The sequence below is a fragment of the Plutella xylostella genome, chromosome 30 (assembly GCF_932276165.1).
Source record: "Plutella xylostella chromosome 30, ilPluXylo3.1, whole genome shotgun sequence".
In the NCBI taxonomy this organism is placed as follows: domain Eukaryota; kingdom Metazoa; phylum Arthropoda; class Insecta; order Lepidoptera; family Plutellidae; genus Plutella; species Plutella xylostella.
In genome coordinates, this window is record NC_064010.1 from 501,576 (window position 1) to 786,434 (window position 284,859).

The following is a 284,859-nucleotide window of genomic DNA, read 5'->3' on the forward strand; positions in this document are numbered from 1 at the left end:
GTATCTATAATTTGAAATGGTCGAAAATATTCCTTTAAAAATAGTCTTTTGATGCTAATCCTAACTGTATTACATACACAGTGGCACCAAAAATCTGCTGCCTGGCTATTATTGAGGCTAAAATACCTGCTCCTCAGTTGACATACATACTATCATACATGGCCGAAAGCTAACTGTACCTTTATTTCATTCAGTACGGGAAGGAAGCAGTAAATGTGATCATAACAAAAGAAGGATAGAGGATCGGGGAGCCAGTTCAGCATTAATATAACCTATTTACCGTCCGTAATTACATTAAAACGCTTTATACCTGATCGTTTCATCACTATCCATCAAAACAATGCTTTGTTGTAAGACTTGAGCGTTGAACGAGGTCTGGACATCAGTCAAGAGGCATTGATTCGCTGAGGTGATTCTATACTTGTTTTTCGCAAATGCTCTATCACACATATCTAGTTGTTGGCAAGATTTCTCAGATATTTTATCTAAAATAGATGCGAAAATAGATTTTTGTACTCCATTTTCGACAAATCTTACTTTTTTTTTATTGACAGAAGTTCACAGAAGCCCATTCATTCATTCAAAGTTCTGTTCGTTCATTCAATTCTTAGTGTTGCTACAATAAAAAAAGCTCAACAATACGACGGCGATACGGTCGACGACATAGGTTGTTTATTTACTGCCAGTCTTACCTAATCTTGGATTGTTTTTTTTTTTTTTTTTAATATTAGGTTTAACGGCCCTGGATACGTGTCCTTTTGAGCCAACACTTGTTAGTTCACTTCACTTCACAGTTTTATAAAGAAAAGTCGTATTTGATGATCACTTTATATTTTATTCTCACACTATACAATATTCTCTTACACAACCTCTGGGTAGCACCGCTCTCAACCGACTGACTAGTGTCTCCAACCAGGCTTCCCTCCGTACCACGCGACAGGAGATCTGTCACGTGACGATTAACCTGTCACGTGGCACCAAGCAACAGCCAATCAGAGATCACTTTACAAACTACGAAATACACTTTTACTTTTAATATTGAAATTAACTTATTTATTACATAATACATATTCTAATATTATTTATAAATTCAGTACAATTTTATATGCTATTAATAGGTTATTTATCTATTTTAAAACTTGACTTTTAATAAAAACAATATCACATCTGATATATTTGTGTAAACCAAATGAGTATCTGTTGAAAATTAAACTAGTTATTCTTAACCAGAATGACAAATAGGATAATTTTAGTAATCATTATAGGACTAATCAAGGAAATCACAACATTCGGCCATCCGACAGCGTGCTAACTCCGAAGCACGCCAATCACAACATTCTCAAGTGTATACATAATTGTTTTAAATAACAATTATTTATAATTTACATTAGAACTTCTGTTACTTATATATCTAGTATAAATAAGTCTATTTACAAAATTATTATGATAATCCTTTATTAACTTTAATCAACTTAATTTTAATTTAATTGAAACAAATCAGCCAAGGATCAATGAAAAAAAAAATTAAAAAAAATTATTAGGTATATGCATGCAATTTGCAAATGTAACTAATTATTCAGAATCAGACGAGTCAGATGAAGAACGAGAGGATCCATTAATCTCAAGTGCTTGAATATTTATCCAAGGACGCATTCTATCTGAGGCTACAACGCTATCATACTTTTTTGTATTGAACCCAGGTACATTACAAATTTGGTAACGATCGTTCCCCAAGCTCTTGATTACCTTAAATGGACCAATGAACTTTGGCAGAAGCTTTTTGCTCTTTCCATCGTTGTTAAAATTAGTTTTGGTAATTTTAACTAGATCACCAACAGAATACGATGTTGCAGGGGACTTGTTTGCGTCATATGCTTCCTTCTGGCGCTCTTGGCTACGTTTTATATTATCTGAAACTTCGTGCCTTATTTCTTCGATGTTGGTGGAAGTAAAATTTGGTGTAGGCGAAGTTTGTACTTCGGGTGTATTATTTGAAAAGCCTAAAGTATTATTCGAAGATGTTGAAGGATTTCCATCGGACTCATTGTCTCCCAATTCGGGAATCGTAGTTATTGGAGAAAAAGGCTCACTACTACTACCCTCTACATTTTCAGTTGTCAATATATTATCAATAGGGCAATTTAGTTTAACCCCAAACATTACTTCTGAAGCAGTTTTTTTTGTGGAAGCATTAATGGTATTATTTATGCCCCATTGTACTTTACCCAGCTGTTCGTCCCATATTCGTTCGTCTTTACCAAAATTCTGTGCTGACAAGGCAGTAAGGATAGTTCGATTGAATCTTTCCGCCTGCCCATTCGCCCTAGGACAAGCGACTGCGTTAAGAACATGCTTTATACCTTTTTTGGCACAAAATTCCTTGAATTGTCCCGAAGTAAAAGCTGTTCCACGATCAGATATAATTCTACGAGGTACTCCAAAGTCATGAAACAGATTCTGAAGTACTTTAATTACGGTCCTTGTTTTTGTGTCTCGAACTGGTCTAGCAAAGAGATACTTGGTGAATCCGTCTACAATTGTCAATATATAGCTATTGCGCGACTTGCTCCTTACAAATGGACCCAAATGGTCCATATGAAGAGTATCAAATGGCACTTCAACCTTGGGTATGGGATGTAATAGACCCGTATGACCTTGGGGACCGTTGTCCTTATTATACGCACAGTCAATGCAGGCTGCTACATATTTTTTTATGAAGCGCCTCATCTTCGGGAACCAATACTTGCTCTGAACCCGCTCCAATGTCTTGGAAAATCCAAAGTGGCCCACCTCATCATGGTTAGCCTTACAAATTTGCCATCTAGCGTCCTTAGGAATTACAAGACGCAGTTCTTCGCCTACCTTCCTATATAAAGAATGGTTTTTAACAGAATAATTTCTTTTTATTTCTATAACCTCTGCGTCCTGATTTGGCTTAAGGATTTTAATTATACGTTCTAGTTCTGGGTCGGCCATTTGCAGTGTTAGTATCCAATTTTCCGTGCTTATTGTTTTTACATTTTGAACTGAGGTATTTTCATTTGGTGGGTTTCGACTTAGGGCGTCAACATGGCTCATTCGACAACCAGGACGATACTCAATGGTGAAGTTATATTCACTGATAAGCAACCACCAACGTGCTATACGTGGTATTAAGTCCCGTTTTGTCAACGTCGTTCGCAGAGCATTGCAATCGGTGTAAACGCAAAAATTCAGTCCTAAAAGATAAGGTCGGAATTTTTTTAGCGAACAGACCACAGCCAAAGTCTCCAACTCGTAAGAGTGGAAGTAGCGTTCCTCAGGTGTGGTCTGTCTACTAAAGTAGGCTACAGGCTTTAATAATTTGGGGCAAGTCTGCCACTGCATTAGGATTCCGCCTAATCCCAATGAGCTTGCATCTGTATGTACCTCAGTCTCCAAATCTGGGTTATACAATGCCAAGAGAGGGCGTTGAATTAGTTGGTTTTTTAGGCACTTAAAGGATTTTTCCTCATCAGAATCCCAACGCCATTGTGCGTCCTTTTTAAGAAGTGCCGTCAAGGGCCTAGCAATTTCGCCAAAACCTTTCACAAATCTACGGAAATAGCTCGCTAGACCTAAAAACTGACGTACTTCATGCACGTTACGTGGTGCTGGGAAATCTCGCACTGCCGATATTTTCCTTTCGCTTGGTTTAATTCCTTCTGAGGAAATTTCGTAGCCCAGATATTCCAGAGTAGTAGCGAAAAAGATACATTTGGATAACTTTAACGTCAGGCCCGCTTCTTGTATTACTTTAAGTACATCCTCAAGCCTTTCAAAGCCTTCTTCAATTGTAGCTGATGGAATGAGGAGGTCATCCATGTATGCCAATGCAGAACTAAATCTTCGTGATCCTAATAGGCCATTCATCAGTCTTTGGAACACCGACGGTGCATTTGCCAGACCAAACGGCATTCGCTTGAACTCATAATGTCCATCGGGTGTGACGAAAGCAGTTAAGTGTCGACTTTGGTCGCCCATGGGTATCTGGTAATAACCTGAGGCTAAATCCAGCGTTATAAAAAATTTATTACCACTTAAATTTGAAAGTTGGTCATCAATCAGTGGTAATGGGTACTTATCCTTTACGGTTTTACTGTTTAGAGCGCGGTAATCAACGCAAAGTCTTAGTTCCCCATTTTTCTTCTTCACTAATAATATTGGACTGGCATAGTTTGAGTTGGACTCCTGAACAATATCATTTTGAATTAAATCTTCTACCATATTCCTAACCTTTTGACGCTCAGGATGTGAGAGGCGATATGGCCTATACACAACCGGAGTTTTGTCATGTAGATCTATATCCATAAACGTATTCTTAGCACAACCCAGCTCACTAAGATTGTTGGCAAAGCAATTTCTGTACTTTTGTAAAAGTTGGTACAATTTCTCTTGTACAGCCTGATCAACTGTCTCATTTACTTTAATATCAGACCTATCCAGAGGCTGTAACTCACTTGACTGATCATCAGTCTGTACCAACAGAGTTTTTGCTTCAGTAACAGGATTTACTCTAGCAATTAGCTTATTTGCCTTGAACTTAACAGTAGTGTCTGTAAGTGCAGAAACAAACACTACTGCTTTATTTTCTTTAAGCGTATAACACCCCTGATGGAGGTAGTATTCCTGATTGGGACTCGTTCTTGTGCTCCCATCCATGTAGACATCACCTGTGTAGGGTTCTTTGCTATAGACCTCTACCAAACCTCCTTTGTTGATGTCTACATCTTTAGCAACGAACAAATCAAGGGTTGCATTTCCTCCATCAGATACGCCAGAGGGAGTGTGATAAAAGATAAGCCTTTCGTTATTTTTCATCACAGTCACGGAATTCAGTTCGGTAAAGTTTTGTCCTATTAACATTGGGGTTGTAAGATAGTTATCGTCAACGGCCAACACAATCAAATCCGTTTCAATTTCGTCAATTTTGATTTGAACGTGAGACTGAAACTTAGGTATCACGGTGGAATTACCAAAACCCTTTATAGTTGGTAAATTATTGTTGCACTCAGCGAGACCAAGATTCTTTGCATCTGAACATCTAATTAGACTGCATTCACTTCCGAAATCTATGTAAACGCTAAGCATAGTCCCATTGACACAAGCGATTTTATGGAATTTTTCATTATTGTCTTTGGGGATTTCACGGGGAGCTTCAGAGGAAAACTTGTCTGAGGAATGTTTTTTTTTATGTTCAGATAGCAAAGAATCCTGTTCACTAATGTTGTATTTTATAGGTGATTCTGTAGATCCACGAGACATCACCCGCATGACCCTTTTTTCCGCTTGTTGATTGTTTTGGCTACCGACTTCGTACGATTGTAATGGCTTCCTGTTGCAGTCGTTAGAGTTATGGCCTACCCTACCGCATTTTACACATTTCGTTAGAGGTTTGCTACAAGTATGAAAAGTATGGCCTCGTTCATTGCAGTTAAAGCAGACAATATCAGTGTACCTGCCAGAGGTTGAGGTTCTACTTTGATTATTACTGCTTGAACGAAAATCACGCCTTTTGGTAAAACCGACTGCAGCATTGCCCCTCAAGTCTTTCAATTGCGATGGTTGCTGTGACGCCAAATAGTTTAATAGATCCTCGGGTTCCTCGCATTTTAGAGCTTGAGCTCCATTCCTAATCGCACTGTCAGCTAGCCCGTAAATAATACAATCGACTGCCTTTCGACCGACAATCTCGCACCTGCTGAGCAATGTTAATTTATCATAAAAGTAGTCTCTGAGAGTTTCATCAGTGCGAGATTTTCGGTTTAACATTTCCTCGAGTATTTTACCATAGTTAACATCATTGGGGAATGCTTTAGTTAACTTAGCCTGCCATTCCTCCCATGAAAAATCTAATGATGGTAAAGCTTCATACCACCGTTTGGCTAATCCACATAATTTCTGTAACGCATAATGAATCGTTTGCTTTTCATCCCAACCGTAGATAACTGAACATTCGTTAACCTTTTTCAGCCATCTTTGCACATCCTGAGATTTATTATCGGGGTCAAATTCTGGTACAACATTAGTACTTGAAGTATTCTTACTTGAATTATTTTGCAGTGCAGATATTATCTTCAATAAATCTTCGGCTGTCAGTCCTTCGGTAGACTTGGTCTTCTTGGTGGTTACTTCCTCAGCCTCACTAGACGTCGACCTCCTGTGGCGACGACGTCTAGAGCGCTTGGGTGTGTTACTTCCATTATTGGTAGCTTCTGCCTCAGCCTCACTAGACGTCGACCTCCTTCGACGACGTCTAGAGCGCCTAGGTGTAGTACTGCCATCTTCATCACCTGAAAAATATTAGGCACGTAATGTTCTTTTCCCAATAGTAGTGGCTCTGTACTCTACTTTTAGTTCAATCATATTTAACAGCCTCCGTGCAAACTGACAACAAACAATAACGAAAAAAAAATACTCAGCGCACGTACATGGTTGTATCAGTTTAGGCTGACTCAATATAACATCACACAGTACACCTTCGTGGCTGTTTCATCATAAACTAAGTCAATATAACATCACAGCACACCTACATGGCTGTTCCATCATGAACTAAGTCAATATAACATCACAGCACACCTACATGGCTGTATATATACTAACTGTAAATCTCACAGCTCACCTACATGGCTGTATCAGTATACACTAACTCAATAAACATAACAGCGCACCTACATGGCTGTATCAGTATACACTAACTCAATAAACATAACAGCGCACCTACATGGCTGTATCAGTATTCACTAACTCAATAAACATCACAGCACACCTACATGGCTGTATCAGTATACACTAATTCAATAAACATAACAGCGCACCTACATGGCTGTATCAGTATTCACTAACTCAATAAACATCACAGCACACCTACATGGCTGTATCAGTATTCACTAACTCAATAAACATCACAGCACACCTACATGGCTGTATCAGTATTCACTAACTCAATAAACATCACAGCACACCTACATGGCTGTATCAGTATACACTAATTCAATAAACATAACAGCACACCTACGTGGCTGTATAAGTATATACTAACTTGATAAACATCACAGCTAACCTACATGGCTGTACAATATTATCAGGGAGTAGCCCTGACCAAAATGTCGCATGCATCGACCCAACCACTACCAAAGCTAAGCCGCCACACAAGTAGTGTAAGTAATCAATAATAGCAATGAATAAGTCACATACAGCGATAATAATGTCGCCTCGACCAAGAATATCACACGCATGGAACCAATCATTATCATTACTGACAGTGTAAAGTGCCCACAAGGGGTGCCTGTGACTCCGGAGAGCGATGTGTGTGTGTCGTGTGTGTATAGTGTAGCTTACGTAAGTTTATTTTATGCATACTTATATTTCTTGCTATGGATAAAAAACTTTCTTCTCACATGGAAAAATAAATTAAAAATAAAATTACTTACGGTTTTTATCCGACATGGCTCGTAGGTCGTATCACTTCTGACTTATAAAGAAAAGTCGTATTTGATGATCACTTTATATTTTATTCTCACACTATACAATATTCTCTTACACAACCTCTGGGTAGCACCGCTCTCAACCGACTGACTAGTGTCTCCAACCAGGCTTCCCTCCGTACCACGCGACAGGAGATCTGTCACGTGACGATTAACCTGTCACGTGGCACCAAGCAACAGCCAATCAGAGATCACTTTACAAACTACGAAATACACTTTTACTTTTAATATTGAAATTAACTTATTTATTACATAATACATATTCTAATATTATTTATAAATTCAGTACAATTTTATATGCTATTAATAGGTTATTTATCTATTTTAAAACTTGACTTTTAATAAAAACAATATCACATCTGATATATTTGTGTAAACCAAATGAGTATCTGTTGAAAATTAAACTAGTTATTCTTAACCAGAATGACAAATAGGATAATTTTAGTAATCATTATAGGACTAATCAAGGAAATCACAACAGTTTGTTTATTGTATTTATGATGTATTTATATAGCGGTGCATAAAACTTCTGGTCAGCCAAAATATCTTGGAGGCGTGTAGGTACTTCATCATCATCACAAACACTTTGTAGTTCAGTCACGAGTATCAGTCTGTGAACACCAAAACTTTGACAGTTAAATACGATGTGATTTAAATCAGCGTTATCTTCTTCACAAAAAGTGCATTTCGAATCTTGAACTAAGTTTAATCTCTTCAGGTGAGTCCGGGTCTGGCAATGGCCAAATCTCATTCTATTTATGGTGGTAATGAATTTCCGACAATCAGCTGTTTTATTGCGGTGGTACCAAGGTTGGGCGGGCGGGCTTCCTTAGATATCAGCATACCATCTTCCCTTTTCTTTGCTCGTCTCTTTCCAATAATCATGCCACAGTAATTTCATTTTGTGCTTCAGTTGAGAGTGGTAGTCAGTAAAAGGAATCTTTAGGTCTGTGGAGTGATCTTCATTGTGTTCATTTCTGGTTGCTTGGTCAACTATCTCATTTCCAGTGAATCCTCTATGAGATGGTACCCATACAAACTCAATAGTTTTACCAGTGTTGTACAAATCGTTAATTACATTCTTAATATTAATTACTAAATAATTTACAGAATATTTAGAACAATTATTTTTTAATGCAGTTAAACCACTTAAGGAATCTGAGAAAATAATAAAGTTTTTAAATACAATATTTTTAACATACAAAAGAGCTTGATAAATGGCATAGCTTTCAGCTGTAAAAATGCTACATTTACTGTCCAACTTAAAACATTTGGTAGATTTATTTTGAGGATCATAAAATGCTGATGTTACTCTATCTGCTGACTTAGACCCATCAGTATACAGAGAATACAAGTTATTAGTATCTAAAAATTGCAGTAGCTCAGCCTGACTATTAAAATTTTGTTTATTTACAATAATACTATTAAAATGAATATTATAGCCATGTCTGTAAAATGGCCATAAAGAGTCTTTGTACATATTTACAGTAATAGACTTTAAGTGGATTATGGTACGAAGTAATTCTGGGATATTACCCAATAATAATTGAGATCTATTTAAATATGGGCCCAAGCTATTAAATGAAATATTATGTTGAGTTGGAAGAATTCTATTTAAGACACAACTATTATCTGATGCTATTATCTTAAGGCAAAAGCGTTCAGCTATTTGAAATCTTCTGAAATGCAGAGGGGGAATGCAGGTTTCACATTGCATAGCATTAATGGGGGTGGAGCACATAGCACCAGAAATTATTCTTAATGCTTTATTTTGTATGATATCCAATTTCTTTAAGGTAGTAATATTTGCATTCATATAAGCTAATGAGCTGTAGTCAAAGTGACTACGAACTATGCTTTTGTATAACATTGATAATATCTTTGGGTCAGATCCCCAATGAACTCCAGCAAGAGATTTCAATATATTCAGTCCTTTACAAGCATTTTTAATTATATAATTAATATGAGGTTGAAATGTTAGTCTTTGATCCAACCATATCCCTAAAAATTTCTTATCTTCTAACCATGGTAATGGACAATTATTATAAATAACTCTAGAGTTACATATGGTATGTTTTTTACTAAATAGCATGACTCCACTTTTATTAGGACTTATGTTCAACTTGAGTTTTCCAAAATAGAAAGAATGGACCTGTTCAAGGGCATCATTTAAGTTATTTACAGCTATATTAACATTTCTATTTACAGTGTATATTAACAAATCATCGGCAAACTGCAAAAATTTTACATTTGTTAGGGTTAAGTATTTATTGATTTGTGAGGTATATAATAATATGTTATACAAGAGAGGGGAAATTGTGGCCCCTTGCATTGTCCCTTTGTACACATGTCCTGGTCCATGTATATTATTATTAAATTTGACATACATTGTCCTGTTATATAAAAAATTAAATATCCATTTACAGATATGACCTGGAATGCCTATTTCGGACAGGATTTGTATTAGTACAGATGGATTAACATTATCGAAGGCACCTTGGACATCAAGAAATGCACAAACAGTTGCTGAGTGACCATGAAAGGAATTCTTAATGTCTTCTACAAGAGAAGTGAAACTTTCTGCAGCACTACGCCCCTTTCGAAATCCAAATTGTTGTTCAGGTAATATTTTATTTGTTTCTACAAAATGATCTAATCTTGTTTTAAGCATAAATTCAAATAGTTTACCTACGCATGAAGAAAGTGCGATTGGTCTGTAGGAATTAAAATCGTTTTCTGGTTTATCTTGCTTTAAAATTGGTATTACACATTGTGTTTTCCATGTGTCAGGGATAGAATTAGATATCCAAAGCAAATTAAAAATGTTTAATAAAGTTTTCTGTGCAGTTATGTGCATGTGGCGAATAAGTTTGTATGGAATATCATCTAGGCCAGGAGAAGTATCTTTCCGTGTTTTTATTGCTGCTAAGAACTCATTGAAGGAGAATGGCTGAGAGAGAAAATCATTACTATCATAATTATTTCTATAAAAGTATTTATTTAATGAAGCTTCATCTATTTGTTTCTCAGGAGGAGATTGAGGTGCATATTTATCCAGAAAAGAGGGGATCCACTCATCATTTTTGGGTGTTTTGGGTAAGGCTACACGTTTAAATCTTCTTATATAATTCCAAATTGTACTGACTGGTGTATATCTATTGAATGACTCACATAACTTACTCCATCCATTTTTCTTTTTTTCTGCTAGTAATTTCTTTTTTAATGCATCTAGTTTTTTATATTGAATGTAAGAATCTATTGAAGAGTTTGATCTGTACAAATTTAAGGCCTCTTTACTTTTTTGGACGGCCTCACTACATTCAGTATCCCACCAGGGAACAGGCTTTTTTAATATAAATTGTGTAGTTTTCTTAAATTTAGGTATACAAATTTCTTTGATTTCGTTTAATTTATTGCAAAATTCATTGTAACTTTCAAGAGGACAAGAATGATTTATTACTAAGTCTCCCAATTTATGTTCTGTTTCAGATAAGAACTTCAGCCAGTCAGCTTTGCTGTACACAAAACGATCAATGGGACTACCTATTTCATATTTATGTACTGAAGTCTGTATATCAATAATAGTGGGAAAGTGATAGCTGCCCATGGAGTCATCATGAACTCTCCAGTGGCAGAGTGAAGCTAAGGATGGACTTATGCAGGATATATCTATTGCTGAGGGATTTTTATTAGGGCTACCTACTGTGGTTGGAGTTCCAGTATTTAGAATACATAAGTCGTATTCATCTATAATATTGTATATCTCACTACCTCTGGAGTTAGTGGAAAGGCAACCAAAGGCAACATGATGTGCATTAAGGTCGCCTGATAGCATAATAGGTTTAGGTAAATCATTTAAAATTTGCTTTAATCTTCTTCCTTGAAACCTACGTTGGTTGTTATTAGTAGGTGGACTGTATGCGCATAATAATGTCAGATTACCAGCATTAGTTGATAAGATTATAGCCGTGGTTTGCAAGAATTCATAAAAGGGTGTGGGAGAAACTGTATATTTTAAATGGTTTTTTACTAATATACCTACACCACATCGTCCGTCCTTACCGTTTTGGTAGACGAAGTTGTAGCTGGGTATATTAAAAGTATTTTTATCTCTAAGCCAGGTCTCATTTAATAGACAAATATCAATGTCGTTGTCATATAAATATTTTATAAACAATGGTTTTTTGTTCATAGCGCCCTCTATATTATATTGTGATATTCTAATAAAATCTTTATTCATTTTTTAGTGTTTTTGTTAATATTTCTTTTATTACTGTTGTTGTTATCGTCCTACCACCATTGCCAATGGCCACCAACGCGGCAATCATACCCTTCAGTACAATTTCGTTTGATAAAATTTCATTTATTAAATTTTCGTTGCTTAAAATTGTTTTTTTTTTATTCTCAATAGCCCTTTCGTGTACCTTAGACTTTTCCGTTATATTTTCATTAGTTTTAAGTATTGTTTTAGCTGTTGGTGTTGCAGCTGCTGGTGCTTTCATGGAAGAGGCATAGTTATGATTTCTGGCACGTGGTGCTGGAAAGTCCTTCTCATAATTTTTAAAAATGTTGTCATTTTTGTTATTTTTCATCGCCGAAGCGTATGTTTTATTTTTTAATTCATGAATTTTAGTTTGTTTTATGGGGCAGTCCCTTGAAATGGCCAGGTGCTCTCCGCTACAGTTGATACATTTGACAGCTTCATTCTTAAGCCTCGAATTCACTAGGGCACAAGTTCTGAGACTGTTACAGAACATCTACGGTGCGTGTTCTCAGAACATTTTGGTAACATGTCGTGATACATGTTGCTTGTCCACACCAGCAGTCTCCGCCGACATGTCGCCCGAGGTTGTTGTGGCAGTTAGAGCTGCGTGCTAGAAGTCGCGCACGCGTCCACACTCTGCAACAGCGGTCGCTAGACTGATGTCGCAGGAAGTTCTGCCTCGCGAGCCAAAACACGGAACCTGTTCTGCGACACGTAGATGTCGCTGTATAGTCGCGTGCGACGTCGCAGAACAGAGCGCGACGTCGCGGCGACACGTAGACGACATGTGCCTAGACAGGTTCTGCGACAATTTGTCGCCTAGTGAATACGAGGCTTTACATTCTAAATAATGATGGTCCCCGGCACATATGGAGCACCGTTGAGCCGACTTACATATTTTAGCTCCGTGATTGAATTTGAAGCACTTGAAGCACTGCAACAACGGTGCTACATACTCATGTACCTGGAACCTGAAGATGTCCAGGTAGACAGCTTCGGGCAACGAATTTGCCAAAAATGTCACACTCACAGAATTAAATGGCTTAACTTCACCATTTACCTTGCGCGTAAAGCGCCGTACTGCCACTATTTCTAATGACGACTGTAATTTCCTAAAAAGTTCCTCATTGCTTATGTTTGTGGGTACAAATCTTAAAACGCCGATTTTCTCCACAGACCTGGCTGGAATGAACGCCTTCATTTCATATTTCTGAAGGAAACTCTCGTTTTTCAGAAAATTGTTAGCAGTGTTTGTCTGAGAGAAGGTCACTCCTATTTTGCTTGCGTTGATTCGCTTTATGTTTGTGACTCCTTTAATTTCATTCCGAAATAATGTGGCCAACATCAGGGGATTCTTGTTCCCGAGCCGCTCGCCCGCCTTCGTGCTTTCTACAAATACGAGGTACTCACCGCTGCCGCTGCCGGTACTCACGTCTGGAAACACTCTCTTGTAGTTAGGTTTTGTATAGGGTATGTACATGTCGGAATAGTCCCTTGTGGATTGCAGAGACTCTTCCTCATCATTGTCCCGGCCCCTCTTCAGATTGGGCGGGGAAGCTCGATCTCCACCCCCAGGGGACCCAGCCCCCGGAGGCTCCTCCATTTTATACACCAAGTATATACAAGTTAATTACAATATATTACAGTATTAATTTACAGTGTTTAACTAAGTTTTAATAATTTTCGAAAAACTTTTGTAAAATCGCGCCTACTCTTTTCAAAAGCCCGCCAAAAAGTCAATCTTGGATTGTTTCCTTCACACCACAGACTATCTTATCTGTCATCTGTCTGTTTTCTCATCACTTTTCTCATTGGTCATGGCTATGATGGGTTACAGGTACAGCTTTTCAGTTTTACGCTTGTTTTTATGTAAATTTCCTCAAAAATGACGGAGTTGTCTTTAAGAACAGGTAGCTTGTGCCGCTGCTGCCACGCTAAAGGAGATTTCAGGAGCCTATCCATTCCGTACATTCACCTTCGCAAGCCCGAAACATATTCGCATTTGTTGAAGGAATGTTTCGATATTTTTGTAAGTACGGTGTAATTCTTTATTGCTCTTCTCATTTACAAACGACACCTTCCGAGCAGTAATGTTACAGGTGTCCAACACTTATACATTATTAGGTACTACTCGGAAAACGTCCAACCAGACTATTGTTGTGGCTTGGTATCCCAGTGATACAGAGTGCCTTCACGAGAGTGCGCTACGCCGTCCTGTCCTCAGCAACCGCTCTGGCCTCCGTCCAGCTCGGGCCTTGTGCTCGCAGCTCTCCGTCCACACAATCATTAATAATTAAATAGAAAACTGTCCTTTCAGATATCACCACCCACGGCTACCCCGGCACAGTTGTACTCAATATGTGACACCTGTGTAACAAGTCTGCAGCATGCGTGGCGGTTCAAACAACAGGTGCTGGAGTGCGAGAACAAGTTCTTGCAATATTACAGGAACGGAGGCAAAGAGATGATGATGAAAGCTGAATACACTATTGGTAAAGATAACATGTATTTGCTGATGACTGTAATCCTTTAAGGCTTAGTTTATCGATATATGAACAAGATGCTGTGTCAAATACACAATCCTTACTATCCTTATCCTTACTATCCTTACTAATATTATAAATGCGAAAGTAACTGTGTCTGTCTGTCTGTCTGTCTGTCTGTTACTCTTTCACGCCAAAACTACTGAACGGATTTGAATGAAATTTGGTATACATACGGTCTAGACCCTGGGAAAGAACATAGGCTACTTTTTATCCCGGAATTCCCACGGGAAAACTTTTTAAGGCGAAGCGAAGCGCGCGGGAACAGCTAGTACACAATAAAGCATAAATCTGTATGCAACCTAACCTAATGACAACCATTGTACCAATGAATAGTCACAAATCTTCTAAACAGCTCAGTCGTAGAAGTGGGGTGTTATTTGTTGAGACATTTCTTTTGCACTGACACTCCATCTAGTTCATATTAAATACTAGCTGTTCCCGCGCGCTTCGCTTCGCCTTGAAAAGTTTTCCCGTGGGAATTTCGGGATAAAAAGTAGCCTATGTTCTTTCCCGATAGAAGGATAATGAACATACAATCTGATGAAGACAGAATATCGATGGCAGATGAGAAAGCGGACAAAAAAAAAATATGTTCTTTCTCAGGGTCTAGACCATATGTGTGCCAAATTTCATTCAAATCCGTTCAGTAGTTTTGGCGTGAAAGAGTAACAGACAGACAGACACAGTTACTTTCGCATTTATAATATTAGTTAGGATTGTTGGTAACTATAACAGTTATATAGTTATGTATGTTATGTATGCGACCAGATAAAAATAAGCAACAACAGTTTATAATTTACTGACTGAATGTATTTTATTAAATATGTAATCCATTTTAGATGTAAAACGAGAGTTATCTGATGATAACAGTTGCAGGGGTGAATCGGATAATGAATTCAGTGATGAAGGTATGTATATGAATAAACAATATTTAGAAGTATAGTGAGCTGAGTCCTGAGGCTTGTAATGATGTGAATTCTGAAGTACAATTTCTAATTTTAGAGCTATCAAACTATACATTTTGCCAGCAAAAAAAAATATTTATAGAAACACTCATACAGTCGAATTTTAAACAAACAAAGATTTGACAGCATTCAAATAAAGATTTGTGCCTTCAGAATATACATCAATTTCCTTTTATTAAATAAAAATAATTAATATTCCTTACATAACATCCTATATTATTACTTCTCAGACGAGCCAAATCATGTTCAAGTAGAGATATTGCTTTCTGAGCCATCACCAAAGCAGGGAGAGACTTCTACTGTGAGAGAGAACACTTGCAGAAAGAGAAAAAAGATGGAAGAGAATGATGGAGAGGACAGCCTTAGTGATGGTGAGAATAACCAAAGATATCCCAAGGGGGTTTTAACCTTTAGTACTTTATAGCATGGATATATTATTACTATTGCTAGCCCCATTACCAATACAGGAGATAGACCTATTGCAATTTCTCAGAAATAATCAAGATGCACCGACGGCGATCTGCTCCTACTGGGAATCAAACCCTGGACTGTCATCACATAAGCTAAGTTACTAACTACTGCACCATTTGGGCACTACTAAATGTCTTTTAAATATATTTCAGATGAACCACTGACAACGCAGCGATCGTCGAAAACCCAAAAGTTTTCGTGCAATATTTGTCACAAACAATTTAACTACCAAATCGCCTTAGATACTCACAAGAAGAGACATTTGCTAGGACGAACCTACAAGTGTTATATCTGCGAGAGTAAATTCACAACTAACAAAGGATTGACAAGACACATAGCGAAAAACCACGGTGATGGCAACTCGTTCCCCTGCACTTTATGTAAAGATGTATTCGACGAAGCCATATTACTGAAGAACCATTTAAATGCACACTTCAAACCAACAGTATTCAAGTGTGAAGTCTGCGGCAAAGAATTTAAGAGAAAACAGGGATTGAATGCACACATGGATGTGCATACAAAGGAGAAAAGGTACAAGTGTAAATTCTGCAAAAAAGGTTTTGGACAAAAACAGAATTTGATAAACCATGAACGCACGCACACTGGTGAAAGGCCGTACGTGTGTGCTATTTGCGGGCTTGGATATCCGCGGCGCCCTGATTTGAAACGTCACATATTTACTATTCACAGTGGCATCAAGCCGCACGCTTGCACAGTTTGTGAAAAGCAATTCTCTAGTAAAACATACTTATCGATTCATCAAAGAATGCATACAGCCGAGAAGCCGTATTCTTGCGATGTTTGTAAGAAGGCTTTTGCGGCGCTAACAACGTTGAGAGTGCACATGCGTGTGCATACAGGCGAAAAGCCATACGCGTGCGCTGTCTGCGGTCGCCAGTTTTCAGTTTATGCCAGCTTTAAACGCCATGAGAGGTTGCACTCGGGGGAAAAGCCGTTCGCGTGTAAAATATGTGAAAAGACGTTTGCGGATAACGGCTACTTAAGGCTACATATGCGGACACATACAGCTGACAGACCTTACACATGCAATTTATGCGATAAACAATTTAAGGAGCCTGGTGCGTTGAAAAAGCATATCCTAGTGCACACGGGAGAAAAATTAACGTGTAAAATTTGTAACAAGCAAATATCAAGGAATTTAACAAAGCACATGCGTGTGCATTCGGGCGAACGACCGTATAGTTGTAATATGTGCGATAAACAATTTGCGGCGAGTGGGAGTTTGAAGCTTCACATGAGAACGCATACTGGGGAGAAGCCGTATCAGTGTGAAATGTGCAATAAACAGTTTAGTCAGAGCGGGACGCTCAAAAGACATAGATGCACAGTTTTGGAGAAAGTGGGAGATGATAATGTGTAGTGTTAGAACATACTGGGCTAACTATATTTTGTAAAATGAGTGATAATATAGCATGAGTCTTATGACTTTTTATTGACAGATAAAATTGTGTAACTTATTACGTATGAATAAATTTGTTTCGTGATATATTTTGGTGTTTCCTTTTTGAGCTTTTAAGTGAGATATTTTTCTGTGCAGCATCCTGAGTGCGAGTTTTTACACCGTTCGAATATGACGAGTAAACTGCTGGACATAGGGTTCTTTACGGAGCTCCAGAACAATATCTCTTCGCCTTTTTATACACGGGAGTTGTGGCTGCGCTGTGACGCCACAACGCTGTGCCGCAACGCAATGTTTTTTTAACGCAGTGAAGTTTATATGTTTATTTAGAATACCAACAGCGTAACAATGAAGTCACATGAGTGCTACGTCGGCGTTGCGTTGCCTGGTTATCAACAAAACCCACATCGCCGCTCCGTCGCAGATCCCTTCCCCACCTCGTCTCCTTCCTATCCTTGCGCGTTTAATGTGGCATGTAGTTCGGAGAATTATATCTGTCGCAGGCATCTGGTTTAATCTCCTGTTTGATTGAACCGCTAGCCCGTTCATTGGATGACGCTGCTTAGTTGTATGACTAGGCCGAACGTTGATTGCACAAGCGTCACAAAACGTCCAACTAGTTAGCTGACTTAAAATCAGTCAGGTGGTGAACAAAACAAATATGGCGTCTAACAGCTAACAGCTGACACAAAAAGCACCTATATTGTTTGTTTTTTGCAAATAAATTAGCTTTAAAGTGCGTTATTTGTGTTAAAATAGTGTGCAACATGGATTTACCTATTTTTACGCCGCGGGCGGGTAGTTTCAAAGAAAAAAATGTGGCGAAACTGGATAATTATGAACAGCAATATGAAGGTACGTTTATTGTTATTGTTTAGTTAATTTGTGAGATAAGAGCTTTGTAACATAGTCTTTTTGTTCACTCTTGTCTGGTCATGTTCACCCTAACCAGACATTACAAAGATGCTATACTATATCCCATTCAACGACTTCGCTGAATGACGTTCAGTCAAGACGTCGAACGTTACAATCAACGACTTGACGAGTTGTCCTTTAGTCATACAACTGAATAGCGCCATCCAATGAACGGGCTAGTGGTTCAATCAAACAGGAGATTAAACCAGATGCCTGCGACATATCTATAACGACGGAGCGTCAACGCTGTCAAAGTTGCGTCGTCACTGTCATATATTATAATGTTTATGTCCGTTCTTTTGAGATGACGACGAGATGCAACTTACCAATGGGGCCTTACTCATACGCAAGTTGCGTAACTGAACACACATAACGCCATTGTGGCATCACAAAGTAAGTGAAGCAACGTTCAAAAACAAAAAAATCACAGAAGACAATAATGAAACACATCTAAAATATCACGTATCATTTATTATCACTTACTCACTATTTGTACCTACAAATTATCTACAGAAACAGCTAAGAAGTAGTTCTATTATAAATGACATGATTATTAATTTAACATGATTTATTTTAGATTTTTGTGCCTTTTAATATTTGGTGCGTCGAAACACTTGTAACATGCCATATAAAAACAACTAAAATACCGTTAATAATGGTTGGAAACTAGGATTTTGATATGTATTTAATTCAATAATTTATTGCTCAAATATAAGATATGTGTTCAAAAGGTGGACTTAATGCTAAGAGCAGTTTCTACCAGCCAACCTAAAAAGTATTCAGGTGTATCACTATAGAACAGTGACAAGATAACTATACTTTTACCATTCCGCGTCTTTCGCTAAACCTAACAAGAGTTAGGCATTATATTTAGACTTATTGCGTAGATAAATATTGCTTACTAATATTGCCATGGTGAGAACAATTTGTAACAAATGGTGATTAAAATTTGCTCCAACAATAACATGATAGAATAAGCCCCGTAAAAGACTATTTCGCTTGACACTGATAATTCACCGAATGCACTTATTCAGGGTGTAAATTGCATATTACTTCGACAAAACTTCAGGCACTATAGCACTTTACGGGGCTTATAACATTCATTTTTACAAACACTACACATTGTCATCTTCAACCTTATCCAGACGTGAGCATCTGTGCCTCTTCAGCGTCCCGCTCTGACTGAACTGTGTATGACACAGTTCACACTCATACGGCTTCTCCCCAGTATGCGTTCTCATGTGAGTCCTCAAGTTGCCACTCACCGCAAACTGTTTATCGCACATATTACAACTGTATGGTCTCTCACCCGAATGTACACGCATATGTTTGGTTAGATCTCTTGATATTTGTTTGTTACAAATTTTACATGTAACTTTTTCTCCCGTGTGCACTTGCGTATGCTTTTTCAACTGCCCCGACTCCCTAAATTGTCTATTGCAAACATCGCATGTGTATGGCTTTTCACCTGTATGCGTCCGCATATGTATCCGTAAGTAGCCCTTATCCGAAAACGTCTTTTTACATATTTTACACGCAAACGGCTTTTCCCCCGTGTGCGATCTCTCGTGAAGTTTGAAGCTGGCGAACTGTGCGAACTGACGACCGCACATAGCGCACGCGTATGGTTTTTCGCCTGTGTGTACACGCATGTGCACTCTCAACGTTGTCTGCGCCGCAAACGGTTTCTTACACACATCGCAAGAAAAAGGTTTCTCTCCTGTATGCGTTCTTTGATGTATCGATAAGTATCCTTTACTAGAAAACTTCTTTTTACAAATAGTACAAGCGTGCGGCTTAATACCACTGTGAATGATAAATATGTGGCGCCTTAAATGAGCGCTCTGCGGATATCCGCGCCCGCAGATATCGCACACGTACGGCCTTTCACCCGTGTGAGTGCGTTCATGCGATTTCAACGTCTGGCTGTGTCCAAAACTCTTATTGCAAATTTCGCACGAGTACTTTTTCACCTTCGTATGCACGAGCATGTGTTCGTTTAATCCATGTTTTCTCTTAAAGTCTTTTCCGCAGATTTCACACTTGAATTCGGTTTTTTTGAAGTGTGCGTTTAAATGGTTCTTTAGTACGGTGGCTGCGTCGAATACATCGGTACATAAAGTGCAGGGGAACGTGTTGCCATCGGCGTGGCTTTTCGCTATGTGTCTTGTCAATATTTTGCTAGTTGCGAATTTATTCTCGCAGATATAACACTTGTACGTTGGTCCTTGGGTATGTTTCTTCTTGTGGCTTTCTAAGGCAGTTTGGTACTTGAATTGTTTCGGGCAGAGATCACACGAAAACTTTGTCGGTTTCGAAGATTGATGCGTGGTGAGTGGTTCGTCTGAAAAATAATAAGAAAAGATTTAGTCGTAGTTTACGTACATAAAATACAAACAGTACAATGATGACGATTTAGAATCCGACACATATTCTAGTAGAGTAGTCTGGTACAGATTGCTAAAGCAATAAATCCACCTTTTTGTACTGTTTTTTTTTCTGTTTAGGTGTAAATAAAGAGATTTGTAGTATTGTATTCTAATTAGAGCTGTCAAAATCATTAATTCTTTGTTTAAATTTCGAATCTATGTGTAAATCATTTTTTTCAATGGCAAAATGTACCTACAGTGCGACAAACTTATCTGATCCGGTGAGCGCAAACTAAATTGATCCATATCTCATTATTTACTGAAGAATTATATATTGATATAGATTAGATGGGTTTATTGAAACCACAAGAGCGAATTACCACTACTGGCAAACTTAAATCTTATAGACTGAAGAAATATTACACATTTACGTGAGCTGTCACCGGAACAGATAAGTTTGTGGCACTGTACCTATAGTTTGACAGTGCTATTTTTTTTTGCCTTCAGAATCGACATCATTATGTACGTAAACAATAAGTACATTTAGATTGCAAATTTTCAAATAGCCCACAATTTGCATTATTCCAAAATTACGTACATGACCGTATTCTTTCTTTACAAATTTGAAAAAAAAAAAAAATATTATTTTTTGCCGGCTTCATCAATGGGTATGAACGTCCAGTGATGAAAATGGCTTGATGATGATGATGTATTCTGAGGATATCACTAGGTATTCTTACCATCACTAAGGCTGTCTTCTCCATCGTTTTCGTTCGTCTTTTCTCTCTCTCTGCAAGTGTTCTCTCTCTCAGCAGAAGTCTCTCCCTGGGCCGGCAGCCTTTCAAAGAATACCTCCACTCGTATAGGTTTTTCATCATCTGAGAATTAATAAATAAATATTCACATAAACGTAAGTACATATTTTGAGCCTGACAAGGCTGACTTTGGAAGAGAAACAAGTCAACATCAAAATAAGTTTATTAGGGCAGCAATACCTAGCATTTTAATAACTCTTTACTGATCCAACTAAATGACTACGCTCCATGAAGAAACATATTTTTAAATTTCACAGCAGTTTTGTATGATAGAAATTATATTTGCAACCAAAGGTATATTTCTTCAATTAAGTACCTATAAGAGGGCAGTTTGATCAGTAAATGATGTCGTAAAAATGTAGGTTGGCTGGTAGAAAATGCTCTTAGCATTAAGCCCACCTTTTGTGCATTTATTATATATTTGTGCAATAAAGAATTAAATAAATAAATAAAAAAATTCATACCTTCATCGGTGAATTTATGATCCAAATCTCCATTGTCACAGTCCTCATCAGCAAAAATCTCTTGTTTAACATCTGTAATGGATATACTATTTAATTAGAATGAACACAACCAATCTAGTTACACATAGCACTTTCATAGCAAAAATGTGATTAAAAATATGTATTTTTGGTTGATTAAAATGTAATTAATAATTTGATTATGCTTCTTAGCATGTTGGAGTCACAAACAGCATCTTGACTAGGTTTTATCGTTTAAACTGACCATAAGAAGGCTCTATGCAGCAGGTGTTTAGAAACAAACATTTCACTTTTTTTTGCAACCTTTCATAACACCTACTTTTTATTACAAACTGATAAATCTCTTAAAATTAGAATATTTTTTATTTGATATTTGTCTCAGGCCACAAAGACACCTCTTATGGTCAGTCCTACCAGTTTAGTACCAAGGTGAAAGGTGTGGTCAGTCAGACGTGACAGTGATAGAGAGTTACCAGACAGTATGTCACTCGAAGGGGTTTCTTGCATTCATCCATCATTTTACATAAACTATATAGAAAAACCTTTACCATTGGCTAAGAATTCAGCTTTCAGTTTCAGCTTGTTCCCATACAACTCAAGGAACTTGTTCTCGCATGTCAGCACCTGTTGTTTGAACTGCCACGCTTGCTGCAAACTCGTCACGCACGCGTCGCATATTGAGTGGAGCTGTGCCGGGGTGTCTAGGGGTGGTGATATCTGAAATGAAAGATTTTTTTAAAAATAGATTTGTCAATGATGACGTGAGATGAGTAGGTGAGGCTATACATTCCAAAAGAATATGTTATTCTATGAGGTTTTCCATTGATTTTCACCTATTAGTGAAATTGAATATTTTGTGTAAATGATTATGACAGCAGTCAGTCAGTTACTGCCAACTGCTACATCATCCAGTTATCTATCAAGCTATTTATGCCAATTTCAGCTAAATTTATATCCAGACATTTGTAACAAGTGTTTACTTTTTATGAATACAAAAGATGTAATGGTGCAATTATAGAGAGGCTGTTCTATAGACAGGTTGATCGGTCTTCGAACAATGAAAGAAGTGAGTAAATAAGAATAGAAATTAAGAGATTACTTACAAAAATATCGAAACACTCCTTCAACAAATGCGAATATATTTCCTCCTTGCCAAGGTGAGTGTACCGCATGGACAGGCTTTTGAAATCTCCTTTAGCGTGGCAGCAGCGGCACAAGCTACTGGTTTTAATGCACAACTCTGTCATTTTTTGGGAAATTTATTCAAGAATTACGAAATAGAAAAGCTGGAAAAAGAACACAAAAATTAACAACAAAAAAATAATCACAGATTACATAAAATGGAAAATCAAATCTTAAACTTTTTTTGACACAGAGTAGGAATATAAGCATGTTGCGGACCGTGTCGCCTCATTATCCATTTTCCATAGTTTTCCTATTTTGGCACTAGAATAAATGAAACACAGCGGAACAAGTGGGTTAATACCACGTTGATACCTAATCATATGAAAATAAACAAGCGACAACGGAGATCCAAAATGAGGTCTCGGTTTGAAGTGTGAAGTTATTATTTCGAGAACAAACAAACAAACGATAGACACAGACAGAAAAAAGAAATGACAGTTACATATTGACATCTCATGTAATGTGTCACTGTCATGTGTCATTTAGTTTGTATTTTAGCAGCCGTTTACCGCCCTGCAATTACAATCGATTTTTCGATGATAATTCCTTCCCTGTTAAAGAAAATATGTGAAAATGCATGAAACTATAATAGGAAGCGTCCTCTCGGAGAAAATAGCCCATGACGTGCTCGTGAAATGGTTAAATGATGAAACTATTGAGGTTAGTTTAGTGTTTACTAAATATCGAATTTTCTCTAAAGTCCCATAACTAATAGTGTTATTGACGGTGTTTCAGGATTCCCCCGAAAATGAGGCACTATTGTGCTGCAACAGAAGTGAATTTGTTGTTTACTTTTTGTCGTTTTTACGACAACAAACTGACAGGTCAGTATTCTTGTAAACTCATAACAACAGGCTATTCAGCTAAAGTCTTTATTACTTATAATATTTATATACTATTGTTAGCTTAAGATTAAAGAGTGGATGATTGTTAAAACCCTCATCAGACCATTAAGTTAACTTTCAGGTTTTTACACTTAAATATTGTGTATTAAATAAATAAATAATCTTCAAATATAAAAATTGTTTCGACAAATTATGGTCTTAGATGGGTTTTTACAATGTACTGACTTTTAGATTAATAACTGTAATGTTTGTAAATTATAAGAAATGTTGTTGAAATTTTTAGTGAGGCCTTTGTTTTAGTATTTAAAAAAAAAACAGTATATAATTATATTCTGTACTTTTATTACTATTTCAGCATACTCCAAACAAGTAGCAATGCCTTAACCCTCATACAACACCAAGCAACACCAGAAAAAATACTCACCTCCAGACGTAAACACAAACGGTCCGTCAGTGAGCCGACTAGTGAAGTAGAGGCTGACAGAACTACCGATAGCCTGTCTGTGAAGACTGACAAACACCGAAGCCATGAGTCTCCAAACAGAGATCGTAAAGATCCAAAAAAGTCCAACCGTAGAGTTAAAACTAAGCTCTTCAACGAAAATGACAGAAGCAAGGAACACAACTCCTCATTCCTATCTTCTAAGACTGATTCGGACGAGTCCAGAATAAGTTCTGGTGTGGAACGTTTAGTTTTGTCCAGCACACCATTGAAGAATGGTGTGAAACCGACTGAATATCAGAATCTATCTTTGACTAGTCCAGTTACACCACAGTCTCGAAGTTTCGGTAATTTTGACCGATGTGACACTCCTAGGTCTAATCAAAAACACTCAAAATCGCAAGAAAAATCCAGCTTTGGTGATTTTCTAGTCACAGCTCAGGTTAAAAGTTCAAAGAAAAAACGGACAACACCGAAAAATATATCCAGTGAAGCTGAAGATACTAAAGTCAGTCTGGACCTCAGCAGTTCAGACATGTTTCCTGAAATTGGTGCGAGGAAAGCTAGCTCTTTACGTTCCGAGAAACGCAGGATTAAACCAACAAACATAGACACCTCTACTCCTCAGAAAAGTTTATCATTAAACTCTTTCAATTCAGAGTCTTTCCAACAGCCATCACCTTTGGCTTTGGAAGAAAACCTTGCGTTTAAATTCCAGAAATTACAACCCAAAGAACTAGCTAACAGCTTTGATGCAGAGAGAAATATTTTAAAGCAGGAGCGCCATAAACTTATGGAGAAATTCAACATATTGAACTCTACGAGTAGCCCCAGCACTCCGCTGTCACCACAAATTAAAATAACTAAAAAGGATAACAACGAAAAGAATCAAAACTTTGTTAAAGCTGACTCTAACAAGATAATGTTTAAAGAAAAAGTAGACATACTTGTAGAGATCTACGAAATACTTATTAAAAACAATCTTATACTGAGTGTTAGCAGCGAAATATACTTCTTAATATCAGTGTTACTCTCCCAACAGTATGAAGAAGACTATGCAAACATTGAATCTAAACTTTCTGAAGAAAATCTATCTGAAAATGTGCTGAAAACTATACACAACAGCACATATTTTGCTGTAAAATCTCTCTGGCACCAAAAATACATTCTAGAATTCATGTTGGATAAGAATTCCCTGAAAATTCTGGGTGAGAATAAGAAAGTGCGCAGTTTTTACCCAGATCTTGCTAAATTTTTGCTCAATTTGTATGGGATAAAGACTGAAATTGACAGTGCTAAGGAAGAGAAACCCGTAACAGCTTTGGAGAATCAGTATCCTAACGGAATTGTGTGCTTCAACTTTGAAACGGATAATGCGGATAACTTTCCTTCACTGCTGAGTTTCCAGAACTTCAAGAAACAACGGGATATGTTCTATGAGATTTTAAGGTATGTTACTGTGCACTAATTAAAATAGTTACTTATTATTATTACTGAGACTTCATATCACAAAATTTTTAAGCTAATGGACACAGGTCTTTTCCTAGAAAGGTGGAAACTTGTTAGACCAAATTTATCTTTAGTTTTTTCAGATTATTATATTTACTTAGTTAAGTTTTCCTAAAAAAAACACAACTTTATTGCTTATCAAGAGACCCTTTAACCCTAACTCTTATAAAAGGCCTTTATAAACCAGAAAAGGTATAATATTTTAAAGGTTAAAATATAATATATTCCTTTATATCCACTTTATCAGTTATTACATTCCCTTTTTAACGAATTAATCCAACTAACTAACCACCAATTCCATTTCTCCCCTCCAGATGGTACACAGAAAACCCCTCCTCCCCCAAGTCTTCATTCCGCACCCGCGTGAAGACGCTCCTGTCTCTGGCGGTGGCGCCCGCCAACCACGCGCACCTGGCGCGGCTGTGGGCCAGCCACATGGCCGCCGAGTGCCGCCCGAGCAACACACAGGTACTTACCTATGTACCTACCTACCTAAGTATAAGTTCCTTATACAGGGTGTTGCAAAAAGGGAAGCCGAAAAGGGGCGTCTCAAGGGGTCATCTTGAATTATTTAAATATTCTATTCATTTTCCGATTGTTTCTTTATCTACTGCAACTATATAGTGTGTTAAAAAAAGGGTATACTAAGGCAAAACCTAACATTCTGATTTCATTTCCGGGCTTAGATATATCATGCTGCGCACTTAGGTTTCGACTTAATATAATAGATCTGTACAATTTTTGCCACACCCTGTATAGTTGCAGTAGATAAAGAAGCTATAGGAAAATGGCGGCCGGTGCACCATTGCGTCCCAAATAATGTCAATACTTACTATTTTTAAAATAAATAAAGAATTTCAATGTTGAATCTGGATAGTAATTTCATACATACAGTACATGAGCAATCAGAGTCGTGAGCACAAGTTTCGATCCAACGTTAACGTTGCGTATCGTCAACTGTCACTGTCAAAATGTAAGGCAAAGTTAGTTCCAAAAGTGACATTTGTTTTTCCATATGTTAGGTGGAATTTCATCAAACGCTAAACGTATTTAGTAGCCTGTCATAACGTCTGTCAGTTAGTACAAAATGTATTTAAAATTTTATTTAATTTTGTTTAGAGTTTGGTAAAAGTGACCCTTCGTGTAGATTCGAAAATAGTATCGAATCCTATGCTCGAATATAAGGTTTTACGTTTGAAAACCTACTTCCTTACAGTTGATACTATTGATGATTTTAATGCTTATTGTACTATTTATTTCAGGAGTCCAAACTATCCAAACTGCATCGCCGCCTCACAGGGCCGGCCACACACGAGTCGCGCCGCCTGCCGCGCTTCTCTAGCAAGGAAATGTTTTACAAGTAAGTAAACAGGGCTGATCAATACACTGTAAAATATAGAGGCAGTCATATATGACAGCCGTGAAACATGTAGGTATAGTAGCTCGTATTCTTTTCGCAAGTTAATCAATATTATAATAACAGAGCCTTCACAAATGTGTTTTCACTACTTACTTTTACTTTTTTTAAAGCGCTTGAAAAGCCAAAAAAACTATTGTCATCCCTAGGGTTAATTACTTTCTTTCGTCTCTAATTGAGAATTATATATGTACTTTATTTTTATTTTTATTATTGTTAAGGAAACATACAGAGCAGATGGATGCATTAAAGTTAAATACATAAGTAGTACTTTTTCCAATAAAGTTTCCATTAATATTTAAAGACATTTTAGTTTTAAAAATCCACAATACACACTAAAAACTTAACACACACAAAAACATGGTTACACAGAGCAATTATACTACAAAATTAACAGAAAAATTACAAAGGTCACAGAGACTATGCAAAATTTAAGATACTACAAGGCTCAATATAATAATCCTTATAAACCTATTCACAAAAGGTATTCATTAGGTATTTTTTAAATATACACATTTTAGTATGGAATGGATCAAGTTTGGAGAAGTTTTTATTAAAAGATGTACATGCACGTGATATAAAAGCATTATCAGCATACTTGGTTCGAGTTGAAGGTACATGGAATAACTTAGGCTTTCGACAAGTTACCCTAGGGCATAAAATAGGTACTTTAGAAAGCAAGTTTGGGGAGTCAATTTTATTATTAAGTAATACTATAGTACTATAATTAATTCTATTTTGTTCTAGAGAGTTCATAATGTTCGCCGAGAACGAGTCGTTTCGCGTCCACGCGCGCGACACGCTCGCCTCAGAGATATGTGTCCTCAACGCCACCGCTCTGGGAAGCACTGAAGATAGAGGCAGTGGTGAGTGTACTGTACAGTTGAGGGCAGAAAAACTTGATTCCTGATCTGAGAAAGGTTTCAACTCAGCTTGTGCTGTAGATAATGAAGGCCAAACTGACCACACAATGAAAAAAACATAATTACTTTAATTTTTAAAGTTATATTCCAAAAAGTGTAAATTGAAAATGCTTATCAAGTTAATTATAATATTTTGAACAGGTTCATAATATACACTTTTATACCTTAAAAAAACTTACATGTATAAAGCTATTTATTGATATCAAGTCTGAAGGCAGTAATTCTTATTTTAGAGCAGTAAAAATCCTAATTTATTGGTTGTGTTACGGAAACACAACCAATATACACATTTTTTACTGCAAAATTTATAGTTTGACAGCTTTAAAATTAGAATTTCTGCCTTCAGAATCGATTATATTATTTTGTTTATTAATATTACTATATTTTTCTCCCCTCAGCCCCAAACACAGACCTATCCAAGGACTACCTGGCCCTGCTACAAAGACTCCGTCTCCTCTCCAAGTTCCTGGGCTTCCTGACATCACTCCCGCACACTCAGACTCCGGTTGAATACAGCATCAAGAGCGGCCAGGCGGCTCAGGGGAGGGAACAACAGTACCTGAGTGTGCCTAAGGAAAAGGTGTTAGAGAATGCGGTCAGGCTGAGGAATTATGTGAGTATTGTGGTTTTTTACTCGATTAGCTATACTTGGATCATCCTGTACAGTAGCTACTTGGGACACCCTGTATAGTACTTGAGACATCCTGTATAGTAGCTTTACTCGGGGCATCCTGTATAGTAGCTATACAGGATGCCCCTCATGCTCAGACTCCTGGAGAGGCTGCTGGAGAATGCAAGAGGGCTGAGGAATTATGTGAGTGTTGTAGTTACTGCACTCGTGAGCAAAAGGTGAACCGGCCATTGCCGTTCCATTTGTTACTGGAACGTTTTTATTGCTCGGGAATTCATTTTTTTAAGGTCTTTTCAGCAGGGTAATCTTAAAATTATTTTCAGGTTGAATTTCGGGATAAGGACTAATTGTAGGACTAGTAAGGGTTTTGATAGTTTGCAATAACTATGGCATGATTATTTTTTCTTACATAAAAAGTGGCGCCACTGGTGAAAACTATAGTGAAACTCTTGATAAAAATGCTAATGACAGAAATTTTCTAATTCTAGTGTGGTAAAATTAGCACACTTTAAAAAACCCCTATTTCCCTTGTTAATGTAGTGATTGAGAGTGCTTGTCTACTTAAAAAAAATAAACAAAACTTTGGCTTTGATGTAAAAAAAATAGTTGTGTTAAACTCAAAACTTACTTTTAATCCTACAAGTCATCAAAGACTGTTCCGTAATTACAAGACAACCAACTAATGAATCTTCTTTCTTTTTCAGAGTCAACCAAGCATAGACCTCCTAGGCATTCTACACGAAGCGAACCAAAACGCCCGCCTCTGCATCACCCTACCCTGGCTGACCCAATACCTGTCAATGATAGACTACACCGGCCTCCGAACTAAATACTACGAACTATTACTCAAAAACATCTTCGAAATCTACACGGAAAAACTGAAATTCACCAACGAAAACATCAAGAGAAATACTGTGATATTTTTAAAGTTGACCTTAGGATGGCTGTTTGATTTACCGCATTTTCCGCAAGAGAGCTTTTACGAGAAATTCAGTGAATTCAAAATGGCGGAAACAAGTGTTGCCAGTGCAGAAAATATTGATTCGTTGGATGTGATCGATGAATCGATAATTTTTGAGTCGTGTCCTTTTTTGAAGGATGTCAATGTTTTGTTGGTGACGTCGAAGCCAAGTCAAGATGCTAAAGAAGCGAGTAGCTTCAGGCATATCACTCCTGTTACGATGACGCTGAATCCTGAAGACAGAATTAAGAATAAAGAGAAAGAAATTCAGGTGAGAAACAATACTTTAAATTTTTTCCTATTTTTCTTAGTGTGTCGATGACAAAGTAGTATTTAAGCTGGACTAGAGTTTGTCAGCGAGTTGAACAGATTATCCAGTCCAACTCATTTACTTGTCAGTCGCTGACTGGTCGTGGTGTGCCGGACGTATACGTATAAGATGACGTCACTCTGGGACTCCTGGCAGAATCAGCTACCGTCAAATACCTTCTGAATGCATCAAATATTCTTTTACTAAGACAAATGAGGGTGACGGATCATTCTGAACAACTTTTTGTTTACCTTTTGAGTCACCACCTTTCGGCTTAGACTTTAGACCCTTCTCCCATTACGCGACTCTCAACTCTCTCAAGCTACGCGACTGCGACGCAACCCTTGGTTTCATATAGGTGATTATGGGTTGCGTTGCAGTTGCGTCGCTTTAGAGTCGCGTAGTGGGAGAAGGGGCTTAGTATACATTTTTTGAAACACCTTGTAGAGTCTAATATCATAATAAACCACCTTCAAACCTAATTTTAACCCCCCCTATTACTCTTCCGCAGGCCCGCCTCGAGCAAGAATACCTAAAATCCCTGCCCTCCTCCACCCGTCGAGTACTAGAACTGATCTCGGAGCGAGCGCGGGCGTCGTGTGTGAAGGAAGTGGGCGCTCGCACGACTCACGCGCGAGTCACCTGGCGGCGGCGCGCCGGCGCGCTCGTGGCAGCAGACCAATCGCATGTAAGTATAAAAATTTGCAAAAATCTAACAAAAAATAAGAAATAGCGCCATCTAGTGGCCATTTTAGGAACTAAAAACCGCGCTTATTATTTAATTAAACCATAATTTTACAGAAAGATAACGGCCATTTTTGGAACTAAAAACCGTGGCGATATTAGATTTACTCACAAAAATCTATGAAAATGAAAACAGCACCACCTTACAGCTATGTTTGAAACTAAATAACCTGCGATATGTAACTAATTTCAAGTTACTTGACCTATTTTAGAAGAATCTATGAAAGACAAAACAGCGCCACCTAGTTACCACTTTCGTCTCTCGCGCTCGTAGCTTCGTCCCCGCCCCCCTCCCCGCGTCGCGTGCTGGAGCTGATCTCGATCTGATCGATCGTGCGCGAGGGAGGCGGGCGCGCGCACGACTCACGCGCGAGTCACCTGGCGGCGGCGCGCCGAGCGCGAGCAAGAACGAGCGGGGACACGGGTGTAGCTAGAGACTAGTGTAATATAGTAGTGTAGTTTACTGAAATTTATGGAAAAAAGCTATACAGCGCTCTATACGTGATGGTAAATTTGTAACAAAAAAATAAAAAGCGCCATGTTACATAGATAGATATAGATACTCTAAGTTACATAAACGAAGGAAAACAAAAGAGCGCCATCTTGAGTTACCATGTTTGGAACTGAAAACCGCGATACTAAATAAAATTGATGTAAAAAATCTACGGTTAAATAAGCTGCGATATGTAACTAAATTCAAGTGACCTGACCTATTTGTATAAGACAGTAGGTGAGTAATGCCGCTAGTGGCACAGAGCGTGCGCGAGGCGGGCGCGACTCACGCGCGAGTCACCTGGCGCCTCGTGGCCGCCGAGCACGGACATGTATGTATATGTAGACTAGTGTAATTTTACAGAAATATATGGAATGAAAAAGCAAACCTTTCGGTAATTTTTGGAACTAAAAAACATGATTCTATATAACAACATTAAACTCAAAACTCAAACTCAAATTTTTTTATTCATCGTACAAATATAAAATTTTCTGATGAACGTCAATTTTTACAAATTACTCTCCGTTCGGATAAGGGGGGGCTCTTTCTGTCTAAGGAGAAGAACGGAGGCAAGAAACTCCTGAGCCATCTTTTCAAAAAAAGACTTAAAACTAGTTGGTATACAATACATATAAGCTTAATAATTATTATTATAATAATATGAGCAGAGCTAACTACTTATCACAGCCATGCATTAACGTCCTCTGAGTAATCATCAATTTTATAATAAGCTTTTTTACTGAGTTTCTCTTTAATGTAACACTTAAACTTATTCTCTGGCATTTGAGCAACTTCTGCTGGAAGCTTATTATAAAATCTAATACAGTACCCTAAAAACGATTTATTAACTTTCGCCAGACGCATCGCTGGAAAAGCCAGCTTATGCTTGTTCCTAGTATTAATGTCATGATTACTGCCAATTGTATCAAAAGTTGAAATATTCTTTCGTACATACATTAAATTGGAAAAAATGAACTGACATGGAACTGTAAGGATGTTAATTTCTTTAAATAGTTCTCTCAATGAATCCCTGGAACCAAGTTTGTATATAGAGCGGATGGCTCTTTTCTGTAATACAAATATAGTTTCAATATCAGCTGCTCTACCCCAAAGCAAAATGCCATACGATAATAAGCTGTGGAAATAACTAAAGTAAACTAATCTGGCGGTGTCAACGTCGGTCAGCTGTCTAATTTTCCGTACAGCAAAAGCTGCGGAGCTCAACCTTCCAGACAATTTTTCAATGTGAGGTCCCCACTGTAACTTTGAATCTATAGTCATCCCAAGAAAGACAGTATCATTAACTAGGTCCAATTTATTCCCATCTAGAATAATGTTAGTATCGCATTGTCTAACATTCGGCAGTGTAAATTTAATACATTTCGTTTTCTTAGAATTCAATAGAAGATTATTAACGGTAAACCAATCGTGTATGTCAGATAGAATTGAATTAATTTCATTAAAATTATTTTCTCTTCTTTTAACTTTAAAAAGCAAAGAAGTATCGTCAGCAAATAAAACTATATTAGTCAATTTTTCAACCATAAAAGGCAAGTCATTAATATAAATGAGGAATAAAAATGGTCCTAGAATAGATCCTTGAGGGACGCCTATTTTTACATGAGCCCCCTGTGATTTAGTATTGTTAATATCGACCCTTTGTTGTCTCTTGTCTAAATATGAAGATATCAAATCTAAAGCCTTTCCTCCTATTCCATAGTATCTAAGTTTCGAAATTAAAGTCTGATGGTCTACACAATCAAACGCCTTCGACAGATCACAGAAGACTCCAATAGCATCGTGATGGTCTTCCCAGGCGTCAAATATGTGCTTAATCAACGCAGTACCGGCATCGGCTGTTGATTTGCCTTTTGTAAAACCATACTGCTGGCTATGAAACAATCGAGCATCATTGAAATGCAAAAGCATCTGACTGAGTATGACCCTCTCAAATATTTTACTCAAAACTGGAAGAACCGAGACAGGCCTGAAATTTGCAGGGTCCTCCATATCCCCACTTTTGAACAGAGGTATAATTTTACTAAATTTCATAAGATCTGGGAACACACCTTCAGCGATACATTTATTAAAGATGTTAGCTAAAATTGGGGCGATTTTATTAATAATAGAAAGAACAAATTTAACTGACATTCCCCACAAGTCTTCAGTTTTCTTCATATTTAATGACTTAAATGTTTTTATAATAGTTAATGTATTAATATATCTGAATTTAAATTCCTTATCGGTTGAAGGTGCGTTCTCCTTCGTCAGGGTTTCAGCTGCTGCAGCCGAAGAATCCAGGTTACACGTAGTCTCTAAAGGAATGTTCGTAAAAAACTCTTCAAAGACCCTCGCCACCGCATCATTCGATGTTATAATGTCATTACCTACCTTCACATTACACGTTACTTCACCTATTTAGTAAAGTAATAAAATTAAATTCCCTGGGTATAAACAGATCTCATTTCGTGTATCTTTAGGCAAAACAGACCTACTTTCAGATCATGAGTGATAATATTAAACATTGTTCCTTCGGCGGCAGTCATTTATTTATTTATTTATTTATTTTATTTTAGGAAAACTTACAGCACAATTTAAAGGTATAACAATAGAATGAGCAGTAAAAGGCCTTTTACAAGTTTCCACTGATAGAAATAACTTAATAATATTTACGCTAATACAAAGTAGCAAACTAAAGTAGGTACATTAACATATTATCTACGCCTAATCAAACGTACTAAACTGTATATATACAAAGATGTTTAATAACTATTACACTGTGAAATTATATTATACCTAAACTCTTAGACATCAAAAAATTTACAACTTAGAATATTTCTCGCCTTATTAATGCTTGTATTAAATATATCAATGTCCAAATTATTCGATACGTGGTTAAAGTTGTTGCAAGCACGCCATAGATACGAATTCTGTCGGTAATTGGTAGACACCGTGGTGTTACTGAAAGTCGGATTGAAGCGACGGGAACGATTCGGAACATAAAATTTTAATTTTTCCAATAATTGAGGACAATCAATTTGGCTGGTGGCAATTCTTAGGAGGAATAATAAATCACAAATTTCACGCCGGTTTATTAATGGTAGAATGTGAACTGGCGGCAACCTTCCTTATAGTTTTGTAAGGGATACCTAACACGATAACTTAAATACCCCATGAACCTTTTTTGTATACGTTCGATGCGATCAATGTATACCGTATATCTAGGGTTCCACACCTGTGATGCATACTCTAAGTTACTTCTGACATAGGTGCAGTACAAGATTTTAAAGGTTTTTGCCTGTTTGAAGTTAGTTGAAAGCCGCATTATAAATCCAAGAGCCTTGCTTGCTTTAGCCGTAATCGCATCAATGTGGGCATCAAACAACAGCTTCGAGTCATGGATTACACCAAGGTCTTTGATTTTACTGTCTCTTCCGATGGCATGACCTTTTAAGAAGTAAGTATTTAAAGTAGGTTGTCTTTTTCTAGTGAAGGTGATGGTAGAACATTTTGATGGATTTAAATCTAATTTATTGTCGTTACAGTATTTATCTAGGTTATTTAAGTCATTTTGTAATAATATAATATCATTTTCATTAATAATAGGTTTAACAATTTTCATATCGTCTGCAAATATGTAAATACTAGAGTTACTAAAGCACGAATCAATGTCGGAAATAAACAATAAAAATAGCAAAGGCCCTAATATAGAGCCTTGTGGCACACCACTTGGTATTTTAACCCAGTCAGACTGAAAGTTACTGGCCACGACAGCCTGGGTGCGGTTACTGACATAAGACGAAAACCACCTGAAGAGATTGCCACGAATTCCCGCCTTGAAGAGCTTGATCAGCAAGAGCGAGTGGTCAATACGATCAAACGCCTTGCTATAATCTGTGTATACGACGTCAGCCTGGTAACCTTGGTCCATTGTTTCCGTAAGTAACTCATTATACAGCAAGAGATTTGTAACCGTAGACCTACCCCTTAGAAACCCGTGCTGAGTAGATTTAAAAAACCGTCTTAAGCGCCACATTAAGGTCACGTTGTACAATTTTTTCAAAAACTTTTGCTATTATGCAAAGCTTGGAAATAGGTCGATAGTTTTTTACATCATTTTTTGGCCCCTTTTTATGGATAGGTGACACAAAAGCTGCTTTCCAAATATCTGGAACCTTGCCCTCTTTAAGTGACTTTTCAAAGAGGAGGTATATGGGAAACGAAAGTTGTTCAGCACACTTTACCAAGTAAATAGGAGGGATTTTATCAGGACCGGCGGACTTACAGGTATCAAGTCTTTTGAGATGGTTATGTATAATTGATTGATCTAGTTGAATTGAGGATATATGACAATCATGGTAGAGGTTCTCAACTTCACCAGGAGAATCAGATGGATTTAGTATATCAGGCTCTAGAAAAGTGGAATAAAAGTAATCCGAGAATAATTTACAAATTTCATCACCCGAGGAAGTTATGTTGCCTTCAAAGGTCATACAACTGGGCAAGGAGTTAGTTTTGGCTTTGGATTTTGCGAATGACCAGAATGTTTTTGGGTTGAGTTTGATTGACTCCTCAACTCGGGTGATATAAGCGTCGTAACATTCGGTTTCCAACATTTTAGCTCTACTTCGTAATATACAGTATGAATTAAAATCCGATTTATTACCATAGTTTTTAAATTTTAAAAAGTATTTATTTTTCTCTTTAAGAATTTTTATTAGTGCCGGTGAATACCATGGTGGATGTGATGTACTTTTTAAAACTTTAGATGGTACAAATTGATCTCGTAGTGAGTACAATTTGTCATAAAAAATTTCAACACACTCATGTAATAGTTTATCGTGAAATGCCTTGTTCCAGTCGAAATTTTGGATTCCCGTGTTAATAGAGTCCCAGTCCGACTTAGAATAGAGGTGCACAGTGCGTGGAGGTGATTTAAGGGGGTTGAAATCAGAACATTTATAAGTAATACATAAGGCTTTATGATGCGGATCTAATGGTACCAGGGGACTCTGACACTCTTCTACCGAAACATCACTGTTTGACACTACTAAATCCAGAAAACGGCTGTACTGGTTACTAATACCATTATACTGGCTAAAACCAAATGTGTCTAGATGGTCAACAAAATTTAACTCATCATGGTCACTGTAATTTGACGGTAAATAATGTGACAATTTAATATGCTTAGTCCAATTAATGTTACCTAAATTAAAATCGCCTAGAACTAGAAATTTATCGGAAGGATGTGATAATATTATGTCATTTAGCTTCAATAAGAAGTTACATAGTTGTTGTGATTTGGTATAGCCCTGGTTTTGCTTACATAAATAAATTATTCCTATATGTAGTACAGATTTCCTACTCAAGTTAATCGAGATCCAAAGGTCTTCCGCTGAGGAATTCCAATTTGGTCTTGGAGTTACCGATAGACGTTTACGTGTGGCCAAGAGTACTCCACCACCCAGCTCCTGATTCGTGAGGTTGTAGTCCCGGTCCCGCCTCCAAACACAATATCGGCCGTCGAACAGCTCACTGTCATATATGCTATCATTAAGCCATGATTCCGTCACCGCTATCAAATCAAATGAGTGTAAACATATATTTCGATAAAATTGATTAGTTTTAGTTCTAAGTCCCCTAACGTTCTGATAATAGACACTCAACATTTTACTATTCATTATTAAAAATGTTTAACTATACAAAAATAAAGTAATCGGAACATAAAAGTATTCAAAAAGTCTGTTATCAGAACGCAGAGGACCCATAACGCATAGGCAGCAACGTTAAAATTGGCTTGGCTGATAGTTATAGGTAAATTAGATAAGAACATAGGACAGCGAGTTTGTAGGTAACTGTGGTAACTTATCAGCAGCGAGATGCGGACTTTATAAGCAGCATGAATAGAAGCTAGTTTCATACCGATCCCGTCCAAGCGGCCCGGCCGGCTTGCAACAACAACAGGTACACGGACTGAGAATAAAAATAAGCGAGCGATAGGCAAATAGCAAATAAGGCGAGAACAAGTTATTACAATAAGTAATATGAATGCAGGGGTGGTTAACATGTAGTAAATAGCGAAGTTATCTGAGTTAGGCAATTTTACGATGACAATGAAGTGAGTTTTTTTATGACAAAAGTTTAAGCTATTTAGGCATATAAAATTGATTAAATTATTTTGTTTAAATCATTAGCAGAGTTTATGGTAATTACATGTGTCGTGTCGCTTTTACGCATGTGGATTTTTGCGAACTTTACCCAAACGTATTTATAGTTCTTCTCCTTCGCCAGAGATTTAGCCCTAGTAAGTAGGTTTTTGTACATAGGCGACAGATGGTCGTTCACGTAAATACGTTGATCTGCTGGACCCAGATCCATATCTGAAGCGGTTATCTTCTTAGCTCTTGCTGTTGAAATAAACTCTTCTTTCACATATCTATTTAAGAAGCTAATCAAGATTGATTTCTCCTTGGAGTTATGTATCGGGATCCGGGATATATAGTTGATTTGGGAATTTTCAATAGGATAACCCACATGGTTGCTCAGCAATTTAGCCACGGTAAAAAGGTTCTCATTCTTCTTAATAGGTATGCCCTTTATCTCGACATTATTAAGTCGGGACCACTGGTCCTTTTGGGCAAAATCTTCCTTAAGGGACTCGAATGATGCCTTAATTGTAGAAACTTCATCTTTAAGGAGTTCTAAAGACATAATGCGTTTGTCGATACCATCCAGCTTAGCGGCAAACTCGTCAATTTTACTGCAGCTCTGCTTAACTTCATCCATGTTGGACTTAAGCGCCCCCACTTCGAGCATTAGCTTCGGAAGATCGTCCAGCTTGGCTGTTACTTCGGCCAGTTTCTGCAGGACTTCCTCCATATTGCCAGTGATCTGGCGGGTGCTAGTTGGCGCAGCAGGTGAAGAGATGCGGCAGCTAGGGCATTTCCATGTCGCCCTTCGATCGACACCTAATTTACGAAACCCAGCTTCGGTGACATTAGCGCAGCGAAAACAGAGGTTTTTATGACATTGCGAACACTTAGCACTATCATTCACTTCGTTATCGCAACTCGCGCACAACATTTTTAAAAAAGGTTGAGAACCACTGATAGCCGAGAGGACGCGAAGAGACGTTAGACAACGGCGACTATTTGAGCGAGACTCATAAACCTATACTATCTTGTCTAAGCCCATCATATTATGGAAAATCAATGGAACGAAGTTGAATATAGGCACTCTCAGCACATAAATGTTGACGACTGAAATAGCCCGAAGGGGTAGTCAGAGGTGACTCGCAAGCGAGTCACCCGCTTTCCGCTGTACATTCGTATACGCTGCGTATAATAAGCGCAAAGCTAGCAAATTACTAAACATCTGTTTTAGTATATACTTATCATAATTGCTATTGTTTCAGGACCTCCTGTCAGCGCTGAAGGCTCTACACACCGCCCACACGAACGCCTTTCATGCCCAGATACAGGACTTCATACAGAAGTAAGATGTTTAATATTCAAGCGTAGCGTTGGACGCCCTACGCCCTCCAAATATTAGACAACCGGTCATCAGTCTACTGAATAGACAACATTTCAGAAAATAATTTTAAATTCAAGGATTTTTTTAAAAACTTTATAGTTAAAAAAAATGCTAAAATACTATCCAAAAAAATTATACAGGTCGTCTAGTATGAAAATGAACTTTATTCACCAGGTATCTGTCAACCAAACGTCAGAGGACTTGCCATATTTTACAAAGTATAACAATACTAAACCCTTAAACCTTACCCCACAGACACATAGCCTCCCAAGTGCAGTCCGGGCTCCAGTCCTGGAACCTCGCCGAGCCGGTGTTGGCCCGGGTGCTGACTCGAGCCGCCCTGGACAAGATGCAAAGAGGATATAGACCCGGTAGGTGGAGATAGGACCATACGATATAGTCACAGATAGTAGTTCCGTATGGACGCGGGATCCTATAATGATGATCCGCATGGGGTAATTAGATGCTATATGGCATGTAAATTAGAGTATAGTTGGACATAGGCCCACGATATTTTCTGGATATATAGACTAGACAAAAGAATAAGACAGGTAATTAGATCGCTGCTGGACATATGACGCTCCCATAACATAGCAGAGAGCTATATGCAGCATCAAATTGCATAAAACAGGTAGGTAATCAACAACAAATAATTGTTTCATAAGAAAACGGCTACACAGCAATTTTAATGAAATTTCCCTTGTAGAACGTTGACACCGTAGACTAACACATAGGATACTTTTTATCCCGGAAATCCCTCAAGTTAACTTTTTACTCGCTTGCTAGCTAGCTAATTAACTTAGTATTAATTACTATGGACTACTTGTTCTGATTTTTTTTTTTTACTTAGCCATATCAGTTTCCCACTCCCCTTTATTATTAATCTTAAATAACTTTATCCTTTCTTCCAGACGTCCTCTGCAAAGACATCGAAGAAGAAATGCGCAACCTGCTAGTCCTAGGCGACAGGGTGCTTAAGGACGAGGAGCAATCTCTCCCAGTCAACGTGGAGAGGCTCACGCTGCCGAAGGAACAGTTTGAGGCGACGCACGTCAGTCCTAATGGAGTTATTATACATGTGAAGGTTGGTTTATGTTTGTATTACTTATACCCGTACAAAAACAACATTCTCCATAGTAAAAGTCGCGTGACGACCAAAGTTTCTATGGAAAATCTTTTGTTTTCACGAATTCTTATATTCTAATTTTATATCCGGGCTTAGATATAACATGCTGCACATGTAGGTTTCGGCTTAGTATACCCTTTTTGCAACATCCTGTATAAGGTTTAAACTGTAGTGTGTGTAAAGTTTGTTTATAAATTAATGTTGTTTCTGTTGAGTACTTTGTCTAATAACATAACGTAAGGACAATTGCTACAAAAAATATGGGTTTTTATATGAACCGTAATAACATGCCTGAAATACTTAAATGAATCTACTTCAATTAAACTATTTAACCTTAAACTCTCTCTCTTCCAGGAGCACATCTGCCTCCTCCTCTCCTCCCCCTCCCCCGCGCCCCCCACCGCCCCCCTCCTCGCCCAAGCCGCGCGGGTGTGCCACAGGGACAACGTGTTCACGAGAAGACCCACACTGAGGGCCTTGTTGCAGCTTACAGTGGATCTGTGTGTGGTTTTTGGTAAGTTTTTTAGCTGTCTAACCTGACAAAGGTAAAAAAATCCGACCTTCAATACTAAAAGTCGTATAACTTTTGAACGGCTGCACCGTTCCTGACGAAATATGGCTAGGAATGCTCGGGGTAACATTATCTACGCCCCAAAAAAATCAAATCGAAAATCGGTCCAGCCGTTCTGGAGCTACGCCGCCACAAACAGATACACAGACACACAGACCCCCCCGCCCCTTGCCCCAGGCGGCGCGGGTGTGCCACAGAGACAACGTGTTCACGAGAAGACCCACACTGAGGGCCTTGTTGCAGCTTACTGTCGACTTGTGTGTGGTATTTGGTGAGTTATTTAGATGTCCAACCTAACAAAGGTTGAAAAACCCGTCATTCTACACTAAAAGTCGCATAACTTTCGAACGGCTCAACCGATTTAGACAAAATATGGATAGGAACGCTCGGACTAACATTATCTACCACCCAAAACAAACAAATAGAAAATCGGTTCACCCTATTGGGAGCTACGCCACCACAAACAGATAAACGGACACACAGACTCTCCTCACGAGAAGGCCTTCACTGAGGGCGTTGTTGCAGATTTCTTTAGATCTGAGTTTGGTTTTTGGTGAGTAATGTTGCTGTTCTATGCAAGGCTGTATACTATATCTCGATTCGCGATAAACACAGAGTTATGTCATTGGTGGAAAATGCAGTAAATGAGGTTATCTACGTCAATAAAGGTGCTGTGTAGCCTGCACTGGGTAAGGGTTATCTGTGCGATTTTGATCCAACCATCATAAAGTCGAAATTCGAACAAATCATTTAACTTTTTACCAATCCTAAATTTTAGTTTGGTACCATTAGAATCGCCATAATTATGTGCATTAAAACCCTAACTTAAATCTCTCTATTTTTCTCCCCAGTGAGCAGAAAACCCAAAGAGCTAACCGAAGAGCTACTGAACCATTTCCACGCGATATGGGACCAATGCTGTCCCGACCGCAAGAAACACGAACCACAGGACTTGGGCCCTCCTGAGCGCCGGCCGGACCTATCTCCAGACTTAAGGAACTTTGACGCAGACGACAGAGCCCCTACTCCGGTTTCCGACGACGAAGGCACGAAAAAAGTGACCAAAATTGTGATTTCGAATAATTTCAGTGAAAGAAACGGACAGAACACGAGATTCAGTTTTCCGAATAAGACTTTGAGTAGTCCGGTTTTGCCGATCGGTAACTCGAGTCCGATTATACCGAATCTAGCGCCGCTATCGCCGAAAGTCTTCGCGAAACCGCTTTCGCCGAATTCGTACAAAATGTCCTATTCCGCCGGGCCCGCTTCGCCGAATTCAACGAAGATTTCGTACAAAAACTCCTACTCCGGCCCAGCTTCGCCGAACACTCTAGCTGTCAAAACGTCAAACACAACCAGTGGGACTCAGAATGATGACTTGATATCGTATTTCGACAGAATATTGTGTCCTAGGAATATAGTTTTGCTGTCGAGAGCTAAATGTCCTAGTGCAGATGTTTGGCAAGCTATGGCATCTTTGCTGGTGTTTTTGTTGAAACATGACTATTTGGGCGAAGACTCTTTGACGGAGCAATGTCTGGCGGTTTATAGGCAGGATTGGTCGCAGGTGAGATATAGTTTTATTCAGTCATTATCATTAGACATGGGCCTCTCCCAAGCAGCGCCACAACACTCTGTCCTCGACTTCCTCATCCAGCAAATATCGGCCATCGTTCCAACAGGCTGGAGGGTGTCCCACAGGTATCCAATTCGTGGTATAGGTTCTTTGGAAGATTTAACTAGACTAGCCTCTGTAGCTGGCAGATTCTAATTAGTTCTCTGACGAATCACCATGTTTCTGATGCAATTATACTGACAAATAAACCATAATCTATAAATATTATTTATTCCTTGTTCATTTCTTATATCTTCATCATCCCTTAATAGTTCACTGTCAATATAAGTAGATGAAAAGGGGTATAGCTCTCCAAAATTGTGCAATATTTTTTTTTCAAACTGAACCCTCTTTCGGCTTACTTTACAACTTTAGCAACATCCTATATAACATTTAACCACCTAATCTCTCTCCACAGTCAACCCTAGAGAGCCTGTCTACCTGCCTCAAGACAGTCCCCCCCCCGCTTTCAGCTTACTTTACAACTTTAGCAACACCCTCTATAACATACAACCACCTGTATAACTAATCTTTTCATCTCTCTCCACAGTCAACGCTAGAGAGCCTGTCCGCCTGCCTCAAGACAGTCTCCGGGCGCTGGGCGCGCGCCGCCAGCGGCAAGTTCACACTGTTCCTGGACTTCCTCGCCGAGTACTGTGTCGACATGGACCACGGGGACGGGCTGATGGACCATTGAACCGTGGGTGGGAAGTTGAACCGTTAGTGGGAAGTTGGACCGTTAGTGGGATGTTTGAACCATGTGTAGGAAATTTTGAATAGATCAAGACGATTGGACCATGCAGTCAGCTAGTTGAACCATCGAACCATTTGTGGGAAGTTGGAGAAAGATTGGGGTGATTGGACCAGTCGTACGGGTTGCTGGACCATTGAACCATTAGTGGGAAGATGGAGGAAGATTGGGAAGGTTGGACCGTAAGCGAGAATCTTTCTGTCTATTTGTATAATAGTGAGTGTACTATAATTTTGAAAAAATCGCCATAATATATGTGGCTAGAACTCGAACAAAACAGAACTCGATAGGGGCTCGACCTATTTTGAAAATATTATTACCAGTAAAAAGGCATATTTATAAGTGTCATAGTCTAATATATAATCTATAAATTAAGGGTTCCGCTCATCTGGCATAATCTTTATTGACCAAAACTCATTTCGCATAACTCGTATGGTCTAAACTTTTTTGGCCGAACCATCACTTTGTCAAGACTTATATGGCATAAGGCTCGTTTCGTCTAAAACTCTTTAGGCACAATCTTTAAACACCTAAGTTTCGTTTGCTCAAATTTATGTTCGTCTATACCTATGTATAATCTTGTTTCTCCTAAGGTTATCTTAATAAATAATATATTAAGTATGTAGTAAATGTATAAAATTGTGGTATTTTTCTCCTACATCCCGAAAATCACGATATTGTTCATACAAAAAATCGAAAGTTAACGACCAATATAATTATTACAAACTCCATGAGATCGAAACCTAAAAATAGGTGCGACGACGAGCAAAGCGAGGAGGAGCGTGTTAGGTGCACATGTTCATCAAAACCAAAGCGGAGCGCAGCGAAGCGGAGCGGAGCGTTTTCCAAACAGCGGAAACAATACAAGGCACCAGTTTGCGCTATGTAGGGAGACGCTCCGTCAAAGTTAAAGCCAAACGAATATTATTACTTTGTATAAACCTATGTCATAGCATTATTAGGCTATTCAAGATTTGGCCATACCATTATTAGGCTAAACAATGTTATGCGAAATAACTTTTTACTAAACGAGATTTATGCCATACGATTTTAGGCGTAACGAGACTTTGACCAAACGTTACTATGCAATACGAGATTAGGCAAAAAAAAATTATGCCAAAAAAGGTAGAACCATAAATTAAGTTGCTAATAACATAACTAAACTAAACTGCGCGAATTATAAGCGTAGATAAATAATTCATATGAAAATGGAGTCCGTTATACAGAGTGTTGCAATAGTGGTATACTAAGCCGAAAAAGAGGTGACTCAGGCGGTCATTGTAAACAACTTTTGTTCTACGACTATTGAAAATTCGCTCACAGTCGTCGAAATATAATAGGCCCGTTTGGACGACCGAATGGCGTAGTGGTTAGTGACCCTGACTACTGAGCCGATGGTCCCGGGTTCGATTCCCGGCTGGGGCAGATATTTGTTTAAACACAGATATTTGTTCTCGGGTCTTGGATGTGCCCGTAAAATGGCAATAGGCCCTCCCCCTATTACATGGGACTAACATAACACTCTGGCGAAAAGTGGGTGCAGCAATGCACCTCTGCCTGCCCCGCAAGGGAGAACATTAGTACAAGGCGTGAGTGCGTGTTTTTTTTTTTATAATCTTGCTTATTATTTAACGGCCGAAAGAAAAAAGAACTTAAAGCACCAAAAGTTACTGATTTTTTTGATTTTTCATGTTTTATGTTTGACACCAGCTGTCATCGCATACATTTTGGAGCTGTCCAAACTGGCCTATTATATTTCGACGACTGTAGTATACCACTTTTGCAACAACTGTAGGTATAAGTGGAAGCAGATACGTGCATATTGTATCTTTATCTGCGTGACTTAAGCTGCGTACAGACCGGCCAAACGAACGCGAACGAACGGGTTTCGTTGACCTTCGTTACTACAATCTGCCCTATATTATGTATGATAAATATCCATCGTTGGGCGTTCGTTGGGCCGTTCTGTACGCACCATTATAACAACTTCTAATGAGAATTCAGCTACTGGGAAGAAGTGAAATGATATCAGATTTTGAGATTCTTCCATTTTCCTAGATAAAAAATACTAAGGTAACTGGACTTTCATCAAAATGTTAAACGTATTTAGTCGCCTGTCAAACATCTGTCAGTTAGGGATGATTTTTCAAAGCATACATAAATCTTAAACTGTGTAGCGAGCATAGGATTCGATACTATTTTCGAATCTACACGAAGGGTCAATTTTACCAAACGCTAAACGTATTTAAATCAAATTTTAAATACATTTTGTACTAACTGACAGACGTATGACAGGCTACTAAATACGTTTAGCGTTTGGTGAAATTCCACCTAACATGGAAAAAACAAATGCCACTTTTGGAACAAACAAATTTGCCTTACATTTTGACAGTGACATTTGACGATACGCAAGCAATACGCAACGTAAATGGAGGTTTCGAATCCTGTGCTCACGACTCTGGTTGCTGTCACTGTCTAATACAAACATTCAGACGCGATAGCACCAGAATTATACATCAGCTAATTCTTATCTGACTATTGAAAAATCTGCCCTTAATAGTAGGTACAAAATGTATAAACTTTGAAATCAAACAATTTTAAATACGTTTAGCGTTTGGTAAAAGTCGCCTTAACAATAAAAACGGAAGAAGCAATATAACAAAGACAACTTACAATTTTTGAGATTTTTTAATATACTAAAACTAAATTATTAGGAAGACAAATAAATTAAATAAAAAGCGTAAACACCAAATATGAGGTCTTGTAAAGTATAGAATATATAGAAGGGGGAATCTATAATAAATATTACTCTGTGTATAATGTTAGTAGTGTATACAAGATAGGCAAAAGAGAAAAGCATTTTACTGTATAGTAAATTAAAAAAAAAAAAAAAAACTTTTATCCTTATTCCAAAAACGGCGATATGGTTCGCAACCTATCACGTGAGTACAAATGTGCTGGGAAAAGTGGGTGGCTCGCTTGTGAGCCACCTCTGACTACCCCTTCGGGGATTACAGTCGTGAGTGCATATGTATATGTATGTATATGTATCTTTTATCCCAAAAATGTTAGGCAAATCTGTCAACGTTTAATATTATGAATGTTTTTCAATTGGCTGCGCAAAGTTTATATTTTGCCGAATCATGCAATTACACTATTCCAATTTCAGAAGGGCTAGTACGGGGCGCATTTAAGACGTGACAAGAGTTTTGCATCGCGCTCACTCACATCGCTCAACCTCAAGAGCGAGCGCGACGGAGAACTTTTGTCACGTCTTAATAGCGCCCCGTGCTACAGGGCCTGGATACAAATCATACAATAAGTCAAATCAAAATAGATATGAATTAAATACTATGGGATATCTGTTTGTGGTAGATCTGTGGATATCTCTAAAACCGTAAAATTTAAAACGTCAGCATAATGTCACAGGGAATCATATTAGCTAAAAAAAAAGATCCCGACGAATTGAGAACCTCCTCCTTTTTTTGAAGTCGGTTAAAAAGAACTAAAAGTATGCGTTTACTAAGAATCTTATGTTAATTGTGAATAATTAATTAATAAACAAAAACTATGCTTATGTACATACCTGCCATAGAATCTTAAATAGTTAAAAGAAGTGTTTGAAATAATATATTTAAAAAAAATCCTGTACGAAGAATAATTATTGATCTCATGCTAATAAAGTTTGCATAAAAATTACTTTGATGCCCATTAAGGGTTCCTAGGAATCATTTAGTTTTTTGTTTTACCAGGATTAACGATATTTTTATACGAACTAGATGGAGTGTCAGTGCAAAAGAAACGTCTTGACAAATAGCACCCCACTTCACCACTGAGCTCTTATTTTGTATTAGTTCGTTTAGAATATTTGTTACTTTAATCATTGGTATAATGGTTGTCATTTGGTTGAACTTAAAACGGTTTAACAGTAAAAGAAATGCGGTAATTTTTTATACAAGATACTGTACCTATCTAGTTCGTATATCGAAAACAATCGATGGTTAGATTTTAAAAATATATATATATGTGTTAGTGTGTAGAAATATGGGATTGAAAATGTTTAATTACTAATAGTTTTAACAACGTTTACTGCAAAGTTTTTAAATATTGTTGAGAAACAAATATTATGTGTACGACGTATTGCCGAAACGAAAATTTGAATTTTTTTTTTATTAATTAAACGTTACGGCCTATATATTTTTTGTTTTATATTTAAAACTTTGCAGCAAAACAATGACTATATACATACATATTGTTAGTCTGTTTGTGTGCCTCGTTTTGCGCATTTTTTATACAATTAAGTATACATTATTAGGCAATTATACAAAAGTTTTATTAAATTATATATTATTGCTGATTTTGTAAAAAAAAAATTAAACAAATCGCGTTTAGTCTTAAAATGTTATTGGCTCAAAAAATACGTTTAAATGATAATATCTTTTAATATTTAGTAACTTTGTCTATGTTTGGTTTGTTACTACTTAATTAAGTATAAGTTTTTAAACTTTGTATTTTTGCTCTATCTACTTAAAATAACTCTGTTGTGTTTTTGTTATAAGTTTGTACACTTATGTAATGAGTAAAACAACTTCAAATATACCTAAATAAAATAAAATAAACATGTGTAAAATTGATTAACGTTTTCTTTTCTACTCCTTGTAGGGATCTATTATTTTGCGCAACAGAATTTAAAGTTTATCGGGTCACTTATGTTTGTTATACTTACCAGATTATCACTTATCAGATCAGTTATGAGCAACATACAGTATTCGATCCTAAAACCACATGGTTGCATCGGAATACTTCGATCACTGTACCATCGAGGGATTTCAATATTTCCAATCAAAGGAGAAAACTACGAATAAGAAATTATGTCAAAGACCTCAGAATATGCACCTACGGTTTTGGGGCATGAGCCGACTCCATACTTAATGTTAATGAAGCATTCAGTTCTGTGAGCAGCATCCGAGTTGCACAACTTTAGCTTCTAAATCCAAGGGGATACAGCCGATGGGAAGCGCAAATAAACGTTGTAAGTATACGCAATGAAGATTGGAAAGTGGTCAGACGGCCAGTGTTTAAAGCGGGTCTAATATAAACGGACGCGTCCAACCGCGGGAGAAAGACCTAATTTAGAAAAAAATAAAACTGTCTATGGTAAAAAAAACGAACTGGCCGATAAGAAAGGCGCCAATTTTGATAGTTGTCAAAATTTTGCGTGAACTGTTTTTCAGTGCCGTGTGTGGTTGTGTGGTTAAATTAGCATAAAACGAGTGGTCTGGAGACTTTCTGGAGTGGTTTTCTACGTGCCTAATGAGTACCGGCGCATACTTCTCCTAAGGTGAGTTAATAATAAAGGTTTTTTCACCCGTACCTTGGTGCGTAAGCTAAGGTAAGGGATCTTGTTACAAGTCGAGTTTTTGCACATAAAATATTTTACGAGACTGGTGTCTCGTCGCAGAAGGTTCTTATTTCGCTCAACGAAGGCACATTTTTCGTGTCGCTGTCCTCGTAACAGTATTCGATCGAGTTTATAATCTAGTTGATTGTCGTAATCGACCGATTTAAAACTTCATTGCTTTCCAGTTTGCTATATTTATGCTTTATATGGAAAATTCTTGGTTTCATTAGCCACTCAGTGAGGAAGGAGGGTTAGTATCGGCTGTAGGTACACGAAAGTGACTACAGCTTTAGGATGGTATAATTATACTACCTGTACCTACATATGGAATCCATGCTAAATGCTATAAGTACCTACTGCAGTTTAAAGAAACTTGTTTTAGGGAAGCGTCGGTATCGTACGTATCGTACCTATCGCAGCAAACGGATTGTCATAAATGTAGAGAGAAATGGCGTCGACAATGCCGATGAGGTGGACGCACAATTTCTATAGGTACGGTCATGTGCAGAGAAACCTGACCCAAGCTCGTCCCAACCTCTCATAGTAACAATGCTTCTGAGAGGGGTCAGATTTCTTTGCCTTATACTGTACAATGAATACTGAACGCGATGCGTCCGTTGCATACGATGCCAACAGGTGGACGATTACCTTGTCAACTTACAGTGGTACCTACCTAAGTAGGTATGCTTAGTGGCGTTAGCTCAAATTATCAAATTGTACCTATATTATTACCTCGGAGTCTATAATAATAATAATAATATAATATGTGGGGACATCTCTCACACGGCCATCCGACCCCAAGCTAGAGCCTGTGTTATGGGTATCGGACAGCTGATATATCTACACAAATACATAGATAGATACATATTAATAAGTCATGTCACGCCATTTTTCCCTATCCTCATTCACTCCACACGGGGTCGCCTGTATATGGGAGGTTAATATTAGTAGTTTACGTGCTATTCCATCCTCATCATCAGCTGACACCTACACAGCTGGACGTATCCTTACGAATTGGAAGTGGAAGAAGTCTTCCAGAAGAAATATGTCCACAGAACCATAAACAAAGGTCTTTCAAGAAGTACCCTAAGGGCAAGGCCCCATTGCTGCGGTGCTCCATATATTTTTCAATAAAAAGTACTGACAAAACCGCATTGCAGCAATAGATCCTCATCCTAAACTTCAGTCCGTTTGGGAACTTGTCCTTATGGACCGAAAGAATCACAACACTATCCTCGCCCTATTCCTAATGCAGCCTTAAGCACCTGTCTGAAGGTAGTTAAACATATTCAACGTACTTTTATTACCCACATACCAGCCGGGTTACGTTCGCTATTACGTTACTTGCGCAGTGTCGTAAGATTCGCTGTAATAACAGATCTATCCATACTTTGCGTCATATTGGCAGGAAAGAGGTTTCTATTTGATCGATTCCGCGCGCTTTTCCGACGGCCATGTTGAATTCCTGCGTTTTCTTTTTAAATTGACCGTTTCCGGTTCGGGTGGCAAAGGTTGCAGAGTTAAACAGCCAATACTTTTAACTAAATAATAAAATTATAGCATGAGGTGAGCACTCATGATGTTTGATTGGCAGATCATTATGCCTGGGAAATAAAGTCCCTTTAAAACTAAGAAATGGCAAGAATTTGAACCCTCCCTTCATTGCAAGGAGACCCGAGTCCCAGCAGTGGGGACGTGATGGGTTGTGATGAGATGATGACAATAATGAACAAACATATTTATCATGTTCTATAACTATAGGCAGTATGTTTTACATATTAATTACTTGATGCGAAAAGATTGAAACCTGATTTGGAGGTCACATTATGTAAAAACCTTTCCAAAATTTGCATTAACGTTTAGGAAAAACCTTCATTTCGTTGCGAGGGAGGCGGCATATGCAATCTTATTGTGGTTTTACCAAAATTATTATATTTTATTATTTAGGCAAGTTAATTAAATTACGAGTACGAGTGTGTTCCATTTAAAGAATAGAATAGAATATAGGTATAACTAGTTATACACCACAGTCCTCATAAAAGAGACTTACAAAAAAATATTAAGTACAGCCTAGTAGAAAGTCGAAATATTTTTTTTATTCATCGTATAAATATAAATTGTCTGCTAAATGTTATTTTTTACAAACTAGGTACCTACCTACTCTCCATTCGGATAAGGGACATAATATACGGCCTTATTGCTAAGATTGATCTCTTAGAGGCAACCATTTCAGTATATTATATTATGTAAGACCTTATCTTCTTATTGGTGTCATATGCCCCCCCCCGTAAATTGGTTTCCCTTATACGTACGTACGAGAAAGAATTTCTAAAATATAAAGCAATTTCAGTTGAGCCGGCCCGGATTCGAACCTGAAACCTCTCGTTCGGGGTCTATAGATCGAGCATCCTGAGGCCTAATAAATATGTACCTACCTACGTACCTACGTAATACTATGTAAGTATATAATGTCTATAATTGTACCATATTTTTCCTCAATATATGGACCTTGACTTTAAACAGAGCTATTATTTAATAATAAAAGAATAATACTTAAATATACCTACCTAGCCATTACATGCACGCACAACATAAGAATCTACATAGTCTAAGATTGTTAAATTAGATATATAAGAGGTACCTACCTAAGTACGGTGGCCTGCGCCTAAAAGTATACAGGCGGAGATTTTAAAATAGCGATCCCTGATGATGAAGGGACCAGCTACATCTGTTATAAATCCGGGGACGTGTTGACCTGTAGAATTATAATTTTGCTGCATAAACTTGCTATTCATAAATATCAGGAATCATATTCTGTATCTAAGCTGTGTTTAGATATTTTGTTTATACAGACATTTGTACTCGGGTCTTGGGTGTTAATTTGTAATGTCCGATACCCACAGCCGATTCCCATTGGGATATTACAGACTGGGCAGATAAGATAGGGGTCGGGTGGCCGTGTTTAAGATGTCCCCACATATTATAAATTCTTGTTGTACTGAAATAACATAGCCCATTAGGTACACCACCCAATCCGAGGTGAGCCGTATATACCCAACCGTTTAGGCAGTTTAGACCTTGGGGATATGCACAAAGGTTCCACTCGAGAGAGCCAGGTGCAGGTACTTACACCCCCACAGAGAATAGAATAGAATAGAATAGAATACCCAACCGTTCCAGTGACATAGCATTAAATTACTCCTAAACGGAAAAAGCGAGCTAAGTAAAGCCGTCTGAAATCTAAGTACATTTTAATAGCGCATCAGAATATTGGGTATCAACTAAAAATTAAAGGTCCGAATTTTATGTTACTTTATTATTTTATTTTATAAAAAGGCCCTAGGTATTTCGTATTAGTATTTTGTGGGTGGAACTTTATCATTGCTCTCGAGAGTAATTACTATTAATACCGGTTCGATCAACACATCAACCTTCATTCTCCGTCGAGGTTATAAAATGGTTTTCCTGTCAGAAACCTATATTTTGCGGAACTTATTTTTTAAAACCTGAACGCTACGGAACTAGTTTTTGTGTTTGAGGGCCAAAGTCGAAATAAAATAATATATACAGGCTACAGCACGTTACAATACCTGAATTTGTTTAAAATATACGACTTATCCATAAATAATAGAAAAAAAACAACATTGCATTCCTTCACTAAAACAAAATTCAATTGCCTAAAATAAAAATAAAACTTCAAATACATAAAACATCCAGCCTAAACATAAAACAAAACAATGTTAAACAAGTTTACACGTTTGTTTTAAATACTTTAAGGTTTATTTTGGCAAACGGACGTCTCTCAAGGGACCTACGACCTACAAGCCACCTCTATCCGACGCTTTTTTAAACGACATTTCTCGAATAGGCCGCCATTTCTACAATATTGAGATTTGACTCCACATATGGGGGTTTTTTCTCTATGAAATTACTCGTAGAATCCCCCCTTAAAGTTTGTCGGGTTCGAAAAACAACATGTTGTATACAAAAGTGAAACTTATAAACCTCTTGTTTATAAGCTGAGACATATATATACAAACATCATACAGTATCTCTTTGACAGCGTTTTTTTTTCAGTTTGTATGCCAAAATAACTACAAGCAATTTTATTTTATTTCCGAGAGTTAACCTTTTGACAGACGGTATTTTTATAGCGCAAAAAAACGTATCAAGATTTCACGACTAAGATAAAATTGGTTGTGTTTAGAGTGGTGTGACGTACAAAAAACATCCTAACTAATATTATAATTGCGAAAGTAACTGTGTCTGTCTGTCTGTCTGTCTGTTACTCTTTCACGCCAAAACTACTGAACGGATTCGAATGAAATTTGGTATACATATGGTCTAGACCCTGAGAAAGAACATAGGCTACTTTTTATCCCGGAATTCCCGCGGGAAAACTTTTTAAGGCGAAGCGAAGCTCGCGGTGACAGCTAGTACTTAATAAATTTTTCTACATGGCTGGAAGTCAACCAACAATAAAATCTTATTTCAAAGGAATTTCTAACGCGATTTAGATTCAAAACACAGCGTAACTTTGACGTAACAATATAAGCATGACACATCTCGTGAATACAAATACACAATAACCAGAATTAATTGTATTTATTAAGATTAACAAAAACAGATTGTAGACTTTGCGACAAACAGGAAAAAATATGATTCACATTTCTATTCCAGTACTTATCCGATATGGTTCGCAACCTACCACGTGAGTACAAATTTGCTTCGAAAAGAGGGTGGCTCGCTTGTGAGCTACCTCTGACTACCCCTTCGGGGATTACAGTCGTGAGTGCATATATGTATATATATGCTTTTCCGAAAGGTGGAATGTCACGATATGAGAACCGACCTTGAACGAAGAAAATTGTTCTTAGCTATTTATTTATACAAGTAAGGTTCGTTTATTCGATCTTATGCCGGTATCCGCGGTAGCTTCATTATTTTTTTCAAATTTACAAAAGTCCCAGAACGAATAACCTTTGTTCACCCTGTATACAACTAAAAAGAATCTGACTGGCTAATACTGTCACCACAATGAGTTCAGTTCTTGTGTTTGTCACCTACATATGCAAAAAATAACATCTATGTAAGTATACTCGTATATAGACAGAAATTGATATTTTAGTTTACGTAGAATTTTAAAAATATAAGTTCAAATCTATCTAATTATGCCTAACAAAACGATAGCAACTATTAAAAGGCGATCATCTACCACTTAAAACTTATCGTATAATAATGACTTCCGATATTGAAAGCGAATTAACCCTAATATTCAATTGGTCACAAACACAATGCATTTTTGAAAGGTTATTAGTTCAGCTATTTGGTGTAGTTAGCTACCTTTATAATCTTTTCATTATCGATCTAGTTTTAAAACTGCTGAACCGAAGGTCCCTGGTTCGATTCCCGGCTGGGGCAGATATTTGAACAGATAGGTATTTGTACTCGGGTCTTGGGTGTTGATAATTATATTTAATATGTATCTATCTATGTATTTGTGTAAATATATCAGCTGTTCAACACAGGCTCTGCCTAGCTTGGGGTCGGATGGCCGTGTGTGAGATGTCTCCACATATTTATTTATTTATTTATCTTATATCTTTCTGTAAATTGGCACCGGCCGAAATGAGGTTGGTTTTCTATAGGAATCATTAATTTTGTAGCCGCCATCGTGTGTATTGTCCAAAGTTGCGACATGTCATGCACTACCAAATGACACCTTAATCGTCCTCTACTGTACATAGGCCTCTCTCTTAGATCGCTTCAACACTCTATCCTCGGCTTTCCTCATCGAACTGGCTACCCAGTCGACCGGAGGGCATCCCACAACTAAACTTAGTCTGTTTGTTGCTAATATAATAACTAAAATAGATAGATAGATAGATCTGTATTTGTACACCAAGAAATAATTAACAATTTTACATAGACACTTAACTAGGGTACAAAAGGCGGTCTTATCGCTTAAAATACTAAATAGTAATGTGAATTCTTTCTCGCAAACTCTTTGCCCTACTGACATGTTTGCTGCCATCATATCCGCACTTATTATACAATATACCGACCGGTTATGTAGCGCTTATGTAACGACTGAGTGTTGCCAGCGACGGGGAACTGTCAAGTTGTTGCAGTTTTTTCGGTCGGTAACAACACTAGAGCTGAAATAGGGTTTGTCACCGTGGTGAGATTATTCGCGTGCTAGCACGACAATCGGTGACCGAATTTAGGTGACAAATAGAAGGTCTCATAGATCTCATTTGGCGCACAGGCCAATGAAGGAAGGATTTTAGACCTAGTCCACCAAGCTGGGGTTGGTGGTCAGAAATAGTATGTAAATGTAAAGAAAGAAATATCGACCAATCACCGTATTTATGGTGACTCGCGATATAGTGACGTTTATCTACGTCGATAACGAACCTGTGTAGCGGCAGCAGATCTTGTCAGTCGCTGACTGAATGGGCACCGTTGTCGGACGCATCATACGGTACAGATGCAACAACACACCCATATAGCGTTGCAACTGCTATCGTAGGTACACGTTAATGATAGAAAAAATAGGTTAAACCTCTGGTTAAGGTTATACACTCACAGGCATTGAAAAAGTTCCACTCACAAAATGCCGACACCAAACAACCCCAATTTTTTCAAACATTGATTTAAAATTTTAACAAAATATTACGGTTTTTAGTTGGTAGTATCGTGATGCTGCAGAAGAAATCATTAAACTAGCCTTTTCCGTTTAGGAGTAGGTACCTAATTTGGTGCTTTTCTCGTGAGTGTATATTTAGTAATATTTCACGCCTGGCCACATTTCTTGTGATACAGTATGAGACCCGTCCACACTGATTCTGGGTCATTTTGAAACAGTCTTTTATGATAATTACTCAAGTTAAGCTTATGGGTTCACGCCACCCAGTTAAGTTGTTCAATATTTGCTATATTTTTGTACTTAAATTATTTTTTATTTGAAAGTAGAGATGTTAAAAGATCGAAAACGCTAACTAAACACCAAATAAATGTGAGATTTTTAATACTGTAAGGTAAGGTAGGAGATTAATTCACAGGGTAGGTAGGTATAATTTGATTTATTTTATTATGTGTTGTATACAAGTGGTAATTAATATAATCGTCAGGAATTGAACTAGAATAATAATAATAAAGGTATTTCGACTGTTTACTGGATTTCCATACTACACATATTGCAGTAAGTATATCGCGTAACTCATTAAAACGGATAATGATACAATAGCCGATACACAACCGACCCTGATACAACACTCACACTTGACCGAATTTTCATTTCCATTTCCCGTCTTACTGATAATAACAAACATTACTGTATACTTATACTTGGCAAAACTTAAAATTATAAACTTTTCTTCCGATTGGAAGTCTAAATCAAACGGCCGGTAAACGTTAATTGTAATTAACCTGTGATTAGCGGTTTCGAATAACGTTATTTCGCAACGTTGTGGCGCAACACTAGCGAGTCAAGGTGGCGTTGCAACACTAGTGCTGCGCGTAAGTAGGGATGTAGCAACGCAATCATTACCATCTGTGATTCGTCGTTCTAACTGCGAGTAACAGATGACCGATGTTTTGTAAAAGGAAATGGCTTTTATTATTAAAGATAGCTGCGGGTAAATGCCCTATTGGTCTATTGTTTAAAATTCGTCTTCTTTAAAAGACAGTCATTTTATATCGGGTATCGATTCTTCGGAATTTAAACTTGGAAAACCGTTATGAAAACCCAAAATGGCGGCAACGGCGCCATCTTCAACTCAAACAAAACACAAACTTATCACACTTAAGATTAAGATTTACAATCAATAAGCCAACACGATTCGCGATTTACAACATATGAATCAGGTATTCGACAGGTATTGTATGCTAATTCGCACAATCCTTTGCTATAAAGGTCACTCTGGCTTGCGAAAAGCGAAATTTAACCTAACTACGACGCTAAACACGACTTTATCTCGATGTATTAAACGCACCGATTGCGTGGCACCACTTGTTAGTTCGTATAGTGATGCTAGAAAAACCCTCCAGGATATTGTGAGAAGCCACGACTGGTGGCGAACCGGTTGGGTGGTATATCCTTGAGGCAGGTTATACCATTTTAACATCAAAGAAACAAAAGGTCTAATAGTTTTGATTTATTTTGAACGTTTCGATTTGTTCGCAAGACTGCCCATTACACGCAGGACCTATATCCTTTAGAAAGTACAGTCGATACGTCACTCGGTGTGATTCATTTTGTGCACCCCTAGTTCCATAGTTTTAACTCGTTTTCCACGATGCAAAGGACACAATGACATCCACTACAAGCTCCGTTAAACACTATAATTACATATTTATCAAAAAACCAACATAGTTGCGCACTTATATTAGTCTAAACTACCACCCCGAGACACACCCGACTTAAAGGTACCCATAAAACTGATAGCATTGCAACGCTGCACAGCCAGGGATAACCTCTGCATTAGATATAGGGACCCCGGTACGAATGTGTGATGATTGATGATCTAAACGTTTTCCCAGAAGACACTTGCGGAAGAAGTGAGTGGTCACATTCGGTACATTCTTGGCTTCAAACCAAAGCTTCCTGTGAGTCAAGGTCAAGGTCTTAAAACCTTCCCCGGTCATATACGGAAGACAAAGGGTATACAAAACATACCTTTACCTAAAGTGAGTGCCCTTTAACACGATGGTGTACCTACTAGGCGACTAATGGATGCGAGATAAGTAGGCTTTCTAATCATTACACGCCATTTACTTACTGTAATCAGGCTTGTTCAAATATTGTGCTGTAATTTTCAGGCATTTAAAACCTAAGTATGGTACTAAGAAAAGTTACATGTACAAACGACTCAAGGGAGAAACGATGAATGGTTAACGTCATGGAAGTAGATTTTTTACTTCCATGGTTAACGTCTACGATATTCGTACATAAATTTACTCACTCCTCTTCTCACATAACAAAAGACAACAAAGACATATCGGAAATCGAACCAGGGGCCTTCAGAGTCTATGTGCTCGTGTGTGAGCCACTGCAGCAGTCATCCTTTCAGTCATAAACCCACAATTCACAGCTGAAAACGCAAGTTTCTAATCGTGACAAAATGTTTCTAAACGCGTCTCAGTGTTATTTGAGAGGCAGGTGACGTATTCGTGATAAATTCCGGCATTTTCGCTGGCTACGAGTGTACAGAGCAATTACTCAACGCTGACAGAGTGTCACGGACAAGAGATGCGAGAGTTTTCGCCGACTGAAGAAAAAGCGGGAGGTTCTCGATTCGTTTGGATCAGTTTTGCATGTTGTCGTTGGGGACCTATTTCAAGTGGTTCTTTTCTGGACGCTTCCGTGCTTCGGACGGCACGTTAAGCCGTGGGTCCCGGTTGCTGCTTCAGCAGCAGTCGTTAAGTCTAGTCAGAGGCCTTAGGGCGGCTTGAAAACATCTGACAGTCGGGTTGCCCACTTACCCGACAACTTCAGTGCATTGTACTCATTCAAAAACGACGATACGGCTCGCGACATCGCGTGAGTACAAATGTACAGCGAAAAGCGGGTGACTCGCTTGCGAGTCCCCCAGGGATTACAGTCTTGAGCATATATGTATGTATGTATGTTATGCACGTTACTCGAATACTCGGGTATTTATGGATTGATTTTGAAGATATACGCGTTGTATACAAAATTACAAAGCATATCTACCTATATTCCATATTATTAATTATTCGTTTATATACCATAGTCTAGCTCTAGTGTTTGTCCTCACACAGACAGACACACAGACACTCGCTGCACACTCGTCGCTTGCGCTTGCGCATTCTGAGCGCGCACATCCGCCGTGCGCTTTCACTCTCCGAAATGCGCACTTTTTGCGCGCTACGCGCATCATCGTCCGATCAACGTTTATTGTTCACAATTTGTTTTGTTAGATCTAGATCTAGTTTTCAGTTTTGGCTGGGCACGGTGACTTCATAGTAAATGTAGGTCATTGTAGGTGCAGCGATTTTCTAAGCAGTCGTTGGTCAACATAATGAAGAACTGATGATGATCTGGATAGCTTCTATGTTGGTTGTTTTAGTAAAAGGTGCTGTAAGGGAGCTTTAAAGGAGATTAAATGTACGAAGAGATTGAAACCTACTTAAATAATATTTCAGGGATTAACCTGAATACCCGTATCACACAAAACAAAATAAATAAATTGTAGTTTCCTATGCCTGTTTTATAAAAATAAGTCCTTTTTTATTACCTTAGACCTAGAGAATAGTGTGGCGACCCTACTGACAGATAAGGTTGTCTTGTAGTGGACAAGGTGTTGTCTGACGAAGCTAGATGCGTACCTACCTAGGCCTAGACAAAGGTATCATTAGTTTTCACAGTCACAAACCTGTTATAATCATAATAAGATATAGATACAAAAGAAAACACAGCGCGTAAACTAACAAGCGCCTACGATTGTGCTATAAAACTCGGTTATGCACTGATTCACTTCTTAATTGGTCAAGAAGTGTTTACTCTAGCTCGACCAATCACTGGTCGAACGACAGCTGCCATATGCCATCCTGCCATGCTGTCGGTACGTTTAATACATGGAGACAGAGTCGAGTTTAGTGCAGCACAGGTATTAGACATCGTTTTCGTACAATTAACACGTATTCAAGCTGAAGTGGCAGTGGGCTGGTTATATCTGCCTAAGAACCGATAACCGTTGGGGTAGACGAGTTCTCGAGTAGTGACCACGAACAGGCAAACGCAGCGTGGGACGCCCTCCTTCCCGCTGGACTGACGACCTTAGGCGGGTAGCCGGTAGTGGTTGGATGAGGAAGGCCGAGGACCGAGTGTTGTGACGCTCTTTGGGAGAAACCTATGTCCAGCAGTGGATGATTATTGGCTGATGATGATGAACACGTAGCTAGAGTGACCCCTGTGACTAGCATGTCTGTTACGATTACGATTATGAATCACAAGTTGCGCGCGAAATCACAAATAATAATCTGTGTGCGGACGCCATCTTTAAAAACGCAATTTTTTCGTACTTTGCTGTGTCTATTAGAATTTTATTCCTTCTTCTTCTTATAGTGCCTCTCCATCATTGGAGGTTGGCAACTTGGCAGTCAGATCTTTGCAGCTCTCTCTATTCTTGGATATACATGTAATTTTATTCCTCGATATACACGTAAGTACAAAAATACCGGTTCAGCATGAATCATGGAACTTGCTACTTTATTGCACGAAGCTCATGTATATTGCTATTTATCACCTAAAATCCTGATGCCTAAATACCTTTGCAGGCCTTCAGTTCGGTTTGCACCATGTTTTCATATGTGCGTTCTGTGTATCATCACGACCCATGAAGGAAGGGTTTAGGCCTAGTCCACCACGCTGGCCTAGTGTGGGTTGGTGGACCCCAACACAAGCAAGCTTGTCCTGAGAGAGTGGTCGGGTAAGTGGGCAACCCGACTGTCAGATGTTTTCAAGCCGCCCGAAGGCCTCTGACTAGGCTTAACGACTGCTGCCGAAGCAGCAACCGTTTTAATACTTAAATAAACCTAGCAGAATAAATTTGGGTGTCTACGATAACAATGAGTGTGTGCGTGTGACCGCCACTCTGTGAACATAATATAATGCGCATGATTGCCTAAGTTCATCGCATTGTCTTATAGTTGGAACAATATTCACACAATACCTACCTCGTTTCTGATGCGATCCTTTAGAGGAAATACAGACTCGAGAAATAAAAATAACCTAATGATCATAAAATTTAAATCATTCAAGCCCATTCTGAAACTCATATTAGGTACCTACGCATATTATTTCATACACATAGAAACATACAAAATAGGTGTATGTTAGGGAATCAGAAATTCAGGATCAGGTCAGTATAGGACGCTCCTTTTGTGCATTAAAGGAGACCTAAAATGCTTCTGCTCACTGGTGAATTTACTTAGACGGTCGAATGGCGTAGTGGTTAGTGGCCCTGACTGCTATGCCGAAGGTCCCGGGTTCGATTCCCGGCTGGGGCAGATATTTGTTTAAAGACAGATATTTGTACTCGGGTCTTGGGTGTTGATATTTATATTTAGTATGTATCTATCTATGTATTTGTGTAGATATATCAGCTGTCCGACACCCATAACACAGGTTCTGCCTAGCTTGGGGTCGGATGGCCGTGTGTGAGATGTCCCCACATATTTATATTTATATTTACCTATGTGTAATTTGGTGCTATTGTCACTGAAACTTTTTCATTGCTCGTGAATGTACTTTTATTGTACAATATTTTATCTAGAACATGTTCACTAGATATGGCAACAAGGTACATTTTCCTATCGCGAACTCGGAACTCACGTCACGTCCACCAGTTGAGGTCGCCGTATAGGCTGTATGCAATCGTGACCTTTATGCGTTGCTTATAGAGATCCAAGCATTTGTGTGTAACTCTTATAGTTATAGAGGCAGCCAGTGATATAAGAGGCCTTGGGTGATCGATAAATTGATGAATGCTTGGTAACGTGAATATATCTAGTGTTTTGACACAACCCGCTGAACAAACAGGTAGGTAGTTAAATAAATAAATATGTGGGGATATCTCACACATGGCCATCCGACCCCAAGCTAGGCAGAACCTGTGTTATGGGTGTCGGACAGCTGATATACACACAAATACAAATAGACATACTAAATATAAATATCAACACCCAAGACCCGAGTACAAATATCGGATATTAACGTATCTTGTTAACAGCCCTAGTCACTATTGCCAGTTAATAAAAAAACTAACCAAATTCTGCCATACCGTAATAATAATAATAACCATTTATTAAAAATCAATAGTAATAGTCCACTACAACAGAGGTAAGTATAGGCCTCTAGACACTATCTCCTAGGCTTCTGTTATGTTATCACTGTCGTTATACGAGTATGTGCATAAAGTATGATATTAATTATGATCAGCCTTCAGGCAATCGCCGCACCACGCTGTTCAACATATTCTAGGTCAAATACCGAAATGGATACTTAATCTAAAGTAAGAAAAAGAGATTGTATAATTTCTGTCTGCTCCACTTTAGTATAATAATAATAAAAATGCTAAAAGCTACTTACATTAGGTGTTGCTCTGTTACTGATTGAGAGATTGATCTGATCGTTTATTATTAGATTATTACTGTTATATGACTAACTAGTAACTGTTATTTTGTATGTTTCTATGTGTATGCAATAAAGTGTTTAAATAAATAAATATAAATAAAATACCTACTTAAGTCCGGCGCACCCTGGGCAAAATTTTAAGAACGTTGCTTTGGAGATACGGGCTAGGGAATGTGTCAAAACTTCATTCAAAAATGCCTCTGTAATATTGAGACAATACACTGGATGTGTCTACATTCTTCTGCTTTATATTGGTGATGTCACGAGTAAGGACAATCACCTTATTATGGGATTCCTGTGAAGTGACAATAGAATACAAACATACGTAGGTAAATACCTATTAGGTACCTTTACCTATCTACTGTGCTTGGTATGTACAAACACACAAGTTAGCTTAATAGAGAGCCTCGACAGTGGGTCTTTTTACACCATTCGAGAATCAGTGAAGATAGACAAATATATATTTGTAATAATAATTAGTGGGGACATCTCACACACAGCCATCCGACCCCAAGCTAGCTACACCGAAAACATCGGGAATGGAATACTTAGGAATAAATTAGAGTGAAACCTTTTTGGTGTATCAAATGTAGTGTTTTTTCAAACATAATTCCATTTTCGAATTTAAAAAAAAGTAAAAAATATAAGAGTATTGACCATTTGAATTTGACAAGTCGGTGTAAAAAATGGAGCTTACGCGGGAACATTTCCGTGCAATAATTTTTCACAACTTTCGTCGAGGTTTATCTCAAGAACAATGTCTCGCCGAGCTTGTTTCTATTTATAAACTTGAAGCACCAAGTAAAACGACTATATATCGTTGGTATTCTGAGTTTCGCCGTGGACGTTCCTCTCTTACCACAGTCCCTTCTACTGGTCGGCCAAAAACAGCGGTAACACAAGATAACATCGATGCTGTACGCCAGTTAATAAAAGAACATAGACATGTGACATACGAGCAGATTCGGGCTTCTCTCAGCATTGGTATGACAGCCATTCAAACCATTTTACATGAAGAACTGGGTGTCAAGAAGTTAGTTTCGCGCTGGGTGCCCCACCGTTTGACCGAGGAACAAAAGTCGGCTCGTGTTAATTGGTGTCGATCTGCTCTGCAACGGTTCAATGGAGGCAGTTCAAATGCTGTCTACAATATCGTCTCTGGTGATGAATCGTGGATTTATTCATATGAGCCCGAAAGAAAACATCAATCGGCAGTTTGGGTCTTCGAAGGTGAGGTCAAGCCAACAAAAGTTATTCGCTCACGCAGCGTGTCGAAAAAAATGGTCGCTTCGTTTGTATCGAAAACTGGCCATGTGGCTACGATTCCATTACAAGAACAAAGGACGGTTACTGCTGATTGGTACACAACAGTTTGTTTGCCGGAAGTCGTAAGAGAACTTCGTAAAACTAACCCGAATCGTCGTATAATCCTTCACCACGATAATGCAAGCTCTCATACCGCTCGCAAAACAAGAACGTTTTTAAATATGGAAAACGTGGAGTTGATGGACCATCCTCCGTATGGCCCTGATCTGAGCCCCAGTGATTATTTTACATTCCCAAGAATTAAAGATATGCTACGTGGTCAACGGTTTAGCGGCCCAGAAGAGGCGGTCGAAGCTTACAAATCAGCTGTTTTGACAGTATCCACTTCAGACTGGAATTACTGTTTCAATGATTGGTTTAATCGAATGAAAAAGTGCATTGAATGTAACGGAGACTACTTTGAAAAACAATAAAAGTAAATAATATTATAATATCTTTGTACTTTTTTCTATTCCCGATCATTTCGGTATCGCCCTCGTAGGCAGAGCCTGTAATATACAGCTATCAGACAGCTGATATATATCATAGACATATAATACATTATTAATACCCGAATTTGGTCGTATTACGGGCGGCTTTAAAACATCTGACAGTCGGGTTGGCCACTTCCCAGACAACTCTCTCAGCACAGGCTTGCTCAAGCTTGCTTGTGTTGGGGTCCACCAACCCGCACTAGGCCCGCGTGGTGGACTAGGCCTAAAAACCCCTCCCTTCATTGAAAGGAGGCACGTGCCCAAGCAGTGGGGATGTGATGGGTCGTGATGAATTTGGTGGTACAAAGTTAAAGTGAAATTCGTAAAAATAAAAACCCTCAGGGTATTGTCATTCTCGGAGGTCCACGAACTCCCAGTACGATGCATTGTTTATAAACACCTCAGACAAAGAGAGTCATGCGATTGTCTTGTCTGTTTGTTTTTAAACGGGGATTTCCGGAAAATTGAGAATACTTGACGTGAAGTTCGTGGCAGCTATTCAACTTATCCAAGTGAGTCGACTGCACGAAAGAAAATATTTTTTATTTGACTGCACAAATCAGAACAGATCTAATATGTTTTTCATATGTGGGGTCATCTCACACACGGCCATCTGACCTCAAGCTAGGCAGAACCTGTGTTATAGGTGTCAGACAGCTGATATATCTACACAAATACATAGATAGATACAAACTAAATATAAATATCAACACCCAAGACCCGAGTACAAATATCTGTCTTTAAACAAACATCTGCCCCAGCCGGGAATCGAACCCGGGACTTTCGACATAGCAGTCAGGGTCACCAACCACTACACCATTCAGCCGTCACCTCTAGATGTGAGGACCCACCAACCCGCAGTGGACCAGCGTGGTGGGAAATGGTCCAAGCTTAGGCAGACACTTTCCATTCGAGCTAGGGGCAGGTACATAGGGCACTTACATCCAGCCATTATAGAAAACCATTATACCTCTAGAAAAAGCTTAGGTTTGTTATATCATATCTCTGGCGAAAAGTGGGTGCAGCAATGCACCTCTGCCTACCCCGCAAGGGAGTACATTAGTACAAGGCGTGAGAGCGTGTTTTCTTTTTGTTATATCATAGATCATAGGCTCTTATATTGCATTGTGCAAATCATTATGTAGGTACGGTGGCCTGCGCCTAAAAGTATACAGGCGGAGTTTTTAAAATAGCGATCTCAAGCTCACATGCTGCTCCAGCACACCCACATAAACACTACTGCTACACACATCACACACAACACGTCCCGGGATTTATAACACATGTAGCTGGTCCCTTCATCATCGCTATTTTAAAAACTCCGCCTGTATACTTTTAGGCGCAGGCCACCGTACATTCGCAATTGAATTTCAATTGATGTAACTCCTCATCATTGTTAGTTTGGTTGCCCACTTACCCGACAACAACTCTCTGTGTTGGTGTCCACCAACCAGTACTAGCCCAGCGAGGTGGACTAGGCCTAAAACCCTTCCGTCATTGGAAGGAGACCCGTGCCCCAGCAGTGGGGACGTGATGGCTCGTGATGGATGATGTAACTCCAACGCTGATTTATCTAGAAATACAAAACGGCTTACCTAATGGATTCGCAATTAGGAATTAAATGAATTCGTGTTAAATACGAAGCATGACTAATTAAATAATGTGGTGATTACAATTCTTATGACTCAGGCAACGCAATGCTGTCATATAAGGGTGCACTCACACGACCGACTTTTACCGATAATAAAAAGCAAAGCACATTATTTGTTTTTCCTACTACGAGTATTTCTGACTTTTTGTTGACTTTGTGTGTGTCGCGCTTTTGCACAGTTAATGTTCTATTTTCGTCCTAATGCTTTAATCACAAAATCAAGTTGTGACTAGATACAAGGGTTGGGACTCTCAATACCTATTACTAATGGAGGGTTCTGCAGGTAGGTATAAATGTAAAATTGTACATAAATAACATAGCATTTAAAACTCCTGAACTTCATTTCAAAAACAGACCACGGTCTTTTTTATTATTTTTATTTAGTGAGGTATACGTACGCTTGTAGGTAATTAGTATTTACAGAGATAAGCAAATTTAAAACTCAAATTGTTAATTGACAAAATTATCATTTTCCCGTTGGCAATTAGGCACAGTTTTTATCAGGAAATAATTATATTTTTGCCCAAAAAGATTCTACATATCAAAAAATTATATAATTTGAGCTATGTACTTCCAAACACTCAATCTTAAGGTGACATTTCAAACAGAATTTTAAGTATTATATAAAATATGAGCTTTTAGCTGGTTTTTATGGTAAATTGTTAACCATGAAAATGTATGGGTCACATAACTTTTTACAATTTCATTGAATTTCCAAAAGTTTTGAAACTAGGAAAAGCACCTACTTAAGTCACCCGTTTTCGTTTGATGCATATTTTCCGGACATCCATACACATACAGAAAGCTCACTGCTGTCTCCCAGAGGGGTAGGCAGAGACTGCGGACTTCCACGTGCCATCACCCTGACATGTAGACAAAAAGGGGCCGTGCCACAAAAACTTAGACAGTGTTCAACATAGTTTAGCGCTGTCAAATTTCTTATCAATCTGTCAAATACCCCTTGAAACACTCATTAAACGGTATCTAAAGTATAGAAGTATCTATCTATCAATCTATCATGGCGAGCTGATTTTCCGCATTTAGCCTCTAAAGTGGGCAATTATGCGTGAAATACCTATGGGGTGACTAGGTATTAAGCCACCCAAGCTCACCCCAGAAAGCCAGTAGACGACCTAGGTTGCTCATGACTTCCCAGAGGGACCCCGGAGATCCGAGGGTATACGAGTATGGAAGTATAGAAAGAATCGTCGAACAGTCCCCACCTTAACACAATCCTTGAGACTTAGTGACTTGTAATCTTTGCCCGTGTGAATTATTATTTCATTATTTGTTTAATTATTGTCCGTTTTTATGTCATTGTCACAAGTACGCGATTTATCACACTTGGCTTCGTTCGAAATAGATTCTTGTATTTATGTTAACTTGTGGAATTGGTGTTAAGACATAATTTTTGCATGTACGTACTTGACTTGATGTCATTAGATCTCTGTTATTTTGCTTTTCTTCATTACCTAATTCTAGGCCTAAAGCCTTTCCCAACGAGTGCTAAAGGTTAGCGTCTACCTTTCAGCATCGTACGCAACGGACGCATCATTTTGCACGGGCATGTGATTGGTGGACCGCGTAGTAAAATAGTTTATCGACGTCGATAACGAACCCGTGTAGCGGCACATACTGGGTACCCAGCGACAAACATCAAATCTGACTGGCTAATCCATTCACCACGGTGACAAATCCTACTCCAGCTCCAGTGTTTGTCCCCAAACACGCTAGGAAGAAGAAGAAGAAGAAGTTAGATTGCGGCATTCTGGTGTAGAGTTGTACTTGTATTGGTACAGTTATGTTTGTACAACTGTGAATAATAATACAACTGCGGTAGGCTATTGTTTCCTCCTTCACTTGTTATCGAATTCCTCACGGTCATTCGGAATCAGAAGATATACAAATTTAGAATTCAATTTATTTACTATCAGTAGGTTGTGTAGTTGTACTTGTATGTAAGTTTCTCTGAGAAAATGGCAAGAAATTTGTCGAATTAAAAGTCGTTAACTAACCATTCTGTGATATATTATTATTTTTTATGGATATTTTTTTTTTGCAAATAACTTTTTTAATTATACTTGATTTTGTGAATTAATTATTTTAAGTCATCCTTGTTTGTCTTTAGTTAGTATTCAAATGAGGCTACTTAATTATTATTTTTATATCCAGTAAAAAAAAACCAGCCAAGCCTTCAGAAACCACAAAAAAAAACTTAAAAGTTTTGTCGAAAAATATCCCTTTAAAAACCTGTTTTAACATGGATATGGCCTCTCAAGTCTCTCGACTTCGCTAAACGCTCGTTTTCTTTGCATTGCAGCCCGGCCCGCAGTCCCCGCGCGCGCTCCGCCACACACGCACGTGCGGAGAACACAGAACACAGAACCACATGGATAAGACTCTGAGAAGATAGTGCCACCCTGTATACACGAAAAAGTGCTGTGTCAGTGATGAAACAGTGAAAGTGCGACGGTTTTTGTTTTTTTCAAATTTTGAATCTCGAATTGGAACAGTCACAATGCAGGGCAGAGACAAGCTGTGCGCTAAGCTGACCAGCGCATTCCTGAGGAAGTGGTGTAAGTTGGGTTTTTTCTTCTTAATTTGCATTAGAAACGGCCAGTGCTTTAGATTTTTAAAAATGCAGTCGGCAGTTTGCTCTTTGGAGCGCAGAAGAATTGTGTTTTACGCGTAGAATTAATAATCCAATCGTTTTGCGATATCTTCTGGCACATAAGTTATAGAGCTGTTAATCTATTCTTATTCTTTACTAAGGTTTATTTGTCTACCCATTCAATATATCTGCGAAATATATCTACAGGATAATCCAAAGATTGTGTCCGAAGTCGAATATTTAGTACGAACGGTTCGCGTGGCAACTGGCAAGGCGAAAGGACAGACTCACCAAGAAGTGTTATAATTGCTTAAACTCAAACAACTGAGCAACCCAAGGCTGCTTACTGTTTGCACAACAATCTAGCCAATAAAGTAAAATGAATGAAACTCGGCTTATTAGCATGTGATTAAAGTATTTTTGGCAAGATTTTAGCACATCTTGTGATGAAATGTGGACGGTAACCGACCTGATGTTTGACAACGGGTTTTTTCCTTAGACTTGTTTGATATTATGTATAAATTAATAATGTACCTATATGTTTGTGATCCAGTTTTTCCTCCTCCTTTTGCTTTGAATTGATTTTTGCGGGTAGTTCTGTGTTATTTTTAGTGCCTTATTGTTTACCCCCTTATTCACAAAAAAGTTACTGGACGCTTTAGCTAATAAACTGTTTTGTCACTCTCTGTCAAAGAACAAATGGTTCTCTGTCAGAGAGTGACAAAACAGTTCAATAACTAAAGCGTCCAGTAACTTTTTTATGAATAAGGGGGTTAGTCTATAACGAACTTAGCTAATTTATAATAAGTCCTTTTGCCATTTTGGATCGATGTTACTTTCCATGTTTACTAGGAAAACGCAAGATATATAAATAGATTAGGCAATAATATCAAGTGTAATAATATAAAGTACGTACCTACCCAGCCTACCTATGCGATAAAGAACGGTTATTTTATAGAACTGTTCAGCATCAACGACGACCGAATGGCGTAGTGGTTAGTGACCCTGACTACTGAGCCGATGGTCCCGGGTTCGATTCCCGGCTGGGGCGGATATTTGTTTAAACACAGATATTTGTTCTCGGGTCTTGGATGTGCCCGTAAAATGGCAATAGGCCCGCCCCCTATTACATTGGGACTAATATAACACTCTGGCGAAAAGTGGGTGCAGCAATGCACCTCTGCCTACCCCGCAAGGGAGTACATTAGTACAAGGCGTGAGTGCGTGTTTTTTTTTTTTTTTTTTTGTTCAGCATCATTGTAAAAAGTTTATTTAATTTTTCATAGCATATATCATGGCAGTACCTCTGTCGGAAACTATTTAAACGTTTGGAAAAAAAGTTATATGTAGGTAGGGACTATAAGGTTGTAAAAAGTAATAGTAGACTTAAGTGCCTAGACAAATAATTATCAAAACTGTAATGTAAAAATGCAGGTAAAGGAAACCGTTTTTTCATGCAAAATACCTATAAAATAACACACACACCCACACACACACACACACACACACACACATACACACACACACACACACACACACACACACACACACACACACACACACACACACACACACACACACACACACACACACACACACACACACACTCACGCATTGTACTAGTGTACTCCCTTGCGGGGTAGGCAGAGTTGCTACACCCACTTTTCACCAGAGTGGTTGTTAGTGCCATAAGTAGGTACTAATTTAATGTATAATTGCATTACTGAAATTCCTACATACCTATATGTAACATTAATTTAATAATGTTTATTCATGTTTGTGTATAATGTATGTGACAATCACAATCCTAAATGAATAGCTGAGCATTATTTACAAAACAAACATAGTTGTATCATATATCATCATATACTTAACAACCAATTACAACTGGGCATCGGGTACAGTCACCATCTGTAGTAAGCTTGTATTATTTCTTCCAATTTACATCTTTAAAGTTATGGACATTCTATACCTATTCTATTCCATTCTCTGTGGGGGTATAAGTACCTGCACCTGGCTCTCTCGAGTGGATCCTTTGTGCATATCCCCAAGGTCTAAACTGCCTTCCTAAGCTTGGACCATTTCCCACCACGCTGGTCCACTGCGGGTTGGTGGGTTCACATATCTAGATGTGCTAAACACATTCCACACCATTCCATACCATTGTCGGTGGTTTTTCATTTCTTAATTAACAAGAAAGCCAATTAAGTTTACCTTTCGTCATTATCATTGCACTACTCTTAATATTACACTTACCTAATAGTATTTTAATAGCCTGTGCGTAAGTTGCCAAGAGCACAACATAAAGTACCTAAAGTTATTGTGTAACATCGTAATTGTGTGAATTATCCACATTTATAATAACTTCCTGTTATATCTACATGACAACCATTGTATGCAGAATGTCTTAGGGAAATAATTTAATAATACATAAGATTATTATACTCCTATGTATCGTCATCACTGTTTATGTAAGTATATTATAGGTATATATATATAATATATATAGTTATTAGATATTTATTTTTTGTTTTATTTATTTATTTAGTGTGTGTACTGTTTAAGTAGTATATATTTTATGTATATATATATACTTGCACCACAACTACCTCACAATCATATAGACTTACTCTCTTCCATCCAAAGGTTGTCTGGTAGAGATTGCTATAAGCAATAAGGCCGCCTTTTTGTACTGTTTTATTTTTAAGTTTTGTTTTTTGTAATTTTTATTCTTGGTGCCAATAAAGTGTTTTGTATTGTATTGTATTGTATTGTATTGTCATCACAACCAATCACGTCCCCACTGCTGGGGCACGGGTCTCCTTCCAATGAAGAAGGGTTTAGGCCTAGTCCACCACGCCGTCCTGGCCTGGAGCGGGTTGGTGGTGTGAGGTGCATCTACTTAATCGGCATTGCCGACGCCGTTTCGCCACGCATTTATGGAAATCCGTTTGGTGCGATGCATACGATGATACCGAAGTGGATGCTTACCATAAGGGCGCACATAAGGTTATTCACAAGTGAAAATGTTTAATTTTTTTAATTGATTTAAGAAACGTCAGTTATATAAAATTTGACACTAACACTAAACCTAGATTAAATACGCTGGTGCAAGTGGCCCTTAATGTATAAATCGTGGCACTTTACAGATGAGCCTTAACCGACAACCTTCACATATAGTCCAGGAAAAGCCTTTATCTATACAAAAGCTTACATTTAACTTAATTGTTTTGACCTCCGCGCATTGGCTGTGTACTTGGGCAAGTGGACTCGCCCGGTCGAGGCCGGCGAGTGAGCAAGTCGTCAGAACGGGGCATAATTAGGCTTAAGGTCTAATTTTAATGTTTAAAGCTTGAGTAAGTATGGCGTTCGTAGGTAAACTGTGACTTTATGTGTGTGTAATATGTGACTTTATCAGTTACGTTCCCAATGAGGTCTTGGTATTGTAGTATTTGTTATGTTTTTTTAGGCTTAGTCGGTTAACAAAAGTTGCTCAGTACGAAGAGGATGCATTAACCTTACAATATTATAGGAATGACACTAATAATATTTCATCCTGTACAATTTTTTCTGTGTTACTAAAATATTTGAGTTTTAGTAGGTCAGTCGCAATCAGATATTTGATTATCATCGTTAAAATATTGAAACTGTATTTAATATACTTATTATTACTTACGTAAGTATCATCATATTTGTTGATTGATGCGCCCGTCAGAACGTTTTGTCAAAAGAAAATGACACCCGCGCGCTGGCCCTATTCATACATATTATGTCAGATTTATGAGATTTTAGGGCCAACACGAGGGTTTCATTATCTAGTGAGGTTGGGCCTGTAATTACGCTAGTAATATATGAGTCAATGGTTGTACCTATGTACCTAGTTTTGCCAGAACATCCAAATCGCAATGACGAGGCAACCCGTTGAATTCTTTTGTATGAAAAAAATACTTCAGCGGAATTTTGTTTAAGATATTAAAATAAATAATTTACTGGAACGACAGTTACATAATAATATAATATGTGGGGACATATCACATACGGCCATCCGACCCCAAACTAGGCAGAGCCTGTGTTATGGGTATCGGATAGCTGATATATCTACACAAATACATAGATAGATAAATATTAAATATAAATATCAATACCTAAGACCCGAGTACAAATATCTGTCTTTAAACAAATATCTACAAATAAAGAATATACTATCTATCTATCTATCTGCCCCAGCCGGGAATCAAACCCGGGACCTTAGGCATAGAGCAGTCAGGGTCACTAACCACTACACCATTCAGCCTTACTTTTAAACCAAAAATAAACATCCGATCCGATTTATCACACTCTTGATTTTGTTATTTGTGAATCGTGCGTTAATCCTAACTAATATTATAAATGCGAAAGTAACTGTGTCTGTCTGTCTGTCTGTCTGTCTGTCTGTTACTCTTTCACGCCAAAACTACTGAACCGATTTGAATGAAATTTGGTATACATACGGTCTAGACCCTGGGAAAGAACATAGGCTACTTTTTATGCCGGAATTCCCACGGAAAAACTTTTTAAGGCGAAGCGAAGCGCGCGGGAACAGCTAGTATCCGATAAAGGTCAGAAGATTGACATAAAAATTCACTTTTCTAGCGCAACGAAAGTTGAACACCTGCAGATCTGTGCAGCGATCACAGGATTCGATACTATTTTCGAATCTACACAAACATATGGAAAAAACAAATGTCATAAATACATTTTGATAGTGACAGTCGACTATACTGTTCTTTTTCCATATGTTTGTGAAGTTTCGAAAATAGTATCGAATCCTGTGATCGCTGCACTGTAAGTTAAAATTTCACTGTTTTGCGACAAAATATTATTATAATAATATGTAGGGACACCTCACACACGGCCATCCGACCCCAAACTAGGCGGAGCCTTTAATTGATGTATCGGACAGCTGAAATATCTACACAGATAAATAGAACTTGGACTTGGAACATACCTAGAGATAAAAAAATCCTAAAAGTGTTATTACATTAGATTCACAATAAACTTGAACCTTGCTTAGCTGGACCGGAAATAAAAACACAACTATTTAAAGCTGTGTGTAAAAAACCTGCCAAAACTTGAAGTGAAAATTGATAGAGGTAACTACTAGGTAATATAAGTTTTTGTTAGTATCTGCTACCCAAAATAGAATTACGGTAATCTCTGATCTTTTTCTTATAAAAACATACTCAAGCTATAATAAAATGTTGAGCTGTGGCGTTAGAAGATAAAAAAAAGTCGTGGGTTCAATCCCAGCATTTACTAAATAGTTTAGAAATTAGGAATTTATAAAACCACGTGTTTCACGGTAAAGGAAAACATCGTGTGGAAACCTGCATACTTATCTAGATTAAGTGAATCTTAGTAGATATATGAACCCACCAAACCGCAGTGGACCAGCGTGGCGGGAAATGGTCCAAGCAAAGAAAATGGGGATATCTGCTCATATATTCAAGGGATTTTCAATACTACTGGGGTCAGGAAACATTGCTGATCATGTAAATGTTTTATTTCTATAATTAAAGCTAATTTTAAATATCCAATTTGACCCTGACTACTGAGCCGATGGTCCCGGGTTCGATTCCCGGCTGGGGCAGATATTTGTTTAAACACAGATATTTGTTCTCGGGTCTTGGATGTGCCCGTAAAATGGCAATAGGCCCGCCCCCTATTACATTACGACTAACATAACACTCTGGCGAAAAGTGGGTGCAGCAATGCACCTCTGCCTACCCCGCAAGGGAGTACATTAGTACAAGGCGTGAGTGCGTGTGTTTTAAATATCCAAGGTCAAACAAAACGATTCCTCAGCGAACATATTTTTTGCTCACTCGGCCAAAACTTAAAAGCCTGCGTAATGTTATGCTAATTTCAATGTCAAAGTACATCCATCCGACTTTGGCAAGTATACAGGATGTTGCAAAAAGATTAATTAGGCAGTCTTTTCTTGTACCCCCTGTTTTTGTATATATATATATATATATATATATATATATATAAGGGATTTATATGTACTTATTGTATAGTATACTAGCTGTTCCCGCGCGTTTCGCTTCGCCTTAAAAATATTTCCCGTGGGAATTCCGGGATAAAAAGTAGCCTATGTTCTTTCCCAGGGTCTAGACCGTATGTATACCAAATTTCATTCAAATCCGTTCAGTAGTTTTGGCGTGAAAGAGTAACAGACAGACAGACAGACAGACACAGTTACTTTCGCATTTATAATATATATTTTATTTTTTATCTTTATAAGTTAGGATTAGTTATTTAGGTATAGGGTCATACAAATATGTATATTAAATTAGTTTTAGGGTTTAGGTATTATCATTATTAGGAACTCCACAATCACAATTATGTTTGATATTTTTTTTTCTTATTAGCACACCCGTACCTCCTGCAGGTTGACTGGCAGAAAATGCTTTTAGCATTAAGTCCACCTGATTATTCGTTATTACTATTGTAAATTTCCAATAAAGTGTAAATAAAAAATAAATATACTAAACCGAAACCTACGTGTACAGCATGTTATATCTAAGCCCGAAAATGAAATCAGAATGTCAAAATTCGTGAAAAAAAACATTCTCCATAGCAAAAAGTCACGTGACCTACAAAGTTTCTATGGAAAATGAATCTTTCTTTTTGCAACACTCTGTAGAGCCTACATGTCTGAGTAATACCTAATTGTTGAGTGTTTGTTTAACTCTTTGTTGTAAATTTTCCGTGTTCTATACCGGGCTGGGTCAATAAATATTGAGTTGTATGGTTGGATGACGTAGGTACCTATGTTTTGTGACAACGATGACCGGATGGTGCAGTGGTTAGTGACTCTGACTGCTGTGCTGATGTGCGATCACAGGATTCGATACTGTTTTCGAAACTACACTAAGGTGGAATTTCACCAAACGCTAAACGTATTTAGTACATTTTGTACTAACTGACAGACGTATGACAGGCTACTAAATACGTTTAGCGTTTGGTGAATTTCCACCTAACAATGAAAAAACAAATGTCACTTTTGGAACTAACAAATTGTGACAATTAACGATACGCAACGTAAACGGAGGTTTCGAATCTTATAATCGCTGCATTGCGATTCTGTAAAATCAGACATCTCACCTCATCTCATTTCATTCATTCTCCCTTCACTTTTCACTGTGTATATGTCATCTCATACATTATTTGTTAAAATCTCGAAATTCAATGTGTAAATTTGAAAACTCACTCCGGATTCAGAATCGAGTTTTGACAATTAGCTTTATAGAATCGCAACTGCACTGAAGGTCGCGGGTTCGATCCCCGATCGGGGAGATATTTGTTCTCGGCTTTTGGTTGGCTATTTGTCACAGATACTTAAGTATCACTTGGTAAAAAAACAATATCTACTCAACCTTCCTTATGTAATACGGTACATATTTATGTACAAGTTAAGTACAAACTCACGTAACTCGATTTGCCCGGATGTGTTTCCAAATGTATTAAATACATGGTTTTTGACCAAACAACCTTTTAGAATAGGTATTATATTCTATTCTATTCAGAGAGGGGGGCAAAGCACCTGTACGTGGCTTTCTTGAGTGGAACCTTTGTACATATCCCCTTAATAATAATAATAATAATAATAATAATAAATTTATTTATTCCAGGTCATAACCCATATTTTTGATTAAATAACATTAACATTGATAATTATTTATAAAGCAAGATTACTAATAAATTATATAAAATTAATTTACATTTTACCTTTAAATACAGTCATAATTCATTTCATATTAAACATTATTTTACATGCATTTATCACACAATAATTGAAAAGTCAGTTTGAGCCAGTTGTCAGTCATGGTGAGTGTGTTTGTAGTCGCCTCCAGACTTCATGGACGGGGCTCGCCTGCCAGCTGCCGGCCGCGCGCACCACGGTGTTGCAGGACCGGCGCAGGCGCTCCGCCGCGCCCGCCGTGGTGTGGCGCATCAGCGCCGCCCAGCCGTGCACGCGCCCGGCCGCGAACATCTCCGACGCGCTGCACCAGGGGGGCAGGCGGTGCAGTATCCGCCATGCATTGTTGTACTGCACGCGGATTCGGTTGTATGCTGCCTTCGTATAGTGGCACCAGAGCTCAGCCGTGTACAGGTTGTAGCAGAACGTGGTGAACAGCAGGCGCTTCACCTCCACGCTGCAGCGCTGGAAGCGGCGCGCCAGCATGTTGGCTTTGACGCTGATAGCCCTGCGCTGTCTCTCGATGTCGGCTTCATCGCGAAGCTTGTCGTCAATTAGGTGTCCGAGATATTTAACTTGGCTGACCTTTGCCAGAGCTGCCCCATTGAGATGTAGGGGGGGATTTTCGGCAGGAGTGTTAGAGGACTCGAACACCATGTACACAGATTTGCTTGCGTTGTACAGCATGTTATGTGATTCTGCATAGTCTTCGCAGATTTTTAGCATAAGCCTCATGGCGGATACCGAGGGCGCCAAGAGCACCATGTCTATATGTATTTATTGAATGCACCTGCAGCAGCGATTTGCATAGTGGTAACAATAAGTTCATACAGCTCATTTATCTCTGCAGCCGTTTTAGGTTCTTCACGATGTTTTTCATGTGGTAGGTATATATTCATCAGGTTACCGTACCTAACAATATCGTTTCTATCCCGTGGTCTCCATGCCCAGGGATCAGTGTGAGAGTTCTCTGGGCCGACTGACACCCTTGACAGTTTATTTATTGAAAGTGTTATATGTATTGGTCGATGGTCAGTCCATGTCACATCGTAGTCCACACATATGTCTGTTATGCTCTTCTTCACTGTCTCTGATATCAGACAATGGTCAAGCCACGAGACGGAGCCATGTGCATCACTGACAAAGGTGTATGTATCAGCAGGTAGCATAGTTCTATCGACGCACTCGTAGTTATATTCAGTACAGAAAGATAAGAGCTCTCTTCCAAACTGTGTAGATGAGTCTGCGTTAAAATCCCCAATCACAAGGCAGTCGCTGCAGTTACTCTCCTCCTTTATGGCGTGAATTTTGCTGAGACAGTCTACGAACTCCGTAAAGTTATCCTGTTTACAGGTAGGCATATAAATGTTGATTATAAGCAGCTTGTTTTCACTGGATAGAGTCAGCTCAATTGCCGCTAGACGGGGTGTTTCACACAGTATACTGGCTGTTGCTTTTAAAGTTTTCTTATATAGGATTGCGATTCCTCCATGTGGGCGACCGACGAGTGGGCCTGCGCTAGTGTCGACGGCGGAGGTGCCTATCGCATCACAGCTGTCATGTATGTTCTGTAGCGTATGTAAATCTGTAGGCAGGAGCCACGTTTCTTGCAAAGCCACTACATCATTGTTCGAGCAGAGCTCCTCAATGAATTTACTGGATCTTCGCAGTGATTTGCAGTTTATCGTGACAATTTTTAGTTTATTGTTCATGTTTGTGGATTGGACGATGTTTTCTTTTGGTTTGATACGCTAGATACGCTAGCGTAAAAAGCTTAAATTCAGCTCAGCCAGCCTAGCTCCCGAGTAAACTGAAGCAGCAAGCCTGGGTGTTGCAGTAGCTGAGGTACTATTTAGAATAGGTATTTCTAAGAAAATTCATGTTTTCCGCCGTCAATTTTACCTTAAAGATGGTGTGATATCTTTAAGGTAAAATTGACGGCGGAAAACATGAATTTTCATCCTTAGATTAAATTAGGTATATTCTATTCTGATTTTCGGCTTCAATTCAATTTCATTGTCAGTTTCATTATGTATAATAAATATAATTTCTGCAAATTGGCACAGGTTACCTGGTAGAAATTGCTTTTTGGCAATAAATTTTTCTACTTTTACAAATAACCATCTTATTTCTGCGTGGGATAAAGTGTATTTAAACTTATCAATAGAGCGGTGGTAGCTCAGTCGGGTAAGCGCCCGCTTCTCGCGAAAGAGATGCGAGTTCGAATCCCGGCGCTGACATGTACCAATGAGTTCTTATAACTTAAGTACAATGTATTACCATCGCTCTTACAGTGAAGGAAAGCATCGTGAGGAAACCTGCATATATAGATTTAGCACACCTAGATATGTGAACCAACCAACCCGCAGTGGACCAGCGTACTTACACCCCCACAGAGAATAGAATATAACTAATCAATAGAAGTTAATGTGCGTAAAAACACAGGAAATGACTGAAACATCAAATTTCCAATTTTGATTGCAATGCATTTTTAAAATGATTGCGTACGGTATTTTCTGGCTTTGTCTAGCTATAAATATTATTATGATGTTGACGTAAACATAACATTGTAGTTACCTAGTGCACGTTTGAGAAGTCAGCAATTCTCAAAACAAACACTCACACCTTGAACTAATGTACTCCCTTGCGGGGTAGGCAGAGGTGCATTGCTGCACCCACTTTTCGCCAGTGTTATGTTAGTCCCAATGTAATAGGGGCGGGCCTTTTGCCATTTTACGGGCACATCCAAGACCCGAGAACAAATATCTGTGTTTAAACAAATATCTGCCCCGGCCGGGAATCGAACCCGGGACCTCGGCACAAGAGTCAGCGTTGCTAACCGCTGCGCCATCCGGTCGTAATTGTATCAACATCATCCAAACAACTGTCAAAAAAACATTTTCAATCCTTATTTATACTCAAAGCTTCCTGCCTTATCCGTTTTTGCGCATCGTACACGTATTGAAAGGTAAATGACAATAATTATGTTCCAAGAAGACGATGCAATCGCCCATTGTCTTGTCATGAAGGTGCCAGCCAATCGGACTGACCTGATATACAGGGTGTTTGTAAACAAATGTTTGAGTACAGTTCGGTTTAAATAACCACCTATTGGAACCTAACTTGGAACCTTTAAAGCTGAGTCAGTGATGTTGCACCATTCTATCGTCTATTTTAAGATAATGTATTTGACTTTTACCCCGAGGTTTTTTTCATTCTTTAAATAAACTAACAAGCCACTTATGTATAGGTATTTGCTTATGTATTTTTCCAGTTACATGACGTAAATAGTCTGTACACACATCCTATTGTACTATCAACAACATACTTACTTACAGATGAAGTTTACTTAATATTTTGTTAAAGTACTTAATTACCTATGTAATTATGGAGGATCTCGAGAGCGGTGGTAGCTCAGTCGGGTAAGCGCCCGCTTCTCACGCAAGAGATGCGGGTTCGAATCCCGGCGCTGACATGTACCAATGAGTTATTTTAAATTAAGTACAATGTATATCATCGTTCTTACGGTGAAGGAAAATATCGTGAGGAAATCTGCATATCTAGATTTAGCACATCTAGATATGTGAACCCACCAACCCGCAGTGGACCAGCGAGATGGGAAATGGTCCAAGCTTAGGAAGGTAGTTTAGACCTTGGGGATATGCACAAAGGTTCCACTCGAGAGAGCCAGGTGCAGGTACTTACACCCCCACAGAGAATAGAATATAATAGAATGGAGGATCTCATTTTCGAAGGAGGCAGTGCACATACTTTTTGAGTAGCTTATTCCCTGTTTCTCATTTCTTAAGTATCTTTAGACTAAAAAATAACGGTAATTAATTAATTTTATTCACGTTGGAGCTTAACTATACATTCTCAAATCAGAACCTCGGCATAAGATCCTAACTAATATTATACTCGTAAATGCGAAAGTAACTGTGTCTGTCTGTCTGTCTTTCTGTTACTCTTTCACGCCAAAACTACTGAACGGATTTGAATGAAATTTGGTCTGGGAAAAAACATAGGCTACTTTTTATCCCGGAATTCCCACGGAAAAACTTTTTAAGGCGAACCGAAGCGCGCGGGAACAGCTAAGTATCAAATAAAAACAAAATTCGATAGGCCTAGTACCTATACAAGATAGGTATAGTTTATTACTATAGACACAGTTTGAACGGTATAGTTACTCGATTGTGAAAACGAATTCCATTTTGTTACGCTTTTGTGTAAAAGTAGCCTTGGACTGTCATTTAAATGCGACAGCTCGAGTTCCGCAAATAATATTTATATTAATCCTTGAATAAGTAGGTAGGTACTATTAATTACTTTACTTTGTAAAATATAGTATGAGCCCTATGACAGACCCTCTAGTACGGGTTTTGCTATTTATGAAAACGAAAAAAGTTTACGTTTTCTCCTGTCATCTGCATACATTATCTGTCAAAAGTTTCATGATAGTTTCCATTAGAGGCGCCACTACGAAAAAACGTATACTTTTATAGTTTTCAACAAACTATCAAATCTGTACTAGACCTGCAGCTGTTGTCAAATCCATACATTAAAATTTTATTTGTCATTTGTTCGTTTTCAAGGGAACACCAACTTTATTTAGGTGCCATAATTATCTGTCAATCAAATGTCATAGGGCTCATGCTATAATTTACAAGAATAGAATAGAATAGAATATTTTTAGAATAGAATATTTTTATAATTACTACACTGTGGCTGGATGAGGAAGGCCGAGGATCGAGAGTTCTATTTTGAAAAGGCCCATGTCCAGCAGTAAGATTTTTTTTTTTTTTACATCTCACACACGGCCATCAAACCCCAAGCTAGGCAGAACCTGTGTTATGGGTATCAGACAGCTGATATATCTACACAAATACATAGATAGATACATACTAAATATAAATATGAACACCCAAGACCCGAGTACAAATATCTGTCCTTAAACAAATATCTGCCCCAGCCGAGAATCGAACCCGAGACCTTTGGCATAGCAGTCAGGGCCACTAACCACTACGCCATTCGACCGTCTAATTAATTTTAGATTTAGATTTAATCAGAACATATTCAATTTAAATAAAAACTTTTGTCAGTAGGTAAATTAAGGTACATTCCCGAAAATGACAATAAAAGCACGCTTTTAACTATTGATCGAATTAAATATTACAACAAAGTACAATCTTAAACTATTCGTCTGCACAAAAAAATGCATTTTGTTGGCCCCTCGTTTTTAAATTTGCCTCAAACAGATGATAGTTTTTATGATTAATGATATATTTCAGTCTAGCTTACAACACCGCACTTTTCTCATCAGCGGTTCAATAAATCAACAAAAAGTGCAAGCCTAGCACCGAAATAAAAACGGTTTACTATTAAATCGAACTGAACCCTAAAAGAAGCGATGCGTCGGACTAAAACCTCGTCCATTCAGCGAGCGTGCCCAGTCGGTGGCTGGCTGGCAACATGGCCGCCGAATATTAGCCAATCGCGACGCCCCATTTCCCGTGTTCCTTTTTCAAATCTCCCGCGTTTTCCAACCATGGCTCTGGATGTGTGTGTGTTTTTGCGGAAATTCTACGCGTACGCGAAGGAGAATGTGAAAATCAGTGGGTTTTTCTTTTGTTTTTTATTGGTAGTTTTGTTTTTTGTTGGCCAAGTGCATTCTTGGTGGTTGTGTAATTGGTCTGTGTGGATGAATAAGTATTTATTACAAGGTTCTGTGTGCAGGATTGCCTACTTAGTGGCTTTTTTGTTTGTTTTGGCGTTGATAAGTGCAAGGAAAATCGGTGCATAGGTTTTGTTTTAAACCCAACTGAAACCAAAGGTTTTATCGATAACTTGTGTTGTCTGATGAACTGAATTGACTTAGGATCCAAAAAATCTGCCATTTAGAGTGACTTACACCAACCATTTCAACGCATTTAAATCTATTGCTAGCTTATTTGACAGTATAATGCCAGAACAAGACAACAATAGACATCAATACGTTTAAGTATTTGGTGGAAGTCACCCTTAAATCTGATTTATTATTATTATTATTTACGGTGAATTTTATGTAGGTACTTATCTGAAGCGGTCTGTAGCTGAAAATGTTGATAGTGCGTGTAAATAGGGTAATACCGTCATATTATGACGGATTTACATTATACCTATGTGATCATACATACAAATCTTATATAAGTACATAACAAATATACAAGACTAGGTAGGTACCTATTACTACTTTTAGATACTGTAAAGTACTTATTCGCTTAGGTAGGTACTTGAGCTAAGCAATACAGTTGCTAAAATTAAACTTTATAAAAAACTAAGTAGATATCAATTTGACGGATAATTTACCGAAGTACCATCCAAACGCTACAAGTACATATATATTATTTCAACTATAATTCTAATCATACTTATTTTTGAGCATGGTTTAAGTTATAGCCGCCAATTGACTTTATTGGTTTGCTCATTTCATTGATGATCAGCGTAAAAAAACGAAGGTCACTGATGAACAGCCATATTTTAATACAAACTAGATGGCGTGTGAGTACAAAAGAAACGTCTCGACAAATAACACCCCACTTCCGCTACTGAGATGTTATTTTTAATATTTAGATCGGTTAGAAGATTTGTGACTTTATTCTTAGGTACAATGGTTGTCATTAGCTTGAAATTAAAACGGTTTGATAGTAAACAAAATGTGGACAGTTTTTTTTGCTTTGTTTATACAGGATGTTGCAAAAAGGGTATACTAAGCCGAAACCTAATTTTGAAATTCTGATTTCAGTTTCGGGCTTAGATATACCATGCTGCACATGTAGGTTTCGGCTTAGTATACCCTTTTTGCAACACCCTGTATATGTGACCCACCATCTTGTACGTTTATTGTTAATCTAAGTTCCCAACAAAGACTCGACTCAAAGTCACATAGCCCCATTGTTGTATCATCTGCTGCAGTCATCAAATATACCATTTGTTTAGTATTAAAGGATAATTCATGTAAAGCAAATTGAGGTCATGGATGATGCTAATGACCTAATGGGATTTCATTTGAAATTAAGTACGATTTTTAAAACAAAAGTAAACTATATTTAACTTAGTAAGTATTATGTTGGTATACAGGGTGTTGCAAAAAGGGTATACTAAGCCGAAAGGGGGTGACTCAGGGGGTCATTCTGAACAACTTTTGTTCTACGAGTTTTGGAAATTCGCGAAAAAAAATTATAATAATATTTGTTCTCCATAGTAAAAGTCACGTGACCAACAAAGTTCCTATGGGAAAGGATTTTTTATTTTCGTAAGATCTACACTAACACACCAAAATCGAACCAACTAGATAAAGTTTTAGAACTAAAGATAATCAATCTCGACAAATTAGATTTTATAGCTTTTAATTTTTTATTCTTACAGTTACAAGCCTATATACCTATACCTATATCATACATAGCCCAAATAACGATTCACATAATTATGATACATAAGTAGGAGATGCCTATGTCCAACAAAGGACTATAGAAGGCTGAGAGAGAGAGAGGGAGAGACATGGGTAGGTGAATGATGACCACCTGTATTGAGGCATGACATCCACATGGCATGAACAATAAAAAACAAATTGTCATGGCGACCATGACACGAGCTCGTACACTTGAGGACAAATAATTTGGTACACTTTGAACTTCAGAAATAGCTTCAATTAGCTGTTATTTGTTTTACAACGGTATTCAATCATGCTCCTATTGTATGGACCTATGCCCCACCTAAAGTTATAGAAATATGTACCTATAAAGGAGTCTACACACCAAACCCGCCGACACAGCCCGGCGGCTTGGTGTCGGCGACCCAAACCCGCCAACCCGCCAACATGTGTCATGGGGCTGTGTCGGTGAGTGTCGGCGGCAAGAAATCAGTACAACTTTTTTAGTACTTGCACGCGCGGGTACGAGTCGCCGACATGATTCCTGAAACAAAGTCGCCGACACCAAGCCGCCGGGCTGTGTCGGCGGGTCGGCGGGTTTGGTGTGTAGACTCCTTAAGTAAGTCAAAATCTAAGCACATAAAATATTAATTCTACATAATTAATGTTCTACATAAATCCTTCGATTAGGTGATGACTTGCGAAAGGTGGCTGGTTATGATTGGATGCGGAAAGCTAAAGATCGCATCCAGTGGCGTGCTTTGGGAGAGACCTACGTCCAGCAGTGGACTGTGGCTGATGATGATTATTATGATAAATCCTTCAGTTCGCGTTCCAATTTAAGTTAAACTAGTGAAAAGTTATTATTCTGTTAGTAAACCTAAAATGGACATGCTTATAACTCTATACACACGACACGGCTCGACGTCAGAAGGTTTAATTATAATAAAAACGGTACTAAAACCATTTGTGTCTTTGAATCTCTGACCAAATGTGGCCTCCATCGGAGGCTTTGGCCCACAAATGGCGTCACGGGTCGTTAAACGGACGAACTGGCAACGCATTTTTTATATATATATATTTCACTTTTACTATCTATTCGGTTGCGAGCAATTTTCACGGCTTTTTTGTGCAATATTTAAAATGGGTCATTTTAAACGGTGTGATGACCAGATTCTTTTTGGCAGAAAAAAGGTTGTTAATAGATTAGTTATCATAGGCAACATATTATGTATAATTTAATTTAATTTTACTATATATTTTATTATTGTATTTGTATTTTAATGGGTCTTACCTGTAAATAAAGAACTTTATTATTATTATTATTATTATTAATTCTGTAGGTACGGATTCTGATAATCATTTTCATTGCAGACGTACGTACGCATAGAAATACCTTAAAATATATGTAAGTTATACAGACCGTGTTGTGTTTCAGACCTAACAAACTTCTTTTTTTTTATAGGAAGTCAAGCAACTTTTATTATAACTGCGTAGTAAAAAGACAAGTGACCAAGAAAGTTTGTATTAGAAATCGCTTTTTTTTTAATCTTTTGTTATTCATTAAAAGAGTTTCTTCCTCCTATGGTTGTGGAGATCCTATATGGAGAAGGTGTAGAGGTTGAGAAGTGGATGATTCGATGATGATGATTTTTTTAATTTATTTTATTTATTTGGTACACAAAACAGAATAAAATCATTACAAATTAAGAATATAAGCATTGAAGTACATACATAGATCTAGATTTCATTCCAAAGCATGCATACACATAATCATATTAATATAAGGAACATGCTACATAATTAATTAATCATAATATCTATCAAGTGTTCATAATTTCATTCAATAGGTACAAACAATTTTACATAATTTACAAACATATTTCAATAATTATAACTTACGATACAATTTAATTTTTAAAAAAAAATTAAAATCGATATAAAATTTAATAATACTGACATTATTCTATTCTATTCTATTAAATTAAAAGTAATTTTGGAAAATAAATAATCAAATTGACAAAATTAAATTTATAATGGCGTGATGATATTATTATTATGCTTTCACGTATAGCATTTTTTTAGTACTTAGTTTACCATAACTTCCGATGTAAGCAAGAAAGCTAAAGATCGCAACCAGTGACGTGCTTTGGGAGAGGCCTACGTCCAGCAGTGGACTGCTATAGGCTGATGATGATGATGATGAACTTCCGATGTCGTATTTTTATGCTTTCCACGCAAATTTAACGCTTGTTTTTACGTTGTAGTTGATAAGAAGCTCAGTGTAAAAAGTTATAAACCATGAAATTGCAATTATTATTATGTTGTTGAGCGTTTTGCGCCGCGCTCACCCACTGACACACAGCATGGAGACTGTTTAATTGCCGATAGTTTGGCGTGTGGGAATTTGTCGCCATTGTTTGTTCAGTTCGTCTAACTTGCGTAATCTTCACTGTTTGAACAGAGCCGCGAGCACAGGATTCGATACTATTTTCGAATCTACACAAACATATGGAAAAAACAAATGCCACTTTTCGAACTGACAAATTTGCCATACATTTTGACAGTGACAGTTGACGATACTGTTCTTTTTCCATATGTTTGTGTAGTTTCGAAAATAGTATGGAATCCTGTGATCGCTGTACTGTTCGGTTCAAACAACTTGGTAGTTCTGAAGTTGGCAACGAACGCACTTTTGTATCTTGTCGAAATAACATACTTCCTCTTCATGCTTTCAAAGATTGACTGTTGGTTAGTTTGACAAAGCACAAAAGTGTCGCAGATAACTTTTGGAACTATCAAGATGTTTGGAACGAACTACGACGAACTACGACGGTGTAATATCACATACATAATATCATGATCTTCCTATATCGGTCCTTTACATTAAAAATTAAAAACCCATGCATCTGCTCCTCATAAAAGGTTCTTATTTGTTGTTGTTGTTGTGTTCCTATGGCACACCAGAGGTGCAGAGGGTATCCACTAACGTCCACCACTTCCGCCCATCTGCGGCTGTACTTTTGGCCTCGCCAGCTTAGTCCAGCGAATGAGTTAGCTTAGTTCTTATTTGCGAATTGCCAAAATTCACAGAGTAAAAGTTGTCCCCTGAATATCTGTCGCAAAGCCCTTTCAGATTAGGTACTATACCACTTTTATATGGTACAACATCCTGTATATGGATATACCTAGTCCCGGTCAGTTTGGCCTGCCTCAAAATGACTAAAAGTATACTATTACTACACTATACTATAGTGATTCGGCCTCAAACTTTGCTAAGATGAAAAAAGCGCTTAGAAAGTGCACCAGACGAATGTATTTGTTGCCCAATGATGTAACATTACCGCTGCCACTGACATAACAGTTATTATCATAGTCATTTCAGACGTTTACCAACTAATTTTAATTTTCGCAACATCTCTTTGCTGCTTTGCGGTAAGTCTTTTAGCGAGCTTGTAGAAGATAGACTTTTATCAGTGAAGTTTGCGTTGCCAGGTCAATGCACCCGACCTAATAAATAAATAAATATGTGGGGACATCTCACACACGGCCATCCGACCCCAAGCTAGGCAGAACCTGTGTTATGGGTGTCGGACAGCTGATATATCTACACAAATAAATACATAGATAGATACGAGTACTAAATATAAATATCAACACCCAAGACCCGAGTATGTACAAATATCTGTCTTTCAACAAGTATCTGCCCCAGCCGGGAATCGAACCTGGGACATAGCAGTCAGGGTCACTGACCACTACACCATTCAGCCGTCGTAATGATGAATGATACTGAGGAACTTTCATTATGGCAGCAACGCTCATAGAGTTTCCATTTCAAAGTTATCCATTTCGGGTGGCTATAACTTTAAAATAGAAACAAATGCCAACACCAAAAAAAGTTTTATTAATTAGGGCAAATTATTCAGAAGTTGTATACAACAGGTTTTTTATTTGGGTACGGGAATATTAGGGTTAACAAAGCCTTGCTATGGACTAATGTCTGTAATAAAAAATATTAAGTATAGCTGTTCCCGCGCGCTTCGCTTCTCCTTAAAAAGTTTTCCCGTGGGATTTCCGGGATAAAAAGTAGTAGTTTCCCAGGGTCTAGACCGTATGTATACCAAATTTTATTCAAATCTGTTCAGTAGTTTTGGCGTGAAAGAGTGAGAGGCAGACTGACAGACAGACAGACACAGCTACTTTCGCATTTATAATATTAGTAAGGATATTTTAAAGAACGCGCATAATTTCGTTAATGTATTTTTCCATAAACCTAGGTATTCATTCGAAAACATCTTCAGTTTCTCCAGCTAGCCGTCTGCATGTTTGGCAAACACAAGTGTCACGTATCAGAGACACTTCCGTAAACTAGATACGCGAAGTTGTCGAAAACATCACGTCCCACTGAAAACAACTAGCCTAGGCACTTTACTTGTACCTAGGTATTTAGATAATACCTCTAAAGCCGCAAATATGGTGACGGATTATAGTGAGGAAACCTGCACATCTACCCTAAGAGCATGAATAAATAAAATCCTAACTAATATTATAAATGCGAAAGTAACTGTGTCTGTCTGTATGTCTGTTACTCTTTCACGCCAAAACTACTGATCAGATTTGAATGAAATTTGGTAAACATACGGTCTAGACCCTGGGAAAAAACATAGGCTACTTTTTATCCCGGAATTCCCACGGGAAAACTTTTTAAGGCGAAGCGAAGCGCGCGGGAACAGCTAGTACACTATATTTGAATACAGCGATACGGCTCGCGACCTATCAGGTCAGTACAAATGTGTAGATGCGGGTGCCTCGCATGCGAGTCACCTCAAGCTACCCCTTCGAGGATTACGAGACTATCGTATCGTATCCATCGAACTTATAACATACCTATTATTTTTTCCTGGATAAACAGAATTTAAAGGATCTCCTTCGGAAGGAAATATTGAAATTTCTATTGTTCATTGTCATTATGATGCAATTAAAACCAGATTAAATGGTGACTTAAAACCAGATTAAATAGTTCTAGGTAGTTCTTTAGATGAAAATATATCGTGCGATTAAAATGCAATTAGTCGGTTAAACATCATTTCGTAATTAACGGTGGATGCTACCCGCTGGTTACGTCATACCGTGGGTTAATGATCTCTTATCTCTGTTGGATTTTCTTCCACTGGTATCTGTAGCTGCTTTAAGCCTCGTATTCACTAGGCGACAAATTGTCGCAGAACCTGTCTAGGCACATGTCGTCTACGTGTCGCCGCGACGTCGCGCTCTGTTCTGCGACGTCGCACGCGACTATACAGCGACATCTACGTGTCGCAGAACAGGTTCCGTGTTTTGGTTCGCGAGACAGAACTTCCTGCGACATCAGTGTAGCGCATAGAGTATTTTTTTTTTTACTATGTCTAGCGACCGCTGTTGCAGAGTGTGGACGGGTGCGCGACTTCTGTATCACGACATGTTACCAAAATGTTCTGAGAACACGCACCGTAGATGTTCTGTAACAGTCTCAGAACTTGTGCCCTAGTGAATTCGAGGCTTTATGAACAATAATATTCGATATGTGTTCAAACAAGTGATTCATGACATTCATTCTTCATGACATATCGGTGACAAATACAAGTTGACACCGTGGTGGAAGGAATAGCCAGATTAGTTACTGACTACCCAGGGTGCACCAGACGTAAATAAGGCTCACTTGATGTCACTAGAGGAGGCTACTTTCTTGCAAACCATACCTACACACTATTCTATTCTATTCTCTGTGGGGGTGTGCACCTGGCTCTCTCGAATGGAACCTTTGTGCATATGCCCATCAAGGTCTAAACTGCCTTCCTAAGCTTGGACCATTTTCCACCACGCTGGTCCACTGCGGGTTGGTGGGTTCACATCACATATCTAGATGTGCTAAATCTACATATGCAGGTTTCCTCACGATGTTTTCCTTCACCGTAAGAGCGATGGTATACATTGTACTTAAATTCAGAAAATAACTCATTGGTACATGTCAGCGCCGGGATTAGAACCCGCATCTCTGGCGTGAGAAGCGGGCGCTTACCCGACTGAGCTACCACCGCTCTTACCTACACACATTACGAGTAGTATTCGAACAGTCTAGAGTGATTCGTTATCCTATAGGACGCTTTTACACCTTTTATTTCCGTTATCCCTCCACAAATATCAACTAACAGTATCTTCTTCTCCCCCCAGGGTTCGTGCTGGCATCGGCCGTGGTGCTTCTGCTGGCGGGCATCGTGTGCGCTATCTTCTTCAACTCGTGGGTGCGCCTCATCATCGACCATGTGAGTGTTATACTGCCTTATAGTTGATTAGAAAGTAAGAAAGAAACATTATACATACACACTGAAACAGAACAATAATACAGAAAAAGAAACAACAACAAAATGAAGAGAATAATACATTTATTTATTTATTTATTTATTTAACTAAAATTGCACAACATTACAGTAAATACTAATTTGTTATACATTTAACCTTAAATCTAAAATAAGTACAATAAAAATAAAATAAATCAGCATAAACACTTCTTCAAAAAATTTCAACAATGACTATAATTTAACTTATTCCTATCTTACTAACTATAACATATTATATTTAAGGTGACCTTTGTGAATTCACCCAAACTGCAGTTATATAAATCCACACTCTCATTAACTTTATTTAATAATCTTAAGGCCCTAGTAAGGGGTGCCTTCGCTAGCAGGTTGGTCCTGGCTGGCGGTATACTGAACATACATATACATATACAGAACAATCAAAACATACAAAGGTTGCTGTCCAGAGTGTCAAAACGGCACCAGCTCAGCATTTGCTGTGGACAGTAAGGCCACAGCGTTGGTTTTCAGCTGGCCCTTAAATAAATGTGCGGTCAAACGGGTGCTAGCAACTGTCAGATGTTTTCTAGCTGCCCGGAGGCCTCTGACTGCTGTTGAAGCAGCAACCGGGACCCACGGCTTAACGTGCCGTTCGAAGCACGGAAGCGTCCAGAAAAGAACCACTTGAAATCGGTCACCCATCCAATGGCTGACCGTGCCATGTGTTGCTCAAAGCTAGCTCGACTACGGACGCTTCAATCGACGATAGCTAAGGCCCGGGTCTCCTATTACGCGCCGTAGGTCGCGTCCAGCGTCACGCCGTAGGCCGCGTCACGATGCTCACTACGTCTACGCGCCAACGTCGGCGTGTGAGGGAGACCGCATCAGTACATTTCTATAGTGAGCATCGTGACGCGGCCTACGGCGTGACGCTGGACGCGAACTACGGCGTAAATAGGAGACCCGGGCCTAAGATACAGAGCTAAGGCTGCCACCCCAGTAGGTAAACTGTTCGCTGCCGACATAAGCCGGTCTAAGTACATAATAATAATAAATATAATAAATAAATAAATAAATATGTGGGGACATCTCACACACGGCCATCCGACCCCAAGCTAGGCAGAACCTGTGTTATGGGTGTCGGACAGCTGATATATCTACACAAATACATAGATAGATAGATACTAAATATAAATATCAACACCCAAGACCCGAGTACAAATATCTGTCTTTAAACAAATATCTGCCCCAGCCGGGAATCGAACCCGGGACCATCGGCTCAGTAGTCAGGTCACTAACCACTACGCCATTCGGTCGTCAATAATATGCAGACATAATATGCAGAAACATTGGATAGATTGGATGAATAGGGGTGACATGCACCAAACTGTTAAATCTAGATTTAGTTATATCTTCATTTAAGAAACGTCAGTAATCAATTTAACACTAAATCTAGATTTAATATTTTGGTGCAAGTGGCCCTAGATGTTTATGAAGGCTGAAATAATTTGACAGAGATATACATATTTGACACCACATCCACATGCAGCATATCCGCCTATGTAAAATACGTTCAGTAGCATAAAGTACCTATCGCAAAATGCACCGCGCAGAATTATTTTTGTTAGCATAATGCACCTGTCGCATAATGCCCCTATCGCATAATGCACCTGTCGCAAAATGCACCTATCGCAAAATGTACCAAAATGTAGTCTGGGATATATTATCAAGGAAATAGGTGGTACAGAACCTCCTCCTTTTTTTGAAGTCGGTTAAAGACATGAGTGTAAATGTGAAAGCGACAAAAATCCCATCTTATTTCTTTATCCATCGATTGCCACAAAAAGTAATAAAACTTGCAAAAACTCATCGCTGCATTTCGGTCTAATCGTATTTTTTTATTGTTTAGTTTCGCCACAAATCTTGCATTGAAGGCCTGTGGCGGTCACCTTTCGCAATCGTAATGGTTTTTTTTCGTAATATAGAGATTTACATTTATATATTTTTAACTACCGGCCGAAAAAGAGATGGGTTATGCGTTTGAAATGTGTGTATTCGTGTACCTAAAAAAGTACACTCCGCGATTGTGTATCACACTTATTGGGTCTAGAGCTAGAGAGAGAAAATAAAAATGAAAATTCTTTTAATACCATTATAAAGCTACATTATTGTCCTGGATTTCGCACGGGTGACCACTTAAATTCAATGCTAAAAAGCTAGTGGCGAAAAAGTAGTTTACTATTTTTACGAGTAGTTTGGCCCTATCGCGATTTATTCAAGCCAGTCAACTTCCAAACTAGTCGTACGTCTTTTAGTAATGGCTCTGTGTAAATATGTGTCCATCGCCATTAAAAAACATAAAGAATAACTGCAGAACTGGACGACAAAACATTTAGAAAAGAAATAAAAGTAGATGACGAGTGGTGAACCGGATCTAGCGCGAGTAGAGGAGAGCTCCCAGGTTCGATGCCCGTCGCTGAGCATGCGCATGCACTCCGCAGGGTTGCCACACCATGATGGTAAATATTTGTAAAAATGCAGTTTAAAACATGTTGCATCTTTTTATGCGCCATCTCTGAGGATACAAAGAAAGAAAGAATATTTAAATACTCATTAACATGTCACTATAATATGTCTTGAGCTTTATACCCTACCATACCAGAAGCCTCAGGCTTATTTTTCATATAGGTAGAGTTTACATACACGAATACGGGAAATCATTTTAAGGAAATTTATAGGTAGCTTTTTATGTAATTAAATATTTGTACCAGTAGACAGCACATAATATTTTTGAATTTCTCAGACTATTTTTTATATTCTGCAAGTACCACGGGAATACCTAAAGGGTTTCGCTAAACTTACCTACTAAACCGGCCGTAAGACGTGCCTTGTTCTGATTCAGGACTGGATTTTTCAAAGTTCAGATAAAAATTTACTGGTCATTCTGATACTGTCGGGTGTCAATGTTTTTATGATAACATTTATCTAACTATGTAAAAATAAGCATTAAATAAGCAATCAATGTCCACTGTCCAGCTGACAGCCCTACCCACCCTGCGCCGGCGCAGCTCAGCAACGCATCACCACCCGCCGGCGCCGCGCATACAAAGCGAATCATTAGCCGATCAATATGTATTACTGTATCATGTGTTTATCGTGTAGCCACTGATGTCGATAAAATGTTATCGAGTATAAGTATATCACGGATAGACCTACAACTATTTCTCATTTGGTCGTTTTCAAGGGAAAAACAACTTTATTTATCAGGCATAATAATCTGCCAATCAAACGCCATAAGACTCATGCTATGTTTTACAAAGTATAGTTTTGCATGTACATATTATTATTGGAGTCTAGGAAAGCTAGACGTTATTCAAATGGAAACTTATGGTCTTCCATGGCTGGTTCTGTATGAAATTTTATGCATAGCTGAAATAGCTATTGAATACCATCCCTGGACGATTGGATTCACACTTCTTAGCCAGTACACAACCTCGATGTTAACCAGTTTAAAACGAATTAAAATGCCAGGTTTTACCACCATTAGAACGGCATGTTTTCCTTTGGGAATACCTGGATGTAAATTTTATAGTCAGATTCCTGGAAATCCCTGGTTATGTGACGTCTGTAAAAGAAAATCTACTTTCTGGTATTACCTATACGTTTCACTTTTATCAGACCAGTTGGTGGTAGTGATTTTGTAGGTACTTACTTACTTACTCTATACATATACAGGGTGTTGCAAAAAGCGTATTGCAAGCCGAAAGGGGTTGGTCATTCTAAACAACTTTTGGTCTCCAATTTTTGAGTCACTTTTCGGCTTTCGCCCGGTATACAAAATATTGAATGTAACATTGTCAAAAATAAAATACACGTGTCACTGTCAATCAAGTCACACTGAATTCTTAATTTTGTTTGCCACTCTTCTGCTCTACCTATTTCAAGGTTTAGTTTTGGTCATAGAATATTTACCTTGGCGGTCATACTTAATGCTTAAATGGGATTGTTATGATAATGACTGTGTAATGAATGCTCACTCAAGCCTATTTTAAGACATAAGTAGTCAGAAATGTTTTGATGTCGTTTTGAACAAGAAATGTGGGTCAAAGTCACTGTGCTATACTTATTCTCGGAGATTTTGATCATGAAATAAATATGCTTAATATACTTCCACTTATGTAATATGTTACGTTTAAAACCGGAAAAGTGAATGTATACCTGTAATTTTTTTTAAAAAGTTTAAAATCACCAGCGATAAAAACAATCTGAAAAACTCTAAGGGATCTTACCACCAAAACACAAACATATGTAGGTATGACTTTATTGTGGAAACGGAATATCTTTCACATCATCGCTGCATGGCTGGAAAGGCACCCTTAGGGTGCTTACATAGAGAATCGGGTTCCCTGAATCTACCTATGTGTTCATGACATTTAAAAATCCAGGAAATGCTCCGTGAGTGAACGCTTTCGCATAATCAGGTTACCGCTACAGGTACATACAGGGAACCCGATTCTCTATGTAAGCACCCTTACACTCCGCATTTCCCAACATTTTCTTGACCGACATGGTATAAACGGTGGTGTCACCGGTTGCCATCGCAACCGCACGTACCTGTGTATGTGTTTATGTGTGTCAGCTGCAATTAAGTGTGTCAAGCGGCTGTGGCGAGTGATGAAAGTGCTAGTGAGAAAGGTCTATTAGAAGATGCGTTTACTGGATTGTGATAAGAGTAACTTGATAAGCTTAGTAAAGAGAAAGAGATATTTTAGTCGCTTGATTTTGAGTTTCTCATTAATAAACATTTACAATTACTAGGTATGTTGAAGAAAAGAAGACATTTATTTCCTACACACAGAATTTGGGGTCATAGCTAATGTTACTCCAATTTTTCTTAGCCACACTATATCAAAATCAGCTTAGCTTTTGAAAAGTTATGCGAATTTTAGTGTTTTAACGTTGGTTAGGTTATTATTAGCTAGTGACGGTACATTTTAATGTTTTTTATGGTATTTTATAGGAAATACTTGGGCAATATGACATTGCTTTCAAGCACACTTATGTATACTTTAAGTAAGTTTTAACTTGAAAATATATCCCCCTTATCTTTCTATGTCATCGCTGCCAGTATATTACCACGAAACTTGTAAAAATATCTTTTAAACGAGTTGAAATCTTGACATAGCGAAATCGTACGTACGTGTTTGCTAAAATATTGCGTAAATAGAGGTAGACCACATATTTCGTGGAATGGAAATTATTTATTTTGATGATGATCTAAGGTGTTGTAGTTTTCCAGAACTGTAACCAAGTATTCTGGCCCTATGGTATAGATAGACTTAGTGCCAATTTCTCCATTCTCGGTTAGAGCATAACCAGGGAGTAGCGGTTAACTTTTGACACATCTGTCATGAATATTATATGGAGATGACGTATAATTTATAAATCAATCCTTGTCGCTTAGATAACGGAGAATGAAGGAATTGGCACTAATCTGTCTGAATCGATGTTGAGATGGTTAGGACCGTTAAAAAATTAATCTAAACGTTAAGACGCGGAATGAAAATGTTCCATTTACCCTATTTTAATCAAACCTTAAATTTAAACATTTAAAACGTGTGGTAATATTCTGATCCGCTCAGTTATAATGTACTATACTTCAATATTGAAGAAGGATATCAAGCTTGCTATTTCCATATAGGATTAATTTGTTGCTATTGTCAATGGAACTATTTCATTGCTTGCAAGTGTATGTCAACTACACCCGAGGCCAGTGTTGACACATCCGAAAGTCGGATGACACGTGACACCTGTCGCGTCGTATGTCAGCAGTGAAACCTCGGCATTACGGCATTTGTCAGAGTGTCAACGAAGCATTATTTAATATTTAACTTTGACCTGTTTTCGAAAATGTTTTATGCTATGGCTTAGGTGTTTGTACATTTTTTTAAAGTGGTGTACTGTAGTGGTATGTGCTATTTTAAGTTACAGTCAAATGCCTTAACAAACCTTTATAATTTTCATCATTGATCATGCCCTGTCATATACCAACCCGCACTTGGCCAGCGTGGAGGACTAGGCCTCAACTCTTCCTTCATTGGAAGGAGACCCGTGCCCCAGCAGTGGGGACGTAATGGGTTGTGATGATGATGATGATGTCATATACAGGGCGAAATCAATGTGCCAGTAATATTGAGAAACTTTTACAATAGGACTCACTTTAAAAAAGAAAACAGATGTTCCATTCTTCTTCTTTTTTGAACCTAACCTTTGTCGAGATGTTATATTATTAACGAATAAATAACCTACGTTCTTCAAACGATCTTAGTGTAGGTTAGGAAGTTAAGTCATTGTGTGAACAATTTCCCTCCAATCAACTAATGTATCCCCCCCTTTTCCCCCCCAGGAGCTGGTCCTTCGGCCCGGCTCGATGACGTTCGAGTGGTGGGCGCGCCCGCCCGTGCGGCCCTTCATCAAGGTGTACGTGTACAACGTGACCAACGCGGATGACTTCCTCAACAACGGCTCCAAGCCGATCCTCGACGAGCTCGGCCCTTACGTCTACTCGTGAGTATTATACCCGGATTTTGAGTTAGAATCGGTTGTAGTTTCTGAGTGGATGAACGGATTTTGACAAAATAGGTTTCGATTGAAAGCGAATTAAAGCAGCTTTCAAACGATGTAATTGAAACGAAAATAAGATAAGCCGTTTTGGAGATACGGGTTCAAATAGTTTAAGGGTCGATGCAGCGGCTTTTGTGGGTCGCTTCAGCGACTTTTCTAGACAGTGGCTGTACCGATTTTGATGAATAGCGTTACAAAGGGAGTGCAACTACCCCCCGTGCGGCCCTTCATCAAGGTGTACGTGTACAACGTGACCAATGCGGACGACTTCCTCAACAACGGCTCCAAGCCGATCCTCGACGAGCTCGGCCCTTACGTTTATTCGTGAGTACTTCTGAGTTTTTTCACCCGGATTTGGGGATGAAATGGGTTGTAGTTTCTTAATGGATGAACAAATTTTGATGAAATTAAAACCAATAGAAAGATAATTAAAGCAGCTTTCAAACAATGTAATTGATTCTAAAATCGAATAAGCCGTTTTGGAGATACGGGTTCAAATAGTTTGAGGGTCGAGGCAGCGGCTTTTGTGGGTCGCTAAAGCGGCTTTTCTAGACAGTGGCTGTACCGATTTCGATGAAAAGCGTTACATAGCAAGTGCAACTATCCCCCGTGCGGCCCTTCATCAAGGTGTACGTGTACAACGTGACCAACGCGGACGACTTCCTCAACAACGGCTCCAAGCCGATCCTCGACGAGCTCGGCCCTTATGTTTACTCGTGAGTACTATTGATAGACACGGATTTTGTGCTAGAATGGGCTGTAGTTTCTGAATGCATGAACCGATTTTGATAAAATAGGGTTCGATTGAAAGCGCATTAAAACAGCTTTCAAACGGTGTAGTTAAAATTAAAATCGAATGAGGCGTTTTGGACATACGGGTAAAATAGTTTTTGGGCGATGCAGCGGCTTTTATCTAGGTATGGTGCGAGCATTCTGCACAATTGGCTGTACCAATTTGGATGTAAAGCGTCACAAAGCAAAAGCAACTACCGCCCGTGCGGCCCTTCATCAAGGTGTACGTGTACAACGTGACCAACGCGGACGACTTCCTCAACAACGGCTCCAAGCCGATCCTCGACGAGCTCGGCCCTTACGTTTACTCGTGACTATTATACCCGGATTTTGAGTTAGAATCGGTTGTAGTTTTTGATTGGATGAACGGATTTTGACAAAATAGGTTTTGATTGAAAGCGAATTAAAGCAGCTTTCTAACGGTGTAATTGAATTAAAATAGGATAAGCCGTTTTGGAGATACAGGTTGAAATAGTTTTTGAGTCGTTATAGCGGCTTTTCTGCTGAACCAATTTCGATAAATAGTGTTACATAGCAAGTCGCACTATCCCCCGTGCGGCCCTTCATCAAGGTGTACGTGTACAACGTGACCAACGCCGACGACTTCCTCAACAACGGATCCAAGCCGATCCTCGACGAGCTCGGCCCTTACGTTTACTCGTGAGTACTATTGATAGAAAAATACCCGGTTTTTGTGTTAGAATGTGCTGTATAGTCTGAACGGGTAAACCGATTTTGATCAAACTAAGTTTGATACAAAGTGCATTAAAGCAGCTTTCGAACGATGTAATTGAAACGAAAATCGAATAAGGCGTTTTGGAGATAAAGCTGAAATAGTATTTGGGTCGCCGCAGCGGCTTCTAGATTCTGATGAATGGGTTGTAGTTTTTGATTGGGTGAACGGATTTTGATGAAATTAAAATAAAAAGGAAGTGCATTAAATCAGCTTTCAAACGATGTAATTGAAACGAAAATCGTATAAGGCGTTTTGGAGACACGGGTTTACATTACATTTACAATAGTTGAATGCAGTTCGATAATATTTCTTATTTATATATGTATGTATTACGGACATAATATTATGTAGGTACTTAATATGTCTGTCATACAAGTCATACATGCATTCATGGGTATGATGAATAACTTATTGGCATTAGTCATACCTAACGCAAGCCGGTAATAAAGTAAAATCAAAATCGTGAGGCGCAAATACCTACACTTGCAAGCAATGAAAACTATTCTGATGCGGTGTTCATTGTAAGTACTTATTATTATGTATTAAGCTAGCCTTTTCCGTTTAGGCATTGACTTATGTATTACTATCGTTTAGGAGTGATTTGGTGTTAAGTCACAGGAACTTTTTCATTGCTAGTGAGTTCATTAATAAAGGAGTGAATAGGTATACTAAACTGAGACAGTAGGTAGGTATTTGGAAGATAATACAAAGTTAAACCGAGTTTATTTATTATTAATTTATGATTAACAACTAGACATGTAGGTTTAATGTTTATAAAATAAACATTTATTGTTGATGTAAACATTTAATTAAGATTTATGTCTTATTAAAAAGTGGTGAGTCATAAAATTGTTATATGGCTGAATCACTGTATAATATAAAAATACTCGAAAGCAGGATATGACGAATGAAACAAGTGTTTACAGGGTGTTATTTTAAAGATTTCGTTATGTGAAAAAAGATCACAATCTGTACAACACTCTAAAAATAAAAAAGGCACATATAAAGGTGCGAGGTGTTAACAGTCAGACAAATATTCGTTCTTACCGTAATTCTGTCACAGCATAAAACACTATTTTATAATAAAGATTTTATTGAAAATAAACGTAGAAATGACAAAGTATGCACGACCGTTTTAACCCGCACTAAATTTATGCAAAACTTTTTTATCTTTTTAGGACCTTATCTATACAATAAATCAAATAAAATTTTAGGAATTTACTCAAAAACTCATCTTGATTGTAAAAAACTATTGAGAAATTGGCTACTGTCGCTAAATTATGAGGAGACTGAAACCCTCTTAACTATTGTTAAATGAGAATTTTGATTGTTTTGATTTTAATTTTTTTATCATATCACAGGTATTATTTTTAAAATTTATAAAAATAACCTTAACTTATTATAGTTTTAAATTCTAAAATTGCTTTATATATACTTATACTTAGTATTCTTACAGAAACAATGTTATATAATAATGTACATAATTATAAGCGTATTTATAATCGTACAATATTCTAGGGAAGAGCATCTACTCATCCTAAGCTACAGGTTTTCCACCTATTTAGGGAGTAGAGACTTGACCCTTGTTCTACTATATAATATATTCTAAGTACAGCCTTAAAACGTGGATAACGCCGGGATTAATTAAATGCATGAGACACCGTGACGCCCTACACCTGAAAGCACGGAAGAGGCCAAAAGACGCTATTATTCAACTGACGTATAAACGTTACAGAAATTTCTGCTGTGACCTTTTGCATAAACTTAAGCACCAGTTTGAACAAAAACAACTAGACGAAAACAAGAATAATCCTAAAAAACTATGGCAAATAGTGAAGGACATATGTCATACTAGTAAGCAAAATGCACCTGCGAAGGAACTATTGAAGTCAAAAAATAACACCACAGAATCACTAGACTACTGTAATGATTACTTTTCCACGGTGGGAGGTAAGTTAGCAAACGAAATCCTAAACAACCAAGGTATTACCGAACAGTTACTAGCTGATGAAATTTCTATCGCAAATGGTAAAACTCACAGTTTTTATATGCACCCAACTGACGAATTTGAAGTAGACTCAATCATACGAAACCTCAAAACGAGTGGTGCCTCAGGCCTGGACTGCATCAATAACAATTTAATAAAACAAATAAAAAACCACATTATTACACCTTTGACACATATATGCAACCTAAGTATATCATATGGTGAGTTTCCAGAGCCATGGAAAAAAGCTGCAGTTTGTCCAGTATACAAAAGTGGTCCCAAGGATACGCCATCTAATTATAGACCCATCTCATTACTCAGTTGCCTATCAAAAGTTCTCGAAAAGCTGATAAACCAACGCCTCATATCATACCTAGAGACAAACAATCTGCTTAGCAATAGACAATACGGTTTCAGGAGACGAAAGTCCACGGAGGACACCGTCGATGACCTAGTCAGCCTTATATGCAACTTGTTAGACAGTGGTAATGCTTGCATTGGTGTCTTCCTGGACTTGGCAAAAGCCTTTGACACAGTATCAATACCAATATTGTTAAGAAAGTTAGAATATATCGGTATAAGAGGATTACCACTTCAGTGGTTTCAATCGTATCTGAGTAATAGGAAACAAGTTGTGAGGATTGGTGAAAGCATGAGCACGGAAAGTAGGATACAATTTGGTATTCCCCAGGGCAGTATCTTAGGACCTACCATGTTTCTGGTTTATATAAACGACATCTCGGACTTTGTCCCAGCAGACGCACAACACTTCTGTTACGAAGATGACACTGCTGTGATCTTTAGCGATGCTACTTGGGATGGCGCATTTCAGAAGGCTGAAGCTGGCATGACGAGTCTGGGCAAATACCTTCATAGAAACCTTCTAACCTTAAATACAGACAAGACAAAATACGTCACGTTTTACAAGACTCTTGCTTCGTGTCCACCAGATACAAATGGTATTAAAGTACATAGGTGCAACTTACAAAACAATTGCCTGTGCCCGGAGATTCAAAGTACAAACACCATCAAGTATCTTGGTATTAAGATTGATAACACCTTATCTTTCAAAGCACACATACACACTCTATCGGGGAAAGTCAGAAAACTTATCAATATAATGAAACTCTTAAGGCACTGTGCTAACAAGGACCTTCTGAAATATATTTACTTAGCACTATGCCAGTCAATCATAGGATATTGCTTGCGGATCTGGGGTGGGTCGGCCAAAACACACATGATGGAAATTGAACGCGCACAACGCTCAGTTTTAAAAGTAATGTTAGGTAAACCATTTCGCTATTCCACTAATAAACTATTCGATGAATGGCAACTTCTCAGTGTTCGTCGACTTTATATTCACTTAGTCACTATACGAGTTCACAAAACTCTACGAACAAGCCCGGACTACCCAGAAATAATAAAAAAACGTGTTTATAAAATACCTACTTCATCTGTTAGTACGTCTTTTGCGAGAAGACACAGCTATTTCCTATATCCACACATTTACAACAATGTCGCCAAAGAATGTTCTCTAAAACAATTATCTGTACACGAAGTGAAACTTAAGGTAAAACGATGGTTACTAAGCCTAAATTATGATCAAACCGAGTCCATCATAACAATACAAACGTAGCGTTAAAACTATCGTACTATATATTTTGCATGCTTTATGTATTTATGTATGTATTCATAAGGATATATATGTATATCTATGTTATAACAATATTTATTTAACACACTGTCACTATCATAATATTATTACACACTACATTTTTATTTTATTTTTTTTTATCACATGAAATAATGCAAAATCGCTTCCGCTTGTGACCAACATTGTCGTTCATAGCAATCAAATAGGAATAATACTCGATCGCCACGACACAGGTTCGCCTAGTGTGGGATCATCGGTAAACTATGTGAACTTATTTAAATCTACCCTCTTTGTAACTTGCTCGTATTTGTCATTTATTTTATATATATTTTTTCTCGATGTACAATGTTACCGTAATAATTGCATGTTTGTGTATTAGTTTTAAGTTTTAATTCGTATATGAATAAATGAAATTGAATTGAAAAATATATATGTATAACAAGTTTGTAAGAATTTTTTGGAATAAAGATTATGATTATGATTATGATTATGATAAAGGCATCCATATTGCTTACAGCAATCTCTACGAATCAACCTTTGGATGAAAAGGGGTTTTAAAATATTTACTCTGGATTTTTTACTTATGAAATACATAGGTAGGTACATGCATGCATTAATTTAATCTTCATCATCATCATCAGCCAATAATCATCCACTGCTGGACATAGGCCTCTCCCAAGGAGCGCCACAACACGCGGTCCTCGGCCTTCCTCATCCAACCACTACCCGCCACCCGCCTAAGGTCATCATTCCACCGGGCATACTTCTTACCAAATACATAATAATGGTCGTAGGTATGTAAAGTGTAGCTCAAACATTGAAATCAAAATTTGTTTTGAAAGTGTATCGCTCATTGAATATGTATGTTTATAACGAGAGCGAAAGTACTGTTGCACAATCTAAAGACAATGCTATTGATATGTCATAGTAAACTGTGTTTAAACAGGAAGTTATACTGAAGACGTTGCATCAACAATTGTTTGTTGAGTGGTGTGTTTATTCAGGTAGAAGTTACCAAGCGAGCAACTGTAAAACACCCTGTAAGTATATAGTCAACATGTTATGTAGGTATTTTTTTTCAGATTACCTATATAGGTAACTAGACATTGTGTATTAGATTCTTAATTAGAAACGCACAGCCCGTTATAATTCACTCCAAGACTCCACGCTAGACAGAAACGTTGGAGATATCATAAAACACAAAAAAAAATACACTCAAGACCCGAGTTCAGACATGTTTACCGCGGCCGGTCACCGAAACAGGGACCTTCGGTATAGCAGTCATGGAGGAAATCAGGAAAACTAGGTCTTCAATAATGAGATTATACGTTTATTGACACACATTAGGTCGGAGAATGATGCTGTATTATTATTATTGTATGTTTGTCTGTCAGTGGCTATCAGCTGCACGCTATATTGCATGGCAGTTGTTTAAGGCGATCGCTAAACTGTTTATTTAATCCTGTGCTATGTTATTTATATGTATATATTGAATGTAACCTCTAGAATATTCCATGACATCCTTAGACAAATTTTAATTTATAACTAGTTTATCTTTGCGTTACAGTTTTATAGCCCTAACAAAGATGAATATATTTTAAAATAATGGCGAATAAATTGTAAAGTCGACACTCATGTAAGCTCACATAAAAATAGAACTATTGAACATTCATGTCGATCGCGTAATGACTCCATCTTGTGCGTTCAACCTCACGATCCAGCATAATGCCATGGTTATTTTGTACAGGATATCATTTTATCATTGAATTTTACAAAATCACATGAATAGATTGATATCGTTTTACCCCTAAGACATACGAGGCCGGTAGTGGCTGGATGAGGAAGGCCGAGGTCAGAGTGTGGCGCTGCTTGGGAGAGGAATATGTCCAGCAGTGGATGATAACGGGCTAATGATGATAATTCATAGATATAATTATGACCTTAGATCTTAGATCGATGACAAAGGGGTGCTTCACGCCTGTTCTTGTGTGAGGATATTCATTGGATAGAACTTATTTTTGTACACCCGTTGAATTCTTTTGTATTGAGGAATTGAAAACGTCCTTATTTTTCAAATTATTCTCTTATTCCAATTATCTTAACATCAAGATCTTTTAACCTATTCTAACCTTACATGTACAATACCTCATTTATTTATTTTAATCCACTTGTTGGCAGGTAGGCACTTAAATTTATATTAAATCGGAATTACATTAAATGTTATTTATATGGCTATTGACTTTCGCAAGGTCAGATTCAAGGATATTACCATGTTTTAACATATTATTTTAACACATAGCATCTCCTTAAACGGCAAAGATGACCGACTTCTAGGAAACTCACTCATTATATGTTTAGCACTAAGTAAATAACTCTAGTACATAGCCAGTTATATACTTAAGTGTGTTATTTTAATTCTGTGACATGAGTGTGCATAATTGTTCGAGTGTACGTAGATTAGGTAATAGGTATGTAGTTTAAAACTGGCATTTGCTATGATACTTATTTTAATAGTCCCTTTCCAAAAGCATGTTTGAATGTCAGTCTTTGTTTTTTAAATTTTACACTTATAAATTTGGCAATTTCTCCTACACCTTTCCATTCTATTTGATGGTGTTAGTGACCCAAATCACTACATTCATAAAAACATTGATTCTGGTTTAATACCGGCTATAGTGTACTACAATACGGCCATAGTGTAGAATACTACCACAAAAAACTTCAAACACTGTTTAACAAGTGTTTAAAACGATATTTGACAGATTTTGTAGGCGTTTGACAGCGCTAAACACCTGTTAAATACAGTTTTTGTGGTAAGGCCTAAAACTATGTTTAGTCTACGTTTTATAATAAGGGTTATCTTTTTTTAAACTATTCTTCTAACCTAACTTCTCTTCTCTCTCCGTCCGCAGCCAAGAATGGGAGAAGGTGAACATCACAGACAACGAGAACGGGACTCTCTCCTTCCACTACAAGAGGACTTACACCTTCCGGCCAGACCTCAGCGCTGGGCCTGATGATGACGCTGTTGTGGTGCCGAATATTCCTATGCTGGTGAGTGTAAAGTCTATGTATAGGGTCCGTGGAAACAGATGGCATATTCAGACAGACAATACTGTTAAAACTGGGTAGATGGCGACTGACGCTAATCTTACTGGCCAAATTGTTCCTGAGCCAGCTTTAAAATGCCGACTTCTCGCCTCAACTAGTAGTAGACAGAGACGCTGATAGTAAGAGAACGGGACTCTCCTTCCACTACAAGCGGACCTCTACACGTTCCGCCCGATGATGACATAATTTTAAGAGCTCCATTTCATTAGTTGAAAATATTTCTCTCCGATGCACCGTTTTCGAGATATAAGCTAAAAACCAAAAATTCGTACCTTTATCCCCCCCCCCCTTCCCCCCGCTCATCACCTAGGAGTCAGGACTTTTGGTATGTTAACAACCTAAGCCCCCTGAACAAGTTTCTGAAGGAATCGCTTAGTTACCTGTTCACGCACTCTACACCTCATTTTGAGTCATTTATTGACTGGACTAATGCAGGCTATAGGCTACAGAGTCCATGGAAATACATGGAGTCATTACGGCACTAGCTTTTCCGGGAACTTCCCTTTGCCTGAGACGCCCAGTTCATTGTACAAGAGTCGAGGCGGAGTCGGTCTTCCCGATGTTTTCTAATCGGCGCATACTTAAGAAGTCGAGGCGGAGGCGCGGCGACAAGTCGACACACTTTGAACCTGGGAAACCTTGGCATTTGGCGACTGACGCTAATAATCTAACTGACGGTGACAAACCATGTCCAGGCACAAAAGTGTTTTGGTCACCAAAACGATAAGAAATATCTCAAATGATCTTAACTTTGATAACCGTTCTGTGCTGTAACCTTTAACCTCTTATGTTACACAATTCACAATGTGCCTACAATCAGGTGGACGTATGCTAAAATAATTTTCTGCCTCTCCATTTTCCTGCTGAATAAAAACAATAACTGATGGTCATTTACACAACACAAGTGCTTAGACAGGTTATGTTAATTGACAATACAGAAACGATAGTTTTTTAGTCACTCTATGGTCCAACGGTCAAGTGGCCATTAACTCTTAAGAGCGTTTTATTTTTATTATACTTACTTACATGTGTATTATAAAAAAACATTGGTTTATGCATCCGGTAGACACAGAACCAAGGTTTTATAAGTATTGTACTTTGCTGTGCATATAATTAGCATCATGTTTATTCTAATAAATACTCAAAGATAAAAGATAAAGAAACATTTATTTGACACACTAACAACAACAAAAAATATAGGAAACAGCTACAATATATACATAGATTAACATAAAAAGTTGCTTTGTCTTAAAGCCCAACATAAAACACCTCTGTTTTACGGTTTAAAATTAAAATCAAGCACGTAATGAAGCAAAAAAAATAACATTATCTTCACAAAAGGTATTGATTCACTTGGAACAGAGTAGCAGTGTAGTAACGGTGCTATTGAGTTATGCTAATTTTAGCATCGCACGTTTATGTGGGTGCCAGCGTGGGTGCCTCGGGGGTCACTTCATATGACGAAAAACTGTTATTAAGCTTTTAAGTATTGTATACCAACTAGTTCTAACTCTTTTTTTGAAAAGATGGCTCTGTTTCTTGCCTCCGTTTTTCTCCTAAGAAGAGAGACCCTTATCCGAACGGAGAGTAGTTTATAAATAAAAATGTGCCTACGTTCATCAGGAAATTTTATATTTATACCTACGATGAATAAAAACATTTCACTTTGACTTTGAACTAAGTTTCGGAGTGCTGCAGCGCGACCTACGACTCTATCTCGTTGTGTTAAACGTGCCGATTGCACGACAGCTCGCGTTCGTTTGTTTTTCGTCAGTATAGAGTGACCCCACAGCTCTGTGGATGGCTCCTATAGTCTATGCGTAAGGTCAATGCCCAATGGTGTATTATGTGCAGACAGCTAAATAGATAAGTATGCACCCCCGGTGTAAATAGTTGCATATTAAACTCGAGTAACGAGTGATAGGTAAATGAGACGAATAATAATGAATCGTTATGTATGTATAATAAACTACATATTCTTCAACTCATAGTATCTATCTTTCATCTGGATTTATACACTTATCTCTCAGGGGGATCGTACTAAGTATGGATAGATATATCTTTGTTACTCTTTCACGTTAAAACGGCTGGATCAATTTTGATGAAATTTTGTTTGTAGGAAGCTAGAAGATTATTCTGGATTAAAATTAATAATTATAGGCTTTTTTTACACAGGATAGGTAGGTACCTACGGTCTGTTAAATGTATTTAATTTATACAATTCTGTAGAAACACTAAATTTTCTGAACGATCTAGCAGCTATACAAACGTAGTAGAAATCATACGCACATATGGGGCATAGACAAAAGAAACTTACTTGCTAATAACCAACCATTTACGCATGCCTACCTGTGCAGAGAAAGTATCTTATGTACACCTAAGTACATAGTTAGTTGACCACCTTTCACCCCTTTAATATTCGAATTAAACATAAAAAAATATGTTTATGCAATGACATTTTAGTTAATAGGACGTTGCAAAGTCTTGATATCATACTTTCTCTCCGTCCTACGCTGACACTTTTAACAATTTTCTATTATTTTAATTAAGTATTCATAAATCATAACACCCAAGGAATGACGATGATTCTTTGACCACAGTTTACAATTCCTAATCATTCACTGACATGATAGGAGTTGATCCAGCGATATTCTTATATAAAAAGAGGAAGACGCCCAAAACATAACTAAAATAGAAGTCTTCTTTCACATGCAGTTTCACTAAAAAAAATTAGACGGTTTTTAAGCATTATGGCCAATCCATAATAACTTAATTAACCGCTGATGGGTTGAACAAGCCGTAAGGCTCAATATAGCTCAGTGTCCGCTACACTAACATTTGTCAAAGCCTAGTTCGCATTATCGAACGGCATACGTGTTCGCTGTGGCGTAAATATAACTGAGTTACGGCAATATCTAACTGTTGTTTCTAATCATTACTTCTTTTGTGTCTGCCTGTCTGTTGTACGGCTGTCATACCTCTGCTATAATTTTATTATTAGAAGCGAGCTTCGTTTCGCTTTTAAAAGGCTTTCCGGTGGGAAATCCGGGATAAATAATTTGCGTGTATCAGCTTGCTGATTATAAGCCCGAATGACCGAATTTAATTAAAATCCCTTCAGTAGTTTTTACGTCAAAGAGTAATAATATACATCCAAACAAACTTTCGCCTTTAATCGTTGATCCTAACTAATATTATAAATGCGAAAGTAACTGTGTCTGTCTGTCTGTCTGTCTGTCTGTTACTCTTTCACGCCAAAACTACTGAACGGATTTGAATGAAATTTGGTATACATATGTTATAGACCCTGGGAAAGAACATAGGCTACTTTTTATCCCGGAGTTCCCACGGGAAAACTTTTTAAGGCGAAGCGAAGCTCGCGGGAACAGCTAGTAATATAATATTGATAACAGATCAAATTATTTATTTATAACTAGTGAATACGCAAGTTTGGAAGTATATTTCCAAAAATAAAATACTGATCCGTTATAGTAATCCTAACTAATATTATAAATGCGAAAGTAACTGTGTCTGTCTGTCTGTTACTCTTTCACGCCTAAACTACTGAACGGATTTGAATGAAATTTGTTATACAGATGGTCTAGACCTATAGGCTACTTTTTATCCCGGAATTACCACGGGAAAACTTTTTAAGGCGAAGCGAAGCTCGCGGGTACAGCTAGTAAATTATATGACTGTCAAATAGTACCAGAAGTTTAAAGCCAAGGATTTTATGTTTAAAAAAACTGTAGAGCCATGAACTTAACCTGTCATGTGGAATATTGTTTTTTAAATATGAATATGTATTTTTAAGTAGAGGTTTTCCTGTCTTTTGGCGGTCGCCCAAAAGCCTATAAAGACCTTGTTTTTACTTTTGATTGACAGTTTACTGTAATTATAAGAGAATTCCGGCGAAAAAAACATTGTCTGAAAGAAAGTGCTTTCAGCTAAGTATACAGGGTGCTGTAAAAAACGAATAATTGAGTCATCCTATTCAACTTACGCTTTACGTCTTTCTCTATAAAATCTTTGTAGGGCAAGTTACTTCTAATTTTTCTATGGAAAGCTTCGTTTTCGTTAAATTCCAAAGGTGTAGTTCTAAAGTTGTCCAGATTAACCCTTGATTAACCAGTTTCGGCTTACAATACCCTTTTTTCAACATCCTGTATACGTATTTTTCCAACTACAGATTAAAAAACAGTCATCCTCGCTCCATTAGACTCAAATTACTTTAGATATAAACTGGTGATTATTAAACGAGTTTAGCGAGTTACTTTGTGCTAAGTGAGTGAGTTAGGTTCAAAGTACGGGGGTATTGCGAAACATGTAATTGACACTACGTACCTACATCTGGGCAGATAGCCAAGTTAGTTTGAGAAAAAAGTATATTAACTCTATAACTACAATATGGACTAATAATTTTTTTGCCATCGAAGATACACTTTTGGCCCTCAGACCAGACAGATACCTATTTTATTTGCATTGCAGATATCAAAACTGTACAATGTGCAAAAAGTTTCCAAATTTTATTTTGTTCACTTTTTTTTTTGTTTTTGTTGACTATTTTTTTTGTATTTTATTTAGATTACGTACCTACCTGTAATTTACTGTTAAATACCTTTAAACACTCCATATTATCTTATCTCAAGCAAGGATCTCGGGTGGATGGTAATTAAATAAATAAATATAATGTAAATTCACCGTGAACCGTAGTCCCGCCTTGACCTGTGTGTGAGTGCGTCATGCATTTGCAAGTCACGAAACAGGTGAGGTTTTTGCAGTAATGTTGAAGCAAATTTTGGCAAAATTACATATTTTAATTTTTTTAAGGAGAAGTAAGAGTTATGGCGGATTGAACGACTACCCTTTGAAACTTAAATGGGATATATCATATGCTGTAGCAACATACTCGTATATAGTCCTTCACAAAAGATGGTTCTCTACTTAATAATGACCTATGTAGTTTTTTTAATAAATCAGAAAACTTAGGTAGATACGACTATAGCTAATTATTTAAATGGCATCATTTAAATGAGTTTTTATAGATTTGACTGATTAGTAATTAACAAAAAAATTATGATAACGCTTTTAAAAAAATCGGCCTTCTCAGAGGTCATCAGGAAAGAAACTGGTTAACCGTACATACTTATACATATGTATAAGTATTATAATAATGAAGAGGAAAGATTCCATTGTATGTTTGATAGGCTGCAAAACTACTGGAACGATTTAAAAACAAAATCACAAGCTTTTATAAGCTAATGTTTATCCCGGAATTTCCACGATAAACCCCTAGAAGAAGAATGCAATATTCTCCACGATTGGCAGAAAATATCATACAAACATTTAATACCCGAAAATATATATCGGCCCGGCCGGAAAACGAACCCAGGACCCTCGGCACAGCAATCAGAGTCACTAACCACTGAGTTATTCGTCCGTGTGTGGCATCTTGATGTTTGGCATACCTACTGCGTTTATGTTTAAATTTATATTATCAAAACATTTATAAACATTAAACTTTTATATTCGAAATAAAATTATCTTCGAGACAATAAATTATCCTAGGCACTAATCACCTCTGTCGGCGCAGCAATATAACATTTATTATAGGTATAATTAAAACATATTTTTCCTCTTACCTTCTTTGAATAACCAGCTGTAGGTACACGTTAATGTGTTTTTAATCAATAAATCATCAACTTCATCAAGCAAAAATCATCAATTTTACAGCAAGCAAATGAATTCACTTAAAAAAGACAAATGTGCAATACACACAGTGCCTGTTTGACGGTCTGGATTTCAATCGTTTATTTTATTGTTATGTATTTTTAGGGTGTTACATAGGATAAGCCAAAATAGGTCATCTGAATAACTTATATTCTACGATGCCTTCGGAAATTTGTGAAAAAATTAACTACTTAGTAGTTTTTATGAAGAACCATTAAGATTAACGATAGGTACTTAGTTCTTTTTTAAAAAGGATTTTAGACTAATAATTTGTATGAAATCTCTGGACTGTAACCTGTAAGTCTACGTTTAATATTAAGGTAGAAAATAATGTCTTTGTGTTAACTTCGCCTTTTTTTCCTTCAGTCCGCCACCTCACAATCAAAGCACGCGGCGCGCTTCCTCCGGCTAGCCATGGCGTCGATCATGGACATCCTGAAGATCAAGCCCTTCGTGGAGGTCTCAGTCGGGCAACTGCTGTGGGGGTATGAGGACCCGCTGTTGAAGCTGGCCAAGGACGTGGTGCCGAAGGAGCAGAAGCTGCCGTATGAGGAGTTTGGGCTGTTATATGGGGTGAGTTGGGTTTTTTTAATCCTTTCACTAGTAGAAAACGTAAAACTTTTCATTGGTTTTGGATATCGAATATTTTTAAACGTTCTACCACATGTGTTCCAAATGTAACTGCCATATTTTGTAGTACAATAGAAGTCAGTATTTAAGGAAGCTTTTTGTAATATCACATACCTGCAGAATACGTTTAAATACTACCTCTTTAATAAGATTATGGATAAAGGAATCACCATGTATTTTCCATGTCCAATCATTCAAAGCAAGCTAAAATGTTTACTGTAATCACTCACTTCCTTATTTTTGTCATATCAGCAAATACAATTACAATATACAATTCAAACGAACGTACCAATCCATTTTCCCCTTATCAACATTATTTTAACAACTTCCCTGAAAAATCTTCACAGAAAAACGGCACATCCTCCGACGTAGTGACCATGCACACGGGAGCGTCAGACATGATGAAGTACGGCATCGTGGACCGCTTCAACATGCGCGACAAGCTGCCGCACTGGACCACGGACCAGTGTAACAGCATAGCCGGGTCTGATGGGTCCATCTTCCCGCCGCATATATCGATGAATGATACCGTGCATGTGTATGACAAGGATTTGTGTCGGCTGCTGCCGCTTAAGTGAGTATCTTTGTGTTAATTAACATAAAAAATCGTTTGAAAGTAGTTTAGCACGGTATTTGACAGTTGGTGGCACTAAACATGTGTTTTACGTGTGTCCAGTTGTTGTGGTAGGATCGTAGGTACGTATGTTGCCAGTTATTTACATGTTTTAGTTAATACTGCGATGGTAAGTCATAAGTCATAAGTCATAAGTCATTTATTCATAATATTACGATTACATGTCAAAATTTAAATACATAATAATATAATAATAATTTACAATTACCAATAATTAATTACCTTTAGTAGATATAATGTCACAATATAAATTTTATAAGATTATAAAAATAATCATTATTATACAATGTATAAATAAGTTAATAAAATTAATTTAATTAATTTAAATTGAATAAAAGATTAACTAGGTCGAACATTCAATTGATAAATTCGTCAAATCTATAGAACGCTTGCTCGACAAGCCAGCGTTTTAGTGCGGACTTGAACCGATCATGGCTAGGTGCTTCCGTGATGGCAATAGGCAGCTTATTATACACCGCGGGTCCCATGACATGGGTGAGCTTCCCAGACTTGGCCAGCCCGCGGCCCAGGGCCATCAGTTTGTTGGCCCGGCGCGTATTGCGATGGTGCACGTCGCCGTGGGTTTGGTAGGAGTCGTAGTTGTCTCGGACGTACATCGCTACCTGGTAAATCACTATGGAGGGCAGCGTCATGATGCCCAGCGACTTAAAGTACGGCCTCGCGGAGGTGTCCTGCGACACGCGTGCGATGGCTCTGATGGCCCGCTTCTGCATTCTAAAGGCGCGCTCCCAGTCGGCGGCGCGCCCCCAGAGCTCGGCGCCGTACTGCAGCAGCGAGTGCACGGTGGCGAAGTAGCAGGTGCGGACCACCTCGGCGGGCACGGTGCGCGCCAGGCGGTTCAGCGCGAAACATGCGCTGCCCAACTTTCCGCAAACTTTATCGATGTGAGCATCCCAGGTCAACCCTCTGTCGAGTATAAAACCCAAGAAGGTGGCGGCTTTGGTTTGTTCGACGACTGCATCACCCGCTCGTACCGAGATGGCTTTCGGTGGTTGGCCAGCAAGGTTGAAATGTATGAACTGGGTCTTGCTGATGTTCAAAACCATTCCGTTCATTCCAAACCACTGAGCGAGTTTTGTAGCCGTCTCGTTTAAACGCTGCTCCAGTTGCTCGATGTTGGGAGCGACGACTACTCCCGCCACATCGTCCGCGTACATTAGCATGTGCGCAGTATCGATGCTTTGGGGCAGGTCGTTCAGGAGGAGCGAAAACATAATATTCGACAGCGATTCTCTACATTCGGTATACCCGATATGTAGAGCCATACACCACAATGATTGGTAGGTAGTTCACTAACAGTTACGTTATTTTGGACAACGGACCAATGCAACAGTAGGTACCCCTGTTTTCGTCTGGGTGCTATATTTTGTCATCATTTGGCCACAACTAAGACTTTGGCAAACATATCTGTAAACAAATATCTGCCCATCCGGAAATCAAACACAACTCTTCACATCCACATTAGCCTACAGCCGAAGGCACAGTTACAACTACTCTTAAACACACACATCAAGTGTATAGTTAGTCAATAGTTACGTCAGCGAGTGATAGAACAATGCGAGTCAAGGTGCTAGTGGCGTAATGATGTGGGAACTTAGCTCGTTGGTGGGCTGAGATACTCAAACAGTTGTTCGGTGGTAGGTCTAGTTAGTCAGGTGACAAAACAAAATAAGTACTTATACTTAAAATTTTCGTTGGGAAAAAAGTCTTGAATCCTGCAAAACACACAGCATTGAAGACTAGTTTATGCATGGAATATTAATTTGAAATACCTGTTTAGATGAAATCTAAACGACTGGACCAATTTTTGCATATATCGGACCCAAAAAAATACAATATATATGGTATTGTACTGCGCGTTGAACTCTTTTCTATGAAAAAAGCGTAAATAAGAAAGTTCTATCTACTTCACCTTGTGTTCTATCTGAATTTGCCTATGTCTTGAAAGGTTATTCTTTCGGAGTGAAATAGGGAGGTAAGGTAAGGTGGGGTAAGACAAACATAGTTTATTTCTAAAAGTGAAAAATCTGTTCTTACACTAAAACTACACTACTTACAGTAAAATGACTAATAACATTAAATTAAGATTTCTTTACACTTTTAAACCCGTATTATGATTTTTGCGCAAGTATACTAGAATCAAATTTATTTAGGCATTTCTGGACCCCATCCAAACTGCTAGTCTTGCCCCATGAAACGGGGTAAGACCAACACTATGATTTTTTCTATGATATAATCTACTTTTATAACTTCTGACCGAAAAAGCATGTACTTTAACTTTGCCACTTAGATTTTAATTTTTATAAATAACAAAATAAGGTACAGTTCTCTACTTATTCAGCTTTTTCTTAATTTGGGGGAAGACTAACATATTTTTAAAATCAGAGGTGCAGAACCTTTTTTTCTTTATTCGGGGGAAGACTAACATATGACTAAAATCGGTGTAAACCCGGGAAATATTGTAAAAAAATGACCAAAAATTAAATGTAAATAAAGATTTTATCCCAATATAGATAAAAAATGGAACATTTATTCTGTATCATTTTGCAATACCGTAGGTAATAATATTTAAAATACAGTTCCTAAAAAAAGGTTTCTTACACCTGACTTGGGGCAAGACAAACATATGATTGTCTAGCCCCAGGTGGACTGATAGTCTTTCCCCACCTCGCAGGTTTGAGGTAATGTTTTTGTTTTGATCAATATTTTCTAAATGAAATGGTTTTACGTTACACCAATATCATTACTTAAAAGCTAGTTATATTACAATAATTCTCACGTATATCAGGTTTCTTAATCTTTACTTTTTCCACAAAAACTTTAAATCAATACACACACCGGCGACCTCGTGTTTTTTGCGCGAAAATGAAAAATTTGAATTAAGTTGCTTTTACCTTTTGAACGTACAATAGCGTCATCTGTGTTTTGAGCCGAGAAGTGTTTGAGTGATTGCCACATTACTAGCGTAACTAACTAAATAATAAAGCTGCGTATAACTAGTTATTACACATTGATAGTCTTGCCCCGTAGATTGTCTTACCCCACCTCACCTTATATTAGGAAACTAAACAGCACAAGTATAGTTTAGATAGATGCACTATGCATAATATGTATAATGTATGTTACTTAAACAGTTTGAGGAGCTCTGGTTGTTAGTCAAAAGTTCCCACATGTCTAAATAGCTGCCTATACGGTTATCATTTCATTGAGCCTACACTGAGCATTATAGCTATAATTACAATGTAAGTGTTGATATAACTTGGAAAAACCTTTACACGTTTATATACAAGTTTTTGGGATTCATCTGTAGGTTTCCAGGCTGATGCCACGGTGGTATGAAATGGTCTAAGCTTAGGATGGCAGTTTATACCTAAGACCTTGGGACTATGCAGAAATATTTAATTTTCAAGAGAGGAAAATGCAGGTACTACATGCCCGCAGAGCATTTAATTAGAATAATTGGGTTTTATCATCAAAATTTGGACATTATTTAGTCAGGAATAGCACAAATATATTATATAAACTGCTCAACGCTGTCGACATACTGCCAAACTCCTTACAAATAAGTACATAAAATTGTTTTCCAAACATTCCTTTTTTAAAAGTCGAAAAATTTGTGCCTTGTACACTCACAGAAAAAGTCTTACACCTACTTATACTAAACCCACCTCCTCTATCCTCCAGGTTCCTCCGCGAAGTGGAATCTTCAGCCGGAGTCTCGGGCTACCGGTTCACGCCTCCTGAGGATGTCTTCGCCGACAGCGAGGCTAACAAGTGCTACTGCCCCGCCGGCCCGCCCTGCGCGCCTAATGGGCTGTTCAACGTGTCTCTGTGTCAATATGGTAAGTTATAGGCTTCACATAATAATATGTGAGAGATATCCGAGAAATACCTAGGCACACAAGAGCGCTCTCTGTTCGATCGCTTTCATACATAACCCACTTGTCAGAGAGACATATACCCATCCAACAAAATGGATGATTTAATGGAATGTTCAAAGTGTTGTTCAGATTTCGAGTCTTCCAATCAATACCTACGTGTCTTTCACCATCCTCATCTCTGTTTGTTCTCATGCGTAGGGCATGCAGGAGGGTGATTAAATGATTAGTATACCTATTTACCTATTCTGGTGATTGTACCTACCTATATTTAACCGTTAAATTGTATAGCTTAACTTTACGTGTTGATAACTTTATGTAAGTAAGTACCTAATTAAGTTAGTTATTTAGATACTGCTTTCCTTACCTATGATAAAATAAATACCTACTTTCTAAGTGTGTGCTTAAGATGTCCGTAGGGTGGCGTCGAAAGCCATAATACAGGGTCTACCTAGTTTGGTTTTCGATGTGTATTGTGTTAGGTTAACATTTATGCTCACACTATTATAGTTGTACCTACTTTAAAATTGACGTTGTATACCTACTACCGATGTTTGTAAATGAATAAAGATATTTCTATTTCTATTTCTATTTCTCCCCCACAGACTCTCCCATCATGCTATCGTTCCCCCACTTCTACCTGGCGGACGAGTCTCTGCGCGCCGCCGTGGAGGGAGTGTCGCCGCCGGACGCGGAGAAACACCGGCTCTTCATTGACATACAGCCGGTGAGTTGTACATAGTAGAAGATATACTAGGTGGTTTACAGGACATCTCGCGTACTGACTACGGATTCAGTACAGTACATCTTGTGTATACCTAATAGGAACAGTACAGTTTGCGTATCTTTTACAAGTAAGTACGATGCAGTACATCTAATGTACAGTGCAACATACAGTTACTGTACCGTACATCTTGCGTACAGTACACTATATCTCACTTACATTATACAGCTACTGTACAATATATCTTCAGTACAGTATACGGCTACTTTACAGCACATCTCCCGTACAATATACCGCTACCGTACAGTACATCTCCCGTACACGTTTCTGCTGTCTGTTAGCAGTTTTAATCTCATGATTTAAACCCATAACTACGATCTAGTAATGCCTGTATCAAGTATTATTGTTCTGTCTCACTGTATATTCACCCAACTAATCTCCCATGTATCTCCCCAACAGGAGATGGGCATAGCGATGCGGGCGCGCGCGCGCATCCAGATCAACCTGGCGGTGTCGCAGGTCATCGACATCAAGCAGGTCGCCAACTTCCCCGACATCGTGTTCCCGATCATATGGTTTGAGGAGGTATGTGTGGTTGATTACTATATTAACTATATGTATAACTACAGGGTGTTTAGTAGCGAGGGAAAACTGGAAATAGGTATATAAGGGAGTATCAGGAATCCGAACTAATTTTTTTCTTGCCTTAGTTTTCATGATTGTGGATAGTAAGTCTTCCCTAGCAAGAAAGCCGCATAGAATCCTTAAGCTTCTAGAGATATTAGTCACATGTAGAAAAAATGGTCTATCAAAATTACTTTCTTACCTATAAACTACAAGGTAGGTACAGTCAGCTGCATAAATAGCTATGCACTTAATGCACTTTTGTACCTTGTCAATCTGAATCCGTTGAAACATTGACGGTTCGTCAGTTTGACAAGGTACAGAAGTATATAGCTACTTATGCAGCTCTGGCTGTACCTACACATTTTTCCCAATCTAACCCCCCTCTCCCCCACAGGGTATAGACGAGCTGCCCGAACAAGTCTCCTCCCTCCTCCGACTAGCCACCAAGGTGCCCCCCGTGGCGCGCGCGGCGCTGGGCTGGGGGCTGTCGGCGCTCGGCCTTCTACTCATACTGTTGGCCGTCACGTGTCTCATTAGGTACGTGTACTAAATAATGACTAGAACTAGGCCATCAAGAGATATCCACTGAACGGCAGTAAAAAACAAGCGAGTAGTTACTAAATTGGTGAACTGCGTTGCTATTGATCCTAGGTGAGTGTACTGAGATTAGGACTAAGTAACTATAGTAAAAAAAAACAAAAGAGTATACTAAAATTGCTTTACTGCGTTGCTAATGGTCGCCGTCACGTGTCTTATTAGGTGAGTGTACTGAAATTAGGACTAGTAAAAAAAACAAGCGTGTAGTTACTAGTGTCTCATTAGGTGAGTGTAACTACATGTTACAAACGATATTCGACAGCCGACTGGTGTAGTGGTAAACCCTGACTGCTATGCCGAGTTCGATTCCCGGCAGATGTTTAAACACAGGAGCAAGTCTCCTCTCTCCTCCGACTAGCCACCAAGGTGCCCCCCGTGGCGCGCGCGGCGCTGGGCTGGGGGCTGTCGGCGCTCGGCCTTCTACTGATACTGTTGGCCGTCACGTGTCTTATTAGGTGCGTGTACTGGGATTAGGGCTATAGTCTGGTTTTTAATCTCAGATACTGAATTGACAGCTGCTGAAAGTAAGTATCTGAGATTAAAACAACAGACTTTACAGTCAAAAAAAACAAAAGAGTAGCGAAATTGTTTTAATGCGTTGCTATTGGTCCAAGTAATTTGTTACTGAGCCTGCAGTTTATACTGCTGGCTGTCACGTGTCTTATTAGGCCCGGGTTCGATTCCCGGCCGGGGCAGACATTAGTTTAAAGCCAGGAGCAGGTCTCCTCGCTCCTCCGACTAGCCACCAAGGTGCCCCCCGTGGCGCGCGCGGCGCTGGGCTGGGGGCTGTCGGCGCTCGGCCTGCTACTGATACTGTTGGCCGTCACGTGTCTTATTAGGTACGTGTACTAGAGAGTAATGTGAGATTAGGGCTAGAGTAAAACAAAAAACAAACGAGTACTGAAATTGTTTCACTGCGTTGCTAATGGTCGCCGTCACGTGTCTCATTAGGTGAGTGTACTGGACTTAGGACTACAGACTGTTTTTTAATCGCAGATACTAAATTGACAGCTGCTGAAAGTTAGTATCTGAGATTAAGAAACAGACTTTACAGCAAAAAAAAACAAAAGAGTAGCGAAATTGTTTTACTGCGTTGCTATAGGTCCTATTCCTATAGGTGAGTGTACTAGAATTAGGACTATAGTAAAAAAAAACAAGCGAGTAGTTAACTAGTGTCTTATTAGGTGAGTGTAATTCTGCTATGCAGAAGGTCCCGGGTTCGATTCCCGGCCGGGGCAGTCATTGGTCTAAAGCATAGAATAACTAAGTACTAAAGAATGACAATCTCCTTAGCCCGGTTGTAACTAGATAGTTTAGTTTTGAATCATCCGTAAGATGTCGTTAGTGGTAGAATTTTGTCGAAATCTTAAATTATTGCATAATCCATTTTGAAAGAAGACGTTGCGAGTTTACTTGCTAACGTAGTAGTACTAACGAATAATCACTAGATGGCAATAGTGAGCGCCATTAGTTGGGAACGTGTGATGTTTTCCACTTTACGTAAACCTATAAGTACCTACTATTAATAAAAAACTTAGTAATAAAAAAAATACGCTCTTTTCAATAAAGATTTTTATATTATTGAACACTATTTTCCTTCCTATTATATTAGTAAAAAGTTACTTAGTCAATTGAAATGGAAACAATGAATATAATATATAAAATTACAAAAGGAACAAACAGCTTAAAACAGAACGTAATAATGTTCGATGCGTAGGTAGGTTTGAAAAAACAATTTTTATGCGTTCTTTGGTTTCCTTGCGAATCGCATATATCTCGTGTTTTCCTATCGTTTTCGTACTGTTTTGACCCCTGCTATCCCCTGGACTCCGTTTTCGACTACTTATCTACTGACTTGTGCATACTGTGATTAATTGACTCCGATTTACGCCCATCGCAATAAAATGACAAAGTGCGCATATCATAATTGTCAAAATACGCATCGAGACATTTCAATGTTTCGATTTCCAGTGCACGATAAAGATCGACTGCTTCTATGGATCATACATTCAGGTAAGATTTTAAGTTGCATAATATTTTCTCCTCCAGCTTCGAATGCGACTATGCACTGACTAACAATCCTTAGGCAGTGGTCCGAACAACGGCGAGTAAATTATGAACTATCGACTATTTTCTCGCTCAAGAAACGTACAATAGATATAACATTCTGTGTGAATAAAAGAGATGCAAATACAAATAGCTCGTCACACGTTGCACACTCGCTGATAGCCGTTATAGCCCGACGACAAAACTATCGAAACTACACTCGCTTGCAGCTGATAGTTTATAGTTTGAAGCACACTCGTTTCTCGCTCATCGCCGCCGGTCGGACCACTGCCTTAGGAAGCTGATTCAAAATTGTTCAAAATCAACCAAAGGAGTAGGTAAGGCGGGGATGACTCATGTATGAACATAATTAAGGTTAATGTTTTTGTGTTCTTATCTGTAGTTTGTTTGTTATTTTTATTCTAATGTTACTAACTTAAACCGTGTCTACCAATATCTGAGTCTTGTTACATGAATGAAATGAAAATGAATTTAATTAAAATTTAAGTAATTAAAAATTACCATTCCCTAAGCCTGCAATACATGCTAGCATAGAATAACAAGTACAGTAGTACTAGTACTCGTTATTCTATAATGCTAGCCTAGACAAGTGAAAAGTTGAATTTACAAATGGGGCGTACAAATTCGGTGTTTGTGAAGATTGTATCTTTTATAAGTCATTATCCTCATGCAAATAAGGTCCTTCTCAGTGTGAAAAAATTGTCCGCGTTGTACTATAGCCTGTACCTAATTATACCTAACAGTAAACTAAGGGTGGGTTGCACCATAACTTTGACTATTACAAACGTAAAATCGTCCGTCAAAGCATCAATAATGCTTTTATCACCGATGCTTTGACGGACGATTTGACGTTTGTAATAATTAAAGTTAAATGGTGCAACCCACCCTAAATACTTATATTTTCGTTTTTAGGAAACTCAACCCTGACCTCACTAACGGATAGTGAGCTGAGAAACCAATACGTATGTGCTGCACATTTTCACCTGTCGTGTATTCACAAATGTGAAACTTATAGTAGGCTGTTGGGACCAGCTGTACCAATTCATTATAAAACTACTCAGTCATCAAAATGTGGATCAACCCAGAAACCCGCTTCTAACACCAATGATCCTACGGAAACAACTGTGCCAATGGATGGTACAACAGATGAGCCAATCGATGCTGGGCTTATGTATTTTGATCCTCGTAAGTTTATGTTCCTTATTAATCTTCTTAACGTTATAAAGTTTTTAGTAGCATCAAGTATCATAGTATATATGAATAGGGAATATGCATGTGAATTAAATATAGGTCAAATATTATTTTTAATAAACTTTGTTATTTCAAAGTTATGCCTCCGTCAATATTTTTGATTATAATTTATTATAAAGCAAGTAAATAATGGTTGAAAAGTGCAACATGCATCCATACAAGAAAAAAGTTGTGTTATTTGTTTCGAAGAAATGGCCATAATGTGTAATTTAAATTATTCTAAAAAGTTAGATACTGTGGAGGGTTTGAGGATTTGGGTGGTAAACACCGAAGTAACAAAATAGCTAAACATGCTTTAGTATTTCTAGTGAGAGGAATATACTCCAAGTGGAAAGTCCCAGTGGCTTATTTTTTATCAGGCACTAATGTTAAAGCTAATGATTTAGAAATATTAGTGAAAGCTATTATTAATAAATTATTTATCTGTGGCCTCCTGCCTAAAGCAGTTGTCTGCGATCAGATGTCAACCAATCAGAAGATTTATAAAAAATTTGGCGTCACGAAGGACAACCCTTTCTTTTTTTGCAATGAAAGAAAAATATTCGCTTTATTTGATATACCACACTGTATCAAGAGTGTAAGAAACAATTTTATTGATAACAATTTTGTTATTAATGATGAAATAATATCATTTCAGGACATAATCAAGACTTATGAAATGGACAAAATTTCTGGCAAAAGCCGTTGTATGTTAAAGATCACTGAAAAACATTTAAATCCCAACAGTTTTCAAAAAATGAATGTGAGCCTAGCTACTCAAATATTTAGTCACTCGGTGTCCGCAGCGATTCAAACGGCTAAAGACACAGGCAGTCTTAAAAGCGAAACTGCGTACAACACTGCAAATTTCCTAGAAACTGTAAATAATATGTTCGACGCATTAAATAGTAGAAAGAAAATTGAAAAAAATGTGTACAGGTGTGCATTAACCAAAAAATTAACGCATGCTAGGAAAGCCATTTTAAAAGGAAAAGATGTTTTTAAAACAATAAGAAAAATTACAATTAAAAAAAACAAGCAAGGATCTTTGGAACAAACTTTTTCCAGACCACCTTGTTTTGATGGCATTCAACAGACCATTGAAGCAATCCTTCAATTGTTTGATGAAGAATCTACAGAAGAATGTACAAAATTCATGATTACAAACAAACTAAATCAAGATGTTTTAGAAAATTTGTTTGCATTATTTAGACAAAAAGGCGGCAACAACAGAAACCCCAGTGCGAGTATTCTTAGGACAATATTTAGAAGTAATTTGGTGAACTCGTTTATAAAATTGCCGTCAACCAAAAACTGTAAGGAAGATGGTGATAAATTTGTAAACACCAATACTACAAAGGAATTATCTTCCATTCAGACACCAACAAGTGAGTCGGATGGTTATGAAACTCTAGAAACGGAACCAGTATCAGATGTTGTTACCAATCCAGTGCCCTCTACATCAACTGCAACTGTACAACCTCTACAAAATAAACCAGAAGCAACTTTAGAAGATTGCGCTGTAAGCTATTTCGCTGGCTACTTGGCTAAAGTCTGCTTAGACAAGTTTAAATGTGATACTTGTCTAAAGACATTGATTAAGGATTTTGATTTGGAAGATAAAAGACAACTTTTAATATTAAATAAAACATACGGTTTCTTAAATACGATAACACTTAAGACGCCGAGTGACATATTTGAGAAATTTATCGATTTAGTGCTTGGAGAATTCAATAATAATATTGATAACAAGATTCATTTAAGAAATTTAAAGGCAAATCTGATTAAGAGTATTTTAATATATTTGAGATGCGAGGCAGAAGATTTGATGGCATTTTTATGCCAAGAACATATTAAGTTCCTTATTGATCACTTAATATTAGTAAAAATACATTTTTACTGTAAAAGAGGCAAAATTCGTGAGTCTGTTGCATTTAAGCCTCACTCTAAGCTACGAATTCTACAACATAAATAAAAAATAAATATTTATTAAAATATATCCATAGTTTATTTTCCCATTTTATTTCCTTTATTTTCCCAAAGTAAGTATTTAGTTAGTGTAAAACGTTTTCTCCCAAAACCAGAATTTCATTCAGAAAAGTAGGTACTTACCTATTGTCAGTCGCGAGCTGCAGTATATCTCTGTCGCACCCGTGCCCGGGGCATGAGAGTACAAGCGATAGCAAATGTTTTCTTAAATACCTAACTATTTCGCTAAAATCGCAAAGGTATGTATACTCTCCTCTTAAGAAGGTACCTACTCGTTATTCTATGGTAATGAATAAGTAATATTTTCAACAAATGGTATCATAGAATAACGAGTAGGTATAGTAAGTATAAGTAAGTACATCGATAAACCGTTTATTTCAGTTTCAGGTAAGAGCTAAAACAATGAGAAGGGTAAATTACTTTTCTCTGTTACTGAGGTTAAACTTTGGCTAGTTACTTATACTATTCTATGAAATAATAATCATTTTAGTCAACATATTTCTAAAAGTTAAATGATAATCACTTTATATGCAATCAATTAAGAAATGCAAAAACCTTTTCTGTCGATTGTACTTTGAGATACGGAAAAAACACAAACAAAAATTAACCTTAGCAAAATTATGAAATTCGGGGCGAATGCTCGGCGAATGTGACAGTTTTGTGGCGTGCTTTGGGTGAGGCCTATGATCAGCAATGGACGTGCGTTGGCTGTTGATGTTGATGATGATGATAACTAAATACTTAATTTACCAAAATACATTAAGTAGGTACCTACTCGTTCTATGATACAATATTGACTCGATGGTGCGAGGGCGGCGACCGCGCACATAAGCGAGCAAAGTATACTTACGCTAGTTAACTTGACACCTGAAAAATGGTCCTATCCCTTTCACTCCATTCTATTATCACGTGAGAGTGAAAGAGACGGGTATAGGTAGCGGGTCTCAAGTTGACTCTCGTAGGTACGAGCAAAATAAATATCTTCTTACAAAGTTGACAATGATATAGTACCTAAGTATGTACCAGCATTATTTTGTTTCCATAAGTTTATGAGTGCAATATTTACCAAACTGCATGCACATTAGATGAAGAGAATAATATTTAATTCAAAGATTTATATTTTATGCTTAAAATGCCATCTATTGGCCGTTTCCAAGATTACGACGACCATCGAATACATAGATGTCATTGCATTCATCCATAGATAGTGGTGCCACCTAGAAACCGCTTAACGAAACGTATAGCGCCATCTGGAAACTGCTTAAATTTTCAAGCTTTTTTATGGCTACGATTTTTTACTATGACATTGTCATTCTGTAGTACTTAGTTATTCTATGTCTAAAGACAGGAGCAGGTCTCTTCTCTCCTCCGGCTAGCCACCAAGGTGCCCCCCGTGGCGCGCGCGGCGCTGGGCTGGGGGCTGTCGGCGCTCGGCCTTCTACTGATACTGTTGGCCGTCACGTGTCTCATTAGGTACGTGTACTGGGGTTAGGACTAGAGTCTGTTTTTTTAATCTCAGATAGATTGACAGCTGCTGAAAATTAGTATCAGAGCTGCTGAAAGTAAGTATCTGAGATTAAAAAACAGTCTTTACAGTCAAAAAAACAAAAGAGTAGCGAAATTGTTTTAATGCGTTGGTATTGGTCTATTAAAAAAATACAAGCGACTAGTTACTAGTGTCTCATTAGGTGAGTGTAACATCGTGTTGTTGCTTGTGGTAGAGCTTGGCCAGGAAAAGATATTCGACGGCCGACTGGTGTAGTGGCTATGCCGAAGGTCCCGGGTTCGCTTCCCAGCCGGGGCAGATACTTTTCTAAAGACAGCAGCAGGTCTCCTCCCTCCTCCGACTAGCCACCAAGGTGCCCCCCGTGGCGCGCGCGGCGCTGGGCTGGGGGCTGTCGGCGCTCGGCCTCCTACTGATACTGTTGGCTGTCACGTGTCTCATTAGGTACGTGCACTGGGATTAGGGCTAGAGTCGGAAATAAACAAAGGAGTGCTGAAATTGTGTTACTGCGCTGCTATTGGTCCGCTTAATTTGTTTCTGAGCCTGCTGCTCATACTGCTCGCCGTCACGTGTCTCATTAGGTGAGTGTACTGGGATTAGGGCTACAGTCTGTTTTTTAATCTCAGATACTAAATTGAGAGCTGCTGGAAGTAAGTATCTGAGATTTAAAAACAGATTTTACAGTAAAAAAAAAAACAAATGAGTAGCGAAATAGTTTTACTGCGTTGCTATAGGTCCTATTGGTGAGTGTACTAGAATTAGGACTATAGTAAAAAAAACAAGCAAGTAGTTACTAAATTTTTTTAGTATATCCGGCTTTACTATCTTGATATATCCGGCTCGGAGGACCAAATGTTGCTCGTGTAAGTAAATGATGACGGTGCGACCTACTTGAGAAATGTACGTTGCTCGTACAGTAGTGGTTAGTGGCCCTGACTGCTATGCAGAAGGTCCCGGGTTCTATTCCCGGCAGAGACAGACATTGGTCCAAAGACAGGGGCAGGTCTCCTCTCTCCTCCGACTAGCCACCAAGGTGCCCCCCGTGGCGCGCGCGGCGCTGGGCTGGGGGCTGTCGGCGCTCGGCCTTCTACTGATACTGTTGGCTGTCACGTGTCTCATTAGGTACGTGTACTCTTAGGACTAGTAAAAAAATGACAAAAGAGTATACTGAAATAGTTTGTGAGTGTACTGAGATTTAGGACCATGGAACTAGAAAAAAAGAGGGAAGGAATCGGGAAAACTAAAAAATGAGGCACAGCAATGGTGGCGACATGAGAGTGTGTGTGTGCGTAGGTGCGACGTGATTGGCGCGCGGCGGCGGACTGACGTACTTTGAGTGTGAATGTGTGTGTGCCGGGCTCGTCGCAACAATGCAATCGACTTACTTTGGGTGCCTCACTTTTTAGTTAGCGAGATTCCGTCCGTCTTTTTTTCTATTTCCATGATTAGGGTCTCCTCGCTGCTCCGGCTGGCCACCAAGGTGCCCCCCGTAGCGCGCGCGGCGCTTGGCCGTCACATAACTGCTACCGTACCGCAACCAACACATTGGCAATTAACAATCCTGAAGCAACATTGCTTATCTGTCAAACATCTGCCAGATCCATACAAATAACGTCAGATTTGACAAGCGAGCAACGCTGCATTGCTAATGTTTGGTGGTGGTGGTGGTAGCCCCACTGTTCTATTAATCCAGAAGTGGCGTTTTTACCCGACTGCCGAAGGAGGAGGGTAATGTTTTTAGCAGTGGAATGTTATGGGGTGACGGATGATTATGGAGACGATTTATTCAATAATATAGCATGATAGTTTAATAATGCCTTAATTACCTCAGGCCCTCTGCCAGGGGTAAATTAAATACTGTTCAAGATTTCACGTGTAGGGTAAAACACACCATCATTGACACCCTTTAAGCATTCCTTTTTTAAAGTTTTTTATTAACATTTTTTATTACTTATAGGCGTTGTTTGTGTATCTAAGTTTACTGTCTTAATTAAAGGCAACCCTCAAATCTTTAAGCAATACCTAGTGGATCTAATCTAGCAGTGAACTAAATGGTCTCCCTTGTCCACAGGTCGTCGCACCGCCAGAGCACCCTCCGGTTAGAGGGGCACGTGGTGGCCAAGCCGCCCCCCTCCAAGACCCCCAGCAAAGAGAACGGATACGAACTCAACAGCAGAAGATAACCTCACAAACTCAAATTAAAAAATAAATTTTCGAAGACCTCTCGAAAACTTATTTTTTCACGACCTCTTTTTGAATTGACAGCTAGTGAACTAATCTGTGACCGATTGAGCATAGAGTATTAGACCATAGAGGTAACACTCTAGGCGGGAAATTTGGTTTGACATTTAAATTGTATCATGAGAGGTTATAATTAAATCCTGTAGGCATTTTTATCACATTACGTAAACCACCTTGAAGTTATTTTATGATTATTTTGTGTTAGTTTTTTTTCGTGACTTGGATGTACTTAGGTGACATTTTAACGATTGTGATAAAAAATCATTCCATTATTATTTTAACTTTTATGAATGTTGAACAAAGATTAATCCTTATGTGAGTATTCATTATTTACGTTTATTATAATCACAAAATGACATTATTAATTAAATGGTATATTGTAATAATGACAGTGTATGAGATTTGTGGGAAAATATTTACTTGGTATTAAAAAAAACTTAGATCACTGGACTGTTTAACTGTAAATATTAATTTTAATTTTCTACGTATTTTTTTAGTTGGGCTTCGGGTTGCCATTTCAAAAAACTTTACCTAATCGGTTTTAGGCAGTAATGTGAATAATTTGTTTGTTTAAAAAACGTTTTATTTAATTAGGTAGTTAATTTGTCAAATACCGATAGCCACTAGTCTAATTTTTATTCGTGGGTCCGTCCATAGCTTTTTTTAATTATGTAATAATGAGTTATGTATTATTACCGTTTTTTTGTACTTATGATTTCTCTGGTATGGTTAGCTAATAATTTTAAGTCATTATAAAAATATATTTTAGCGGTGTATAGACTATTTTAACACCAAGAAGTATACCATATCATACCATAAATTTTAGTAGGTAACTTTGTACTTAACAGATTATCTCTATAAAAGAATCTCATGACTCTCTTTTCTCCATTCAAATTGCTAGAAAATTATGTCAACCTCCAGACAATTGTTTGTCCTTACAGCTTCCTATTTCGTATTCGATTTTCACTTGTTTATATCGCAATATTAAGGCAATAAAATATTTTAAATATAATATTATAATAAAAATATATTTTTGTATAAAAACTTTGTAATGACATAAAATGGATAGGATGCAATGACCCTATAAGGTGCTTTTAAGTTTTTTTTACAAAATATCATTTTGTTTTTATAGTGAAATCACATTTTAAAAGATAATAATATAAAGTGCCTTAGAATAAACAGGACATATTTGGTAAGAAGATTACCTAAAAATGGATGCGGTTGATTGGTTAAATGTAAAGTTAATTTCAGCCAATCACCGATGTGCTGTCAACATTAGCGTCTTCCTATTGGTCAGTCTTCCATTTTATGTTTTGTTGGTTCAAAACTAAAGTATTGCTCAAATTTCTATATTTTTAATCGTTTAGACATCACAAAGATGAAATTGTGCGTTGATTGTAAATACATTATGAATAAATAAAGGTGTAAGTTATATACGGTGGTTTCATTTCGTTAAGTATTATATTAGGACAAAAAATAGTTTTTAAGAAAAAAACCAAATTGTAAGTATATTTTTTTACTTATAAATCTTAAAGAAATCAATCCATGATCTCAAACTCATTTATAATGTCCACATCATAATATTATAGCTATACAAATCAAAAAGAACAATTAACTACATTATTATTTCATCGAGTTATGCAAGAAAGTAAATAAAATTAAACAAAATATACAAAGATACAGCGTTATAACGCACTAATGCTAATAAGTTAGGGGCGTATTAGTGTACCGAATACAGTTTGCTAGTTTATCGCTTACTCCACGCAATTTAAGGCGTTAGCTGTTTGTCTACTAAGATTAGAGTTAATTGGAAAGGCTTTTTCTATTAAAAAAAAATAATAAAGATAAAGACCAAATCACCATAAAGTATAACTAATTAGAATTTTGTTTATTAAACAAACAGTTAATTTATTTTAAATAAATTTCTTATTTAATACATTGCTTGAAAATAATAAGTTAGTTTTGTATCGAATCATCTCTTATATACAGGCTGTTGCAAAAGGGTATACTAAGCCTAAACATACATGTGCAGCATGTTATATCTAAGCCCGAAAATGAATCAGAATTGAAAAATTCGCGAAAATCTTATATAATATATAATTTTATAATTGTCACGAACTTAGAGGCTTAGATAATATAACATGCTGCACATATAGATTTCGGCTTGGTATACCCTTTTTGCAACACCTGTATAAATTATAAAAAAATGTATATTTATGTACCTAGTCCCCGCACTGATAGAATAATGCAAACGCGATTACCGCAGTGTGTGTATGTGTGAGTGAGTGAGGGAGTTAAGTGTATATGTCGCAGGCATCTGGTTTAATCTCCTGTTTGATTGAACCGCTAGACCGTTCATTGGATGACGCTACTCAGTTGTATGACTAGGCCGAACGTTGATTGTACAAGCGTCACCAATCGTCCAACTAATTAGCGGACTTAAAATCAGTCAGGTGGTGAATAAAACAAATATGGCGTCTAACAGCGAACAGCTGACACAAAAAGCACTTGTATTCTTATTTTTTGCAAATAAATTAGCTTTAAAGTGCGTTATTTATGTTAAAATAGTGTGACAACATGGATTTACCTATTATTACACCGCCGGCGGATAGTTTCAAAGAAAAAAATGTGCTGAAACTGTATAATTATGAACAATATACAGGTACGTTTATTTTTTAGTTAATTTGTAAGATGAGAGCTTTGTAACATAGTCTTTTTGTTGACTCTTGTCTGGTCATGGTCATCCTAACCAGACATTACAAAGTTGCTATACTATATCCCATTTAACGACTTCGCTGGATAACGTTCAGTCAAGACGTTGGACGTTACAGTCAACCACTTGACGAGTTGTTCTTTAGTCATACAACTGAATAGCGTCATCCAATGAACGGGCTAGCGGTTCAATCAAACAGGAGATTAAACCAAATGCCTGCGACATATATACAGTTCAACTATAAAGTCCTGAAAACGGAAGTTCATTCTAACTAATTGTTAAAGACCGTATTTATTGGAACTATTATATTTATTTGAGGACAAATCCGTTAAAAAGCCATGAAGGTAAATATCTGTCAATGATAAAACGTCTTAGCAAAATCGCACTCTTTATTGTCATGACTTTATAGTTGGACTGTACGTCGTGACCTGCCAATTTTTAGAACCTACCTCCCAACACGCAGTAAGTACCTAGAATGTAGAAGTTAATGTAATAAACGCTAAAAACGGCTTCAGCTTCCAAATTCTAGGTACTGGGTATTGGGAGGTAGATTCTGAAATTGGAAATAACATGAAGAGGGCGTGATACGTGGCTGTTTTAGGAAAAACTTTTGTAATGGAAGTTGTTATTTTTTTCAATTTGCTGCGCTAAGCTTGTCTCATATCCCTCGTATGATGTGCAGGTTTCCTCACGATGTTTTCCTTCACAGTAAGAGGGATAGTATAGGTACATTGTGCCCATCTAAAATCACGGTCTAGATTCCAACCTGAATCTTTCATAAGCGCGCGCTTACCCTACAGAGCCACCACCTTTCGGTAATATTTTAACAAATTTAGTTTTATTATCCATTTTACTGTTCTTTTTAGTTTGTGAAGTTCGTCCCTTATGAAGAATAATATTAGATGGTCTGTCTACAGTAGCATACCTTTCACTCTGAACTATATTACTATTATTCACTATAAGGGCTGTTGGGTACACTACCGTATTTACTGGCAACACCGCACTATTGCTTATGGCAACATTGGTCAGTATAACCGGTTTATTTTCACTTTTAGTGCCACTTTGACTTTTAATATCAATATCGCTATCAGTTTGACGTTTACTACTACTTGGCTTTAAACTGTCATTTTTACTTACAACCGAGTCTTCAATCTTACGTTTTTTACTTCGATCGGTACTGTGAATATCTTTTGTGTCTATTGTCGATCTGTCACTAGACACTGAACTGTCAGTTTGACATTTACCGTCACTCGGACTGTCAGTTTGACGTTTGCTGTCATTTTTCCTCCCTTCAGTCCGGCGTTTATTTTTCCTTTCCACCAAAGAAACCTTCCCACTTTCATTCAGAAGCATATACGAAGCTATATTGGCCGAAGTAGGTATTTCCCCGTCACAAAGTTTTGCTGTCAAGCGTTTAGATATAAGTTGGGACAAGGAGTTTTCGACATTCTCGAAGGTGTTGGCAAGCAGGTCGAACACTTTCGTGCCGGATCTGTCCTCTGTGTCCGGATCTGCTCCGTAGTCTATTAGTAATTCGACGGTCTTCAGAAAGTCTTCGGGTACCGTCCGGGTGTCGCTTTCTGTAAGGAAATAAACTACCGTTAAAACTTGGTGTGTACAACGAGTATAGCGACACCTAGCGGTGGCTGTAGTAACTAATTCAACCGATATTTTACAGCACTTTGTAAGATTGGGTTCTTTAGAATATATTTTGTAGTCGTGGTGGGGTATCGGATAAGATCTTATTACAGCTCTCATTTGTAACGCCGCCGCCGTGGTTTCGAATCCTGCCGTGTAAAAATAAATTATTTAGAAATAAGTAATTAAGAGGTGTCTGACCGCAGCCGGGGCGCTGTAGCGACATGTGTGTATACTAGCGACATCTAGCTGCATGTATGTACCTACTACAACTCACTGACCGAATGGTATAGGTAGTGGTAAGTGACCCTGACTGCTAAGCCCAAGGTCCCGGGTTCGATTCCCATCTGGGTCAGTTTTTTTTTACCTGCGGCGCGGGCGGCAGCTTCAGCCACGGCGAGGTGCGCGGCGCGCACGGTGCGCGGGGAGCGTTCAAGTAACATGTGTCTACACTAGCGACATCTAGCGACTAGTGTAGTAACTATACTACAACATCGCGCTTTATAACGACCTAAGGGTTGAGAGCCATTTTAGCACCGGGAAACTTTTGCGGTTGACTGTTGAAGCAATCTATCTACCGGACATCTATCGGGCAATGTACGACGGTCGAATGGCGTAGTGGTTAGTGACTGCCGAAGGTCCCGGGTTCGATTCCCGGTTGGGGCAATTTTTTTTTACCTGCGGCCCTAGCAGCAGCTTCAGCCACGGCGAGGTGCGCGGCGGTCTGGCCGCAGCCGGGGCGCGCGGCGCGCACGGTGCGCGGGGAGCGCTCGAGCAACATGCGCACAGACTCGTGCTGGCCCAGCCGCGCGGCCAGCATTAGGGGGGTGTAGCCTGCGGGAAGAATTAGATGGTTATTTCATTATGTACTTAACGCAGATTTTTCAATGATGATTTTTCAGATAAATGTTATCTGAGGAATAAAATTGTCGTTATCACTCATTAATACAAACATTCAGATGTGACAGCATCAGAATATTTCACAGATAGCTTTTATCTGACTATTGAAAAATCAGCCCTTAGCTCCAATTCCTCCACAGTCGGTTAGATCGTAACCAGGGAAAGGTTGATCAATTATATGTCATCTCCATATTAAATTCTTGTCAGATGTGTCAAAAGTCAAGCAATAATCCAATAAGCAGTTTCTTTTAATATTTTTAATTAGCACGAGTAATCTGAAAGTAGGTGTCGATAGGCGGATTTCAACCCTTGGGTAACAATTACTCTTACTACCGCTGTACTGTACTAATCCATTACTACTACTACTCATTACTCCGCTGGCTCAGCGACCCGAAGTGGATCTTGGCCTCCGACATTAAAGTGCGCCAATCTTCTCTATTCTGTGCCAATTCTGACCAGTCGGACACTTCCAGCTCTTTCAGGTCTTTGGCGACTTCGTCCTTCCAGCGGTATCTCGGCCGCCCCACCGGGTGACGCCCAGAAGGTTGACCAAGATATGCTTTTCTTACGGCTCGATCCTCTCCCATCCTCTCCACATGTCCTAGCCAGCGGAGTCGGGAAGATTTTATTTCTCCGATGATGTTGGGCTCGGACACTATACTTTCAATCTCCCGATTGTACCTCTGCCTCCATTCCCCATCTTCTCCTATTGTCGGCCCCAGAATCTTCCGCAATATCTTCCGTTCCGCCACTAGAAGTTTATTTTCCTCCTTTAAAGTTAGCGTCCAAGTTTCGCACCCATACATTAAAATCGGCCTGATGACAGTTTTGTAGATCCGGATTTTAGTGCTTCTGCTTAACAACTTGGACACTAACACCTTGTGAAGGGCTGCGGTACATCTTAGGGCGTTAACTATACGGATGTCGATTTCATCCTCCCTCCGGTTTGTGTCTGTAATTGTGCACCCGAGATATTTGAACTTGTCGACACCCTTGTAAGTTATACCATTCACGTGAAGGTCTTTTCGCTTTGTTGAGCGGTCTTTGTATCGTTTCATGTGAAGGTATTCGGTTTTCTCGTGGCTGATTCTGAGACCCACACCTTTCCCCTCTTCCTCCAGTTTCTCCGTCATTTTGACCACTTCTCGTTCGCTTTGCCCAAGGATCGCAAGGTCATCGGCATACCCTACAATTTTGTGCTTTCCGTTCAACTCTACTCCCCCATCAATCAGTAGCACTTTTCGGATGATGTGTTCGAGAGCTAGATTGAACAGAACAGGCGAAAGGGCGTCACCCTGCTTGAGTCCGGTCACGACTTCAAACTCGTCCGTTAGCCCCCCTCCAGCTCTAACCCGCATTCTACTTGTTCCCGTAGCTATCTTAATCATTCTTACTAGCTTCTTCGGTACTTGGTAAGATGTTAGTATGTGGTAGAGGGTCTCTCGGTCGATACTATCATAGGCTTTGGCGAAGTCAACAAAGAGACAGTGGACACTTTGGGCGTATTCCCATCGTTTTTCCATAATTTGTTTCAGGAGAAACATTTGGTCCACTGTGCTGCGGTTTCTGCGGAAGCCACATTGATAGTCGCCGAGTATTTGCTCTGCATATGGTTCTAGGCGGGCGAGGATAATATACGAGAGCACTTTATATGCCGTTGGAAGCAACGCAATCCCTCTGTAATTTCCGCATTTCTTCCTACATCCTTTCTTGTGTATCGGACAAATAATGCCAACATTCCACTCCATAGGTTGTTGCTCTTCCTCCCAGATCCTACGAATTAATTCGTACAATCGAGATTGCATTGCTCCCCCACCATACTTCCAAAGCTCTCCAGCAATATTATCGATACCAGGGGACTTATGATTTTTAAGCCTCATGATGGCTCTCCTAACCTCTTCGAAGTCTGGTGGTCCTTATGAGGGTCGTGGTCTACTCGACAGTCTTCTGTGTTTACTGGGTTTTCATTGGTAACCGGTGGGCAATTGAGAAGTTGCTGAAAATACTGGCGCCACATGGTTTTCTGCTTTTCGGGATCCGAGACAAGGTTTCCTTCTTCGTCTTCGAGGAGTTGCGTGGCAGGTTGGTATGCCTTTTTAGCAGTTCTTACCTCTTGGTAGAACTTTCTTGATTCGTTCGATCTTATTAACGTTTCCATGTGTTTTAGTATTCCTGCCAGATGATCCCTCTTTGCTCTTCTCACTAACCTCCTGAAGTCTCTCCTCGCTTCTCTGTGTTTTTCTTCCCATCTGTTGTCTTGTTCAGCCAGTACTTTGTATTTCCTCTTTCTTTCAATTGCTGTTTCGCAGTTATCATTCCACCACTTTTTTCTCTTCTGTCGTTTCTTTTTTCCCAGTACTCGAATTCCTACGTCTTTGACTATTTGTTTTGTTTGTTCCCAATCCATGTGTATATCAACTGTTTTGTCTAACTCTCTAAATCTATTGTTTAGTTCTAGGTTAAATGCCCGACATGTTGTGTTATCTTGAAGACTATCTGTATTTATCATAGGTTCTCTAATGGGTTGTTTGAAATTAGTGGCATTAATTTTGGCCTTTACTTTAACGCCTACCAGATAATGATCACTATCGCAGTCGGCCCCACGATACGACCGTACATCCTGAACTGTACTAATCCAATCATACTTAAATAATTTGGATTAAATCCTACTAATATTATAAATGCGAAAGTTTTTGAGTATGTCTGTAGGTGTGTGTGTGCGTATGTTTGTTACTTCACATTAAAACGGCTGAAGCGATTTTAATGAAATTTGTTATGGAGTCAGCTGACACTTTGGATTAGCACATAGGCTACTTTTTATCCCAGAATTCCCACGGGAAAACTTTTTAAGGCGAAACGAAGCTCGCGGGATCACCTAGTAACTAAGTAAAGACTAAAGCTGACATCCCCTCACCATTGTTATCGAGCATGACGCTGGTCTCCAGCGCCAGGTACTCGGCCAGCTCCTCGTCGCTCTTCTCTTCCCACCCGGGGAACTGGAACTCCTCGTTGTCACTGATGATTTGTCTGTAACAATTAATACATGTTACTACAGTTGGAATGGAATCAAGAAACTTGACTAATATATCGATGACATCTTACACTAAAGGCACAGAGTCTGTGTCGGTACAGCGTCTATGTTTAACTTATGTTTTATAAAATATAGCATGAGCCTGTTTCACTTATGTTTTATAAAAATATACCATGACAGCTGTCAAATCTATACATTTAAATTTATCTGGCATATTTTACTAGGTATAGTGTTTAGCTAGCTACCACTATGTAGATGCTGTTTGTTGTGCTCGTAGCGCCATCTAGTTTCTAATGTGGTAGTCCCAGTAGCGCCATCTAGTACCCAGTGCCACACACTACCTGGCCCCCATGTCCATGGCTTGTAGCGCGGCGCGCAGGTACTCGGCGGGCGCCTCGGCCGCGCGGTGCAGTGACGTCACCGGGGACGCGCCCAGCAGCAGCAGTGACGTCACGCAGGCGAGAGGCTTGCGGCCCAGGATGGCGGTCAGAGGCATCTAGTGTCTAAGTGTAGTGTTTTAGTCACATAATCAGATGCCGGTTATTATTATTATTTTATTATTTCGTTTATTTTCCAAAAACATTTTATAATTGGCCACTTGCACCTACATGTTAAATCTAGATTTAGTGTTAAATCTCGATTTAATGTCAAATTTTTATATGGATTGACGTTTTTTAAATCGAGATTTGACACTAAATCTACACTAAAGATTTAATATGTTTCTGCAAGTGGCTCCTAGTGTCTAGCTAGCTGCCACTATACATATAAACTCGTGATCATAGCCCCATCTAGTGTCTAATATCACATATTACCTGACATCAGAGTCCACTATGTAGACTTGAGCTCGTAGCGCCATCTAGTCTATAGTATCCTATATTAGTGTGCTCGTAGCGCCATCTAGTATCTACAGTATCAAACACCACCTGGCGCTAGCGTCCACTATGTAGACTTGAGCTCGTAGCTCCATCTAGTGTCTTCTGCAGCTGTAAAAGCGCCATCTAGTGTCTAATATCACATATTACCTGACATCAGAGTCCACTATGTAGCCTCGCGATCGTAGCGCCATCTATTGCCTAGTGTAGTAACTATAGTCACAGTAGCGCCATCTAGTTTCTAATGTGGTAGTCCCAGTAGCGCCATCTAGTACCCAGTGCCACACACTACCTGGCCCCCATGTCCATGGCTTGTAGCGCGGCGCGCAGGTACTCGGCGGGCGCCTCGGCCGCGCGGTGCAGTGACGTCACCGGGGACGCGCCCAGCAGCAGCAGTGACGTCACGCAGGCGAGAGGTTTTCGGCCCAGGATGGCCAGGTCTAGCGGCGTCTGGAATAGAGGGAGTTAGGTTAAAGTAAAATACAAATAAATAAAAAACTTTAGCCATAGGTAGGTTATCAAATACAAGGCTGGAATATCCTATTAAGTTCACTAGGTACCTGTGCCAGAGAAAAACCACTCTTTATTAACATAACATATGATTTTAAGTGTATTCTATGAGTGTAAATGCGTTTATTCATCCTATCAAATATAACAATCAATTTCCGTTCGAAAAAGGGTATATTTTTGTCTTTGGAGAAGAACGGAGGCAAGAAAGTCCTGAGCCATTTCAGCGTTATAGTAATAGTAATAGTAATATGTTTATTGCAACTATGTAAGTTTTACACTGATCTTAAAATTATGTACAAAATGGTCCTTAACATAGGGACGTTAGGGTTGGACAGGGCGAAATAAGTTGTTATTGTTAGCTTGTTTGTGACTTTATATCCAGCAGTAAAAGATAGAGGGCTTATGATGACGTGTTGAAATACAGCTCACATCACAAGTCTAGGACTTACAAGTAAATAAACCATGCGTGTATGGTGAAGAGTACCTAGGTATTTCTGTTCACCCAGCATTATGGAAAACTACACAGATATCTACATAATATTATTTTACATACGATATGATTTCGTTATCTAGAACAATGGTCATGTGGTTATCTCGATTATAATGAAAATTGCCTATATTTATTTGAATCCATTATTACATAACACGCATAACGTGCCTACGATTAATATAAGTATATCTATGTTTTAGTGTACATAATATAGGTATATCGGCTGTCCGATATAAGTACCTACTCCTAATATACGGTGTGGTCCAAACAACTTGATTGTTCCGAAAACATACATTAATTGCCTACATTAGCGTAAAGGAGGACATTATTGTTTGGTGGAAAATTGCACCCAGGTACAATATCATTTTACGGCGACTGGAAGAGGGTAACTTCGGGGGAAGGGAGGGGAAGTTTCGAAACGCTGCGCTAACCATGACTCTATCTAGTTTTATTAAACGTGCCGATTGCGTAACAATTCTTGTTTTTTCGTTCGTCGATATAGAGAGTAACCCCCCTGATGCTGTCAAAATACAAAAATTGTTTACACAGATCACTTACCAGCCCCTCCCTGGTGGTGACATCCACGGTCTGGCCGCGGTGCTTCAGCACGACCCCCTGCCGCCGGATCAGCCCCACGTCGTCGTTCAACACCGCCAGGTGGATCGGCCTTGTAACAATGATAATAATTATGAGAAGAGTTACCTGAGTGGTATTTACTCAGGTACCTAATAGTGCAGTAATGGTAAGGGGCAGGGAAATCTGACCCCACTCAGAAGCATTGTTACTATGAGAGGAGTCAGGTTTCTCTGCCCCTGACCGTACCTAACCTAAGGTCAACAATATTTTGTTACGAACTAGGTGTAATTTTTGTGCAAAAGCAACGTCTCGATCAATAACACCCCACTTCTGCCACTGAGCTCTTAAAAAGTATGCTCACAAGATTTGTGACTTTCTACATTGGTACAATGGTTGTCATTAGGTTGAATGTTAAGGCGTCAGTCTAGCAAACCCATTGACAAAGGAATAAAGAGAGGACATGGCATATCCACGAAAAAAATGCGCCTACCTAAACTTTGGTGTCAATTAAAATGGCGGCTTTTTTCTTGAAAAATGTAAACAAACAAATTGTTTGACAGCTGAAGTACCTTGTGTTTGGATGTCAATCAACATGGCGACCGGTCGCAATGTTGTAATTTTAGGCAAAGACAAAACTACTGTTGTCCTTTTTTACGTAGGATAACACCAAGAGACGACGATATATTTTTAAGTACCGATTTTTATGCCAAGTCCTCTCTTTATTCCTTTGTCATTGAGCAAACCGCAGATGTTTTGTCAAAATGGCCACCGACTGACGCGCCAAATTACGCATTCATAAAATTCACATATGTCATACTTACATCTTTTTTACCAAAATGCCGTGTCTGTAAAATTGCTTATACAAAGGTACAAGGTACTTACGTAGGTACAATCTCATGTCATTGTCCCTGGAGCGCCCCTCGCCCCTCAAGTTCACCTCGCTACTTTTGACAGATTCTCATTCGAGGAACACGGAAGGCTTAAATTAATTGATAGTAAACCAAATGAGAAACATGTTTTGCTTTGTTTTTGTAGTTATGTGACACACCATCTTTGACGACCGAATGGCGTAGTGGTTAGTGACCCTGACTACTGAGCCGAAGGTCCCGGGTTCGATTTCCGGCTGGGGCAGATATTAGTTTAAACACAGATATTTGTACTCGGGTCTTGGGTGTTGATATTTATATTTAGTATCTATCTATCTATGTATTTGTGTAGATATATCAGCTGTCCGTCACCCATAACACAGGTTCTGCCTAGCTTGGGGTCGGATGGCCGTGTGTGAGATGTCCCCACATATTTATTTATTTATTATTTATTTATCTTGTTTGTATATTTTTTATCTAAGGATGGGTACAGTGGCTTTGGCTGATCAATGCTTCAGCACGACCCCCTGCCGCCGGATCAGCCCCACGTCGTCGTTCAGCACCGCCAGGTGGATCGGCCTTGCGACAGACAAGTGGTTTACTTAGGTACCTCGTTTCAGCTAAGATGATTCCAGAAGGGCTAGTACGGCGCGCATTTAAGACGTGACAAGAGTTTTGCATCGCGCTCACTCACATCGCGCAGCCTAAAGAGCGAGCGATACGGAGAACTCTTGTCACGTCTTAATAGCGCCCTGTGCTACATGGCCTGTGATAGGTCACAATTTTTACATTTCAATTTTTCACTTCATACATTTCCTTGGAATCATGTAATAAGACTATAGAAAATATATAGAAATTTTTTTTGGTAAAAAATTAAAAAAACCTTAAATATTAAATATCTTAGAAATGGTTAAGTTTCGGATAATGCATTATAGGGTTCAATCGACTGGAAATGCCTTCCTCTATCACCTCCTGAAAGGATCCGGTCTACTTACCGATAACGCTATATTATACAGTTACAATACTTACATATATCCATCCTCATTGGTCTCAAGGCACAGTTTGTGATCGATGTATGCTTGGTGCTGTATGAGCTTCTTCCTGTCTTGCTCAGGAAGATTTTTCAAAATATTTGAAGTAATCAAATGGAACTGATCTTCTGGCTTGTCTGGTAACGTTATGTACGTCCCGTCAAACAACTGTATTGGAGTAGGATGAAAGTTCTTAAGAAACCAATCTACGTCAGATTTTTTAAGTGTATCTTTTGTCGAGTCTGGCGGTGGACTTTTAGCTTCAGGAGTTTTGTCTTGCTTGATGTTACAGTCAATCTTACTTTGCAGGTTTGTCTCTTGAGCATGCAGGATTTCGGAGCAGACTGAAAAATTTGAGAGGGAAATATTGGAAGTATTGCTGTCTTCCTCCAGTAAAAACGGTTTCAATTCCGGCAAAGATGGTCTACACTTAATTGTGGAGTCTATGTCAGTGTTTTCTGTTATATTCACATCAGACTTATGATCTTCTGGATATACATTGCTACACTTTTTATCCTGTTCCTCGAGCATCTGGCAATCTTCTTTGCTGTGTGGATTGATATAAATTCTATTGACTTTAGGCCCTGTGGGCGGTTTATCACTTTTAACCACAAATGAAGTGACTTTCCGTTTTATCGTTGGCTTCTTCTTATCAAATATATCTTCAGTTCTGACCATTGTTTGAGATGCAGCATCTGCATACACTTTTGAGTCAGTATAACACTTCATACAGGGCAGTGTCTGACACGCAGCATCTTTAGTGGGCTTGTCCGTTGTAAGTAGAGCCAGCATAGCCCTTATTTTAAGATCTTGACTAATAATGGAGCACAGGGCAACAAACACCGCATCATAATTCTGTTGCCCTATAAGATTGACAAGTCTGTTTGATGTTTTCACCTCGGTCTGTCCGTCTAATGTGATATAACTGGCACTGGTGCGGCAACGGTTATTAACTCTGTGCAACTGATTTTTAAGTGTGACTTTACTGTACTTCCCCTTTATATAATCGTCGTTCTGGTTACCAGATTCATATATGATGTCTTCTTTTAGTATTGGTAATACTTTGAGGGATTTATGGATCAAGGCCCTGGACTGGCCTACGGGTGGTTTCTTAGGTCTGCTGATGATAACTTTTTGAGGATCGACTATTATACGCCGAACTTTCAGTAAGGTAGAATCTTTTAGTAATATTTTCTGTTCCGACATGGTCACTTCACTGTAAAATAGGTCAAATATTATGATTACAACCAGCATTCAATCAGTCCATGACCATCACATATTCATTGCGAACGTATTTGTCGTAAGTACAAAGTTTATCTTCTAATCACACAACACCATACATTTCTAATATCTAATGAAAGTTTCGTAGGTATTGAATGAAAACTTTAAAAATGATATGGATTATGGTCACTTTATTTTGGGTAAATCCCCGTCAACGCCATCGAGATTTTCTACATATTTTAGAGTTCGAGTTATCAAAATATATTCTGTGATCGAGCACACGACACGACTCACGAGTCACAACGACAAGCGACAAGTTTACCACAGACAAGAAAAAACATCTATGGCTGGCTGTGGCCACATAAAAGTTATTATTTTGAGGCTTTTGACGGGTTTTCGATGATGTGACGTCACGGATCATAAATATTTTTCTACGATAGGTAGGTATAGGTACCTACTACCTACAAGTTTTCCGTATTCGATTTCCTATTCCTAACGCTTCCGTGAGACAAGCTCGAACTTTAACGTTAGTTTTTCTTTATTTGTTCGCGCCATTGACGAAAGATGGGTTGCGCGGGCTTGCTTGCTCTTAAAAAAATCTACAATTCAGCCTTTTTTTAGTTTAGGTTGAATTATTTAGTTAGTGATAGGAAATAATAACAATGGGATAAGATGCTAAAAAAAACATATTCTTTAGTAAATACCTACCATGGAAGTAATAAGTACAGGGCCCGTAGCATAAATTTTCATCGTGAACGTGAGAAGAGGGCAGGGCCTTCTTAAGGGAAATCGGAAGACGCTTGAGGAGTCGTGGTCTTGGATCTTCTTCCGGGGCACACCTGCCCCCGTATTATGTAACTCCGAGTGGGGTTGGTTGGTATAAAATGGCTGACAACTTAGAACATTATTAATTAATAACTATTTACTGACTTATCTCATTTCACAAACGTTTATGTTGAATTTAAGGATATATTGGTAGGCTTCTTGCATATTTCTTTCACTAAGATTTTTGGTGTTTTCGGTTAATAAGTCTCTAAGTTGATACCAATTATCACCGGTTGCTAACTCTCAAAAAGTTACAAAATACGGGGGCTGATGCAGAGGCTATCCCTGGCTGTGCAGCGTGGTAACGCTGCCAGTGTCATGGGTACCTTTGGGTCGGGTGTGGCTCGGAGGGGTATTTTTGATTAGTTAGTTATTATATTATAATAATAATTATTATTTTTGACGAAAGTTCTAGTGGATATAATGCATGTTTGTGACTTATATGTTTTTATGAATAAATGAATCACAGAGATTGAGGAAACATATTTTTTATAGTAAGTACAGGCTACCTACCTAGGGATGTATGAACATTCTATGAATTTGTATCAACTGTAGGATATCTCCATCTCTAATGTCTATATTTAGATATGTCGGAGGAATATAGGAGGGTTAATTTGATAAAACAAAAAAACTCAATAATATGTACAGCAAAATGTTTTTATTCGATTACAAAATGAGATATTTGTATATTAATATAATCTATGACACTGCATGCAGCATTAAAGAGTATTAAGTATAACTTTATAGCATAAGATAACATACATAAACAACTAAACAATCCACATCTATGATTGAAAACAACAAATAAAGAAAAAAATAGTATTTGAGTCTATCTTAGTACTAGAGTCAGACTATAACTTTAACACGGGGGAAAAAAATATGGCACTACCCGTGCGAACTAACTGAAGTTATATTAATTATTATTCGTAAAATCTTACACTTGACCCTATTTGAACATAAATATTCGTGCACCCAAAGGTTGTCTTGAAAAAATCGACCGCCTTTTTTGTACCTATGTGTTTGTATATAAGCTTTATAAATTCTGTTCTTGTGTACAAATAAAGAATATTCTATCTATCTAACTAGCGTTGGCGTACCCGGCGTTGCCTCTGGTTCTTGTTGGCCAGATGCACAGTTAATTCACACGAATAGTAGATCCCTTTTTTTTCTGGTGTTGATACTTGAAGGTAAGCGCTGTCCGACTCTACACGTTACTAACTAAAAAAAAATGGGACCACCTGGGAGTCCAAGAATTTTCAAAATCGGTCCATAAACGGCGGAGTAATCAGTGAACATATACATAAAAAAAGATCCCTACGAATTGAGAACCTCCTCCTTTTTTGAAGTAATAATCATACTTACCATTAAAATATCGAAAGATAAGTACAGAAAAAAATGACCACATGATTACTGTATTAAGGTACCTAAGTGCCACTTTCCGCACACTCTCGGGCTCGGGTCTCCTTCCAATGAAGGAAGGGTTTAGGCCTAGTCCACCACGCTGGCAACTCTGTATAAACCTCTTTAAATGATCAGCAAAATTATAAATGCATTCCTAATCCTGTGGTCTTGTCATGGCAATTACGTTGCTTACACTATCACTGGTATATTAGGTTATGCTATCACATAAATGTAGGTACTTACTATATCCCATTGCACGGGGAAAGACATCTGACAGAACCCTTATTACATTCGAATAAGGGAATAAGGGAGGGTTTTTGTTTGTATCAGATGTCTTTCCCCATGGAATGGGATCTAGTTATATTCTTATAACGCAAAACAAAAATTGAGACTCAATAAAAATAATTACTTATGTAATTATTAACACTGCCTAACATAAAAATCATAATATTTATGAGATCTAATATAATGTTATGTCATGGAGGGTAACAATAGACCTTCTCATATTTTTCCTTCACAAACAACGATATTTGAATACGAAATAGATGGAGTGTCAGTGAAAAAGAAATGTCTCGACAAATAACACCCCACTTCCACCACTGAGATCTTATTGTTAATTAGTTCGGTTAGAAGATTTGTGACTTTATTCATTGGTAAGGTCAACCGGGGCCATTGCGCCACAATACTTTGACTTTCATATTCATTTGAACATAACAAACAGATTATACGCCCTATTAAGCTATAACTTGTGATACATATTAGGAAATTTTATCTAGTTTCATATTTTAATGCAATTTTATAGAATTTTAAATATCTTCTACGTGTAAACGACGTTTCTACAAAAAATGGGATTTTTAGGCGCAATAACCCCTAGTGGGGCTAATGCATCTTTCACTAGTTTTGTGTGCTTGGAAGAGCTTTTTACAAGTTTAAGTAGATATAATGTATAGATTTACTATTAACGTAGCTAATTATTAGCTTGTAAACTAAATACTGCGCTTAGTTAAGGAGAATTAGTTGATCAAAAATTTTCGGGGCTATGGCGCCTACACACCCTAATTTCTTGTAGTGGCATTTACCCCATCCAAGATTCCAGGGGTGCTCAACATTTTATTTATGGACTTAAAAAAGTATAAATACTTACATGACAAATACAAATAAAGTATAAAAGCATACAAGGGCATATTTTTTCTAATTTGCAATCAAACCACAACTTTAAATTAGTATGTATACCATTTTTAGAGTCTGACGGAATTTAAATCATTACAAAACTATTTAGAGTTTTAAAAACAAGTGGGATCATTCAGTTAATATGACTATTTTTTTATTTATTATTTATTATATGATTATTTTCTATATACCGTGTTAACAACCTTATAATATCGACACCAAATGACGCAATTTTTTTAAAACATTTAGTTTAATTCATATTCAAATTATTTACGTTTTAGTTGGATTACCAATCTAAGAATGTTAATTCTGATACGCTGTTAAATGTTCTTCAATATTGCAGAAGGCGTCATTAACCTAGTATTTTTCGTTTAGGAGTAATTTGGAGCTAATGTCTCTGGAACTTTTTCATTGCTCGTGAGTGTATAAAATACATTTATCATAACATAAAATGTTTAGAACCTCTGGAAATGGGGCTATTGCGCCGCAATAGAGGCAATAACCCCATCAGCCCAGAGGCATTTACCCCAAAAATAAAGCTAAACCTATAAATTTTTAATTGCATATTGTGTCCGAATCTTACGTTATTTCAATAAAATAATCAAAACAATATGTAAAGCAACAAAACAATAACAGTATTTACAGTTAGGAAACATAGATTCTTTTAAAGAAACACACATTTGGAACGATTCAAAAAAACGTGTCAGGAAACCGGAGGTGGCCAAAAGTGGTGAAAAAATTAAAATGGCAAATTATTTAAGAAAATTGCTTCGGATACGTCATCTATTGGTCAGTGGAAAAAGTTTGAGTTCCAAAGATAGATAGCAGATGACTCCAGTAGTTCTAAAGTATGAGGTTCGGAAGATAAATGGATTCGAGGCATTAGCCCCGTAGGCGACTTGGCCCCGGTTGACCTTACATATTGTCATTAGGTCAAACTTAATACGTCAATTTTTTTTGCTTCTGTGTATGTGACACTCCATCTTGTTGGTATATCGTTAATCTAAGTTGACAAACAACCAAATCACGCTCTCAGCAGCCTCAAAATCCTCAAAAATATATTCATAATGTCCAAGTAAATCGTCAAAGCCGCAAAAACATACTCTTCGGGTGATATTTTGTATCTGTGTTTGCCGCCAATTATCATCTGTGTGTCATAGACTAGATAGATGCCGAATAGAAGAACTCCCAATGCACTGTAGAGAAGCTTCAGAAGTTGTGACTGCATTATTGCTGCTATGATGCCTGTAAAGAAAGTTCTAAGGTTATAAAAGCTGTATATTATTTTTTTTATTTCAGAGTTGTCCCATATCTATGGAACTATCTAGTAAAGGCACTTCATATCCTCGTTAATCCGGACCCCTGTTTATTAAGTGATCGCGGTAATCCGTACAGACATAAAAAACACTATTTTTACAGTTCACTATTTAAAAAAATAGGCTTCAAATCCTGCTATGTATCTACCAATAAATTATCTTCAATTAAAGAATTTAAGGTTTTTGTACGTGTTGTTTAGAATAACCCTTTAGTATATCATTTTTGCAACACCCTGTCATCATCATCAGCCAATTCATCTTAAAAACTTGGTCCTCGGCCTTCCTCATCCAGCCTCTACCGATACCCGCCTAAGGTCGTCGGTCTTGCGGGCAGGAGGGCGTCCCACGCTGCGTTTGCCTGTTCGCAACACCCTGTATAAACAAGCAACTCACCGAAAGTGATGACGGTGAGGAACATCACAAACAGGGATCCGTTGAGCGTGGTGAAGTCGTACTTGGTCTGGAACGCGAACAGAGTGAGGCCGAGCACGATGACGCCCGTCACGCCTACTGCTAGCAGCACCTGGGAGGGAAAGAAAGAAAAGAAGTATGTTTAATTTCTTTATATCTGACAGATAGGTAAAAGGTAAGGGAAAAGAGATAAGTAGTTTTTTATACCAGCGAGCTTCGCCTTAAAAGGTTTTCCCGAGGGAATAACGTTATCAAAAGTTGCGTTTGTGTTTATCTCGGCAAAATTATCAGTTATACATTTACAGACCGCAATCCGAACACCTTTATGATCCGCAAAGGGTGTTTTGCCTGTCCGGATAAGCGAGGCCCTCCGTGTACACACATAAAATACAACTATACTACAACTCACCGTCCCCACTTCGTACATGGACGTGACAGTAGCGACGAGCAGCGACAGGCCGAGCGTGAAGGCGAGCAGGAACAGGTAGTTGTACGGCACGCGGCGACGCGGCGACTTGCAGCAGAGGATGCAACAGAATGATACCGCGTACATGGCTAGCGCTGTCAGCCTGTAGGAGTTTATTTAGGTTAATAACACGTCTGAGATATCCTTTATGCTGAGGAATAAAAACAGATAATTTATTGAGAATACAATTTACATGTATGTCTTCTTTAAGACATTTTAGAAGCACTCAACATTGTCAAATCATAGTTTTCACAAAAAAGTCCTAATGAGGTAAGTATACGAGAGTCGATTAATGAAAGTCGCCTACTCTAGCGTTGGTAGCCTACAGCTTCCCTTGGAATAGGTTTAAGGTTTAAGATACTTTATTTCTCATAAGAACATTATGAAAAACATTCACTCAAAATGAGAACTTAAAATTCTAAATATTGTTACCTACAGTCTAACTACAAAGTCGTGAAAACGGAAGTGGATCCTAAGTAATTGTTTTAGATCGTATTTACCTTACAACCCCCAAATTTAGTTCGGATTACCGCGACCACCGAATATTCAGGTGTTCGGATTATCAAGGCCGTGCTATAAGCATGAAATACTCACATGACCCAGGAGTGTCTGTGCACGTAGAGCCTGGTGGTGTGGTCGAAGAGGAACCACGCTATGAAGGCTCCCGTCACTAGAAGCTGGCCTAGCACTAGGCTGTATACCTGACGTAAATGGAAAAAGTGATATATTGTGTTATTATATAGGTATGTAGATAGGGCCTAATAAAAAAATGTAACCAAAATCATGTAACCAAATTAATTAAAAATAAGAGCTTTTGCACTGACACTCCATCTCGTTCATATATTGTAAATCAAAGTGTTACACTCACTTTACTAATGAAAGCCCGGCGTATGGTATGCTCGGTGTAGTCAAAAGTTTTGAATGTTTCATCTTGAAAGTTCTCCGGATTCTCAATGTATTCCGGGATACTGATGAATGTCCTGTCTTGATTCTGAAATAATAAAGAGTTTATGACACCAGGAAATCATAATTATTATAGTAAGTAATATTATAAATGACGACCGGATGGCACAGCGGTTAGCAACTCTGACTCTTGTGCCGAAGGTCCCGGGTTCGATTCCCGGCCGGGCAGATATTTTTTTAAACATAGATATCTGTTCTCGGGTCTTGGATGTGCCCGCAAAATGGCAATAGGCCCACCCCCTATTACATTGGGACTAACATAAACACTGGCGAAAAGTGGGTGCAGCAATGCACCTCTACAAGGTGTGAGTGTTTATATATCATCATCATCATCGTCACAACCCATTACGTCCCCACTGCCGGGGCACAAAATATATATATATATATATATATATATATTTATTTATTTATAACGTGAATCCACAAATTATAAAATCTGGCCTGAAATTTCTTATCAAATTACACACAAACCACAAACTTAGTAAGTATTTTATTATTTACTCATTATACTCCCAGTAAAACTACAATATTGTATCAAAAGCAAATGAGTACCTAGTATATTTTGCTCATTGATATTAAATTACTGACCCATTTTCATATGTTATCTATCATGTTGCAAAAATATCAATAAATATAATCAGTGACTCAAATTAATCTGACTAGCTAATCCTTTCTGCATAGCAAGAGAACCCTAGATCAGCTCTAGTGTTTATCACCGATCCATACAAATTCAATCTCAAAAACTCCTTTACTTATGTCAATGTGTCTTGGTATGATCAGCCTATAATCATCCACAGCTGAACACAGTCTCTCTTCAGCCTTCCTCTTCCAGCCACTACTCGCATCTCAGGTCAGCATAGACCAGCATCTTGATGTATATAAACAGTTCATCTCCTTCCCGGTAAGAACGGCAGATTAATAAAAGACCTGGAGCTGGAGTGTGAGCTTGGAAGTCCAAGCTCACATTGCCAAGTGGCAAGGAGAGTAACAACACAATAGATCTTTCAGGACACAGTGGCAAATGGGCACTGGTTACCCTCCCCTTTTCAATAACTAGTAACAATATAAACAGTTCAAGAGTTTACTCACAGAGTGTTGTGGTTGGACCATGGCGCTAGGAGGGAGTGGTATGGCTGGCATTCCCATACCCATGTCCAGGATGTTACTGAAACCTTTCTTCTCTGGCTCCTGGCTGACTGCTGGCTCTGGCTGGCCAGGGGATGGCACTGTCACCGGTTTATCCATTTTTGAGGGTCTGCAATTTTGAGCTGGATATTATGTCAATTTTGGTTTCTTAGAATGGGTGAATCCTTGTTATATAAAGTCTAGTTTATTTTATCAATAATACTAAATTTATTTCTCTACTGTGTTCTGATTTATTTTCGATTTGATTGCATCGAAATGAAGCTTTTGCGTTTGAGGAAAATGAAAGCGTCAATTTTGCACTGGCCGATATTTTATTTGCAAAGTAGACTTTATTGCTTTTGTAATAAGATCAGAAACGCAAACTAAGTTCAACTTGTTTGACAGCTTTGATTTTAATATGCCGAGATTTGCGTTGGCTTGGGGATTCCCCGACTGCACTGTGAAGTATTTCCTTCAAGAGGTGAATCTATTCATTAATTAATTATTAAAATTCTACTATACTTACCGATAGAAAGACACGTATAAAACACTTGAATTAAAATAAAGCTATAAATACTTTTCTACTTATTTTTTTTAACTTCAAAAAATTTGTGAATATAAAGGCTATTATGTACCTGGCACAGCTGATTGCTTAATTACTATTTAGGTTTCTAGATCTTAGCTTTAATTCCAAACAAGAAGAATAAACTTGATAAATAAATCACAAAAACAAAATATTTTCGATTCGCATTATTCCGCACTTATGGGCAGTGCTGCCGTTCTATAAAAATATGTTGCGAATAAGAACAATTTCACATCCTCGCTGCAAAATGTTCGATGACACAGAACTATATAACAAATACTTCATTTTAGGTGTATTGTGGTGTATTGATACCATTACAGAAATACGTGACATTAAATTAATTCGCCGAAAAAATATCACAAACGTAGAAATACCCAGTTTTATCGGAAAAGGCTAACACGGCAACACTGCTTTTGAGTTCAACCATAGAGAAAAAATACCGGATTATGCTACCACCCCACTTTGCTATTCGTATTTACGTATTTACCAAAACTTCCGTTGGGAATAAGTTTGGCGACTATACTGACCACACATGGAATATACGAATAGCTCCATTGGGAAGCAGCAATAAAATAATAAACTTTGTAGGCACGTCATGCCCCCAGTTATTTGATTCATTAAATTTACATAGCCTCGTTAATCCGGACCCAGGTAACTGACTGGGTAATCAGGGACGAAAAGAAAAATAGATCTGTGATCAGCAACAGCATAGAGTAATACCTACTTATATTTTTTTTACTAGCGATGCGCGGTGGTCAGTTGCCAATGCTGCTTAACATGGCACAGATATCATCATCAGGTTCTGGGATCTCTAATCACATAGGGCTCGAAGTGTAGATTTCCACTCTGACCGGTTACCGATATAGCTCACCTAGTTAGTAAGCATAAGTGGCAGTGGGCTGGTCACATCTGTCGAAGAACCGATAACCCGTGTTCTGGAATAGACACCGCTACTAGGCAAAAGTAGTGTGGACGCCCTCCGGCTAGATGGGGTGACGACTTGCAAATGGTGTCTGGTTGTGATTGGATGCGGAAAGCGTGCTTTTAGATAGACCTACCGTCCAGTAGACTGCTATAGGCTGATGATGATGATGACGGTGACGTGCACAGATATAACGTCCTTAAACAAATAAATAGTTGTAAGGAGTATAGACAGACCTCATTCGCCATTTTCTTATTAATTCTTTATTCAATATAGTTTGTATTTGAAATAAATGAAAGAGAAAATAAGTTTACCTTATAATCATTTTATTACAAAATACTTAAGTAAAATACATAGTACAAAATCGGTAGGTTACTCAAAGTGTATGGGGTCCGATACAACTTCAACAAAATCTTAAATTTAGAACTGTGTGTATGCATAGTCTGATAACGCTAACTTTGCAACATGAACAAAACGCTAACTTTGCAACATGAACGGCTATAAAAACTTCCATCTTTTACTCGTTGCAAAGTTAGCGTTTTCGGACCCTACATATTTCATTTTAAAAACTAGAATTCTGACAAATTGTTCTAAATCTAAATATTTTGCATCTCGTAATCGTCAATATTTTCATGAAATACGGAGTTTAAAAAACACAAAAAAACTTATATTAACAAAAGAGATCAACATTGTTCACGAAAAAATACTGCATTTTTCTCATCCTTTCTTACATCTACTTTCGATTTATACAAAAAATACCTAAACGTCTAAAAAAGGCACTACATAATAGTTATTATTTACCTAATAATCTATTCTAAACTAATATTAAAAAATCTTACACAATACGTTATGTAAAAAGTTTGTTTTTCAAAAAGGTGGGTTTACAGTCTTTTTCAATTAAAAAAATATTCAGTCTCTCTACATTCTGGTAATTACAAATAAAAGAAAGGTTTGTATGTTATGTCCCGATTAACACTAGGGCATTAATACTTAACTTCATCATATATGGGTTAAAATTTAAAACAATCGCTCACATAATTTTCCATTCAAAAATCTGTCGTATGTGACTGTGGTTGCAATCGGCGTTATCGTTACACAAATATTATATTTAATCATAAGACCCACAGAAAAACGTGCACAACAGTACCAATAAACTTGGTATAACTTTGCAATAGCGACGCTAAGTTAATGCCTTCCCTCACGTCAGTGAAAGCCGTGAGACAAAAAGCCGAACCAAGAAAGAAATAGATCTAAAATGGCGATTGTTTTTATTGAATAATTAAAAAAATAGAGACCTAATTTAAAATCTGATGACCAGAAATGGTACTGGAAGCATATTCCTCGAAACGGTTTTAAGCATTTCATTCTTGTTCAGAAAGTTAGCATGGCCAATTATCAGCCCAGTGGGGCTACCACCACCGTACATTAGCAACAACATCCCATTCCACAGGGAAAGTCATCTCACAGAACCTTTATTACATTCGAATAAGGGCAGTTTTTGTTTGTTACAGATGTCTTTCCCCGTGGAATGGGATATAACAATCCTTAAGCAGCGACGCTCGTTTGTCAAATCTGACGTAACTTGTATGGATCTGACAGAATCATATTTGACAGGCGAGCGACGCTGCTTATAGACTGTTAATTGCTAATGTGACGGTAGGTAGCTATTATAATGTTGAACAAATGAACATTTAAGGGTATCCCTGGTAAAAATCTACTTTGTATTATATAGCTTATCTGTGTCATCCGCGTTTTGCAGACGATCCCAGCTTTCAAATAGCATATAGCGCCATTTTAGATTCATTTCTTTATCGATACGACTTATAAAGTTTATAATTTAAAAAAAGTTTATATTAATTCAGCCTTTTTACACATAAATCTGCTTTCACATTAGGTACCCATAAGTAGATATGATTTCTATGATACATTTGCTACGATTTTTAGCACTTAATATAACTAATTGCTTGCTGCCTTGAACAAAAGATATACATTAGAAGCACGCTAATCCGAATATTCAGAACAACTTCAATAAATTACTTCTTGAAACATATACGACGCAAGGTGCGTTATAAAAACTTAAATCATAGGAGTATACTCCACACGGTTGATATTAAAAAAGATTTATGGTTGTGTAGTGGTAAAAAGTATGTTACATTTTTGTAATTTATATTTCAAAAGTAATAATCTATGCATTCCTAGTTCGGATTATCGAATAAGCGGATATCGGATTAGCGAGGCTTTGCTGTATATTTAATGTGTAATGATGGCTTTACACTGGCTCATTGGGTAGCCTCCAAATACTGCACCTAAATTGCTACTGAAAAAGTGTAGGCTGCATTAATGTAGTTTCTGTTTCTGTCTTTACAAGTACTTATCATTATATTTTTGTAAGGTCCGACTGTAATTTAGAAACCACCTATTCCAAAATGCTTAGCTTCTTGAATGTTATAGGCATTGTGATATTTCATCTATTACACTCCATTTCCAGATTACTAAACTACACAGTTTCGTCAATAATCAGCCTATTCGATTCGCTCGATCCATTCAACTCTTCACACCTTTCTGACTCCGATCCTGAATCCTCTATGTAACCCTTTTTCGTAGCTACAATACTTCTAAAATAAGCCTCCATATTTAAAGCCATGGCTTGCATTATTTCCTTACCTAAATTAACACTAGCAGGCACTTTAGTCTCTTCAGGTTTTAACAGATTAGCTAGTATTGGATTAGCGCGTAGAGTGCTATCGTTTTTAACTTTAACGTTTGAGTTTTCTTCGCTTACAACGCCATCTAGCGGCGAAATCGTGCGATTCTGCGCTTCGTCTTTAACAGCGCCATCTTGTGGCATGTGAGTGCGTTTATGCAGTAAAAACACATCGGGGTCTTTGAAACATTTAGTACAATCTTGACACTGGTATGACGTGGGATCGTTACCTTGTTTCGGTTCGGGAGGGCGTGTTATTTCGTTAAGATTATTGTATTTGAGCAGGAATTTCTCTAGTTCGGACATGTCTCGGTGCGATGACTCCGGTTGCTGGTGATCTGCCTCGTCTGAGTGGTCGCTTGCGTCATCCTGGTTCTGCAGGGCTGGAGTGGAAAACAAAACTCATTATACATTGTATCTATCATGAAAAAATTACATAATGGCGTCAGGTTTTCGGGATTCCTATTATTATTTATTTATTATTTTCGGGGTTCCATAGCCTACCCCTTTGGGAGACATGCGCAAGCTTATTATTATTATGTATGTATTAAATTATATTTCTGTCCGGATGACCGAAGCCACTCCTATTTCCGTTACACGAATTCGTTATCGACGTAGATAAATGTCACTGTGTCGCGATTCGCCATAAATACGTTGTGATTGGTGGAACGCGCATTAAACGAGTTTATTGACGTCGATAACGAACCCGTAGCGGCCGCTATTCGGATTACCGAGGCCATGCTGTTTCACTCACCGTCGGGTCTGACGCTGAGGTCCACTCCTTCTCCCCGGTAGCTGGCCGCCTGCATGGCCAGCATGGTCTGCATGTAGAAGGCCTGAGCCACTTGTTGTTTATTTATGATCAGGCAAAATATACCTCCTAATTATACCTCCATATAATATGAGCAGTTGTGTTGTGCTGATGAATGTAGTTCAATATGTATGCTGTTTACGTACATGCCATTTTCGTCCGGATTACCGAGGCTATGCGTTTCTGAGCCTTTGTGAAATGGTGGTATTATGACGACAAATACGTCGAATAAACAATATTTCAATTTCAATATGCTCCACTCACCGTCTGGTCTGACGCTGAGGTCCACACCCTCTCCCCGGTAGCTGGCCGCCTGCATAGCCAGCATGGTCTGCATGTAGATGGCCTGGGCCACTTGTTGCTGCACCTAGGTACAGAGGTTTCAGGTTTTGAAGTTTAGTTATTTATTTATTTGAACCCTTTATTGTATACAAAAACATAAAAGTAGTATAAATACATAACAAATGAAAAGCACAGTAAAAGCATATAATGGGCGGGCTTATTGCCAAAAAGCAATTTCTTCCAGCCAACCTTTGTTGGTGGATAAAACAGTTATAGATTACTATTTAATTACGAGACAATAACAATACTAATACAGCCTACAATTATTGTTAAAAGAGTTGTGAACCAATCAACACATGCTTCAAGATCTTAGCACAACAAGTTGTGAAGTTGGGCTAAAGGCAGGTTTACATTTTTCCACTACAGGATGCTGGACTGGAATTGCGTGAGCTAGCTATATTGGCTGATGAACCAGATCGCTTTGGATCGTGTGGGTCCAGCAAAGTGGATTGACCATGTTTAAAGATATTATTATGCAGTAGGTAGTGGTTATTATTAAGTATATTATAACATAAATAACTCCAGTTTCTGCAATGGATAGCTGACTGAATCTACTTATGTATTCCAGGGCTACTTTACATTAGAATTACATTGAATAGGAATTTAGTCATTCTTGTCACTTCATAACAGTTTACAATATATTTTTTCACAGATGATTCTCATTTTTATTCATGCAAAATATAATAAAATACATTAAAATTAAAAAAAAAACAAATTAAAACTTATTATACATCAAAATAAAAACATAAAAAATAATATTAAATCTAAGTCACAAAAACAATTAAAATAAATATCAACAATAACCTAAAATAATAATTTAAAAATATTATTAAATGTCATTTCTTCAATGAAATTCCGACACTTACACTAGCAATCCGACTCGGGCCATATCCGACCCAAAGGTCCCCAAGACGCTTGCAGCGTTTCCACGCTGAACCACCAAGGAGATCCTCTGCATGAGATATGCCCCAGAGCGGAAGTCAAGACCACGGTTCCTCAAGCGGTGTCCTATTTCCTTTACAAAGGACTTGCCCTGTACTCCCCACACACCCGTGGTCTCCAGAGCAAGGGGGGCAAAAATGTAACTGCCCAATAGCGGACCGTACTTTTCTTCATAACACGTATAACCAGTATCTTATTTTGTAGCACATCAATCAAACTAGCTCCATACCTGCGGATCCATGAGGTTGGGCGGGATGCCCCCGGGCACGCCGGTGCTGCTCCTCCCCTGGGATGGCGGCGGCGTCTCCAGCGGCAGGTTCATAGACGGTATCGCGTCTTTGCGGAGCGTACGCCATTGACCTGAAAGGGTTTTGTACAGAGGATGTTGAATAAGCAATGATTGTAACTGTGAATAGTTGTCATCAGGTCACAGCACTAGTGTTGGGTCATTCCATGATGGATGTCCTAATCGTCACCCATTTCTTGCAAGACAATTCAGCCACTAAACAGTGCACTTTCAAATGAATTTATTGTAAAACTAGAAGGGTTCATAATTATTTGTATCCATACTAAAAGAAATAGGTGACGATCCATCATGGAATGGCCCATTTATCACTGTTATGATAAGAAAAAGAAGATGCTGTCATTATTATCATCATCACACAACATAATTGTCTAATGCAGGGCATAGGCCTCGCCCAAGGATTGCCACAGTATTTCTTCTGCTATACCTCATTTCAGATTCCTGTGACGTTATGGAGATGTTTTGAGTTTTATGGTTTTAGAGATATCCCATAATTAATTTACAATTATAGATTATCAAATTATTGTATGAGTATCCAATGGAATATAATTAATAGATACAGATTTCCCAATGGTATTTCAGTGTATATTTTATGTGCTGTAAACTGTAGGTATTTATGTATGTATACATAATTACCAATGACATAATTACATCAGAAAGTTGCGATCTATTGGAGTCTAAAGTGAACTGTATCTGTTATACATTTATTGGCATGACTAGAACACCTTACAAGTAAGCACAACACAGTCATAATCTTTTCATTGTCAACTAAGAACTTGGCTCTTGCAAGGCTCATTAGATTCACCGTGAATGTATTTGTATGTACCCACATTATGATGTAATAAATACCACACTAATTAATGCTCTATGTGGGTGAACATAAATTCATGAAGGTGGATGGAAATCTCTTTACACCCTCTTTAGAGTGAACCAAAATTCACGGCAAGGAAGATAATAAACCCTCCAAGTGCATCTACCAGTCAAAAATCACTCTCTTTCTTTCCAAAACACATCGCATTCATAAAAATAGGACGTGCAATGCTGGTAAGTTATGCAGTTACCTTTATTTCTTCCGACGCTAGTTATGGTGTAATCCTCCGGTTTGAAGTGCAGGCTGCACACTTTTGAGTATTTAGTGTAAGGCTTCCCTCTCTTCAGAATGTCGTTCCACAATCTAGCGAGTTCCTCATCTCTGGGAAACTGGTGGAATGATACGTTCTTGGCTTTCCCGGCCATCGAAGTACATCGAGGCACAGTGCAGTAATATGGCATTGTGTTAGCTTAAAATCGAACAAAATACACAGTTTAACATATCTAAGCACTTTTTTTGCTGTGCGCCACGGATAATTGTAGGAAAATAACACAAAAACAAACAAAAATTCGCGGATAAACACCACCAAGCGCCGACATGACAGTTTAGGAATTTAAGAAAGTTGAATGTTGCCATGCCTTAAATCTACCAAAGTAGTTTTTTTTGTTATTACGAGGTAAGGCTGTTGTTATTCTGAGTATTGGATATTTTTAATTTGTCTATGGATGGGGATCGGAAACCAAACCACTGGATTTTATGAAAACAAACATTAATATAATAATCTCACAAAGCAGCTTCTCGATTTCTTAGTGATTTAGTATATTTTAAAGATTAAAATGATAAATTAAAAAATAAAATAAAAAGTATCAGTCTGGCTAATGGCTGAAAAGTCACCAAATCTTTGCATTGTCAAATTTAAGTTTTTTTTTCTCTTGTCAATGCCGAACCGCCATTTTTCTTTTTCGGAAAAAGTGATGAAAAAAAGGTGGAATACATGTTAGGGATGTCGAAAGTGCAAAAAAATATCGATATTTCGATATATCGATATTTTATTTTATATCGTTACTGAAATCGATATATCGAAAAAAAAATATCGATATATCGATATATCGGTAGCTTTATAGGAATAAATTCTTGTGAAATCAAATAATATGGAATTATTAAAAAACACTATTTTTTAACTGTCACTTTGTGCCAATGTCGTGTATTTACACTCTCGCTCGGTACACGGTTGCGAGCTAGTATCGCCACATTGCGTTGTGAGGCCAACAAAAGGGTATTGTTAATGAAAAAATATCGATTTTGATATATTTTCGATACTTGATTATTTATATCGATGTATCGATATATCGGTTTACAATATATCGTCGGAAAATATCGATATATTTATAAAAATATATCGATATATCGATACATCGATATTATTTCGCCATCCCTAATACATGTCAAATATTTTCAAGGCTGCATGTGTTGAATTAAATTTCAACAAACGTGATAACAGCACCAGCAAATAACATTTTAACCCGCCACGCAGAAAGTGTATAATTCCGCACATTTAGATGAGAGGAAGCCGCGCGGTCGGCGTGCAAGACTTCGTTCCGGGTGCATCAAAAACAAAGGGGTTTTTTTGACCATGGGATATTATTGCACTGTCCCGCAATGCACATCGCTGGCTGGAAAGACGAAGAACGTGAAGTTCCACCGTTTCCCGCGCGATGTGACCATGGCGGACAAGTGGAACGTGATACTGAAGCGAATGAAACCGTACACAAAGTATTCCAAAGTTTGCAGTCTCCACTTTACTCAGGCGGACTATAACGTCACCACTATGGGTAAGACGAAAGGTACTTGGGTTTCCCCGCTTTTATTTTTCTTTTACATTTAATTTCATGTTTTTCCATGGCTTCGTGACTCATAGCCTATCATTGTGTTTTGTTTTGGTTATTATGTTTCTAATCAGATTCTATTATTTGTCCTTGCCTGTTAGATTTTGAAGGTTGCCCTTCAAAATCTAACAGAAATCGAACACTAGAAATCGTGGTATTGTTGGGTTTTGATGCACTTATTGATATGTTAGGGCTGTGTAACCTAGAATTGCCTGTGCCTGATGACTTAGTTATGATGTGCTGTCCACACAGCCACTAAACCACAGTGAATCATCAATGAAATAAGTCAAATTGTGGTTTTCACTATAACAATCATTCCGTTAAAGCTTGTTACTTTTCAATTTTGTGAAGTTTCACTGAAATGACCAGCAAATGGTAGTAATAAATACAATTTGAGTGTATTATCTTTATGGTTTTGTCTAAAAATATCAGCTTATCAGTTGAAGATAAGTGATCTTACATAATTCAATGTAGTTTTGTTGTCTAATCAATGATTTGTGCATACTTTGGATTGTTATTTACTACTCAGTTAGTAACATTGTACATAGTAAAAAAAAAACTGTACCATCTGGGAAATCCATTCTGGCCAAAACTGAAAACAACATTCCGTTTTCAGTCATTGTAGGAACAAGTTTGTATATACACCTTTCATCACCACTCAGCCACTAGCCAATAACCATAAATCCTAACTAATATTATAAATGCGAAAGTAACTGTGTCTGTCTGTCTGTCTGTCTGTTACTCTTTCACGCCAAAACTACTGAACGGATTTGAATGAAATTTGGTATACATATGGTATAGACCCTGGGAAAGAACATAGGGTACTTTTTATCCCGGAATTCCCACGGGAAAACTTTTTAAGGCGAAGCGAAGCGCGCGGGAACAGCTAGTTGTAAATAAGATCTTTGTGAAAAGCAATGTTTGTGTAAATAAATATTATCTCCATATACAAACCTCACCAATATTTGGTGTGTAGTTAACAGAAGACCAAACCAATCACATTGCGGGTAGAGAAAGGTTGAGGAATACTAAGAACAGGCAGTTGTTGAACTGTTTAGGAGAGGCCTATGTCCAGCAGTTGACTCATTTTGTCTGCTAATGAATAAACAACATATTAAGATATTATGTTTTTGTAGTTTTCATGGTTTCAAATAGAAAATGCAGAAATGTTGTCCATACATTGGAATGGTCTTTGTCAGCTGGAATTTCAGTTTTTATTTAGATGGAATATTATGCATAGAATTTAACTGCTTTTGTTGTTAAAATTTACTACTTAATAGATTTTTAGGAACTATAAGTGTATTTAAATTATCTGTATCTGTAACTAGCTTAAAAGAGTTCCATCTATTTTGACTTAGTCAGAAGCCAAAGACTGTTTGGAGTAGATGATGATACTGAAAGCCTTATCTTCCTGATTAGCTGATTAGAATAAAAGTATTAATGATGATGAGGGTATTCTTCAGCCTTCTAATGATATACACAAAACATCTGCTCAGTGTATGCAGATGTGTCCAAAATAAAGATTTAACCAACATACTTTTTAGCTGACATTATCAAACAGGGTTCATGCTAGTGCCTCCTCGAGTAATGGTATCAACCTGTACCTTATAGACATCTGTTGCACCCAGGGCACTCACCTACTGAAACCAAATCTAACTGGCTAATCCTTTTACCTTAGTGTTTTCAACAACACACTAAGAAGAACACGATTCATATTGAAACAATGTATTAAAACCATATGAAATTGCAGGTCAATGGAAGACGTTGAGCAAAGATGCAGTGCCTTCACAGAACCTTCCTCGTCTGCACCCAGACGGAACAGTCATGGTCATCAGGAAGTCCAGGACGGTCAAATTCAGGGACGGATCTACGAAGAAGGACGGGGAGAGCCACAGGTAAAGGGATTATGAAATGGTTTAAATGTTTTGTGTTTTTTTAAGACTAAAAGAGAGTCAGGGATTTGTTTAGACAGAAAAAATTGTGATGTTTTACCTATGTCGAGTAAATTTTTATAGGGTGCATAAACTATAAAAATTTGCGTTTTCGGTCATACAAAGTGGTGCCCATAATTTTATCTATAGAACTAAAAGTTAAATTAGGTTACTGATGTTTTTCTTTTCTGTAAACGCAATTTTTCTCTTAAATAACTTTGATACATCACCTAGGTTATTTTCATGGACCTCATAGAAGTTCCAAGTGTTTTAGGTTAAAATAAAACTCCTTCTGAAATCGTCACATCCGCCCATGTATGATTTAGTTTTTTTCCATCATAATAATCTTGCCAAAACATACCCTTTCTACACCAAAAACTAAAATTTCAGCGACAAAACGCACGACAAATGGCCGCAGACCGCCGCTATGTTGCAAAATGGCGCCTCTTCCGGCTCCGGCGGCAGCAGCGACGGCCCCTCCACGTCTTCCATCCATGACGCCGCCGCTGTGAGTACTGTTCATCATTTGTATCATTATAAGGCACGCAGATACAGAACAGAATACGAATGCTGATAGCTTACGAAAAAAAAGGTTCGGAGTTGTGCTGTGCCAATTATACGAGTCTATCCCGTTGTATTACGTGATGGGGAATTCCGGGCGGTGAGAAAATGTAAGCGTGCAGTGTGTGAATCGCCCTAAACGCACCGATTGCACGGCGATTTGACAGGCTACATAAGCCCCCTGGGCCCTGGTGAGAGCGACATAGTACATGTTTAACATCTTCGGCACGCTTGGTTTCAAATCGTGATATAAATCTATATCAGCGATACTTATTATCATCACTACTATCTTAATCACCATCATTATCAAAATCGTCATCTACCTGAGCAAATTCCAAACCTTCTACTTAACTAATTCTCTCAACAACATAAGCTAAAGAATGTTTCTTTTAGCCCCCAGTCGCAAAAGAGGGGTGTTATAATGTTTCATGTATACTTGTGAGGTCATTTAGCAACACATTTGTTCAAATCTGAGATAAGTATTTAATGGTCTTATTTTTGTTTAAATATACTTATATATGTTACTGTAAAAGCCCGAACAACGGTAAATCCTAAGATTTACGCGTAAAACCTAAGATTTACCAACTCTTAATGGTAAAAGCCCGAAAGATTTTGCGATTCGCACTTTTACCACTATTCACTTGGTAAATCTTAGGATTTACATTAAGGCACGGTAAATGTTGAAAAAGCCAGGTTATAACTTATAACCTCCGTAGTCGAACAAAGCGTCCGTAGTCGAGCGGGCTTCAGTGATCGTAACTGATCACTGAGGTTTAGCAACAACCAGCATGGTCAGCCATTGGATGGGTGACCGATTTCAAGTGGTTCTTTTCTGGATGCTTTCGTGCTTCGGACGGCACGTTAAGCCGTGGGTCCCGGTTGCTGCTTCGGCAGCAGTCGTAAGGCCTAGTCAGAGGCCTTCGGGCGGCTTGAAAACGTCTGACAGTCGGGTTGCCCACTTACCCGACAACTCGCTCAGCACAAGCTTGCTTGTGTTGGGGTCCACCAACGCGCACCAGGCCAGCGTGGTGGACTAGATCGAAACCCTTCCTTCATTGGAAGGAGACCCGTGCCCCAGCAGTGGGGACGTAATGAGTCGTGATGATGATGATAACTTATAACTAACCGAACTTAAGAAATATTTATTATTGCAATCTACTTTACTCGACGTCAACAATAATAATACGTGAAAATTATTTTACTTCCGGTTTCCGTGTTTAAATTATCGTTCAGTGAATGAGTGAAAATAAAGTTATTTTCCAATAATCCAGCATTCAATGATAATTCGCATCTATTACTATACACATAAATACCATAATCCGGTGCATTACATCGCCCAAACCTTGACCTCCAATTTCTTTTCGACAAGTGGTTATTGGGAAAAACCGTTATCGCCAAATCAAAACGCACTTTATTCCCAGCACATACCGACTTACATCGCTAGCAAAATCACTGTTCATAAAAAATAATAAAGAAAATTATTTAAGTTTTTGATTGAAATAAATGAATAGGTAATAATTAATCTTTGTTTTATTCCCAAAACCAACTTTTACTAGGTGTCAGTGGTAAAACCTAGCATTTACCAAATTCTAATGGTAAAAGCCCGAAAAAAATGACCCATTTTCACAAATCCTTACATTTACCAACTCATGTTGGTAAATCCTAAGATTTACTGGCAAATCCTAGGATTTACCGTTGTTCGGGCTTTTACAGTAACATATATACTTTAAAAAAAACACGTACGTTCTACAGTGTAGTAGATTCTAGTGAAACCATAACCTACCACAAGCCTAATTATCTTAAGTACTATCTATATACAATGCCTACTATTCTATACCTACGGTAGGTTTTTATTATCTTAAATTACCTTGAACTTACCTCAAATACATTATCTAATGAAGGCTATGTTTACAATTTAGTTAGGCTTACATAGAATACGTTAATGAAAAGTATCCTATTATGAAAAATATATTATTTATAGATAAGTATCAAACACAGTAATCACATCATCATTGAACTGATCGATTCATCACTATTGTATTGCGCTATCACACAGCCTATAACTGGTATGACTGGTAGAGAATGCTCTTAGCATTAAGTCCACCTGATTGTACATCTACTTTTGTAAATTGTCCAATAAAAGTATAAATAAATATAATAGTGAATTGTAGGAACTAGCCCATCGCCAAGACATGGCCCTTGTCCATCCACAGATATTGAAGTTTATTACGAGTTTTAATTTTAAACGCAGATATTGGTTCTAGGGTCTATTGTTTTGTTAAATGTTTATTATCTCCAACCCTTTCCAGTCTTGTAAAACGCTACTGTCAAACAGTTTACAGCCTGTTGCACATAAATCATAAATACAATAAAGGAAACCAAGGCCTCTAAAGGAAAACCACAAACCATCAAATTCACCGCAACTTTATCCTTCCAGGTGGCATACCGCCTGCAATCACTGGCCAACATCGCCAACAGTTTGACCCAACAAGTGCACCAGAGCCAACAAATGGCCGCCCAGAACAGTACAATCACCAACTCTGCCCAACCCTCGCCACCCAACCCTGGACCACAGCCAAGCAACTCAACTCCCAAACCAAGGAAACAAGATGCTATTATGCAAACCGACCCACTGTCAGAAGAAGAAGAAAACAAATTGAACGCTAGTTACAGCGATTCAGAGCATTCGTTCCAATCCGAACGAGTGAATGAGTCGTACCCCCAACCAGCTACACAGTACCCGAAGGAAACAGAAAACTATGAGCCACCAGGCAACCATGACTACGAAATACCCAAAGACTACACAAAAAGCACCAACGATGACTACATACAGAACGAAGAAGCTGAAAAGTTTGCCATGGTACGGAAACCGCACTATGACAAACCTGAGAATGGTTACCCCAAATACGTTCCCGGTTCTTACTCCAAAGAAATGTGCAATACGGATTACAACAGGGAGTCGTTCCAAGAGAAACATCCAGAGTATCCGAGACAAGAGGTGTTATACGGTTACCAGAATGGGTATCCAGATCCAGTGGAGATATTGAAGAATCAACAGCATAATCTTCAGATCTTGCAAGGGCAGCATAGAGTGGCTGAGAACCAGAATTTCTTCAACGAGAATCATATTAAACAGGAGATAGATTTGAGTAATGAGGATGAGAAGTATATGTATGAACGCGGAAAGGATATGGGTAAGTTTGATGTGAATTATTGAATAATCGTTTATTTTCTTATGAATTTATGGACAGAGCGCTGATTACACCTACCGAGAAGAGTGGTGAGACAGTACCCTCGGCCGAGCACTCGGTCAATTCCTAGCCGTTCATTGAACGAGGATACTGTCTAGCCACTCTACTCGGTAGATGTAACAAGGGGATAACGGAAAAGGCCTCATACAAATCCTGGCATGTACTACCAATGAATTGTTTTTTAAAATATAAGTACAGTTATACCACGTGCTCTTACGGTGAAAGAAAACATCGTGAGGAAACCTACACATCTAGATTCAAGATATTATGTACCCTGTACTTATTCCAAAACGACTGTACGCTCGAAAGTTACTGCAAAAAACGGTTGGCCCGCTTACAGTGCCCGTGCTCGTGAGCATAATCCTACTAATATTATAAATGCGAGTTTGTTAGTATTGTGTGAATGTTTGCTACCTCTTCACGTCAAAACGGCTGAACCGATTTTAACGAAATTTTGTATGGAGTTAGCTGACATCCTGGATTAACACATAGGCTACCTTTTATCACGGGAAAACTTTTTAAGGCGAAGCGGGAACAGCTAGTTATTATTATTCGTGCACATATCCTAACTGCCCGGTAGTATAATATTGTTTGTATGTACTTGCAGAAGGCAGCATGTACTCCCAGCGGCGTCTGCTGCCGCACCCCGTGAAGACGGAGCCCGACCCACTCGGAGGTAAGACATACAATAATAGTAATATACAGATTATACAGGGTGTTGCAAAAATGGTATAGTAAGCCGAGACCTACGTGTGTAACGGTCTTATTCATAAAAAGTTACGGGAGACCTATAGGCCTGCTATAAGCAAATGTCAAAAAAACTTTATTCATAAACGATCAATAGCGCTAAAGAACTCTCCAACTGATTCGTAAAACCTTGATATGCTAAAGTTGGCTGGACCCTACTATACACCTTCCGTAAACCTCCTCTTGTACAAAAACATGGCGGCCGGTCAACAGCTGTTCTGCTTTATTGACGATTTGACATTTGTTGTGAGTTGATATTTGCTGAAAATAAGTTGCCATGGTAACGTAAAAATTTAATTATTTTTTTGTGGGTTTTGGCTTGGCCAACTGCGCCTTTAAGCCAACGTAAACTTTTTTAAGTGCCGCGCCGTGGCTAACATAGATAATAGAGATTGATAAATGAATGAAAGTTTTCGCTATTTTTGTTTATGGTTTCGTCGGACCGGCAACTTAATAGGGTAAATGTCAAAATGTTTGGTCTGTGAAATCTATTAGCATCAATATAGTTATTGAAGGTTTACGGAACTATTATGAATAGAGATTTTTACGAAACCTCAAATAGGCTTAATGTGTTCCGTAACTATTGAGCTCAGTAAACCTACTTTAAGGTTTTTTTATGAATAAGACCGTAAATATCTAAGCCCGGTAATGAAATCAGAATATCTAAGTATTAATTTCATAGAATTGCACGGGGGTCACTCCCTTCCGGCTTGCTATACCACTTTCGTTACACTCGTGCTTCTGTATAAAGGACAGGGTGAAATTTTATCAGGGAACTTCCATTTGGCAGGTGAATGTCTGCAGGCGCGTTTTCTCTTTTACATTATAGATTTGGCTACGAAAATGTTACTTGATAACTTTCCAGTATGATTTTTTAAATGTTTAGAACGCAAGACAGACGTAATACATTGCCTTTCAAGAGTAGGGGGGCTGAAGGATGATGATTATGATGTTGAACCACTACCGTTGAATGTACTTAAATCGATCAATAAACATACATTTAGATTTTGCACATAACTCCGTAAATTCATATCTGATAAAATACAATACAGCACTATAATAATATTATTATGAGTATCGTATTTTCTGTATCTAAGCAATAGCTAACTATCACAAGAATCGTTACATCTTTTTTTTTTATTTTATAAAACTAAAAACATTTAAAGTATCACTAAACGGGGATTCCACGGAGGTCAGGACTTTTTCCATCGTCTCAATCTCTTACATCTAAAACGTGTTAGTAATAACATGTTGAATATTTTTGTTAGCATCCACTGATAAGGGTGACTAATAAAATGATATGGTGCGATGTGAGATGACGTGGATAATGACCACCGAATGACGTTGTTTACTGACGCTCTAGTGTGTATTTATTTAATTTATTTCCAAGAAGTAATGGTTTTAAAAACTAGAAATGATTTTGGAGATGCAAGGTAACCCAGGTTAAAGTGCACATCCGAAAGATTATCATTTGGAACAACTTTAGTTACGACGTTCAGAAATTGGTGATTTTTTTAATCAAAAAATTATAGGTGTCCTTATACTATAAAGGGAAAATTTTGTGAGGATGTTTGTTAAGTAGGTACTCTTAAAAACTACAGAGATTTTCTTGAATTTGATTGAATTTTATTTCTTGATTTTCTTATTTATTATTAAATAATTAAAGCCGATTTTTGATACGTACATCAACTATAACCATTAGTCAAGTCACTTGCCAATCATGTAAGCTACATATTATATATTTTGTTAGTTTTTAAGCAATGGTTGACCAATTATTGAGTTAAGTACGGATCCAAAAACTGAACCCTTAGACTAAATTTTATCCTTTTTATTTTATGTATGTTTAATTTGCCTACTTTCAGTGTGTGACAACGGCATGCCCCCGCAGAACAGCCCCTACTACCAGATGCAGGAGGGACAGGCGGCAGGTAACGACTTACCTTATTAACTAACGTGTGATTAGTGTTACCTTAATAATTAACCTACCTAAAGCATGATTTGTTGTTCTCAGTCGTTGATTGCCCAGGATGCGCCAGACGTGTAGTCTATCTAAATAAAGACTATCAGTTCTTTAACTGGTTTATTTTATTACCGTACCGTAGCTAAGGCGGTAGTGAAGCTGCTTCCGAAGCTTGGGGCCGCGGGTTCGGATCCCGTCCACCCAGGGCAAACATCTGTGTGAAGAGAATTTGTGTTTGCCTTGTGTCTGGTTTCCCTTCACCGTTAGAGCACGTTCGATTTGCACTCAAATTCCTTATTTCCAAAGAACTCTTTGGTACCGGCCAGGATTCCAATACACGGCCTATCGATTGATTACCTCTAAAACTATTAAGTAACAACAACAATGTTTTATAATTTCAGGTGGTTTCTACGAGCAGTTCGCGCGCCAGCCCGGCCCCGAGCTGCTCATAGCCAAGCAGAACGCACTCGCCGCGCAGACGCACCTCTGTGAGTGTATACATACATACATACATACTTGAAATAATATATATCATCATCATCAGCATATAAAAAGTATAAAGTTCCAAGTTAGTAAGCTGTAGACCCCCGCAGACTGCAGACTTTTAGTCGGCCGATAGTTTGGTCGGGCTCTTAATCAGTATGGAGATATATGGTAGTGCGCGTGGGTACGCGTATGGTAGTACCGTACATTCAACGATTATGTATCGGCCGATACTCCATACTGATTAAGAGCCCGATCAAACTATCGGCCGACTTAAAGTCTGCAGTCTGCGGGGGGTCTAAGTGGCAGTGGGCTGGTCACATCTGTCCAAGAACCGATGACCGATGGGGTAAACGTGTTCTGGAGTGGAGGCCGCGACTAGGCAAACGTAGTGTGGGACGCCCTCCGGCTAGTTGGGGTGACGACTTGCGAAAGGCGGCTGGTAATGATTGGATGCGGAAAGCTAAAGATCGCATCCAGCGGCTTGCTTTGGTAGTCCAGCAGTGGACTGCTATAGGCTGATGATGATGAGTGCCACTACTAGATAGTACACGAGACAACAGAAACAACTGTCTACAGTTGCACATCATCATAGTCAGCTCGTTAACGTCTGCTTATGGCTGTAATTCTCGAAGGGGTAGTCAGAGGTGACTCGCAAACGAGTCACCCACTTTTCGCTGTACATTTGTGCTCACGCGATAAGTTGCGAGCCGTTTCCCTGTTCTCTCAGCGTTCACATCTAAAATCTAGATGTGCAGGTTTCCTCATGATGTTTTTCGGTACCTTTACCTTTACATAAAAACATACCCGTTGATAAACTGTTCAGAATTTGACAATTTAGTATCTGAGATTAAGGGCGTCTTGCACAACAAAGTTAAATCAAATTAAATCTATGACCTCTTGCTCTGACATTATACTGTCAGAGCAAGAGACAAACTATTTAATTTTATTTAACGTCGTTATGCAAGACGCCCTAAATCAGAATTTAAAACCTCAACTTCGGAAACTGACGCCAGTTTTTACCCGACTTCAAAGAAAGGAGGAGGTTCTCTATTCGTCTGTACGTACGTGTGTTTTTATCTTATGTGTGTCGGTTTGTTGCAGGGCAGAATACGATGAAGCGACCATTCTTCTACAGTGAAAACCCACACTACGTGCCGGGATCTCAGTTGATACATAGATATGAGGTGCGTACACTAAATTAACCCCCTTATTCATAAAAAAGTTTGTGAACGCTTTAGCTACTGGACTGTTTTGTCCATCTCTGGTTCTCTGTCAGAGGGGGTAAGTCCTTAAACTGAAGTGCATGGAAGGAGAGACGTATCACTTGTTCCTGAGGCCATTACACGGGTTCGTTATCGACGTAGATAAACGTCACTATATCGCGATTTGCCATAAATATGTCGGTGTGGTTGGTGCAACGCGCATTAAACGAGTTTATCGATGACGTCGATAACGATCCCGTGTAGCGGCCTATGTGGCCGTATCATAATGACGAATATTTTTGACACTTAGGTACTTAGGAGTTATAATGCGTTTTTTTTATTACGATCTAATGAAAAATTACTGTGCACCGTCTATCGAATAACTAATCAAAGAGTAATTTTTTTCGTGATATTGCTTCAGTATGCCCGACCTGTATGATAATATATGATACAGTATGTTGTAAATTTGGTATTCGACTTTTGGAAAACCTTTCCGCTTCCTGTAGTAGGTACCACTTTTCCAATGCCCTGTATTTGGTCCATATCTTTTTCACATTCATATGGATTCCACCATTCATAGGCTATAAATATAAAATGTACACACTCTGAAACCGACCTTATTCCTCAGGATCTAACGCGGATTCTGCAGTGATGCCCACATTCCACAGAGCGGCCGTACCATGAAAAATCTCCTACAAAAAGGTTTTTAATGTTATATTTTTATATTGTTTATTTCGTAGTAGTAACTTTACTTTTACGTCTTAATTTTAGTCACTTTGCAATATGTGCGTATTTTTTTTCTGTCTAGAAACAATATGGCCAATTTTATTGTTTAAAATGCTTGAAAAATTTTAATTTTTTGTTTCTAAATCATGTGCTTGTAATGAGCGAACGTTTTACAGAGATATTTTTCGCTAAGAGCCTATCGTTTTACACGTCGAATAGTGAATGTTTTTAAAAATTTTAACTGTCATAATAAAATTATTGTTACGTTAAAAAAAACATTCGTTTCAGTAACAGATTGGGTGGAATTTTGGGATTTATCAGGCCTTCAGGTTGGTTACTGATAATTTGAACTGCCAAAGCTTCAGTTTTTATTTTATTCTGTGGCCTAAATAATTGATGTTACCATAAAACTCAACCTTTTCTTGCACGTGAAATATTTTTTTAATTGTGTTTAACTGAAAATTGTACAAATTATTCGAAAAATCATTTATGTAAAGTACTGTGCAATTTTTACGATTTTTAAACCGAAATTCGGTACAAATTGTACATTGCCCTTATAAAAAATACTTATCATTTACCTAGGTTAAGTAAAAGATTTTTAGTATCCTTGATTTTAGCCATGTTAAATTTAAATTAACAGGTGTTTTCTTATATTTTTTGACGTATTAGTGTATTTTTTATTTGAAAAAAAAAACTTATTCGTCGACAATAAAATTCAACAAAACGTTTAGAATAGTAAAAAATAAGTTTATTATAAACAGTAAAATGTGTTTTAGTGAATCTATAGTTACCATAGTGCACATTCTATGTTTATTTTTTTTATTATAGCTGTGTCCAAAAATTTAGTTGATTTTGTTGAGTGAAGGCCGATGGCAAATAAAAAAAAAGTGATATTTTATCGAATTTATGTGGCCATTTGAGAAAAGAAAAGAAAATTTAGAATTATATAAACGTCACAATTTGTTTTGTTTATTTTTTGTTAAAAAATACTTGCCAAAGCTTTCTTTTTGTTTACCAATTTTATAGCCGTTCCACTTAGTTTGGTGCTCCCAAATTTTATTTTAAAATACAATATATCTAAATAGTTTATTTTCGTAAGCGTGCATTTTTATGTTAAAAGATACTTACTATTTATAAATACTATATCTAAGAGTACAATTTTCAAAGTTTGTACGCACATAATATGTATGATTAGCAGAACGCTAGTTTTTGTTTTTATATGTAAAAAACCGAAAAGGATTTCTATAATATATGCCACTTTATTTACCGTAGTTTTGTAAGAGACTGGGAATGTGGTTTAAGAGTGTATAATATCGTGAAAGTATGAGCGTGCACAAACTATATTCTCCATTTATTGAAAAAATATATATTTAAGTATGTTTTTATAGAAATTTTGACAATCTGTGACTCTCTTTATTTTTGTTATGTTTTGAGTTTTAAGTTTATTATGAGAGTTTTTTTTACATAATAATTTGATAAATTTATATAAAATTGTATAGATAGTGTTTTACCCTTGTATCACCTTCATATATATTTTTGTATATAAGTATTTTTTATTCATTTTATTAATAGTTTTATGTTATTTGTCCGCGCTCTACGTTAGACCAAAGCTGTGAATATTATAAACAGAGAACGTATAAGGAAAAGAAATGCGATTTTTATACAGAAAAATAGGGCATATTTTTCGAGTACACACTCGAAATATGATCTCGTCAGTAAATATGAAAATCAGAGGATCTGTTACGTACATTTATTACCTAGAGGTATAAATAAAAAAAAGAATGCCTATTTTTTTGTTGTAAAAAATCGTGTTTTTTAATAGATAAAACGTGATTTATAAATTATGAGGAAGCCTTTATCTATTATTTAACTTTGATATTCAGTAAATGTTGTTTTTGTAAAAAAATATGCGGCTTTTCTTATAGTTTAGGAATCGCTTTAGCGAGTAAGTAAAAAAATGGAGATTCGGAGTCAGATATTTTTAGTAATAAATCATGGAAAAGAAGAACTATTAAATATACGTCTAAAAAGTAAATATCGAAAGTTTCGTTTTAATATATTTTTTACAAGCAGTGGCCATTTTGTCAAATAAATAAGTAAAATTATATTTTTATAGTTTTTTTTCTTACTTACCCCTTTTTATTCTTAACTTATTAGGATTTTGTTTAGGTGTTGAAAAAGGGTATATTCAGCCAAAACCCTCCGGCCCCTTAAGCCGCGTACAGACCGGCCCAACGGACGCCAACGAACGGGTTTCGTTGACCTGCGTTACTGCAATCTACCCTTTATTATGTATGATAAATATCCATCGTTGGGCGTTCGTTGGCCGTTCGTTGGGCCGGTCTATACGCAGCTTTAGATCGACCACATAAGTGAGACAGGTAATGGTATGATCAGGATTGAGGAGGGCGAAGCCAGAGTGTTATAGCGCTTCTTGGGAGAGGCCTATGTCCAGCAGTCGACACAGGTCTTCATACATACAGATTTTTGCACTCGGGTCTGTTCGATACCCATATTATAAGCTCTGTCTAGCTTGGGGTCGGGCGGCCGTGTGTGAGATGTCCTCATATATTATTATATTATACAAGGGGTTTTTCCTTTTTTGCACACCCGTGCTTTTTGATCTTCGTACCTCCTGTAGGTTGACTGGCAGAAAATGCTTTTAGCATTAAGTCCACCTGATTGTACATTTTACTATTGTAAAATTGTGCAATAAAGTATAAATAAAAAAAATAAAGGGGCGAAATATTTATCAAAGAATTATAATAATAAGTTTAACCATTTAGATCCACTTCATTTCAGTTTTAATATTTACAAAAAACAAATTATACTAAATTTAAGAAATTAATTTTAGATGTAATTTAGTTTCTGTTTTGGTAAAAAGTACTTGTATTTACAACTTTGTTAATATTTTTTTTTTTTTTTTTTTTTAATAATTAACTTATTGCCTTATTTTAAGTTCTATCTAATAGTGGAAACTTTACTGGTCTATGTATTAATTAAGAACTTTAATTTATTGTATTATGATACTGTCTGTTTCCCTAATACTAATAAATAATAAATAAAATAAATAAACGTTAAAATGTATACCTGAAAAATATACAATAACACTACACTACAGAAGCGAAGTCAAAAGTTCATTGGTTTGTAATTCAAATACCTAAGTAGGTACATAATTAATACATTATGTATTCAACATCTACGCATTTCTGATTTGCATAGCTGCATTGTTATACAAGTATTATCTAGAAGAGTAACAGTAATTCAAAATTATTAAGTAAATGGGGAGTACGGAAGGATCTCTTTTGAGTGATTTTCCACCAAACTGCTATGCTACGTACGAGGGCGGGTCAATAAGTCCGTGACTTTTTGAAGTAAATACTGGTTTTTGGATATTTTAATTTTTATTATTCAACGTAGTCTCCTTTGAGCTCTATACACCTTGTCCAAAGTTTCAGCAATTTTTTTATCCCTTCCAAAAAATAAGATTTCACGAGGTCATCAAAATACCCACCTTGGCCTTCTTTGGCGCCGATTCACCCCGAGAAACCCACTGTTTAGACTGCTGTTTGGTCTCTGGTGTGTTGTGGTGGATCCACGTTTCGTCCACGGTTACAAAACGGCGCAAAAACTCGTCCGAATTTCGGTTGAACAACGCCAAACACTCCTGCGAAGTTTTGTCATTCGATTGCGTTTGTGAGCAAACGCGGCACCCATCTTGCGGAAAGCTTTTTCATACCCAAGTGATCATTCAAAATTGAAACCACTGATTCACGTGATATCCCTGTGGCTTCCACTATCCCTCTCACTTTCAATCTCCGATCGGCCAACACCATGTCGTGAATTTTTTCAATCATTTCAGGTGTAGAGACCTCAACTGGGTGCCATGGACGTCCGGCATCTTCCGTACTTGTACGGCCAGAACGGAATTCAGTAAACCACTTTTTACCATAGATATTGATGATGCAGAGTTCCCATAATCTTTATCAAGCTTAGCCTTGGTTTCAGTGATGGTTTTTTTCCGCAAAAAATCATGCTTAGTGAGCACACGAAATTCAGGTTTTTCCATTATGTTTTTAAATCACGCGGTAGTTGCTAAGAACGGGTGTAAAACACAAACCAAGTGACGTAACTGGTCCAAATTTTGACAGATGTCAGTTGACAGTTGCCTGTTGACAGGAGCAATGTTGTTCTTTCAGTTAAGTGGCGGGAAATTATAAAAGTCACGGACTTATTGACCCGCCCTCGTATATAATAATAATAAAAATAATATATAAAGACTCTCACCTTGTACTAATGTACTCCCTTGTGGGGTAGGCAGAGGTGTATTGCTGCACCCACTTTTCGCCAGTGTTTATGTTAGTCCCAATGTAATAGAGGGCGGGCCTATTGCCATTTTACGGGCACATCCAAGACCCGAGGAAAAACATCTGTGTTTAAACAAATATCTGCCCCGGGACCTTCGGCACAAGAGTCAGCGTTGCTAACCGCTGCGCCATCCGGTCGCTATGCTACGGTACGTTGTCGTTGATAACCTCGTGGATGGATGCGTTGATGTCTACCAATCATATTAATTGGTCCATATAGCATAGCTCTGGTGAGATCGGATTTCTTTTACATCATCGCAGCATAGTATAATCTCTCGTGGAATAGCATCATTATATCTGGTACCAAAGCTTGTACCTTGTCAAAGTAACAAACCGTCGAAGGTTTGTGTGAATAAAAGGTTGTACCTATGTGAGTTTGACAAGGTACGAAAGTGTAGGTATAGCTACTCATTAAGCTAACTGTAGGTATACTGGGCGGTCAATGACTGAAAAATCGAACCACGATAACTCTGCTTAGCATCTGAAAACATCTACGGGTGAGGCCCCATTGGTGCGTTGCGATTGCTGCGATGCGTTGCGTCTACGCCCACATAAGGCTACTGTAAGAGAATGCTATATTATAGCATTAAGTTCGCCTGTACAAATTTAAGAACAATAAATCATTTAATATTTTATAATTTTAAGAACTACGTAGGTAAGTACCTAATACGAGTATGTAAATACTCTGTTACTTTTGTTCTCTTTGTAAGTACCTAAATAAGATGTAGATATTCTTGAAGGTCTCTCAAATGGATCTCTATACATTGGGTTTCCTTCCTACCCTGTCCAGGTTATGTAGGCAGGTAGCTGAAGGGTGTCCCATGCTTTGTCTGTTCTTGGTGTCGCTTAAAATACGGCATCAGGTATGCTCGTAAGTATCTGATCTTATCGCTATCAAGGCAACGGTAGCTGCAAACATTGGAATATTTGCCATGTAAGTATACCGAAGTAGAACTTTAGAAGCACTGACATATCCGTAAGGTATAAGAACCCATTTCCGCTGTGGTGAACTAGTTCGCGAGTCATCATCATCATCACAACTCATCTCGTACCCACTGCTGGGGCACGGGTCTCCCTCCAGTGAAGGAAGGGTTGTAGGCCTAGTCCACCACGCTGGCCTAGTGCGGGTTGGTGGACCCCAACACAAGCAATGCTTATTGTGCTGAGAGAGATGTCGGGTAAGTGGTTTTTAAAATTTTAGCATGTAATTCAATTAATTCATTAATTTATAATTATAATTATGTCATAAAATAAACAATGCATTAACAGTTATATTTTTAGCTTAATTAAGTTAAGTTTTATTTAAGCTAGTGTTAATGTAAATGTTGTGTGTAATTATCAATAGGGCAATAGATTTAAAATGTTTTTATATTGCTGAATTTTATGTAATATGGTAATCTATTGGCTGTTATTACACATTTTCCAATAAAATAAAATAAACCCGACTGTCAGATGTTTGAAGCCTCTGACTAACCTTAACGACTGCTGCCGAATCAGCAACCGGGACCTCCGGCTTAACGTGCCGTCCACAGAACACTATACTCTCTACCGAGGAGCCGTCTGAAGCACGGATGTGCTTAGAAAACTTGAAATCGGTCACCCATCCAGTGAGTGACCGTGCCATCTGTTGCTCAACTCCATGATCGGTTACTATCACTGAAACTAGCTCGACTACGGACGAACCTCTCTCTCTCAGCCTTCTATAGTCCACTGTTGGACATGGGCCTCTCCTAACGATCGCCATCCCAAACGGTCACACGCCATCTGCATCCAACGGCTTCACGCTACCTTCCTCAGATCATCAGTCCAACGGGTTGGGGGGCGACCGACTCGCCGTTTGCCGACACGGGGTCTCCACTCCAGAACCTTTGTACTCAAGCGGTCGTCGGTTCTGCGGGCTACGTGGTCAGCCCATTGCCACTAATCCTTTTGGCTATGTCGGTAACTTTAGTTCTCCTGCGGATTTCTTCATTACGAATCATATCTCGCAGGGACACTCCTAACATAGCCCTTTCCATAGCACGCTGAGGATGCGTACCTACAAACACAAAAGGCAAGAGCAACCACTATCGTGTGACGGGAGACAGGTAACCGGTAGTGGTTAGAGGAGGAAGGCCGCCCTGTATAAATTTAAGTTATCTGACGCTCCTTTCGTATATTTAGGCCTGATTTTTCAATAATCAGATTTTGTAGTTTTTAGTAGTTTTTCTGTACCTCCTGTAGGTTGGCTGGTAGAAAATGCTTTTAGCATTAAGTCCACCTTTTGTACAATTATAGGTATTTCATATTTGTGCAATAAATTATCAAATAAATAATAAGTGTTATCTGAGGAATAAAATTGTTGCTGTCACATCTGAATGTTTGTGTTACGGCTGATTTTTCAATAGTCAGATAAAAGTTATCTGAGGAATAATTCTGATGCTGTCGCGACTGAATATTAAATTTGTACAGCATCAATTTTATTCCTCAGATAACATTTATCTGACCATTGAAAAATCAGCCATTAGACAATGACAGCAACAATTTTATTCTTCAGATAACACTTATCGGACTGAAAAATCAGCCCTTAGAGGTAGAATGCACCTCACAAGCAATTTGTCAACAGTGCAAGTGTGAAATTGAATCTACCCTGCGGTATCCTATGTGCTAAACGTTACATACATATATCACTTATATGGGTAGATAGGAGCACACTTACAATATGTAAATTAAAATAAAGAAACAAGTTTGGTAGGCACACAAGAAATTCGAGTTTTCGATTGAATCGAGCAAAATTTTATGGGGTTGACAACCTTTTTGTGCAGTATTGAAATAAAATTTATAAAGTAACTACCTAACTAACCAGTTTAAAGTATTGTTAAATACTACCGCATGTAAGTTACTTGTACTTACGTATGTAGGTTAGGTATACATATGTAGGTACTTACATCCCGCCCCCATTAGCTAGGTTAACGTGAATTTGTTCCTAGGGCTTATAGTTACAGACGCGAATTTCGAAATTCTGATTTCATTTTCGGGCTTAGATATATTATGCTGCACATATAGGTTTCGGCTTAGTATACCTACCTTTTTTGCAACACCCTGTTTAAATAATGTCCCTTACAGTACTTACTACTTACTTAGTGCCAATTTCACCTTTCTCGGCTATCTAATATCTAACCGACAGGGATTGATTTATAAATTAAACGTCATCTCCATATAAAATTCATGACAGATGTGTCAACAGTTAACCATTAGGTACTCCCTGGTTATGTTCTAACAGAGAATGGTGAAATTGGCACTTAGTTTCGAAAACCTGTTAGTTAAAATCTCTTTAGCTCAGTTATGGCTTTTTTCTTTTTATAGCACCTTCTACCTATATTCCAAACAAAATATTCGATGAGCCGAATCGTTATTGGACTGAGTAGGTACAATATACCTGCACATCTAGAATCTATTAAACATAACCCCCTATTAAACCAAACCGGTACCATCCTAAAATTGTTACCTACATATTATAATCCTCTTTTGAATACCTAAACGTCAAAGTTCAATAAACCAATTAAGTTTATAATAAGAGGAGAATAAAAGCGGAACCAAAAGTGTCGTACTTCTGACGTGACCGCTTAAGGAAATACAATCCTTTCTTGTTAAAAGTCTTTTCTTCGTCTTCTGTAGTCCGCGCTTGGTCATCGCTTCGGACAGTCGTGTGTATATAATTATATACTATTTAATTATAGTTTAATTCAGTATCGATTCTATATAAATACTCTTTGGAGTATATCACGGATCTCTGTGGTGAACCGGCCGTTTTTTTTGGTGATTTCTGAAAGTTATTTTTGCGGTAAGTACCTACCTAACTAAGCTATTATATTATGTTAAAACTTGACGAGTAGACTTGAAAATTCGGTACCTACCTACGTGCCTAAGTCTAGATTATTTATACGTAAACTTTATACCTAAATAAATACCTATGTCATGTGTTACAGTTAACGTCACACAAACAACACGCTAACGGGCGAAACAATTTGAATATAAGCATATTTAATTGGGTTATTTAAATACCGTTCGTTCTTTTATATTTAAATACGCGGATGGAGACTGATTTTTATGCATACCTATTGATATTTTTCCAGGTTGTACAGTCAGCAAAAGAGACATGTATACCTCCCTAGCACTAACATTTAAATAAAGCACTATTCGAGTTATATGCCTTAGGCTGATATGTAGGTGTCATGAAGAATACCCAGTTTGTTTGTTCTATATTGATAAAATAATATTTTATTAATCTATTTCCATCTCTATGAGTGGATAAGGATCAAACTGTTTGCATTCACGGTCAAGAATTGTCTGTTTTGTTGACATTAGGTTCCTATGTGATAAATCGCATTCTGAGAAAAACTTAGTAGGTATGATACGTAACTACCTTACCTACCAATCGATGCTATTGCTTATACTTACTTAGCGGTCAAAAGTCAATTGGGTCAAAGATCATAGGTTACTTTTCAAAAACCTAAAAAAAACATCGTTTACCTATTTGAACTTAGTTCCGTGTATAAAGCAGCTGTGTTTGAGTCGTTCCATGATAAAAACGCATCCTACCAACTACTAAATCTTCCTGAAAAACAACTTCCCTATTTTGAGGGTTGTTGTTGCAGTCCTATGGCACCCCAGAGGTGCAGAGGGTCTCCACTAACGTCCGCCACTTCCGCCTATCTTCGGCTGTACTTTTGGCCTCGCTCCAGCTAAGTCCAGCGGCTCGCAGCTCGCTTTCAACATTTTGAGGGTATTTTTCATTAAATTTGAACATTGCTAGACAAGCAAAACGATATCACCTTATGTACCTATACACGAATAAAGACAGATACACTCGTCGTAATGAATAAAAATATACAAAACATTTGTTGAAGAAAAGTCATTGGAATATTTTCTGCCCTGTCGATATTTTTGTTGCTGTAAGCTGTAATATGACCAATGTTCACAAGTATGGTAGGATTTTAGCTATGTTATGTACCTAGGTAGGTATATTGTATATATTTTTATGCAATGTGTGTTAATTAAACCAAGTTTAGTGACTAGTTACATACATAAGTGCGAATTTCGCAGATGCATTAGGTATTTATTATATTATTATGGATTAAGAATATTACATTATTTTTTTGTTTGCCCCGGAATTTTCAAGTTATTATTCTAATAAAGTAACCGGAGACACAATCTTGAATAGAACAAAAAGGGCATAAGGTTTGGGCAATCATAATCAAATCATCATCAGCCCGCAATCGTCCACTGCTGGACAAAGCCCTCTCTCTCCCAAGGAACGCCACAACTCTCTGTTCACACTTGGTCAACCATCATTATCATCACAACCCATCACGTCCCCACTGGGGCTCGAGTGTCCTTCCAATGAAGATAGGGTTTTAGGGCTAGTCCACCACGCTGACTTATTGGTGGACCCTAGTGCGAGTGGGTAGTATAGTTATAATTTATGTATAAAAAATAATAATATTGAAACCCGAATTTCCTAAACTAGGAACTAAAATTCGCCAGTACGCGTACATTGCAGCTACTTAAAACAGTGTTACATATTTATTAGTTCAGCAAAGGTCACTAGAGTCAATAGAAACATCAACAACAATGCTTTTCGTTTTAATTTACGTATTAACTTTTTAATTAAATCGGACTCTTTCACGCGTAAACACAGCTTAAAATGTCATTGACGCATCGACTTTTGATCTTTATTAACATAAAACTTCGCTTCTCCAAAGGTTTTCCTGTGGGCTTCTGGGATAAAAAGTGTATTATGTGTTAACCCGATACCCTGGAGTTTCCTACATAGGTACCAACTTTGCTCTATATATCCGTTTCTCATAATATCTACAGTGTCCTTTTTATCAAATCTTGGACAGAAAGTCACTGCAGAATTCAAATTTTAGTGTTATTAGTTAACAAAAAAAACACACACGCACTCACGCCTTGTACTAATGTACTCCCTTGCGGGGTAGGCAGAGGTGCATTGCTGCACCCACTTTTCGCCAGAGTGTTATGTTAGTCCCAATGTAATAGGGGGCGGGCCTATTGCCATTTTACGGGCACATCCAAGACCCGAGAACAAATATCTGTGTTTAAACAAATATCTGCCCCAGCCGGGAATCGAACCCGGGACCATCGGCTCAGTAGTCAGGGTCACTAACCACTACGCCATTCGGTCGTAGTTAACATAGGTAGATATAAGTACCTAATAATACTAATAATAATATGTCACGGTCGGTTACTCGGTCATAAAATAGAATAACAAACTCTAGTTACATTGTCGAGTGCTTGCGACGACTTTAATATGTGCTTAGACGAACAATATATATGTACCAACAAGATGGTGTGTCACATACAAAAACAAAGCAAATAATTGCCCGCATTTTGTTGACTGTAAAAGCGTATTCAGTTCAACCTAATGACAACCATTGTACCAATAAATAAAGTCACATATCTTCTAAGGGCTGATTTTTCAATTGTCAGATAAAAGTTATCTGAGGAATAATTCTAATGCTGTCGCGATTGAATGTTTATATTAAACAGTGACAGCTATAATTTTATTCGTCAGATATTTATCTGAAAATTGAAAAATCAACCCTGAGAATAAAGAATAAGTAAGTAGGTAACTAAGCAGACTAATTCAAAATAAGAGCTCAGTGGTTTGAAGTGGACTGTTATTAATTTGTTGAGACGTTTTTTTTTGCACAGACGCTCCATCTAGTTTGTATTAAAATATCGTTGGCTGACGACGACGAGTGTAATATGTGCAAATGTAGATATTACTAATAACGTACACGTTTTAGTTTACGTGCTTAAATATTTAGGGTCTGTTCCACAATGTCTGGTTAGTGGCTACCTGACGGTTAAATTACTTGCAGTCACTCTCTGTTATTATTTTTTAGACAGTGACAGCATGTATTTTATCCGACAGGTAGCGACTAACCAGACATTGTGGAACAGGGGCTTACACTTAAAATTTTATTATAAAGACAAATGATATTTTTTTATTAGGTATGGTTTTTTTTTTTTTTTAATACTTATTTGGATTCCTTTATTTACTAAACATACATAAGTATTGGAAGGTACCTTATCTACTTATACTAAACTATATATTTTAATAAATTAAATAAGTAGGCCATAGGGCACTACCTACCTTAATAGGTAAAAAATATTAGGTATGGTTGAAATATTTAGTTAGATCTTGTGAAAAAAACTTAAACTCATACAAAAATCATAACATTTTAACTCATACTCCATAAAAACCAAATTATATACACTTAATGCATATAGGGCTATATGCCTACTCCTGTAAGTGGCTTTCTCTCGAGTGCAACGTTTGTAGTAAGTACCTTGTACATAGGTGATAGGTATCCCTCTTAATTTCAGCTCAGCCAGCCTAGCTCCCGAGTAAACTGGAGCAGCAAGCCTGGGTGTTGCAATAGCTGAGATAGGCGCTCTGTTGGTCCAAGAATAGATAATCTCGTTTCTGTAGTAGATTCACAAGTTAACAGAAGGTAAATAATTAAAAAAACCCTTCATTTCCTAGAATCCAGTTTGGTCTTATTGGTTTAAAACTAGAGACAAAAGGCCGCCTATATACTGGTTGATAGTTGAACGCCGTTTATATACAAGTTAATAATTATATGACCGGTTCCAATAGTCGATTTAAGTTAAAGTGATAGAAATAAAAACACGACGATCACATTTTGTGAGTATGTAAAACAAATATAATCAATTTCAGTATTCAGTTATTTATTTCAGTATTAGGTTAACTTGTACTTTAACTTGTACTTCCTGAATATATCATGAGTAACATCTGATGGGTCCACTTTCCGACAAATTTATAAAGAATATTATGGCATTATTTGTGAATAAAAATAAGTGCATCAGCATCATTATAGCACTGAAGAATGTACAATTCAGTAAAGTCAGTTCACATGTACACTCACGGGCAATGAAATAGTTCCACTCACAAAATGTCGACAACAAAAGACCCCAATTTTTTCAAACATTTCATTTAAAAATTGTACAAAACATTACCGTATTTTGTTGGTAATATCCTGATGCTCTATTAAATATACTTCAATGTTGCAGAAAACGGCATTAAGCTAGCCTTTTCGGTTTAGAAGTAATTTGGTGCTTTTCTCAGTTAAACCTTTTCATTGCCCATGAGTGTATTTTCAGCCAAGACATTTTTCAGGACCCCAAAAGTATTGCACACGGAACCTAAGGTTAGTTGAGTTCAAGACCAAGAAAGGTATCTAAGTAATAACTGGTTCTAAGGTTGCTCACTTCGTACAACGCAGCTGAACTGGTCAGGCCGGATATCCTGAGGATTCCCTGAGTAGTTGGTGCGATGGGCTGTGGGATTGTGTATATAAACAAGGTTATAAACTTTATTTAACCGCTTACAACCCGGTGACCCATTGGTCAACCAGACACAATAGATTTTTGACTGTCTCTAATTTCTCGGGATGTGAGGGATTAAGAGCGTTAAAATTTGTAAGTAATTTTCTGATAAGTACTGAAATACCCTGTTTGAGGTACAAGTATAAATGCAAATTCAGTTTAGGAGGTGACATAAACGTAATGCCGACTTTAGATAAATGTTTCTTTCTGCAACTCAGCATCAATATTATCTTTCTCTTATCTATCGAATAAATAATGTCAATACTCGTTTAACTATAGTTAAATCTTCCCCTGACTGTACCTATATTACACTACAATTAGCCTAATAGCTCGATTATTGCGACACACCATAAATGAATGCTTTGTATGTTTCCCGCTCTTGGATTTAAGTATAAATATGTATCTTTTATTTACATCGTTAGGCTTGCTGACCTGAAATTAAGTAAAGGGATGAAGATATGTGACTTACTCACAATTGTTTTACTCGATAGAGCCACGTACAGGAGTTTTGGCCCCTACATACATACATATAATATATGCACTCACGACTGTAATCCCCGAAGGGGTAGTCAGATGTAGCTCACAAGCGAGTCACCCACTTTTCGCAGCACATTTGTACTCACGTGATAGGTTGCAAACCATATCACCGTTTTGGGATAAGTACAATGCACTTAGGACACACATCTAGTTTTGCCCCCTCTCAGAATATAATAGTTCAGTTCTTTATTCAGTAAACAATTAACTTATTGTATTTGAATTTAACAATAAAAATAACATAAATATCTATGATTAACATAACAATAACATGCACAACAATATTATTATATACTTACAAGCAAAAAGATTCATTATACGGAAACAAATTTTATAAGATTAAAAAAGAAAATACTGCTAAATTAATTATCAATTTTGTCGTTTATAAATTCCTCAACTGAGTAGTAACATTTCTTCAACAGGTACAATTTTAGTTTTTTACTGAATAGTTTATGAGCAGTCAACTCTTTATATTCTATAGGCAGGTGATTGTACAAATGGAGAGCTTGATACTTTGGTGAATGCTTCGCTATGTCAAGATTTGGGCAGAAATCAGATTTGAGATCCTTTCTTCTTGTCTGTAATCGAGTATGTCTCTCTGATTCAGATTCTAATCGTCGTAGATATTTTACTAGATGGGAAGTGATAACCAGAATATATAAGCATGGCACTGTTAGAATGCTCAGTTTAATAAATACTTCCTTACAAGATTGACGCTTATATATAATATACTCATTGATACATGTCGAGCTAACTAGCCCTTGTTGTATTACTATGACTAACAAACACACATATTGTTGTTAGCTGACAAATTACGTGATTTCTATTCACCAAACGTTTGTTCAATAAAACTGTAGCGTAACTACGTAGGTAGTGCATCTTAGTCAGTGTGTGTTTCAAGGGAATGGTTGAAGGCCACACACGGACATAACTACAAAACAACCATTTATCCTAATCCTAACTAGGTAATATTCTATCTAATATTATAAATGCGAAAGTAACTGTGTCTCTCTCTCTGTCTGTCTGTAACTCTTTCACGCCAAAACTACTGAACGGATTTGAAGGAAATTTGGTATACATACGGTCTAGACCCTGGGAAAGAACATAGGATACTTTTTATCCCGGAATTCCCACGGGAAAACTTTTAAAGGCGAAGCGAAGCGCGCGGGAACAGCTAGTCTAGAATATACCATGAATGGTCAACATAAACTCGCTAGCGATGAAATAGCAACCAGTGACAATAGCACCAAATCACTCCTAAAGCGAAAAGACTACCTTATTATCGAAGTTCATTTAACAACGCATCAGAATCATATCAATTAAAAACTTCAATTTATAAGTAACTAGCTGTTCGCGCGAGCTTCGCTTCGCCTTAAAAGTTTTCCCGTGGGAATTCTGGAATAAAAAGTAGGGTTACTTTCCCAGGGTCTAGACCGTATGTATGCCAAATTTCATTCAAATCCGTTCAGTAGTTTTGGCGTGAAAGAGTAACAGACAGAAAGAAACAGTTACTTTCGCATTTATAGTATTAGTTAGGATTCGATCAAATTATAAATACCTACCTATCGAAGTACATTTAACAGCGCATTAGAATATTAGTTACCAACCTAAAATGTAAATATCTAGTTGGCATGTAAATACAATAAAGTATAATTAAATATTTGGGTACTATAATATCTTAGACAAATATATTAAATATCTAAATATTACTTACCTACATAGGTATTTAGCATTATGGTCTGTCCTGATTTTATAATAATCTGATCTAATTTGTATCAACTGTGTTGCAGTCCATGTCTATAATTAGTGCGTTTGCGTAATGACTGGGAAGTAAATAGTGTAAATACATACCTACCATTGTTTATCAAAGGTACGTACATCATGACAGCTACATAACTGTACCAACAACTCGCCTATCTCAGCTGTTAGAATACAAATTTTCTTATAAAATTTTCATAATCTTCTTCCTAGCCTTTTTTTATTTAGGGACGGCTTTGTGCGTTTTCGTAATAAAGGTTAAAAAAAACGCAAACGCCAGTAATAATCGACTGTAAGACAGGAGACTCCTCCAAGACTATAATAATAATAATATGTGGGGACATCTCACACACGGCCATCCGACCCCTAGCTATAGGCAGAGCCTGTGTTATGGGTATCGGACAGCTGATATATACGGGTTGGAGATATCACACGAAGCAAACATTTAACACTAAGAAATATCTGCACCGGCCGGCATCGAACCTGGGATCTACGGCACAGCATTCAGAGTCACTAACCACTATACCATCCGATTATCGCGACATTCTAAGACGATACAATCTTTAAACACCTTTAAAAAATATTACTTATGTATAATATTCTCAATCGTTTCCTCATTTCAAAATCACAAGATGAGTAAGTACATATTGCCTTATGTATTTCACAGCTATTTACCACATAACATAAGACAGGGAAGTTAAAATACAATACAAGGCGTGAAGTAATATTGAATAGAGAAAAAAAAACGTAAGGAAATATAGGAAAAGGGCAATTTATAAAAAACATTATTGTGGTTTTAAAATAATGAGATTAGTTTAAAGTACTTATTATTAATGAAATTAGTTTCTTACGCGTAGAACTTAAAGTGATATAATGACCTTCAAAAACCATGAACATTAAATGTTTTACGTAAGAAGGCTAGTATATACCTATCTATTTATAAGATATTTTTATGTGTAGGTGTAGGCATTTCTGCATACTCTCATATTTGGTCTACGCAAATATGACCACATATCCGAATATCGCAATAAACTCAAGTGGCTCCCAATTCGCCTTCGCCGGAATGCTCATATTCTCTCCTTACTCTACTCTGTGCTGTTCAATCCCTCAACTCCTGCGTACCTCAAAGAGCGTTTTATTTTTAAAAACCATCCAGACGACAGACCAATGAGATCCTCACAAATGCGTCTATTGAATTTCCCATCGCATACTACTGAGTTTTACAGCAACGAATCGGTCTCCGAGTGTTGTTACGCACAGTCGCGCTCCAAATCCACATTACAAGCGGTTCTCAACCTTTGATTAGAGATGTACAAGTGCGGTCGGTGTAACGCTGAGATGTCTGACGGGGCTCTGTGCAGCGTTTGTAGCCGTCACTTCGATTTTCCGTGCTCCGGTATCACTGAGGCCGGCTATCGCAAGCTTGGTGACAGGAAGGCTACATGGCGCTGTCCCTCATGCAAGGCAGGATCCTCCCCCCAGGTAACTCCAAAAGTCTCTGCACCGAATGTTGAGCAACTTTACAAGGAATTGCAACTTATAACTAAGAAGTTGGCTCCTCTCACTACGCTGGTCGAAGATGTGAAGACTATCAGATCCGACATAGATGGGCTTATGGCTTCAGTCGAAAATGCACATGCATCTATCAAGGACTTTAATGACTCCGTCAATGTGCTGAGTTCCAGACTTAAACTCGTCGAGGAAAGAATGGAAATTATTCCTGACCTTGAGAAGAAACTGTCTGATCTTCAAGAAGAAACAAATCAGCGTGAACAATGGCTGAGAGCGAACAATCTGGAAATTAAAGGTGTACCGCAAAAGCAGGGAGAGAATCTTCTCGACATCGTTGTGAAGATTGGTAGTGAGATTAATTACCCAGTTACTAAGACGAGTATCAACTATGTGGCTAGAGTGCCGTCACGTGATACTTCCACACCAAAACCTATTATAGTTTCATTCATAAACAGATATATGAAGGAAGATTTCATTGCTGCGGCGCGTTCTTTAAACAAGCCTCTCACTCCAGAAAATATTAATCTGCACGGCACAATGAGAATTTATATCAACGACCACCTCACTGTAGCTAATAAACAACTATTGCTGAAAACTAAGGAAGCCGCACGTCAGTATGACTTTCAATTCGTTTGGGTCAAACATTGTAAAATATTGGTCCGCAAAAATACAACTTCACATATCATTAAAATACGCTCAGCCATTGATCTCAAAAAGATTATGTAAGAATTTGCTTGGCTATCATCATTATATTATATTGTTGCTTTTTATCACTTGCTGTTATCACAAATGTTTGAGGACCACTGACCCTAAACAAAATTATATTTTGCATTACAACTTACCATTCGACTTCGCTACCGCATGCCTTACGCCGTTAATTAGAACAAGTAATTTGTACCTTATATGCATTTCGTGTAGGTCGCGATTACTTTGTCAGCACTATTGCTTACTTTTTCTGTATACCTTCTATCGTGTCGCACTTGTATTTAAAATAATGTCAATGTATCTTACACTTGCAATCAAATTTGTTTACAGTGTTTTCTATGCCTTTTACTTCGTTATTTTCGCTTTGATAATACTAAGAGGTCGTGATTGTGGAATTTTAATGAGTGGGACAATAGTGGCGCTCACTCATTTATTTCTAATATTATGCCCTTTGTATGATAAGAATAAGGTGGCTTTTAATTCCTATTGTGGTGTAATTATGGTTTCAAACGGTGTTCATAACGAGTTCTACAGTTTATACATAAAATACATAGTGTGTCATGCTTTGATTGTCTATTACAGTGATTTACTCCAGTTATTCTCACTAATTACTAATGGCTAGCCTAAACATTTATCATCAGAATGTTCGGGGACTACGGACTAAAACTGAGGTCTTTATTCACAATGTATTGCTTAACGACTATGACGTGATTACTATAAGCGAATCATGGCTTCTTAGCAGTATCGCAGATTCTGAGTTATTCGATAGTAGGTATACTGTATATCGGCGGGACCGTGATTACGTAGCTACTAGGCAATCCCTGGGAGGTGGAGTGGCGATAGCAGTCAAGCGTAGTCTTCGGTCATCATGCAGCTATGCGTGGCAGTCTTCGGCCGAGGACATCTGGGTGACAATTTCTTATAAAGACTTAGTGAGGAAACGTATTCTCAAATTACATATTTGTACTATCTACCTTTGTAGTGAAAATCTAGGTCATAGTTTTTCCAGGCAATTATATAACTTTACAAATCAATTGACTAATTTGTTTTCTACTCATAGTGATGACTTATTCCTTGTGTTAGGTGACTTCAACATGAGCGATATTACTTGGTTATCATCGGCAAATGATTTCCTAATACCGTCAGGATTATCTGGTGACCATGTTTATAATTTTATTGATACTCTCAGTTTATGTAATCTTAACCAGTACAATAATATCCACAATAACTTTGGGCGCCTGCTGGACCTGGTACTGTCCAACAAAAATGTCTCAGTTAAAGAATGCTTAGACCCGCTAGTGCCCGAAGATCCACACCACAAAGCCTTGCTTATTGACATAGCATTATCTACTACCACTCCTCTCCCAATAAACCCGCATACTTTATACTCATACTCTCGTGCCGACTATACTAACATTAAGAAAAGTGTTCGCGAAATTAATTGGCATGATAAACTGTCATCTCACGATCTTAATACTGCAGTGGATTTATTTTACAGTACGCTATACTCAATTAGAGATAAATATGTCCCCACCCGCCGGGCCGGTAATGAGTCGTACCCACCATGGTTCAACTCAGCACTTGTGAAAATACTCAAGGAAAAGCATAAATATTATAAAAAATTTAAAACTTACGGTAATATATCAGATGAGCTCTCATTCAAAACTCTAAGAGATAGGGCGAAAAAAGTCGAAAATGAATGCTATGCCAACTACATAAGGTCGATCGAATCAGCCATAGTTCAAAACCCAAAAGCGTTCTGGTCGTACGTCAAGTCTAAGCGAGAAGGTAGCTCTGTCCCCTCTAGCGTCTCGTATGCAGGTGTCACTAGTGATACTGGTCCGGGTATATCCGAGCTATTTTCCTCTTATTTTCACTCGACGTTCATTCAAAATAATACTTCCAATAACAACCCTTATCCTAGTGACATATTATCTGTGTGCGATATATCATCTATCGAAGTAAGAACTGGTGAAATCGAAAGGTTTCTGAAGTCGTTAGATTTATCGAAATCTGCGGGACCTGATGAGTTGCCAGCTGTATTTCTTTCCAACTGTGCCTCTGAATTAACTGTTCCAATTGCAATCCTCTTCAGTAGGTCACTAACTGAAGGTGTTGTCCCGTTGCGTTGGAAACTGGCATTCATTTCTCCAATTCATAAAAAAGGTTCTAAGGATCAGGTAGGTAATTATAGACCGATTTCGAAACTCTGCCTTATAGCAAAGGTGCTGGAGCGGATTGTCTTCAACCAACTTTATAACAGACTAAAATCAGCGTTCAGCCCTGCCCAGCATGGCTTTCTTAAAGGACGATCCACTGTATCTAATCTTGTTATTTTTAATGATTTTATTACTGAGGAGATGGACTCGAATAACAACCAGGTTGCTACAATCTACACAGATTACAGCAAGGCCTTTGATCGGATTGACCATTACCTGCTTCTCCAAAAACTACATATCATCGGCGTGAGGGGTCATCTTTTAGACTGGTTTCGTTCCTACTTGAATAATCGCAAACAAGCTGTTGTTCTTAATGGTTTTACATCTTCCTGGAGGAGTATTCCATCAGGTGTCCCTCAAGGATCTCTACTAGGACCTCTATTATTTATCATTTTCATTAACGACATCGACACGTGCTTTATAAATTCTAACTATCTGTTATTCGCTGATGACATGAAAATATTTAGAAAGGTAAACAATTCTTTAGATGAAGCGCTTCTCCAGGATGATCTTCAAAGGCTTGACCAGTATTGTACAAATAATAGTCTAGACCTCAATGTTGACAAGTGCTATTTTATTGTGTTTACTCGCAAACGCAAGCCATTCATGTGCTCCTTCAAAATTAAAAATCAATCACTTAATCAGGTTTATAGCACTAAAGATCTTGGAGTTACTCATGATTCAAAATTATTATTCGATTCGCATATTGACAACATTGTGGGCAAAGCTAGTAGGGCTATGGGTTTCATTATGCGTGTGTCAAAACCTTTCAAGTCAATGAAGACCTTAAAAATACTATATTGTTCATATGTCCGTAGTCACCTAGAATACGCTAGTCAAATATGGAATCCGAAATACGAAACCTATATAAACAGATTGGAGAGAGTACAAAAAAAGTTTACTCGGTTTCTTGGTTTTAAGTTCAAACTACCCAAAATGTGCTATCAAACAAGATGCAGCAACATGCACTTCTTATCTCTTCAAAATCGCAGAGAGATTGCCGACGTACTATTTCTAGTCAAATTAGTGAAGGGTAATATCGACTGTCCGGCATTGCTGTCCAAAGTAGGACTAAGAGTACCCCCTCGACTGACCCGTTTGAAACCGATATTAAATGTACCCACCTCAAAAACCAACTACAGACAAAACTCATTCCTGATCAGAGCTTGTAGAAATTTTAACAAACACTTTACTGGTTCTGACATAGATCTTTTTTGTAACAGTTTGTCCTCAATGAAACATCATCTCATAAATGTGTGCTGTTAGTTTAAATTAATAAGACCCTTTGTTTTTTATGTGATTGTGGTAGGTACCTATTTGGGTTTGTATTTAATTGTCACGGATTTTTGTTTGCTCCTACTTACAGTCATTACTTTTGTGTTATATGCGGGAACCTGTTAATGGCATCTAGTTGTTATATGTTCATAATTAATATTTAGTTATTAACAAAATGCTGTTGGTTCTCCACGAAAATGTAAAAATAAATGTAAAAATAAATAAAAACTCATTTACTGTTACTGCTATAAGACTGTGGAATGCATTACCACTAAATATCCGTTTTGCCAAGACAATTATAGCATTCAAAAATCAGGTAAAAGAACATTATCTTTCCTCAATCTTGCAATAGTACCTAAGTATATATAATATAAATCTAGATAACTATTTCCTCTGCCTTTTTGTATATCTTGTATGTATGTATTTAAGTATTTATTATAAAAATTGTGAATGTTTACTACTACATTTGTACACCTTCCCACCTTATTCTTTAAGTCATTCCTCCACCCAAAGGTTGCCTGGAAGAGATCGCTTTTAGCGATAAGGCCGCCTATTGCTTTAACTCCACTGTATAAATTGTTATTTGTGTTATTTTTAGTCAATAAAGTAGTATTCTATTCTATTCTATTCTAGGCTTAGCTGAGCTTTTTTGTCCTTGAATGACATTGTTGTGTTGAAGTAAGTAGTACCTAAAAACCCGCGAAATTCTATCAGTATGTACCTATAGACATTTTCAAATTCGTCAGTTTTTCCGATCTAGCGACAACATCATTATAAAGCCATGCGGCAGACAAGTCGCGGGGTTACGTCAAACCTACAAATGGCTATGTCATTACCACCGGATCAATGTCGAGTTTGTTTTGCTAATAAAGGTTATCTAGGACAGCCTAAGTAGGTAAAGTACTTATTTATGTATGTATGTTGAAGACATACACGCTTATTGGTTTAAAGGTAACTTAAACTTCTGATTAAGGGTGAATTCGTCCAAACATCACGTTACACGAGAATAACTATACCGGAATTAAAATTATACGCGAGTAAATATCTAGGATAAGTACATTTGCATTCTACCAAGTTATACCATGATTAAATTGAATGAACGAGGAACGAAACTGTAATGCAACTAAAATAAAAATAGCTGCGTTTCAAAGCATGCAATAGAAATGACATGCCAACTTAGTTTGAATGGATTATAAAAGTATGAAATTGTTTATGTTTTAATATTTTATTCGCTGTTGTTATTCTGAGACTTTGCCTTTTAACGTAATTTTGTTTATGTTTTGACAGATGTGTTTATATGTCATTATGACGGTTTTCTAATCAGCTGATGTGCCGCCGCCATTACAAAATTACTCTCGGATAAGCTCGTTACACGGTCAATTTTGGCGGTATAACATTTTATTCTTGGGATAAGCTAGTTATCTTGGTTTCAGGTTTGGTAGAATGCAAAATCTGCTTACTCGCGAGTAACTGGTACTTTACTCGTGAGTAAAAAGTTACTCGACGTTGGTCGAATCCGCCCTAAAGGTGTTAATTGGCCGCAAATATTTATATAGGATTCATTTGCGGCTAGCGACTTGTCGCTTGACAGAAAATAACCCATAACATTAAACTGGGGAAAAGTTGGTCCAATAATGAACCTCTGCCAGTACACTCAACAAAAGAGACAGTAGAGACCCTTGCGAAAACATTTTCATTATTATGATTTACTTAATCTATAGCAGATACGTTATCAATAGAGTTTCACTGTAAGTATGACTAATTTTTATTTACACATATTTGTACCAATGTATTAAAAAATATTCTTTAATTGCAAACTATCTTTAATCAGTGATTTTTGGGATCAAACTGTTTATGCAGTCTATGGTAGATTTTGTATATCTTTTGTTGTCTGTACATTAGCACAAGATGTAGAGTTTACACATGTTGTGTCTAGATGTCCTAGGTCAATAATCTCAGATGGCTGTGTCCTTCATTAAACAACAGATCAACTTTCGTTATTTACAACCTGTTTAAACCATCACACCCGGCCGAATGGTGTAGTGGTTACTGACCCTGACTGCTATGAGGAAGGTCCCGGGTTCGATTCAAGGCCGGGGTGGATATTTGTTTAAAGTCAGTAAGTCACTCAGATTTTGGGTGTTTGTATGTAGGTATATACCTAATATATGTCGTGTGTAGATATATCAGCTGTCCGATACCCATATTAGAGGCTAGTTTGGGTTAAGATGGCTGTGTGTGAGATGTCCCCAGATATTATCATAATATCTAGAACGAGCCAGAATATATAAATACAATCTAGGATTCAGCGAGAGAATCGTATATAAGTACGTGTGGCACATTTCATAATGGATTGACGTAGACCACATCAAAACAACATTATTCAAATATTTCCGTTTCTACGTTACAGTTTCCTATTTTAATTATATTGAGATCTATTTGATGACGTAGTGTGGTCGCTGATCTATGATTATAGTGAATCATTCACTAATATATTAATACACGTGTAAAAATAATACAGGATGTTGCAAAAAGGGTAACATGTAGGGCATGCAATACCGGAACTGTTTTCAATACCGGTATTGAGTTCCGGTATTGCAACTCAATACCGGGATCCCGGTATTAATACCGGTATTAGATTTCCTTGTAATAAGTGGCATATATTGTGATTAAAGGTCGTATAGGTCAAAATAAAACGAGAAAAAGCAATGAAATTCATTTTTTTGTAATAGATTTTTACGAGAATTGAGTATTAGGGTTTAAATTTTACAATAAATTATTATTTTAACATCCAGTCTCCGTTTACGCATGGACAACAGTAGATATCAAACGGCCGAAAACTGCATCAAACGGTTGGAAACAAGTGCGCTTTCACAGTACATAGGAATACTATATCTTAATCGCTTTATTATAGCCTAAAAAAGTCCGATTCCGGTATTACTTCAATACCGGTATTAACTTTCAATACCGGTATTGAAAAAAGCGTGAATTTTGTCCCTAATACCGGTATTACGAATACCGGTATTGCGGTATTGCATGCCCTAGTAACATGCTGCACATGTAGGTTTCGGCTTAGTATACCCTTTTTGCAACACTCTGTACATAATATTATAAGTACGTTTAGGTACTTACATGCAACCCGTTGAACTCTTTTGTATGAAAAATAATGAAATTTTGAAAATTTAAGATAAAAAAAATATCCAGACAATATGAAACTTTGTTATTGCTAAATAAAATTCTTTAGTACACTTGACCCTATTTGAACATAAATATTTTTCCACCCAAAGGTTGCCTTGAAAAAAAACGCTTTTGGTGATAAGACCGCCTTTTTGTACTCACCTGTACCTATGTGTTTGTAATTTGTAATTCTATTCTTGTTTGTGTACAAATAAAGAATATTCTATCTATATATCTAACTTCCATATTTATATCGACAGTACATAACCTCGAAACACCTTAAGTGCCAATTTCTCCATAGTCGGTTATCTAACCGACAGGGATTGATTTATAAATTAAACGTCATTTCCATATAAAATTCATGACATATCTTTAAAAAATCAACCACTACTCCCTGGTTATGCTCTAACCGACTATGGAGAAATTGGCATTAAGTCTTATACACTTCTGAACTACAAAGCCCAATTCGTCATTTTCAGTTAAGACATGTTTAAAATTTCAAGCATTTATACTCCTCTTTCGTCCTACCGGTTAAAAACAGAGAACTAACTCTAGTTTATCTCGACGGAAAATGTAGTAAAAAATACATGGAAAATTATAATATTACCAGCCACTTCCTCGCGTGATACATAACAGTAATTAAATAATGTATCAATGGGCTAATAGGGCTATTGAGTGAGGTACCTAGACTACCTAGGTCTCAGTTCGTTCTGGAGTTTTGTAGAAGAAACTTCAACTAAGGCCTTCGTCTTAGCTTTACCGCTCTACCGACACAGCATTGTAAAACTTCTGTCAGATTCATATAAATTATATCAGTTTTGACAGTTAACTAATGCTGCCTTCAGATTGTTGATTGTTGATGTGCGGTAATGGTAGGTACGTACCTAGTCAGTTCCTCGGATTAACGAACTTTGCTATTACTACACTAAAAAGACGAAGTGATTAGTTGATAACGTAAAATTCATTTTAAATTCCGTGCACCTCGAGTAGTTGATTTTTTAAAAACGTGACTCTCAAATAACAAAACCTTTTTGGACCACCACCTTCTTAGTCTTCTTTACAATAACCAACCGTTCCCCCACCCTCAGAACAATGAACCACACGCTGGCCGACTCCCCGCTGCTGGAGACCACTCTAACCAGAGACAAGATGGAGCGCTGGGTCAAGGCTCAGGTCAAGGGCGAGAGGGCTGGCCTGGACGTCTACGGCAGTGCCAGTGAGAAACAGATGAAGGAGCTGGAGAATATCAGGAACTTGAGCAAGGAGCTGCAGGAGAATTTGCATGTGAGTTGATCTTTGATTAATAATAAACGGCTAGATGGCGTGTGATATAATATGTTGATGGAAGGTTGATGGTTATTGATGGTTGACCTTAAAACGGTTTGACAGTAAACGAAATGCAGACTATATTTTGCTTCCTTTTTTAATGCAGGATAGACGACAGTTATTACATAATTTATTAGGAATTTAAAATAATAAAAAGACCAAAAATAGATTTACTTATAAAAATAAAATTACTTTTTGTATGTGACACGCCATTTTTTTAGTATATCGTTAATCTAAGGGAGATGCAACACACAGCTTAGACTTGAAGATAAAATCATAAACGCTCATAAAATCTTTATTCCATGGATACAATTGTCACGTAAACAAAACAAGACTTTACATGCATTCCAACATTTACGCTTACCTAGGGAAGTAAGTAGTTACTGTAAATAAAACTAAAACAACTTCTGTCTTCAGTATCTTTCCATCAAGGGAATTCCCATTCACATATACCTACAGTGTTATATTTAAACATATCGCGTAAATCTGGTTTTTAAACTTGTCCCTTTATTGCGAGTTTACTGTTGAAATTTGCAAACTGTGATATTATTATTATTCGACAAGCGAACTGTAGGTATAATCGATAGTAACCTTTAGCTGTTACTCGTCCAAGGTCAGGGGTTCAAGGTTCGGATACCGACTGGACAGATTAAGAGACCAAATATTTGTTCTTGGGTGTCACATTGTCATGTCTCCAACTTGACTTGCACAACATGGCAAAAACTATATCACAGATACATAGTATATATAACTAGATATTTGATTAAAAACAGATATTATTTGTACTCGGGTCTTGGGTGTTGATATTTATATTTAATATGTAAGTACCTATCTATCTATGTATTTGTATAGATATATCAGCTGTCCGATACCCATAACACAGGCTCTGCCTAGCTTGGGGTTGGATGGCCGTGTGTTAAACCTTTTGGTGATAATGCAGCTAATCTAACTTTCAGGATGCTTTATTTAGCTTTCCATAGACGTGCGTATTTTTTTCAATAGTAAAAAATATAAGTAAACAAATGAATATAAATTTCAGGAGTAATCCTTGCTCTTATGAGTTCGTTACACCGACGACGTCCCACGTCATTCGTTGAGATGTTTTCGTCCAAAAAGACAATAAAATTAGCAGGAAACTTCATTGAAAGGCTTCCAAGTTTCCATAAGCTTGACGTAAAAGCTTTAAGAATTATTCGTTTATTACTAAAAAGTTTTAAACAGGTTTAAGACAGGAGGTATTTTTTTTGCTACAATCATTTTGAACATCGCAAATGTTTCTACGATTTTTGTATATTATAGCTGCCTACACTTGGGAACCTCGACAATGACTTCTGTGCTACGAGTAAATCAGCAATGGACCCCGGCATCCTCCTCCGTGGGCGTCCTTATGGCGGAGTAGCCATTCTATGGAGAAAAAGTGTTTTTCCGTGTGTGTCTGTCATCACTTGTAGAAGTGTGCGCCTGATTGCTATTAAAGTGGACTTGTGTGACCGGTCATTCTTAGTTTTATGTGTATACATGCCTACAGATAGCAGTGACAACTTGATAGAATTCGTTGATTGTTTGGGTGAAATTAGTGCAATAATCGAAAATAATAATACAGAGTCAGTGTTCATACTCGGGGATTTTAACGCTCATCCTGGTGAGTTATTTTGTAATGAACTGTTAAACTTTTCTTGTGACCAAAAATGGGATTGTGTGGACATGTCGCTACTACCATCTGACACTTACACATTTATAAGTGAGGCCCACGGGTGCAGGCGCTGGTTAGACCATTGTGTTGTGACAAATGCTGCGCAACAAACTGTATTAAATGCTAAAGTACACTATAGTACATTTTGGTCAGACCACTTTCCTTTAGAAATAGAGTGTAATATTAATGTAGTAAAGCCTAAAATTATCTGTGATAATAAATTGTTTTCTAATAAGGTTATATGGGGGGAGAGGGATACCGTACAAATAGAAAAATATAGTGAGATCTGTGATAAATTACTTAGTAAATTAGATTTAGAATCAGAACTGTGCCACTGTGGTAACAATATGTGTTTAGATACGGGGCATAGAACATATATAGATAATTTTTATCATAGTATTGTAAACAGTCTTTGTGATGCAGCTACCTCTAGTCATAGTCATAGCGTACCAAAATTACGCAGAGGCAAAACTGTTACTGGGTGGAATAAATACGTACACAGCGCTCACAGGGAGGCTCGACTTTACTTTCAGCTTTGGGTACTACATGGTAAATCGTCATCGGGTTATTATTATGATAATATGTGTCGAACAAGAAGCACATTTAAAGCCAAACTTAAATGGTGCCAAAATAACCAACTACAGATTAAAATGGATATAATGGCCAGTCTACATTTTAATAAAAACTTTGGTAAATTTTGGAAAGAAACCAACAAGTTGAACCCTAAGTCTAGCCTACCTGTCAGTGTCGACGGTGTAAGCGAGCCTAGGCATATTGCTAATCTTTTTAAAGAGAGTTTTATGGTAAATTCACCATTAGGACCTTCCGGACATGGGGCGCCTCAGTCAATGCTCAGTGCTGATGCCATAGTGGAGCCCGTGCAAGTGCGACCTGATGATATAACTTCAATCTTGAAGATGATGTCTAGAGGAAAATCCCCGGGACACGATGGCCTCAGCATAGAGCATTTTCAGTACGCTGGTGTACATATTACAAGACTCTTGTCATTGTTATTTAACAGCTGTATAAAACATTCATACCTACCAGAGGACCTAATGAAAACTATTGTGGTTCCAATAATTAAAAACCGAACTGGAGATGCCTCAGACAAAAGTAATTATAGACCTATATCGTTGGCAACCACAATGGCAAAGGTACTGGACAGTGTGCTGGACAAATATCTTGGCAAATGTATGAATCTACATGATGGTCAGTTTGGGTTCAGGCCGGGTCTATCTACGGAGTCAGCTATTCTGTGTTTAAAGCACACCGTCCGCTACTATACCGATCGAAAGACGCCTGTATTCGCCTGCTTCCTGGACCTATCCAAGGCATTCGATTTAGTGTCATATGACATACTGTGGGATAAGTTAGCCAAGGACACAAAACTTCCTTCAGAACTAAGTTCATTATTTCGCTTCTGGTATGGGAATCAGACGAATGCAGTCAGATGGGCAGGTACATTATCTGACATGTACAGGTTGGAGTGCGGGGTAAGACAGGGGGGGCTGACGTCACCCAAGCTCTTCAACCTGTACATGAACGGCTTGATCGAGGAGCTCAGCAGCGCCGGTGTCGGATGCTCAATTGATGGAAATTTCATCAATAACATCAGCTACGCGGATGATATGGTGCTGCTGTGTCCTTCGATTAGTGCCCTTAGAAAGCTGCTCTCAATTTGTGAGTCATACGCGGCGACCCATGGACTTAAATACAACACAAAAAAGAGTGAGCTCATGTTGTTTAAGGCGGGAAGGACGTCATATGACTCCATACCTTCAGTCTCACTCTGTGGCTCTCCTCTACCGAGAGTAAGCCAATTTAAGTATTTGGGTCATTGGGTCACCGAAAACCTCAGTGATGACCTAGACATCGACAGGGAGCGCAGGGCGCTGGCAGTTAGATGCAACATGCTGGCCCGCAGGTTCTCACGGTGCACAGAACCTGTTAAGATAACACTGTTTAAGGCCTTCTGTCAGTCGTTCTACACGTGCAGCCTGTGGGTCAACTATACGCAGAAGGCTTACAGCGCCCTGCGAGTACAATATAATAATGCTTTCAGAATGATGTTGGGGCTGCCGCGGTTCTGCAGTGCTTCAGGAATGTTTGCTGATGCCAATACGGACGGCTTTCACGCCATTATGCGTAAAAGAGTGGCTTCCCTGATGCACAGAGTCCAAGGGAGTACCAACATCTTTCTGAAAGATATAGCTGGCAAGTTCGACGGCCCTATCCTGACTCACTGGATGAGGCTGCACGTCATCAGCCGGTGAGGCGGGGTGTGGCGGTCGGATTTAACTACTCGTATTATTATTTCATTTATTAGTGTGTATGTGTGTCAGTGTATTGTTAGTGTATAGTTATTTGTAATGTGTGTTGTCAACATTAGATTAGATTAGATTAGTATTTATTAGTATTAAGTATTTACTGTATTTGTATGTTTGTATTTGTTTGTTTCATGTGTTACAATGTTTTATGGACGTGGTCTGAAATAAAATTTTATTCTATTCTATTCTATATTATTATGTAGTTTATTTTGAAAATTGCAACTCGCAACACTGCAAGGCTTGTGCTACTAAGGATAAACTATCTCAGGGGACCTAATAACTATATTTATTAAAAATTATGGATAAGTAGGTATTTAAGTACATTATGCGCTTTTGCTATGTTTCATTTTTGTTATATTGACTGTATACTTATAAAACTATAACTAAAAAAACAACAGTACTTTTCCACCTGAATTATCAAAAGTTACTTTTTTAAGTAACTAGGTACTGTATACGGCCTCCTGAATCACCGACTTTCCCATTCTAACAAGTATAGCACACACAATATAATCAAAACCTCTCCCACCTTCCAGGAGCTAGAAACCTCAGTCCGCATAGCCGACGTCGAAAACCAGGCTCTAAACCCGACAGCACCAATCCCCGATTATTCCGAGGACCACGAGTTCGTTTCTGCCAACCAACTGGACAATTATTATGCCGAGGAAGACATCCAAGACGCGAAGGAGGAAGAGAGACAACGTCTTACGAAGGGTAAAGCTGGAAGGACTGATATTCAGGCGTTTTATAAGGACCAGTGTGTGCTTTTGACGGGCGGGACGGGGTTTTTGGGCAAAGGTGAGTGTTTTGAGTTGGGTTTTGGAGGTTTGGGTTGCAAGGACCGTAGAAACCGTATTATAAAAAAAAAATATAAAGATAGTTCTGGTTTAACCGGTTGAATCCCTTGAAATCAGACACAATAGAAATCTGTGCGTCAGGCGCGATATCCCGAATTCGGGATGCAAGGTTTGACTTTAGATTACTAATTAGTGCGAATGATCTGGTTCTGGTTTAAGAAGAATTTGATACTAGAACAGTTCAGTCTATATTTTATAATAAGGGGTTTATTTCCAGGAGTGAAGTTATGCATAAGCTACAAGAATTGAGCACTTTCAAAATTCAAAAGTGAATTTATATCGTAGTCCTTCACGGTCCTTGTACGCAGTTATTATTAAGTTTAAGTTATTTTAAGAAATTAAGGCAGCATCAATACTTTTAGCCGTTCAAAAGTTATACTAGGTACTTTTAGTGTTGAAAGACCGGGATTTTTAACGTTGGTTAAAATAGGTTCGAACATGTTAATAAAAAAAAAGTGTGGGAGTAGCTTACGTAATTTTATTATCCATTGACGGATTAAGTAACTTAATTGCACTTTGAACTCGTCAATAATGTTTAGTTTTTGAAGACGTTCAACAATAAATCATTTACTTATTAATATCCGTTTTTGTAGAATATTGAACAATAATATTAATATTGGGTTTCAAAGGTCATATACAACTGCAGCCTTTTCATGTTTAATTGAGGAGTTTTATAATTTGGTCTCATATAATTAGTATTAGGCGTCTGCTGGACCGACAGAGTATTGTGACGCTCCTTTAGAGGTCTATAGATGTCCAGCAGTGGAAGATTGCAGGCTGATGATGATGAGTAGTAATATCCCACCATGTCAGTTTCAGAAATTACAAAGAATACCTAGTTAAATGTTGCCCAAATAGTAATTTTTGGTGTCGTCACTTGTTTCGGTTGCAAATTTACTGTTGTCGCACTTTATATGTACGGTGGCCTGCGCCTAAAAGTATACAGGCGGAGTTTTTTAAATAGCGATTTCAAGCTCACATGCTGCTCAAGCACATCCACATAAACACCACTGCTACACACATCACACACAGCACGTCCCCGGATTTATAACAGATGTAGCTGGTCCCTTCATCATCAGGGATCGCTATTTTAAAAACTTCGCCTGTATACCTACTTTTAGGCGCAGGCCACCGTACTTATAATAAGTTAAAATAACACTTTTGAAATAGATCGATGTTTTACCCTAAATAAGCTTCTTTTAACGTGGCTATAACCTGATTAAATTAAAAATCATAAATTTATTAATAAATTCATTGATTACAAAACAGGTTATTTTTGACCAATATTCAACATAACGGTTTGTCTTTTTTGCGAATTGAGGTTTCGGTCTTGATTCGTGATTTTTTATTTGTACTTAAGGTAAGCGTCCACCTATCGGTATCGTACGTATCGGACCAAACGGATTTTCATAAATGTATAGAGAAACGGCGTCGGCAATGCCGAATGGATGCACTTGTATGAATTTCTATACAAAGAATACTGAATGCGATGCGTCCGTTGCGTACGATGGCAAAAGGACGCTTTTGCGGACGCTGGACCTGAAAACTTGCACTCAGAGTGCTGACGTCAGACGTCAGTACTTATCGTATTCTATTTTTTATTCATTTATTGCAACATTTGTGCGTGTGTGTTTGTTTTTCGATTTGTTGCATGGTTTTATTGTGTGCGCTTGCATTTTTTTTCAGCTCAAGGTTACTTTACTTTGGTTTCAAGTATAGTTATTGTTGTTTTAATATTTAAGTAGGTAGGTATATGATTTTGTTTTACTGAGACAGCGTTTTAAGGGAACAATGCTTGTATTGTTTTAACATTACACGCTATGTTCTTTGATATCTTTAGACATTCATCATTCATTTAATGAAATATCGCTATTTTTTTTGTATATATAGTCTAAATAGCTGATATTCACAGGTGTCAAAACTAGTAAGCCAAATTGGGCAAATCTCGTTATTTTGGTTTTCTACTTCATAGAAACTTTGCTAATCACGTGAATTAGGAGAGGACTGTTTCTTCATGAATTTACAAAAATAGAACAAATATTATTGTCCAAAATGACCAGCTGAGTCAGCCTCAACAGGTAGGTATACTTACTAGTTTTGCAACTCGTTGAATTAGTATTATAAGAAACAATTTTTTTACTTGCATGGTTTTAAGTGTGTTTTGCTTTGAGTTTGTGTGGTTTGAGTGAGCTTAAAAGCTTGGTTTGTTCGTTGGTAAGTACTTACTTAAGTTTTTTTTAACAATATTGAAAGCCAAGGTAAGGAAGTAGGTAGGTTATATATTGCTACCTCAAAAATTAAACTTGTCACTCTGTGATTCATAAGCAGATTATTACTTACTAGCAGTTCGCGCGAGCTTCGCTTCGCCATTAAAAGTTTTCCCGTGGGGATTACGGGATAAAAGTAGCATATGTGTCAATCAATATGTGACCAACTGCCCCGGGTTCGATTCCTGGGCGGTGCAAATACTAATTTGTTTAAAGACAGATATTTGTGCTCGGGTCATAATATGTTTCTATCGCTCTATCAGTGTAGATATATCAACTGTCCGATACCCATAGGCTCTGCCTAGTTCGGGGTCGGATGGTCGTGTGTAAGATGTCCTCAAATATTTGTATTATTCAGTATTTAACAAACATACCTACCTATAATACCAATTTGATATAAATCAGTATAAGTAATTTACCTATGTCAGACTCAGACCCCTGATTTTTTTTATTTTTCGATATTCGCTACTAATTGACATAAAATATCGCGTATTTAAATTGAAATATTGTATGAAACTCATGAGAGTCGAGTAAGAAAAAATTACAAATAAAATATCACCCTGTATATTTTTATTGCTAAGAAAATTCTAATTTTTATTGTTTTTATTTTTCAGACGGCAGAATAAGCCTGAAGGCGAGTCGAGTTGTGGAGAAAGTGGTACTTTAGGCGCTTCAGTAAATGTCTGTTTATTTCATAAAATATATTATTTATTTTACCTATTGTACTCTGGGAACTGATTTAGCGTGTTAATAAAGATAATTCATTTGCATTTCATGTGTGTTTCAACAATGTAAATACAGAGTGAGTCTATCATAGGTGCATATCGGGAAGTAGGTATGTTACAGAGCTCTTCACTCTGAACAACTTTTGTTATGAAGATGCTTCCCCATACAAAAATTGGTTGTTTACGTGACACTGTGTATGGGGAGGTCATTTATAACAAAAGTTGTTCAGAATGAAAAGGTCTGTGACACACTTCCCGATGTGCACTATGAAAGACTCACCCTGTAAGTATTATCCTTTTTACGAGACATTGGCTAGTATTTCAAACCAATTATAGTATAGTAAGCTAGCAATGGCTTCGTGTAGATAAGATAAGATAAGATAAATCTTTATTTGCAAAAAACACGGTATATGGATGATACAGTTTACATATTAGAGTCACATGTTTAGCAAGTTGATAATTGCATGCAAATATAAGTACAGAATGTCACAATAAATTTTTAAACTTTCATGCTTCTTTGTATAAAACTAAATAAATGTCACACAATAATATACTATTCAAAATTCACATAACATTAATAATTAATATTGAATAAATCCTTAATATCATAGAAGTTTTTATCACACAACCATTGGTAAAGCTTTTTTTTGAACAAGTGCTTACTTAGTGACTTGAATTCACACGGAATGGTATTGTATATTTTCACACACATTGTCAAGCAACTTTTCCCGTATTTAGAAGAGTTAGGAACCTCTTCATAAACTAATCTATTAGCATTCCTTTGAGGTCTTAAGCTTAAATCCGATTTTATTTTGAATAAATCTTTGTTCTCATTGACAAACTTACTAACTTCGTATATGTAGAGTGAAGGTAGTGTTAACAGATCCAGATTTTTGAAAAGGGCTCTACATGATTCGTCAGGAGGGACCCCACAAATAGCCCTGATGCATTTTTTCTGAGCAATAAATCCTTTATTTATATCCGTGCTATTCCCCCACAATATGATTCCATACCGAAATAGAGACTCTATGTACGCACGGTAAGATATGACTGCAGTTTTTCTATCAGTGATTTTTCTTATTTGATTTAGAGCATAAATAAATTTATTGACTCTACTACACAAATTATCTACTTGTATTTTCCAATTTAGGTCCTGGTCTATAATTAAGCCTAGAAACTTAGTTTGTGTTACACTCTTTATTTTATCTATGTCAAGTTTAAATTTATATTTGGATTGAACCGGATTATTAAATTGCATATATACAGATTTATTTAAATTAATTTTTAAATTGTTTGATTGTAGCCATTCGATGATTTTGTCAATGGTCTCATTAACGGCCACTTCATGGTCCTTTACTGAATTGTTTTTTTTATTAGTGGCTACAATTATTGAAATATCATCAGCATATAAGATGGTTTTTTGATAGGTGATCTGCGGTATATCATTTATATATAGTATAAACAGTAACGGCCCTAACACGCTACCTTGAGGCACTCCGCATCTGTTTTCTCTATAGTTAGAAGAATACGACATTAGCTCATTTGCTTGTAATTTGTTAACTACGACGCACTGCTGTCGACCCGTTAAGTATGTTATAATCCATTGTAGAGCAAGTCCTCTTATGCCCATTTTTTGTAGCTTGTGTAATAGAAGATCATGAGCAACAAAATCGAAAGCTTTTGACAAATCGAAGAACAAACCTGTCGTAAAATAGTTATTATTTAAATTCGTCAAAACAGTTCTAATAAGAGTGAATATTGCTAGAGTGGTCGACTTTCTTTTTTGAAATCCAAACTGTTCATTTGAGATAATTTTATACTTATCGCAGTAATTTAATAATCTTTTAAGCATGCATTTTTCAAAGAGTTTCGATAATATTGGTATGAGTGTTATTTGGCGATAATTATTAGGATCATCCTTTCTACCTCCTTTATGCAGTGGCTTAACGAGTGAAAGTTTTAATTTTTCCGGAAAGGAACCCATCGAAAATGATAGATTTATTAGATATGTCAGTATTTCAAGTAACTGATCAGTACATATCTTAATTATTTTGGTACTGATTCCATCGCATCCCTCTGAATTTGTATCGTTTAAGCTTATAAGTTCCATTTTTACCTCTGCGGTAGTCATGGGTAAAAGAAATATAGAGTTCGCATACGAAACACATCTCCTTTGTTGTTCGGTAGTGTTGGATGTCACGTTGGAGGTATTTGTAGATTCAATAAAATAATTATTAAGGGCTGTCGCTATTTTTGTAGGATCTGAGATGTGTTCTTCATTAATATTTAACTCTGATATACTGTTCGGGTCACTTTTTGTTTTACCAACTAGATCATTTATTACTGACCACGTTGCTCTACACTTGTTTCTACTTTTACTAATAAATTTTTCGTTACAATTCTTTTTAGATTTCAATATACATTTTTTCAATATATTTGAATAAAGTAAGTAACTACTTTTATTTTCATTACTTTTCTTTTTATAGTAGATATGTCGTAGATTCCGTTTAGTGACGCAACTTTTCCTTAGACCCTTACTTATCCAGTTTTTATTATAGCACATATTGTTTACCTTTATTTTTATTGTTGGGAAGCATAGATTGTAGAGTAAACAAAGTAATTCGTAGAAACTGTTGAAAGCTTTGTTGAAGTCAGTTTCTAAGTATGTATCTGACCATGATAGACTACTGAGATAAACTCTGAACTTGTTGATATTCTCGAGACTGTAATCTTTTTTGTATACAAAATATGACCTAGGTTTTTGAATTTTTTGTTTCACTGGAAACCTCAAAAACTGAGCTGTATCATGGTCTGAAAGGTAGAGAGGTATAACATTTGCACATGCGTTTTTAATATTACTTAAGATATGGTCTATACATGAATTTTTCCGGGTGGGAACATTTATATGAATTTTTAAATTGAAATTATTACATAAGGCTTGTAAACGATTTTTAATTATTCCTGGTTTGAGTGTGTCAATATTAAAATCGCCAGTTATTACTATTTTAACATTTAATTTTTGCTTTCGGGAAATGTCATAAAGAACCTGGTCTAGTTTGTTTATAAATATATTAGGGTCAGATGTAGGCGTTCTATACACACAAATTATTATGAGTTTCTGATCAGGGATTTCGATTCCACATATCTCAAAAGTATTTTGCGTGGCATATGATTTTAGGTATTTTAGTTCCTTAAAGATCATTCCTTGTTTAATAAAGACACAAGTTCCACCCCGCTGCTTATCTCTGCAAAACGAGAGACCAAACTATCTTCATTTCTACTAAACAGAAGTACTTACTAACGTCTGTTTTTTAATCACAGATACTAAATTGACAGATTCAGAACGGTTCATCAACAGTCGATTGTCTCGCCAATAAAATGATATGTTACTTCGCGGGACAATCAGAAGGGCTAGCACGGATCGCAATTAAGACGTGACAAAAGTTTTACATCGCGCTCACTCACATTGCGCAGCCTCAAGAGCGACCGCGATGCAAAACTTTTGTCACGTCTTAATTGCGATCCGTGCTAGCCCTTCTGCTGTGAGATTAAAATCAGACTTTAAGTCAGGCTTCCGCCGAAAATATATAAAAAAAGGGTTCCGTAGTAAAAAGTACCGCTGCTGTATTAAATAATGGTCCGTTAGGTAGATTTATGAAATGAGAAACTGGACTTTAGCATAATATAGGCATAAAGTGCAGTGCTTACAGCCTTACCTGGGTTCGATTCCCGGGTTAGTTGATGCTAATTAAATTCTATGTCTTACCATAAAGGTAAGCGTTCCACCTACTATCGGTATCGTATACGTTATCGGACCAAACAGATTTTCATAGATGTATGGAGAAACGGCGTCGGTAATGCCAATGAAGTGGACGCACTTGTGTGAATTTCTATACAAAGAATACTGAATGCGATGCGTCCGTTGCGAACGATGTCGATAAGTGGACCGCTTACCTGAAATTAGATTTCTTACAATAAAAACTATGTACCTACTTACCTAAATATCAGTAAGTAAGAACCTATAACCAACCCGCACTAGGCCTCACTAGGTCCGTGGTGGACTAGGGTTAAAACCCTTCCTACATTATACCTACGGAGACCCGTGCCCCAGCAGTAGGGGACGTGATGGGTTGCGATGATGATAAATATTCAAAACAGAAATGAGTGCAATGCCGCCATAAGTGCTTCACCAGTGCAATTTTATCAGTGAGTTCTAGAGTCCGACAACGGTACCTTTACAAAAGAAACAAGAGCGTAAACACCAACAAAAGTTTCGGACACTGCCGTAGTTAGTATAGTAGGAACAAGATTACTACGTACAGACGCCTGCACAGAAAACTGACCCCCTTTCAGTAACGTCCCTCCAAGAGGGGTCAGGTTTCACTCTGTATGTAGTAATCTTGTACCTAATAATATTTCAAACCAGGCAACCATCTAGTTATAGACATTTTAAATCGTTACCAAATAATAAATTATTATCGAATAAACTTAACAGCGCAACCTGTTATCAAACTCTTGCATTTTTCAGTATTGATTGAGAAGCTATTGAGGTCTTGCGGCGATATTGACACAATATTTGTGCTTGTCCGGAGCAAGAAAGGAAAAGATCCCAGAGCCAGAATACATGAGATGTTAGATGACTTTGTAAGTATATTTTTTCCTGTTTCAATAGAGAATACTTGTTTATACCGCTAGATGGCGTTATAATTTGTTTTGCTTTAATGTCAACATTGTTTGTCATGGTCTGGATAGGTTTCCTATTTGAAGTATAAATACCATAAATACTACCCAAATTTGATTCAGGATGCTACCTACTACTATGTAAATTGTACACTATAATCTGCTTATGGTTGATGCTACACCATGGTCCATGGCATATAAGTAGGCTTATATTGCCTTTAATAGTAATAGAAGAAAATTGCTAGCGGCTGACTAACCTAAGTAATCTGTTGTAAATCTGTTTATTGATCTTGAATTTCGATCTAGATGTTCAATCTAAAAATATGGTTTTGGTATAATGAATGGCTTTATGTATAAGGTGTATTAGAGTATATCTTCCCCGAAAAAGAGTTATGTTGTTAAGAGATATTATCAGAATGTAGGTAGCTGCTAGCTTTCCCCAATGAATTGGTCTACGTATTCGGATTTCTGACTAACCTCATTAAACCCTTGCAGCTGTTCCAAAGAGCTCACGAAGAGAACCCCAAGGGCATCTATAAGGTGGTCCCGGTGGTGGGCGACATGGAGCTGCCGGGGCTCGGCCTCAGCGAGGAAGATAGGAAGAACCTCACTAGCAAGGTTTGTACATTTGTTTGACCCCACTCAGAAGCATTGTTACTATGAGAGGTGGGTCAGGTTTTTCTGCTCCTGACCGTACGAGAATATTGCTTTAACTATGGGTATGTTGTTGTGTTAAAATGGGTTGGTTTGAGAATGGCGTTTTAACGCCATGTGTTGGGAACTTCGGGAGGCGCGTTGATGAATATAAGAAGTCACAATGATGCACTGCTGGTAGCTGGTCTCTGGTTCCAATGAGATCAACAACTGTAATATTAGAAAGTTATTTAGCAGCTTATAAAAAGTTGGTTTAAATTTAAATGCACAAACCTACCGTATGTGCCAAATCTCTATTATGCCACCATCACCATCATATAAATACTTTTTTTTATAAGATCTCAGGAAACTTCCCATTCACCCAGCAGACAATTAACACCCATATTGAAAGACCTCATAATATTCTGGTTTCCCTTGGAAACACACCTACTTATGTATAAGGGTGGATTTCAACAAGTCCTAAAAAATCTTCATTTCCGTGGACTTTTTTATCTTAAGGTTTTTTATATTAGAAAAACGCTTTTATTAAAGTTTTTGTTAATTTTAGTGTTCTTACTAAATGGGTAGCAGATAAGTTAAAAACTTAACGAGATACGGATGATTAAAAATTTCATGCCACGGCGATGAAACATGCGTTCACGGCAATGAAACAAGCGTCCACGGCAATGAAACAAAGGCCCACGGCAATGAAACAAACTTCCACGGCAATTAAAGAACTGTATACAATGGAAATGAAAGAATCAATCCACTGCAATTTTTTAAAAAGACTGTGAGGGAAACGCAAACTTAGACAGGTATGTATGGCAGAAATATTTGGATAGACATTGGAACGAAAGAAAGAACGACAGTATGTATAAAAAATAAGAATATAGTATGGAATTCTCTAAGTAGCATTGTGGGTCCGTATTGCGACGTATAAAACAAAATGTTTCATTTCACACTAATAACGTTCACAAACCTTGATCATAAACCTTACCTATAACTTCTATATTTTCATAAGGTATAATATCCAATTTGTATACTGTTCATTTTATGTAAAATTCATAAAATATACTATAATATGACATAATCTGTGCAGAATTACACAACACCGGAAAAACACCTAGCACCAAAATATAAAGATAGGTGCGGTTAGGTGCACATGTTGGTCAGCTAAGCGTCCCCCTACATAGCGCCAATAATAATAACGCAGTTAAAACTCCTTGCACCAAAACCTAAACATAGAGCATCTCCCATGTAGCCCCGCTCCGCTTTTGATGAACATGTGCACTTAACCGCTCCTCCTCGCTTTTCTCGTCATCGCACCTATCTTAAGGTTGTGGTGCTAGAGGTTTTGATGGTGTTGTGTAATTTAACACAGATTATGTGATATGATAGAATATTTTATGAACTTTATGCTAAATCATATTATATTTTAATTGGTATAATAATATGAAATGTACATGTTATCATCATCAGCCTATAATCATCCAATGCTGGACAAAGGCCTCTCCCAAGGAGCGCCACAACACTCGGTCCTCGGTCTTCCGAATCCAGCCACTACCGGCCACCTGCCTAAGCTTGCATATTTTGACAGCTATGTTGGTAACCTTAGTCCTCTGACGTATAACCTCTTTTCTGATAGGTACCATCCATTAGAGAAACCCCAAGCATAGCTCTCTCCATAGCACGCTGAGTGACTTTAAATCGGTGGACCAGTCCCACCATCAGTGTCCACGTCTCTGCACCATATTTCATAACTGGCAGGGCGCAATGGTTGAAGACTGTTGGATGCGCCTTTCAGCCTCCTTGTCGAAGTTACTTCTGCCATAGAATAACAAGTACAAGTGCTAGTCTCGTTATTCTATGCTTCTGCCTAGCCGAATAGTCTGCCTCCGGTAGTCATATTATTGCACAACTTCGATAGTTGTATCACGAACGATCACCGGCTCCGGTTTTATGTGAACATTCTACATGACTTTTGTCTAGCCCAAGTTCATACGGAGGCCTACACGTTGCAAGCAGCATTAAGGCCACTTAGCATCCAGCTGAGTTCCTGCAGAGATGTATGTTCTATTATATTCTATTCTACTATCTGTGGGAGGTGTAAGTACCTGCACCTGGCTCTCTCGAATGGGACCTTTGTGCAATGTGAATATTCTATTCCAAGGTCTAAGCTGCCTTTCTAAGCTTGGACCATTTCCCACCACGCTGGTCCACAGAGGGTTGGTGGGTTCACATATTATCTAGATGTGCTAAATCAATAGGTAGATATGCAGGATTCATCACGATGTTTTCCTTCACCGTAAGAGCGATGGTATACATTGTATTTAAATTCAAAGGAACACATTGGTACATGGTCAGCGCCGGAATTCGCACCCGCATCACTGGCGTGGGAAGCGGGCGCTTACCCGACTGAGCTACCACCGATCTTATTTATACATAACGTTCATTATAATTTATGTTGTGATTGTTATTATTAATATAATATTATATATTTCGTTTTTATACATCGCGATACGCACCCGTTTTAACGCATTGCAAAAAGAGGTAATTTGACTAGTCCTGTAGGTAAGGGGCCGTCCATTAATCACGTGAGGTTGTTTTTCTCATTTTTTGACCCCCCCCTCCCCCCTGGTGATATTTGGTGAGGTTTGGGACTAACCCGCCTCCCCCCCCATGGATCACGTGTATTTTTTTGGAAGTCAATGTAAAGTCTATTTTAGACTAGAAAAAGTATAAAAAAAATTGCAACGACTCGGGCGGTCTTTCGCGGCGCGCGGGGAGTCGTTGCTTAGCAACGGCTGGCGAGTCAATCAAGGTCATACGAAAACTCATTCAAATTTTTGCGGCGTTTAAAATTTCGGTTCAGAAATACCTAGCGGTTTTTGACAAAAAATTAATACACGTGATGTCTAACGAGACCCCCCACTCCCCCCTCGTGATGTTTCGTGAGGTTTTCCGTACCCCCTCCCCCCCCCCCTTTGAGACTCACGTGATTAATGGACGGCCCCTAATATGTCAGTGATCGGTATTACCTGTATTACAGGTAAAAGATGGTAAAGATATGTTACTTTGCCTAATCATGCATTCCACGGCGATGAAAACATAAGTCACGGAAATGAATAACCTGGCCACGGAAATGAATAACCTAACCACGGCAATGAATACAAATTATTTTACAAGACATGGCAATGAAATTTTTTTCATTGCCGTGGCTTTTTTTTCATTGCCATAGCAAATATTGGCCACGGAAGCCACGGAAATGAAAGCATGGCGATGAAAACCAAGGCATTAAATATAAATTACTAAAAAAGTATTAACTATTCGAAGAAATAAACACTTTATAAGGTAAATATTTTCAAAAAGCTTTCTTTTGAATGCTTACTCTAGAAGACAAACTTAATTTTAAAGAAGTTATATCTATCCACGGCAATGAAAGAAAAAATGTCCAGTCCCCAAAATTTTTACTGATTTTCACTATAGCGCAAAAACGCGGGCACCGATGTACCTCCTTCCACGTCGAGCAGTTAGGCGACACTTGTAAGAAACGATTAGTGCACTGAGGGGGGCACCCAAGTTCATAGGTAAAACAATATCCTTGATCATGTTTAGGACACGGCGATGAACAGAAGTTCTGGGACACATGAATTTTCACTTACCGTTCGTTATATTCTTTATATATTTCAATAAATGTATTCCGAGACAATACTTTAACTATTAATGTATCAAATGACTCTAAGTTTAACTATCAATACTCAATATTTTTTCATCAATGAAGAATAATACAAAACGTGGTGACGTGGGGACAGACACGGCAATGAAAGATTTGGAGGTTTAATCTTTTTTTTTTAAATATCCATGAATCCTTTTAATACAATATTTAGTGCTACACATAGATAACTATTTCACTTAACCGGAAAAAAATATTAGAAAATTATAACTTGGTTTTTTAGTACCGATTTCATTGATGCCACGCAATTTTTGGCTGCGGGAAATTCACCCATAAAGACCTGAAGGGCCAGCACGGGCACATTAAGACGTGACTAAAGTTCTCTGTAACCCTCGCTCTTGAGGCTGCGCGATGTGAGTGAGCGCGATGCAAAACTTTTGTCACAGCTTAGTTAATTACCCCTTCAGTTATGAAAACTATTCCTCTTTAACCTCCCCAGGTGACAGTGATAATAAACGCAGCTGCCACCGTCAAGTTCGACGAGAAGCTGCCAGTAGCCACCGCCATCAACGTCCGGGGCACCAAGGAGGTCATCAAGCTAGCCCGGGAGTGCCGCAACCTGCGCGCCATCACCCACGTGTCCACGGCATTTGCCAATACGCATGTCAAGTTTATTGAGGAGAAGTGAGTTTAAGTTCGTATGTATTTCACTAGATGGCGGTGTCATGTTCTGCTCATTGACATATACATAAAATATATTTTCTGCTCTTCTACGTTATTACATTAGTGCAATATTTATGGAAATTCTCTTTTGTTATTTAAATTTCAGATTCTACGACCCACCAATGAGCGTCGAGGCCTTGGAGGCCGTCGCGGAATTAGACGACACAGTCCTTGAAGGCATCACCTCAAAGTAAGTCATCATCATTATTTGATAATATTCGGGCAATTCGGGATCCCTGAATGAGCGACACAACACTCTGTCCTTCAGAGAGAAAGCAAGTTATAAAGAACCTTTCTTTGATTGTGAGTACTGCTAGCGACATCTATTGTTAATTTAGTGAAACTTTGATACAGTTTAGTTATGATGGCTCTAGTTATTGAATCCTAGAAGTGTAAGTAGTGGTAATTGAGCTAGTGCCGTCATTATCATCGTCTTACTTTTATATGTATCGTCAAAAATATCGAAACAGTGTTAAAATACTAGCCCAAGTAACTAAAAAGTTCCTAACACAATTATTTATTGTTTTTAACCGACTTCAAAAAAAGGAGGAGGTTCTCAATTCGTCGGGGTCTATTCTATTCTATTCTCATAGGGGGTGAAGTTCCTGTACGTGGCTCTCTCGAGTGGAACCTTTGTACATATCCCCTTGATTTCAGCTCAGCCAGCCTAGCTCCCGAGTAAACTGGAGTAGCAGGCCTGGGTGTTGTAATAGCTGAGGTAGGCGCTCTGTTGGTCCAAGAATAGATAATCTTGTTTCTGTAGTAGGTGGACAAGCTAACAGAATATGTTCAACCGTCTCATCTACTTCCTTACATGTCCTACATAAGGGACTAGTTGAGTTACCTATGGTATATAAGTGTTTATTCACGCAACAATGTCCTGTTATTAATCCTACCATTAATGATATATTACTACGGGACAGGTTGAGTAAGTAGCGTGTAAGTTTATGGTTGTGTGATACAATAAACGCTTTAGTTTGTCTGCAATCTACACGATTTTTCCACTCCTGATTGTGTTCAGATAGTGTTTTATCGGTGAGAACTTGCCTTATTGCCTTTGATGACAAACTAATAAATGGTTCTGGCCCTATTGGTAGGGTATTTGATCCCATTCTTGCTAGTCGGTCAGCCTCGCAATTTCCTATGTTATCGTTATGACTTTTAATCCACTGTACTCTGTTACATTATTTGAAATGCTTAGGTTTTCCAGTGTTCTGTGACATTCTAAAATTAATTTAGATTTTGTTACAGTTCTGCCTAAGGCACCTAAAATAGCCATACTGTCTGTGTAGAAGCAGATATTGCTATTTTTTGTGTCTTTTATTTGTGTAGCTCCGTCAAGTAGGCTGGCAGCTTCTGCCTGAAAAACAGTAGCTTTGTTCCCGAAGCTGACAGAGTATTGTAAATTAAGTTCCGGGCAGAAGACACCTCCACCGCTGCCCTTCTTGTTCTTGGCTCCGTCAATGTAGATATTGATGTCGTAATTGTTTTCGTCTGATGTGCCACACTGATCTCGCTGGATAGTGTAGCTTCTGTTGAAGATAAACGTCTTTATAGTAGTGTCGCTGCATTCAGTGGACCCGGGAGCCGACAACTTGGCAATGTCAAGTATGCGACTGTGTCCCTGTGCAGTAGTATTCGTTGACCATAGTCCCATGTTACTTAGCCTTATCGCCGCCGCTTTAGCTTCCTGCTTGATGATAATATCGAGTGGTGGAAGTCCTAGAATTATTTCTAGGGCGGCTGTTGGGGTTGACTTCATACATCCAGTGATTGAAACGCATGCAAGCCTTTGAAACTGTCGTAGTTTGTTTTTCACAGTAATGAGGTTCGATCTTTGCCACCAAACCACTGCTCCATATGTTATTATAGGTCTGACCACCGCTGTGTACAACCATTTACACAGCTTTGGCTTGAGTCCCCATTTGGATCCAACAAGTTTCCTAGTTTGGTATAGGGATATTGTTGCTTTACTTAGGGTTTTCTCCACATGTTTAGACCAGCTTAGGCGGTGGTCTAGCCATATGCCGAGATACTTTACCTCATTTACCGCAGGAACTGTTCTTTTTTGAAGTTGGTGCCATATTTCTTTAGATTACTTTGTCACCGCACCAACATAAAAAAAGAACAGTTCCTGCTTAGGTATATTTGTACTGTCACATACGAGTAGAATTTGTGTAAACCTTAAATTATTTCTTTCATTTTAGTGGTTTTTTGAAGTCGGTTTTTTAATTTTTTTAATTATTATTTTATTGAGTATTGTTATTATTAAGTACCTATGTTTCTCAATAAATACCAATAATTATTTACCTATTTCCATTCCCAAGGCTGCTGGGCAAGTACCCCAACACGTACTGCTTCACGAAGGCCGTGGCGGAGTCCGCCGTGCGCAAGTACGGGGAGGGCATGCCCATCTGCATCGTGCGACCGGCTATAGGTATGTTTGCCAACTAAATATACTGGATAAAAGTGCTTTTCTACATATGCTATGCTACTTTGCTATAGATGTAGGGAAAGGCACCCTAAATGATAAATTAAAAATATTCATAGCTGTAAAATGACTTATAAATCTACCAAATATCGTTCTAAAAATATATAGTAGATAAAAATGTTGCTTTAATTTTGTAGTGGTTATTCAGAATATGTTTTTACATCACCATCTAGTAACCACATCGAAATATCAGCCAATTTGAGCTCGACAAAGTCACAAGATAATTATTAAAACTATAACAGTTCCATTCTATAAAATGAAACCTAGGGATAGCTTAGGTCCAGTGGCCACACAAATATAGATTATTTTTTTTCGCCAAATTCATAACATGAATTGTTTGTATTCCAGTGGTGTCTACATACGAGGAGCCGGTGCGGGGGTGGACGGACAGCCTCTACGGACCCACAGGTCTGATGATCGGGATCGGCACTGGGGTGAGTTACATGCTTCATGCAGATAATAAATAAATAAATATGTGGGGACATCTCACACACGGCCATCCGACCCCAAGCTAGGCAGAACCTGTGTTATGGGTGTCGGACAGCTGATATATCTACACAAATACATAGATAGATAGATACTAAATATAAATATCAACACCCAAGACCCGAGTACAAATATCTATCTTTAAACAAATATCTGCCACAGCCGGGACTCGAACCTTATTCCGACTCCTTCGGCTCAGTAGTCAGTTATAGAGTCTGAGGCAAAGAAAACTAACCCCTCCCTGAGTGACAATGCTACCTGAGTGGGGTCAGGTTTCGTTGCCTCAGGTTGTACTTATCTACGGCATGGAGTTTAATGAGTAAACAGAACAAAACAGAAGATCATTAATTCAAAATTCATGAAAATTGCTTTTGCAGCCTCTGTAAGTATACTGGTAGAGAGCGAAAGATAAAAAAAATACCTTGCCCCAAAATAAAAATCACACGTGAGCGTGATTAACAAAGTGAAACCATTATCATTCAGTGGTTAAACTAAGTATTTTTTTTAATGCTGTATAGGTATTTTCTTATTTCTCCTTATTTACCTTTTTTTAACACCCTGTATAATTCCATCTACCCCTCAGGTCCTCCGCACCATGTACATGGACACGAGCAAGGTGGCGGACCTGGTGCCCGTGGACCTCACCGTCAACGCCATCCTCGCCTCCGCCTGGCACACCGCCAAGCACTTTAAGGAGAAGTTAGTATAATAATATTATTATTGTTTAAGTAACTGTGGCATGAGAGAGAAATGGGTCAGGTTTATTTGCTCCAGGTTGTACATTAAATAGTAAATATTAAATTTGCAACCAATGCTTATTTTTTAATAAATATTATTATTATTATTATTATTTAATTCTTTATTGCACAAATATAAAAATACATGTACAAAAGGTGGGCTGATATTAACTATAATATTATTTTATCATGCTCTATGAAACAATTAGAACTTGCGTATGCTATTTATTTGTAAAATAATGGAATTATAAAATTAATCATGTTGTGATAAAAAAAAACTTAAGCAGTAAATTTCGCACAGCCCAAGGTTCTTGCTGAACTCAGGTTCTGGTCCCAATTCTTCAATGAGTCCCACTGTAAGTACTCACAAACCAGTCAGGAGACCATTCCTCAATAGACACAGTCATGTTAGGTTATCAGAGCCAGTAGGCGGCGTGTCTGACAGCCCCCGAAAGCGCCCACATGATCACCGCCATCAGATGGAAGTCACATTCATCCTCAATCCACTTCCTTACTTTCCTGCTTCTTGTCGCATGATCGAGCTTTCTCCACGGCCCGTCGCTTTCAAACTGCGCCGCTGCGTGTCGAACCTTGAAGGTAAACGACTCCGAAGCGCAGCCCTTCTCGTCCACCATGGCAGCCATCTTGCGATACCAGCTCGGCCGATTCATCTCCTCATGGACGCCACACATCGCCACGTGTTCCACAAACATGTCTTGAGCGAAGAACCCTCGGCGCGCGATGTATACCGCTTCTCGAAACATCCACGCGCAGAGAGCGTCGATGTTGTCTGGTGAAGTGACGAGGCAGCGACGGTCTAACCTCCGGAGCTCTAAGTTCAGCTGTCGATGGCTGAGGGTATACGCAATGGAGGGAACAGCAGACATCGCTTCCTCACAGAATCTGTCCGCGACGCAACGTTTTAGAGGCCCAGTTAAAGACGGCTCTGGATTGCGAGCGATGTTAGCTAGGCACTGGTCTGACGCATTCAATTGGATGTGATGGTTTGTGATGTCCAGCATTAGTCTGTGGTACTCCAAGCGGTCCAACGTGGCGGTGTCCATGGCTTGAGCGTGTGTGTTTAGGCGAAGGGCAGAGCGCAGCCAGGGAGCTAAACGGCCTCGCTGGAACGTCGACAACGTCCGCACTTCAGCCTCATCATCCCTGTACATCTTTATAATTTCGCTTATAGTCTCATGCTCGCCATTCTTGAACCACAATGTGAAATGCGACAGTAGATATTTGATGTTATGCACGACTTCTTTCACCATGGCCAGTTGTGGGGCTGTGAACTTGTGGCTGTGGTCTCTAAGGGTTCTCTTCAAGGTAAAAACGGAGTGGTAGCCGGTGAAAGCTATATTTAGATCCGTGTCATTTCCAATGGGCAGTAAGTAGGTGATGGTCCGGTTTAGGGCGGCTAGATACAAGTCTAGGTCTTCACGTGAGGATGGTGGCTCCAAATGCAAGTATTTCACTGGGAAGTCTTCTCCTCTGTATGGTGTCTCGTTTTCTTCATACTCCAGCCACTGAAACTCCACTAGCTCATTTTGCGATACCTCATGTTGCTCATATTGATCGCTTATTGCGGTGAATATAACTAGTAAAATGATTTTCTTTAGCATTCTATGCATGTGACTTATTGTATCTATGCCGTGAGTGCAACTGGTGAAAATCGATTGTAGGTAATTCTTATCACTTGTCTTGTTAAATTAGCAAGCGTTAAATTAATTGTAAGTGTATCAGCTACTTTATAGAGAAAAAGTCATAAACAGTATTTACCGCCATAAAATATTGATTTAGAAAATGGGTCAGCATAAAAGTTAATAAACTCATAAATAGCGAATGTTAAGATACGAATCAAAAACAATTATCAAAGTAATTTAAGTATTTTTTATCCGTATCAAATGAATACTTCTTCATAATATCGTTCGGCCGGGTAGGATTAGTCACTGTGGTAAAATGATTGGACAGATTAGATTTCTCTGTCTTTACTTGTGTAAAGACAGAGAAATCTGACCCCTCTGAGAAGCATTGTTACTATGAGGGGGTCAGGTTTCTCTGCACCTGACCGTACGCCGAACACTCGATGTTGTAATTAATTAAGTAATTGTAACTAAACATGAATTTCTCCTTCCAGCCAAACATCCCACATCCCGATCTACAACTTCGTGTCCGGGGCACAGAACCCGGTCACGTGGGGCGAGTTCATAGAGGTCAACAGGAAGCACGGCATCGACAAGCCCACTACTAAGGCTGTTTGGTAAGTGTTGGTGTCATGCTACCAACCCACTTGCTTGGCTATTTGCTAAATAGGCGGCGCTAATTCACATACGTCTACACAAATCTACACACTGATCACAGAATCATTTGTTCACAGCGCCATCTATTGGCATCTGAAAGTACAGTACGGAGCAAAGAAACCTGACCCCACTCAGAAGCATTATTACTATAAGAGGAGGGTCAGGCGTTTCTATTCTGCTGACAGTACACTAACAGCGCTATCTAGTGAAAAAAACCCCAATTTTTCTATTCACACCCCCTATTTCTTTCTAACAGTACAGCGCCATCTAGTATCAAACACTGCAACAACATTTTGACACCCCCGTTCATATTACATACAAAGAAAGAAGTGCAGCAAAAAGAGTACAACGCCATCTAGTGACAAAAGCCCCCATTTTTCTCTACAGGTATTACGGTCTGAACCCTACGAGCAACTACTACATGTTTCTGTTCTACAACTTCTTCCTGCACTACCTGCCGGCGCTGATCATTGATGGCTACTGTCGTATTGTGGGGCGGAGACGCGCGTGAGTTGTTTGTTAATTGTTTAAATATTTTTTCCTATATGGTCTCTAAGCTTCAGTGAGGCGAAAAAATGCTGTCAACTCAAGGTGCTAGCGTAATTCGATAGCAATTTGTATGACATCTTGATCAGCGCCCCTGTTGGTAACGTTAGAAACTAATAAAACGCATACAAATCCCAGCAGCCATGAAAACTTTATTTAATTTTACTCTTGATGATGCATTAACTTATCAGGCCAATACTCTGTCAAATGCATCTTCATGCAATTTAAACGTCCATCTAACTTCTTACATCCTCTACAGAGTTTTCAATATTCAGCGGATAAACTCCAGTCTTTTAAACCTCCAAAATCTCTCTCTCTCTCTCTCTCTGAATAGAATATAATACCGACCGAATAGTTACACACACACATTGTTACATAACAGGAACACAAAACCCAAATCGTTACAATATAAATTTTAATATATAGCACTCACTTTCATACTTCTCTCTAACATTACATAATCATAACCAAACAATCCATTTTTAATTCCAGAATGCTGAAGTTCTACCACAAAGTGATGAAGCTAGCGAACATTCTCTTCTACTTCTCCACACAAGACTGGCGCTTCTCCGACCAATCCGTCCGCAACATGTGGGACACCCTCTCCGAACAAGACAAAGCTGTATTCCCCTTCAGCATCGCAGACATGAACTGGGAGTACTTGGCCGAAACGTTCTTAGTCGGTAAGCGACATCTTGTGGCGAGTTATGGGGCTTTTGTAGTTGGTGGGCGCCATCTAGTTGTGACTTCTTGAACTTGTTTTATTTGTGGCGCGCGTTCAAAGCATTTCACAATGTTTATTATGAATTAAAAAGTTCAGCCACGACATCTGTGTAGTTTTAAATATACAGTTATAGTTTCACGATACAAATAGTAATAATACATACTGTTTTGCAGGCCTTCGAGTTTACCTCGTAAAAGATGACCTTTCAACGCTGCCCGAGGCTAGAAAGAAGTGGAACAGGTAATTACTTTTTTTATCAAGACAAAACCAAACGTTTTATTTTTAATTTCACTTTATCTAACGGCTGAATCTAATAAATACTTACTGTATGTATCAAACGAATAAGACGATTTTGTAGCGTTGGTTTTTTTAATAAAAAACTCTATCTAATGGCTGACTCGAATACTAAAGAGATTACAAAAGTTTTATTTTCTTTTCAGGTTGTACTACATGCATTTGACACTTAAGTTGGTAACTCTGGGGTTGGTCCTCAACATCGCATACTACGTTCTACGGTTCATGTCTAGAATTGTCTTTGGTTAATTTATATTGAGTGAAATTTGTAGCTTATAATTTTTGTAAATATGCCTTTTGTAAGTTAAGTACAATTTTAGCAAGCTGGACTTTCTGTATTTTATAATTATTATGTAAGTGTACTTAGTAAACGTATTATATTATTCCGTCCACTTTGAAATTGAAATTATTTTGTACTTATGTCATTTATTGATATTATAATTTAAGCTATTAAATTTATTTTTAATCTTATTAACAATTAAGTAAAATAAATGATTTTATACAAAGTCTTTGTATAATTCAACTTCTTCACTGTGATTCAATTGGATAAAGAAAAAATATATTTATGTTTTAAGCAATTTATTTTAAAACTATGGATTTTATAGGGACATAAAATTTAATAATATATCATATCCTTATATACAATATAAAACATGTCTATACATTTATACAGAGCATTTACAGACTCAAAACACCTACTCGATATTGAAATGTACGGTACAAGTTTCTCAAAATATTTTGAATAATTTTGGTTTGATTACAGATTATTAAAAAAAAAATATTAGTGCATACCGGATGGATATTTTAAACTCCATGGAGTATGCCAAACTTTACGTACATTTAGAAAATTCCTAAATACGTAACTACATAAATGCTTAAATTATAAGTACAACATGTACATTTGACAAACAAATTTTTGAGCGTAATTTCATAATAACCGCACCCATAACAGAAGATCTACGGATTGCACAGAAGAAAATTAGGACGCAATTATCTAAATAATGTAATAAAACATATCGCTTAAACGTCATTATGTCATGTACATAGGTATCCAAAAGATTTGTTATATAAAACACATTTTTAAATAAATTTTAGGCTTTCGTCATTACTTATAAGTATAAATTACAAGAAGTTACTATGAGCCTCTATTTCTTGGTGAAGTTTATCTTCATAGGTTTAAAAAATTGGCAACGAGTATTCAAACACCAACACAGCCTATGATTAACATGTCCAAAGTTTCATAGACTATGGTTTAAATAACCCCGAGAAATATGAGTAGTTGACTCATACTTTGTGTATCACGAACGGCTGAGCCAGTTTTGATGGTTTGTCCAGTTTAGGGCAAAAAACAAAGGCACTAACCTTCAATTTGATCGCTATAAATTAATTATTGAACTGCGTAATTAAGTATAGTTATATAGGAAGAGGCCTATGTCCAGCAGTGGATGATTATTGGCTAATAATGATGATGATGATGTAGGAAGTAACTCAAGTGTTTTTTTCCTCTTTTAATTGGCAAAAACCGATAAACTTACTACGTATTCATACGAAATATACACATAAAAATATTATTCACAGCCTTACCTATGAATTTGATACCACATATAAAATTAATATTTACTATCCACAAATAATCATTCACATTCAAGAAAGCTTATTTATTTTTAACAGCGCCATCTAGTGAACGCCTACTCTTTTTCCCCAAGTTTTTTCTGATTTAACGCCATCTAGTGAGCGCTTCTATTCACAGGAAAACGATTGGACTCGTCTGTATGGGATTGCTTATTTATGCAGTGATATTTTATACAGGTTGTTGCAAAAATGGTATACTATTGGCGAATCTCCAAAACTCGTAGAACAAAAGTTGCTCAGAATGACCCCCTGAGTCACCCCCTTTCGGCTTAGTATACCCTTTTTGCAACAACCTGTACAATTCACGTTACATTTTGACCTGGTGAGAAAGCCCTGAGAACATAGTATTTGAATCCTAATGATGATGTCCCATAGTCAGCACACACGGCATCAAAGCGCCACAGACTAGAATGACGGTCTCGCACACAGATAAACTGCCGAAACCCGCCTTCTTCTGAGGCATAGAGTCTGTGGGCAGGAGCGTGTGAGTGTGCGAGTGCGGGTGTGTCAGTTCGGGCAGCACGTGCACTGTCGCCACGTATAGGAAGGTGCCGGCTGAGAACAGCATCGCTATACCTGGAAGGATGAAATGACGAGTCTTAATAATAGTTCTTTAGTTTAAAATATAGTTGGTCGAAAACTCACAAAACAAATAAAAACATAGGTACTTTGTACAACTTAATATACTTATGAGCAATAAAAAAGTTCCACTTACAAAACGCCGACACTAAATGGGCCAATTTAAAAAATATATATTTAAAATGTTAACATTTTTTTTTCGTTTATAGTTGTTAATATTCTGGTGCGCTGTTAAATGTATTTCAATATTGCAGACGGCGTCAATAACCTAGCATTTTCCGCTTAGGTGTAACTTGGTGCTTGCTCACCTCACTGGAATTTTTTTATTGCCAGTGAGTGTATTAGAACACCTTTTTATAATAAAACACATCTCACCAGTGGCATTAACATCGCTCATGGTCTGCTTGCTCTCCGCGCCGATGCAGAAGAAGGTGAGCAGGGTCATGACCGGCGCCGCGCACGAGAATATGAGGAGGTGGCGGCGGATGCGGCTCCTGAGAGAGAAAATAGTAAAATAGAATAGCATATTCTTTATTTGTACACAAAAAATGGAAAAAATAGAAAAAACTTCACAAGACATATTATGTACAAATGACAGTCTTATCGATTAAAGCGATTTCTTCCAGACAACCTTTGGGTGGAAGGATATTAAATAAATTATGCTGTTTAAAACGCCATCTAGTGGGGAATTTATCTATTTATACACACTTTATTAATAAAATAAAAAGTTAGCTTTGCTTCGCCTTAAAAAGTTGTCTTACTCCATACCGAAATTCGTAAAAATCTGTTCAGCCGTTTTGACGTGAAGAAGTAACAAACATATTATTATTATACACACATACTCACAAACAGGATGCGGTTCCCAAGATATTTTTTTTTCAAAAACTTTAGAAAGAACAAAGTTTACAGCGCCAAGTTTATTACTTATCTATGCAGATATTTGCTATTATATATGCTATTATATTTTATGCTTTATGTCAGACTAGAATAACTTAGAATGCCATCATAATCTAAATATTTACTGCAACCAATAATAGGGATATGCTTACAAACTTGATTACCTATATCAGATAATGCAAAGTTAGGTGAAAAAACATTGTTTTTAAATAAAAAGTTATAAACAGCGCCATCTACCGGCAACTTCTAGAACTTTTCCCTTATAACCTCTCTAACCCGGCGTGCATGAGGAAGGTGACCAGCCCGAAGGCGGCGGGCGCCTTGTGCAGCATGATGGCCAGGAACACCACCAGTTCTACGCGCGCGCGGGCATGCTCCACTAGCTGACGTGTGGACTATATAGTCATTCTGGTATTGTTGTGGCTTGTTCTATAGCTAATAAGGCTACAAATCTGCTGCTGCTAAACGTTACTATATCGCGATATGCTTAAAATACGGCGCTGTGAATGGTGGAACGCGCATTAACCGAGTTTATCGACGTAACGATAAACGTCACTATATCGCGTTTTGCCATTATTACAGCGCTGTGATTGGTCAAACGCGCATCAAACGAGTTTATCGACGTTGATAAGGAACCCGTGTAGCGGCTGTATGTATTTAAACGCGATTTTGATTGGTTATTCTGTAGTCAGCGTCCTATTAATAGCGATAACGCAGCGCCATCTATTGCAACCTATTAAAAATTTAGAATTTTTACGAGCGCTCTTCAAAAACCACAAACAGCGCCGAAACCTATTGGAAATTTGGAAACTTTACGAGCGCCCTACAAAAACCACTAACAGCGCCATCTACCGTCAGCTTCTGGAACTTTTAACTAAATATATTTTTTCACTAACCTCTCTAGCCCGGCGTGCATGAGGAAGGTGACCAGCCCGAAGGCGGCGGGCGCCTTGTGCAGCATGATGGCCAGGAACACCACCAGTTCCACGTCAGCATGGGAGGTGGTGGCGGCTGCGCCCAGCGCCACGCCGTCAGCTAAGGGGGAGAATATAATATCTTTAAGGCTTCGTCAAACAGAACGTGGTACTAGCGTCAGAGCGCTATAACTGACGCCACGCTGTGACGCTAAGATGTATCGTAAAATAACGTCAAACAGACCCCTTAGCATGAATTTTCATCGTGAACGTGAAGTAAAATTCATCGAGAAATTTTATATGAACAGCACCCCTGGCGGTCGGTAGCAGAACTAAAATTTTCCTACAAAATTCATCGAGTCATTTTACTTCATGTTCACGGTGAAAATTCATGGTCTGAGCGCCAGCGCTAGCAGCAACGCGTTCTGATTGACAAAGCCTTTATTCACTTATTAAAGTAACATTCAGCATATCATAATTTGCAAGGTAAACTAAACTAGTAGAAAAGAAGAGCGGTAGTAGCTCAGTCGGGTATGCGCCCGCTTCTCACGCCAGAGATGCGGGTTCGAGTCCGGCGCTGACATGACAGAAGAATTATTACTATGAGAGGGGGTTAGGTTTATCTGCACCTGACCGTACCAATGAGTTCTTTGGAATTTAAGTACAATGCATACCACCGCTGTTACGGTGAAGATAAATATTGTGAAGATACCTGCATAATATATCTAGATTCTGGATGCGTACCCTAAATGCATTGTACTTATTCATAAAACGACTACGGCTTGTGACTTATCACGTGAGTACAAAATGTACAGTAAAAAGCGGGTGGCCCGCTTGCGAGCTCTCTGACAACCCTTTTGGGGGAAGATGCCTATTTATTATATTGACAGACAAATACCCCGTTTGCGCAAGGCTTTAGAGAATTTTGTATGAGGAGTTATATGTGACTTTTATATTATATCCATCCCGCCTACCAAGCGTGAGATTTGAGGAGATGGGAGATCTTTGTCTAGTGTGCTGCAGCACTGCAGTGGAGGCCGCGACTAGGCAAACGTAGTGTGGGACGCCCTCCGGCTAGATGGGGTGACGAATTGCGAAAGGTGGCTGGTTATGATTGGATGCGGAAAGCTAAAGATCGCATCCAGCGGCGTGCTTTGGGAGAGGCCTACGTCCAGCAGTGGACTGCTATAGGCTGATGATGATGTGCTGCAGTGGATTCTTCCGGGTTGTGTATTTGCGTTTAAGTCGATTATATTTTTACGTTTAGAAGTTAAAACACATTTACATTATGATATTGACTAACATTAACAAATGATACTGGTATTACGGATAGTTGTAGCTATAGATACTTATTTGATTTGTGAAACAGATGTTCACACAATACCTCAGAAAATTACATCATTTTCTATTTACTTATAGTATATACTTACTTATGTTATTTTTCACTTGTTATGTAAGTACTACTACGACCATTATGTAGTGTAGTTCGTACGTATAACACTAAGGGTCTGTTCCACAATGTCTGGTTAGTGGCTACCTGACGGATAAAATACATGCTGTCTCTTTCTGTTATTATTTTTTAGACAGTGACAGCATGTATTTTATCCGACAGGTAGCGACTAACCAGACATTGTGGAACAGGGGCTTAATGTATGTCTATTGCTATACTTACCGGCAAGTTTATTTCTTAAGAAAATAACAACATGAAAGTATGATGCTATTTCTTCAATATCATTAGTCAATTGGTCACGTACTAAATTCTTATCAAGCTACTGAAGCTAAACGCGATAAAGAATTCGAGATAAAATTGATTTTCGAAACGGCCCCTTGTAACTATTACACGTTACAATTATGTACCATTATTGAAATCCATCGGGCCACGATTTCAAAACAAGATCCCGTGCGCAACTCATCGTGTGAGCTTGTGTGTGTTTTAGTTAACAGTGGGGTTACCACCACCGACTAATAACAATCGCATCGCTGATCTGTCAATCAGCTGTCATATCTATACAAGTTATGTCAGTTTTGACAGATAAGCGACGCGTTTATAGCTAATGTGCGGCGGTGGTGCGGTACTAATTTCACAGAATTCTTCAGTCAATGATCTTTCCACAAATCTGATAAAAGTCTGGCGACTGATGGCAGATGCAACAAGAAAGAAAAAAAAAAAAAAAAAATTCACAGAATGACTTTTTTGCTTCATGGCTCACAGTTTGTTAGTTGGTCAAGGTACAAAAGTGTATAGCTCCTAATGAAGCTGACCATAACCAGGCTGATGATGAGGATGGATATGATAAAATATCTGAGTACCACCAATGAAAATTTGCAATAAAAAATCATTTAGCAGCATCACTCCTGTGTCAGAAATGGCCAGCACGGGGCACAATCAAGACGTGACAAAAGTCTCCGTCGCGCTCACTCTTGAGGCTGCGCGATGTGAGTGAGCGCGATGCAAAACTTTAGTCTTCATTGCGCCCTGTGCTAGCCCTCCAGATTGACTTTATTTTGTAAGTTACCTGCAGCGTGCACCACTAGTCCAATAGTAGCAGTGACATTCTTCTCCACGGGATTGCTGGAGTCCGTGTGCCGCGAGGACACCTGGTCCACCAGCAGCATGAAGACAAAGCCTGGAATAGGAGGATACATTAGGGACATAGCTCACATAGCATAGAATCTTGTACAAACACTCTCAAGTTTGTCTAGCCCCTTAAAAGGGTCTTTTCAAAGGGAAAGGCTGATTTTTATCACATTAGGTATAGAACCTTGAGTCATTGCAATAAGGTTAATATAGCCTGAGCAACTTTAACACAATATTGAAATAAAAATAGTATAGGGATAAAATACCATTCAAAACAAGGAACAACATCAGGCAATCTTTAGATTTAATAATGTTTTACTAGACCATCTCATCTAGTCTAAACTGTTTTTTCATTTGATTAAATCTATATAACTTTAAAACACAATCAGTGACTTTTTTCGCATAACATGACAAATCACCTCACCCAAAACCAAAGTGATCCCGATAACAGAATGCAGATCCCCTTCATGTGTGTCAACAGCCGCTGCCGTGAACACCTCGCTCTGCACTGTCGGTTTCTGTGTGTCACTGAACAATGCCCGGACCCCCTCGGGGATGATCACGGCCAGTGCCGTGCCCACCAGCAGGCCTGCACCGAATATTGTCACTTTCTTCAGCTTGTCCTGTGGAGAATGTGGAAAGTTTGAAAGGTTGGCAGGAATACAGGAATAAAACTTCAATGTTACTTCTACTTACATACTGTTTGTGCCAATTTAATAGATACCAACCCCTTTAATTTAAAAACAAATTTAATTGTTTATTGACAGAGAGGGATGAAACAGCTCATAGCTAAAAAAATCTATAACTTTTCTATGAATAAGCGCGTAATATAATAACACCCCCTGTTTTAGGAAAGGGATTAAAAGGAGGGATGTAGTATTGAGTGAGTATGTATTAATGTGTCATTCCATCTCAAGGAAGCTGTAACTTCCAAATAAATTACCCAAAGTCAAACCATATTAACATTTGGTTTTGTGGGATGTATGTGATAACATAAGTTGTTTTCTATGAATAAAGTAAATATTTATTCTATTTTAGCATAAATCAACTTTTGAATGAAAGTGACTACTTATTTGGGGGGGTTTGTTAGTAAATGTTATGGTCATAAATTTTGCAATTGGATAGCATATTAATAAGCCTATGCATGCCTAATACTCGATATAATACAAAACGAAAAGTGCCCAAAACTGTAAGATTGAGTTTTTAAAGTCAATGAAAGAAATATTTTCTTATTCATTTTATTATGACAATTAGTCAAATACCGCTTTCGCGGATATTAAAGTATTACTTCATTTATCGATCACGCATACGTAAATGCAAGTTGCGAAACTTAGAAATGCGAACTAAAGCAAAATATTGAGCCACTTCGACCCACTTTTTAGGTCGAGTAAAAAATGGTTTCCCTCCAAAATATTGCCTCAAAATTTGGAAGGCCGCTTACCTCAGACATGCTGACATTGAGGGGGATGATTCCTGCTGTGTAGGACCCCACCAGCATCACCAAAGCCAGTAAAATCAGCACCCAAGTCCCTTCCATGATCGCAATGTTTCAAAACCACTTTCCACAGTAAAAATAAAAAGAAACGTGTGCTTTTTCAAATGGTAACTAGCTAAATGGATAATCAGCTATTTGGACTGCATGTTTCACTTCACAACAAGCTATTTAATACATAGAATTTTAATAAAACTATCGAAATCCGAACTTAACTATTTGGCAACTTTGACAACACAACTGTGCCATAGACAAAAACAACTGTTTTTCAGCTGTCACTTCGAAAGTGATATGGATTTTCTCATTCAGCCATAACAGAATGTTTGAATTTTTTAGATCTTTCAATAAATATTATGATGAAAATTGGCTTTTTTTCTAACTGAAGCTCCATTTAGTTACCTTTATAATGTATTGTAATATGTTAAGTAATATGTTCAGAATTTTACATCTTCCACGTAGGCGCTCCAATTAACGCCATCTAGCGTTGAGTAGCATGATCAAATCCTACTAATCTGTCATACGTTGGTATGTCGTAGCATAGAATAAGGAGTACAGTCGTAGGTATTACAAATTAATTGTACAGTGATTATAACAATTTCATTCTTATTTCTTATCGAGGTCAAAATAAATAATTAGTTCAATACATAATTATAAGGCATTGTTAAGGATGAATGAACAAAAAACAATATGAAATCCACCCATACGATGCTCGCTTATAATTTTTGCATACAATCGCAAATTTTATTCAATACCTACATATAATCATGTTTTTTTGTAGGTCATATTTCACGTGGAATGTGATTTTTACCTGTTTTTACATTATGACAATGTAGGTAGAGGTACGTAGGTAGTACCTAATTACCTACAGCTTAACATTAAAAGGGCCCTAGCAAGGGACTTTGTTTGAGCCCTAGTTATGAGGTAAGTACATTTACTTGTGAACATAGGTAAACAATAAATAAATAACAGGACACAGATATACAAATCATTATGCAAATCATGCATACGTGCCACCTTACATGTACCTAGTTACCTACACTACCTACTTAATATGTAACTGTGTAGATATATCAGCTGTCCGATACCATATATTATTACAGGCTCTGCCTAGCTTGGGGTCAGATGGCCGTGTGTAAGATGTCTCCACATCATCATCAGCCAATAATCATCCACTGCTGGACATAGGCCTCTCCCAAGGAACGCCACAACAGTCAACACTCGGTCCTCGGCCTTCCTCATCCAACCACTACCGGCTACCCGCCTATTAGACAAGGTGTCAGATAGTGGCTGGATGAGGAAGGCTGATGAAAGAGTGTTGTGGCGCTGCTTGAGAGAAGCTTATAATAATAATAATAATAATGCGGCAGGGCAGCTTGTGGCGAGCTGTTGGGCATTAGCGACCCCACCCACCCGATGCCGGGGAGAACCCCTGTTCCTCATCTCTGGCTTGCCTTTATTGGTTGTCCAGAGTGAACACTGACGAGGAACAGGATCTCCCACCTCTTGCTTGCCTTCACTGGCTGGCTTGAGTGGTGTACCGCTAGAGCATTTTGCTCGGAGGAAGGAAGTATATCCAGTAAGTGCTTGTAGGGGTCTTGACCGGTATCCGCGATTGCTCTGAGAGCCTTGGTATACCTCTCCATCCTCAGCACCTCATGCCATGTTGCCCCCTTGTTGCTACGTCACTGTAATGTGCTAGCGACTGTTTTGGGGGGCCCATTTAATGTGTGTGCGAGTCACCCCCTGCCTTTTTATCCGTATGTGAAACATATAGGTCCAGGCAGGGGCCATAGTCCTTCCATAGTCCCAGATACCCAGTCCATTTAGCACCCCATTCCATAACCCTGTATTAGTTTTCTCCATATCCTTCAATAGTCCTGCACTAACCGGGGATTTTCCTTGGGTTTACTTCTATAGTTTACACAGGGAAAATCGTCGGTTAGTGTCACATTTCATATAGATTAATGTTGTCAAACGGGCCTCTACATGTTGGCTTCGGCCCCATGCAAGCCTTCCAAATGCCCGGGACCCCATGGTCCCGAGACGGTAACGACACAACATAATAATAATAAATCTTTATTGCAGGTGTATACCCATAGTTAAAATTAAAAATACATTAAATTCACAAATAAAATAAAATACAATAAAAATATGCTTATGTTCAGCTGCGAATGATTACAGCATTACGTCCACCTTTTGTGCACTTATATCTCACATTTGTGCAATAAAGTATTAAATAAATAAATAAAATTCAGATAAAACGAGGTTGATTGACTTTTACTCCTCTGAAATTTACGAAATTATTTTTCTTTACTAAAACAAAATTATTTTTTACAGAATTCTGTCTGAAATCTTGGTAAATACCAAGCTGTTAGGAAAGAAGAATCCATTATGGACTAAGGATTATCTTTCTACTTGATTTCATATCGAAGCCTTCAGCATTATTTATTTATACGTGAGACCACTAAAGTCCACATTGTGATCTTAATCATGGATTTACAAACCCAATTCCCTAGACTCATCTGATTGTTCATTATTTATTACACAAGAATTGTTATGAAGTTTAATTTTCCTATAAAAAATGTATCGTATCTAGATTAGGTCTTAGTCTTAGGATTTTTTCCTTTATTCTATTCTATTCTCTGCACCCAATACCCCAGTGTTTGTAATGCACCTGGCTCTCTTGAATGGAGCCTTTGTGTATACCTACAATATAACCAGGGCTTAAACTGCCTTCCTATAAGCTTGGACGATTTCCTATGACGCTGGTCCTTACAATGTTTTCCTTCATCGTAAGAGCACGTGGACCTGAATAGCTGAATTTACTTAAATTCTTTATCTGAAAAGGATTCATTGGTAAGTCATCATCACGAGTCACGACCCATCACGTCCACACTGCTGGGGTCCAGGTCTCCTTCCAATGAAGGAAGGTTTTATAGGCCTAGTCCACCACGCTGGCTTAGTGCGGGTTGCAAAGCTAAGCAAGCTTGTGCTGAGAGAGTTGTCGGGTAAGTGGGCAACTCGACGGTCAGATGTTTTGCAACGTGCAGTCCGAAGCACGGAATCGTCCAGAAGAACCACATGAAATCGAACACCCATCCAATGACTGACCGTGCCAGTTGTTGCTTAACCTCAGTGATCAGTTACGATCACTGAAGCCCGCTCGACTACGGACGTACATTAACATGCCCGAATTAGAACCTACATCCTCGCGAATTTTAAGAGAATGATTCCGTTACACCACAACAACACTTATCATTCTACTCATATTTAATTAACACCTCTGCTCTGATATTACAGGGTGAAGAAAATTGTGCTCACCTTCTGAAGTACCCAATACCTACTTGATTATAATTACCCAGGGTATCTGCCAATTAACAGATGTTGCTATGGCCTAGCCGCATTAGGGTAATGGGCAGGCGTGAATCGTGATGCCCGTTGTAGTAATTTTCTACACTCAATGCATTTAATTGGTAGTTATATTGTGTTTATTAGTGTGAAATCTGTTTTCAATGAGACTTTACATTGTAGCGTATTGGTTCCTGAAATTCTGAGCGCCTATCTCAGCTTACAACGTCCAGGCATGCTGCTCTACAATTTACACGGGAACTAAAGTCTGTTTTTTAATCTCAGATACTACATTGAATGATTCTGATCGGTTCATCAACAGGCGATTGTACCGTCAATAGAACGCCAATTAATCGCTATAGAATCTGTCAATTTCGTATCTGACATTATAAAACATACTTTAGGCTAGAAATTAGGGGGACATGTACAAAGGTTCCACTCGAGAGAGCCACGTACAGGAACTTCACCCCGCTAATAAAATAGATCCTTCAATTCGTAATAATATTTTCTTAAATTGCTTCGACCATTTCTTAAGTACCTAACACGAACAGGCAAACGCAGCGTGGGACGCCCTCCTGCCCTATGGACTGATTACCTTAGGCGGGTGGCGGGTAGTGGTTGGATGAGAAAGGCCGAGGACCGAGTATTGTGGCGCTCCTTGGGAGAGGCCTATGTCCAGCAATGGATGATTATTTGCTGATGATGATGAAGAAGTAGCTTCGTAAATCTCTGCCAAGTCTACTTCATTTATCATACTATTATGTTAATTTAAAATACTAACACACTTATTAACACTATTGTCGTCACTGCAACATAAATAAAACATACGTATGCACTAGTCTAGAACCTAATAGGATATTGATTGGAAATAAATCGAATTTTAATTTAAAAGTAACTATATGTACAAGCATCATTGATCATATTAAATACCTACTAATACACATCTCGATTCCACTCTAAAATAATAATAATACAATAATAAAAAGGCAGTTTTTTCGAGATTTATCGAAGCTCTCATTGAGAAAATTGCTCAGTATGATGGGTAGGTATAGAGTATAGACCCACCGAGGATGTCACCGATAAATCTTCACCCTATGTAGGTATAAGTACACAATCATAATTATTTATAATTACTTACCTAACATATATTTAATTTACCTAAACATAGTGAATTGTAGTTCACGGTCAAGGAACTTCTGAAAAACAAATGAAACACGCGAGTTTTATTAAGTAGGTATCTAATTCAAGGAATTACTTATAACTATCGTCTACGTATCGAAGATTATGTATTATAGAGTAACCTAATTAATACATAATCGATTAATCGGTCGGAACACACTAAATGCAACTGCCGGTAAGTTACTTCCCAAATTAGAATTCTGCAGCACACTTGACCTTATTCCCTATTTGATAAAAAATAAACTCTAGAGCAATGAAAAAGTTCTGTAACATAAGCACCAAATTACTCCTAAACTGTAATATTGAAGTGATAACTCAGAATATTACAAATTACTTAGTCATAAACGTAAAAGTGTAAAAGTGAATTTTATAAAAAAAATGTATCCATGATAATTAAATATTAAAAGTAACATAACCCACCAAATGTTAAATACTGAGTTTCTTAGACTTAGTAAAATGCGATTAATACTAATCGCATTTTACTAAGGGTAAATACTTAAAAAAAAACAAAGACTAAATTCTTGCTGTCTCCCCCTATCGCGGACTTGTTTTGAAAACGATTTTCAGAATCAAGTTGAAATTGAAGTTGAAACTAATAACTTCGTACCTAAATGTTATTTTATTTAGACTTCGCGATAGGGCCCCTAGGACTGTGTAGGGTACCTACTATGAAGTATACTATGTACTACAGCATGTCACCACCATCGTCGGTCGTTCAACTTTACAGTAGCTACAAACAAGCAAAGCCACTATTCTACTAATATCCAGATTAGCCAGTGTCTATAAGTACAGGCTGATATTTTTATCAGTGAATTATCGTTGCCAGTGCGCAGTAAGAATAAGACCAACTCTTTAATCTCAGAAACAATTACTATGTTTAAAAAGTTAAGTATGTATCTGAAAAATGTTATCTTGAAGGTTAAGAGAGAATTATTCAGACTTATTTTATGAATTTCAGGTTCCGACCGATGGCCTTAGACAGCTAACAGCTAACCGGTAGGTAGCTAGGTAGTGGCTGGATGGACCGAGTATTGTGACGCCTAGTGGGAGAGGCCTATGTCCAGCAGTGGACGATTACAGGCTGATGATTATAATTATGAATTACTTAAGACACATTATTATCCACGATTATTTTAGCCCAGAAAATTTAATTAAATTTTAGATGTATGTACTCTTATATAAATTGGTCTGCTTCTTTGTGTTTATGTAAGTACCTATGTGTAACTGTAACTCCAAGAAGACAAATTTATATTGTATTTTATTGTCTACTAGTCAAAACTTGTAATTGGTTCTCTGTTGTCTATTATTTAAGCGTGTTTTTTGTCAAAACAGCTGTAAGTTTTCCATTTAAAATAAAATAAAATGAAAAAGAATTGAAATACCAGACTTGTCTTCATTACAAAGTGTTATCACTCTGTCGTTAGTACCTATAATGTACCTAATTGTCAACGAAGCATTGTAGAATTGTAAAACGATTCAAAGAATATTATGAAGTAATGGTAATTAGAGAAGCCTTGAATTTTAAATGCATCGATCGATGACGCGGCCGATGCAGTTAGGGTTCCTTAGGTAATTGCGGGAAACGCGGGTTGTAATTTAATAGTATTTAACTGTGCCTTAATTAATACGCTTTTTCTACACTAGATTCAACTGGTTTTTCTATGAAAAAACCTTATTTGCTCTCTTTAGGAGCGCTTTTTTCGTTTATTCACAGTTGTAGGTACTTAGCTTGTTTTAAGTATATCTTTTTTTCATGGATCGACATATTGTAGATATATAAAATATGAAGGTAAGTACATATAATATGTTGTTCTTATAAATATGGTCACTTATGTTTGTACTGTGATTTTAATGTTCTTAACGTTATTGATATTAATCTTGTTTTACATAAAATACAGTATTATGTAGTCCTGAAAAATAGATTAATTTTATTTTGCCTTAAGTTAACGGAGAAGGATTTGAATGTCCCACACACCTAACCATCACCCAGCTCAAATGATTCCAAGGCCCTATCCACGCATACACTAAGCTATTTAGGCTATGTCCGGTGGGTGACATACCTAAATGCAGTTTTTATTGGCTTAAAATCAGTTTCACACTTGAGAACTTCAAGCTAAGCAGAACTTTGATATGGATGGCAGCGCTGGGATTGGCTGGATTGTCGTTGAAAAGGACTTAAGTTTATGCTTGGATAGATTTTCTCATGTTAGAAACTGGGCGTTAATATGCCAAATTCAGCTGCAAATAGCCATTTACATTTGGTACACATAAATTAATGCAAAGGATTATGCATCTTAAGGATTACAGTTTAAGAAACATAAATAGGGACTGGATTATAAACTTATGCTTACTGTGTAGGCCCTAAACTGTGGGGCAAGATAATTTGGGACACTTTTATAGCTTTAACTAGTGTGAACCAAGTACAGAAAAGTTGAGTAAGGGTCATAGTAAGATCTAATTTCATAAGCTAAGGTAGTGTTGCAATATTAATAGTGCGAATAAAGTCCTGTTCTTTTCGGATATCTGCCTCCTACTCGTACGTAGTTAAGGTACCTACCTACTTAAGTTAGTGTCATTATACTTATTTTATTTTATTTATTCAGAGAAAAATCACAGAAGTAAACCTTAAATAACACAATTCTTAAATACTTGGTGTAAGTACATTAAATGTTTACCATTATTTGGGAGAGGCCTCTGATTTTTTGGTATGATGATGATGATGGTGATGATACTGAAATAATTAAATTTTCGTACTGAACTCATCACCATAAAATCAGTCTACATAATATAATAATGATGATAAGTCAAACTAAAATCTGTTATTTACCGCAAAGGGCACATTTTAATCATCATCATCAGGCTTTAGTTGGTCACTGCTAGACATAAGCGTCTCGGCAACCCTCGGTTCAGCCAGTTCAGTCGGTTCAGTCCCACACTACGTTTTCCTGTTCTTGGTTTCCACTCATTTCTTCTGCAAGATTAAAAACTTGAAAGTATTTTTTCGTTAAAATATTGATTTTGTATACGGAACCACATTTTTTAAACTGCATTATATCTTCGCTAATTGTTTGTCGGATGGCATGGCTCGTTGTATATAAGGAATATTTCCGAAGCTACAATTTTCCAGTCTCGCTTTGTATTTGATACCTACATAAAGCAGTTTTTTTAAAAGTGGTGGTGTTTTTTCAAAAAAGTGCCCTTTTTCGGATTTAGTGTTCAGTGCTGTGAGTACTATAAGCTGGTTTTTATGTTAATAGATAAGTACCTAGTTATAGAAAAATGAAAATATTAATTTGGTGGTAACCGTCTACATACATACTTGATTGTTACTGTAGGTAGGTAGGTAGTAGGTACTTATCTACAAATAGTGGAGATTAAAGCATATTGGAGGAATAGCACGTGTCACATCATCGGCCTCTCAATATTTATGCTGTTTATATACAGGGTGTTCAAAAAGTATTAACTTTAGCCGAAAAGTGGTGACTAATTTCGTGGTTTTGTTTTATCTTCACTGATTTTTGTAGTTGACATAATTATTATATTTATTTTTTTTATTGACGGTCGAATGGCGTAGTGGTTAGTGGCCCTGACTGCTATGCCGTAGGTCCCGGGTTCGATTCCCGGCTGGGGCAGATATTTGTTTAAAGACAGATATTTGTACTCGGGTCTTGGGTGTTGATATTTATATTTAGTATCTATCTATCTATGTATTTGTGTAGATATATCAGCTGTCCGACACCCATAACACAGGTTCTGCCTAGCTTGGGGTCGGATGGCCGTGTGTGAGATGTCCCCACATATTTATTATTTATTATTATATTATTATATTGAAGCGTAGTAAAAAAATATTCTTATCGAAATAAAGTGAGTATGCAATAATCCAATTGAAACAACATTAAGTAAGTATCAATAATGCTTCGTACCTACCTACTTAAGCTAAATGTCATTAACTCATCATTAATTAAACTCAACAATGCGATTCAGCCAAAAAAAATATGTAAGTACTTATAGGTCTTCGTCTATTCGGCGACCGAATGGCGCAGTGGTTAGTGACTCTGACTGCTGTCCGAGGGTCCTGGGTTGGACACCCGGCCGGGCATATTTGTGTCAAAATTTGCCCTTCGGTCCACCAACCCTAGGCCAGTGTGGTGGAATAGGCCTTAAAAACCCTTCCTTCATTGGAAGGAGACCCGTGCCCCAGCAGTGGGGAAGAGATGGGTTGTGATGATGATTATAGTAACTATGAAAATAAAGTATAAACAGGATATTATAAAAAAAATATTATTATATATTCTTTATTGCACATAAAAACATTGTACAAAGGCGAACTTAATGCTAGTAGCATTCTCTACCAGTTAACCTTTGGTGATGTCGAGAAAGTGGTTGGTAGTGCGATAGATAAAAAAAATAATGTTCTTACAACTAAAAAAATTCGAATGACCCCATGAAAAAAGTATTTAATTAAAGTGTAAAGATGTGCACTATTTTCAGTTTACAAATTATACATAGGTAGCTCTTTCTTTACTTATAATATATTTTATATCGGCTATTTAAAAGGGTACCTATAAACACACACACACGAACTCACGCCTTGTACTAATGTACTCCCTTGCGGGGTAGGCAGAGGTGCATTTCTGCACCCACTTTTCGCCAGAGTGTTATGTTAGTCCCAATGTAATAGGGGGCGGGCTTATTGCCATTTTACGGGCACATCCAAGACCCGAGAACAAATATCTGTGTTTTAACAAATATCTGCCCCAGCCGCGAATCGAACCCGGGACCATCGGCTCAGTAGTCAGGGTCACTAACCACTACGCCATTCGGTCGTCTTAGGGTACCTATAGTAAGCCGAAAACGGATGTTCACTTATGCAATACCCATTATGTATACCTAGGTATAGTACTAGGTACCTATATAGTACTATATAGGTAACCTACTAAAGATAAAGTAAAGGAAAAATATGAAAAAATCCTGAAAATTATACCTACCTAATTCAGTAGCATTATTAAAATAAGAATCGTGCAAGATCGTAGCTAATTATATCAATTTGTCGATCGTAAATACGTTATAATATTATTATCTGCGCTATAATTAAATAATAGAATAAAGAAAAACAAAGAACATTCAAGGTTCAAGTTCAAGATAAGTATAAATAATATTTATTTTATTTTATTTAATAGGTTTTGTCTTTTCTATATTGCGACCCTACGACTTATTCTTTCAACACTAGTACCCACTAAATAAATTAGGGTTTGTCACCACAAGCTAAGAAGAATATCTTATCTTTGAGCTAGTTCCTAAAACTATCTTATTTGATAATACCTGTTAGAGGAAGCTATAACATCCGAAGTTTCTTATTTATAATAATAGTATTAGGTAACGGAAGACAGATAAATACGAATTATTTAACAGCTATTACTGTTTTAATTAGTTATTGGTTGTTGTTTGGTTTCAATACACATATTTTTGTTGTACTTAACGTATTAAACTGTAAATAGGTTAGTAGGATACCCTTGAATTTATATTCAATGAAAATGAAGACCAAAGGATGTTTATGTTACTTATTATCCCACTTTCTTAATTAATCGGGCAACCGAATGGCGTAGTGGTTAGTGACCCTGACTACAGAGCCGAAGGTCCCGGGTTCGATTCCCCGCTGGGCCAGATATTTGTTTAAACACAGATATTTGTTCTCGGGTCTTGGATGTGCCCGTAAAATGGCAATAGGCCCGCCCCCTATTACATTGGGACTAACATAACACTGGCGAAAAGTGGGTACATTAGTACAAGGTGTGAGTGTTTTGTTGTTTCTTAATTAAGTACCTAAATCAACCTACAGTAGATGCTTGGTACTGAATTTCTGATCAACTCCAATGTAAGATAATCTCTGCCTAGACATTCTCAGGTGTCAAACTGACAGATACATTTTTTCGGGTGAATTTATGTCATTTACACACCCTGTATCTGGGATTCGAATCCTGAATCAATTAATAGATTGTTTTATTAGGTTGTTTCTTACTACTGTACTTATTATTCTATGCCTAGATTTAGCACATCTAGATATGTGAACCCACCAACCCGCATTGGACCAGCGTGGTGGGAAATGGTCCAAGCTTGGGAAGGCAGTATAGACCTTGGGGATATGCACAACGGTTCCACTCGAGAGAGCCAGGTGCAGGTTACCTACTTACACCCCCACAGAGAATATAATAGAATAGGTTGTTTCACGTTGTTAAAAGTATTTTACTTCTTGTAAGAGTCGTAAGTACATTATGTATTCTTGCATTGATGGAGCAATGTACTACAACAAATACTTACTTACATACTTAATAAATAATTTATAACTAGGTACATAAGGTGGTAGTTAGGTTACTTTTTCATTGTATTCTCTTTAGTACAATTAATTAACCCTTTGCGAACTTTTGGAAGTACTTAACGTTTTTTATAAGTGTGTATTGTTTTAAATAACCTGTACCTCCTGTCGGTTGGCTGGTAGAAAATGCTCTTAGCATTAAGCCCACCTTTTGTACATTTATTTTATATTTGTGCAATAAAGAATTAAATAAATAAATAACAGCTAGACCCAATTTAAAGAACTCTTTAAACACACAACTATTATGAAAACCGCATTGTAAAAATTATAATTACTTATTCGTTATTACTTTTATTCTAGTAGTAAATGTAGGTAGGAGGAACCCGACTTCAGTGACCCTGACTTCTATGCCGAAGGTCCCGGGTTCGATTCCCGGCTGGGACTTGTTTAAAGACATACCTACTTATATGCACTCGAGTCTTGGTCTTGGATATTAATATGTATCACAATAATCAATAATTACAATAATCATCCACTGCTGGATATAGGCCTCTCCCAAGGAGCGCCACAACACTCGGTCCTCGGCCTTCCTCATCCAACCACTACCCGCCACCCGCCTAAGGTCGTCAGTCCAGCGGGCAGGAGGGCGTCCCACGCTGCGTTTGCCTGTTCGTGGTCTTCACTCGAGAACTCGCTTACCCCAACGGTTATCGGTTCTTCGGCAGATATGACCAGCCCACTGCCACTTCAGCTTGCATATTTTGACAGCTATGTCGGTAACCTTAGTCCTCTAACGGATAACCTCATTTCTGATACGATTCATCAATTATATACTGAAAGAATTCACTCTATACATTTTATTGTTCTCTTTCTACAGAGTCCTAAAAATGTCGCCATCAAATAACACGGTCAAGTCCCGCTACTCGACAACAGATGGCGACACTAGTGAAGTACCGGATCGGTTGGCAGACACCTTCAGCGGGAAAATAGTCCTTATCACAGGCGGCACAGGGTTCCTCGGAAAAGTTTTAATCGAGAAACTCTTAAGGTATTTATTAAAATTATTTTCTGCTGAAATATGTAAGTGCTCATTATGATTAAATCAATAATTATAGTGTTCTTGTTTCAGAAAATGCGATAACATAGAGAAGATAATTTTAGTAGTTCGAACAAAGAAAGATGTGGAGCCATTATTGCGGGTTGAGGAAATGCTTAACGGTCCAGTAAGTATACCAAAGTGACTTCAAGTATGAGCTACCGTATCACCACCAACACATTAGCAATCAACAATCCTTAAGCAGCGTCGCTCGCCTGTCAAACATCTGTCATATCCATACAAGCTTTGCTAATGTTCCATATCCATATTGCTAATGTTCGGTGGTGGTAATCCCAAAGTTAGTTATGTCCGTCATTTGTTCTATCACCATTTTATTTTAATTAGTTTATGTCCTCACATAAAGCGTTTATAGACTAATATAACGAAATGTATATTAAGAGTTTCTGTCAAGAACAATCATTTTTATCCACAGCTATTCACAAAGCTACTCACCGCTAGAGGGCGCTCGTACGTGTTGTCCAAGATCTCCGTCGTCGCCGGAGACACGTCCAAGAGTCTCGTCGGTCTCAGCGAGACAGACAGACAGACGTGCCGCACCGCCAACATCATAGTGCACTCTGCTGCGTCTGTACGGTAATTTATAATGTAATGGGAAGATATTTGACAGCTGTCAAAGAAATTTAGCAGCGCCATCTATGTGTTATTGGCTTCAATATTGTGGTTAACCTGTAAAAGTACAGGGAGACAGTCAAGTCATTTATTTCAAAGTACCTATAGTGTTTTATTACTTAAATGAATGTAAAATGAAAATATATAAAAAAAACTAAATATTTGTCTAACTACCTACGACCATGTACGACCATTTCGGGAAGACACGGGAAAAGATACAAGTCATGGTTAAAAATTAAAGTAAGCTACTCATTTTCAGATTTGACGAAGGTCTGAAAAAGGCTGTGTTGCTCAATACAAGAGGTACAAAATACATGCTCGAGCTGGCGAAGGAATGTCCCAATTTAGAGGTAATATAATATTATTAATTTTATGTAGGTATTTCAACACCAATATTAATGCTTATACCGGATTGAAATGCATGCAGCTTCAAAAAGGCTTCAGAAATTCTTACTAGTATTAATATAAGTAAGTACTCAGGCGTGAAAGTCTGTGACAATTGTGAATGGTTAAACACTAAACAGCTGAACACAACATATGCCAACGCTATCGTGGATTATCAAAAACACAGCGTCAAAAAGGTATCCCACTCAGCTAATACTGCAACTAACAGCTAATACTGCAACTAAACCTCTCATCCATCCACAGCTCTTCATCCACATGTCGACGGCGTACTGCCACCCCGAGGAGCCGGTGCTGGATGAGAGGCCCTACCCTCCCCCGGTGGACCCTCACGAGATCATCCATGTGCTGGAGACTACGGATGATGGGACTATTGACATATTGACTGCCAAGTGAGTTTGGAGCAATGACTAGGGGTTAGGGGCGGTTCAAATAACGAACAAAAGCTAGCGTACTGCTCAAACACAATCACATAAACAAGACTGGCACACTTAAAGAGTGATTGCTGTTAGTGGAAAATAGTTCCAAACTCCTTGGAAAAAGTAATCACGCCAACAGCTACGCATCAACAGCCGAGACGACGGTGAATTCGGAGTAGTTAGTCAGGTTTCTTGGCCTCTTCTTGGACTTTACATCGGCGTCGTTTAGAGTTGAAAAAAGATACCATTGTAAGGAAGCAATTTTATACGAATTCAATGTCATTTCACTGGCACTGAGATGGTATAAAGATTAAGCATAGACTTAAATTTTCATGTATAATGGCGGTGCCTACTCCACCTTTCTACTTTTATCACCAAAATACATAGTAGAAGAAATTTTAATTAACTAAATAAATGTAATTTTCCAGGTTACTAGGCGTATACCCAAACACATACGCTTACAGTAAGGCTTTAGCGGAGTCGCTAGTCTCAGATGCCATGGAAACTATGCCGGTGCTGCTACTGCGGCCATCTGTCGGTGAGTAGCGGAACTAAAATAGTTTAGGATAGGCAAATGTAGATGGCACTATTGGGTGAAGTTTTACAATACAATTTTGTAATTATGTGTCATCCTAACTAATATTATAAATGCGAAAGTAACTGTGTCTGTCTGTCTGTCTGTCTGTCTGTCTGTCTGTCTGTCTGTCTGTTACTCTTTCACGCCAAAACTACTGAACGGATTTGAATGAAATTTGGTATACATACGGTCTAGACCCTGGGATAGAACATAGGCTATTTTTTATCCAGGAATTCCCACGGGCAAACTTTTTAAGGCGAAGCGAAGCGCGCAGGCACAGCTAGTTAATAATAAGTTTAGTCCTAATAGATAAAAAATTAATAAATGTCTTGTGTTTCTTTCAGTGGTTCCGATCTACAAAGAGCCTCTACCAGGTTGGACTGATAACATTAACGGGCCCATAGGACTGATGATAGGTATGAAAACAAATCAAAATACTTATTTTACACAATAAATAATACACTTGCCTACCCTTACCCACCCAATTCAAATCCTTAAGGCGTTCACTAAATCACTAAACATTCTCTCGCCTACCCTCCCAAGTGCTAATCACTAAACATACTCTTGCCTACCCTCCCAGGCACAGCCGACGACCTCATCCAATTCTAAAATACTTCACTAAATCACTAAACGTACTCTTTCCTACCCTCCCAGGTGCAGGCAAGGGCGTGATCCGCACCATGTACGGGGACGACACGGGACACGCAGACTTCATCCCGGCGGACTGCGTGGTCAATGCACTCATGCTGGCCACTTGGGACTACTTGAGGAACGGGTGAGGACAGTTGTTGAAGACAGAGTTGGCTAACTTAAGTTTTGTGTAAAAGCCCAGCCAATACACTGGGTGTTGAAATAGGCAAATATACTTATGAAATGGATTATTATTGGAGAACTTCCCCAAGGCAGGATATCATGCTTGTATAAATTTTATGATGGGGATGAAAGGTAATTGATTAAATTTCACCCTGGATAAAATACGTCTCAGCTAATAGATAAATTGAATCACTTCTACAAAGTACCTTCCTACCTATATTTTGTAGCTAGGTAAGTAACTAGACTACCTAGCATAGACTATTTTTTTACTTATTTATGAATAAATCAGTAGGCAACCTATCTACTGATTTATTTATGGAAAGTGCTCACATATTTATTTCATATTTCAAAATAAGCTGACAATATTTTCAGCCACTACCTGAAAAGGGTTAACCCATCCCCTGCACTTCCAGATGCCGTCACAAGGTCCTTAACCTGACGACGTCGGCCGAGCTGACGTACTCATGGAAGGAACTTCTGGACATCGGCCGCGAGGTCATGGAGACCAGGGTGCCGCTCGACTGGGTCGCCTGGTGAGTATGGAAGGGATAGGAAGGGATTGGGAGGGGTAGGAAGGGATAGGAAGGGATAGGAAGTGATAGGAAGGGATAGGAAGTGATAGGAAGTGATAGGAAGGGATAGGAAGGGATAGGAAGGGATAGGAAGGGATAGGAAGGGATAGGAAGCGATAGGAAGCGATAGGAAGGGATAGGAAGGGATAGGTAGGGATACGAAGGGATAGGAAGGGATAGGAAGGTATGGGAAGGGATAGGTAGGGATAGGAAGGGATAGGAAGGGATAGGAAGGGATAGGAAGGGATAGGAAGGGATAGGAAGGGATAGGAAGGGATAGGAAGGGATAGGAAGGGATAGGAAGGGATAGGAAGGGATAGGAAGGGATAGGAAGGGATAGGAAGGGATAGGAAGGGATAGGAAGGGATAGGAAGGGATAGGAAGGGATAGGAAGGGATAGGAAGGGATGGGAAGGGACTGGAAGCTGACGACGTCGGCCGAGCTGACGTACTCGTGGAAGGAGTTGCTGGATCATCGGCCGCGAGGTCATGGAGACACGCGTGCCGCTCGACTGGGTCGCCTGGTGAGGGTTCTTTTCTACACTCGAGAGCAATGAAATAGTTCCAGTGACAATAGCAACAAATCTTCTAAATATATTTGGGTGTCATTTAAACGATCGCCAATTAAATCCGTTTTGAATTTGCTAAATAATAGGTTTGAAGGCAAAATAGTAGATTTGCCAGCAAATTTTTGCCCCCAAACAATTTTAAATCAATTCAACAATTAGACAGATTATCTCTTGCTCTGACATTATACTGTCAGAGCAAGAGACAAAATATTTAATTTCATTTAACTTTGTTGTGCAAGACGCCCTTAATCACTTAAAATTGCCGGGATTTATGATCAAGTGGCAAGTTAACATTTATGTATATATTTTAATAGGTATGTCCACATAACTCGATGTTATGTTTAATATTTAAATGAAACAAAAAATTAAGTTTAAATCATCAATATTCTTAATTAAAACAACATAAACAACCTTCTTCTAATTATAACTTAAACCTTAATCTTCTTCTAATCAAAAGCAATCTTATTGTAATTAAAACTTAAACTTCCTCTTTCATCATCATCATCATCAGCCAATAATCATCCACTGGTGGAGATAGATCCGCTCCCAAGGAGTGCCACAACATTCGGTCCTCTGCCTTCCTCATCCAACCACTATCGGCTATCCGCCTAAGATCGTCAGTCCAGCGGGCAGGAGGGCGTCCCACGCTCCGTTTGCCTGTTCGTGGTCTCGACTCGAGAACTCGTCTACCCCAACGGTTATCGGTTCTTCGGCAGATATGACCAGCCCACTGCCTCTTCAGCTTGCATATTTTGACAGCTAAGTATGTCGGTAACCTTGGTCCTCTGACGGATAATCTCATTTCTGATACGATCCATCAGAGAAACTCCAAGCATAGCTCTCTCCATAGCACCGTCTCCGCTAATTTGTAAACTCATGTATTAAATTGCTAACGAATTATAATGTTTTAATAACTGGACCAATCATAATGTAACTACTGCAATGCTGATAAAATATGAATTAAAAAGAAATCGCAACATGCGACCTAGAGTCAATATATTTGCTGGCAAATCTACTATTCTGCGGGCGCAGTTATTATTTGAGGAGCAAAAATAATATTCTGCATACAAAGTTTTTATTTATGTAATGAACTCAAATTTTTTGGCAATCCATCTATTATTTTAGATTTTTGTATTGATATTATTTGCTGATTCATACCAGAGGACACTTTTTATTTATTTGAGGACAAAAATATATTGTTGCGGTTGATCTATTAATTTGCTGATACAAGTTGATGACAAAAATAAACTTTGCTGGCAAGAAATATAGTTCCCAATATATTTTATGTAGGATAAAAGGAGAAACTGACTGTCTGACATATCAACCCACACCTTACACGGCTAAACGTAGGCACTTAAAATTTGGTAGGGACTTAGCTTAGGTAGAGAGAGAGAGAGAGAGAGAGTTAGAGGTGCACTAAGAAAGGAATTCCTGAAATTTCCATGCGAAAAGTTTATAAAAAGTTTGAAAATTGGCAGGTAGCCGGCAGTGGGTGGGTGACGAAGGCCTATGATTTTGTCACCTGCTTTCCTTTTTGTAGCATTCGTTGAGAGAGGCCTATGTCCAGGAGTAGACGTATATTTGCTAATGATAATTGCTACACACATACTCAGGACATAAAGTAGATAATAACGGTCTTATTCATAAAAAAACCTTAAAGTAGGTTTACTGAGCTCAATAGTTACGGAACACATTAAGCCTATTTGAGGTTTCGTAAAAATCTCTATTCATAATAGTTCCGTAAACCTTCAGTAACTATAGTGATGCTAATAAATTTCACAGACCAAACATTTTGACATTTACCCTATTAAGTTGCCGGTCCGACGAAACCATAAACAAAAATAGCGAAAACTTTCATTCATTTATCAATCTCTATTATCTATGTTAGCCACGGCGCGGCACTTAAAAAAGTTTACGTTGGCTTAAAGGCGCAGTTGGCCAAGCCAAAACCCACAAAAAAAATAATTAAATTTTTACGTTACCATGGCAACTTATTTTCAGCAAATATTAACTCACAACAAATGTCAAATCGTCAATAAAGCAGAACAGCTGTTGACCGGCCGCCATGTTTTTGTACAAGAGGAGGCTTACGGAAGGTGTATAGTAGGGTCCAGCCAACTTTAGCATATCAAGGTTTTACGAATCAGTTGGAGAGTTCTTTAGCGCTATTGATCGTTTATGAATAAAGTTTTTTTGACATTTGCTTATAGCAGGCCTATAGGTCTCCCGTAACTCTTTATGAATAAGACCGTAAAGTTACAAAATTGCACATTTATTTATTTTAATTTATTGCATGGAAAACCAACAGCTTTATACTAATAACAAGTTAATCTTATTTAAACATAAATAGACGAAAAGCTATTTATGTTTAAATAAGATTAGTCATACCTAGTTATGTCACAGTATTATGCCAGTTTTGAAAGTCGTCACGCCACAAAGTAAGCCTAGGTCTAAAGCTAAGACCTAGGCTGAGTCTAGTGATCCTAGACCGGTTCTGGAACCCGAATAGGGACACTTTCTCTCGCCTATGAGCTAATTGTAGGAAATGCGACAAATTCTTGTTAAAATCGTGTTTGTAAAGGTTTCCTTGATATTTCAATGCATTAATTAAATACATCTACTGACTGTTACAAAGTAAGTAACTTGTAACAAGAAAATATTTCCCTATTATTGGCACTTTAGCGTTAAGTTGAAGATAGTTTAAGAAGAAGAACTTACGGCTTAATCTGTCCTTTGAATATCTAGAAAAACGGCAATTTCTTTCGGAAATTAAATGAATCTCGAGTATTGAAACGATGGTTTGAAAATTTATTATGTCGTTAGTTTTTATTCTTGGTATTCAACCTACCTTAAACTCTATGAAGTAGTAACTCTACCTCTAGTAACTTGTATGGATCAGACAGGCGAGTGACGCTGCTTAAGGATTGTTAAAAAATTGCCAATGTTTGGTGGTGGTAACGCCACTGTTGCTTTACATGTTTACACACACTTACCCCTCTCTAACTATATCTATCTCTTTCCCCCACCAGGTATCCTGGCGGCTCCATGACGCGTCACCGCTGGCTGCACCGCTCCAGGACACTTCTGTTCCATTGGCTCCCAGCCATCATTGTTGACAGCATACTCTTCTGTTTGGGAGTGAAGCCTGTGTAAGTATAGTCTTCTCTTTCTGTCACCATGGTTGAGGGACATAGGGACTCTTCTCTCTCGCTTGGACGCTCACTGGTACTCGGCTCTCATCGTATATGTACACCATACCATCGTGTATGTATACATCCATCCTGACGTCCCTCAGCAGAGACAAAGGGCTTTGAGAAGATTTCCCCATCAGACTCGATCTTGGGCAGCGGCTGCGAGATCTTCTCACTCCATCCCCACAACCTTTGCTCACTATCCACAGAACGTCACCAGGTTCACTAATCCATCTCTCTTTCCACAGACTAATCCACGTCCAAAAACACATCCAGAAGGGTATGGAGGTGTTCGAGTACTACACCAACAACCAATGGGACTTCCGCTCCGACGCCGTGCAGCGCCTGCGCACCAAGATGACGCCGCGGGAGAGGGAGGCCTACAAGATGGACGCCGACGGTACGTTGAGACTCCACTGACAGAGTGACAAGAGTGTGCTCACATCGCGCAGCCTCAAGAGCGAGCGGAAACCTTTTGTCACGTCTTAATTGCGCCCCGTGCGAAGGCTGTTTATAGCAGCATGCAGATTTCATCATGCACGCGGGATGGGACGCCATTCTGTCGACTCAGACAGACAGAAAAAGAATTGCGAATATGCTCGCGAGTTGCGGGAAAATGGCGGCTATCCCACGTGCGTGATGAAATCCGCATGCTGTTAAAAACAGCCTTAGGCATACCACTATATTAGCAATCGACAATCCAAGCATCATTGCTTTCCCGTCAAATCTGGAGTAACTTGTATGGATGTGATTGGATACGATATATGAATGATAAAAGATGTTTTTTTATGAATGGTGTATTGCTAATGTGTCGCTAGTAGTACGGTAGCAGGATATCTAAAGTAGAAAGGTCCAGAAGCACATGGTGAAGGGCATCTCGGTGTTCGAGTACTACACCAACAACCAGTGGGACTCCCGCTCCGACGCCGTGCAGCGCCTGCGCACCAAGATAACGCCGCGGGAGAGGGAGGCCTAGAAGATGGACGCCGACGGTACGTTGATAGATCAGCTGAAGGGCTAGCATGAGGTGCATTTAAGACGTCCCAAAAGTATTGCCTCGCGCTTATACTCACATCACGCAGCCTCAAGAGCGACCGCGACGGAGAATTTTTGTCACGTCTTAATTGCACCTCAATTGGGAGGGTTGTTGAAGGTAGAACGGAAGAAAATACAGGGAGCTCTAACTTCATACGTTATGTAGTTACGTCTCCTTGACCTTGTATCTGGTACCGTACCACCACCGAGACATTAAATTAGCAATAATCAAATAGCATAATAGCAGTGTCACTCGCCCGTAAACATCTTTCACATCCATACAAGTTACGTCAGATTTGCCAAGCGATCGATGCTGCTTTAGGATTGTTAATTGCTAATGGTTAGGGTAAGGAAGGTGGAAAGTCCGAGAGGGAAACATGGATGGACCGATTGACGTAACTGCTACACCTATAGATCGTCAAAAGGTAAGGGTTAGGACCGTCGGACCAAAGAATTTTCGTTAATGTATGGAGAAACGGCTTCGGCGATGCCGATGAAGTGGACTCACTTGTGTGTATTTCTATACAAAGAACACTGAATGCTATGCGTCCGTTGCATATGACACCGATAGGATAAGTAGATATTATTTACTTAGTTGTTTATCTTTAAAATGTATTATTTCTTCTTGGCAGACCTGGATGTCCACAAATACTTCGAAGCTGCCATAATATGCGCCCGCCGATACATCCTCAAGGAGAAAGATGAAAACCTGGCACGAGCTAAACGACATCTCATCATGTAAGTAACAACACGTAGCGTGGGATGCCCTCCACCTAGCTGAACCTATCGTAGCTCTTTAATCTGCAAGCGAAAGATAATTTTTAATTGACTTAGTTAATTTCTCCATAGTCGGTTAGAGCATAACCAGGGAGTAGTGGTGGACTTTTGACGCAATTTGTCATGAATTTTATATGGAGATGACGTTTAATTTATAAATCCCTGTCGGTTAGATAATCGACTATGGAGAAATTGGCACTTAACCAAAAGTTACATTCTTCTATTCTCCGCAGGTTTTATTTTCGCGAATTTTCAAAATTTAAATACTTATAACAAAAGTTGTTCAGGATGAACCCCTGATAATGGTTTGTTTTTTTGCAGAATGAAATACTTGGATCTGATCGTGAAGATAATATTCTACGGCTTTCTTCTCTACTGGCTAAGTCTAACACTAGGGCCTAAATTAGTTACTTGGTTGAGCTAAGATACTATAATTTAGGGCCTAAGTATATGTTAATTAGTCTCTACGAACTATTGGGCTTGTGTTGTATTTAAGAGTGATTTTTGTACAATAAATTTTGTTTTTTCGAATTCTGTTTTTCATTTCTATAATAATTAATATCATAAATATTTTTACTGAAAATTTTGAATTAATTTAAAAACTAAGATATAGGTAAAATAAAAAATAATGACAAATTACGTACTTACATTCGTAATTTAACCCTTTATTTTGGCTGTAGTTTATTGTTTAATAGAATTTTTATCAAAAAGACACACAGAGATTGTTTACCTTTTGTGCCAAAAAAGAATGAATATAGTATAAAGTTCCAGTCTCTCATTAGTTGACTGTACAGCTGTACAAGTCGGTACTTTTTTAATGTATAATTTTTGTAATGACTCAATTTACAAAAATCTCTGTGTGTGACTTCTTGGAGTAACTGTTCCTAGAGGGTTACTCTATCGGATAGAGTAATTTATAGTATTACTAGCTGTTCCCGCGAGCTTCGCTTCGCCTTAAAAAGTTTTCCCGTGGGAATTCCGGGATAAAAAGTAGCCTATGTTCTTTCCCAGGGTCTAGACCATCCAGTATATCAAATTTCATTCAAATCCGTTCAGTAGTTTTGGCGTGAAAGCGTAACAGACAGACAGACAGACAGACACAGTTACTTTCGCATTTATAATATTAAGTAAGGATAGTTTTTATTATTAGTGTTTTTATTTATAATATTAGTTAGGATAGACTCTATCCTTTTAAGGCGAAGTTAAGCTCGCGGGAAAGCTAGTACTCCATAAGTCACTGGACCTTTTTCATCACTCGTCTGTATTGTGTGATAGGTCGCCACCCGTGTCGCGTTTTAGAACCAAATAAGTATACAAATTAAAGTATTACATTACATCCACACACACACGCAGTCACGCCTTGTACTAATGTACTCCCTTGCGGGGTAGGCAGAGGTGCATTGCTGCACCCACTTTTCGCCAGAGTGTTATGTTAGTCCCAATGTAATAGGGGGCGGGCCTATTGCCATTTTACGGGCACATCCAAGACCCGAGAACAAATATCTGTGTTTTAAACAAATATCTGCCCCAGCCGGGAATCGAACCCGGGATCATCGGCTCAGTAGTCAGGTCACTAACCACTATGCCATTCGGTCGTCATACATTACGTCCATTATCACATACGTATGTTTTTTAGTACAAACGTGCGATACTCTGAGATGTAAGTAGGAAACAAGTGGCCGAGTGCAAGTGAAAGTGAGCCTCGCCCGACCACACTACGGTAGTGATGGGAAGACGGGTTGTCGATAGTCGACGACGTTGAGACTTACGATGGCAGACGACAACGCTTAATTACACTGCATTGCAGAAGAAAAGTGTCACATGACCACACTACGAGTAGTGATGGTAGTTGGAATTGTCGATAGCCGACGATGATTTAGTTTATGATAGAGTCCGGCAACCCTCACTTCGCAACAGAAATAAGTGGCAATAAAAAAAGTTTATCAGGGCAAGTTTTTTAAAATATCTGAGCTACCCTACCTACCTACCTATGTACCTGACCTAATACTTACTTCAAAAATGAATTTTTAATTCATTTAGTGCTAAAGATAATAACATAATATATTGATAAACAATAATTTCCTATCTATCTACACTACTACTATTCTACTCTTCTCACTTCACTTCTACTACATTCACCTTATAGAAAATAAATATAGCGGAACTTTTTCATTGCCCGTGAGTGAATTATTTCACAATGAAATATAATAGTTAAGTACAAAATTCTAACAAAACTATAGACGTGACCAACAGTTATTTTTGATCGATGATTTCCCATCCCTACTCTCGTTATAGACACGTGCGTTAAGTTAACTAGGCGAAGTTATGTCATAAACACTTGAAGTGTGACGGGTAGACGAACTGTTTGTTTATTGTGCTAAATAAAATAATGTACAAACTTAGTTAAATACTTATGGTACTAACCTAAGTATGTCAGAAAAATATCAAAAGAGTCATACTATCGTAGTTTATTTTCTCTATGAGTCATACTACGATTTTCTCCGAAAGATCGCATCCGCAACGAAGTGATCTGACAAAGGCAAAAGTAGTGTGGGATGCCCTCCGCCCAGAGGCCTACGTCCAGCAGTAGACTTCTAGATAGGCTAATGATGGTAATAATGATAATGTTTAAAAAAATGCAATAATTTCGGTGAAAAATCCAAGGACATTAAGTTGAAAATTAAGCCAGTTTTGTCTTCAAAATCTATGTCAGCCACTGACCTATCGCCTTGGCTTCGTTGCACAGACCTGTGAAATGATAAGTTTGAACAGTAAGATATCTTCATACAAAAGTATAATTACAAATGGGGACGGGAGGTTCATAAAAAGCTTGCCGGGAGGAAATGTGTAAACGTATCGTAAGTATTGCCTTTTTGTAGCATTTTATTTTTGAGTTCTTGTGATGTCATTCTTTTTTCTGGTGTAAAATTAAGTATGTTGTATTGTTTATTATTTGCGAAGTAAAAAATGCTGGGAGAAAGATGTATTTTTATGTAAGTACTTAATGTTTTTTTTAGTTTTTTTTCATTCTTTCCTAGCATTTTAGTTTTTTTGAATAATAAATGGGTAGTATTACGCTGTGGCATCATGATGACCCTTTCAAGAGTAGGGATTCTGCTACCGTACCACCACTTACATACACATTAGCAATTACCAGTCCATAAGTGTCTGTCAAACATGTGTCAGATCCGTACAAGCTACGTCAAATTTGACAAGCGACACGACGCTGCTTATGGATTGATAATTGCTAATGTGTATGTAAGTTGTGGTACGGTAGCAGAACCCCTACTCGTGAAAGGGTCATCATTGTGCCACAGTGTAATACTACCCTTTTATTATGTACGGTGGTGGTATCACCACAGTTTTAAACCGGCTCATATCGAAGCTAACTTACTGCCGAAGCGAGCCGCGCTGGCACACATAATGAATGAGAAGTTCATTGCATAATCTCATCTCGATAGGCCACGTGACTGTAAACATGCAGAAAACTATACTAAGATGAGAAGGATAAAAAAAGTTCTTAGCTTTTTTTATAGAATCAAACACAAAAAAATAAATATAGGTATCTATCGTAATCCTAACTTTCTACCTAATATTATAAAAGCAAAAGTAACTGTGTCTGTTACTCTTTCACGCCAAAACTACTGAACGGATTTGAATGATATTACATATATGGTCTAGACCCTGAGAAAGAACATAGGCTACTTTGTATCCCGGAATTCCCACGGGAATTTTTTTTAAGGCGGAGCGAAGCTCGCGGGAACAGCTAGTTCTATACATAAATACTTTTTCTTTTCCTAAGCTTACGCCTGCGTTTCCAGAAGGCGAACTGTACACCGTATCGGTTTTGCATGCCCAGTGTTGACAATTTGATAGTTTTGCGTTCACACTCACAATTTGCCTACTAACTCCAAGAGTGGAAGCCTAGGTTATTGCCATAGGTAATCTCCACATTTGGAAAGCGGGTTGGAGAATCCGAAGAACCAAGAAATATTTGCCCCGGCTACTATTCGACCCCGGGCTGGCCGTACAATATGAACTGTTTGCTTGTGTACAGATAGCAAAAAATATACAGGGTGTTGCTAAAAGGGTATACTAAGCCGAAACCTACATGTGCAGCATGGTATATCTAAGCCCGAAAATAAAATCAGACTTTCAAAATTCGGCTTAGTATACCCTTTTTGCAACACCCTGTATGTAGGCCACCCTCATTACCACATAGGTCAAGGTTTTACCAATGACCGATGTTAAGTGACATGAGAAATACTAAACCTATAGACATTGCGCGTACTATACTGATGTATGGATATGTATTATTTGATTCATCTATCTTCCACCCTACCTTTCGTAGGATCAAACTGCTTGGGTGGCATACATACTCTCTTAAATAAAATAAATAAATATGTGGCGACATCTCACACACGGCCATCCGACCCCAAGCTAGGCAGAGCCTGTGTTATGGGTATCGGACAGCTCCTATATGTACACAAATACATAGACAGATACATATTAAGTATAAATATTAACACCCGAGTACCAATATCTGTCTTTAAACAAATATCTGCCCCAGCCGGGAATCAAACCCGGGACCTTCGGCTCAGCAGTCAGTGTCACTAACCACTACACCAGTCAGCCGTCTTTTGCTGAATGTACAAATCAACAAATAACAGTGTAAGTATACTCATATTTCTCAATCATACTACACTTTATAATGTCGGTCAGTCAACGAGACGGATGCCCATTCATGCCTGAATTATGTAAAAGCTATGTGCTATGTACCAGCCGGCACATTGCCTCATTTAGAAAGTGTTTACTTAGATCAGTTATACATATGTACTTATGTACTGATAGCGAATGTACTGCGTACTCATAGTACTGCCATATTTTTCAGCCTTTAATATAATAATAATAATAATATGTATACATCTCACACACGGTCATCGGACCCCAAGCTAGGCAGAACCTACATATATTATGGGTATCGGACAGCTGATATATCTACACAAATACATAGATAGATGCATATTAATTATAAATATCAACACCCAAGACTCGTATACAAATATCTGCCCCAGCCGGGAATCGAACCCGGGACCTTCGGCTTAGCAGTAAGGGTCACTAACCACTACACCAGTCGGCCGTCATTCACCATTCACCATCATCCTCATAGGTTGTACCCATCACGTCCCCACTTCTGGGACACGGGTCTCCTTCCAATGAAGGAAGGTTTTCAGGCCTAGTCCACCCCGCTGGCCTAGTGCGAGTTGGTGGACCTCAATCAGCTGATCTTTTCAACATGGTGACAATAAACCCTATAGCAGCTAGGTCTAATTTTGTCATCAACATGCCAAGGGAAAAATAGAAACATAACGTAACTGAGTTTAATTATTATACTAGGTCTGTGCCTAACTGAGGCGGGAATCAAACTCGGGACCATCGGCATCGTTACTAACCATTGCGCTACAGGGTCGTACATAACTATAATTATTAAAATTGCCTCGATCGATTTTCTACCAATCAAGTAACAACAGATGTCATAATTCCCTGGACTGACCTCTGTCTTCAGAGAATTTTCTTTTCAGGGCAGTAGAAGTACTGAAATTATATATTTAAAATTCATATTATTATTATAGGTATTTTAACACCCGGCAAAAAGAGGGATGTTGTAAGTTTAACGTGTATGTGTATTTTTGTATCTTTCTGTGGTGACACAGCACCCAAAAGGCTGAATAGATTTTAGGTATGATTTTTTGCCGTTCAAAAGTATTGCGACTTTTGAATATCTGGGATTTTTGACTTAGCTTAAAACTCCCCGATTAGTAGCTACGCTGCCATAGACAAATACATACAAAGACAGACACGTTAAACTTACAAGACCCCTCTTTTTCACCGGGGGTAATAAAAACAAAGGACTACTATACCAACCACTGTCAGTATAATTACATTCAAAGGATCGAAGGAGGTCGTGACACTAGCACGCATCCAACCTATTTTCATAATCCTAACTCGCCTATTTACCAACGCTTTTTTCAACGTTATTAACGCAACGTCGTATTACGTATCGCTCGATTCACACCACAACCAGTGAAAGTCTTTGAGCGACCCAAAGCGGTCGTACCCAGGCCGCGAGGGAACGTAGAGAAAAAAAAAACAAAACATGGAATAGACAATAGTTTTTGTTTCTTAATTTTTTCCCGCCGAGAATTCAGTGCTGTGCGTTTTCCGGTGAGTGCGACTTTTTGGTGGCGGATTTTTTTAAGGACTCTTTGCTTGTTGGTAAGTTTTTTTTGAATGATGAAATACTGAAAAAATATTGGCGGTATACAGGCACCAATAGTTAAAGCTTTAGTAAAATACTAAATTACAAGCATAAGACTGATAAAAAGCTCTCCCAAAAAACGCATTACTTACGAATTGCTCTAAGAAAAAATTACAAAAGGTTGCTAGGACGCTAGGTACTGCATTAATCCTAGATGAGTTTTGAACACTATCGATTTAGGTAATTAATGATGAAAATAAAAATAAAAAACATCTAAGAAAGCTTCATGCTAGTTACTAAGAAAAAGTGAGACACTCTCTGGCTCACTGTAAGAAATGTTGGTAATAAGATAAGCTAACTATATTATCTTTTTTATATCAATTGACGACTTATCAATTACTAGCTGTTCCCGCGAGCTTTGCTTCGCCTTAAAAAGTTTTCCCGTGGGAATTCCGGGATAAAAATTAGGAAATGTACTTTCTCAGGGTCTAGACCGTAATATGTATACCAAATTTCATTCAAATCCGTTTGGTAGTTTTAACAGACAGACAGACACAGTTACTTTTGCATTTATAATATTAGTTAGGATTAGGCAGAGTAGGCAAAGCTGCATTGCTACACTAATTTTTCATCGGTGTTTTTATGTTTGCCTTAATACTAAGTGAATATATACAATAAATTGCTTATAAACCTCCAGAGAAAAGAGCTAGAGCTTTTGTGTCTCTAACGATTGATTATTACACCGTGAAGGAAAACATCGTGAGGAAACCTGCATATCTAGATTTAGCACATCTAGATATGTGAACCCACCAACCCGCAGTGGACCACCGTGGTGGGAAATGGTCCAAGCTTAGGAAGGCAGTTTAGACCTTGGGGATATGCACAACGGTTCCACTCGAGAGAGCCAGGTGCAGGTACTTACACCCCCACAGAGAATAGAATAGAATAGAATAGATTATTACACTCACGGGCAAAGAAAAGATTCCACTGACAAAAGCACCAAATTCCTTCTGAACGGAAAAGGATAGCTTCATTCCGTCTTCTGCAACATTGAAGTACAATTAACAGAGCATCAGGATATTAACAACTAAAGTCGGTTATATTTTGTTCCAATTTTAAATAAAATCTTTGAAAAAATTCGGGTAGTTTGTTGTCGAAATTTTGTGAGTGGAACTTTTTCATTGCCCGGCAGTGTATTTACCTCATTATGACATACACTCACAAGCAAAGAAACAGTTCCACTTACAAAATGGCTGACACCAAATGACCCCAATTTTTTAAAACATTTAACTGGGACTTTTAACAAAATCTCTAAGTTTTAGTCTGATGCGCTGATAAATGTACTTCAATATTGCAGAAGTTAGTTTTTTTTCAGTTTAGGAGTAGCTAAAAAGCTAGCTTATAATTTAACCCCCTTATTCATAAAAAAGTTACTGGACGGATAAGCTATTGAACTGTTTTGTCACTCTCTGTCAAAGAACAAATTGTTATCTGTCAGAGAGGGACAGAACAGTTCAATAGTTAATCCGTTCAGTAACTTTTTTATGAATAAGGGGGTAAAGCTTTTCTGACTGGATCATTTCCATTGCCCGTCAGTGTACTTCAGCACAAATGTCACTGGATTCAAACCCGCGTCTCTTTTGTAATACGCTCGCTATACAGGGTGTTGTAAAAAGTGTATCTATACTAAGCACTAACACTTTAGTGTGACATAATAATATTTTTTTGCGAATTTCCAAAAGTAGTTAACATGACCCTCTGAGTCACTCCCTTTCAGCTGACTATATACCGCTTTTGGAACATCCTGTATAGTTCTTTACCCGTTGCTACCTACATCGGACGATTTCGTTCTTACATTTCTCATAATTCACTACTGGTTCTTACAACCAGCCACGGTTGACCTGTTAACCGGAGCGACACGCAACAGAAGCCGGGTCAAGATATACTAGCTCACGATATTACCATACAAATTCTTATTGTGTAAATAGGAAAGCGAATTACACAAAACAGATTATACAATACGAGTAGCGTTAGGTACGAATGGTGCAGTGGTTAGTGACCCTGACAGCTTTGAAGAACGTCCTGGGTTCGATTCCCGGCCGGGGCCGATATGTGTTTAAATACATATATATTGTGTCTTGGGTTTTAATATGTATTGTATACCTGCTATTGTATATCATATGCATCTATCTATGTGGATATCCGATCAGCTGTCCGATGCCCATATTACAGGCTCTCCATAGCTTGGGGTCGGATGGCCGTTTGTGAAATGTCCTCACATTATTATAGGTGTGTGTGGTTGAATTTGTGTCCCACTCCTGCACATCTCCCCATATCGGTAAGCGTCTACCTTTCGGCATCGTATACAACGGACGCATCGCATTAAGTTTTCTTTGTATAGAAACTGACACAAGCGCGTCCACTTCATCGGCATTGCCGACGCAGTTTCTCCATACATTTATGACAATCCGTTTGGTCCGATACGTACGATACCGATAGGTGGACGCTTACTTTATTCCGGAAACGGAAGTTCCGACATTGACGATCTTCTGATACAATCACGATCTTGACATACTTTGTAATGCTGTCACTATGCCAACTATTGAAGCCAAAGATTGATAACCATTGACATAAGCTGAACAGAAAGCCTAGCACGGGGTGGAAGACGCTCACGCGACAAGACGTGACATAAGTTTTCCATCGCACTCGCTCTCGCATCCGCGCGATGTCAGTGTGAGAATTCAATATTGAAGACGCAGATGGTTTAGGAGTAATAATTTGATGACCACAACAAGAAATCGTCGTCATCAGACGATGATGACAAATGTATCCTTGTGTGCGGCCTGGCTTACTTTAATTTTTTCATTGCTCATGAGTGTATTATGGATTATGGGCCTCATCTAATACGAGTATATACAGGGTATTGCAAAACGGGTATACTAGACATTCCGTTTTCATTTCCCGGCTAGATATAACATGCTGCACTCGTAGGTTTCGGCTTAAGGTTATAACTCATTAGAGCCACACAGCACCCACACCGCACCGCCCTTATACACTTTTGTAACATTCTGTATAGTGATCTATTCGTTTACAAATAAATTCTTTGTTTCAGACACCCCCGTGGTAGCTAGCTCTCGTTTTAGTGACCCAGGACGGTGACGAAATGGACAGCTACGCGGAAACCATGATTCGAGACCAAATAGGAGAGTTGAAGTAAGTTTAAAACTTCTCCTATAAAATAAAAGTATATCCAGAAAGCACTTAGTCGGTAATTTGGTATTGCGTAGATGTTCATACTTGGCCCATATACATGAAATAAAAATAAATAAGTAAAATAGATAGCCAGCAGGATCTACGTATAGCTAGGATACTCATTCACACACAAAGTCACTTCTTCAACCTACGGCTGCCTGAAAGATATAAGGCTGCTTATTTTATAGCATTTCTGGATGAGGAATTGAGAAGGCTCAAATAGCCTTGGAAGGCATTTATGTCCATAAGTGAACTAGTATGGGCTACTGACTATGATAATTATGTTGTTGATGGTTACGATGATACTAATATGTATATGATGTTGACGAATATTTTATGATGATCAAATCTCCCCTCCCCTCATGGTAGAGAGATTTATGTCCAGCAATGAACTAACATCTGCAGCTGATGCTGAAACTATTAATGATGACTAACTAACCACCACCCCCCTACAGGAAGCAGGAGATGGAAGCCAACGGCAACGACCCCGCCACTCCGGACCTGGAGCTGCACAGCACGAGGACTGACGATAGCGCTGCCCTGGGGTCCATAGCTGGGTTTTATGATGGTGAGTGGAGACCACAAACAAGCTAATGCAGCGTGGGACGCCCTCCTGGCCGCTGGACTGACGACCTTAGGCGGATAGCCGGTAGTGGTTGGATGAGGAAGGCCGAGGACCGAGGGTTGTGGCGCTCCTTGGGAGAGGGCTATGTCCAGCAGTGGCTGATTATTGGATGATGATGATGGTGATGGTGAGTGAGTTTATAAGTCCCCACCACTCCGGAGCTGAACAGCACGAGGACAGACGATAGCGCGGCCCTGGGGTCTATAGCTGGGTTTTATGATGGTGAGTGGAGACCACGAACAGGCAAACGCAGCGTGGGACGCCCTCCTGCCCGTTAGATCCACACCCTTAAGTGGGTAGCCGGTAGTGGCTGGATGAGGAAGGTTGAGGATCGAGTGTTGTGGCGCTCCTTGGGAGAGGCCTATGTCAAGCAGTGGATGATTATTGGCTGATGATGTTGATGGTGATGATGAGTGAGTTTATAAGACCCCGCCACTCCGGACCTGGAGCTGCACAGCACGAGGACAGACGACAGCGCGGCGTTCGGGTCTATAGCTGGGTTTTATGATGGTGAGTGGAGACCACGCAGCGTGGGACGCCCATCTGTCCGCTGGACCGACGACCTTAGGCGGGTAGCCGGTAGTGGCCATAGCTGGGTTTTATGATGGTGAGAAAATGTGCAGGGTGTTGCAAAAGTGGTAAGTTAACTTTTAATTACCAGTCATAAGAATCTGTAAAACGTCATAGGACTCGTGCTATATGTACTTATACATATATTTTACAAATCTCGGGTAGCTGAGTGACTAAAACGCCTTTTATGTAGGTATACAGAAGACAAGAAGGTGACTGCTGTTGTATACAATTTTGAAAAACTTTTCAAGGAATTTTGAACGTTGAGGAAAACATCTGCTTCCCACCAAAATAAACTCAAAGTACAATCGGCGTTTCAACACCAAGAAGCAGCCCATGGTTTTATATTATTTTATAATCTGTGATATCTAAAAGTGTGCAGAATTAGAAGGCCATCGAACAGATTGATAGTTTCATCACGAGTTTACCAATTCAGATAGAGTTTATAATCCTTCCTCCCCTTAACTAATTATCACCATCCAACCCCAGGAGCGGTGATCCTAGTGACCGGAGGCACAGGGTTCGTGGGCAAGGCTCTGCTGGAGAAGCTGCTCCGGAGCTGCCCCGGCATCGACACCATCTACATCCTGATGCGGCCCAAGAGAGGGCTGACTGTCGAGCAGAGGTATAAAGAGCTGCTGAAGAATCAGGTGAGTCTAACTTCTTAGTGTGTAGGTGGAAAACTCTAGAGCTGGACTAAGGTTTAGCCAGTCCAGAACCTGGCTTCAAAATGCGCATTTGTTCACCAATATGCTATCCTTTGACTGCTTTACTGCGGTTCTTCCTATGGCAAACCACAGGTACAGAAAGTCTTAACTAACCAATTTTCATTACATGGTTTTTTCACACCAACTCACATTTTCTTGTCATTATTAATCAATCAAATTCATCACCCTACCCCTCTAGTATTCTGGTTCCGTAGTTACTAACCTACTTGTTTTCCGTAACAAAGGGCCCTGTCCATCTTTTGACCAATTTGTCAAATCCCAAAACCACTCCGCTTCCACATCCATCCTTCAAATCCCTCAACCTTAAATAACCAGATCCTCTCCATCATCAGATCTTGGACTCCGCCTTTAAACTTGTCTGCCCAATCGACCAAACCATTCCTCCTCAATTTCCATCTCCCAAAAACTCCTCTACCACTCCCATACCCTCCAAACCCTTCAAACTCAACTAACCAGATCCTCTCCATCATCAGATCTTCGACCGCGTGCGCGCGCGCTGGCCGGAGCGGCTGGCCAAGCTGGCGGCGGTGGCGGGTGATGTCTCCGCGCCCGGGCTGGGGGTCGGCGCCGCTGAGTTGGAGCAGGTATGCTGTCAGATAGATGAGAGGTTTTTAAGGCTATTGTAGATTTCTTGCCACATATTCTGGTATACCTTATACCTCTGGTATATACAATGGAGATGAAGAGGAAAGATAGCCGACCTCGAAATATTTGGTAAAATATTCTGGCACACCTTTACATTCACACACCAGTCATGGAATTGATGAGCTAAATTGTGATTCTGTAACCATGCCAGAGTATTCAAACTCTCGGTACATATTCGGTATGTACCTATAGGTACTGAAGAAGCGACAGATGGAACTTCACTTTCTCTTCTTTGTCACTAACCCCATCTCTCTCTCTCTCTCTCCACCAGCTAACGACGGTGACCGTGGTGTTCCATTCAGCAGCCACGGTGCGCTTCACGGAGCCGCTCCACGCAGCCACCACCCTCAACGTGCAGGGGACCAATAGTTTGTTGAAGCTGGCTGGGTCTATGCCCAAGTTGAAGGTAACAAGCTTTTATAACGTAACATAGTGAACGGTGGTAGCTCAGTCGGGTGAGCGCCCGCTTTGCACGCCAGAGATGCGGGTTCGCATCCCGGCGCTGACGTGTTCCAATGAGTTATTTGAATTTAAGTACAATGGTATACCATGACTCTTACGGTGAAGGAAAACCTCGTGAGGAAACCAGTACATCTACAGGGTGTTGCAAAAAGGGTATACTACGCAGAAACCCACGTGTGCTGCATATTATAGGTATCTAAGCCCGGCAAATAAAATCAGAAAGTCAAAATTTGCGAAGAAAAACATTCTTAAAAGTTAGTAAAAAAAGTCACGTGATCAACATATTTTCAATGGAAAATGTCATTTTTTTTCGAGAATTTTGACATTCTTATTTTATTTCAAAAGTGCCTACCTAATAAGATTTGATTATATTGGTACTTAACGAAATTTAGCTTGTGGTTTCTTAGTATACTGTCTGGCTCGCAATTACTTGCCCCCTCTTAAACCCCATTGGCCTCATGTACTACTAAAACTATAAATTAATAAATTAAAACGTTCTAACTATTGTATTTGATCTACAGAAATTACAATAAGATTTAAGCTTAATGACGTACCTTAATTATTCAGTCAATCAATAAATCAGTTGTTTGCTACGTGATGTAAATACAAAAGTGTTATTGATTCATAATGTATCAGTTTCAGCCGTATTTGGCTAGGAGTCTTTGGAAGTCTGTAACTGAGCAATGGCTAAGTGGGTATTACAATTCATAGATTTATATTCACTGCGACTTGATGGCGCAGTGGTTAGAGACTTTGTCTTCAGAGCCTAGGTCCTAGGTCCTGGGCCTTTGATCTCCGGCTGATATTGAATGTATTTTTTATATTTTGTTAAACAATAACCCCCATGTTCTGTAGTTATTTTAAAGTTTTCTGTTTAGGTATCCCTCACTGTTAAGTATAAATCATAGTCTTCTTGTCTCCCATGTCATTCAAAGCAACAGCAATCCCCCAATCTTATACCTAAAGTCTGATTTTTTATCTCAGATACTAAATTGACAAATTCTTAACGGTTCGTCAACAGTCGATTGTCCCGCGATTAAGTGACATGTCGTCTATTGGCGGGACAATTACCTGTTGCTGAACCGTTCAGAATCTGTAAATTTAGTAGGTACTTACCTGAGATTAAAAAACAGACTTTAAGTTAGTTAACTTCAGCTCACTGTTGAGTACAAATCATAGGCCTCCTGTCTCCCATGACATTCAAAGCAACACCTCTCCCCCAATCTTACGTACCTAAATATTAACCTCCAATTCACCCCCCCCCCCAGGCGCTAGTCCACGTCTCCACGGCCTACAGCAACGCTCCTCTCAAGTACATCGAAGAGCGGGTATATCCTCCCCCTCACGACCCGCTCTCGCTCATCAGCTGCGCCAGCATGCTGACAGCTGATAGCGGGAACATCATCGCCAATGAACTGCAGGTATAAATGAATATTCTCTATGGTTAGGAACAAAATGGCCGCGGTCGCTTTATAGATACAAAATGACGGACGACCTCCTAATGAAACAAAATGGCGGAAGAAACTCAATTGAAACAAAATGGCCGCTGCCATTAAAACTAATCTTTATAGATGCAAATGGCAGATAAAACTCAAATGAAACAAAATGGCCGACGAGCACTTATTGAAACAAAATGGCGGACAATGCTCTATCCTAACAGCATCATCAGCAAAGGAAGCAATAGGAAACAGCTAGAAATGTTTTCATTCGCATGCTTTTGTTTTATTACTTCTACTTCCGCCATCTTGTATCTACATTGTCTGGTGTCCCCTCAAGTACATCTCAGAGCGGGTGTACCCTCCTCCTCACGACCCACACTCCCTCATCAGCTGCACCAGCATGCTGACAGCTGACAGCGGGAACGTCATCGCCAATGAACTGCAGGTATGGACGAAGATTCTCTATGGTTAGTCACAAAATGAGCGCTACCGACCGCTCTATAGATATAACATGAATAACGAACCACCGTTGAGACAAAATGGCGGTTGAAATTCAATTGAAACAAAATGGCCGCTACCGCTCTATAGATACAAAATGGCGGATAAAACTGAATTAAAACAAAATGGCGGACCACCTTTTATTGAAACAAAATGGCGGGTAATCCTCGGTAGATATACACAGAGCATTCACAAAGCAAGCAAAAGGCAGCAGCTATCATTTCATTATTGCTTGTATTTTATTAATACACCATCCGCCATCTTGTATCTAAGTTGTCTCGTGTCCCCTCAAGAACATCTCAGAGAGGGTGTATCCTCCTCCTCACGACCCGCACTCGCTCATCAGCTGCGCCAGCATGCTGTCGGCTGATAGTGGGAACGTCATCGCTAATGAACTGCAGGTATGAATCTTGATAGAAACAAAATGGCGGAAGAAAAAGATGGCCGCTGCCACTTTATAGATGCAAAATGGCGGAAAACCCCTTAATGATACAATATGGCACTCAATTGAAACAAAATGGCCGCTGCCGCTTAATAGATACAAAATGGTGGCAGACCTCCTAATGAAAGAAAATGGCGGAATTAACTCAATTGTAATAAAGCGACGGCGGCCGCTTTATAGATACAAAATGGCGGATCATCCGCATATGTGTTCTCGTGTCCCATCAAGTCCATCTCAGAGCGGGTGTATCCTCCTCCTCACGACCCGCACTCACTCATCAGCTGCGCCAGCATGCTGACGGCTGATAGCGGGAATGTGATCGCCAATGAACTGCAGGTATGAAAGGAGAATATGCCAGGACGGTGTGTCACAAAATGGCTGATGAGTCTCACACATCGTGGTGTGTCCGACGATCCGAAAAAAAGTGTCTCACGCTGAGTTGCAGAAAGGAACATTAAGCTAATGCTGACCTTAATCAATGTATACCTGCCTTGCTTTGACAGTATACGGACAGAAAGAGACAGAAATAGATTTAATGCCGACATTAGCTTAAAGTTCCTTTCTGCAACTCAGTGTCAGCCGGTCATTCTGAACAATTTTTGCTATACAAAAAAAAACCCCTAAGCAGTAGACCCTTTTGGTAATGTGTTGTTAATTACTGATTGGCGAAACCTTTTAGATACAAAATGGCGGACAATGCTATAGGACGTAGGAAACTAGGAACCCCGTGAGATACGGATACCTACTGGATACGATTCTGGAGACGGAGTTTAAAATAACTATGTAAGGAGACAATATTGACTATTTTATGTTCCAGTTTGACTTTATTCGCGTACCGCTTTTTGTTATCAAAATTCTATTTTGGGACGCGTATTACGCATGCGTATTGAGATTACGTATCTCTCTTTTGGATTGCGATTGGAGTGAGACGCCAATAGATAACGATTGTTAATTTCGCACTCTTTTTCATCGTTTCCGTAGTGTAGTGGTTATCACGTGTGCTTCACACGCACAAGGCCCCCGGTTCGATCCCGGGCGGAAACAGTGAATACTTTTTTTATATTTTTGTTTCAGTAAATGGAACATTTTTTATATATTTTTACAATATTGCTTCTAATTTCCTTTGTAGGTATCTCTACATTTTATAACCATTTACTTACTGCCCTAATAAATAAACAGATATAATTATTAAACTAAGTAACTTATCGTACAAAAGGAACTGGCTAGCTTTTAAAATATAATTATAAACACGTATTATTTAAAAAAAAGAGGCGGTCTTATTGCTTATAAAAATGTCTACTAGACATAGACAACCCTTAGACAAAATGTTATTCTACTTGTACCAACCTACTAGAAGGCATGCTAATACCATACATAAATTTTAATGTAAAGGCACCTATAGTATTATTTAAGTGTGTATTTACGAAGGCTTCCCTTCCCCTCAGGGCAAGCACCCCAACACCTACACGCTGACGAAGGCTCTAGCGGAGAGCATCGTGCACAGCCACGAGGAGCTGCCCGTGTGTATCGTCAGACCTTCTATAGGTACGTTACTGTCCATCTACATCCTAAAGTCTGTTTATAATCTCAGATAAGATAAGCGATGTATTGGCGGTACAATCGACTGTTGATGAACCGTTCAGAATTTGTCAATTTAGTATCTGAGATTAAAAAAAACAGAATTTAAGTACATCCTTAGTACAGTGGGCTGCAGAGATATCTGACCACCCTCTCTGTGTGGCAATGTCACTCTAAGATTGAAGAAGCGTCAGGTTTCTGTGCAGGCCACTGTCAATTCTGTTAAAGTCACTGTAACTACTTTACTTAGATTGAATAATAGATTTAAACTTGGTTTATGAATTTATTTACAAAGCACACACGTTAGCGTTACAAGATATTGGAGGGAAGAGGAAGTTGAGTGTTGCCACATTAATTATGTTTTATACATATCTGCGGGGGGCAACGTTAACAACTACATATTAAATTATTATAATTTTTGGAAGTACATACATTTTATAACTACACCTTTAACTGAAAACACTACTATGATAACATAGCACTATTGAAAGCTAATCTTACATTGAAATTTACTAGATAACTCTAGGTACGTATTAATGAAATAAAATCAGAATAACATTCTTTGTAAGTTAGACATTGACATTAGAAAATTACAACAACATATTTTGAACTTAAAGTTAAGTGTGAATGTAGGTATGTTTAACACATAAGTAAGCAAGTTAAGTAAGATAACTGGTATTTTTAATAGGTACACAAGTTAATTAACTTATACTAAGTATTAAAATAGGTATTTTTAATACAAATATAAAATTATTATTCTACAGGCAAAACTACTATTTTAGATACAGCACGAGTGTGAAGTTTGCCGTTTGATGTTTGAACTTCTACCACCCTAACTTTATTGTCATCACCATGGAAAACCTTTGTGATCCTGCCCATGGGCCAATGAAGGGGTGGTGTATTAGCATCTATTAATAGAACTATATTACCTTCAATGAGATTAGGTAATTCCTTTTTCCATTTTGTCCTTTCATTAAGTGATGATAAATAGTCTCTAGACCATACCTTCCAAAAGTTTTGTCTTACTTGTTCACAACATCTCCAGAATCTAAGCCTGTTTGTTGGTATATCGGTTAGATCAGGTTGAGGTATAGCTGTTAAAGGGCAACCTATAATGAAATGGCCAGGAGTTAAATAAGAGAAATCTGAACAATCCTGTGAAGTAATAGAAAGCAGAGGGCGAGAATTTAATATCCCTTCAATTTCAATCATAATTGTATTAAATTGTTCATAGGTGAATATCTTAAAAGTGGAAATTCTTTTGAGATGATATTTAAGCGACTTTACAGAGGCCTCCCACAAGCCACCATGGTTCGGGCTATAAGCAGGAATAAAATGAAATTTAATTTCTTTTTGTAGTGAATAGTTATGAATAGATTCCTGAAAATCCTTACTACTATGCAACTTGTATAACTCTTTTAGTTGATTGTTACTACCTTTGTAGGTGGTAGAATTGTCACAGAAGATATCAGTTGGAATGCCTCTACGATTCACAAAACGCTTGAATGCTGCCAGGAATGTCTCGCTTGACATATCAGATACAACTTCTATATGCACAGCTTTGGAGGCAAAGCAAACAAATAAGGCTACATAACCTTTGCTTACAGTGCTGCTACGCTTTGATGATTGTTTTATGTCAAATGGACCACAATAGTCCATGCCAACCCGTTCAAAGACCCGGGCAGGATTCACACGGTCCTTAGGCAAGCTGCCCATCAATTGTTTTGAAGCTTCAGCTTTGTGTCTACAACAAACTACACACTTGTGTATTACACTTTTACATTCTCTTACAGAATTAATAATATAATATCTCTGCTGAAGGCTACTTAAGGTAAGTTTTAAACCACCATGCATGAGAGCCAAGTGCTCTTGTCTTATGATAAGTTTTGTTATATGACAATATTTTGGCAATATTATAGGAAATTTCTTTGAATAATTTATATTGGCATGATGTAATCTTCCACCAACACGGAGAACACCGTTCTCATCAACAAATGGATGTAATGACTTAAGAGAGCCCTTGATTTCCTTTTTTTCTGTAATACATTTTAACTCTTCACCAAAATAGTGAAGCTGAATTCCTTTAATGATAGAATTCAACGCCTCTCTGAAATCACCAACTGATATTTGACCTAGGTTAACAGTCTTTTTCTTACATATCTTAATAAATTTTAAGACATAAACCATAATACGAATGGTTTTGTACAAAGTTGAATATTTTTCAAACAATGGATGTATAACTTTATCCTCGACATTGGTAACACATACAGTGTCAATACTTTCTGTACATTGAATTGGCTCTTCAATGTGAGCTAAATGAAAGTTATAATTATTACCTTCTAAATAGTCAGGTCCTTGCTTCCACAGTGTATTATTTATGAGGTCCAGTGGGTCTGCACCTCTGGATAGAATGTCTGCCGGATTAAGCAAGCCAGGTGTAAAGTGCCAGGACATGCCCACAGTATGCTTTTTAATTTCTTGGACACGGTTGCCTATGTAAGCAGGAACCTTGACAGGTGATGTATCTAACCAGCCGAGTACAATCTTTGAATCACAAAAGAGGTGTACATTTTTTATGTTTAAAAGCGATGACACATGAAATGCAAGCTTGGATAGCAATAAAGAACCATTAAGTTCTAACTTAGGTATAGTCAGTTTTGAATTAGCACTATTCAATCTGGATCGAGAGGAAAGGAGATGAACAGAGTACTGGCTGCCATGTTTCACCTTAATGTATAAGCAACACCCATATCCTTGTGCTGAAGCATCACAGTAGCCAATCAGCTCAACTTCATCAGCACCAGCAGTTTGTACATAGCGTGGAATTGTTAGTTCTGGCATACCTACTAGATTAGTATAAAGCTTATCCCAAATAATATGCAACTCAGCTGGGAGGGGGGTGTCCCAGTCTAGTGTGTTTTTGTGCTGCCAAAGCTCTTGTACAAATAACTTTGCCTTCATTGTAACTGGACCAACTAATCCCATGGGATCAAACAATCTACTAACTGAACTTAGCACACTTCTTTTTGTAACAGTTTTGGGGGGGGTTAATACTCGACCACTAAGCTTGAATGCATCATCTTGCGCATCGTATAAAATGCCTAGAATTTTTGCTACAGATGTGTCCCTATCTAAATCCCTGCATGATGAACCAATTTGAGTTTGAGGAATATCGTTAAGCAACTCGGGGGTGTTAGAGACCCATTTATGGAGGTTGAAATTTGCATGTTTCATTATAGAGATAAGCTCCTTCTTGAGTTGTGAAGCTTGATCAATTGTGTCACAGCCTGTTTGTATGTCATCAACATATGAATTATTTATAATTGCAGCACTCGCTAACGGGTAATCATTTTTATATAGTCTCGCTAATTCTATGAGACATCTAGTGGCTAGAAAGGCAGAACTAGTTAAACCGTAGGTCACAGTCTGCAATTGCAGGACGTTCATTATGCCTCCCTCTCTCCATAGTATATTTTGTAAACACCTTAGATCCGGGTGAATTTGTATTTGTCTGTACATATGACGAATGTCACATTGGATTGTATATTTATATGTTCGAAATAATAGGATTATATCGAATAAGGAACGCTGTACAACAGGTCCATTGCATAATAAATCATTTAGACTTATGCCACTTTTAGGTTTACAAGAACCATCGAAGACTGCACGGACCTTATTTGACTGTTTGTCAGGCCGTAGAACACCGTGGTGTGGTAAGAAAAATCGTGGCTCATCTTTGGGATCACAGTTTGAAATATCAAGTATCTTGGCATGACCCAGCTCAAGATACTCATGTATAAAGTTTTTGTATAAATTGTAATATTCTGGATCCTTTTGAAATCTTTTTTCCAAATTGTATAATCTTTGCAAAGCGATTGCATATGAATTAGAGGGGTCAACGTCCTGCAATTCAAGCTTGAGCGGATATTTGACCTCAAATGTATTATCTTGTAAAGTAACTGAATCTTGAAATACCTTTTCGCTGTATTCATGTTCAGGCAGAGACTCGTGATAGATATCCGGTACCTTTTCTGCCTCCCAAAATTTACTGACACAATGATCAAGATCAGGACTCTGGAATGTATGCATAGTGATGGAGCTGGCATTTGAACACCCTGTGGATGAGACAATGTAACCAAGCTTAGTGTTCAACAGTATTGGGTCTGCTGGCCCTCCTTCAATCTTTCCATCCAACATAATTTTGAAGAAAACATCGCTAGAGAGGAGCATTGATATTTCACCTGGAATGTGAAATTCTGTATCTGCCAATTGAACATGTTTTGGAATTATGAAACTACTCAAGTCAATTTGCCTTTGTGGAAGCTTCGATGTAATTTTATTTATTACTGAGCAAGTAATATCTAATTTGTAATCATTTGCTAATGACTCAATGGATAAATGTATTACCTTGTTGGTTGTATTATTGTAATTGTCTCCTAATGTACAAATGTTTTTAGCTGAATCTGTCATAGGCAACCCTAGCTGCTTTGCCAAAGCTGTGGTGCAGAATGAAGTTGTGCTTCCGCAGTCTAAAAGTGCTCTCACAACATACTTTTTATTATCACTCCCAGTAACTAAAACCTTTGCAGTAGGTAACAGGACACTGTCAGCAATGGGTTGTGAAACATGCAGGCTCACCTGTTGTGGTTGCTCACCATCATTTCCTCTCGGTGCAGACGTGGGCATCTCTTCAACAAAGTGTATTAGACTGTTGTGTGAACTGGAATGGCAAACAGAACATTTAAATTTGTATCGACATTTTTGTGAATGGAATCTAAGGCATATCTTACACAGCTTGTTTTTAATTACAAATTCATGCCTTTTTTGAAGTGACAGTCCCTTGAATGTTGGGCATTCAAATAATTTATGATTTTTACAACATATAATGCACTGATGGGATGCTTTCTCTGTTGTGGAAGTAGCGAAGTTGACAGAAGACTTATGAGACTTCTCACTCACAGACGGACTTGCTTCCAAGGAGGCTGCACGTTTATCTAAGTAATTTAACAACTCCTCAACCTCTATAACCTTGGTTGTGTCCCTCTCTGAGTGAAACAGCCTCACGGTCAATGTATCTATTTTCCGTAACAAAATGCATGAAAGTATGGCATTCCACTTATCCACCGGCTCACCAAGGTTTTGTAATGCTGTCACATGCTGTCTGATTTGTGCTGCCAAGTCCCTCAGTTGTGTTGCAGTGCCTCGCTGTATGCTGGGCAAGTCAAGCAAGCATCCAACATGGTTGTTAATTAGTAAAGCTGGATTGTCATACCTCTTTTTCAGTAATTCCAATGCAGATTCATAAGACTTACCGACAATAGGCAAACTGTCGATTAATTGTAATGGCTCTCCCCTCAAGTACTTCTTCAGGAAACATAACCTCTCAATGTTAGAGATTCTATGATCATTATGGACAACTGCTGTAAACATTTCAATGAATGGCTTGTAACCGGATATGTTTTTTCCATCGAATATTGGTATGTCCAATGAAGGCATCCTCGCACTGTATGACTGTGTTGGGTGATCTCCGGAAGCAGAAGGGTGCTGACTCTTTATATAGCGATCCAGTGACGCGGAAATCGCTAGGAATCTATCCTCAATCTCTTCTTCTTCAGTGGCTGTTTCGCCCAACAGGATGAGGTTTAATGCTGTATCCTTGAAAGTATTGTAGTTCTCCACCAATATCCGTTTACGAACCTCCAGGTCCTCAATCGTAAATGTTGGCGGGTCCTTGGAAATATAGGTTTCAATACGTGTAAATGAAGCCTTGCACTGTCCTCTGATGGCTATTAGGCGTTTTCGCTCCATCTCAGACATTATTTTGCTTTGTATAACTTGTAAATCTTGTTATTTTATTTGTAATTGTAATCCGTAATCTTGGAAAAAAATGACACGGAACACGCGGGAAGTTTTTTCAGATTCACAGATTAGTTTGTTTTCTGCAAACTGTCAGAATTCACTTTTTTAAGTCTGTTTTCGCTGCGACGAGAGTGTAAAGTTGCGTTATCGCAAGGTCGGCGCGCAAAGAAAGCGCACTCATTTATTAGCACGGCAACACTGAGTCTGTGATCGTGTTTTGTCTCCACGCAAACAAAATGTCTTCCAAATGAAATGAAATCTGAAAATTTTCTCAACACTTTTTTCACTTGAAATAGCATGAACTGGAAAGAACTAATAGACTGAAAGTTTCGGCACCATGTTAAAGTCACTGTAACTACTTTACTTAGATTGAATAATAGATTTAAACTTGGTTTATGAATTTATTTACAAAGCACACACGTTAGCGTTACAAGATATTGGAGGGAAGAGGAAGTTGAGTGTTGCCACATTAATTATGTTTTATACAATTCAATTCAATTCAATTCAATCATTTATTGGTAATAACTTAAATAATATTACAAGTCATTTACATAGGTATAGGTAATTGGTAATTATGCACTAGGTATAATTAAGTTACTTATACAATATAACATAGACTAGCTAAAGTAGGTAGTTATATAATTATATTCATTCACTGTACTCTCATTATCACTACCCATCACGTCCCCACTGCTGGGGAAATCCATCCATTGAAGAAAGGGTTTTAGGCCTATTCTAGGTAAGTAGTTGCATTACTAATATACCTACATTCACTAGAGGAACATTATTGTTACAATTATTTCCAGAATAATGGTTGTTGATTCTAAACATAATTGTAACTATTTATGGTGACTATGTTGAGCAAAGAATATGTTCCGCTTACAAAATGTCGACATTAATAAATGACAATTTTAAAGAAAATATTTAATTTTGTATTTGATCAAAATATTTACGTTGGTAGTTGGTCTATTCTGATGCGCGAAATGTACTTCAATACTGCAGACGGCTTTTCCGTTTAGTATTAATTTGGTGCTATGTCACTGGAGCTTTTTCATCGTACAAAGAGATACATTTACAATGGGATGGACATTTACAGGCTTGGATAGGTATCTTACTCTATATTTTCACAAACCCAATCAAATATTTATAAGACAGTGCATTTTTCGTCACGGGTTAAAAAAGCGTGCGACTGGCCACCTGTAGATGATCGATACAAACAGTGTTCATGACTTATTTACGAATGACATGGGAAAGATACACTTGTTGTTACACTTTTGGGGGAAATAGTTCATGAATTTATGAGTTGTAGGGGCTGAGAATGTTTATAACTGGTGGATATTTATCAGTGAACCACTTTTTTATGACGATATCATGATGGTCCGAGATTAAGTGAAAATTTCATTCAATTTTGCCCTTCCTTCTGAGGTATACGTGTGGAATCCAAATCATCATCATCAGTCTATAATCATCCACTGCTGGACATAGGCCTCTCCCAAGGAGCGCCACAACACTCGGTCCTCGGCCTTCCTCATCCAACCACTACCCGCCACCCGCCTAAGGTCGTCAGTCCAGCGGGCAGGAGGGCGTCCCACGCTGCGTTTGCCTGTTCGTGGTCTCCACTCGAGAACTCGTCTACCCCAACGGAATCCAAACAATACACCTAATTCACCTACATCACTCAAAGATTACCTACTTCACTCACGAGCAATGAAAAAGTTACAATGACAATCGAAAATTGCTCCTAAACGGAAAATAGCATATTGAAGTACATTTAACAGCGCATCATCGGAGACAAATCATTTAATCAAACTGTAAATATCTCTATGTACACAATACAATCTAAATAACTTATTCTAAACTTAAGAAAAATTATAACTAAAGGTACCTAGCCTAACTATAAACAAAAAAAAGAAGAAAAAAATTAAATAGATAAAAAATAAAAATAAGTAAAACTATGTGTCTTCGCTCCGGAACGCATCCGACGCAAAGGTCCCTAAGGCGCTGGCAGCGTTGCCTCGCTGTACAGCCAGAGAGATCCTCTGCATCAGAAACGCTCCAGAGCGGATGTCTAGCCCGCAGTCCCTCATGCGACGGCCTAGGCTTTTGATAAATGTTTTGCCGTCATGACCCCAGATTCCCGTAGTTTCCAGAGCCACGGGCACAAAGATATAATTTTCCATGAGGCCGCTATATTTGGCTATTTTCTGTTTTGCTGCTAGTTCTGCTGCGGCCCCAGGAGTTGCAATGGTGGATGCTACATGTGAAGGTGCAAAAGTGCAAACACATGTAGCATCCCACATCGAAATTAAATACTTATCAACTAAAAAAATTTCATTGCTTGTGACGTAGGTACACTGTGCATTAACTCAGTGATAGACAAAAATATTTAATTTCCATCTTTCAGTGACAGCCGCCCTGCACGAGCCCTTCCCGGGATGGATCGACAACGTCTACGGAGTCACTGGTGAGTTACCATCAGCATCATCATCAGCCATCATTACTGTCCCCACTAAACATGGCCTGCAAGGGATCAACATTTGTTTTGTACTCATTGCACACTTCTTAGCGTTTTGGTGACAAACTCTTGTGTGTTTGTCACCGTGTGTTGAAAGGATTGGCTTCTCAGATAAGTCGCCAGTCGCTGACTTTCCAGGGAGGGCCAGACTATAGTTGATACGTTATTGTCACTCCTTTCATACACCTTCCGTGCTATAATTAAATCAAATCAAATATTTTATTGCCATAATTATCGCTGGTTTTCAATTATAATTGCAAATACATATGAAAAGTCCGTGACTTATTCTTGAAAAATATTCCTACCACCAGTTGGTTATTCGTTAGAAATCATGTCCATTTAGTTCACAAAAATCGATAGTTTTAAGTGGCCGTCTTTTCCATAAAATATTCAGTTGGACTAATTATAGGTTACAGGGAAATCTTCAACAAAACTGTGAATTAAACTGTTTTGATATAAGTTTTTGAATCGTTTATAAACAGTACCCAACTATAGGTATTTTGGGAAATGTTTTATAAAGTTTATAAATAAAGAATTAAGGAGTTCATTGCGCCAAGGCTTTTGTGCGGACAGATCCAACTAATTTTCATTTATAATGATTTGACCAGAATAGATCCAATTGGTACTTATCTAGGTACCTGACACCCTAGATTAACACATAACGCTACTTTTTATCCTGGTATTCCCATGTGAAAACCTTACAAGCGTAGCTTAGCTCTCGAGAAAAGCTAGTTATTGCAAAAGTAATATAGAAAGCCGAAAGGTGGTAACTTAGGGGTCATTCCGAACAATCTTTCTTCCACCGCTTTTAGAATGTCGTTTTATTTTTCAAATGCGCATAGTAAAAAGTAACACTACCAACAAAGTTCTTTCGCGAATTTCCAAAAGTCGCACCTTCATAACTTCCCACATACGATGACTATAATTTTACACACACACTCACGCCTTGTACTAATGTAATCCCTTGCGAGGTAGGCAGAGGTGCATTGCTGCACCCACTTTTCGCCAGAGTGTTATGTTAGTCCCAATGTAATAGGGGGCGGGCCTATTGCCATTTTACGGGCACATCGAAGACTCGACAATAAAATATCCGTGTTTAAGCAAATATCTGCCCCAGCCGGGAATCGAGTCCGGGACCTTCGGCTCAGTAGTCAGGGTTATTATAATTTTACACTCATATTATAATCACGTTCCAGGCATAGTGATGGAGATATCTCGCGGCACGTACCGCTCGGGCTACTGTCGGCAGCGGCACGTGGTGGACCTGGTGCCCGTGGACCTGGTGGTCAACAGCTGCCTGCTGGCGGCGTGGCGGCAGGGGGCGCTGCAGTGAGTCTTATCATCAGTCTGCTTGCTACAAAATTGGAGCGGGATAGCAGAGCAATAAAATTGTATGAGCGCAGTCTTTAAAATGCGATTTCATATGTCAGTTTTCCCCTTGGACACCGCTCTGCTCTTTCGCTCTGCAGGATAGGCAGGGTCATCGTCGCCATTAACAGGATCGTCTACTAATTTGAGCACCAGACTATATAGTGGTCAACAGTTGCATGATTGTAAGAAAACTTACAGCTAATCATCATCCAAATCCTAGATTTATTGCCACTTGCACAACGATATAAAATCTAGATTTAGTGTTAAATCTCGATTTAGTGTCAAATTTTATATGGACTGGCGTTTCTTAAATCGACATTTGACACTATATATCTAGATTTAATATGTTTCTGCAAGTGACCCTTAGCATTTGTCTGTCGGAATTAAAACTTGGTCTTCTTTTGTTTGACAGCAATTCTAATACAATTCCAGAATATGTAACAATTACGTCTAGAATCCATTACAATTATTTCCAGAACTAACAATTATTTAATTGTTTTTCAGGCCGGGTCACTGTCCCGTGTACAACGTGACGTCAGGGTCTGTCAACCCGCTGCAGTGGGGCGAGTTCACCAAGTTGTGCATCAAATGGGCCAGAGAGAACCCCACCAAGTAAGATACATATTAAATTATTAGATGTTGATTAATTTAAAAAAAATATCCTACTGTATATTAATTGAAATAACACGAATGCTCGTTTTCGCGTCTATCGGCGTAGTGCGTAGGTTTTAATAAACTGATCAAGCAGTGAAAAGTCACGCTTTGTGTGGCGAAGAGCTAGGGTAGCACGAGTAGGTATCGCTATGTGGCTCTACCGTTCCATACAAACTCACATTTACGCACCACTACTCGAACGGTGAAAAAACTCGCAGACCCCATGCTGAACGGCTACTCGATTACCTATGCCCAAAATGAATATGAAACCCTATCCGTGTACTGCAGAAATATATTGAATGACCTTAACCGAAAGCGGAATATTGCACTAAATAAAAACCCGTAAATTGTGTAATTGACAAGAGAAAGAGGACTTGATGGTTGGCCTTGACGCTTTCGGCAGAAACTTGTTTTTAATGCATATTTATAAACGGTAAAACAATTATGTTTCGGTGAGTTGAAACGAGATTGCAATTTGATGCAACTTAAGTATTTGTAATTAAAAGTCGGTTCCGTATACAGGTATTTAATTTTATATGTAGCATAATATCTACCATAATTATACTGATGATTGCATTGTTATTAAATTAAATATACTTACATGCTGTTGCACCCAAGTTTAGCTGCGCCTTAAAATGATTCTCCGCGAAGAGCTCCCGTCCTTCGACCTTATAAATATATAATATAAAGCTTTCATGGTCCATAAATATTTTTTACGTTTCCCTTCCCTCCCCTTCTGCTAGCATCCCTTCTATTCCCTCCCCCTTTTAACATCAACCATCCTAGAAAATAACGTTTTCCAAAAAAAAATACTATACTTACCGGTTTTTTCAATGGTTTACAGCGGAACCCCATAAAATTTTAGTACTCAATTTTCTTTTACGCATAATTTACTTAAAATTCACTGACTCTTACATCTTCATTTCATAAGAGGTATTTTTTAGTGGCCTTGAGCCTATAAAGAATACAAATTATGCAACAAGATGCAGATAAAATTGTTACTTATCTTAATTTATGCGTGTAGTTTTATGCAAAAAATCTAACAAGGTCATTAAATTTGTATCACATAAAGAGTGGGCTAGCTTTTTATTATCTGAGGTTGTTAAAACTTATTTAAAATTACATACCTACGAGTATTACCACACCACACCATACGTAGGTAGTTAAAAACCATCAAAATGGTTTACTGTCTGTATTTCGTCTTAAATTTAGAGAACCTTGTAATTCCTCGTGCTAAATCTAGAATCTAAAAAATTATGTAATTTCTGTAAAATACGGTAGATTATAGCGTTTTTTTTAAATTAATGTAAACTTTTTAAACAGACCTCTTAGCATGAATTTTCATTGTGAACGTGAAGTAGAATTCATTGAGTAATTTTGTATGGAAATATGAACTAGCAGTCGGTAGCAAAACTAAAATTTTCCTACAAAATTCATCGACTAATTTTACTTCACGTTGACGATGAAAATTCATGCTTAGGGGTCTGATGATATATTTTTTCCGGGTTTGACGCGCTAGTTATATAATTATAGTCTTAAGCAAGTTCATAAATAACAACAAAAAACCCCGTATCCTATATTCCAGATACGTGATGTGGTACCCGAACTTCGCGTTCACGGAGTCTCGGCTCGTGAACACGTTCTGGGAGGTGACGTGCCACTTCCTGCCCGCGTTCCTGTACGATGTGGTGCTGAGGGCGCAGGGGAGGAAGGCTATGTAAGTGTCTTCATCATGGTCTCTGTCACACTCACAGGAGTTCTATAAGAGAGAGGGAGAGATATCATGATTGCTGTGAGTTAGCATCGCTCCTTTCTGTACGACATGGTGCTGCAAGCGCAGGGACGGAAGGCTATGTACCTAAGTTCTTCATCATCATGGTCTATTTCCTACTCGCAGGAGTTTCATAGGGGATAGAGTGATATCATGCGTGTTGTGAGCTCGCATTGCTCCTTCCTGTACGATGTGGTGCTACGGGCGCAGGGGCGGAAAGCTATGTAAGTGTTATCATCATCAGCTAGCAATCAAGAATCCTTAAGCTACATTGCAACGCAGCAATCCCGCTGTCAGCTGGGTTTAAACACAAAATGCGACGTCGCATCGGAAATACACCTCTACCTAAAACTCACAGGGAACTTATTGTGTGTCTGGCGCACCCTGGACAGTTAGCGGCTGACTCTAATCTGACTGGCTGATCCTTTCACCTTTCACACGAGTGTAATCTCCATACTAATATTTATCATTATCGTTATTAACGATCTGGAAGTCTCAGGTAATCGGAGATTTAATTACTGCCTACATCAAACATCAGTCATCTAAATCGTAGTGTGTTAACTTAGAGTTTGCTGATTCGCTGAATCATTTTATTTTAACTATATTCCAGAATGATGAAAATAGCCCGCCGCTTCAAAATGGCGGCCGCCACCGGAGAATATTTCGCCAACAACGAGTGGCAGTTCGCAGTCTCCGAACTAAAAGCCCTCCACGACAGCGCGAGCGGCGCTAGCGACGGCAGCGCTTTCAATGTGTGGCCTGCAGCGTTCAGCTGGGACTCGTATATCGGGGCCTACATGATGGGGATCAGACGGTTTATCTTGAAGGACAGCGCTGAATCGCTGCCGGCGGCTAGGACTAAGTTAAGGAGGTAAGGTTTTTATTTATTCCTTTACACGCAAGGCTTGCCTGTCAAAGGGTTAAGGTTAAGTGATCTGCTATTAAAATAATAGCATAGGCCAACTTTATTACATTGAAGGACTTTTTACTGACAAACTTGTGCGATATACCAATTATTATCGCATAGTCCAGTGATCGACCAATTGACCGACTCTGTTAAAGCAATAGCTTTTAAAGTTTCGAAAAATATTACTTTTTATAACATAGTCAGATTGAGTAATATTTTCTTTTCTGACAACATTAATAAAATTGCCTTGACATTCCGATAAGGCCAGCTAACGTACCACCACCAACAAAGAAGAAATTACCGTTCCATACGCTGCGTCGCTCGCGTATCAAACATCTATCAGATCTATAAAAGTTATGTAAGATTTGATAAGCGGGCGATGCTCTGCTAATGTTCGGTTGTGGTGATACCACAGATGTTTCCTACATTTACGACCTTGTATGTCTTGATATAACAATTTCAATGTTATTTTTTTATTTCAGATTATACTGGGTGCACAAGCTAATCCAAGCTGCTACTGGCTACTACATCTTCAGACTGGTTTCTGGAAGACTTCGGTAGAAATAGCAATTTGCAGAACTACTTTAAGCTAATGTAATTAATATTAAATCACACCATCGTGCAACTTTTGCAAATAATAATAATTACGTAGAAGAATTAAGTAGAAGGGAAATTCATCACTTAAGATTAATTCCAAGAAAATTATGTTCACTTAAAATTATGTCGGAGCTGTCTCATGTAGGCAGATACTATCATAATTTAATTGTATTTTTTATAAAAAGCACGCAAGTAAGTAAAAAAGCGCACGAAACCATGAAAAATTAAACAGTTATTTCTAGAATATTTCCAATTATTTCTAATTTTCTAAATGAACCACTGAAGCCTAGAATCTATAGACTTTTTATAAGTACGTAATTTTTGTAACAATATATTAACACGTTCACGGACAATTGATGATTGGAAAAGTATTTTGATATGACACCTATAAATCCCATACATTTTATCGTTCCGCCTTGAAACGTATTGCCATATTGCACTATATTTTATTAACGTAATGTGACACTTACGGCCATAGACGGTATCGTCTACAAGCGGTTCGCCACATCATGCAAATCCAATAACGCGTATAGTGACATCTACGGCTACAGGCGTTACCGTCAGTTATTTTGTAGGTCCGAATCCTGTTCAAAAAGGTTCGTACGTTTTCCAGACCTCGGTTTATTCATTCTGCATGCCATTTACAAAAAATTAAGCTGATATACTAAGCGTATACAAAGAGGGTACATCGACAAAAACACAATTATTCTCGTTTCTCATTACACTTATATAGTCCCTTTCCTATGTTCTATTTAAGTAATTCTAGTATTCAAATAGAATAGTTAGGTATCCTATATGCAAATTAGTATAATTTTTATCGTTTTATCATTTATTTACCTCGTAATTTGCCACAAATATTACCAGCCCATCAAACGTTCTACCTAACATTTACACGACGCGCGCGCCGTGACACTAAACTTCTGGAAGGTTATTTGCACTGGTAACGGTTACGGCTACAGGCGGTATGTCACTATAAACTACACTTATGTGTGTGCAAAAGAACCCCCCATAACTTGTTTGTTATGACACCTAGAAACAAATGAATTAGCACAATACGACACTAAACCATGTATCCTCTATTAAGACTATGGAAATTTAACGGCTGTTGACGGTTCGTCCGTTTTAACCAATAGAAGTTGGACGGCCACGGGCGCATAGTCCTATTGCAAGGACATTTAATTACGGCTCTCGACGGATTGTCCGTGAACGTGTTAATAAAAGAAGATTGATAGATTGTAAACGAATATAAATAATTAGGTACATATTAAGAATAATTAAGCATGCGTGATTAACTGTGTAAAAGATACATCATTTTATTTTGTAAAATGTAATTGCCTATCTTTTTATATATTCCTATTTTTTTTGATGTTGTAAAAATATAAATAATATTTTGTTTGAATTATACTATACCGTTAGATTTGTAAATAACTTATAAGTATAATACTCGTGGTGTGTTCGCATTATTAGCAGTTTGCAGAATATACCTATGTACTTTTAAAGAAGGTTTTACCTTTACAATAATTTCTAATTTTATTCAAAATTTAGTCACAAATTTGAATGTACCTGAATATAATATAATGTAAGAAATTACATTTAAAAATCACTGTTTATTTGGGGGTGGCTAAATATCATATGAATGAATGCAATCAATATAAGAGTTTTCTTACACAAAATATTCCATGTTTTTTATTTTGTTTAGTTCCTTTCATTTATAATAGCTTAGTGAGTGTTAAAGTGTAATATTATGTAGTCTGAGCCTATCTGAAACCTAGTTAAACATTGTGAGATATGGCGTTTCGGCATCATAAGGGTCACAGTGACAGTTAAATAAAGTCCATTTTTCTCTCCACCTTTAATTTGCAAGGTGCGGGTGCCTATATAAATAGAGTGAGTCACCCGCGCGCCTCAGTTGGTTTTTGATTTTTGAAGTGAACACTTCGGCAAAATGGCTCAATGTAGCCACGGTTCTCGTCGGCTTCGCTCCGACGGGGAAAAATATAATATTGAATTTGCGGAGTCCTCGCTGCCGGGAGCTGTAGCGTGATGCGGACCAGGCGGCGCGGGGCCTGCCGGCTGCTGCGCACGCAGCCATTGCTAAGGATTTCGCAACGAAGGTTTGAGTTGATAAGCCGTGAGTAAAATGCTATTATTTACTGCTTTTAAAAGCTCAGCCACTGGTCATAATGCTCCGGTGCTTGGGGTTTTTATCCCACGCAGTAGGGTCCGACCGATTCAATAGTCGTGGTGATGATTGATCACATATTCCGGTCCTACTAGTGGCGCTTGAGCTAGATACTTACATTAATGACCGCTTTAAGTAAAGCATATGTTAATTTTATACAGGAAAAAATATATTTTTCTACCCTCAATTTCCAATATTTTTAGAAAACAGTTGATAAAAACTTTGCTATTACAATAATGCACTTGATTATAGCTTATGTAAGGCTTTACAAACAGGAGCTTTCCAGGACCGTCATAGGATTTTTTACAGGAAGCCCGTGGCTCCGAGTTTCAGTATGTTGGGGCATTGTGGCATGTGCGGCGAGTAATGTGATCCGCCGGTACCTACCCGATGAGGGTAGGCAGGCCGATTCGGTGAAATTGAAGTTTCGTGTAACCTGCACCCGGCCCTGCGCTCCTGCCCTGGCCACCGGTTCGTGCCACCTGCATCGCAGCATACACCCGGCCCTGTGCTCCTGCGCTGGCCGCCGTCTCGTGCCACCTGCATCGCAGCGTACACCCGGTCCTGGCCCTGGCCACCGGTTTGTGCTACCTGCATCGCTGCATAGACCCAGCCATGCACTCCTGCCCTGGCGGCTGTACACCCGGTCCTGGCCCTGGCCACCGTTTTGTGCCACCTGCATCGCAGCGTACACCCGGTCCTGGCCCTGGCCACCGGTTTGTGCTACCTGCATCGCTGCATAGACCCAGCCATGTACTCCTGCCCTGGCGGCTGTGTTGTCCCACCTGCATCGCTGCGCACACCTGGCACTCCTGTTCTGGTTGCCAGATCCAAACGCCCCCTGTCTGGGAAGAGATTTTATGCTCAGCGGAACCGCCTCCACTATTGCTAGCACGGTCATCATCATCATCAGCCATCATTATGAGTGACTTATTTAGAAGGTATCGAGTAACGTGCGCTATTCATCAGTGATTTTGGCATATGCAGACGAACGTTTACTGCCAAGGTTGGTCATGTTAGCCATACAAGGGCACACCAACGAAGCCTGAGTAACCACCTGCAGTCGCCGTAGCCGCATCGGCATGGATGACGACAAATCGGGTAACGTGCACCGCTTCTAAAAGTGTTATAGCACTTCAATTTGATGCCTCCGCTGAGGTAGGGTATTCTATTAAAGCAGCTTTCTTCTGAACTGCCCAAAGTGACCGATATAGTGATAGACTGCTCCTGGGGATAGTTGTGCAATCAATTTTTTATTTCGATGTCTCTGCTGAAGAAACTGTCTAATGCAGCTTTTGTTCTAAACTGCCTAAAGATCATTGGACTGCTCATGGGAATGGTGACGCACGGTAAGTAGGAGCGTTACTCTATACTGATGAGAAACGAACGAACGAGAGCTGTCGTGCAATCGGCACGTTTAATACATACAAACAGATAGAGCGGCTCGCGCCGCAGTGCACTGAAAGTTTGTTTTTCGTCATATAAAGTGACCCCCCAGACACTATCTTAAGTGTCATGACACATCGGCAGATTCCAGCTTTGAGTCTTTTCTTTTCTCGGCTGTGAGCAAAGTGAATCCCACCGGCGAGTGTTCAACCTAAAAGCACTGAGCTAATTCCTGATTTTGTGAAAGTCGCTGTTGCTATACCATACCGCTTCACAAGTTACCGAATTTATTATGATCCTACTGTCGGGTGATCATGATCGGAGTGTCATCGCGGTTTCTGAGTGGCACCATATTAGCTGTCTTCCTTATGTCCCAGTGGATTGTCAGTGTGTATCCGAGCTTTTTGTTGAAAAATGCGTGAACCTCCTACGCAGCAGCTGTCTACTAGTTGTGTATCGAATAAATCGAGTAACGGTGCTCTTGTACGAGACGACTACCTTTTGGTAAAATTATAACTTCCACTATTCTGGGAACATGCATATACCTACTGTGTGCTGTGTATCACATCACGTGTAGCCGCAGCCCTACTCAATGTACGGGGCTAGATAATAAACAATGGCAGTCGTCATTAAATTTCTATGAATTTCGAAGGTCATAATTTGGAGCACAATCCAAAGTGTGAAAGTACCTATTCATGCCTAAACGGCTTCTCTAATGAAAATGTATTTTTAATTCGATTCTGGTGCAAACGTTTCATAACTATTTTTCAACGCTGTATCTGCTGAAACTCTCTACTTAGACTGACTGGTTAAGATGCAGACGTGCCGTTTTCACAATTCCATTTTGAGTAATCCTCAACTGTTTTATGGATCTTTCAGTTAGTTACGTAACTAGTTACCAAGTAAAAAAAAAAAAAAAAAAATACTTGTGTCATGCTCGTACTCGCATCTCGTTTAGGAGCTCTCTGGCCTCTAGTTGAAGGCTAGAACTAGTATATATATCTACTAAGCTAGTACAGAGTTATAACCGGGCAGCGGTGACGTGGTAGCTGCTTGATTTATTAGAGTTTGCTGAAAACTTTCTAAATAAGTAATAATTATTAGTCATAATATTAACTCTTCGCAGTTCTTTCAGAATGCAATACCAGGTCACTGAAGTAGGTAACCTTCCTTAGCTGGACAACAACAACAAGCCTTTTTGTTTTAAAGAATGTCACAGTTATTCGCCGTTCCACTGTCATATCGATGTCCAAGGACTTTTTCTTGGGTATAGCTAACTACCTAAGTTTACCTATAGATAGCCGCAAGCTATCTGCTGTTGGCGAACTGTCAGTTCTGATTGATAAGTCAGGCTCGAGGTGGCTCGTCCAACTGTCCATGTTCCCGCCACCATGATTGTTGCTTCCACAGATTAGAGAGTCTATGTTGGCTGTCGTTGCATCAGGTCTGATCAGGTACAACTAACATCTTTACGTACCATCTTTATTTAATCGAGCTATTTTATTTTGTTTTATCTAGGTTGACTTAATAGTTGCAAAATCGAACCTACAACAATGTAAGTAGGTACCTACCTACGTATCTTTGAAGTTGCAATAAGGCGAAGCCTTAAGGTTTTGGCCCAGACCTGCCCTTAGTGTTGACGAGCATACCTAAAGGTGACCTTGTTAATGTTTTTCATATGAAGTACTGAACATTTTACTTATCCTGGTGGCATGACTGATCATTTACTTACCCAGTTAAGACATGTTAGCCGGGTTTCATTTATCAACTATTATAATTGTTATTGTTGTGTTAATCAATCTTTATTAATTGATGTCATCTACCAAGGAATGCTGCCAGAGCTCATAATATTCACACATGATGATACAGAATGATAGTAGCCCACAAAATCGGTGCAATGGCTTATAAAATAACTTTCCTTCCTAGTAGGACTGCACAGGAACTCGTTAACCGCCGAGTTAGTTAGAATACAAAATTAGACTGTGTGTTACTTGTCAATCTATAATATGAATATAGTGACCTGCATCATGTTTTGAAAAACTGAATACTTAGTTATCCGCCAGTGTCACAGCCTTCATCTAATCTTTTCCAGTAGCTGATGAGGCTGAGATATTTAGTAAAATTACCTTCCCTTCAAGCACCACTCCTCGTTCCAAGGACTAGATGCCGCGCCAGGTGTTGCAGGCCGTGTCGTCGTACAGGGCTGACTGAGCAGGTCCACGAGGCTCCAGGGTCGGCTGCTGCATTTCTGAGGTCAGTCCAGAATTACATACCCTAGTCAGCATGTGCTGACCTGAGCCCCAGCGGCCTGGATCGATATTCTACATTTTACAGCTTTTAAATACTGTTGCAAAGTATTTCACTGGTTCCATCCATTCGGCTAGTGTATGTTAAAAATATTGCCTTGACAATAACAAGATTTTGATCAATAATTACTTATAAGTATTGCTTTCGAAGAGGCACTGTGTGTATCCATATGTATAAATACCTACCTATATGTATAGGTATATATACCTTCCATAACTTTCGGACAAGTCAGGAATAATAAGGAAGTACTTAAGTCTTCTGTATACCTATACCTTTCTTTTTAGTATATCTATTACCTAGAAATCTATGCATTATAAATTTATAGATTCAAATATTTATCTACTGATATACTCATCAGTAGCTTATGGGTCACAGTTGGTTTTCTCTCCACCATGCGATAATAGACACATCTCACAATGTTTAACTAGGTTTCAGATAGGCTCAGACTACATAATAGACGCATTTTTCCTGAAATAAAAATGACATATTATGTATCTAGCCTATCTGAAACCTAGTCATTTCTGCATGGTGATATTACAACTGAGGCGCGCGGGCGACTCACTCTATTTATATAGGCACCCGCACCTTGCAAATTAAAGGTGGAGAGAAAAATGGACTTTATTTAAATGTCACTGTGACCCTTATGATGCCGAACATGGAGAAAGTCGAAACGCCATATCTCACAATGTTTAACTAGGTTTCAGATAGGCTAGATACATAATATGTCATTTTTATTTCAGGAAAAATGCGTCTATTAATACTATGCTGCCGCAAAATTATCCGAAATGATATATATTCATTAGAATATTTCGATTCAGATATAAGTAAACACTTACTGCAAGATTTTTTTAGACCTTACTTCAAAACGGTTGGAAATGCAATAGTTTAATAGCTACTGTTTTTAAATTGCGGTAAAAATTTGGAGGTGAGTTCTACTGTAATGTCGCGTAACTTCATTCTACACTGAACAAAAGGAATGAAATGAAACTGAGCAAGTTTTTAAGAAAATATTTACAATAGTGTTTATTTCATAAAAATATAAAAAGTATCAAGTACACCTTCACCTCAAATCACTTTTTTCAAATTGTCTACACTACTATAAGAAAAACAGGTACATTTTTATTTAACAGATAGGGTATTGGATTATTATGTATGACTTAATAAACTAAGCAATTGAATATGTTCATAAAACAGCTTGAGAGCAACAATTATTCATCTCTATTAGGTATACCTACAATTACTTGTTATACTACTCATGAATACAAGATAATGATTTTTAACAAAATCAGTCTAAAATAAAGTAAAGTTACCTACTATTCTTATTTGGCATCTAACTGGTTACAACATAGGGTAACGTAACGTACTTTGGGACGCTTGTACCTCGGGACATTGATTGTATTTTAAAAACCGGCTAAATAAACACATTAAAATTCTACCCTAGGCATAGTATTTTACTCGCTTGGCAAAACGAGTGAGTCTCGTGATCATACCAGCATCTAGTGTGTGGTGAAGACAGTATGAAGTTTTTTGGAGTCAAAAGTAGCTTTTGTATAGTTTTTTGTGTTGCTTTATCTCATTGAGGCATGCTCAAAATAAAGACATGGATGTCACGTATAACTTTTCAGTTATTTAATTTTAGGACATGGCAATTATCTGAAAGATTCCTATTAATTAAAAATAAAGATATTTAAATTTTGGTTTTATATTGCTTTTTTGTACCTTGGGACACGATTAAATTTGTACCTTGGGACACTGTTTCCTATGGCTTTGTACTATGGAAAATGCAAACATCTAAATAACGCCTTATATCTCTGTTCTTATTAGTGCCAGAGTGAAAATAGACAGAAGAGAGATGCAGTAAATAAATAAGAACAGAGATATAAGGCGTTATTTAGAAGTTTGCATTTTCCATAGTACAAAGCTATAGGAAACAGTGTCCCAAGGTACAAACGTGTAACGTACCTTGG

At 38.2% G+C, this 284,859-nt stretch overlaps 14 protein-coding genes and 1 non-coding gene across 24 annotated transcripts in view; 8 read left to right on the forward strand and 7 right to left on the reverse strand.

Annotated features, from left to right (window-relative positions):
• Nucleotides 1-551, reverse strand: part of LOC105387724 (zinc finger protein 664) — a 7,056-nt gene extending 6,505 nt beyond the window's left edge. For all 3 annotated transcript variants that reach the window (XM_048631954.1, XM_048631953.1, XM_048631952.1), the window contains exon 1: nucleotides 311-551. In XM_048631954.1, the coding sequence (XP_048487911.1) occupies nucleotides 311-450 (140 nt within the window). In that variant the 5' untranslated portion in view covers nucleotides 451-551. The remainder of the gene's footprint in view (nucleotides 1-310) is intronic.
• Nucleotides 552-5,176: 4,625 nt separating this feature from the next.
• Nucleotides 5,177-7,624, reverse strand: LOC119694739. The gene is made up of 3 exons (XM_048631925.1): nucleotides 7,452-7,624; nucleotides 5,477-6,311; nucleotides 5,177-5,192 (listed from the first exon to the last, which is right to left on the reverse strand). The coding sequence occupies exons 1-3, from the start codon at nucleotides 7,465-7,467 to the stop codon at nucleotides 5,177-5,179; spliced, it is 867 nt and encodes a 288-aa protein (XP_048487882.1). The 5' UTR covers nucleotides 7,468-7,624.
• A 5,988-nt stretch (nucleotides 7,625-13,612) lies between these two features.
• Nucleotides 13,613-17,260, forward strand: LOC105385955 (zinc finger protein OZF). Of its 2 annotated transcripts, XM_038121541.2 has the most exons (5): nucleotides 13,613-13,798; nucleotides 14,087-14,261; nucleotides 15,155-15,223; nucleotides 15,511-15,651; nucleotides 15,904-17,260. In XM_038121541.2, the coding sequence occupies exons 1-5, from the start codon at nucleotides 13,655-13,657 to the stop codon at nucleotides 17,130-17,132; spliced, it is 1,758 nt and encodes a 585-aa protein (XP_037977469.2). In that variant the 5' UTR covers nucleotides 13,613-13,654; the 3' UTR covers nucleotides 17,133-17,260. The 2 variants fall into 2 exon arrangements, with proteins under 2 accessions (XP_037977469.2, XP_048487908.1); XM_048631951.1 differs by lacking the exon at nucleotides 15,511-15,651.
• Nucleotides 17,261-18,532: 1,272 nt separating this feature from the next.
• LOC105385956 (zinc finger protein OZF) lies at nucleotides 18,533-21,457 on the reverse strand. The gene is made up of 3 exons (XM_048631926.1): nucleotides 21,451-21,457; nucleotides 21,196-21,333; nucleotides 18,533-20,430 (listed from the first exon to the last, which is right to left on the reverse strand). Exons 1-3 carry the CDS (start codon nucleotides 21,455-21,457, stop codon nucleotides 19,202-19,204), a joined length of 1,374 nt encoding a protein of 457 aa, XP_048487883.1. The 3' UTR covers nucleotides 18,533-19,201.
• Nucleotides 21,458-23,411: 1,954 nt separating this feature from the next.
• On the forward strand, nucleotides 23,412-42,793 carry LOC119694685. The gene is made up of 15 exons (XM_048631927.1): nucleotides 23,412-23,597; nucleotides 23,673-23,761; nucleotides 24,138-25,673; nucleotides 26,048-26,201; nucleotides 26,996-27,093; nucleotides 27,898-28,016; nucleotides 28,472-28,686; nucleotides 29,409-29,936; nucleotides 30,487-30,663; nucleotides 38,627-38,706; nucleotides 39,001-39,116; nucleotides 39,657-39,829; nucleotides 40,226-40,385; nucleotides 41,294-42,009; nucleotides 42,608-42,793. Exons 1-15 carry the CDS (start codon nucleotides 23,511-23,513, stop codon nucleotides 42,752-42,754), a joined length of 4,395 nt encoding a protein of 1,464 aa, XP_048487884.1. The 5' UTR covers nucleotides 23,412-23,510; the 3' UTR covers nucleotides 42,755-42,793.
• A 5,095-nt stretch (nucleotides 42,794-47,888) lies between these two features.
• LOC105392433 (scavenger receptor class B member 1) lies at nucleotides 47,889-127,129 on the forward strand. 2 transcript variants are annotated; one of them, XM_048631886.1, is made up of 12 exons: nucleotides 47,889-48,149; nucleotides 67,142-67,397; nucleotides 88,795-88,886; nucleotides 95,326-95,486; nucleotides 103,625-103,766; nucleotides 109,920-110,126; nucleotides 110,531-110,757; nucleotides 114,523-114,680; nucleotides 115,322-115,443; nucleotides 115,900-116,025; nucleotides 116,462-116,604; nucleotides 125,526-127,129. In XM_048631886.1, the coding sequence occupies exons 2-12, from the start codon at nucleotides 67,340-67,342 to the stop codon at nucleotides 125,635-125,637; spliced, it is 1,548 nt and encodes a 515-aa protein (XP_048487843.1). In that variant the 5' UTR covers nucleotides 47,889-48,149; nucleotides 67,142-67,339; the 3' UTR covers nucleotides 125,638-127,129. The 2 variants fall into 2 exon arrangements, with proteins under 2 accessions (XP_048487843.1, XP_048487842.1); XM_048631885.1 differs by lacking the exons at nucleotides 47,889-48,149; nucleotides 67,142-67,397 and adding an exon at nucleotides 80,607-80,788.
• Nucleotides 127,130-128,746: 1,617 nt separating this feature from the next.
• LOC105392437 lies at nucleotides 128,747-139,696 on the reverse strand. 2 transcript variants are annotated; one of them, XM_048632036.1, is made up of 7 exons: nucleotides 138,321-139,696; nucleotides 136,408-136,516; nucleotides 135,286-135,299; nucleotides 134,319-134,462; nucleotides 133,861-133,973; nucleotides 130,725-130,880; nucleotides 128,747-129,988 (listed from the first exon to the last, which is right to left on the reverse strand). In XM_048632036.1, exons 1-7 carry the CDS (start codon nucleotides 139,574-139,576, stop codon nucleotides 129,198-129,200), a joined length of 2,583 nt encoding a protein of 860 aa, XP_048487993.1. In that variant the 5' UTR covers nucleotides 139,577-139,696; the 3' UTR covers nucleotides 128,747-129,197. The 2 variants fall into 2 exon arrangements, with proteins under 2 accessions (XP_048487993.1, XP_037977677.2); XM_038121749.2 differs by lacking the exon at nucleotides 134,319-134,462 and having other exon boundaries at nucleotides 135,142-135,299.
• A 4,160-nt stretch (nucleotides 139,697-143,856) lies between these two features.
• On the reverse strand, nucleotides 143,857-147,340 carry LOC105392432 (protein lifeguard 2). Its single transcript, XM_048631928.1, has 6 exons — nucleotides 147,185-147,340; nucleotides 146,001-146,156; nucleotides 145,727-145,833; nucleotides 145,076-145,235; nucleotides 144,649-144,778; nucleotides 143,857-144,184 (listed from the first exon to the last, which is right to left on the reverse strand). The coding sequence occupies exons 1-6, from the start codon at nucleotides 147,338-147,340 to the stop codon at nucleotides 143,964-143,966; spliced, it is 930 nt and encodes a 309-aa protein (XP_048487885.1). The 3' UTR covers nucleotides 143,857-143,963.
• A 3,812-nt stretch (nucleotides 147,341-151,152) lies between these two features.
• Nucleotides 151,153-155,243, reverse strand: LOC119694715. The gene is made up of 4 exons (XM_048632089.1): nucleotides 154,890-155,243; nucleotides 153,754-153,884; nucleotides 152,505-152,607; nucleotides 151,153-151,812 (listed from the first exon to the last, which is right to left on the reverse strand). The coding sequence occupies exons 1-4, from the start codon at nucleotides 155,098-155,100 to the stop codon at nucleotides 151,223-151,225; spliced, it is 1,035 nt and encodes a 344-aa protein (XP_048488046.1). The 5' UTR covers nucleotides 155,101-155,243; the 3' UTR covers nucleotides 151,153-151,222.
• Nucleotides 155,244-156,082: 839 nt separating this feature from the next.
• LOC105392431 lies at nucleotides 156,083-169,496 on the forward strand. Of its 3 annotated transcripts, none has more exons than XR_007268091.1 (9): nucleotides 156,083-156,483; nucleotides 158,276-158,420; nucleotides 158,847-158,964; nucleotides 161,455-162,211; nucleotides 162,876-162,944; nucleotides 164,878-164,943; nucleotides 165,377-165,463; nucleotides 166,568-166,645; nucleotides 167,292-169,496. XR_007268091.1 is itself a non-coding variant. In XM_048632026.1 (9 exons), exons 1-9 carry the CDS (start codon nucleotides 156,273-156,275, stop codon nucleotides 167,313-167,315), a joined length of 1,560 nt encoding a protein of 519 aa, XP_048487983.1. In that variant the 5' UTR covers nucleotides 156,083-156,272; the 3' UTR covers nucleotides 167,316-169,496. The 3 variants fall into 3 exon arrangements, 2 of the variants coding, with proteins under 2 accessions (XP_048487983.1, XP_048487984.1); XM_048632026.1 differs by having other exon boundaries at nucleotides 166,563-166,645; XM_048632027.1 differs by having other exon boundaries at nucleotides 156,083-156,471; nucleotides 166,563-166,645.
• A 5,891-nt stretch (nucleotides 169,497-175,387) lies between these two features.
• On the forward strand, nucleotides 175,388-218,216 carry LOC105391748 (fatty acyl-CoA reductase wat). Of its 2 annotated transcripts, none has more exons than XM_048631888.1 (15): nucleotides 175,388-175,579; nucleotides 192,443-192,638; nucleotides 197,234-197,495; nucleotides 205,075-205,190; nucleotides 205,722-205,844; nucleotides 210,032-210,216; nucleotides 210,362-210,445; nucleotides 212,583-212,692; nucleotides 213,095-213,180; nucleotides 213,816-213,931; nucleotides 216,107-216,229; nucleotides 216,657-216,776; nucleotides 217,308-217,498; nucleotides 217,713-217,779; nucleotides 217,980-218,214. In XM_048631888.1, exons 2-15 carry the CDS (start codon nucleotides 192,447-192,449, stop codon nucleotides 218,080-218,082), a joined length of 1,878 nt encoding a protein of 625 aa, XP_048487845.1. In that variant the 5' UTR covers nucleotides 175,388-175,579; nucleotides 192,443-192,446; the 3' UTR covers nucleotides 218,083-218,214. The 2 variants fall into 2 exon arrangements, with proteins under 2 accessions (XP_048487845.1, XP_048487844.1); XM_048631887.1 differs by lacking the exon at nucleotides 175,388-175,579 and adding an exon at nucleotides 192,199-192,230 and having other exon boundaries at nucleotides 217,980-218,216.
• Nucleotides 218,217-218,605: 389 nt separating this feature from the next.
• Nucleotides 218,606-226,181, reverse strand: LOC105396541 (zinc transporter ZIP9). Of its 2 annotated transcripts, XM_048631891.1 has the most exons (7): nucleotides 225,875-226,181; nucleotides 224,858-225,056; nucleotides 224,372-224,482; nucleotides 221,921-221,976; nucleotides 221,209-221,291; nucleotides 220,420-220,538; nucleotides 218,606-220,041 (listed from the first exon to the last, which is right to left on the reverse strand). In XM_048631891.1, exons 1-7 carry the CDS (start codon nucleotides 225,968-225,970, stop codon nucleotides 219,821-219,823), a joined length of 885 nt encoding a protein of 294 aa, XP_048487848.1. In that variant the 5' UTR covers nucleotides 225,971-226,181; the 3' UTR covers nucleotides 218,606-219,820. The 2 variants fall into 2 exon arrangements, with proteins under 2 accessions (XP_048487848.1, XP_048487847.1); XM_048631890.1 differs by lacking the exon at nucleotides 221,209-221,291 and having other exon boundaries at nucleotides 221,838-221,976; nucleotides 225,875-226,179.
• A 7,393-nt stretch (nucleotides 226,182-233,574) lies between these two features.
• On the forward strand, nucleotides 233,575-247,376 carry LOC105396542 (putative fatty acyl-CoA reductase CG5065). The gene is made up of 14 exons (XM_048631889.1): nucleotides 233,575-233,676; nucleotides 237,643-237,813; nucleotides 237,895-237,988; nucleotides 238,295-238,455; nucleotides 238,751-238,841; nucleotides 239,140-239,285; nucleotides 239,741-239,850; nucleotides 240,234-240,305; nucleotides 240,544-240,664; nucleotides 241,116-241,235; nucleotides 244,872-244,991; nucleotides 245,282-245,433; nucleotides 246,701-246,806; nucleotides 247,167-247,376. The coding sequence occupies exons 2-14, from the start codon at nucleotides 237,653-237,655 to the stop codon at nucleotides 247,267-247,269; spliced, it is 1,557 nt and encodes a 518-aa protein (XP_048487846.1). The 5' UTR covers nucleotides 233,575-233,676; nucleotides 237,643-237,652; the 3' UTR covers nucleotides 247,270-247,376.
• An 8,891-nt stretch (nucleotides 247,377-256,267) lies between these two features.
• LOC119694691 (putative fatty acyl-CoA reductase CG5065) lies at nucleotides 256,268-277,043 on the forward strand. The gene is made up of 14 exons (XM_048631929.1): nucleotides 256,268-256,317; nucleotides 256,812-256,924; nucleotides 257,565-257,588; nucleotides 258,041-258,201; nucleotides 258,753-258,863; nucleotides 259,196-259,330; nucleotides 260,655-260,807; nucleotides 263,211-263,310; nucleotides 271,607-271,666; nucleotides 272,914-273,046; nucleotides 273,593-273,700; nucleotides 275,328-275,459; nucleotides 276,124-276,384; nucleotides 276,903-277,043. The coding sequence occupies exons 1-14, from the start codon at nucleotides 256,268-256,270 to the stop codon at nucleotides 276,979-276,981; spliced, it is 1,620 nt and encodes a 539-aa protein (XP_048487886.1). The 3' UTR covers nucleotides 276,982-277,043.
• On the forward strand, nucleotides 262,737-262,809 carry Trnav-cac. The gene has a single exon. It is a non-coding gene; the product is annotated as a tRNA-Val (tRNA).
• Nucleotides 277,044-284,859: the final 7,816 nt, after the last annotated feature.

Excerpts from the sequence above, each read along its gene's own strand:
- LOC105392432 (XM_048631928.1), bottom strand. The coding sequence starts at position 147,340 with ATGGATAAACCGGTGACAGTGCCATCCCCTGGCCAGCCAGAGCCAGCA. Across the intron at positions 145,834-146,000 it reads GCCGGGCTTTCATTAGTAAA|GTATACAGCCTAGTGCTAGG; the intron begins GTGAGTGTAACA and ends CATTTACGTCAG. Across the intron at positions 144,185-144,648 it reads CCTCACCGTCATCACTTTCG|GCATCATAGCAGCAATAATG; the intron begins GTGAGTTGCTTG and ends CTTTCTTTACAG.
- LOC105396541 (XM_048631891.1), bottom strand. The coding sequence starts at position 225,970 with ATGGAAGGGACTTGGGTGCTGATTTTACTGGCTTTGGTGATGCTGGTG. Across the intron at positions 225,057-225,874 it reads TCAATGTCAGCATGTCTGAG|GACAAGCTGAAGAAAGTGAC; the intron begins GTAAGCGGCCTT and ends CATTCTCCACAG. Across the intron at positions 220,539-221,208 it reads ATGCACGCCGGGTTAGAGAG|GAGCCGCATCCGCCGCCACC; the intron begins GTTATAAGGGAA and ends TTTCTCTCTCAG.
- LOC105391748 (XM_048631887.1), top strand. Across the intron at positions 192,639-197,233 it reads AGCTGCAGGAGAATTTGCAT|GAGCTAGAAACCTCAGTCCG; the intron begins GTGAGTTGATCT and ends CCCACCTTCCAG. Across the intron at positions 217,780-217,979 it reads GCTAGAAAGAAGTGGAACAG|GTTGTACTACATGCATTTGA; the intron begins GTAATTACTTTT and ends TTTTCTTTTCAG.
- LOC105385955 (XM_038121541.2), top strand. The coding sequence starts at position 13,655 with ATGACGGAGTTGTCTTTAAGAACAGGTAGCTTGTGCCGCTGCTGCCAC. Across the intron at positions 13,799-14,086 it reads AGGAATGTTTCGATATTTTT|ATATCACCACCCACGGCTAC; the intron begins GTAAGTACGGTG and ends CTGTCCTTTCAG. Across the intron at positions 15,652-15,903 it reads AGAGGACAGCCTTAGTGATG|ATGAACCACTGACAACGCAG; the intron begins GTGAGAATAACC and ends AATATATTTCAG.
- LOC119694715 (XM_048632089.1), bottom strand. The coding sequence starts at position 155,100 with ATGCCATATTACTGCACTGTGCCTCGATGTACTTCGATGGCCGGGAAA. Across the intron at positions 152,608-153,753 it reads CCAACCTCATGGATCCGCAG|GTGCAGCAACAAGTGGCCCA; the intron begins GTATGGAGCTAG and ends CTCTGTACCTAG. Across the intron at positions 151,813-152,504 it reads CCTCAGCGTCAGACCAGACG|CCCTGCAGAACCAGGATGAC; the intron begins GTGAGTGGAGCA and ends TTTCCACTCCAG.
- LOC119694691 (XM_048631929.1), top strand. The coding sequence starts at position 256,268 with ATGGACAGCTACGCGGAAACCATGATTCGAGACCAAATAGGAGAGTTG. Across the intron at positions 259,331-260,654 it reads GGTCTATGCCCAAGTTGAAG|GCGCTAGTCCACGTCTCCAC; the intron begins GTAACAAGCTTT and ends CCCCCCCCCCAG. Across the intron at positions 275,460-276,123 it reads GCGCAGGGGAGGAAGGCTAT|AATGATGAAAATAGCCCGCC; the intron begins GTAAGTGTCTTC and ends ACTATATTCCAG.
- LOC105392431 (XM_048632026.1), top strand. The coding sequence starts at position 156,273 with ATGGGATATTATTGCACTGTCCCGCAATGCACATCGCTGGCTGGAAAG. Across the intron at positions 162,212-162,875 it reads TGAACGCGGAAAGGATATGG|AAGGCAGCATGTACTCCCAG; the intron begins GTAAGTTTGATG and ends ATGTACTTGCAG. Across the intron at positions 162,945-164,877 it reads GGAGCCCGACCCACTCGGAG|TGTGTGACAACGGCATGCCC; the intron begins GTAAGACATACA and ends GCCTACTTTCAG.
- LOC105392437 (XM_048632036.1), bottom strand. The coding sequence starts at position 139,576 with ATGCTGGTTGTAATCATAATATTTGACCTATTTTACAGTGAAGTGACC. Across the intron at positions 133,974-134,318 it reads GCCATGGACATGGGGGCCAG|ACAAATCATCAGTGACAACG; the intron begins GTAGTGTGTGGC and ends TAATTGTTACAG. Across the intron at positions 130,881-133,860 it reads CGTCATGCTCGATAACAATG|GCTACACCCCCCTAATGCTG; the intron begins GTGAGGGGATGT and ends TTCTTCCCGCAG.
- LOC105392433 (XM_048631885.1), top strand. The coding sequence starts at position 80,722 with ATGGCTCTGGATGTGTGTGTGTTTTTGCGGAAATTCTACGCGTACGCG. Across the intron at positions 95,487-103,624 it reads CTCGGCCCTTACGTCTACTC|CCAAGAATGGGAGAAGGTGA; the intron begins GTGAGTATTATA and ends CTCCGTCCGCAG. Across the intron at positions 116,026-116,461 it reads CGATCATATGGTTTGAGGAG|GGTATAGACGAGCTGCCCGA; the intron begins GTATGTGTGGTT and ends TCTCCCCCACAG.
- LOC105385956 (XM_048631926.1), bottom strand. Across the intron at positions 20,431-21,195 it reads AGAAGACAGCCTTAGTGATG|ACGAACCACTCACCACGCAT; the intron begins GTAAGAATACCT and ends ATTATTTTTCAG.
- LOC105396542 (XM_048631889.1), top strand. The coding sequence starts at position 237,653 with ATGTCGCCATCAAATAACACGGTCAAGTCCCGCTACTCGACAACAGAT. Across the intron at positions 238,842-239,139 it reads AGGAATGTCCCAATTTAGAG|CTCTTCATCCACATGTCGAC; the intron begins GTAATATAATAT and ends ATCCATCCACAG. Across the intron at positions 240,665-241,115 it reads TGGGACTACTTGAGGAACGG|ATGCCGTCACAAGGTCCTTA; the intron begins GTGAGGACAGTT and ends CTGCACTTCCAG.
- LOC119694685 (XM_048631927.1), top strand. The coding sequence starts at position 23,511 with ATGCATGAAACTATAATAGGAAGCGTCCTCTCGGAGAAAATAGCCCAT. Across the intron at positions 29,937-30,486 it reads ATAAAGAGAAAGAAATTCAG|GCCCGCCTCGAGCAAGAATA; the intron begins GTGAGAAACAAT and ends ACTCTTCCGCAG. Across the intron at positions 39,117-39,656 it reads GCAAAGAGGATATAGACCCG|ACGTCCTCTGCAAAGACATC; the intron begins GTAGGTGGAGAT and ends CCTTTCTTCCAG.